We start from the raw sequence: 251,181 nt of genomic DNA on the forward strand, positions 1-251,181 counted from the left end.
AAATGTAGTAGAATATTTGAGATCCCAGCGGCTGTATTGCTTTAGCCACTCAACATTCGTGAGCAAGCTTCAGAGTCTCCTCTGACATCCATCTTGGTCTTTTCTTGCTTTCCTGTCTTTTCGATGACCTTTTGCTTTCTTCATATATGATGTCCTTGATGTCATTCCACAACTCATCTGGTCTTCGGTCACTAGTGTTCAATGCATCAAATCTATTTTTCAGATGGTCTCTAAATTCAAGTGGGATATACTCAAGGTCATATTTTGGCTCTCGTGGACTTACTCTGATTTTCTTCAGTTTCAGCTTGAACTTGCATATGAGCAGTTGATGGTCTATTCCACAGTCAGCCTCTGGCCTTGTTCTGACTCATACTGAGCTTTTCCATCTTCTCTTTCCATAGATGTAGTCAATTTGATTCCTGTGTGTTCCATCTGGCGAGATCCATGTGTATAGTCGCCGTTTATGTTGGTGAAAGAAGGTATTTGCAATGAAGAAGTCGTTGGTCTTGCAAAATTCTATCATTCGGCCTCCATCATTGTTTCTATCACCAAGGCCATATTTTCCAAATACAGATCCTTCTTTTTTGCTTCCAACTTTTGCATTCCAATGACCTGTAATTACCAATGCATCCTGATTGCATGTTCGATCAATTTCAGACTGCAGCAGCTGATAAAAATCTTCTATTTCTTCATCTTTGGCCTTAGTGGTTGGTACATAAATTTGAATAATAGTCATATTAACTGGTCTTCCTTGTAGGCGTATGGATATTATCCTATTGCTGACAGCGTCATACTTCAGGATAGATCTTGAAATATTCTTTTTGATGATGAATGCAACACCATTCCTCTTCAAGTTGTCATTCCCAGCATAGTAGATCATATGATTGTCCAATTCAAAATGGCCAATACCAGTGCATTTCAGCTCACTAATGCCTAGGATAGTGATGTTTATGCGTTCCATTTCATTTTTGATGATTTCCAATTTTCCTAGATTCATACTTTGTACATTCCAGGTTCCGATTATTAATACATGTATGCAGCTGTTTCTTCTCATTTTGAGTCGTGCCACATCAGCAAATGAAGGTCCTGAAAACTTGATGCCATCCATGTCGTTAAGGTCGACTCTACTTTGAGGAGGCAGCTCTTGCCCAGAAATGATGAAGTAAAAGAACTGAACAGATGATTTCAAAGGGCAGCTTGAGAAGACAAAGTAAAGTATTATAATGACATGTGCAAAGAGCTGGAGATGGAAAACCAAAAAGGAAGAACATGCTCAACGTTTCTCAAGCTGAAAGAACTGAAGAAAAAATCCAAGCCTCGGGTTGTAATAGTGAAGGATTCTATGGGGAAAATATTAAATGATGCAGGAAGCATCAAAAGAAGATGGAAGGAATACACAGAGTCATTATACCAAAAAGAATTAGTCAGTGTTCAACCATTTCAACAGGTGGCATATGATCAGGAACCAGTGGTACTGAAGGAAGAAGTCCAAACTGCACTGAAGGTATTGGCGAAAAACAAGGCTCCAGGAATTGATGGAATATCAATTGACGTGTTTCAACAAACAGATGCAGCGCTGGAGGTGCTCACTCGTCTATTCCAAGAAATATGGAAGACAGCTTCCTGGCCAACTGACTGGAAGAGATCCATATTTATGCCTATTCCCAAGAAAGGTGATCCAACTAAATGTGGAAATTATAGAACAATATCATTAATATTACATGCAAGCAAAATTTTGCTGAAGATCATTCAAAAATGGCTGCAGCGTTATATCGACAGGGAACTGCCAGAAATTCAGGCTGGTTTCAGAGGAGGACGTGGAACCAGGGATATCATTGCTGATGTCAGATGGATCCTGGCTAAAAGCAGAGAATACCAGAAGGATGTTTACCTGTGTTTTATTGACTATGCAAAGGCATTCGACTGTGTGGATCATAACAAATTATGGATAACATTGTGAAGAATGGGAATTCCAGAACACTTAATTGTGCTCATGAGGAACCTTTACATAGATCAAGAGGCAGTTGTTCGGACAGAACAAGGGGATACTGATTGTGCATCAGGGTTGTATCCTTTCACCATACCTATTCATTCTGTATGCTGAGCAAATAATCCAAGAAGCTGGACTATATGAAGAAAAACAGGGCATCAGGATTGGAGGATGTCTCATTAACAACCTGCGTTATGCAGATGACACAACCTTGCTTGCTGAAAGTGAAGAGGACTTGAAGCACTTACTAATGAAGATCAAAGACCACAGCTTTCAGTATGGATTGCATCTCAACATAAAGAAAACAAAAATCCTCACAACTGGACCAATGAGCAACATCAGGATAAATGGAGAAAAGATGGAAGTTGTCAAGGATTTCATTTTACTTGGATCCACAATCAACGGCCATGGAAGCAGCAGCCAAGAAATCAAAAGACGCATTGCGTTGGGTAAATCTGCTGCAAAGAACCTCTTTAAAGTGTTGAAAAGCAAAGAAGTCACCTTGAAAACTGAGGTGTGCCTGACCCAAGCCATGGTATTTTCAATGGCATCATATGCATGTGAAAGCTGGACAACGAGTAAGCAAGACTGAAGAAGAACTGATGCCTTCGAATTGTGGTATTGGCGAAGTATATTGAATATACCATGGACTGCCAAAAGAATGAACAAATCTGTTTGGAAAGAAGTACAACAAGAATGCTCCTTAGAAGCAAGGATGGCAAGGCTTTGGACATATTGTTGAGAAGGATCAATCCCTGGAGAAGAACATCATGCTTGGCAAAGTACAGGGTCAGCGGAAAAGTGGAAAACCCTCAACGAGGTGAATTGACACAGTGGCTGCAACAATGATCTCAAGCATAACAATGATTGTAAGGATGGCGCAGGACTGGGCAGTGTTTCAGTTCTGTCATGTGTAGGGTCGCTATGAGTCGGAACCGACTCAACAGCACCTAACAGCAACAACAGTACCTGTATTACAGCCTGCAGAGCCAACCCTCTCCCCACTCTGAGTTCCTTACACGTCCTTAAGCTTCTGAGATAAAGCAAGTTTCGTGTCCTCACCTTAGCAGAACTTATGGACCACTTTTCCCTCCTTGGGCTTTAGAAATCCCCCCTCTTCTGCTCTCTTCTCTCCAAAGCATTGCTACTGTGCCTTGGAGACATCTAACACATAGACCTCAATGAGTTAGGATTTTCCCAAAGGACAGGATAAGAGGATGTTTTCAGGCTGCCTCTGTAAGCTGTTTCTGCAACGCCTACCTCTCTTCAGGCATATGAGCAAGGAGGACCTATCTTTCTGCTTAGAATGCGGGAAGTGAAAATTTCTAGGAAAAAAATGTAATATCTCAATACATTATCCTGACGTGTTCACAAGGGCTATATAGTCGATGCAAAATTTGTCCTCTCCCCGGGACACTTGATTCTCCTCAGGGACCCTGGGTCCAGAGAGATAAACTACAGAGATTCGGGTCTACTACCTCAGAAACACAACTGAACCTGAGCTAATGGTCCGATTCTAAGTTCAGAAAGGACAGAATTGTGTTCATCCAAGTCTTCCAAGAAGCAGACAGCAAGATGGGGTTAAACATGCAAATTTTTTTTTTTTTTTAGGAGAAATGTTCTCATGACGGAATCAGGGAGGGAGTGAAAGAAGGTTGGGGATACTATAAGATCATGATTCAAGAAAGAGAGAGGGAAAGATGTTTGGGTGGAATCATCCTAGACTGCCATCAATCAATAGGACATTCAGTGAGACCATCGGGGAATTCTTGATCCAAAGTCAGCAATCAAAATAGTTCCAGGTCCTCCAGGAATAGATCTGCCTTAGTATCCCTCGAACTTGTGGTCATTAGCAGGGGGTAGTCCCCAGGACCAAGATGGTGATGGGATTTCAAGGCATGGCAGCTAAAGCCCTCAGTAAGTTATGCTGCTCCATGTAGGGGGAGGTCAGCAAGGTGCTCAGTAATGGCCACCATGAGAGCATACATGAGAGAGAGGCTAAGGGTAGTGGGAAGAAAAGGCTTTTCCTTCTATATATGACTCACTGAAAAAGCAAATAAAAATGACCTTGGGTTTAGTGTTTGCTGGAAGAGCAGCTGGGGGTAATGAAAAGACCACTGGTTTGGCAGTTGGCTGCAGATTTTGAAAGAGAATTTGACAATGCCATGCTGAAACAAGAAAAATCCCTCTCCTCATCTTGTTATTACTCTCTTTTGCAAGTGCTTAAAGACCAAGGATGCAACACTCTTATGCTCCAAATTTTCAGAGTTTTTTATGAAGCTGCTCTTTCTGCACTCCCTGTTCTTCCCCCCACCCCACCCCCGCCAGGATACAGAACCCATGGGCTAGGACCAGGACAATTAGAGGCACATGGTACAGATTACTTAATCGTGTGCCTTCTGCTATATTCCCTTTGCCCAGCAAAATCCTAATCTCTTCAAAGAACTCGCCATTTGCCTAAGAATTTTCTCTTGAAAGGTAGAGAGGTAACCTTTTAATCAAGGTCCTCTGTGTTTCTTGAGCAGCTCTTGACCACATGGAGAGCTAACTCCCACATACTGCAAAGTGTTGAACTTTGAGTGTGGTGCTCCTTCCCCTGGGGCCCCAAGGAACAGTATTCATCAGCCTTGACAAAGGTCATACTCCTGAGCCTTTTCCTCATTCTAGGGCATAAAAGTGCTCTAGGTAGTCTCTTCCTGGTTCTGAAGAAGTAATTTTGAGACTCTGTGTGGCCTCAGGGTTGGTCATTGTCTTTGGCTCAAAGTCAACAGCAGGAGCTGTAAGGTCTGGCCAAATGGGCATGCCCCTTCTCCAGCCCATATCAGCAGTGATTTTGGATTCCATCCCCAGCTGGTGCCCCAGCTCCCAGTCTGGGAGAAAAGTTCTCTGCCTCCTCGTGGATTGTCACCTTCCAATACAGAGTATTCTATGAGCCTCACCTCTGGTAACAGGGTAAAATGGTACCAGGGTTTGGATAGGGTGCAAATAAATGGTTTGAACAGCCCTCTTTCACTAGCAAAAACAACCTACCCCACTCTTTTCCACATTACTTTTGTCTTTACTATGTTTTATTTCAGGAAGCTAGAAGCTGTTCTTGCTTTTCCCAAAGTCCCAAAGAATTCTACCAAAGGATTTCAACAAGGAAAGCCCCAATAAGAAGTTATCTTAGGGGACCCCACTCCACTGCCCCATTTCTGCCACGTTCTGAATCAAGGAAGGTGAGAGGAATGAGCAACATCCCCTGATAATCACATACCTCCATCAAATGGAGATTCTGAAGCCAATGGACTTATTAAGGGCCATTCTCTGAGAAACAGAGAAAGGGAACCGCTAAAAGCTAGTATCATTCTTGCACAATGCTGCCAGCCCCTCAGGTGAAGCAGAAAAAAAAGAAGCCCAGATGCTTTTTAGCATCGTAACAACAGCAACTGCTACAGGACAGACACATAGTCCTGCTAATGGGGAAAACGTTCTTTCCCAGATATGAATTTCAGGAAGCTCGAGACTGTTCTTGCTTCATTGATGGTATTGTCTCTAGGAGAAAAATCTAGCATTTGTCTTGAAGAGATGGACTGATTTAGTAGGTCGACCAGTAAAAGAATCAGCCCCCAAGTTGGGAAGATTGAAAAGGACCAGCATTCACTGCCAGCATAGCACCCAAGCCCATCCTCTCCCAGGAATACGCACTATTGGGCTGACTCAGGTGTGCCACCCATCTGGTTGAAGCCCAGAGCGCCACAGAGATTGCAAGGTGAGGAAGGAGCCAAGGAATGGGATCTCCTTCTCTGGAGTGCAGCGGGGTTTTCCCTGATGGACCTTAGGACAGTGGCTTTGACAGTGCCCTTTAAAGTCCAGTACACACTGATTGGGCCTAATCCTAGAAGCAATGACAGATCATGGCACCAGCGTTCATAAGGAACCCAAATGAAACTTAATTATCTGTTTTATAAACTCTAAGGCCTAAAAGAAAGATCAGGACCCAATAAAAGTACCTTTAACTTCCCTACATCACCTAAGCGGTCTTTTAAATATAATTTGTTGTCAGTTGCTGTCACATCGAGTCTGACTCACGGCAACACAATGTACAATGGAACAAAGCACTGTCTGGTCCTGCCCCATCTTCACATATGCTCAAGTCCATTGTTGAGGCCACTGTGTATTTTGGGTACTTTCTAACCTAAGAAGCTTGTCTTCCAGCACTATATTAGATAATGTTTTGTTGTGATCTGTAGGTTTTCATGGGCTAATTTTCAGCAGTAGATTGCCAGGCCTTTCTTCCTAGTCTGTCTTAGTCCAGAAGCTCTGTTGAAACCTATCCACCATGGGTGACCCTGCTGGTATTTGAAGTATTGGTGGCATAGCTTCCAGCATCACAGCAACACACAAGCTACCATAGTACAACGGACTGACAGACGGGTGGCGGCTAAATGGGATTGTCGTTCTTGTTATTGCCGTACAGTCATTGTGACTCGTGGCAATTCCACGTGTAGGTATCGGGGCTTTGAGTCAGTTTGTTCTGGGTCAAACCCCTGCTGAGAATTTGCATTTCCAACAAGTTCCCAGGTGATGCTAACGCAGCTGGTTAGGGACCAAGTCTGAGAACCACTAGTAGATCAGTGGTTCTCACAATTTATAATACATAAGATTCGCCTGGGGAATCTTGTTAAAATGTAGATTCTGAATCAGTATATCTGAGGTGGAAATGGAAATTCTCAGCAGGGGTTCAAACCCCTAGTAGGTATGTAATAAATATCTGTTGTGGGTTTAATCTATACAGTCTGCACTACTACTGAGCATACTGGTTTCATACTTAACAGCAGATTTCCTGTTAAAAGACCTAGATAAAAACTCTTTGAAAACATAAAGATCATTAAAATTTCATCCCATGACTTCTGACTCTCCAAGGCCAATAGCGCCAATACTTTTCATCTTCTGCTCATACACCAAGATGGCTATTGCAGCTAGTGCTACTCTTCTTTTCCAGAAAAAATCATTTAACTGTGATTGGAATAAGTATAGCAGCTGCTATTGCAAGGAGAGGGGTGCGTGGAAAGTTGTGAGGATGCCGCATGGCTTGGCTGTTGCTGTTAGGTGCCGTCCAGTCGGTTCCAACTCATAGCGACCCTATGTACAACAGAACAAAACACTGCCTGGTCCTGTACCATCATCATAATCGTTGCTATGCTTGAGACCATTGCTGCAGGTGCTGTGTCAGTCCATTTCGTTGAGGGTCCTCCTCATTTTCACTGACACTCTACCTTACCAAGTATGATATACTTCTCCAGGGATGGGTCCCACCTGTTAACACGTCCAAAGCCCATGAGACAGTCTTGCCATCCTCACTTCTAAGGAACATTCTGGCTGTGCTTCTTCCAAGACAGGCTTGTTCGCTTTTCAGGCAGTCGGTGGTATATTCAATATTCTTCACCAACCCAGTAATTCAAAGGCATCAATGGCTTGGCAGATGCTGTGATTTTCTTCTCAGTGAAGCAGTTGTGTTGAGCTATATGTTTTTGCATAGACACATTCCTTTGCCAAACAGACTGTTCTTTTTGACTTATGCTTCCAACAGACTGAGAGTATCATGTGCGGGAAGGGAGGCACATGCTTCTACAAAAATGGGAATCAAAGGCTGAATCTAGTCAGAGCCAGCCGGTAGAGATGCAGGGCCCAGGGCAAACCACAAGGGATCGCTTCTGTACCCAGATGAAATCTAGTCTGGAGTCCCTGATCTGTGCAAATGGTTCATGGGCTTGGCTTATAACCAAAAGGTTGGTGATTTGAGTCCACCCAGCAGTGACTTGAAAGAAAGTCCTGGCAATCTACTTCTGAAAAATCGGCCATTGAAAACCCTATGGTGCACAGTTCTCTCTGACACACAAAGGCACCGTGAATCGGAATCAACTTGACAGCAGCTGGTGGCTGTGACACCTAGTTTAAGAGATGAAGCACCCCTGAAAGCTGGTCAGAGAAAAGGCAGGTTGGGATGGCGGCCCAATGTGTGAAAAGGAGACGCTACTTTCTGTTATCTGACTAAGCGAATTCAGCCCTGTACAACTCCTAGGCTCTCTTTTGATACATAATAAGAGCCCCCAAGGAAGACTAAAGAAGGTGTAGATCAGCCTATGAGCTGGCTACCAGGTTAAAATGAAAGCAAGCCTCAAACAAAATACAATCAGGAAATTACTAAGCAAGAATTTAATAGCAAACTGAGAGGGAATAGTTCATAGAACCTCTTCTGTAAACACGATGAACTCCTAGTTCTCTGTTCCCTGAGTGCTCCAAACACTCTGTGAGGGAGACAGTTACAGCCTCCCAGAGAAAGGATTCTGTTACCCTGGCAGTCAATATCAAGTAACCAGAAATCATGCCAGTCAACAGCTGGACACAGGACTATGTAAGAATCAAGACTGGCAGGCCACTCCCAAGGGAAGAGACTACAGCACTCAGGATTTCCAACACTCTGTTAAAATTACATATCTATCGTATTCATTGGTGATTAGAACATGAACTCCCTTAGGTTCGAAGCCTCATCGTATTCACATTCTCTTACCTTGTGAATTGTCTACAAAGGTCGCCACCAATATTTCCAATCACTCCTGTACACACATGCCACTCCCGCCATCAAGATGTGGAGTGCATTTCCCATTTCCTGACACCTAGGCTGGTCCTGTGATTTACTGCAACCAGTCAAAGGTGGAGGAAGTGACCTATGCCAATCCCAGTCCTAGACCTTCTAAAGACTGACAGCTTCCACTTCCATCCACTTTGAAGCCAGCCATCACGTAGGGAAGCCTGACTACCCTGCTGGAGAGAGTCCAGAGGGAGAAAGGGGAGCCTTGGGAGTGAAAGAGAAAGAGGCCCGGCCAACACCCAGCTGTTTCAGCTGCACCAGCTAGGGCACCAGACCTCTGAGTGAGGCCATCTTGGATCTCCCAGTTTTAACTTGAGTTGCTCTGGACAACACCAGAAGGAACAGGGACAAGCCATCCCTGCCAAGCCCTGTCCAAACTGCAGAATCAGGAGCAAATAAATAGTTATTGCTGTTTTCACCTGAGTTTTGTGGTGGTTTATTACATAGCAATAGATAACCGAACATACTGCTTTTCACCTGCCCCCAGCACAAGGCCAGTCACATAGTAACAGCACAAATGTAGGCTAAGCTCAGATATTGACTACTCCAAAAAGCCTCCTTTAATCTGCCCAGACTTTGATGCTTCTTCTATACAATGTAATATATGTAAGATGTGTATGTATATATTTATATGATGTAAAAAAAAAAAAAATTTTTTTAATTTATATATACATGTGTATATATACGTGTGTGTATATAATATGATATGTGTGTGTGTGGGTGCTAATCTCCTGTGCATAGCTCTATCATGACTCTTACAACATTGTATTATAATGGCTGTAATGCATGTCTGTGTCTCCTCCTATCCACTTGACTCCTAAAGGGCAGGAAGCACGTTACACACGTATTTGTGCCTCCAATGGCTCAAATGTTTATTGAAGGATTAGCTCAATGAATAAATAAATAGAAAGTGAGATAAACATCATGGTGAAAACACCCTCTTGATAGAACTGTATTTACAAATCTTTAACTTTGTAAACCAACAACACAGTCAAAACCAACTGAAATCTATGAGCTGTCTCAGCTGATGGTATCATTTTCCATCCCCCAGGAACCTGAACAGACTTGAGTTTCTGTCTCCTCTCCCTCTGGGGAGGCTGCTAGCAAGCCAGAAATGGCCAAGAAGCCACAGTCCAGGCAGGACTGACCTGAGGCCATGAGCCATGCTTACACCAAGCAGTCAGCCCAAGCAGCCCTTTGGCCACGCTGGACCCAGGCAGGGAGAAGGTAATAATAGGGCCAAAGCCAAGAAACTGGGGATCACCAACTGTTTGATGACCCGACTGATGTCACTAGAACATACCTCCTCAAAGGGACTGGCAATCTGAAAGACTTCAACTCACTTTCTGGTGTGAGCCAGCCCCCAGGGAAAGGCCAGCCAAAAACAGCCAAAAACCCAGTGCCTTCGAGTCGATTCTGATTCATAGCGACCCTATAGGACAGGGTAGGACTGCCCCATAGAGTTTCCAAGGAGCGCCTGGCAGATTTGAACTGCTGACCCTTTGGTTAGCAGCCATAGCACTTAACCATTATGCCACCAGGGTTTCCCCAGGGAAACGCATTTTCTCTAAATCCTCCATCTGCACTAACAGCCTCATTGTCTCAGCCCAGAATAGTGAAGAGCAATTATCTCAATCCTCAGGCCTCCCTGAGGCCATGGCTCCCATGTACCAAGACATGGAGCAGAAAAAAAGGTTCAAATACGTGCCAAGCATCCAGGGAACTTGCTGGATGATGCTGAATCTTTCACCTTTCCTTCTTTTGTGTGGTATAAACTTAGATTGAGGCTTATTGTTTGTTTTGTTTTTCTTTTCTTCATGACCTAGTCAGACAGTTGAAGAATCTATCAGTATTTCCTATCTTTCAAATATCCCATAGCAAGAGAAGGGTGCTGAATCTATCCCAGGCTTTTAGAAACAATTAATTATTGAGAGCATCAGAAGCACCTGGAATTTGGCATGTCGAAATAAACCGAAAAAAAAAAAAAAAAAACCGGTTGCCGTGGAGCCAGTTCTGACTCGTAGCGACCGCATAGGACAGAGTAGAGCTGCCCCATAGGGTTTCCAAGGAGTGGCTGGTGGGTTTGAACTGCTGATCTTTTGGTTAGCAGCCAAGCTCTTAACCACTGCGCCACAGGATCTAAATGGATCTTAAGATATTGTGGTGGTAGCATACTCTCAGTTTAGCTAAACTAGACCTACATTTCCCAGAACACCCTTCCCTATTGGTTCTGGGTTGAGATTGGCCTCAAGGGAAATTTGCATGAAATTTGGAAGGTGGACGTGTAGCATCAGGGATGACACCAGGAAGACTGGTGTAGAGCCTCAGGTGACAAACCAGTTTACTCATGTTGTTGCTTAGTTCCTGGCTCCTTTCAAGGGGTGGGGCAGTATTTTAGTTATTTAGTGCTGCTATAATAGAAATACCACAAGTGGGTGGCTTTAACAAAGAGAAGTTTATTTCTTCACAGTAAAGTAACCATAAAGTCCAAATTCAGGGCGTCAGCTCCAGGGAAAGATTTTCTCTCTATGTTGGCCTTCTCATCAATACTCCCACTGGACTTGAAGCTTCTCCGCACAGGGACCCCAGGTCCAAAGGACTCGCTCTGCTCCTGGCACTGCTTTCTTTGTGGTACGAGGTCCTCCTTTCTCTCTGCTGGCTTCTCTTTTTTATATCTCAAGACATTGCCTCAAGACACAATCCAATCTTGAAGACTGAGTCCTGCCTCACTAACACAACTGCCATCCATCCTCCCTCATTAACGTCATAGAGGCAGGATTTACAACATATAGGAAAATCACACAATGCTGAGAATCATGATCCAGCCAAACTGATACACACACTTTTGGGGGGACATAATTCAATCCATAACAGGCAGTAATAGGGCCACCAGCTCCTCCAAGTCCCTCTGGATCTCGTCCTTCAACTTCTTTGAGTCCTCAGACAGGTGTGCCTGCAGTTCCATGGGGAAGACACCAGCTTCTTCCCACATTATTGGGGTTAGATATGATGGAAAACAGGTGTGGGCTTGATTCCAATTTGTTCTCATGGGTTCCAGTTTATTCCCATGGGTTCCTGCTAGTCCTCACTCTCCTTTGCTTCCCATCAAACTTTACTTCCCAATTTCTTGCCCTAGTGACTTTCAGTGACTTTGAGGCCACCACCAGAAGCAGGGGCAGCAGCCTTCTACAGACATTTTTACCTACTGCGCAGAGGCTAACCACTAAAATCCCTGATTCTGTATCACTCACACTGGTTCTGCTTGCCTGATGGAACTCTACCTGTTAATCATTTATGTCAATATTTTTCTACCTTAAAAAAATGTGATTTGGGTACTCATTTGGTAATCTGGTAATTTGATGAGACAATCTGTGTGTGTCTCTCTCACCGCTGTTTTTCTACAACCAGTTTCAAATCAAATTCTCCATCAAATTTGAACCTTTGACACATATCAAACCAAACCAGACCTGCTGCCGTCTAGTCAAACCCGACTCATAGCAACCCTGCAGGACAGAGTAGAACTGCTGTATGGGGTTTCTAAGGAGCAGGTGCTAAATTCAAACTGGCAACCTTTTGGTTAGTAGCTGAGCTCTTAACCACTGCATCACCAGGGCTCCTTGGCACATATATGTCACCTAAAATAGACCTCACTAAAAAGAAAGACTTACCACCTCTCAGTGTTTATGAGGTGCCAATCCAATGATAAATTTTATAAACATTATACTTTTCAGTAAAGAGGTCACAGAGCTCAGCCTACCCGTTGGCACGTGCCCTTACTGTTCCTGCCAAACGAATCAGTTGGGTTGGAAACATTAATTATTTGAGTAGGCAATTCAGAATAGCTCTAGAGGGGGAAAAGTCTATGACATAAAAATAGATTTAAAAACATAAGACTTACAATTGGCAAAATAATTCTATTATGAAAACATTCTGCATCCCACTTTGAAATGTGGTGTCTGGGGTCTTAAATGTTAACAAGCGGCCTTCTAAGATGCATCAATTGGTCTCAACCCACCTGGATCAAAGGAGAATGAAGAACACCAAGGTCACACGATAACTATGAGCCCAAGAGACAGAAAGGGCCACATGAACCAGAGACCTACATCATCCTGAGACCAGAAGAACTAGATGGTGCCCAGCCACAACCAATGACTGCCCTGACAGGGAGCACAACAGAGAACCCCTGAGGGAGCAGGAGATCAGTGGGATGCAGACCCCAAATTCTCATAAAAAGACCAGACTTAATGGTCTGACTGAGACTAGAGGAATCCTGGCAGTCATGGTCCCCAAACCTTCTGTTGGCCCAGGACAGGAACCATTCCCGAAGACAACTCATCAGACATGGAAGGGACTGGACAATGGGTTGGAGAGAGATGCTGATGAAGAGTGAGCTATTTGTACCAGGTGGACACTTGAGACTGTGTTGGCATCTCCTGTCTGGAGGGGAGATAGGAGGGTAGAGAGGGTTAGAAACTGGCAAAATTGTCACGAAAGGAGAGACTGGAAGGAGGGAGCGGGCTGACTCATTAGGGGGAGAGTAAGTGGGAGTATGGAGTAAGGTGTATATAAGCTTATATGTGACAGACCGACTTGATTTGTAAACGTTCACTTAAAGCTCAATAAAAATTATTAAAAAATATGTATATATAAGACATAATGTCAATACTACCCAAAGTGATCTACAGATTCAATGCAATCCCTACCAAAATTCCAACAGCTTTTTTGCAAAAATGAAAAAGCCAATCCTCAAATTCATATGGAATTGCAAGGGACCCTGAACAGCCAAAACAACCTTGAAAAAGAACAAAGTAAGAATACTCATACTTCCCAATTTCAAAGCGTACTGTAAAAGTATAGTAATCAAAACAGTATAGTGCTGGTATGAGGATATACATAGCAACCAATGGCATAGGATTGAGAATCCACAAATAAGCACACACATCGATGGCCAACTGATTTTCAGTAAGGGGGCTAAGTCCCTTCAACAAGGAAAGAATTGTCTCTTCCACAAATGGTGCTGAGACAGCTGGATCTCTACATGTAAATGATTGGACCCATACCTCACACCATATATGAAAATTAACTCAAAATGGCTAAATGACCTAAGTACAATAAACAAAATTCTTAGAAGAAAACACAGGGGTAAAGCTTCAAGACATTTTTATGACAATGGATTCTTAGATATGACACAAAAAGCATGTGCAATAAAAGAAAAATAAATAAATTGGGCTTCATCAAAACAAAAACTTTCGTACATCTAAAGACAATCAACAGCATATATATATATATGATGTCTTAGTCATCTAGCGCTGCTATAACAGAACTACCACAAGTAGATGGCTTTAACAAAGAGAAATTTATTCTCTCACAGTCTAGTAGGCTACAAGTCCAAATTCAGGGCGTTAACTCCAGGGGAAGGCCTTCTCTCACCTTCGGCTCTGGAGGAAAGTCCCTGTCATCTATCTTGCCTTGATCTGGGAGCTTCTCTGTGCAGGAACCTCAGGTTCAAAGAGTGCACTCTGCTCCTGGTGCTACTTTCTTGGTGGTATGAGGTCCTCTTGTCTCTCTGCTGGCTTCAAAAGAGATTGACTGAAGACACTGTCTAATCTTATAGATCTCATCAATATAACTGTCACTAATCCATCCCATTACATCACAGTAACAGGATTTACAACACATAGGAAAATCACATCAGATGACAAAATGGTAGACAATCATACAATACCGGGAATCAAGACCTAGCCAAGGAACACAATTCAATCCATGACCTAAGTGTTTAATATCCAGAATATAAAATGAACCCCTACATCTCAACAATAAAAAGACAAACAATTTAAAAATGGGCAAAGGACTTGCATACACATTTTTCTAGAGAGGGTATACAAATGGTTAACATGCACATGAAAAGATGCTCAACATCACTAGTCATTCCCCATTGCTGTCCAGCAAATCCTAACTCATGGCAACCTACGGGACAGAGTAGACCTGCCCCACAGGGCTTCCAAGGCTGTAATCTTACAGGAGCAGACTGCCACGTCTTTCTCCTGCGGAGCGACTAGTGGGTTCAAACAACCGACCTTTCATTTAGCAGCTGAGCACTTAACCACTGCACCACCAGAGCTCCTCCACTAGTCATTAGGGAAATGCAGATCAAAACCACAGTGGGATACCACTTCACCCCCACTTGGTTGTGAAAAAGGGAAAATAACACGTGTTGGCAAGGAAGTAGAGAAATTGGAATCTTCATTCATTGCTGGTAGGAAGATAAAATGGTGCTACCACTGTGGAAAACACGGTGTGCAATGTCCCTGAGGCCAATGAAGGAAAACTTGCAATTTAGAACCCAAAGCAGAGAGAAAAGTTTCGCCAACTTTTTTTTGTCTCCAAATCACCTGCGAGCTTACCAGAACACCTGGGTTATAATAAGAACACTGAGTCTCAACAGAAAATCAGTCCAACTTTCCACATAAATTACTAGTGTTCAGATTATCTCAGACCCAGAAATCTAAGGCCAAACTGTGTCTGTCATACTCACAAGTGTGAAACCATTGCCACATGGCTTTGGGGAGGGCCTTCCTAGGAATTTGAAAGTAGTTATTACTAAGTATAGAAATAACGTTGTCTATGTTGTTGTTGTTGTTTTATGTTGTTGTTAGCTGCTATTGAGTCAGCTCCAACTCATGGCAAAACGCTGCCTGGTCCTGCGCCATCTTCATGATCATCGGTAAGCTTGAGTCCGTTATCGCAACCCCTGTGTATTTTGAGTACATTCCACCCTAGGAGCGTGTCTTTCTAGCACTATATCCTACAATGTTCTGTTGTGATCCATAGGGTTTTCGTTGGCTGATTTTTGAAACTAGATCACCAGGACTTTCTTCCTTGTCTTAGTCTGGAATCTGTGCTGAAACCTGTCCACTATGTGTGACCCTGCTGGTATTTGAAATACTGGTGGCATAGCTTCCTGCATCATAGCAACATGCAAGCTACCACAGTGCATCAGACTGACAGACGGATGGTAGAATGTTATCTGTAGCCCACAAGTAGCTCATTAGCTAAATGGTAAAGTTTTCTCCCTTTTTTTTTTTTTTTTCAATAATAAAAACGTATCAGGGAAAATATTTTTGTTTTGGGAAACCAAAGCAAGAAAAAATTGTTTTCCATTCTATCTATGTATTTTCCTAAATTTCATGGCTTCACTTAAGACCCGTAAAAACTTTTTGCCTAAGGCTTCAAGGCAGATCTTATGTGCAGCTACCCTTAGGAGCAGACCATGGATCTGTGGGACAGCTAGGAGTGGAGGAGCCACAAGTCCTATGTCCTCTGTTCTTATCTCAGTGGACCTAGGATGCCTTCAGCTCACCTGGGATCATGCTATGGTGAACATAGTTTTCCTGCTACAAATCAGATTATTATGAACTGCTTGTCTTTCGGTGGCCAGAAGGACAAAGTATTTGAAACTGGGTTTGTTTCTGAAACTTCAGGCTGTGAGATGGCCATTAGTATAAGAGAACTTGTTGAAATATAGAGCTTTCAACAAGTTCTCACCAAAAGGGTTGATTTTGGGGGGCTAGGAAGGAACTCTGTAGTAGCAAATGGAATTTTAACTTAAGTCTAAGAAGAATGTTCCTGAGAACACAGTATAGTTTCCATGTTGCTAAGGTAGTTGGAAGGTCACCCCAACCAGTCTTAGACACATGGTATGGACTTGATGGCATGAAAGTATGTAGATATGTTTCTGCCTGGTATACCATATGGTAATGACTGTAACAGGTAATGCGTCTGGTGATGACTTTGATAAATTAGACTTTTCACCACGCAATCCTGAGAATAGATTTAAAAAAAAAAAAAAAAACTAAAGAACAAAGAGGAAATGGCCTTAGACCAGAAGGAGAAAGAAGAGCATTTGGAGTGGAAAAACTGTAATCAACATTAGGAGGCAAGTTATTGTTGTTGTTGTTGTAGTTGTTAGGTGCTGTCAAGTCAGTTCTGACTCATAGCAACCCTATGAACAACAGAACAGAAGGCTGCCCGATCTAGGAGGCAAGTAGATTTTTTCTTTAACCACAAAGAGGAAATGGAATTTAGCGAGGATAACAAAAACAGTCCAGTCCAGATGACAAATGAGCTCAGGATTGAGCAGCCTGGTCTCTTTTAACTTAAGCAGCAAGTATAGTAGATATGGGTATGAACTTGGAAATCAGATGTTTCTGGATCACAACTTGTCACGGATTGAATTATGTCCCCCCAAAAATATGTATATTAACTTGCTTAGGCCATATGTGGTTGTCCTCCATTTTGTGATTGTAATTTTATGTTAAAGAGGATTAGGGTGGGATTGTAACACCCTTACCAGGTCACATCCCTGATCCAATGTACAGGGAGTTTCCCCGGGGTGTGGCCTGTACCACCTTTTGTCTCACAAGAGATAAAAGGAAAGGGAAGTAAGCAGAGAGCTGGGGACCTCATACCACCAAGAAAGCAGCACGGGGAGCAGAGCATGTCCTTTGGCCCTGAGTTTCCTGCACTGAGATGCTCCCAGACCAAGGGCAGATTGATGACAAGGACCTTCCTCCAGAGCCAACAGAGACAGAAAGCCTTCCTCTGGAGCTGACACCCTAAATTTGGAATTTTAGCCTACTTTACTGTGAGAAAATAAACTTCTCTTTGTTAAAGCCATTCACTTGTGGTATTTCTGTTATAATAGCACTTGATGACTAAGACACAATTCCAGCCCCACTTAGGCAAGTTACTTATCCTCACTCAGCCTCAGTTTACTCACCTGTGGTAATAACATTTACCTCGCAAGTTTGTGAGCATTAAAAGAGACAACATATATAAGCAGTTTATCACGGTGCTTCACACAGAGTAAGTTCTCAATTAATAAAAATAATGATAATCCTAACTCTTCCCAAGTGAGGAATCAAGGGAAAACTCAGTGGATGAGCATCCTGGACGACAAAGAGATTAAAATGTCATAGGATAAAGTAGAGGGTTTTTTTCATGGAAAAAAAATAAATTCAAGAACTGTCTTTGAGCCACTGACTGCTCTGACAGGAATCACAGTACAGGGTCCTGGACAGAGCTGGAGAAAAATGCAGAACAAAGTTCTAACTCACACACATACACACACACACACACAAAAACAGACTTACTGGTCTGACAGAGACTGAAGAAACCCCGAGAGTATGGCCCCCAGACACCCTTTTAGCACAGTAATGAAGTCACTCCTGAGATTCACCCTTCAGCCAAAGATTAGACAGAACCATAAAACCAAACAAGACTAAACAAACACACCAGCCCAGGGGCAAGGAAGAGAAGGCAGGAGGGGACAGGAAAGCTGGTAATAGGGAACCCAAGTTTGAGAAAGGGAGAATGTTGACATGGGGTTTTTAACCAATGTCACAAAACAATATTTGTACTAATTGTTTAATGAGAAGCTAGTTTGATCTGTGAACCTTCATCTAAAATACAATTAAAAAAAAAAAGAGAGAGAGAGAGAGAAAGAACTATCTTTGAATATGCGATGGGCTGTGGAAGTGCGTTTAAATGTGTTTTGTATTCCCCCAAAGGATAGATGTTAGGCCAAGAGATGAAGTTAAGGGTAGACAAATTGTAGCTCAATATAAGGAAGAGCTTCTGTCTGAGGTGGCTGCCTTTCTAAGTAGTAGATTTCCCACGACTAGGGTTACTCCTGCAAAGGGGTGATGACTTCTAGGCAGGACTGTTGAAGTGGGAACTCAGAACTGGACTGGATGCTTATGAAGGTTCCTTGAAGTCTTGGAATTCTAGTCCACTTTGTTCTATTGCTTACTGTGAACATTATCAAATATACATTGATCATCTATTGGGCATCATGGTAGGGTAAGAGGAGAGGTAAGGGGGTAGTAAGGAATAGAGAACAATGTTTCTGTCTTTGAAATACTTCCAGCATCCTCAGGCAAACAAGATACACGATTCAACTTAATTCAATAAATACTTAACTGAAACTGACTTTGTGGGAAAGTCGGTAGGAATGCCAAGAGGAGTAGAGACAGCCCCAAGAATCTGGAGATGCAGCGTAAAAACGTTCCCATAAAACAAGATGGCGTACACTAAAGGATAGGGTTTTTTTTGTTTGTTTGTTTTTTGCATTGTAAGTTCTATATGAATTCAGAAGGAGAAATTTCTTGTTTTGAGCAGGAATGTAATTATGCATGAGCAGTAACGCCTTGGTGAATACTTTGTGTACACAACTCTCCCAACGAATCTCAATAAAATATGTTTGCTTTTTGATCTGAGGATGTGGTGCAAGGAAGGACAGAAGAAGCAGGCACTTGCCAGATTTCAACAAGAAGAAGGAAGGCTAGGTCCCTCAGCCTTCTAGGGCAGTGACAGCAGAGGCAGGAAGCTGGAAGACAGGAAGTGAGCAAAATGATGAACTACAAAAATATCATTTACTAGTTTTTCCTTTTTATTATTTGGTTGCTCTGTTATTATGTAGGTAGCTTATCGTGCCCAGCAGTAAGTACAGCGACCTTGAACTTTTTCAGCCTCTGGGGTTTATTGGAAGCTGAGGTACCACCCTAGCTAGGCCCTGGTGGCGCAGTTTTTGAAGAAGTTGACTGCTAACCTAAAGGTCAGCGGTTGAAAACCACCAGCAGTTCCATGGGAGAAGGATATGGCAGCCTGCTTCTGTAGAGGCTTAAAGCCTCAGAAATCCGATGGGGCTGCTATGAGTTATAATCAACTCAATGGCAGTGGCTTTGGGTTGGGGCTGTACCAATGACAGTGCATGTTGTCAAAAGGCGGGGACCTTTGAAACCAAAGAAATAGATGTGTGCCACAAATTACTGTTTTTACAGGGTATTGTAGAGGTGTCTGAACTCTTGGTAGGAAAAACAGAAATTTTGAAAATTTTTATTTGTTACATATATGCACCGATGGGATATAATTAGTGGTACTTCATATGCACCACTGAACATTTAGGGTAGGCTCATGGCACTGGGCTGGGTTTGGGTTGTGGGAGGGGGCAAGAAAAAAAAAAAACCCATACTACCTACCAAAAATTCAGACACACTCAATGATTCAGTATGCGTTCACTAATGAAAACACATTTTGTATCAACAAAAAGTTCAAAGCAGAAAATAACTGAGTCACCAAAGGGTTAAAGATTTCTCAGTGCTTTGGTAAATTTACAGCACAACCAACTTGCCTCAACTACAAGCACTGGTATTTCAGTGGTTTAATTCTCGTCTTCCATGAAGGAGACCCAGGTTCAATTCCCAGCCAATGCGCCTCAAGCGCAGCCCCCACCCATCTGTCAGTGGAAGTTTTTGTGTTTCTCTGATGCTGAACAGATTTCAGTGGAGCTTACAAGAACGGACTGGGAAGAAAAGCCTGGCGATCGACTTCTGAAAGTTAGCCAATGAAAATTCTATGGATTGCAACAGTCTGATTCACAATTGATCATAGGGATGGCACAGGAGTGGGTAGTGTTTCATTCCATTCTGCATGGGGTCACCATGAGTCGGGGGCTAACTCAGTGGCAGCTAATAACACCAAGATATTTAGACTTGTTTTCTGTGTGTGTGTGTGTTTTGCGTGTGTGTGTGTGTTTTGCAAGAATTTCTGTCTTCCTTAGAGAAAGAAATATGAAAGCAACAAATATTTTTTGAGTCTCAACATTAGACACTTTATATTATCCCACTTTCTCCTTAAAACAATCACGTGATTATCATTATCACCTCCACTTAATCAGTGTAGAAAGTGACCTACAAAGGTGTAAGTAGTCTGTCCAATGTAATACAGTAAAGAAGAAAAGACTCAGATTCAGACCTGTCTGGATCCAACACACATGGTTTTGAACTACCGCGCTCTGTGTTCTCATTGTGCCTTACTATGCACACCCCAGTGTTGATGGTGATGATGGTGGTGGTGGTGGTGGTGACAATGGTGGTAATGAGGTGGCTACTGATTGTAAGAGGCTGATAAACCCAATTCCAGGACAGAAGCAAGAAAATGTTACCACCCAACACAAGAGGGACCTGTAACACCAGACTACAGGAAAACTGAGACAACTACAGAGAGTCTGCCTGCTCCGGAATCCAACGAGAGAAGCAGTCCTGGCAACAGTCTCTGCCCCCAATTTAGGCAAGTCACTATTTCATTTTTCTCCTTAACTGATTTAAAAATCAACAATTGTCCTTTGGTTAAATTTGAATGAATGTTAACAAGATGAAGTTCCAACATTGCCTTTAGTAACACTGCCTTTGGCTTAATTAGACCCGATTTTCTTATTTTGAGTGAAAATATACACAGTAAAACCATTCCATGGTTTCTAGACCAAATGATCAGTGACATTCATTACATTTTTTGCATTGTGTCAATATTCTCATTATTTCTGTTCTGGTTGTTTCACTTCCTTAATCTCCCTGGCCCCCAATGTTCTCATCTATCCTTTAAACTAGCAGTGACCCTTTGCCCTTAAAAAAAATTTTTTTTTTAAGTAAGGTAATGCTCAAGGGTGATAATCTTTACTCTTTGGACTAAACTGTTAGTTTAAAGGTGACTTTAGTGGATGGTTTCCCTCAAGGTTCGAAGAGCTACTCAGGGCCATAGTTTTGGGGACTTGTCCAGACTCAATAGGTCCAGTCAGTCTGGATTCTTTGAGAATCTGAAGCTTTGTTCCACATTTTTCTCCTTTTTATCACGATTTCTCAATTATATTCCTGATCAAAACATTAAGTAGTTCTAGCCAGGCCCCATCTAGTTCTTCTGGGGTCTCAAGGTTGAGGAGTCAATTGTTTATGTAGACAATTAGTCTTGTAGTCCAGCTCCTTCTCTGATTCTTGGGTTTCCTTCTTTCTCTTTTGTTTCAAACAAATAAAGACCAATAGATGGCCGCTCATAGGCCTTGTAAGACCCCAGACACTACTCACCAGACTGGGAAGTAGAACATACACTTTAAGAACTACATTATGCCAATTGACTGGATTGTCCCATGAGACCACAGCCCTAAGCCTCAAACCAAGAGAATTAATCCCATGAGATGATTGGTTATTTATAATTAGTATCAGAATCTATACCCCTTTTTTAGAGGGATTGTTTTTATTATTGCAAAACCATACACAACCTAACTGCAAGAACTAGATGGTGCCCAGCTACCACTAATGACCCTTTTAATCCAGTCCAGAATAGATGGATCCTGATAGAATGGGAGAAAAATGTGGAACAGAACTCAATTTCTTTTTCCTTTTTTTTTTTTCTTTTATTGTACTTTAGGTGAAGGTTTACAGAGCGAACTAGCTTCTCATTAAACAGTTAATATACATACTGTTTTGTGACATTGGATGCCAATCCCACGACATATCCACGCTCCTTCTCGACCTTAGTTTTCACATGACCAGCTTTCCTGTCCCTTCCTTCCTTCTCGTCCTTGCCTCTGGGCTGGTGTGTCCATTTAGTCTTGTTTTGTTTTATGAATGGGCCTGTCTAATCTTCGGCTAAAGGGTAAATCTCAGGAGTGACTTCATTACTGATCTAAAAGGGTGTCCAGGGCCCATACCCTAGGGGTTTCTCCAGTCTCTGTTAGACCTGTAAGTCTGGTCTTTTGTGTGTGTGAGTTAGAATTTTATTCTACATTTTTCTCCAACCGTGTCTGGGACCCTCTACTGTGATCCCTGTCAGAGCAGTCGGTGTGCTGGACTCAGTCTGGTGGAGGCTGTGAAAAAAAAAAACTTTCCCTGTGAAAAAAAAAACTTTCCCTCATGTCTTTGGTATCTTAGATGATGGCTCACAAGCTTTTAAAACCCTAGATGATACTGACCAGAGTAGAAGGTAGAACATTTTCTTTATAAACTATGTTATGCCAGTTGAGCTAGATGTCCCCCGAGACCATGGTCCCCACAGCCCTCAGCCCACTTATTTGGTTCCTCAGGGAGTTTGGATGTGTCTATGAAGCTTCCATGACCTTGCCTTGCACAAATTGTGCTGGCTTCCCCAGTATCATATATGGTCTTACCCTTTAACAAAGTTTCCATTTATCTATTGTCTAAAGGTTTTCCCTACCCCACCTCTCTTGTAACCATCAAAGATTGTTTCTTTTTGTGAGTAAATCTTTTCCTGAGTTTTTATAAGTGGTCTCATACAATATTTGTCCTTTTATGATTGACTTATTTCACTCGGCATTCGTCCGCACAGTCCAGATTCATCCATGTTGTAAAATGTGCACAGATTTGTCATTGTTCTTTATCATTGCACAGTATTCCACTGTGTGTATATTCCGTAGTTTATTTATCCATTTGTCTGTTAATGGGCACCTAGGTTGTTTCCATCTTTTTTCTATTGTGAACCATGTTGAAATGAACAAGGGTGTGCATATGTCTATTCAAGTTACTACTCTTATTTCTCTAGGATATATTCCTAGGAGTGGGATTGCTGGATCACATGGTACTTCTATTTCCAGCTTTTTAAGGTAGCATCATATTGTTTTCCAAAATGGTTGTACCATTTTGCATTCCCACCAGCAGTGCTTAGGAGTTCTGATCACCCTGCAGCTTCTTCAAAGTTTGTTAATCTCAGGTTTTTTCATTCATGCCGGTAATGTCTGGGTAAGATGGTATCTCATTGTGGTTTTGATTTTTACATTTCTCTAGTTGCTAGTGATCGCAAGCATTTCCTCTTGTGTCTGTGAGCTGCTTGAATGTCTTCTTTGGTGAAGTGTCTGTTCATATCCTTCTCCCATTTTTTAATTAGGTTATTTGTGTTTTTATTGTAGATTTATTTTTATTGTAAAATCTTGTAGATTTTAGAGATTAGACCTTTAGGGGATTTGTCATAGCCAAAAATTTTTTCCCAGCCTGTAGGATCTCTTTTTACTCTTTTGGTGAAAACTTTTGATGAGCATAAGTTTTTACTTTTTAGAAGGTCACACACACAATTATCTAGCTTATCTTCTGGTGTTCATGTATTGTCAGTTATGGTTTGTATCCAGTTAATGCTGTATATTCGGACTTCTAGCATTGACCCTATGATCTTTAGAGTTTTTGGCATTATATTTAGGTCTTTGATCCATTTTGAATTAGTTTTTGTGTATGATGTGAATTATGGGTCCTGTTTTTTTTTTTTTTTGCTGATGGACATCCAGTTTTGCCAGCACCATTTGTTATAAAGACTGCCTTTTCCCCATTGGGTGGACTTTGGGACTTTGTCAAAGATCAGGTGACCATAGGTGGATGGATTTACATATGGGTTCTCAATTCTGTTCCATTGGTCAATATATCTGTCATTGTACCAATATCAGGCTGTTTTGACCACCGTAGCTATATAATAGGTTCTGAGGTCAGGTAGTGTAAGTCCTCCTACTTTATTCTTCTTCTTCAATAGTGCTTTACTTCTCCAGGAACTCTTCCCTTTCCATATAAAGTTAATGATTTGTCTTTCCATCTCTTAAAAGAATGCTGTTGGTATTTGGACCAGGATTGCATTTTTTTTTTTTCTGGGTAGAATTGATATTTTTCGTAATGTTGAATCTACCTGTCCATGAGGATAGTATCTTTTTCCATTTATGCAGGTCTTTTTTGGTTCCTTGCAGTAGTGTCTCATAGTTTTCTTCATATAGGTCTTTTACATCCCTGGTTAGATTTATTTTTAAGTATTTTATTTTTTTAGGGGATATTATAAATGGTATTGTTTGCCTATTTCCCTTTTCATTGTTCTTTTTATTGATGTATAGGAATCCAACCAATTTTTGTATGTTTATCTTCTATTCTGCTACTCTGCTGAATCTTTCTATTAGTTCCAGTAGTTTTCTCATGGTGTTTTCTTAGTTTTCTATGTATAGTATCATATTATCAACAAAAAGGGAGAGTTTTGCTTTTTCCTTATCAATTTGGATGCTCTTTATTTCTTTTTCTTGCCTTATTGCTCTAACTAGGACTTCCAGCACAACACTAAATAGGCGTGGTGATAAAGGGCCTCCTTGTCTTGTTCCTATTCTCAAGGGAAATGTTTTCAGCCTCTCTCCGTTCAGAATGATGTTGGCTGTTGGTTTTGTATAGATGCCCTTTATTATGCTGAGGAATTTCCCTTCTATACCTATTTTACTGAGAGTTTTTATCAGGAATCGGTGTTGGACTTTGTCAAATGCCTTTTCTGCATCAGCTGAGATGACCGTGTGATTTTTTTATTTATGTGGTGAATTACATTGACTGATTTTCTAATTCTGAGCCATCCTTGCATACCTGGTATGAATCTCACTTGGTCATGGTGTATTACTTTTTTGACATGATGCTGAATTCTATTGACTAGAATTTTGTTGAGAATTTTTGCATCTATATTCATATTTATGAGAGATATTGGTATGTGATTTTCTTTTTTGTTGTGTCTTTGCCTGGTTTAGGTATCAGGGTTACGCTGGCTTCATAGAATGATTTGAAAGTATCCCTTCCTTTTCTATATTCTGAAATAGTTTGAGTAGTGCAGGTGTAAGCTCTTCTCCGAATGTTTGTTAGAATTCTCCAGTGAAACCTTCTGGGCCAGGGTTTTTTTGTTGTTGTTGGGAGTTTGTTTTGTTTTGATTCTGTTTTTAACCTTTCAATCTCTTCTTTTGTTATGGGTCTGTTTAGATTTTCTACTTCAGTTTGTGTTAGTTTAGGTAGGTAGTGTGTTTCTAGAAATTTGTTCATTTCCTCTAAGTATTCAAATGTGTTGGAGTATAGTTTTTCATGGTGTTCTGTTATGATTCATTTTATTACTGTTGGGTCTGTTGTAACATTCCCCATTTCATTTCTTAATTGGGTTGTTTGCATCCTTTCCCTTTCTTCTGGCGGCTGTGGGCTTCTTTTGCTGTTCTTTCTCTTTGTTCATGTTGTGACACTAATGTTTTGATTTTACCCCTTTCTTCTTTTTTGATGTGTGCACCTATTGGTATAAATAGACCTCTGAGCACCACCTTTGCTCTGTCCCAAAGGTTTTGGAATGGTGTGTTTTCATCCTCGTATGATTCTAGGAATTTTTTAATTCTATCTTTGATTTCTTCTATAACCCAGGGGTTTTTAAGCAGGGAGTTATTCAGTTTCCATGTATTTGATTTTTTTCCTTCCTCTTCCTGTTGTTAATTTCTACGTTGAAAATGTTGCGATCAGTGAAGATACTTTGTATTATCTCAATGTTTTTGGTTTCGTTGAGGATTGCTTTGTAGCCTAAGATAAGTTCTATGCTGAAGAACGTTCCATGTGCATCGGAAAAAAAATATGTACTTTGCTGCTGTTGGGTGGAGCGTTCTATGTATGTCTGTGAAGTCAAGTTGGTGGATTGTGGCCTTTAGATCTTCTGTATCTTTGTTGAGTTTCTTTCTAGATATTCTGTCCTTTACTGAGAGTGGTGTGTTGAAGTTTCCTACGATTACTGTGGAACTGTCAATTTCTCTTTTCAGTGCTGTTAGAGTTTGTTTTATGTATTTTGGAGCCCTGTCATTGGATGTGTAGATATTTATTACGGTTATGTCATCATGATGGATTGTCCCTTTAATCACTATATAGTGCCCTTCTTTGTCCTTTATGGTGGATTTTGTTTTAAGGTCTATTTTATCTGATATTAGTACTGCCACTCCTACTCTTTTTGGTAGCCGTTTGCTTGATATATTTTTTTCCAACCTTTGATTTTCAGTAAAATGTCTTTGTTTCTAAGGTGTGTCTCTTGTAGACAGCATATTGATGGGTTCTGTTTTTTTATCCATTCTGTCCCTGTCTTTCTCTTTATGGGTGCATTTGGGCCACTTACATTCAGCGTGATTATCGATAAGTGTGAGTTTATTGCTGTTATTTTGGAGTTTTTTTGTTTTTGTTTTTGTGATGCTAACATTTTCTTTGTTCCTCTTACTTTCCTGTGCTGAATTCCTACTGTTTGTGGATTTTTTTTTTCATTTCTTTCATTTTTGTAGATTTTGTGTTTACTGAGACTATGGTTTTCTTCTTTATTTTGAGGAGTAGTTTTGTTAACTTTCTCTGTGGTTACCTTGAAATCCCCTATCTTCCAAAGTTTGAACCAGCCTTTTATTACTTGATATAGCCGTGACTTCCTCTCCATTTGAAAATTCTGTCCTATACCATTTATTCCCTCTTTTATTGTTCTGACATTGTTGTCATTTACAGACTAACCTCTCTGGTTCCCTGTTGTAAATCTTTTAGTTTTGTTTTATCCTTGAGAGTTCATTACCTGGGTTGGTGTCATGGAATGAATTATATCCCCCAAAAAATGTGTGTATCAATTTGGCTGGGCCATGATTCCCCGAATTGTGTGATTTTCCTATATGTTTTAAATCCTGTCTCTATGATGTTAATGAGGGAGGATGGGTGGCAGTTGTGTTAGTGAGACAGGACTCAATTTACAAGATTGGATTCTGTCTTGAGGCAATCTCTTGATATATAAAAGAGAGAAGCAAGCATAAAGACAGGGGGACTTCATACCACCAAGAAAGCAGCACCAGGAGCAGAGAGCATCCTTTGGACCCAGGGTTCCTGCACCGGAGAAGCTCCTCGACCAGGGGAAGATTGAGGACAAGAGCCTTCCTCCAGAGCTGACAGAGAGAGAAAACTGTCCCCTAGAGAAGATGCCCTGAATTTGGAATTTTAGCTTACTCCACTGTGAGGAAATAAACTCCTCTTTGTTAAAGCCACCCATTTGTGATATTTCTGTTATAGCAGCACTAGATGACTAAGACAATTGGTATCTGGCTGATGTAGTTTTGTGTCCTAGATTCAGGCTATAGTCTGATGTTGTTGGTTCTCTATTAATAGTTCTTGTAAGTTTAGTTTGGTTTTTACATATTCCCTTAATTTTTGTTTATCTAGAAAAGTCCTAATTTCGCCATCATATTTGAGCAAGAGTTTTGCAGGATATATTATTCTTGGTTGGCAGTTCTTTTCTTTCAAGGTTTTATATATGCCACCCCATTGCCTTCTTGCCTGCATGGTTTCTGCTGAGTAATCAGAATTTAGTCTTATTGTTTCCCCTCTGTATGTGACTTTTCATTTTTCTCGAGCTGCTTTCAGGATTCTTTCTTTGTCTTTGGTTTCAGCAAGTGTAATTATGATATGTCTTGGTGATTTTCTTTTGGAGCCTATCCTATATGGGGTTTGTTGAGCTTCTTGGATGGTCAGCTTTTCATCTTTCATGATATTAGGGAAGCTTTCTGTCAGCAGTTCTTCAATGATCCACTCCGTGTTTTCCATTTTCCCCTCCTATTCTGGAACTCTGATCACTTGCAAATTTTTGCTTTCGATTGTATCCCACATCTTTCTCAGGTTTTCTCAATTTTTCTTTGGTCTTTTCTCTGATTTTTCCTAAAAGTGGCATCCAAAGATTTTGTTTTAAATTTCTCTTATCCTATTTTCCATTGTTTTAAACTTGCTCCTTAAAACTTCTACAACAGTGCCCATTTCTGAAATCTTCTTGTTTATCTTTTGGATTTCTAATTGCTGTTTTTATATGATTTCTAGTTATGTGTTTATTTTGACTTTTTGTCCCTGTATTATTTTCCTGAATTCTTCCATTGTTTTGTCTGTCTTTTCCATGATCTTGTCTGTCTTTTCCATGATTTTGCCTATTTTTTCCTTATTTTTGTACGCTTTTCCCATCATCTCTTGGTTAGCCCTGAATCTTAGAGTTTTGAATGTCCTATCAGGTATATCCAGTGCCTTTTCTCCTAGTAGAAGGTCATCTGGTGTTTTATTTTGGATGGCTACTGGAACTATCCTTTTTTTTTTTTTTTAATATGTTTTGATATAGTCTGCCATCTTCAGGACATTCAGTAATACCTTCTTTTATTGGTTGTAGATGTGTTTGTTTTGTCCTACTTTTTTGTTTCATTTGGCTATGTCTGGGCAGGCAGGCTCAGCATTCTTTGTTGTTCGCTCATTTTTGGGCACGTTACTTCTCATCACCTAGTCCAATGGGCAGGGCCAGTCACTCAGCTATGGTGCAGTGGGGCAGGTCCATTGGAGAAGGAGGTGGGACATACTGGGTGCTACAGGGCATGGTCAGGGGGCAGTGCTAGGCAGGCTTTGGTGGCCCACACCTGTGCCACTCAGTCATTTACCCAGTGCATGGTGCAGATAAGCAGGAGGGAACGGGAGGATGTGATGTGTGAAATTAAGTGGGTGTACAGAAGAAGAGAAAGAAGAGGGAAACAGAAGCCAAAAAAACAAAATCAACCAACAAACAAAAGAAAGTGCTGTTGGAGCCTACCATTGGATCAACGCAGACCCAGGAAAACCATGTGCCGGTGCTTCTAGACAGGCAGTGTGACACAGCCCATCAAGAAGGGGCAGATTCAGTGCATGTGGCTAGGTGGGCTGCAGAAAGGAAAGGAAGAAAGGGAGAGAAGGATAAGACACTGGGGGAAAAAAAGAGAGAGAAAGGCACATGCAACCAGGTAGTTAGAAGAAAGGAAATGAAGGAAGATAGAGAGGAGATAAAGGAGAGGTAGAGAAAGAAAGAAAAAATAAAAATTACCCTGAGGAAGCCCACCAGAAGCAGCTCCCCAGCCAAGCGGTGTGGTGCAGTCCATCAAGAAGGAGCAGATACAGCACACGGAACCAGGTGTTCAGGAGAAAAGAAAGGAAGGAAGGTAGAGAGAGACAAGAAACCAGGAAAAGAAAAAACAAAAAAAAGGCCCAAGGGAGTCCACTGGCTTGGGGGTGCAGACTGAGGAAGTGGCTCCCCAGTCGAACGTCACTCCACGGCCTGTCTAGAAGGAGTGGAGATGGCACATGGCGCCAGGTGTTTAGCAGAAAAGAAAGGAAGGAAGGAAGGAAGAGACAAGAAACTGAGAAAAGAAAGAAAATAAAAAGCCCCAAGGGAGCCCACCAGCTTGGCAGCGTGGACTGAGGAAGGGGCTCCCCAGCTGAGCAATGCTGCACAGCCTGTCAAAAAGGAGTAGAGATGGCACATGTCATCAGGTGTTCAAGAGAAAGGAAAGGAAAAACGTAGAGAGAGAAGAAACAAAAAAAAATAGAAGCCATAAAAGCAACAACAAAAAAAAATGGCACTGGAGGAGCTAGCCAGTGGGGGTGGGGCAAATCCAAGTGGCAAGAACCCAGCATCTCCCCAGCCAAGGGACTGCAGCTCACCAAAAAGCAGTGGAGGCCGTGCAGGGGGAAGAAAGGTGGGGGTAGGAAAGCATGTATCATTGGTTATCGGTTGCTCTGTCTCCTGCTGGGAGCTACATGAAGCTGCCTTCCTATACTCCCTGTCTGCTGTTCTTGGTGGCTAAGGGGCCCAAGATGGCAAATCTGTACTTCATTAGCTGATAAGGGACCTCCCCTCTGTAGCTCTCCTCATTCTCTGTTCTCTGTCAGTTTCTTATTCCATTTGGTGTTTGGATGAGTTCTTTATCCCTTAATTTGATGCTTATGTTCCCAGGATTGACGTTTGGATCTGTCTTACTTAGTTTTTCAGGTCTTTGCTGTGGAGGGATGGTGTGGTGTTTCTATCTATAGCATCATGTTGGCCCCACCTCCCAAAATTCAAGTTCTTAAAAAGTCTAGATTTACTGGACCTCTAGTCTCTACTACAGGACTTCCCAACATTAGAGCCCTGAGATACTCCATAAACCTTGAACCAAAACTACCCTGGGAGGGCACCTTTTAGCTAAATAACAGATTGACTCATAAAATAGAGAATATTACCAGTGAGTACTGTGCACCTTTAAAAAATCATCTATCTGTGCCCAGATGGTTGGTCAACAATTACTCTAAAGCAAAGATAAAATGATAAGGTGACAAGATTACTAGAAGTGAAGCATCCAGAAGAGAATTCATGAAAATGATAACACTTTATGGAAAATGTAACAAATGTGTCTGAAAATTTTGTGTAGTAATTGTTAAATAGGAACCTAATTTGCTGTGTAAACTTTCACTGAAAACAAAATAAAATATTATTAAAAAAATACACAACCTACACATCAAAAATACACATCCTAGCATTTGCCTATTCATCCCTTTCCTCTGTGTACAGTTTATTAACATCAGTTACAGTGGTCATGCTGTGCAAACTTTACCCATATTCAGTCCACTTTTCCCATTTCTAGAAACAAAAAGTGACTACTACCTAGGGAGTACTTCTCCCTCTTCTCCCCACCACCCCCCGTGATCACTAATGAACATTAGTTTCTGTATATTTACCTGTTCATGTCATTTTATAAAAGTGAAAACATACAATATTTGTGTTTTGTATTCTCTGTGTGTATGTGTGTGTGTGTGATTGACTTATTTTGCTCAACATGTCTTCCAGGTACATCTACTTTGTAAGATGTTTTAGGAACTCATTTTTCTTTTTGCTGAGTAGTTTTCCATTGTATGTATATACCACATTAGATCAGGCCTCCCAGGCTGTGCTCCCCCAGACTGCCAAATCTGCCCAAGACTTCAGATGTTAGCCTCAAACTTGGGAGTCCCCATGACACCCTCACTTCTGATCTGCTGGCTCCCATTACTCCCTTGAGTTCAATAATTCACCAGAATGACTCATAGAACTCAGGAAAGCTCTATAGATATGATTACAGCTTTAATATAGCAAAAAGGATGCAAATAAAGAGGCACATAGGGTGAAGTCTGGAGAGTTTTCAACATGAAGCTTCCGTGGTCCAAAGGATGTGCTACCTTCCCATGTGCATTGATGTTCTTTACCAACCAGGAAGCCCTCAGAGCTTCCATGTCCAGAGTTTTTATTACAGCCTCATTATGTAGGCATGCTCTGGCTGGACCAACCCCCACGTGAGTTGCCTCAGGTATGGTCTGGAGGTCTTATCAAAGACAATTCAATCATTGGGGAATTTCAGAGGTTATCTCTTAGGAAACAAAGACTAAATTCTTTGGATTAAATTAAATTCTTTACCCCACATCATTTTTTTTATTTATTACTTAGATTAAATAGATAAACTTCATTTTAATGAACAAAAAATGTAAAAAGTAAACAAGACACCTACTTTGAATGGGAACAAGGAATTCTCTAGTTTAATTCTGCTAACAAACCCAACATTCTTATTAAAGCAAAGGTAGTCAGATAAGGTCACTATGCTCCCAGCTGAGCTGTAAGATCTTAGGAATGGGGTAGGGGAAGGGGGAAGAATAAAAGAAATCCAAAGAAGAGAGGGGAAATAAAATCAGAAATAGATGGCCTCTGATTTTCAAACTGAACTTTTTTTTGAGGGGTGGTGGGGGCTGGTTATTTACCGTTTGTAATCTGAACCAAAAACAGGGGCCAAATACAATCACTTTCAAGGCAATCCACAAAACTGGAGAATGAAAGTCACGCCAGCAACCTGCTCTGGGTTGGGGCAGGGTGAGGGGAAGCCTGGGGGTCCTTTGTCCCACCCCACACATGGTCCTGGCTGCAGAGTACTGCTGACTCGTGGTGCATTCCAAAGCAGGGCTTGGCTCAGACTGACAGTGAGAATATCTCTGGTCCAGGAGAAGCAGACATGGTTTGGACGCTGTGTGTGGCTTTCATACCTGGCCCAATCCAGGGAATGATGAATGCAGAGAATCTCAGAGCCCTGAACATTGTGGGTGGATGACGTGTTTTCTGATTCCGAAGAGGAGAAATCCTGTCTTCCAAGTTCAAGTTTCATTTTTCCAACTCGATGCCTTGGGAGCTTCTCAAATGCAACATGTCCAAAATTAATTTAGCAAATTGATCTTCTTCTATCTCCAAATAAGTTTCCCTTCTTAAGCACCCAACATTAAGTATTCTGAGAATGGCACTACCTTTTCTTAGTCCCCTGGGCTCAAACATTTCCTATTTACTTTCCATAGCTAAGTCATTCCCAGATCTTCTAAAAGGGGTATATTTACCTCCAAAGTCTCTCTTAAATCTAATTTTTCACTTTGAACTTGACTGCCAGCATCCTATTAAACAAATTCTCCCCTTGGTTTTTGCAACATCATTATCAGTCTCTCTCTTACCCCAAAACAATGTATACTTTATACCAGTGCTTTCCCTGAGAAAGAAATTAATCTACTTTAAAGGAACAACAGCAACAAAAAAAAACCTATGGCGTTGGCATAATTCATTTTTATTATGATTTTATTTAAATATGTACAAACATAAAATTAGTTATGAATACCTTCTACTTATAGTTCTTATACTACTATAAAACCAAACCTTTTACATTAAATTAAACATACACTAATAAAATTCAAATACATTCAAATGATGTACATCTTTTTACTCAAACTAGTAGTAAATTTGCTTGTTTTGCCTTTCACTTGTTATTCTTTTCATTTTGAGTGTGATGGGTCATGGCTCTGAGTTACTGTCACATTGTTAATTTAACAGCAAACATTTTTAAAACTGTCGCTAAATTATTTTTAATAGAATTCCCCGTAATTATAGAAAAAAAAGTCAATGCTTTATTGCATGTTTCCTTGCTAATAAACGGTTCCCAAGTGCATATGCACAGAGATGGGATACTCAGGAAATATCCACTCTCAATCTGTTTAACACATAAAACTGGCTTTTTGGAATCCAGGATGCTTATAACCCAAAATCTGTTGCCATCGGTTCGATTCTGACTCACAGCAACCCTACAGAACAGAGTAGAACTGCGCCATAAGGTTTCCAAGGAGTGGCTGGTGGATTTGAACTGCTGACCTTTTGGTTAGCAGCCTGAGCTCTTAATGGCTGCTTCCCTTAATTTTCTCATTCATCTTTATTTAACTTGCTTCACAACCTCTGTTCCTTTCTGATCCCGTGATAGCGTGTTGCCTTACCTTGCTATTATGCCACCCCAAGCACAAATTCAAACCCTAAAAAGCAAACTCCACAAGGGCAGGTGTTTTGTTTGCTTCACTGTTTATTGTCAAAAAATAGTAAGACTACACAAACATAAAGAGAATAGCACTGTGAACCTTTGTCTCCCCTACCCAGCTACAATAATAATCATCTCCCGAGCAGCCTTGTTTCATCCCTACCCTTACCCACTTTCCTCCAACCCCTCTCTCACTGGACTATTTTAAAGCAAATCCTAGATGCCATGTCAGTTAATAAATAAGTCAGTATGCATCTCTAAAATACAAAGACTTTTAAAAACATAACCACAATACCATTATTATGCTTTAAAAAACAATAATTTCTTAATATTGATGAATATCAAGCTAGTTTTCAAATTTAAGGGGGAACTTTTGTCAGTTTTGTCTACTACTGTATGTCCAGTGCTTAGAACACTGCCTGGCACGCAGTAGGTGGTCAATACATATTTCTTGAGTGAAGGGATGCATTGAATTTGAGTGACAGAATTCTGTTATAGAATGTGGTCAACCAGATACTCCAGAACACTATATTTTTAAATTCTCATTAAAAAAAAAAATTCAGAATTATTGTAGAATTCTCAGAGCACCAAGAATACATCCATAAACCCTAGTCTGAGTAGCACTGCTATGTATTTTTGTTGTTAGTTGCTGTTGATTTGGCTCTGGCTCATTTTTATCTTATCCCATGTACAACAGGAAGAGACACTGTCCAGTCCTGTACCATCTCCACAATTGTTGCTATGCTCGAGTCCATGGTTGTGGCCACTGCGTATTTGGAGTGCCTTCCAACCAACCTAAGGGGCTCATCTTCCAGCACCGTATCTGACAATAATCTCTCATGATCCGTGAGATTTTCATTGGCTAATTTTCAAAAGTAGATTGCAAGGTCTCTCTTCCTAATCTGTCTTAGGAAGCTCCATTGAAACCTGTTCGGCATGGGTAACCCTGCTGATATTTGAAATATCAGTTGCATAGCTTCCAGCATACACAAGCCACCACAGCACAACAAATTGACAGATTGGCGTTCTGTCTGCACTATATCTTATGTTGTTGTATGCCATTGAGTTGATTTCAACTCATAGCGACCCCATGTGACAGAGTAGAGCTACTTCATAGTGTTTTCCAGGCAGAAATCTTTACCTGAGCCTGTCTACAGGTCTTTCTCCCACACAGTCACTAGGTGGGTTCAAACTGCCAACCTTTCTGTTAGCAGCTGAATGCTTAACTGTTGTGTCACCAGGGTTCTTTGTCTGCACTATATACCACTACCAAATTAATTTTCAACCTCTTATTATGACTCTTCTGATTCTTAAAAACCTTTATGCTCCCCATTGCTTACTGAGTTAAATCCAAATTCCTTAGCCTGACATTTGAGGCATTTGGTCCTCTGACTTCAACCTACCAGGCTTATCTCTCACTGTTTCAGGCTGGGTTCTCTAGAGAAGCAAAACCGGCAAAGCATGTAAACATATATAGAGAGAGATTCATGTCAAGGAAACGGCTCATGCAGTTATAGAGGCTGGAACGTCCCAAGTCCGTGGGTCACGATAGCGGCTTCTTCTGATTCACGTAGCCACAGGGGCTGGCAAATACAAGATTGGCAGGTCAGAGAGCAGGGCTCTTGCTCACAGGCTGCAAAGATGGATGAATCCCAACATCGGCAATTAAGACAGCAGGTAAGCTGCTAGCCCAAGTCCCAAGAACTGGAGGTCAGATGAACAGGAGCCAGCTGCAGGATTCAAAATGAGCAAAAGCCCACGAGCCTTGCCAGAATGTCCATTATATTTGATACAGGCCACTCGCCCAAGAAAACTCCCTTTCAGCTGCTTGGCTACTCACAGCAGATCCCATCATAGAGGTGATCACAACATCATACAACTGCCAAACTACGTCCTAACTGCCAAACCACTGGGAATCATAGCCCAGCTAAATTGACACACAACCTTAACCATCGCTCTCACTATCTCCCTTCACCCATACTGTAAGGAGCAAGTCTGTGGAGCTATTCCAGGTTCCATTGCTTTCTCCTTCCCCCTTCTGGCTTTCTTTCTGCCTACTTCCTCTCTTCCTTGCTCCCCTAATTGCTGCTGATGGAAATTCTTCCTGTTCTTCAAAACTCAGCCTCAAATAACATCTTCCTTATGAGATCTTTCCTAATTCACCAAGAGAATTGGATTACTGTCTTTTTTTAATTCAACCAACATTCACTTGTACTTCTATTAAGACAGTTTTAATGTTCCCCTGGTTTTATTTACATATTTTTAAAAAATTTATCTTATCCCTCTTTCTAGACTGTAAGTCTCTTAGGGAAAGCTTTGGGTGTTCATTTCTGTGCATTCCCTACGAGATTTGACACAAAGCTTTGTGAAGTTGCTTTGAACAAATGTTTATGGTTGAGCAAATCTAGGAGAAGCTGGTTCGTTCTCCCTCTCTCATCTCTCTTTTACACACAAGTACACAATTCTTCCTTCACCTGGGTTTAAGCTTAAAACTCTCCATTGTTTTCCCATAGCCTACAAGACAGTCTAAACCCTTTGACTGGGTTAAGAAGGCTCAGCATGATCTGGCCCCTGCCTGCCTCAAGCCGCATCTCTTACCAACCCACCAACACCCATCTTCCTTGAGTTCCCAAACTCCACATACTTGTGCTTCCTGCACTTGCATAGTCATTCCTTTTGCATGGAACACTCTCTCCTAACTCTCCTGATCTCTTATCATCTTCAAGCGTTTTGCTTAGATGTCACACCATGGGAAAGCCTTCCCTGATCTCCTATTTCTGGCACAGGTATCCCTCCTATGAGCTCCATAAACCCCAGAACTTCACTGTAATAGCTCTTACATCACTGCACTGTGACTCCCTGTTTACTTGTGTGCCTTCTCCACTAGACTATGCACGTCTTAAAGCATTGACATTGTCTCATTCCTCATTGAACTGAACTGGAGCATAGAGTATGTGTATTACTGGTGGTGAGGGCGGGAGGTGAGGTGGTAGTTGCACGACATGAGATTGTAGAGGAAAACAGATGCTGGAGTGCAGAGGGCCTTGAACACCATGTCAAGGAATGTGGATTTTATACTTAAGGGAATGGAGAACCTTCAAAGGATTGTTAGCTTGGGGAAAACGTGACTACATGTCCGGCTCAGATTTTAGAAAGATGCTTTACCTACCCACCACCCGTCTGTCAGTTCGTTGTACCGGGGTGGCTGGCATGTAGCTATGATGCTGGAAGCTATGCCATTGATATTTCAAATACCAGGAGGATCACCCTTAGTGGACAGGTTTCAGCAACATTTCCAGACCAAGACAGTTGAAGAAGAAAGGCCTTGTGATCTACTTCCAAAAATTAGGCAATGAAAACCTATGGATCACAACAGAACATTGTCCAACTCACTTGCTTTGAACACTTCATAATGCAGAATCAGTCTCTGGAGGAGGGCATCATGCTTGGTAGAGTAGAGTTCCAATGAGAACAAGGGAGAAACCTTGGTGAGATGGATTGACACAATAGTTGCAATGAGAGACTTGAACATGCCGGCGAGGTGAGGATAATACAGGACCGGGCAACATTTCGTTCTGTTGTACATAAGATTGCCATGAGTTGGAATCTACTTGATGGCAACTACCTATCTCTATCTACTCTACCTACAGAGCGGAGGAACAATGAAGAAGACCAAGACTAACTCCTTCCCTAACCCCAGCAACCCTGAATCCCCACATTTAGCTCTCTCACTAGGCTTGCCCTCCTCTTGGGCACTCCAAATTCTAGATGGCTCTTGATTCCTTACCTCTTGCCAAAGGTGACCTGCCTTGGGTCCTTAGAAACCAGTTCTATAATTCATCTGCTAATGCGCTGATGGGGTCCACAGGTTACTAAGTCAATCCTTCCGGGTAAGGCAGTGTTATGGATTGAATTGTCTCCCACAAAAAATATGTGCTATACTATTGGACTGAACCAAAAGCAAAGAAGTTTCCTGAATAAACTGAAGGCTTCCAAGGCCAGTGTAGCAGGGGCAGGGGCCTGAGGACCATGGTTTCAGGGGACATCTAAGTCAACTGGCATAATAAAATCTATTAAGAAAACATTCTGCATCCCACTTTGAAGAGTGGCGCCTGGGGTCTTAAACGGTAGCAAGCAGCCATCTAAGATGCATCAATTGGTCTCAACCCACCTGGATCAAAGGAGATTGAAGAATACCAAGGACACAGGGTGATTACGAGTCCAAGAGGCAGAAAGGGCCATATGAACCAGTGACTACATCATCCTGAGACCAGAAGAACTAGATGGTGCCTGGCTACAACCGATGACTGCCCTGACAGGGAACATGACAGAGAACCCCTGAGGGAGCTGGAGAACAGTGGGATGCAGACCCCAAATTCTCATAAGATGAGACTTAATGGTCTGAGACTGGAAGGACCCCGGTGGTCATGGCCCCCAGACCTTCTGTTGGCCCAGGACAGGAACCATTCCCGAAGCCAACTCTTTAGACATGGATTGGACTGGACAATGGGTTGGAGAGGGATGCTGGTGAGGAGTGATCTTCTTGGTTCAGGTGGACACTTGAAACTATGTTGGCATCTCCTGCCTGGAGGGGAGATGAGAGGGTGGAGGGGGTTAGAAGCTGGCAAAAAGGACACAAAAAGAGAGAGTGGAGAGAGAGAGCAGGCTGTCTCATTAGGCAGAGCGTAATTGGGAGTGTGTAGCAAGGTGTAAATGGGTTTTTGCGTGAGAGACTGACTTGATGTGTAAACTTTCACTTAAAGCACAATAAAAATTATTTTTGAAAAAATATGTGCTATAAATCATAACCTCTATGCCTGTGGTTATAATCCCATTTGGGAATGGATTGTCTTTGCTGTGTTAATGAGACAGGATTAGTGTCTTGAGTCAATCTCTTCTGAGATATGAAAAAGATTAAACAAGAATGAGAGGAGCAGAGATGGGGGAAGAGAGAGGCCAAGCCACATGAAGATAGCTTAAGAGTAGAAACTAAAAGAGACAAGGCCCTTTCTCCAGAGCCAACACAGACAGAAAGCCTTCCCCTAGAGCTGACACCCTGAATTCAGCTTCTAGCCTCCTAATCTGTGAGGAAATAAATTTCTGTTTGTTAAAGCCACCCACTTGTGGTATTTCTGTTATAGCAGTACTAGATAACTAAGACGGGCAATAGGTCTGGAGTAACGACAGCTGAGGTTAGTTTTCAATTCAGTCATAGCCACAGTGGGACCGTGGGGACGTCCCTTCTGGCCATGACCTCCACACAGGTCTGCTGTGAGGATCAAAATGACTTTGGGTTTCAGAAAAGAGATTTTTCCCAGCAAGGCGAGGAGAGTTAAGGAAGGTTTCATGGCATAAGTAGCATTTGAACTGGGCAAAGACCCAGGGAGGAGAAATAGAGGTGTTTTTAAGGCTTTAGGTCTACTCTCAGGGAACAGAAAATAATTTTTAAGTTATCTCAAGGATAGGCTTGGAGATCCCAGTGAGCATGCTTTGATCTCTAAGTATTTGTCCTGGAGATCAGAGTGTTCCCTCCTCCACACAGGGAGGGCTCAGATGCTCCTTTCTGCTGCTTCATCCCCCTTATTCTTATGCTTTGAGCAGACCACCATTCTGTTGATATACCATTATGTGCGAGTCTATTCCCAATTTAATTGATAACATAATAGTAGTCTTTTTACATTAATACTATTCCAGGCTCTTTCTTGGATTTGGGTCATATTCTGATTGGCTTAGTACAGTTGTAAAATACTATTTTAAGGTGGATTCGTTTGTGGATAGTTGACCTCACATTTGCTCTGTTGGAATCTAAGGCACAGTACCATTTTCTGATTCTATTTATATATCCAGGGAAGGGGATGGCACTACCACATTCAGGAGCCATGAGTCTCTGCACCTGTCACACATGGCCTGGGTGGAGTCTGAAAGTCACACACATTCATTTACTTTACAAATATTTTTTAAGTGCGTTTGTGCCAGAAGCACTGAAGGATACTATATGATATTACCAACAGTGTGATTCTAACTTCCCTCGAGAAACTAGCAGCAGGGATTGAGTTGGGCAGCGTTAGTGGAGGTGTGGTTTATGCAAAAACTCTCCCAATATTTCACGGGTACTTCTTATTCCAGCTCTTGTGTTAAAGTGCAATTTCCTCAGAAAATTGTCCCCTTCTCCTCCTATATATACTCACCCTTTCTACCTGAGACAGACGTAGAAGAGAGAGAAAAGGTCCAAGGTTTAGAGTCAAGTCCCGAATCCAATACTTATAAGCTGTATGCATGGGGATCAATCTTTTAACCTCATTGAACCATAGTCTCTTACCTGTAAAATGGGACGAACAATAGGAGCATTTCTGACAGGGTCAGATGGTGTTCCTAAGTGGGGCAAACAATAAAGGATGGAGGTTCAAATTCACCCAGATGTACCCTGGAAGAAAGACCTGGCAATCTACTTCTGAAAAACCAGCCATTGAAAACCCTATGAAGCACAGTTCTACTCTGACACACATGGGGTTGCCATGAGTCAGAATCAACTTGACAGCAGCTTAAAAAAAAAAAAGGAACAGATGGGGTCACGGATGAGAAACCACTCTGTGGATTCCAGTGTGGTATTCAAATGCTCATGAGGTTGCCATTATTTCTTCCTTTTCTTCTTCTCTCTGTTTGAATCACTCAAGAGCAACTGAGTTGAGAGGAGAGGAGTTGAAGAAAAGGAAGGGCTAGGAGCCCTAGGCAGGGCATAACCAGAAATGTGTCAAGGAAAGGTATTTAAGGTGAACAGAATGGAGGCTATAGCCAGGTAAGTAAAAAGAAAACCAAACTTCCTTCTTTGTTCCTTCCTTTCTCCTCCACCTCTTTTTCCCTTTCATTTAGCCTTACTTAAAGGAAGCGATCAAAAGGTCCAAGTGCAGACTCTATCTTCCTTCCAATGCCTTTGCAATCAGGTGACTAGAGAACAGGAGAAGCAGCCTTGCAGGGATGAGCAGGGGAATGGCGCTGCAGCCGGCTGGGGTTGGAGGGCATCCCAGCCCAGAAGTCAGAAGTGTCGGAAAATGCAGGTGGACTGCAGGGGATGGAGCCACATGGACTTACTCAGTGTGCTGCCCTTCTGAAGCCCTCTCCCACCAGCAAGGCTCCTAGTCATTTCTAGGAGACCTCAAGAATAGCTTACGTGTGTGTATGTGTGTGTATGCATGTGTATGTGTGTGTGCGCATGCACGTGAGTGCACATGCGCACTTTAATTTTCCAGGCATTTTATTTATTTTCTCAAACAACTTTATGCTCTACATAGTATATCTCCACTGCACACTTGAAGAATCTGGGTTCCAGAGAGATATACTGACTTGCCCAAGGTTACACTACATGAAAGTGCAGAACCCAAAGAAAACCACTAGCCCCAGTGGTTAGTTATTCCAGGATGTCAAACCTTAAGGACTGATTTGAAAGCCTTGGACTTGCAAACTAGGAAGTTGTCCTGAAGGAAGCAGAAGACAGTCTTCTTTATCCTATCAATCCCTTCACTCTTTCCCTCCCTCCTCCTGTCCTTTGCTTCCTCTCTCCTGAGCTTCTATCTACTTTCCCCATCTGCCACCAGCTGCAGTTCTTCTTTAGACCACAAAACACTTTCCACTTTACATCCTGCCACTGGCCTGGAAAATAAAAGCCACCACGAAAAAAGGAAGCCATTAAAGGAGTCAATCCCTCTTCTCTTGCCATTCTTTCTTCTCTTCTTCCCTCTCTGACCCTTCCTCTCTCCACCGCCTCTCCCTTTCCTGCCACCTACTCTCTGAATACAGCAAAGCTGTTGAACACCTTTAGACTAACACCTTTAGACTAACAGCAAAGGACAACTATTAGGGACTTCTGTCCCGTCTGATGGGCCTAGGAGATTTGAAGTTGCCAGCCATTTCAAGAAATTTACTTATTTTCATTCCTTACAGATCATTCCTGCAAAACCAGCTCCAGCTCTCGTTTTGCAGTTGTTACCCCGGGGAGATGAGCAACAGGCAAAGAGCAATCCTCCCCAGGTTTTAATGAGTAAGAGCAGGAAAACACAGGAAATCGAGATGGCTGGGCTTGGGCTTTGTTTTTACCAGTATCTGTTTCGTCTCCTATTCTCCTGCCCTCTCTCCCATTTCTAATCCCAGTATTCCTTGGTCATTGGCAAGTCAGCGAAGACCCAAGCCCCTGGTGAAGGATGGCTCGTCTCTATAGCAACCATATGCCCGTAAGGGACAGTCTGGCATTAAATATTGTGTCTTATTATCACGCTACATGGGCTCAGAAAACACTGTCACCTCATTTATATGTGGCCTTTTCTCAGGGACCTAGTAAGATCGTTTTTCTGCCAGATGTTTCTTGGGGAAGAAAATCAGCCTGGTCATGTTCATCTTGTCTTCATTCTTTTCATGTGTGCTTAGCACATCCTGTGAGCACCTAGGGACTTCAGCAATGAGGAGGGGCTAAGCGATGACAGACACCTAAACCAACATATACTGTGCACCAGTACCAGTAGCTATCTGACTCATGGTGACCCCATGTGCGACAGAGTAGAACTATGCTTCGTAGAGTTTTGAGTGTCTGATTTTTTGGAAGTACATCACCAGACCTTTCTTCCAAGGTTGAACTCGAAACCCTGGGTGAACTCAAACCTCCAACCTTTCAATTAGCAGTGGAACATGTTAACCATTTGCACAACCCAGGGACTAAGACTATAAATGACATCTTTACCTCAAGCGGTTCTCAGCTGATAGTGGAGATGGGCAATTACCTAGAATGTACTAGACAAGTCATTAAAGATGATTCACAACGTCCTCATCTATAAAACGGCAACAATACTGAAAACTTCCCAGGACGTTTATGAGGGAATAAATGAGATAACTGTAAAGCACCATCTAACTGAGAGCTATTTTAGTGCTTAAGCAGTTTCACCTCCTCGTGTCTGTTAGTTTGTCATACTGTGCGGCCTTGCATGGTGCTGTGATGCTGGAAGCTATGCCACCGGTATTCAAACACCAGCAGGGTCACCCATGACAGACAAGTTTCAGCTGAGCTTCCAGATTAAGACAGACTAGGAAGAAGGACCCAGTGATCTACTTTTGAAAACTATTAGCCAGTGAAAACCTTATCAATAGCAGGGGAACAATGTCGGATATAGTGCCGGAAGATGAACCCCTCAGGATGGAAAGCACTCAAAAGACGACTGGGGAAGAGCTGCCTCCTCAAAGTAGAGTCGACCTTAATGACATGGATGGAGTCAAGCTTTCGGGACCTCATTTTGCTGATGTGGCAAGACTCAAAATGAGAAGAAACAGCTCCATATATTAATGGAAACAGTTCCACTAATAATCAGAACATGGACTGTACAAAGTATGAATCTAGGAAAATTGGAAATCTTCAAAAATGAAATGGAACCCATAAACATCGATATCCAAGGCATTGGTGAGCTGAAATGGACTGGTATTGGCCATTTTGAATTGGACAATCATATGATCTACTATGCTGGGAATGACAACTTGAAGAGGGATGGCATTGCATTTATCGTCAAAAAGAACATTTCAAGATCTATCCTGAAGTATAACACTGTCAGTGATAGGATAATTCCATACACCTACAAGGAATACCAGTTAATATGACTATTATTCAAATTTATTCACAAACCACTAAGACCAAAGATGTTGAAATTGAAGATTTTTACCAACATCTACAGCCTGAAATTGATCAAACATGCAATCAGGATGCATTGATAATTACTGGTGATTGGAGTGAGAAAGCTGGAAACAAATGATTGGTAGTTAGAAAATACGGCCTTGGTGATAGAAATAATGCATGATAGAATTTTGCAAGACCAATGACTTCTTCATTGCAAATACCTTTTTTCACCAACATAAATGCTGACTATACACATGGACTTCACCAGATGGAATACACAGGAATCATATTGACTGTATCTGTGGTAAAAGAGGATGGAAAAGCTCAATATCATCACTCAGAACAAGGCCAGGGGCCAAATGCAGAACGGACCATACACTACTTCAAATTGAAGCTGAAGAAAATTAGGACAAGACCACAAGAGCCAAAGTACGACCCTGAGTGTGTCTCATTTGGACTTAGAGACCTTCTCAAGAATAGATTTGACACGTTGAACAGTAATGACCGAAGGCCAGACAAGTTGTGGAATGACATCAAGGACATTATACATGAAGAAAGCAAGACATCATTAAAAGGACAGGAAAGAAAGAAAAGAACAAAATGGATGTCAGAAGAGACTCTGAAACTTGCTCTTGAACGTTGAGTAGGTAAAGTGAAAGGAAGAAATGATGAAGTAATAGAGCTGAAGAGAAGATTTCTTGAGAAGACAAAGTATTACAATAACATGCGCAAAGACCTGGAGATGGAAAACCAAAAGGGAAGAACATGCTCAACATTTCTCAAGCTGAAAGAACTGAAGAAAAAAATTCAAGCCTAGAATTGCAACACTCAAGAATTCTACAGGGAAAATATTAAACTACTCAGAAAGCTTCAAAAGGAAATGGAAGGAATACACAGTCACTATACCAAAAAGAATTGGTCAATGTTCAACCATTTTGGGAGGTGACATATGATGAGGAACGGATGGTACTGAAGAAAGAAGTCCAAGCTGCACTGAAGGCATTGGCGAAAAACAAGGCTCCAGGAATTGACAATTGAGATGTGCCAACAAAGAGATGCAACCCTGGAAATGCTCCCTTGTCTGTGTCAAGAAATTTGGAAGACAACTAACTGGCCAACTGCATGGAAGAAATTCATATTTATGCTTATTCCAAATAAAGGTGATCCAACTGAATGCAGAAATTATCGAACAATATCATTAATATCACAAGCAAGTAAAATTTTGCTGAATATCACGCAAAAGTGGCTGTGGCAGTACTTTGACAAAGAACTGCCAGAAATTCAAGCACAATCCAGAAGAGGACATGGAAGGAGGAATACCATTGCTGATGTCAGATGGATCCTGGCTGAAAGCAGAGAATACCAGAAAGATGTTTACCTGTGTTTTATTCTCTATGCAAAGGCATTTGACTATGTGGATCATAATAAATTATGGCTAACATTGCCAAGAATGGGAATTCCAGAACACCTAATTGTGCTCAGGAGGAGCTTGCACATAAGTCAAGAGGCAGCCTTTTGAACAGAACAAGGGGATACTGCGTGGTTTAAAGTCAGGAAAGATGTGTTTCTGGGTTGTATCCTTTCACCATACCTATTCAATCCGTATGCTGAGCAAATAATCTGAAAACTGGACTACATGAAGAAGAATGGGGAACAGGATTGGAGGAAAGCTCATTAACAACCTGCATTATGCGGATGGCACAACCTTGCTTGCTGAAAGTGAAGAGGACTTGAAGCACTTACTGACGAAGATCAAAGACCACAGGCTTCAGTATGGATTACGCCTCAACATAAAGAAAACAAAAATCCTCCTAACTGGAGGTCAGCACAACTGAACTAAACCAAAAGCAAAGAAGTTTCCTGAATGAACGCTTCGAAGCCCAGCAAAGGGGTGGGGGTTTGGGGACCATGGTTTCAGGGGACATTTAAGTCAATTGGCATAATAAAATCTATTAAGAAAACATTCTGAGTCCCGCTTTGGAGAGTGGTTTTTGGGGTCTTTAAACACAAGCAAGCAGCCATCTAAGATGCATCAATGAGTCTCAACCCACCTAGAGCAAGGAAGAATGAAGAACACCAAAGACACAAGGTAATTATGAGCCTAAGAGACAGAAAGGACCACATACACCAGAGACTACATCAGCCTGAGACCAGAAGAACTAGATGGTGCCTGGCCACAACCGATGACTGCTCTGACAGGGAACAGAACAGAGAACACCTGAGGGAGCAGAAGAGCAGTGGGATAAAAAAAAAAATATAGACCCCAAATTCTCGTAAAAAGACCAGACTTAATGGTCAGACTGGGACTAGAAGGACCCCAGAGGTCATGGTCCCCAGACCTTCTGTTAGTCCAAGACAGGAACCATTCCCAGAGCCAACTCTTCAGATATGAAGAGATGGAATATGGGATGGAAAATGATACTGGTGAAGAGTGAGCTTCTTGGATCAAGTAGACACATGAGACTATGTTGGCCTCTCCTGTCCGGAGGGGAGATGAGAGGGCAGAGGGGGCCAGAAGCTCCCTGAATGGACATGAGGAAAGAGAGTAGAGGGAAGGAGTATGCTGTCTCATTAGGGGGAGAGCAATTAGGAGTGTATAGTAAGGTGTGTATAAATTTTTGTATGAGAGACTGACTTGATTTGTAAACTTTCACTGGAAGCACGATAAAAATTAATTAAAAAAAAAAAATCCTCCTAACTGGACCAATAAGCAACATCATGATAAATGAAGAAAATACTGAAAATTGTCAAGGATTTCATTTTTCTTGGATCCACAATCAACACTCATGGAAGCTGGAGTCGAGAAATCAAAAGACGAATTGCATTGGGCAAATCTGCTGCAAAAGACCTCTTTAAAGTGTTGAAAAGCAAAGATCTCACCTTGAAGACTAAGATGCACCTGACCTAAGCCTTGGTGTTTTCAATGGCATCATATGCACGTGAAAGCTGGGCAATGAATAAGGAAGACCAGAGAAGAATTGACACCTTTGAATTGTGGTATTGGTGAAGAATATTAAATATACCATGGACTGCCAAAAGAATGAATAAATCTGTCTTAGAAGAAGTACAACCAGAATGCTCCTTAGAAGCAAAGATGGCGAGACTACATCTCACATAGTTTGGACATGTTAGGAGGGATCAGTCCCTGGAGAAGGAGGGACAGCATGCTTGATAAGGTAAAGTGTCAGCGAAAAAGAGGAAGACCCTCAATGAGGTGGATTGGCGCGGTGGCTGCAACAATGGGCTCAAGCATAACAAGCATTGTGAGGATGGCACAGGGCTGGGCAGCGTTTCACTCTGTTGTGCACAGGGTCTCTACGAGTCGGAATCCACTGGATGGCGCCTAACAACAACAGCAACCGGTTTCAGGCTTTTAGCCGCACTTCACTAATTCTGCACAATGAATGAGGAAATAAAGAAATGTCTGAGTAGTAAATGAATAAAAAAAGAAAAGAATTTATTTTCAGTATAAATAGTGGCATGATAGTTCGTCTTTTGTAGGATTTTATAGTCTATAAGGCACTTTTATGTGTTGAGTAGTTTTTGGTTTTTGCTTTTTTTTTTTTCATGTTGCAGGCCAGGAACTTGAGATCTAGATTTGCTCAAAGTGAACTAGTCCAGAAGTACTGGAGTCAAAACTTGAACTCAGGTCTTCTCTAAGCCCAGTAGTGTTGCCATTTCCCTATGGTATATCTACCCCTTGCTGCAGGTTCAGGTCCCAGCTGAAATATCACTTCCTCAATACCAGCCTTCCGTGTCCACCCCAGCTAGAGTGTCCCCTCCCAACACTCTCTTTCCATTAAACTGTTCCGTTTTCTTCACCTCATTTATCACTACTGTAATTTGAAATCACCTTATTTGTTTTTTGGGTGTGTGCAGGTGTTTTGTTTTGTTCAGTATGTAAGCTGTTCTATGTGCCAAGCTCTGTGCTTAAGTTTGCCTCCACTATTTAAAAAAATAAGAAGCCCTGACGTTGCAGGGGTTTAAGTGCTCGGCTGCTAACCGAAAGGTCACTGGTTTCAAACCACCAACTGTTTTCGTGGGAGAAAGTTGTAGTGATTTTCTTCCGTAAAGATTAATCCAAAAAAACCAAACTCATTGCCATCAAGTCTATTCTAAGTCATAGCTGCTCCTTAGGACAGAGTAGAATTGCCCTGTGGGGTTTCCAAGGAGTGGCTGTTAGATTCGAATTGGTGACTTTTTGTTAGCAGCCGAACTCTTAACCACTGCGCCACCAGATCTCCATAAAGATTACAGCCTTGGAAACCCTGTAGGGCAATTCTACTCTATCCTATAAGGTTGCCATGAGTCAAAATTGACTCCGAGGCGATGGGTGTAGTTTTTTTATTTAATAAAATGATCACAGTAGCCTTAGTAAGTTAGTATCACTTTTATCTCTAGTTTACCTGTGCAGAAACTGAAATGTATAGATACAAGTTACTTTACCAGTTAAAGCGGTTCAGATATTTTAGTGCAATGGCCACACTTTTAAATACTACTATGCATCTCAGAATGCTGTATGATTATTTTCCAGGAAAGGGCCATTATTGTTTTTAATTTTATTTGTCAGAGTTAATGTGTAACTTGTGCAACATCTCTTAGGAAAATTAGTGGCATCCTAGTATGTACCAACTTCAGAAGGGTTGAGAATGACTGAAATCAATGACATACTAAAAAAAAAAAAACAAACCCAGTGCCATCGAGTCGATTCCGACTCATAGCAACCCTATAGGACCGAGCAGAACTGCCCCATAGAATTTCCAAGGAGCGCCTGGCGGATTCGAACTGCTGACCCTTTGGTTAGCAGCCATAGCACTTAACCACTACACCACCAGGGTTTCCAACAGTATACCCAATATTTCACCCATCTAGTATATATATTTTTTCTTTTTTTAGTATATATATATATATATATATATATTAGATGGGTGAAATATTGGGTAGATTCAAGTTTATTTTCCAGACTAATGGAAACAAGTGGAAGTATGGTCCTCATTAGTGTCTGGCATGGCAATGCATGTTCTTGTTATTCCCAGCAGATTTTACTGAAGATCATTTCACTAACAGCACATGCTGACTGGCAATGAGGGGGAAAGAATGCATATATGTTTTGGGGGGTGAAAGAGAATCAGCAAATGATTTAAAGCATGCTGGCCACCACCTATGAAACAAATACAACCACTCCTCCCTTATTGACATGGTTAGATTCTAAAGACCAGGTCGTCATGCAAAAATTGGTGTTATGTGAAAACGGAGGATGACCATATCAAATCACAAAATGGAGAATGACTACATCGTTACATAACTGCCAAATTACATCATTACATAACTGCCAAACCACTGACAATCATGGCCTAACCAATTTGACCCATAACCTTAACCATCACAGCCTTGCACCTCAGCATTCGTTACTGCCAGATGTATGTCGTTAATGCAAAAAATTGTTGAATAGTATAAACGCGAAATGTTGGATAACGAGACATTCCATAAGTAAGGAGAAGGTGCAGTTGAGTTGACTCTAAATTACTGGAGAGTATTGTGGAAAGAGCATGGATGTTAGCTCTAGTACTTACTGACTGCATGTTTGGGGCAAGTCTCTTAACTCTCTGAGTCTTGTTTTTCTTCTGTGTAAGATGAGGAAAATGAAACCTTTGTCATTCTTGCTAGCTGCAGTTGAGTCAGCCACTGACTCATGGCAACCCCGTGCACGACGAAACAAAACTCTGCCCAGTCCTGCACCATTCCTGTGGCTGGTTGCAGATCAGACCATTGTGACCCATAGGGTTTTCATCGAATGATTTTCAGAAGTAGATGGCCAGGCTTTTCTTCCTAGTCCATCTTAGTCTGGAACCATACCTATTACCTCTTAGTCTGGAAGCACCTCTGAAACCTGTTCAGCATCATAGCAACACGCAAGCCTCCACTGACAGATGTGTGGTGGTTCTGCGTGAGGCGCACTGGCAGGAATTGAACCTGCGTCTTCTGCAGGGAAGGCATGAATTCTACCACTGAACCATCTCTGCCCCCCAAAACCTTCTTTACAGGGATGTTATAAACATTAAATGAAACCATAAAACTACCTGGTGTGCAGCTGGTAATAAGTAAATTTTAGTCTCTTCCACTATCCCTCTTTCAAAATAATTTATTAGTTCATACAGGAGATGTAATTTAAAAAAACAAACAAACAAAAATTGATATGGCAAGTAAACATGTTAGAATGCAAACACTTAAATGAATGATGGCCCCAGCAGAGCAGTACATCTTGGGAGGCTACTCATTTTTCTTAATTACGCTGAGTTTGCTCAAAACATTTTTGGAATGCTTCGCTCTACCAGTCAGGCCTCAGTGTGCAGAAGATATTCACAGGCAATGAAATCAACAACTGGTTATTCCTTCCATCCTGAATGGTTACTCATCCTGAACAAGTGAATGAGTGATTATTTTTCAAAACAGACCAGCAGATAAGAGCAAGTCACAACACTCACCCTGCTTCACAGAGTGGCTATTCAGCACCCAGAGCATTCTGCTTCCCAGCACTTTTTCCAGAAATGCTCAGAGAAGCTCTTGTTGGCAACTTCACCGATAGTCACTTTCTAAATGGGGAAGTGGATTGGCTCTGAGGAACAGCGTGTATTAGTCACAGGAGGCGAGGAATTGTGACATCCCTGAAAACAGAGGGACCAGAAATAGAATTACAAATATCTAGGGCATTTTTTTCTCTAGAGAAAGGTCCAAAATCACTAACTTTAATGAGAGGGAGTGTAACCAGGTTAATGTCGGAGTGAGGCAAGCCCATTTCAGGGGAAAGCTCTTCTCTGGAGGTAGTCTCAAGAGCCCTGGTTTACAGAAAAATTGATTTTGACTGCAAGCATCCTGAAGAAGAATCACTTCACTTAGATTTCAAAGCCCATGTTGACGCTCTTCTCTAGTGGTTCCAAATGGGTCTGTGGAGTTATGAGAAGCCTGTGTGGTTGTGTGAAAGAGGAAAAGTCTGTGAATTGGAAGCTGAGCAGTTTGAATGGCTCTGGGGTCTTGGGCCTCTTGCTGCCTGAGCTAGGCACTATGCTAGTAAAAAGGCGTGTGTCTCCAGTTTGATCTCAAGCTGTGCTCTAGTTCTGCTCTAAAGCCGTCTTCTGCTCAAGATTGTCTCCTTTCCTGCAAACACATTAAGACTGCTAGAGAGCAACCCAAAGTCCTTTGTAATTGGAATAACTTACCTGTACATCCACTCCTCACTTAACAACATGGTTAGGTTCCAAAGACCAGGTTGTTACGCGAACATTGGCATTATGAAAAATGGAGGATGACCACATCAGATCACAAAATGGAGGATGATTACATCATTACATAATTGCCAAATTACATAACTGCCAAACAACTGAGAATCATGGCCCAGCCAATTTGACACATAACCTTCACCATCACAGGCAGTACCTCGCACCTCAGTGTTCATTACTGCTGTACATTGCTAATGTGCAGAATAGTCCGATGGTAGATGATTTTTTACAATTGTCATAAATGCGAAATGTCAGGTAACAAAATAGCTGATAAGTGAGAAGTAGGTGTAATTTCTTTCATTTTTATTTAATTTCAATATTTTTAAGCCCACAGAAAAGTTGAAAGTATAATACAATGAGTGTCCATATATCCCCTCACCTGGCTTCACCAACTGGCAACATTTTGCCACACCCACCTTACTTCACTTTCTATATATTTATGCACATATTTCCCTTTAGCTAAACCATCCAAAAGGTAGGCTTCACATGTCATGACATTTCATGCTTAAAAATGTCACCCTGTATCTCCCAAGGACAAGAATATTCTCCTCTATAATCACCACACCTTTACCACACCTAAGAAAATGAACATTAATTTAATAATAGCATCCAACATTGAGTTCATACTCAAATTTTCCACCTTGTCCCCAAAATGTTCTTTATAGCTGATTTTTTTTTTTTAAGGCCAGGATCCAGTTGAGGTTTAAGCATTGCATTCAACTGCTATGACTCTCTAGTTTGCCCCAATGAAGAACACTCTACTGTCTCATTGATATTCATGGTAGTGAGTTCTTTAAAGGGTCTAGGCTAGCTGTCTTGCAGAGTGCCTTATATTCTGGATAATGCCTATTTCCTCAGGGTGAGGTTTAGGTCAACATTTCTGGCCAGAACACCACCAAGGCTATGATGCACGTTTTTCCCATTGCACCTTACCTCATGAGTTACATAAGGCCAAGCCACCCCACAACTGACAATGCCAAGCTTGAGGTCTTGACTACCAGATCTCTCCACTGTAAAGGCACTTCCCCCTCCCCCCTTGTAATTAATGAATAATCTGTGAACTGATACTTTGAAACAATGTCAATATCCTATTCCCTACCAACCCTTTTACTCAGTGGTTTTACCACCTATATCGAGTCCCTGGGTAGTGCAAATGGCTAAAGTTCTTGGCTGCTAACAGAAAAGTTAGTGGTTTCATTCTACTCAGCGGCACCTCGGAAGAAAAGCCTGGCAATCTACTTGCAAAAAATCTGCCACTGAAAGCCCTATGGAGCGCAGGTCTACTCTGACACACATGGGATCGCCATGCTTCGAAACTGATTCAGTGGCAACTGGTTGGTTGGTTTGTAGGTTGGTAGTCATTCTTAACCAATCTGCTGTTACATTGAGGGTTACAAAATGATGTTCTAATTCTATCATTGTTTCAACACTTATTTGTTGTCATTCTTTGGTAAAGAAGAGCTTTTTCTTTCTTTCCCCTTTTATTTTCTCTTTCTGTTTTTATCACTGCAGATTCATGGATTTTTTTAATTCACTCTGTTATAATCCAACATAGCCCTTTTTTTTTTTTTTTTTTTAATCTATTTGGCAGTGGGAGCGCCTTCAAGCTGATTCCTGTATCCTTTTGACACAACCTCATTAATCTTGGAGCACTTCCCTTCTGGCACAACAAGCTGTGTATACCAGGATAACCTCATGTTTCTCTGCGTCAGACCTGGAACCAGCACTTCTCCATGGAGCTATGGCTCTTCTGAGAAGGAAATGGCATTTAGAAATCAAGATCTAGGTCCTAGGTGCACCCTCAACTGCACTTTTTAAATGTAATTTCAAATCAGTAAATTTCTAGGCCTCCGTTATACATGCCTGGGATTACCAACACTTCATTAGCATTAACATCAATCCAGCATGATTCCAGGGGATACTTAAACCTTTTTCCTGAAAGAATCTCTATTTTGGATGCCTTTCTGAGGCTGAGGGATAATCCAAGACTTCAGCTGGCCTCAAGCAAGAGACTTGCTTAAACTGCTTTAAGGAACTTGCCTTACCTTCATAAGAGTACCAAGTCATAAGACATTTTTGGATCCAGTCCAAGAACGATAGACGAACATTAACAGAACGGCTTTGATTTCTGAAAACCTGGGTCTAAACACTGATTTATTTATCCTCCATTCTCATTATGATATTGTGGGTAAGTCACATAATTTTTCTGAGCGTCAGCCTTTTTTGTTTCTCCCTAGGAAAAATATATTAAAAATAGCTCCCTCAAACAGTTTTTTGTTTTCTCAAGGTGAGATAATAAATAAGATATTATGTCTGAAAGTGCTTTGACATTTGTAAAGACCTCTATAAACACTATCACAATATATGAGCAGGAGGGTACCATTTTTGGTGGGCAGAAGCCGCACAGAGAATTGAAGTCCAAGAGCAATCTCAGTCCCCACCTCTTTAATTAAAGCCTCTAACCAAATGGATCTACATTTTCCTCTCCTTTGTTGGCTTCCCTTTAGAGGAGCTGTTGACTAATGAGCAGAGAATATACCATGAGGAACCTTCTAGGAGTGGCCTGGGGATTCCATCCATGCTCGTGCTGGACAGTCAGTCCCAGGAGCACCCATCCTTAGCCTGGAGGAAGGGCAATGACTAATGCAAAAGTCAGAGCCAAGAAACCAAAAGAACGGAGTTTCTTGTCTTCTAGAGATGTGTGTTTCCCAAGCTGCACTTCCCCTGGAACATTAGGGTTTGCTGTTGACCATTCAAGGGTCATCTTTTCTATCCTTTTCTCTGTACAACCCCAGCAAGCTTCCAGTCATTAGCACTCCACTAGTGTCGCGCCTTAGACAGAACTTGCAGCAAGGACTGCTTTTAAGTAGACTCACTTTGGGATTACTCATAGCTCTCCCTGCTTCAGAGACATGAGCCAGGGAGGAGGATGTGTCTAATCACCAGGGAAATCGAGACAGGGAGAATAAAAGTTCTGACCAGGGCTCTGAGCCTGTCCCCCTAGGATGGGGCTATGAGGCAGGAAAGAGGGTCTCTCACCCTCTGACCAAAACCAGGGAAGAGCTGAAGTGCAACTGCACATGTGCCTCTCCTCTCAGCAGGAATGCGACGCAATTCAACTCAACATACATTTACGAAGCGTCTGCGACAGTTATGAGTAAGGCCCAGTATTGGCGCTCACAGAGCTCACATTCTATTCTGGAGGTAAGCATTTATGTGAATGAAGTGTCTACACTGTGTTTCATATTTGTCTTTGTCGTCTTGCACTGCTATAACAGAAATACCACAAATGGATGGCTTTAACAAAGAGAATTTTATTCTCTCATAGTTCAATGGGCTAGAAGTCAGAATTCAGGGTGCCGGCTGCAGGGGAAGTCTTTCTCTCTCCGTTGGCCCCGGGGAAAGGTCCTTATCATCAGTCTTCCTGGGTCTGGGAGCATCTCAGTGCAGGAACCTCAGGTCCAAAGGACGTGCTCTGCTCTCAGCACTGCTTTCTTGGTGGTATGAGGCCCCCTGTCTCTCTGCTCACTTCTTCTTTTTATATGTCAAAGAGATTGGCTTAAGACACCATATAATCTTATATATCTTATCAAAATAACTTCCACTAATCCTTCTCATTTCATCATAGTGATAGGATTTACAACACATAGGGAAATCACATAAAATGGTGGACAATCACGCAATCCTGGGACTCGTGGCCCAGCTAAGTTGACAGATATTTTGGGGGGACACAATTCAATCCATGACAGTGTTATAATAAAGGTGAGTGTTATAATAATGGGACAAGGGGGTTATAGATTTCAGCCATGGAGTGTGGACAAGGAAGAGTAGTGAGGTCAGCCAGGCCTCTTACAGGCAGAGTTAGGAGAGAGGACTTAGGATTGGGAAAGTATGATCTACTCACTCATTTCCTACCCCTTTCCACAACCCGTCTCCTCCCTTTAACCAAAGTCATGAGTTTGAAAAAACTTCTGCTGAATCTTGAAGTCCAGTCAGCCTCAGAATTAACTGCTCTAACCAAGAGCAGTATAGTAGACTGAATAATGGCCACCAAAAGATATCAGGTCCTAATTACTGGAAACTGTAAATGTTACCTGATGACGGTTGGGGGGTGGGGGCAGAGAAAGAGTCTTTGCAGGTATGCTTAAATTAAGGATTTTGAAATGGAGAGGTTTTCCTGGATTATCTGAGTAAACCCTAAATGCTATCACAAGTATCTTTAAAATAGAGAGGTGGAAGGAGATTGCAGACAGACACACACAGAGGAGAAGGCAATGTGGAAATGGAGCAGAGAGAGATTTGAAGATACCGACCTTGAATTTTGGGGTGATGCAGCCAAGAGCCAAAGATTGCCAGCTACCACCAGAAGCTGGAAAAGGCAAGGGACAAATTCTCCCCTAGAATCTCCAAAAGGAGTGCAGCCTTGTTGACATTTTGATTTTGGCACAGCGACACTGATTTTGGACTTCTGGCCTCCAGAACTGTGAAAGAAGAAATTTCTGTTTTCTTACACCATCACGTCTGTGGTAATTTTTTACAGTAGTCATAAAAAACTAAAATAACCAGATTCCTCCAGAGATCAAACATCTATTTTGCTCAAGGGAAGAAGAGGTACAGGAGAAGGAAAGCAGGTGATCTGTTTCTTGCTTTTATTTTCAAGTGGTAGACTGGTCCCCCAGAGATGGGTCCAGCATCCCAGGGGATGTTGGCCAGCACTGGCAGCCTTGCACTTGTGTAAGACTTGTAGTGAGTTTCTGAAGATGACAGTATTGACTATGTCATCTTTTCTTCTGGGTTTTTTCATAATACTACTCATTCAGGGCACAAATTTTCAAGCAAATCTACATTACCACACTCTTTAAGTACATATCTTACTTCCAACCAGCTGGAGCTTATAAGTCATGTGTATCATCTCCATCAATGACAAAAATTTAAAGGGGTCCCCATGCCAGTTAAAAGGGATATAATGATGGGGACACAATTCAATCCATAGCAGAGCCTTTGCACTTGTTGTGCCTTCTGCTTAGAACTCTCTCCCCACAGATCTTTTCTTGGCTCTCTGCTTCTTATTATGCAGATCTTAGCTCTTATGTCACCTCCACACAGGTGACCTTCCCTATACGCTTTGGGTGAAGTAGCCTTGCCATGGATTGAATTGTGTCTTCCAAAAATATGTGTTCAATTCCTGACCCTTGTACCTGTGGATGTGATCCTGTTTGGAAATAAGATTTTTCTTTTGTTATGTCAATGAAGTCGTACCAGTATAGAGTGGATCCTAAACCTAATCACTTTTGACACACATGAAAGAAGGCAGAAGCCATGTAAGGATCATCTACAAGCCAAGGAACATTTGGGGCTACCAACAAGGAAGAAATGAACAGAGCTGAGACCCTGATTTGGACTTTTAGAGTCCAGAATTATGAGAAAATAAACTTCTGTCCTTTAAAGCCACCTGCTTGTGGTATTTGTGTTACAGCAGCGCTAGGAAACTAAGACAAACCACTACTACCACCCCAGTCACTCTATAGCACATCACCCAGTTTTCTTTTCTTCATAGCACTTACTATTGCATGGAGTTTATATTTACATTTACTGGCCGTCTCTACCCACAAGAATGTAGGCTGCCTTAGAATAAAGACTTTCTCTTGTTTACCTCTGTGTCTGCAGCCAACAGGAGACGTGTAGTAGATACAGTAACTACTCAGATGCTCAGTGAATAATTGCTGACTGAATGAATGAATTTATTCACAGCCACATGGCTAATAAGGAAGAAAGTAGAAGTCCAGCACAGAGCCCATACTCTTGAACTTTCTAACTATGTTACCTTAACCTGGAGTGGCTTACAAAACAGTCTGTAATACAGATCAATTGTGTAGCCATAGTCAATTAAAATGCAAAGAGATTTCTTACATGCTGGGAACATATGTTGGTGCAACTACTTTGGAAGGCAGTTGTACATTATCTTCTAAATTGAAGATGACCCATTATTTCTACTCCTAGGGCTACACCTAAGAGAAATTCTTGCACAAGTACAAAGAGAGACATGTAAAGAATATTCCTAGCAGCATAGTCATAAAAGCAAAAACTTGGAAATAATCCAAACATGCATTAATAAGAGAGTAGAATATTATACAGCAACTAAACCAGTGAAATACTCCAATATTCAACAAATAAATACACTTTAGCCGTATATTATAAAGCAAAAAAAAAAAAGGAAATCCCAAAAGGATACAAGCAGCATTATACCCTTTTATGTTAAAAAAAAAATCTTAAAAAACCTTAAATATACTTTTTAGGACTACATATAGAGACCCTAAGACTATGTGAAAGGAAAAGACGGAAACAATGAAAGTAAGATGAAGGTACTATGGGTGTGGGGAGGCAGGGATGGGTTTGTGGGGGGAACCATCTAGTCAGATATAGCTTGTTAAGATCCTACCTTTTCTTTTGGGTGAAGGGTTTGTAGGTGCTTGTTGTTGGAGTCCCTGGGTGGGACAAATGGTTAATGCACTCGGTGCTAACCAAAAGGTTGGAGGTTTGAGTCCATTGAAAACCTTATGGACTCACTTGGAGCAAAGGAGAATGAAGAACACCAAAGACACAGGAAAATATTAGCCCAAGAGACTAAAGGTCCACATAGACCAGAGACTCCACCAGCTTGAGACCAGAAGAACTAGATGGTGACCGGCTACCACCAGTGACTGCCCTGATAGGGGATATAACAGAGAGTCCTGGATGGAGCAGAAGAAAAGCATGGAGTAGAACTCAAATTCGTGCAAAAAGACCAGACTTAGTGGTCTAACACAGACTGGAGGACCCTCTGAAACTATGGCCCCTGGATGCCTTGTTAACCCAGAACTAAAGCCACCCCTAAAGCCCGCTCTTCAGACAAAGATTAGAAAGGACGATAAAACACAAAATAATATACATGAGAAATGCGCTTCTTAGTTCAATCAGATACACAAGATCCACAGGCAGGCTAAGAAGGCAGGAAGGGACAGGAACTGGTTGAATGGACGCAGAGAAGCCAGGGTGGAAAAGAGGTGTGTGCTGTCACATTGCAGGGGTTGCAACTACTGTTACAAGACAATATGTGTATAAATTTTTGTATGAGAAATTGAGCTGTAAACTTTCACCTGAAGCACTGTCTTAAACTGGGTGCTCTAGAGAAGCAAAACCAGTAAAGTATATAAATATTTAAATAGAGAGAGAGATTTATATCAAGGAAATAGCTCCCATGGTTGTAGAGGCTGTAACATCCCAAGTCCATAGGTCAGGAAAGAGGCTTCTCCTGATTCATGTAGCTGCAGGGGCTGTCAAACCCAAGATCAGTAGACAGGAGAGCAGGGCTGTTGCTCATAGGCTGTGAAGATGAACGAGTCCCAAGATCAGCAGGCAAGACTACAGGCAAGCTGCTAGCTCAAGTCCCAAGAACTGGAGGTCAGACGAACAGGAGCCAGCTGTAGGATCCAGAACTAGCAAAAGCCCCCTGAGCCCTGCCTGAAAGCCTGTCCACACTCAGGGCAGGCCATACATCCAAGGAAACTCCCCTTCAATTGATCGGCTACTCACAGCAGATCCCATCATGGGGGTGATCTCATATCAAATCTCAACACGGAAGTGATCACAACATTATACAACTGCCAAAACACTGAGAATCATGGCCCAGCCAAGTTGACACACAATCTTAACCATTACAAGCACAATAAAAAAAGAAAACCTTATTGAACACAGTTCTACTCTGACACCAATGGGGCCACCATGAGTTGGAATCAGGTCGATGGCAACTGGTGACTTACTATATTATTAAAAATGAACTGATTAAATAACTAATTAAATCACTAAACTTGAACCATGTATGGACCATGGATTATAATTAATCTAATTACCACAAAAAAACGCTATGGGTTAAGGATCTTTGCTTCTATTTTAAAGATGAAGAAATTGAGGAAAATTATTTTGCTTATATTCCAGACTTATAGCAGAACCGAAGTGTTGGACTTGTCATTTGTTGTTGTCAGTTGCTATCTAGTTGATTCTGACTCATCGCAACGCTATGTGTTATAGAATACAACTGATCCATAGGGTTTTCTTGGCTGTAATCTTAACAGCAACAGATCCTCAGGCCTTTTTTTCTGCAGTACCACTGTGTGGGTTCAGTCCACCAACCTTTAGGTTAAGAGTCAAGCACAAATCATTTGCACCATCAGGGACCTAAGGGCAGCTAGATACTTTCTAGGGTGCCTTGGATAGGGAATGGGGTTAGGCAGTGGGTAGAGGAGGCAATAACTGGAACTGTCAATTTTCCAATTTTCAGAATGAAGATGGAAGAAATATCAGTGGCCAGAGTGCCTAAAGTTTTCACCTTTGGCTTGGCGCAAGACATTTTCCAATTTGCATTTGATTAGTTCATAAATTATTTATATAATCAGTTTGCACTTGACTATTAAGATTTACGATCCCAACTCACCCAGCAGAAAAAAGGCTGACAGTGGAAGAAAGGCTGGTAACGTGCTTCCGGAAGGTTTATAGCCAAGAAAACCCTATGGAGCTCAGTTCTACTCTGTAACGCATGGGGTCACCGTGAGTCGGAATCAAATCAACAGCAACAGATTTGGGTTTTGTTTTGTTTTGTTTCATTATACGTGAATTGGCAAAATATATCTAACAATAACATGTATGGTCCCACAAAGTTCCATTAAAATTCACTGTACTAAAATGAGTTCCTTTTCTCAGTCTTTTGCTTTGGTTCTTTGGAAAAACAGCTTGAGAGATTTTTTCTAAGCCCTGAGGAGTTACCTTTGCCCTAGTTCTTTAGAGAAGCTACTTGTGGGTGAGGGGTAGCTCCCACGTTGTTTTCTACCCCAAAGACTTTGTTACTTTTGTCCAGGTTGATTGACATTTCCTGAGTAAGCTATAAACAACTTGATGGTTTGATACTTTTGTCTGATCCTGGGCTACAGTTTCCCCTCTGATTGGTTTATTTTACATACCTTGCAGGGATTGGGCAATTTGCTATGCAAATAGTGGTGCATAAAACCAGCTAATAGGATTGAGTGACTTGTGGGGATTGGTTGGTTTGTGGTCCTGCTGGGAGGGCCATGCCTTAAAATCAACGAGGAGTTTGCTTACATAAGCAGCTAAACCCACAAACGTTTTATGAGGCAGAGATAGAGAAGAGAGAGAAGAGGTGAGAAACTTCCTGAAAGAACTGTAATATGGGTCAAGGGCTGTAACACTGAAAATGGCGAGAAGCCCAGAAGGGCACCTGTGGCAGAGACAGCAGTGACAAGGCCAGAAGGGGCCCTGCAAGAGAGTCAACAGTCATGGGAGAAAGCTGTTGCTAGGAAAGCATTTAAGAGAGCTGAGCAAGCTGCTATATTTGCTATGAGCTGGGCCAGTCAGCAGCAAAGAGGCCAAAGGCAGGATGAGAATCAAGTTTTTGGGCTGCAGCAGATATTGAGAGTTGTAACCGTAAGGCCAAGATGGAGTCAAGCCTGAAGGCCAAGAGGAGGCCTGTCATAAAGGGTCAGAGATAAGGTGTGCACAGCCAAAAAGGGGCATGCCTGGCTGAGAAAAGGGCCTGCTAACACTGCCCAGAAGGGCCTGAGAGAGCTGTCCTGGTTGGAAGCTGTCCTGGACTGAAGAAGAGAAGGATGGGTTTTCCACCTCAGGGAGCCTTCAAGCCAAGTCTATGTGCTTCCTGATCCTGATTCCAAGTTGTTTCTCTTACTTCCACATTGATCATGATCCCAAAGTTGTAGCCTGTTATTTCCCTAATAAACCACATAACTGTGAGTAAGGTCTGTGAGTTCTATGTGGGCATCGCAACAAATTATCAACAAATTGCCATGGGGGAATAGATGGTATCAGAGATGGTGAAAAAGTTGGAGAGTGAAGGTATGCCTGATCTCCACCTCATAGGAACCAGCTTTGTGCTGATCCTGATTTTTATCCCTCAGGAAGTTAGGCAATACGTTACACTGTATCACATACATTTTATAGAATTTTAAAGTAAATTTACATTTTAAAAAGAAATATTTAAAAATCAGATGTTGCATAAACAAACTATGGTACGTACACACAATGCAATACTGCCCAACAATAAAGAACAATGATGAATCTGTGAAGCATCTCACAGCATAGATGAATCTGGAGGGTGTGGACAAAAGCTGAGTGAAATGTCAATCACAAAAGGATGATATTATATGAGACCACTACCATAAAAACTCATGAAAAGATTTACACACAAAAAGAAACAGTCTTTGATGGTTATGGTAAATGGTCGTCTAAGATACCATACTGGTCTCACACCATCTGGAGCAAGAGAGAATGAAGAAAACAAAACACCCAAGGGAAAGATTAGTCCAAAGGACTAATTGACCACAACTATCACACCCTCCACCAAACTGAGTCCGGCACAACTAGATGGTGCCTGGCTACCAACACCGACTGCTCTGACAGGGATCGAAATAGAGGGTCCCAGACAGGGCTGGCGAAAAATGTAGAACAAAATTCTAACTAAAAAAAAAAAACCAGACTTATGGGGCTACACAGACTAGAAAAACCCCAAGAGTATGGGCCCGGACACCCTTATAGCTCAGTAATGAAGTCACTCCTGAGGTTCACCCTTCAGCCAAAGGCTAAACAGGCCCATAAAACAAAACAAGATCAAATGGGCACACCAGCCCAGTGGCAAGGACTAGAAGGCAGGAGGGAACAGGAAAGCTGGTAATGGGGAAGAGAAGAGGAGAGTGTTGACGTGTCGTGGGGTTGGCAACTAATGTCATAAAACAATATGTACATTGTTTAATGAGAAGCCAGTTTGCTCAGTATACTTTCATTTAAGTACAATTACAAAAATAATACTAAATATCAAATCTTGCAAACTATTTTTTACAAAAATAATACTAAATATCAAATCTTGCAAACTATTTTTAAGTTTTAAATGGTGAAAATTACTTTGCAAATATCTTGGTCATGACTATTGTTTCCACTCTTTTAAATCAAGCGAGGAAGCTTTTTCTCATACCTAGGTTTTTATAGATACTCATTTTTATTCCAATTTTTAGAAATAAATTTTCCCATGCGCTGCCTGTAGATTACCTTTTGTACGTGTAAAGGAAGTTGTGTGAGAAAAGGGGGAGAAACGTTTTTTTAGCTTGTACTGTTTATTTCACAACATGTCTATTGTTATGTGGCAAATCAGGGGCAAGGACCCTCAGGCAGTGACATTTTGGATGAGGTCTTTACAAGAGGGACAAACGGACAATGGAGCGTCTCCTGCGAGGACTCTAAAGTAGAATTGCTGAGACTTCTATTCAGAGATGACTAAAAGTGATAAAAGTAGTCCCCCTACCCCCAGCCCCTTTTCCTTTTGCCATTGAGGGAGAGATCTTAATTTTTTCAAAATGTGGGAAAAATATAAACTTTTTTGGTTTGAAGTGACGCTCAAAACATTTTTTCAGTCCTTGGTCTTGGCCTTCCCTACTTCGTGACTTGAGTTCACCGATTAATTAAACAACCAACCGACAATCAAGTAAATGCTGCTATAGACTTTCTATGTGCCCAGCACTGTCTTAAGTCCTAGGGAGAAATTTAAGACTATGAGATAGTCACCAATCTCCAGGTACTTAGATCTGTTATGGTAGTGCCTGAGGACAGGGTATGGGTGAAACAACTTTTTGAAGTCCATTTCACCCCAACCCTTTACCTCTCTGGACCCTACCTCTCACCTGCCCCTCCCTCCCTTCCCAATAACCCAAACATCTTCTTCTCCCTTTTACCAAGCTCCCTTCACCTTCTTTCTATTGAATTATGTTTTCTCAGAACTAAACTGGGCATTAAAAATCTTCTAGTTCAGCGTTCTTCAAAATGTTTTTTGATCCTCCAAATGTCTTCCCACAGAAAACCTTATATAAAACCCCCGAGAAACAACGCTGATGAGGTATAACTGCTCTGGAAAGAGGGGCACAGGGCACCACGCTTCACCCACTCAGCCCTCACTTGGGTAACTTTACTCCCCTCCCTCTTTCCCCAAAGAGTACCTCAGACTCCCTTGGCAAAGTCTTAGGGCTGGTTCCTCAGCCTAAACCAACACCTTCATTTCACAGGTGAGGAAAGTGAGGACCAGAAAGGGGCAGAGAACACGTCCAAGTTAGATACAACACCTAGGTGTCCTAATTCCCAGTTCTGGAACTTTCTATGTGCTTCCTTTTCTTTCTTACTACAGGTTGCAAAATCTTCTTGACTGAAGAATCCCCTTGAAGTCAAGGGGTTCTAAAACTGCCTTCATTTGCCAAGGCAACATCTCAGCCCTCAGGACTGGAGACATTCTGCAGACTTTAGCGCCTGTTCTTGAGGCAGTCACTTCTTGACCTTTTCTCAAGGACAGAGAGAAGGAAAAGACGCAGGACATGCTTCAGAAATGATCAGTGCAGTTAACTGGGCTCATCCCAGGCATTCCTATCATCATTTTAGAAGGGCTGTCCCCGGGTAGTGCAAACAGTTAACACTGTCAGCTGCTAACTGAAAAGTTGGAGGTTCACTATACCTAGAGGCACTTTGGAAGAAAGGCCTGGTGATCTTCTGAAAAATCAGCCACTGAAAACCCTGGGGAGCACAGTTCTACTGTGACATACACGTGGTTGCCATGAGTCAGATGCAACCACAACAAGAAAGTGCTGGCTGGGATCAGGGCTGAGGAGTTAAACAGAGCTCACATGAACAAAAAGAGCTTTGTGGTCCAGGATGGATTTTGACATGATTGGTTGGTGCAAGGGAAGTTGACAACTTGCTTTCCCTTCAGAGGGAACAGCTTGATGCTGGCATGCCAGCTCCATCACTGAGCAAGATTCTACTCCCTGCCTCACCCCTCTCCACCACCGTAAGATATGTCATCAGAATAGTCATCCTTCCTCTCTCTTTACAATGTAACAACACAGGTATTTATAAAGCTTCCCCTAGCTTTTGAAAGTCAATACAATTAAAGCACAATGCATCTTAATTGCCGGGCCCCCAACCCTGTGCAGAATCAAGGGCAGCAGCCCTAAATAAAACAAGCGCTGGCTCTGAGCTGAAAACGCCAAGTGGAATTTTTGTAAGAGTACCCCAGACAAAACAGCTGTATCTAAGGTGCTTGGTTTTCCATAGTGCTTTTACCTTTTTTTTTTTTTAACCAGGCTTCTAAAACTATTTTTGTATCCATCATTTCCTCTATCTAACAGTTTGCCTAAAGGCAGTGAGAAAAAAAAAAAGACGGTTCAATTTTTCTGGAGAAAGAGAGATCCAGCAATTCCCAGGGCACAGAAGTCAAAAAGATAATCATGATCAGGCATCTTGATGACCAATTTCCTCATCATGAACATAACCATAGCAGAAAGTAGTTGGCCAAATTTTAAGGGTCTCAGTCCCGGCTTTGCCACTTACTAGTGGCATGACCTTGGACAAGAAACTTGACTTTGCTGGTTCAGCATCATCACTTGTATAATGGCCAGTAATATATTAGTACCTACCTGATGCTTTTGTTGCTGAGTTATGTGTGTAAGTATGTGCTCAAAAAGTGTCAGTTATTATTTGTGTACTGCTTTATGGCTTATGTTATAAATTGAATTGTGTCCCTCCAAAATGTGTGTCAACTTGGCTAGGCCATGATCCCCAGTTTTGTGTGATGGTCCATAATTTTGTCATCTGATATGATTTTCCTACGTGTTAGAAATCCTACCTCTATGATGTTAATGAAGCAGATTAAAACCAGTTATGTTAATGAGGCAGGACTCAATCTACAAGATTTGGCTATATCTTGAGTCAATCTCTTTCGAGATATAAAAGAGAGAAGTGAGCAGAGAGACAGGGGGACTTCCTACCACCAAGAATGAAGAACCAGGAGGGGAGTGCGTGCTCTGGGCCCAGGGCCTCTGCGCTAAGAAGCTCCTAGACCAGGGAAGACTGCTGGCAAGTACCTTTCTCCAGAGCCAACAGACAGGGAAAAACTTCCCCTTGGAGCTGGCACCCAGAATTCAGACTTCTAGCTTACTAGACTGTGAGAGAATAAATTTCTGTTTGCTAAAGCCATCCACTTGTGGTATTTCTGTTACAGCAGCACTAGATAACTAAGACAGCTTACAAAGCATTTCCACAGACGTTATCTCTTGAGTAAGCATTTGGAAGCAATTCAGGACACTGGGAAAGTACGGGGTCCTTTATCGAATATGTCACCAAGAGGCTAGTCTTCCTGGCATGGTTTTCCACGCCCAGGCCCACCTCTTCTCCATGCCCTGGAAAAGCACTCTGTAAGGTCTTCAGGACTTGCTCTCTGCTCAAGAAGAAGCTTCCGCCCAGGAAGTAAGAACTTTCCCTCCTTCCTCACCCAGCAGAATGCAGACTATGCACGTTGTTGCTTTAGTCCCAGCAGTCCTTATATCCCTACTGCCAAACACCACTAGATAGTCCTTAGCATGCCAATTCCGGGCTAAAGGAATTACGCTGTGTCATTTCCCCTGGTAAAACCTTTAGAGCCCTTAGGAAGCTATGTCCAAAAGCTATTCAACTTTTTCTCCATGAAGTGCCTCCCTCCTCCACACTCCAGGCAGGGGGAGGGTAGGAGGCTGACATTTTGGGAGACCTTCGTATGTGTAAGATATCATCATACTAGGTTATCACCATCCATACAGATAAGGAAATGGGGCTGACAAGGGAAAAAGTATCTTGCCTAAGGCACCACAGTGGGTGAAAACTCTCGTTTAGGCACTTATCAGCTGTGTGATCTTCCACAACTCCCTGAGCTGAGTTTTCACATCTGTAAAATTCAAATAATAGCAGTTGACATCTCATAGAGTCCTTGTAAAAATTCAGCGAGTTAATTCATTTATTATGCTTAGCAAGTGATTGGCATGTACAAGACCCCAATAACTGTTAGGTTTTATTATTATCTAAAAAAGGAAGAGCTTCTCAATTGGCATAACATAGTTTCTAAAGAAAATGTTCTACCTCCTCCTTTGGCGAGTAGCGTCTATGGTCTTAAAAGCTTGTGAATAGCCATCTAAGATACTCCATTGGTCTCACCCCATCTGGAGCAAGGGAGAATGAAGAAAACCAAAGACACAAGGAAAAGATTAGTCCAAAGGACTAATGGACCACGACTACCACAGCCTCCACCAAACTGAGTCCAGCACAATTAGATGGTGCCCGGCTACCACCAACGACTGCTCGGACAAGGATCACAATAGAGGGTCCCTGACACGGCTGGCAAAAAATGTAGAACAGAATTCTAACTCATACACACACAAAAAAAACAGATCTACTGGTCTGTCAGAGATTGGAGAAACCCCAACAGTATGGCTCCTGGACACCCTTTTAGCTCAGTAATGAAGTCACTCCTGATGTTTACCTTTCAGCCAAAGATTAGACAGGCCCATAAAACGAAATGAGACTAAATGGACACACCAGCCCAGGGCAAGGACGAGAAGGCAGGAGGGTACAGGAAACCTGGTAACGAGGAGCCTAAAGTTGAGAAACGGAGAGTGTTGACATGTCGTGGGTTTGGCGACCAATGTCACAAAACAATATGTGTATTAATTGTTTAATCAGAAGCTAGTTTGCTTTGTAAACCGTCCTCTAATGTACAATAAAAATAAAATGAAATAAAAGAAAGAAAAATAAAAAAGGAAGAGCTGCTAGGGTTTACTCTGCCTTTTTCATTACACCAAGTGTAATGAGAACAAAGACTTTGTCTCCTGATAAAAAAGCTTTAAAATCCACCTCCCCTCCCCAAGTTGATGGCCTGGGGCAGGGGAAGCAAATGTGGCTATCACTTGTTTTATAACGCAATTCACTTAGTCATCTTTACTGAGAAGTGGCAGGTCGGTCTTTCATAAGGTATTCACTGCCTCATGAAAATAGGCCCATTCCATCCTGAACACCTCTTGATGGAATGCCAGTGCCCTTTCTCTGTTCCTTCTAGTCCTCGCACCCCCTGGTGCCCCCACCCTCCTTCCACTTCCTCCCTCACCTCCCTCTTCCTCCTTTCCTCTTACCCTTCCTTTTCTCCTTTCCACCCCCTCTTCTCCCTGGTCCCCCCTCTCCCTTCTGGAACCTGAGATCCCACTCTTTCCACTGAAGTAACTGTCCCAAGTCGCTGACCATGTACAAGGTTTTCGGTCTAGTCACTGAACAGGCTGACCCGAACCCGGCCCCCAACAGGGTTTTTTTTTTTTTGCAAAATCTTTCAGAAGCAAAGCTTTTTATCATCAGGCCCTTATGGCTCGGCCTTCTGATCCACTAATGTCATCCTTCGGTCCGCTGGATTTCCATTATTAACCCCATCTAGAACCACATGAAACTTGAAACAAGTTATCTGCTGTTTTGAGGCCCAGCTGGGCTAAATGCAAGCCAAGAAAAGGGCTGGGGCTTGGCGGGGGGGGGGGGGGGGGGGGTGGCTCTCAGGCGCCCACGCCCCCAGAGCCTTCGCAGGTTGGGATCCCCCGCCTAGTCGGCCTCCGGGACTACAGCTCCAGCCCCGCCCGAGCCGCCACCGGCAGCGCGGCCGCTTTAAGAGAGGGGCGGGGCCCCGGCACAGGCAAGGCCGGGCCAGCCCACCCGGCTGCTTTTCCTTTTTGATCCATTCAAAAATTACTCATTGCAAATTCCCGGACTGCTCCGAGCAGAGAAGGAAGGGGGCGGAGGAGCGAAGGTTACTGCCGGCGCCGCGCGGGGGCACTGGGGCCGGAGCAGCTGCCAGCTGGTCCCGCAGAAGCAGCTCAGCGGCGGCTCTGGCTCCGGTGGCCTCACCAGGAAGCGGCAGCGCCTCGACACTGGGCTAGCCCGGAGCCGTCGCCGCCGCCACCACCAACACCCGCCCGGCTTTCGGTCTCCAAGCCCCCTACGGTCCTCACTCCCCACGCCCCGGCCCGGCGCCTCCCGGAGATGGCTGGCCGCTGAGCCTTGGCTCGGTACAGCAGCCCCAGCGCCCTCGGCATGGCCGCGCGAGAGGAACTGTACAGCAAAGTCACCCCCCGGCGGCACCGCCAGCAGCGCCCAGGCACCATCAAGCATGGATCGGCGCTGGACCTGCTCCTCTCCATGGGCTTCCCCAGAGCCCGCGCGTGAGTGACCGTGCGTCAGCCCCCGCGACCTTCGCGACTCGCCCGCCTGCCCCTCGGCTTCGCTCCGGCTCGCCTCCCCGCGCCTGCTGACAGGCGGCGCGCGTCCTGTGCCCACAACCTGTTGGGGGCAGGATGGGCGCGCCGGCTGCCTGGGACTCGGCTCCTCCGGGCGGGGCTCAAGGGGCAGACGCCGCGCGGGAGCTTGCCTTTGGATGCTTAAGTCTGTGGGGCCAGGGCACGTGGTTCCAGCCCCGGGTACCGTGCCCTGCGCCCTGCGCCCGGCTTCCGCGGGACAGGACTAAGCCGTTCTCCAGCGCGCTCCCTGAGGTCCCCGTCGCCGAGCCCCTGGGGAGGCGGGACCCGACAGAGGCATCCTTTCAATCCTGAACGTTTTGCTGGCAGGGGATCCTCTGGTGGCTGGGAAAGGACAAGGGACTGTGGGGCAAGGAGGCCGGCGCCCCTACTGCGGTGGCTTCCAGCTCCGGATGTCGCTCGCTGGTTCAGTTTCCCTCCGGAGTAGGAGGAGCGGGAGCGTGGGTGTTGCTGCGTGTTCATTGATTGGGAGGGTGGAATGAGAAGGAGAAGCGATTCCTCCAGGGGACATGGGTTCTCGTCAATGGTGACGGCAGCGCAGAAATCTGTGGGTGCCTGAGAGTAAGGAGGGGGAGCTGTCCTCTTTCATTTTTCTTTCCTTTGGAGGGTGGGGTAGGGCAGGGCAGAGATGGGGGCAGGTGGCTGTCCCTGCAGCCTGCTGGGCAGAGGCCTGGTTGCCAGCACAGGGAGCAGCCGCAGAATTCTTTCCCTGGTCAACTCCAGTCTGTGGGCTGGAAGCCTGCCTAAGAGCAAGCTACGGTCCCTTGGCCAGGCCATTCTCTCCCTGGTCCCTGTCTCTAAACAGCGTGCAGATTTCTTGGGTTTCTTAGGAAGGGACTTTAAAAACAAGACAAAACACGGCCACGGAGTCGATTCCAAGTCATAGTGAATCCCTAAGACAGGGTAGAACTGCCCCCATAGAGTTTCTGAGGCTGTAGCAACCCTATAAGACAGAGCAGAAATGCTCCATAGGGTTTCCAAGGCTATAAATCTCTTATGGAAGCAGACCACCACGTCTTTCTTCCACAGAGAGGCTGGTGGGTTTGAACGTCCAACCTTTCAGTTAGTAGCCAGGTTAGTAGCCAAGTGCTTTTAACCACTGGGCCACCAGGGCTCAGTGGGGATGTAGATGTCTGGAATCCTGTGGGGCTCTGCCTCTTTGAATTATATCACCTGAATGGGAGAGTTGGACATACTTTATCAGAAAGGGAAGGGCCAAGTTAATAAAAGTTGATTGATTGATTGATTGCTCTCTTCCCAGGGGATAATGCTGGATCTTTTTTCCTCTGCCCCTGAGCAAAGCTTGTTTACTCTTTTCTTTCCTATTTTGGCTCTTAATCACAGCAGACCCCTGAATGTGTCGTTCCATCCGGTCTACTGAGACAGGTTGGAACGGCCTTGGAAGGCCATGAGATGTAATGATTTCTGTCTCCTACTGACTTCTGAGTTCCAGGGCCAGATGCCAGAGTTCAAGGGGAAAGATGTGGAGGGCGCATCTGTTGTGCATCCTGCGAGTGAGGCCCTCCATGTGGATGATCCGATGTGCGAGCCCTTTAAGATCTGGCGCTCCGAGCGGGGAAGTCTGCTGAACGCAGAATTAGTGTGGTCCCAGGCATCTGCCTTTTCTGAAAAGAGGCCAGCGTCGAGGAACTAAATCACTTAATTAAGGGAAGGACTACTTAACTGAACTCCTCAGATATGTTGCTATTTAAACTAGCTTGAAGGGAACATCTGTATTCCTGCACTGGATTCTGGCACCTTGTACGTATCCTGGCAGATTACTATGATGGTCTAATTTTGGCTCCCCCAATCCTGGAGATCTCATAACAGCCAGCATTTACTGAGTATTTTGCTATATATTGTTCCGAACACTTGACCATTTTATCCTCCCAACAACCCAGTGAGGAAGGTACCATATGCCCATCTTATGAATGGAGAAACTGAGACTTAGAGATTACTTGATTTGCTCAAGGTCACAACAGTAAGCAGTGAAACTGGGATTCAAACCCTGGCAGTGTGTGTGCATAGCTCAGGCCCCAGAGCCAGGATGTAAATGAGTTAACGCTCATAACATGCTTAGAACAGTGCCTGACACATAATGGTCAATTTTTAAGTGTTAGCTACTGTATTAGTTTCCTGTGGCTGCTGTGACAAGTTACACCACACTGGGTGGCTTATAAAATTCAGAACCCAGAAATAAATTAAGAAATTTCTTCTCTCACAGTTTGGGAGTCTAGAAGTTCAAAATCAGTATTGCTGAGCCAAAATAAAAGTGTTAGCAGAGCTGTGCTCACTCCAAAGGCTTTAGGGGAGAATCTATTCATTGCCCCTTCTAGCTTCTGGAGGCTGCTGCCATTCCTTGACTTGGGGCTGCAACACTCCGGTCTCTGTCTCCATGGTTATATTGCCTTCTCTTCTGTCTATGTCAAATTTCCCTCTCTTATAAGGATACATGCGATTGCATTAATGGCCTACCTGGACAATCCAGAATAATCTCCCATCTCAAGATCCTTAACCACATCTGCAGAGTCCTCTTTTGACATATAAAGTAACATTAGTATCTTGCAGGGAGCCATTATGCAGCCTACCACAGCTGCTCCTAATATTATCGCTAGCATTGCCTCGCCTTCCTAAAGAAGGGCAGGGTGTGTCATGATGAAACAGCCTGGCTGGGAGAGAAGTTGGGTTTGATACTTTGTCTTTCTAAAATTCTTGGAGGGGGCCCTGGAGGTCACCTGACCTAGCTCCCCTCCCTACCCAGGCTTGCATCTTTTCTCCTTCAATCCAGAAAGGCCGATGAGGTCAGCGTTTCCCATAATACCTTAGGTCAGTATGAAGAGGGACCTCTCCATGGGGCCATCTGAGATTCCAGATTCCAGGCTTTTAATTTCATTTTGGAGAGTTGAGAAGAAAGAGTGTAAGGCCATTAATTAGGCTTAGCTTATGAAGTTTAGTCTCTTTCTAGAGCCTTAAGACTCACGATGAAAATTAAGGCAGGAGAGAGAAGTGTTAGTCTCCTGCGCTCAGGAAGACGAGGGTGTGATACTTGGAGAATGGATTACACGGATGTCTGGAACATGGCCCTTAGTGAATGAATGGAGGCAGCCCAGGCTGACAGTTCTGGCTTTGCCTGTGGGTGGTAAATGGGCCTGGTGCTGTGCAGCACCAAGAAGAATGCATGGTAGGGCTCTAAGTGGACCGGCAGAGAGCTCAGAGGCCCCAAAGGCCTGGGTTCCATCCCAACCTGTGTTGTGCTGTGGTTTTCGAAAAGTCACCTAACCCCCTCGGTGCCTCGCTGGCTGTCTTTACGGAGAACAGGAGGAAGATTAATTAGTGCAGGCTTATTAAGTGCTCGACAGAGCTAAAAGGAGTGTGCAGTACTCAGCTGAAGGCAGGGTGACCTCGGGGTATGTTCTTTCTAGCTCATTACTCCCCTGGAGCTGGGCTAGGTTTTTTCTATTCCAAAATAGGAACTTTGGTCCCACGTAGACAGTGCTGTAGAAGAACCTGCCATATGCAAAAGAATTGAGAACTGGTCATTGAGAAGTGTATGTGTGTGTGCGTGCAAGCAAGGACTGGGTAAGGAGGTATTAGGGAAGCATCTGGAAAGAAACTTTTAAAGGGTCAAAATGAGCTATCCTTTCCTTCTTCTTTCTATGCGCATTAGCCCTTCCCTGTTCTAAAAGTTCTACAAATAAAGGTTCAACTTTATTGAGACTGGAAGTATGTGTCAGAGAGCTGTGGGAAGAGGATGCCTCAGAGGGTCTGAGTATATATGACACGGGAGGAAGCCAGATCAGGAGCTGTGATAGAACTGTTGCTTTGGCCAGCCCTGTTTGATTTCAGAGCACTAATATCCCCCTCCTGACCTCTGTGCTTCTGGGAAGAAAGAGACTCTTACCACTTCGTAGTTTGGGACCAATTGTGAGACTTTGAACAAGTCACTAGACAATTGAATTTGAAGAGTCCTTGCTGATACAACCCTGACTTTTTTTTTTTAAGGCTGCCTGTGGCTAGAGCTTCCTTTGTGTATAGCAAATGACTTTCGAATGTGTGCTAATAATTGAGAGATAAGAATCCTGTGAAAGAACACAGTGGCACTTGAAGTTTTTCAGTATTCCATTTAACCCCTTTTCCTCAGTATTTTTATTGGCTTTTATGTCTAGTGATACCTGTCCTGTGTATCTGACTATGGGGATTTGCAAGAACAAAATGAGAGACTGGACAGGAAAGGATTTAGGAAAGGTAAAAATATAATCTGGACTCAAGAGATTACGATGATATTATTGTGCTGGATTGAAAGAAAAGGAAGGAGATGAGACGGGGGTTGAGGTACTTGGAGAGGACTTACATGTACTATCAGAGTGTCCTTTTTATCCTACGGAGAAAATCCGAACATGCCTAATTAAAAAAGCAGCAAAGTGGCAGAAGGAACGTGCTGCAATAAACCCCTTCTTTTTTTTCGACCTTGCTTTCGATAGTAAGCTGCATTAGCTGTGTCTCACTGCTCGGAGATAAGGAACTCAAAGTTGGCTGCACAAGGAGTTGAGAGGCACCTTGCAGAGCCCAAGAGTTCAAGTGTTGGGTTTCTCGGCTTTCCCTTGCTGACACTGGATCCTCTGAAAGCACTTGGTCTAAAATGTAGCCGAGTCTGGGCTGGAGGCTGAGGCTGCTTTCCCAGGGGCCTTGGATAGAAACCCTGGTGGTGTAGTGGTTAAGAGCCATGGCTGCTAACCAAAAGGTCAGCAGTTTGAATCTACCAGGCACTTTTGGAAACCCTATGGGGCAGTTCTACTCTGTCCTATAGGGTTGCTATGAGTCGGAATCAACTTGACAGCAACTGGTTTGGTTTTTGTTTTTGTTTTGTTTTTTCATAGAAAGACAAGACAAACCAGGGCCGACCTGGAGCTGAAAGGATCTTAGAGGCTAGCAGGGCAAAGAAGTCTCTAATCTACCCACCATGCCTGCATACCCACACAACACTCCCTTACATTTGTATGCTATTCCGCAGTTCACAAATTACTCTCACATACACTAAGTATCCGTCTCGATCCACACACACCAGTCCTGTGAGGTGGTTGTTGTTGCTAGCTGGCGTCAAGTCAGCCCCCGACTGATAGCAACCTCCTGCACAATGGGATCAGACCGTCGTGATCCATAGGGCTTCCAATGGCTAATTTTCAGGAGCAGAACACCAGCCCTTTCTTCCTATTCTTAGTCTGGAAGCTCTGCTGAAACCTGCGTCATAGCAGAGTATCAGCCTCTACTGACAGATGAGTTGTGGCTGTGCGTGAGGTGTATTGGCCAGGAATGGAACCCGGGTCTCCCGCACGGAAGGTGAGAATTCTACCACTGAACCACGACTACCGTTCCTGTGAGGTTAAGCAGATCATAAAAGGCTCGTTTTAGTTAAAAGCAGGCTTGAGGCTCAGAGGAGTCTGGAGACTTGCCCATGGTCATACCTGGTCATAGCATGCAGCTGGATCATAGGGGCAGTGTCACCACAGGAGCCTAAGCCTAAAATGGCAAATTCAGTGAACTTTCCAGTCCATACAGGGGCACTGGTTCAAAAACCAAGACATGGCCATGCTTCCTTTTGAACTTTATTGAGGCATAATTTATTAAACCTGTTTAAAGATGGGTGAGTTTTGACAAACGAATACATACGTGTAATCACTACCACAAGACACAGCCCATGTTCATCACCCCTAGAAGTTTCCTTGTGCCCTTTAGTGTCAGTGGCCTCTCCTGCCCCAGTCCCAGGAACCACCAGTCTGCTTTCTGTCACTGTAGATTAGCTTGGGTTTTCTAGAATTGCGTAGAAATGGAATGATACGGTGCACCCTCTTGTGACTGGCTTCTTTCATTCAGTATAATATTTTTGAAATTCATCCATGATGTTGCATGTATCAGTAGTTTGTCCCTTTTTGTGGCTGGGTAAACTGATGTATTTTAATATGCTAATATTATGGAGCACAGTGGTTAAGCATTTGGCTGCTAACCAAAAGGTCAGCAGTTTGAATCCACCAGCTGCTCCCTGGAAATCCTATGGGGCAGTTCTACTCTGTCCTGTAGGGTCGCTCTGAGTCGGGATTAACTTGATGGCAATGAGTTTTTGTTTTTGTTTTTTTTTGGAATCATTATAACTCCTTGCCCAGAGCGTCTACAAAAATTCCCTCCTACACCCTAATTTCTACTAGTATCTTAGATTTTTAGAACACTTTAGAGATTACCGTGTACACTCACATACACACTCACCATTAATTTGCAGACACTGATAATTTTATGAGGAAGCCAAGGCTCTGATGATTAAGGACCTTGCCCACAATGTCCAGACAATGAAGAGCAGGGGTGGCTCTCCAGCCCTGCGTGATGACTGTCCTGTGGCTTTTGTCACCACCCCACCCCTACCCTCAGCGGCCTCATACTCCAGCCGCCTTTCACAGAGTGGAGAGTAGTTGTCAGAGCTAAAAGTTTCGCTTTGCAGAGAGAACACAAACCTAGGAAATCACCTGTCCCCTGCAGGCTTTGCTTCCCCTGAAGACGGGCGGGCAAGGTGGTGTCAGCATCACCGCCATCCCAGCATGCTGAGTGTCCCTCTACTTGAGCACCTCGAAATGAGTGGACCCAACCATTATCTCTCCCTATTTCTGCGCCCTTGTGGCAGAGAAGTCTGAACTCTTGGTGATCTGTTTGAACAGCCTGTGTTCGAATTCCAGCTCTGCCCCTTACTAGCTCGGTGACCAGGGCAAGGTGCTAAACACTCTAATCTCAGTTCTCCTGTCTGTTACCACAACCAGTACCGGTTGCTGTCACGTTGATTCCGTCTCATGGAGCCTCCCATGTGTATCAGGGTAGAGCTGCAGGGTTTTCAATGGCTGATTTTTTAGAAGTAGACTGCCAGACCTTTCTTCCAAGGCACCTCTGGGTAGACTAAAAACTCCAACCTGTTGGTTAGCAGCCGAGCGTGTTAACCCTTTCCACTATCAGGTGACTCCTTCTATTTGTTAAATGCTGATAATGACAGTACTTACTTAAAAAAACTGTTGCTAGGGTTGTTGTTAGCTGCACAATGGAATGAAACGTAGAACAAACCACTGCCCAGTCCTGTTCCATCTCCATGACCAGGTGCTGATCACTATTCATTGTGATCCATTGGGTTTTCTTTGGCTGCTTTTATGGAAATTGATCTCCAGGCCTTTCTTCCTAGTCCACCTTAGTCTGGAAGTTCTGCTGAAACCCGATCAGCATCAAAGCAAGTAATGAGGTAGTCCTGCCATTCAAGCAGCAATATTATTCTACAGGATTCCCTTTGTTTACTTCTTGAGCATGCAGAGAGTTTCCTTCACTTTCCCACTTCCCCAATCCTCACTGAACCATGGGCATGAAGCAGTGAGAGTGGGGCAGAGTCTGACAGACGGCTTCCCCCTCAGCACTTCACCCCACTGGCGTGTGCCTCCCTCCGTGTGTAGAGGGCTCTGAAGGGTGCCAGGCCTGACCAGAAGCAGAGCTGGAGCACAGCCAGTACCGCCCAAGCTGCTGACTATAATAAATGGCCAGAGTTGGAAATTTGAAGGGGTAGCATATGGCTGTCTTCTGATTAGTCCCGAAGCCCCAGAGAGATGCAGAAAAAAGTGCCCTCAAAAATGGAACCTCTTTGTACTGCCATGGGCACAGCCCCAAACAGGCGGCAGAGTCACTGTGGGGAGAACGCCATGCCCGCGGCCCTCATCAGGACTGAAAGCCCTGTCCTGGAGGTTCTCCCAGGGACCACGGGGCATATGCCCAGAGGCTTATGGGGGAATCTGGTGTTTCCCTTTTCCCTGGAGAATGGATACTCAGGCAGTGGCCTGAGTCCTCTGGACCCTGTGCCAAGGGGTTCAAGGTGGGTGATAGTTGATCCCCTTTCTTGGTGGGTATAGTTCCATTTTGCTAATGCCCCTATTTTCCTCATGACTGCAGGCATGCTCTTTGCCACCTACTATTCATGAGGATGAGGCCTACGGTGGATTGAGACAGACGAACATCTAGAAAGAGTCAGAGCTCTTACTGTGTGCACAGCATTCTACTGGATTGCAGTGCCGTCACTAGGGTGGGGGGAGCTGTGGACCGCACCTCCTGACACAGTCAGAGGGGATGGCACCCAAATAACTCCAGGGTCCGAGGCAGCAGCCCCTGGCGAGCAGGTACAGCCAGCGGAGGGGCTGCCAAAGTCCCACCAGGGTTGCTGTCACCCACCACCCAGCGCGGTTACTCATTACCACCACCACCACGCCTTGTCACCACCAGTCAGGGCGTGGGTGGTGTGACCTCGGGCGCTGGCCATTGGGCAAACAGGAAGATCCCCACCTCAGCCAATAGGAGAGGGGAGGAGCTGCGGGCAGCCGCGGGGGTGGGGTCGGAGGGCGGGGCCGCGTGGCGCCACAGCTTGGCCCTGCGCAGGGGCGGGGTGCAGCAGGCAGCTGCTCCCACTAGAGGGGTTCACCAGGTGACCCGCCCACCCCTGGGGGGGATGACACCATGAGTTACCACACTTGGTGACACCAATCCTAGTGACCCCACTACTGGATTGTGTGTGATCCTTGGGGGAACGACGAACTTTAGGTTTCACCAGCTGGCGCTCTGAGGTCAGTCCCTGCCTTTAGCTGGCTGGAGGTCTTCCACAGAGATTTTCTGAGTATCAGCTCTGCCTTTTCTAGACGAACAGAGGTACAAAGGCTCTGGACTTCCCACACCCTGTAGGGAGCCCAGTGGTAACTCGACAATGAAAGCAAACTAGACTCGGCTTTTTTTCAGACTCTGGCTTTGAGCTCTCTTTCTGCTCTCACTGGCTGTATGGACTCATACGAATCCTTTTTTTTCCTGGGCCTCACTGTTCCTAACTGTAAAAGGGGTTGAAGTCAACCCCCTTGGTGTTCTGGCGGCTCAGGGGTGACGTGGACAAGTGCTTTTGGCCCGCATCTGGATGTTTTCACTGCTTCACGCATGCTTTTCTGGTCCAGAGCTCTTGGCTTTTCTATTTTTTCTACGCCCTCACCCCAACCAGTGCTTTATTTTCAAATTCTTCTCTCCTCCCTTTAAAGAAAACTCTTCAGGACTGTTGATATTCTAGGGAGTAAATAAATGGAAAGAAAGATACAAGGCAATTACAACGGTGGGGAGTCATTTAACGAGTGTACATTAGTATAATTTTCAGATTGGTACACAATGTGCTTTCCTGCTTAATACAACCAAAGTGCTGGTAAAATGAAAAAGGAGGACAGTGCCTGGAGTCCAACATCTGCCGGAAATAAACTGCACTTGGGCACCTTTTTAATTAAAGGGACTTCTTCCCTTTGGCGGAGTCACCAGCTGTCTGTGTATCACTTCCTATTGTGTTCCGTTGTCCCTGTGGAAGCATTAACATTCTTGTATATAAGGCAACTGTGGCAATGAACTCCACCAGGACCCGGCCGCTGCCACACGCAGTGGAAGCTCAAAGAAACACTCAGAGCAGCCCGGAAAATGCCAAGGGGAAGCTGACAGCACAGATGGCAAGAAGCACCGAACGGTTCACGTCTTTCAGGTTTTGTTGAGTAAAGCTCCTCTGTGAGTCAGGTAGCAGGATTGTTTAGAATCTTACTTCCGTGTTCAGTGTTCAGCCCCATTCAAAAATATTTACTGAGAGCATTCGTTCTCTAAATGTTTATTCTTTTATCTCGGGTAGGAAGTACTGAGAGAGGAAGAAAGCAACGTGCCTTCAATGGCCGCTTTTGTGGACTAGCTGTTTAAACACACAGACACACGCTGTGTGGAGTTCTTGGCCAGTGGCATCTGCTATCTCACTTATTAATCAACCTGTCCTTGAGTCTCGCCCCCCCACCCGCCCCCGCCCACCCTTTGTCCTCTTTCCCTAATCGGATTTTACTCATCTTGGAGAACTAGTTCAACCATAGTACATTTGGCTTCCCTCCCCTCCCCTCTGTCTCTCTCTTTTTTTCCTTTCTTCTTCCTTCCCCTCCCCTCCCCTCTTCTCATTTCTTCTCTTTGGAGCCCTGTTAAACCTCACCCTGTGAAGCAAGCAAGCCAGAAGGGATTATCCCCATTTTACTTACAGAGATACAAACTGATTGCCCACGGTTCTTACCCACTTCCACTTGTAATGGTCTTTCCTCTTTGGGACCATTCCTATATCTTGACAACTGAAATCTTTCAAGAATAAGTCAAGAAAAAGCAACATGGTATTTGTCTTATTTCCGTGACAAGTTTCCTTGTAATGTCAATTTAAACCCTGGTGGCATAGTGATTAAGTGCTATAGCTGCTAACCAAAATGTCGGCAGTTGGAATCCACCGGCCCTCCTTGGAAACTCTCACGGCCGCTCTACTCTATCCTATAGGGCGCTATGAGTCGAAATTGACACAATAGGTGTTTTGTTTTTTTTTAGTTCCCCATTTATAGACTAGGGTTGCTATGAGTCAGAAATGACTTGACGGCAGTAGGTTTTTTATTTGATTATAGAGTATGGTGGCATAAATTGTTAAGCACTTGGCCGCTAACCAAAAGGTTAGCAGTTCAAGTCCCCACAGAGGTACCTTGGAAGAAAGGCCTGGCAATCTACTTCCAAAAGATTAGCCACTGAAAACCCTATGGAGCACAGTTTTACTCTGACAGACGTGGGGTCACCATGAATCAGAATCTACACCACAGCAGCTGGTTATTATAGACTTCTAGAGCTGGAGTACAAAGATAACTAGACCTACTCTCTGGCCTCAGGGAAATGGCAGTCTAGTGTGGAAGATAGAAAATTATGGTAAAATGTGATAAAGGCTATGCAAGGGGTAGGTGCAGTATCCGTGTGAGAGGATGGGGAGGGTAGGATAACTAGACAGAGAGAGCTGAATTCCATTTAAAGCATAAATAAGATGGGAGCAATAATCTTCAGTTTGAGAGGTAGGGAAGGTCAGTAGACAGTTTAAGGGATTTGTTCAATCTTGACCACAAATGTAAGATAGAGGCAAATTTTAATTTAAACTTGGCTTTTGTGAACCGTTTGCTCGTCATCCTCCCACTGTCTGTCTCACCACCTCCCTGTCTTCACCTCCAGTAAAGGAGTACCTTAGGTGCTATATTACCAGCCAACTCTTTGCCGTCAAGTCGATTCTGACTCATAGCGACCCTACAGGACAGAGCAGAACTGCCCCACAGGGTTTCCGAGGAGCGGCTGGTGGATTTGAACTGCCAACCTTTTGGTTAACAGCCAAATGCTTAACCACTGTGCTGCATTAGTATCTAGTTCATAAGGAAAAGCAAATTATTTGGCTACCAAAAGAGCAGCTGGCCCATAGTTGCATCTAACTTTAGGTTTTACGTTATTTCATTCATTCTTCCATAAAGCATTTACTGAGTGCCTGCTGTATGCCCAGAGTTGTTAGGGATGTAAAGATTGGCTTTCTCCTCCAGAAGCTCAGCCTTTCTCAGGACAGAAAGACATAATTCACAGATATGATATAATAACACAATTAGTGTCATAATAGAGGTTTAAAGAAAAGTCTCTGGGATCACAGAAAAGGCAATGATTAATGCAACATGAGAGGGTTGGGAAAAGCAGAGGAGGTAACAAGCCAGACCTTAAACAATGAGTAGCCATTTTCTCGGCCTGGAAGAGGGCGTGGCACGAAATTGGGAACATAAGACATATGGGGACAGGGCAATGGGGTGCGGGTCAGGGGAGCAAGCAGGCAGGAGAAGGGTGGTGGGAGATAAGAGTGGAGAGGTTGGTTGGGGCCAGATTGTCTCCTAGAGGTTATGGGAAATAAGATATCAAAGTACAGAAACGACACAACCAAACTGTCAATATAAAGAATGGAATAGAGCAGAGAAAAAGTGGATGTGGAAGCCAGTTAGAAGGTAGTCGTAGTAGTTCAGGTGAAAGATGAACAGAACTTGAGGAAAATCGATACATGTATACCAATGTTCATTGCAGCACTATTCACAATAGCCAAAAACAGTTTTTTTAGTAAAAAACCTGGAAGTCCATCAACAGATGAATGGATATAAAAAATGTGGCACATGCATACAATGGACTATTACTCCACCGTAAGGAGAAATGAGTCCTGATACATTCTACAACATGGATGAATCTTGAAAACATTATGCTGAGTGAAATAAGTCATTCACAAAAGGACAAATATTGTATTAACCCACTTACACAAAGTATCTAGAATAGGCAAATTTATAGAGACCCAAGTTCATTAGTGGTTACCAGAGATAGGAGGGAGGGGGAGAGAAGTCATTGGTTAGGGGGCATTGAGCTTCTGTTAAGGATAATGGAAAAATTTGGAAATGGGTAGTGGTGCTGGTTGCAGGACATGATGAATGTAATTAATGTCACTGAATTTTATGTGTAAAAATGTTGGAAATGGAAGAAAAAAGATGAATAGAGTCAGACTCTAGAGACCATCTTGAGATTGAATTAACAAGACTTATGATCTATTGAGTGTGAAGAATGGGAGAAAAAAAGGTAACTCAAGATTTCCAGCTTGGGAAACTAAAAAGATGGAGACGTTTTTAACCAAGAAGATGGGGAGATTTCCAGGATGAGGCGATGAGTTTGGTTTGAGATGTGTTTTCGGTGTTATGGAACATGTGGAGAAAGATGCAGTTGGAAATAGATATCTGGAGCTTGGGGAGAGGCTAGGGCTGGAAATACAGATTTAGGGACTGATAGTAGTAGAAGCAAGAGGTCTGGTAATGCAAATGGTTAACACTTGGCTGCTAACCGAAAGGCTGGTGGTTCAAACCCACCCAGCAGCTCCACGAGAGAAAGACCTGGCGATATACTTTCACAAAGATTCTAGACAAGACAACCCCATGGGGCAGTACTGCTCTGTCACATGGGATTGCTATGAGTTGAAAAGGACTCAACGGCACCTAACAACACGACAGTAAATAGTAGAAGCCATGAAAGTAAATGTAATGAACCAGGCAGAGTGGAAAGAGTGAGAAAAGAAGCCAGCCTCAAAGACAGAATCCTAGGGAACAAACTGGTGGGTAGAGGAGAGAGAATGGATGAAGGAGGCTGATGAAGAGTAGTTGGAGAGGCAGGAAAAGAACCAAGGAAGAGGCAGTCTAGAAGAAGACAGGGAAGAGAGCTGCATGAAAAGTTGTCAAGTCAACAAAATATTACTTTTCTTTGCATTTCCCAAATGAGTACAATCCCTTGGTTGTGAATGCAGCCAGAGATGTGCCCAGAGGAGGATTCCAAAGCCCCGTGTGGAGTTTCTGATAATCCTCTCTGGTTCCCCCAGTCTTTTGAGGACTAGGACCCTTTGATCCTGCCTAACTCTTTGACAGCTGTCTTCCCAAAGAGCTGGAATCTGCTCTCTGAAACTCAGACTATTGTCTGAGATCTGGCTCTGAATAGATAGATTACCTGGGTTCTCTGATGTAAGAATCATCCACCCTTTAGAATCACCCACTACTAAGTTCCGCCTATACATTTTCCCTTCTCTCCATCCCTACGCACCCCCATCAGTGTCACATCTGAACTTACCTATCAGCACAGGAAACCGTACCAAGGCCACCTGATTATTCTTGCTGGATTGACCTTTCATTTCTTTACTCAACAAATCTCTTCTGATCATTTACTGTGTACCAGTTGCTGCTCTATATGCTGTGCGTAAAAACCTCAGTTTCTCCCCTCTGTGGTCTCAGGTTGCTGAGATCCCAGCCTATCACGCAGTAAGCACATATTCTGTAATTTCCTCTCATCAGTAAGCTCCTGCTACCACTGCGTCTTCCATCAAGGAATTCTGGGGATCTATACTATTTATGCTGTCTACTAGGCATCAAGGGTCATGAGGTGGCTAGTGGCCAGGGCTAGAGTGATATCCGTGTTCCTGAAGGAAGGTTTGCTTCGGTCATCTATGGCATTGCAGGGCCGTGCGAATTGTCCTGATCGCTTGAGTCTGTCTGCACTCACCTACAGCCGGGAGACAAGTGGGGCCATGCGGAATATGGATGGATGTTTGGTTTATTGATGGTTCAGAGGGAACTGATAACCAAATGGAAGAGGAAACAACTAGAAGACTTTGAACCAAGGGAGTACCTGATTCAAGGTTGGAGAAAGTACATTTACACCAAGAAAAGGAAAGTTGTACTTTCCATAGTATGTCGTATATTTTGTGGGACTTGAATTTAAAGAGTTGGTAGATGCCAAAAATGTAAATATAGAATATGTAGTTTTAAATTTAGGTGGGTTGATGAGTGATGATTCTGCGTGAGTTGGCAAAGGATGTGAAGAAGAGCGATGTCCTGAACACAATTCTTTGTGAAAGCTGTAGATATCATCTATTTCACAGGGCTTGGAGGACTGAATGAGCAAACTAGGTGCTCAAGAAATGTTAGTTATTATTCATATCCTAGATCATTCCTAGTATTTAATTATATAATTTAATCATCCATGGGTTCAGAATCATGTATGACAGGAGACTGGTTTTGCTTCAAGGTAAAGAAGCTCATAAAAGGTTCTGCCAATTGCAGTCAAGTCAGTTCCAACTCATGGCGACCTTATGTGTGTCAGAGTAAAACTGTGATCCGTAGGGTTCTCCGTGGCTGATTTTTTAGAAGTAGATCACTAGGCCTTTCTTCCAATGACTCAAGTATCCCTGTGGAATTAGAGTATTCCAGCTTGGGAAAACATCTCCAGAAATAGAATCTCAGGAATGTATAGCTAGAATTGCTAGGAGAGTTTGAACTAGTCCAATTCCCTCTTTTTACATATAAGAATAATGAGCCAAGCAAATGAAGTGATTTTTCCACATCCAACAGCTTCCCTTATACCAGAACCAGAGCTCAGGCCTCCTGACTCCCAGTCCAGCTCACAGTTTCTTTTTTTCACATCAGGCTACTTCATCGAGTCCAGGCTCTGCTTCTAAGAACTTAGATTTCTAACAAAGGTTTGGCTCTGTTTTCTGGAGAAGTGGACTGATCTGTTGTCTGGATTAACTCTTGCATATTGTTTCTCTGTCTTTTCTTTTTTCTTGGTCCCTTTCTACTGCCTGCAGTTTGCTTGCATCTCAGCCTATAGAAGATAAGGGTAGCTTGTCCCTAAGCCAGTTGGAATGGTTACCTCTGGGAAGGAGGATGGGATGGATGGGTGAGGAAGTGCCACACCAGTGGTAGAGAAGATGATGGAGGTGATCCTAGTTGTCTCAGTCACCCACCCACGAAAAGAACAAGTTGTATTCTGCTGTGAGGGAAAGCAGACTGGCTTAGAGACAAAAGACTGGATTCTAGTCCTGAATCTGTCGCTTTCTGAGGATATGGTTTTGAGCAAGTTATTTCTACAGGTTGGATGAATCAAAATGAGGCAATGTATGTAAAAGCAATAAAAAGAACAGAAACCCATGCACGTGGAAAATGATACTATCATTTGTCATCAGTGGTTGAGCCTGGCACCTTGAGGCTCTTACAGAAAGTCTGGAGCCTGTTGGCCCTGAGTGGTGTCTGGCGGGCTTTCCAGTCTTCTTCCCTAACCATGCTCCACTGTTCCAGAGAGGCTAATTCTGTCAAGGTCAGGGACATGAGGAGTCATTTGATAAGCCAGTTTCAGCAAAGGGAACACTTCCTTCCGGAAGCGTAAATTTTCACTTTGCCCCTTTTGGGAAGTAGAGACATGAATCTTAATGATTTAGCAAGTGGCTTTGGTGAAGTAGGTTTTCTAAAATAACAGCAAATGTGGCCAAAGGCTTGTGATTAAGTTTTATATTTTTGCTGTAACAAATTATTACAAATTTAGTGGCTTAAAGCAACACAAATTTATTTTCTTACAGTTTAGTGGTGAGAAGTTCGAAATGAGAGCCTTAAGCACTAAAATCAAGGTGCTGGGAGAGCTGCATTCCTTTTTGAGGCTCTAGGGGAGAAGCCTTGTCCAGTGTCTAGAGCCCACCTGCATTCCTTGGCTACTGACCCCTTCCACCATCTTCAAAGTTCATCATTCCAACCTCTGCTTCCATCATATCTCCTCTGTCTCTGACTCTCCTTCCTCACTTTCCTTTATAAGGACCCTTCTGTTTACATCCTAGCTCAAGATCCTTGGTGTATCACATCTGCAGAATTCCTTTTGCTGTCTAAGATAACACTCACAGGTTCTAGGGGTTGGGGCATAGATATCTCTGGAGGTTCATTATTCTCTCTACCACTGTGTGTGTGTGTGTGTGTGTGTGTGTGTGTACACATTTGGTGTGCATTTCTCTTTAGTCACAGCATAGAGGTCTGCCAGGCTTCCTTCATTTGCCTTTACCATGATTAACTCCTCATTTGTGATTGCATCAGCCTCACCGTTCCCAACCTGAGTACCAAGTATTCATAGCTAATCTTTACTGTCTATTGTGTGCCAGACTGTATTTTAAGCACTTTACAGGTGTGTTAGCTTGTTTATCCTTTACAACAACGCTATGAGGTGGGAACTATTATTATCCCCATTTTACAGGTAAGAAAACTGAAGCACAAAACTGAGACTTTGCCCAAGATCACATAGATAATAAGTGGTAGAACCAGGATGCAATACCAGGCAGTCTGACTCCAGAATCTGAGCTGTTAACAGCACTCACCGTAGTGACATTTAGGTGGTATTTAGTAAAGCTTTGATGAATAGCGGAAGGAAAGAAATGAGGCCCAAATAAGTTATATAGTATCCTTAACCAAACCCAGTGCTGTCGAGTTGATTCCGACTTGTAGCGACCCTATAGGACAGAGTAGAACTGCCCCATAAAGTTTCCAAGGAGCATCTGGCGGATTTGAACTGCCGACCCTTTGGTTAGCAGCCATAGCACTTAACCACTGTGCCACCAGGGTTTCCATGTTATCCTTAGATTATACAAAACTCGGAATCCACTCAATGGCCACAGGTTTTTTGGTTTTTGGCGGGGGGCCAAGAGAGCAACCTGACTAGCCTATTCCTTTGGTCTTTTATTGGTTTGGTCTCAGCTAACTGCAGTATGATTGGCTGGCTAGTGAAGTGGCCTGGTGTCACAACGATATTACCCTCTCTGTGTGTGTTGTGTATTAGCCATCTCAGCTCCAAACTGTGAGAAGACAGGTTGAAAGGCTGTACTCAGGAGTTACAGAATACTAAGTCCCTGACAACCCCCTAGGCCAACCTCCAGCTGCTGTTACAAATTGAACCTCCACCACAGAAATAGGAAGCCTGCTCCTATCCCTGGGGCCTCAATGAAGAGTTCTCTAGGCACAGTGTGTGGTCCAACTGACGTGCATTCAAATTTCTACTCCACTTTGGGCATGTTACTAAACCCCTTAGCCTCAGTGTTCCCATCTGTTAAATGGTGGCAATGATGTCTACCTTAAGGGTTATTAAAATGATCAAATGAGCTAATACATATGAAATGCTTAGTGCAGAGCCTGGCTCTTAAGCTTGCGATAAATGGTAGATGTGGTGGTTGAGATTGCTGGCCTTGGAATCACAGAGTTGGATGGGGTACAGAAGGGGACCCGGTCCAAGTTAATAAACCATTCTAAGTCTTTGCAAGAGTGTGTTTCTAAAATTCCCTCCCCAACATCTATAAGATCCCAGGGCCTGGGGATAACTCAAAAAGCATTCAGTTGACTGGAGAGGAGTTCTGAGGAGGGGCAGGGAGATGAAGACAGCTGGCTTAGGGATGTGGAATGGCTCTTGACTTAGTTCCCTAGTGCTGCTGTTACAGAAGTACTTCAAGTGGGTAGCTTAAAGAACAGACATTTATTTTCTCACCGTTCTGGAGGCCAAAAGTACAAATAAGGGTCTTGACCATGTCAATTCTTTCCTTGTCAACATCCCCGTTGTTTCTTGGCTCCACAGCAGCCCTGACGTGGCATCTGTCTTCCCTCATGTGTGTATAATTCTATATATGATCTGCTCTTTCATAACTTAGAAGCGATTAGATTTAGAACCCACCCAAACTTAGTATGATCTAATTCACGTGGCAAAGAAAACCTTTATTTCCAAACAGGATTATATCCACGAGGGGTTAGAAGTCCAACACATATTTTGGGGTGTCACCATTTAATCCATAACAGCTGTCTTCCTGAATGCAGAATTGTAAATTGTAACCATACCACTCCTGCCCTCTGCCTGGCCTCACAGTACTCCACAGAGCTGTTGCTTTGCTTATCAAGAGGAATCCATGGCTCTGGGGACTGTTCAGCCACGTGCCTGATAATGGCAAGGGGCCATGTGGAAGCCAGCTTGTAGTATGTCTTGAAAATTAACTAATCAATCAAGATGAGGCTCCTGGGGACCTCAAGCCTCAGGCCTATAGCACCTTTTGTGCCTCAGGGTAGAAGAGAATGTCTGAAGTTCTTATCTTCCACCAGATGTAAGACTAGGCAAACAGCCATGCCCCTTTGCTGTCTGACTGCTTTGGGCGCCACAGATCTCTGGGTGTCACTTCATCCATCAAGCCTTGGCAAGAGGCTGGCGAGCATGGCTGTCTTGTTACAGCCTGTGGCTGGCCAGCCCCACAGACCAGGGGATGGGGTAGATGGGCTGGTAGAGGAAGAGGGACTGGACATCAGTAAAAACACTTTAACAAGACAGGCTTTATTATGACTTGTGAATCGGTGACTCTCAGGAGGGGGCTGCTGTTTGCTAGACATCTTACCTCAGAAGGGCGAAGAGGATGAGGGGGAAATCGCACTATCTGAGGTGTTTTTGTTTGTTTTTAATTTCTCCTTTCTATGTTATGCAGTCTGGGAGCTAGCTGCTGCTTTTCTGAGTTGACCCAGGAAACAGGTAGTGGGGATAATTACGTTTAGTCTGGAGAAGACTTGAAGGGATAGGGAAGGTATTGAGGCAGGGCAGAAAGAGGGTCCTGTTAATGCCACAAACGTTTACTGAGTGATGGCACTGGGCAGTTGTACTTAGTGCTGGAGGTACAAATGGGAATAAGTCACATCCCTGACCACAGGGTGCTTCCAGCCTCCTGGGGAAGATAGACTCCAGTAGATGACTTTGATATCATGTGATAAGACAGAGAGTAGGTGGAGGGTATTTCTCCTCTAACATCTGGTGGGGCTGTCACATAAAAAGCAATTGCTTATTTTGTGGACTTCAATGGACGGCTGCAGTTGCTGGGCCGAAGATTTCAGTTGACCAGGAGAAGCAATTTTGGAAACGAGTGACCGTACTATGGTATTCTCTGCCTCCTGAGGTGGAATGTTTCTCTCTGGTTATGGTCGAACACAGCTAAGCTTCCTTAGAGGCCTCCTCAAAAGGACCCAAGAGTTCAGGGCTGGAGTAGGATATGCATCTGAAGTCCCTGGGGGGTTAGGCTGGGCCAGCCTGGGATGCGAGGCCCGTGGGGAGGGATATGGCACTGAGGGTGTCCGCAGTGGGTAAGGGTTAGTCCTCCCATGTCCATGATTCCCTCTACAGCTCTGACAGTAAAGTAGGTAATTTCCTTCATTCAAAGATGGAAAAAAATGAGGCATATAGAGGTGAAAGGGCCCAGAAAGCTATTAAATAGTACAACTAGGGAGTCGCGGGATGATGGAAGCATGAATAGAGAGACCATAAAGTTACCTCATTGATTATCCCAAGGTACTACAGCAAAAATGTAGGAAGGGCCATTGCAGAAATCCCACAGCAAGGGTGTGGAACTCCTTTCCTAGCAGGTTGTCCCTAACGTGTCTTGGTGCATCATCTCTACGATTTTCTGAACCTCAGATTCCCAGGCATCATCTTCTAGAGTGTGGTCTCACCAGGGTTGGTTAAGAATGGACTACCCACACACAAGGGCTGCAGGGATAGGAGGCAAGCAAGGGCCTTGGAAGAAGTGAGCTGTGAGCTCTCACTTGTTGGGCAAATACCCACCGACATGTGCCAGACATGGGCTAGGCCCTGGGCATAGGACAATGAGAGAGGGAGAATAGGTGGAGGCTCGGGGAGGCAGCAATGAGCAAGACGCAGTGAAGGAGATGGCAAACAAGTCCATGTGACCCAGCCAGGGCAGAACAGCCATCACGGAGGAAAACAACCCAGACCACCTGCCATCAAGTCAGTGCCAATTTATGGCCACGGTATGTGTGTCAGAGTAGAAACCTCCTATAGGGTTTTCAACAGCTGTGACCTTCAGAAGTAGATCGCCAGGCCTCTCTTCCAAGGTATCTTTGGGTGGATTTGAACTGCTAACCTTTCAGTTAAGGAAAAGAAGAGTTAAACTGAAGAGAAGAGGAATGCAGGCACTTGAGGCTCGTGCGGAAAGCACTGGGTTTGTAATGGACTTAGCAGGCTGAAATTTTTCGCAATGAGAGGAATGGACTTAGGTCAGCTTTTAGCTCCTTACAGTAGGAAATTCCAGAAGGACCAGTGTTCTTTCTGTTGTCACTGCAATTTCTGATGATGGAGAAAACATGTATTGCAACACTGCTGAAGAGTCTAAGGCTTTTCCTTGTTTGGCCCCCTTTGCACTGAAATTGCTTTTTTGTAACCAGAGAGTTTTCTTAAAGAGAAAAAGAAGAAGGGCATGATGAAGAAGGAAGTACTCTCATATTTCTTCAGCCTCTCGCAGCTTACCACTGGACTCCTGCCAAAATATTGGAGTATCTATCATTTTAGAGCTGTATTTCAAGGGTTCAGAATGCTTCTTTCTCCCTCTTTCAATAAGTTCCTGATAAAAGGGGGTGTGTGTGTGTGCGCGCGCGTGCACACGCATACATTTTTCCCAACACATGTTTATTGGGTCAGTACCGTGGAAAGATCAAAAGAGACAAATATGCCTGAAGAATGGCCTCTGCCATCTTGGTGCAGCCCGTCTGGTAAGAAAGACAGGGAAATAAATAATTCCATTGTGCTCTTTCTAAGTGCCGAAAACAGAAAGATGTGAATGGTGCCATGGAATCACTCAGGAGCTAGTACATCACTTTGCTTGGAGGGTCTTTAAAAAAAACCAAACCAAACCCAGTGCCATCGAGTCAATTCTGACTCATAGCGACCCTATAGGACAGAGTAGAACTGCCCCCATAGAGTTTCCAAGGAGCACCTGGCGGATTCGAACTGCTGTCCCTTTGGTTAGCAGCCATAGCACTTAACCACTACGCCATCTAAAAAAAAAAAAAAACAACACCATCAGTCCCCCCAAAATGTACATATTGTCTAGTGAATTCAGATGAAGTCTTCAAAGGCTTTGACAGTTAAGTACTATTTTTTGATCATCTTTTCTGTGCCAGTCACTAGACTTTACAAACTCTGTCTCATTTAATCTTCACTGCAACCCCAAGCAGTTAGCATTAATCAGCCCATTGTACAGATGAGGAAATGGAGGCTCAAACAGGGTTATTTTAGCATGCAGAGCTGGGCTTCTGATCCTAATCCTTCTGACTCCAAAGGTCTTTTCATCTGACTTATAGCCAGGGTGCCTCAGTTTCTGCTCTGCTGGTTTATTTTGGTTCCTGGATCACAGCTTTAAAGACACACACAAAGCTCTCACACCCTGACTGGCAAATACATGTTACTGGCAAAGCAGCCAACTGTGCTTCCTGTGCTTATAGACCACGTTGCAGGAAAGTGTTTTCAGAGTTGTTTAAAGTGTTGTGTTCGCTTCACCATGCGGGAGTATGGATGCTGCTTCTGAGACGGAGGAAGGGGGCACGGGATGCCCAGTGTTTGGTGGCAGCTCCCATTTGGTGGGGGTTTGGGGAGGAATTTGTATGTCACCGGTTGAGATCAAAGCCGTTGTTCTCTTTGGTCTGAGACAATCTGGTCTCGATAAATCAATGGACTGTGAGGTCAAAGTTCTAGAACTAGCTCTGTTGCTCATCTGTCCCGGGACTTCTGGTGAGATGGTTTACGTCCGCTTTGCCCATCTGTGCAAATTAGTTCTCCAAAGTTCCAAGGAGCTCCTGATGAGCCAGGCACTGTATAGATTCATGGGCCGCAGAGGTAAACAGGATGTACTCCTGGCCCCAGTGATTCCCTGAGGTTATGAAGGGGAGGGGTTTGGAAATGGTGAATCATCGTTAAGTTAAGGTACATGCTGGAATGGGAGCCATTTTTCCTCCAGCTTTCAAGGGAACTGCAAGGTGTTTAAGGAGCTCTGGTGGCACAGTGGTTAAGTGCTCAGTTTAAATGGAACCAGCAGCCACTCTGTGAGAGAAAAGACTGGCGATCTGCTCCCGTAAAGATTTATAGCTTAGGAAACCTTATGGGGAAGTTCTCCTCTGTCCTATAGGGTCACTGTGAGTCGGAATTGACTCAACACAAACAATAACACAGGGTATTTGGAATGTCTTAACTATACAGAAACAGAGAGTGAGATCTTAACATTTGTCGTGAGCCGACTATGTGTTATTTTACTATGGATTAGTAGGTAGACTTGGGTGGTTCAGGGGTACAATTTTCACTTTCCATGAGGGAAACCCAGTTCAAGTCCCAGCCAATGCACTTTATGAGCAGCCACCACCCATCTCTCAGTGTGTGTTGCTATGACACTGAACAGGTTTCAGCAGAGCTTCCAGACTAAGACAGACTAGGAGGAAAGGCCTGGCAATCTATTTCAAAAAAATCAGCCAGTGAAAACCCTATGGATTACAACGGTCCAATCCACGACCAATCATGCAGATGGTGCAGGACTGGGCAGCATTTTATACCCTCGTGCATGGGGTTGCCATGAGTTGAGGGCTGACTCAGTGGTAGGTGACAGCAATGTTCCCATTTTGTAAATGAGAAAAACTAGGCAAGAGATAAAAGATCTGTCCAGGCTCATAAGTGATTGTACCAGTGTACCTAGGTGAGTCACCCTTTAGAGCCTTTTGGCTCTCTACCTCACCCTGACAGTCCTGTGAAGATCTCGTTTTCAAGTTTTAAGATACTTACATTCCTCCTCCACTGCGGTGTCTTCTGTTGCTTTCCCTTAGGCTCTCTTCTCCGTTTCCAGATCTCACTGTCGATCAGGAGTTCCTCACAGCGTGGTTCCTTCTTGCTTGCCTTTCTAGGCCCCCTTCTCCACCTTTCCCTCGGCCCCAGGCCCTTCTGTGCAACTCAGCTGTCTCTCACTGTTCAAAGCCCTGCGTTTTCAACACCTCTGGGTCTTGCTCAGATGTGTTAATGAATTGACGGATCAATGCATGCCATCTTTCTCCGTGCCTTTTTCTCTACATGAAATCTCATAAACCCTTTTCAGATATACTCTCCTTTGAGAAAATTTCTCAGATCGCATTGCGTCTTTTCACTCCCCACCCTCCTCTCTCCATTCCCATCTGGAAGCTGAACCTGTGAGTGTGCACGCACACACGTGTGTGTGTGTGTGTGTGTTCCCCCAGCACACTGTGTGATGTATACCGTACACCTCTGTTGGTACTGGATCGCTTCTCATGCTGCATGGTCACAGTTGCTTTACACATCTCTCTCCCAGACTAGACATTGACCCCCTGGAGTGGTAAGTCTTCATCTTTCCTATTTCCCTAGCATTTTACATGGTGCCTAGTTCATAATGAGTGCTCAGTTCCTTCATTCTTTCAGCAAACATTTATTATTAATCTGCCCTGTGCTAGGTGCTAAGGAGACAATGGTAAGCAAAACAGGACTTGTCCCTGCCTTCATGAACTGAATAAAGGTTGTCGTTAGCTGCCGTTAAGTCAGCTCCGACTCATAGCAACCTCATGAGTCTTGGTGACGCAGACGGTTAAGCAAAGTTTGGCAGTTTAAACCAACCTAGCGGCTTCACGGGAGAAAAGCCTAGTGGTCCGCTTCTGTAAAGATTACAGCTAAGAAAACACTACATGGCAGTTTTACTCTGTCAGATGGGTTGCTGTGAGTTGGAACCAACTGGGCAACACCAACAACATGTAACAGGTTGCTCTGTCCCGTGCCATCTTCATGATCATTCGCACGCATGCTCAAGTCCACGGCTGCAGCCACTGTGTATTTTGAGTGCCTTCCCAGCTAGGGGGCTCATAGTCCAGCACTATATCGGACAATATTCTTTTGTGATGTGTAAGGTTTTCATTCGCTAATTTTTAGACATAGATCACCAGGCCTTTCTTCCTAGTCTGTCTTAGTCTGGAAGCTCCACTGAAGCCTCTCTACCATGGGTTGGTTACCTGCTGGTATTCGAAATACAGTGGCATAGCTTCCAGCAACATGTAAGCCACAGTACAACAAAGTGACAGACAGGTGGTGGTAATAAAGATTAAAAAATAAAGATTAGTTGGAGTAAATTGAAACTTACCTGTGAAAGAAGGCTTCTGGAGATAATATCAGTGATTTAAAATCATTAATACCTTATGAATTTAAGGGTAGAAATTTTAGACCAGGGCGTGTGGGGACGGGGGGAAGGAGGTGGCCTATTGGACAGGTGGCAGGGGGCTGTGTCAGGGTAGGCTATGACTCCCTGTATACCCTGCACCCTCCCAGGCAGCCCACTCTGTCCTGCCCAGCTGCTCAACTATCGGGGCTGACAAAGTGGATTGTGATCTATCTTTTTTTCCATGGTATGGTGGCTGCCCTCAGCCTGTTATCTGTCTGGCTGACCCACATTCCTCTGGGTCTAGGTTACCAGTGAGGAAATAGAAGCCACAAGAAGCGAAAAGGGAAGTGCCTGCAGCCCCGTGGAGAGAAGGTGGTGAAGGCTATAGCTCTTTCCCAGGCCTTTTCACTAACCGCTTATCAACACTCTTCGCCAAGTCCCTCCCCGATAACTCAATGTTGTGGGTACCCATACTGCCAGCATTGTTGCCGTCAGTCCCCCGGATTGGCTGCAGAGGGGCTGAAAGGTCCTCTCTGATCCTTCAGGAACTGATTCCTGGGCTCAGGGGTCCCCTGTGCTCCACAGTGGCTGGCAATGGGGAGGGGCTGCTATTCCCAAACACTCCAGAGGAGTTTCAAAGCACAGCCTGATTTACCCTGTTTGAAATGCTCTGGAGCTAACTTCATCAGTTACGATCAACCAAACTAACTGATGGCAAGTTGACTCCGACTCGTAGCGACCCGTGTGAGTCAGACCCATATGTGCTCCATAGGGTTTTCAATGACTGGTTTTTCATCAGTAGATCAGCAGGCCTTTCTTCCAAGGTGCCTCTGGGTGGACTCGAACCACAAACCTTCATTTGCAGCCGAGCATGTTAACCGTTTGTTTGTACCACCCAGAGACTCTTCAGTTAGGACAGAGAGTGTTAATTTCTGAGGCATGGCTTAGCGAATATAAACCGCACGTTAGAAGTCAGAAAGTATGGTACCAGTCTCTGCTTTTCGCTTGGTTTGCTGGATGACCCTAGACAACTCATTTGTTCTATTCCAGATTGCATGTATGATACCTCTGTAATGTGCCAAGGACTGTGCTTGGTAGTGGGTATACAGGGATAAACAATAAACCTCAGTGCCATAGCCACTTAATTCAGGCTGTGAAGCGGGATAGGAGGTACTAAGGTACCTCACCAAAAGGCCACTTAGTCCAGTCTTGGGGAATCTGGCAAGGCTCCTTTCAAAGGAGGTGCCACTTGAGCTGGGGTTTGAAGGACAAGAAGAAATTAGACAGTTGGATGTATTTATGGTGGAGGTATAGGTGAGGTGTGGGTGATACTCTAGGCAAGAGGTCAGTTCCAACTTACGGCCACCCTACGTGTGTCAGAGTAAAGCTGTGCCATATGGCCCACAAAGCCTAAAAATATTATTCTCTGATTCCTTACAGTTTTTTGACCCTTACTATAGATCAGTGTGTCTCAAAATTTAATGCACATACAAGTCACCAAAAACCAAACCAAACCCAGTGCCGTTGAGTCGATTCTGACTCATGGCGACCCTGTAGGACAGAGTAGAACTGCCCCGTAGAGTTTCCAAGGAGCACCTGGCGGATTCGAACTCCTGACCCTTTGATTAGCAGCCGTAGCAGTTAACCACTACGCCACCAGGGTTTCCGTACAAGTCACCAGGCAATCTTATTAAAACACCAGTTCTAATTCAGTAGGTCCGGATGGAGCTGTGCACAGGGACACAGATGAGAAGCAGGGATATCAAGGAGCCCTGTGCATATGTGTGCACACAGGTGCGTGTGCTTCGTGTGTGTGTGTGTGCACAAGATGTACGTGGGAAGCTGCAGGTGGGCAATGAACCTTAGAGACTGGCAAGAACCATTCCCTACGAAGGAGTCTGAGTTCATTTTAAAGGTTATGCAAAGGCACTGAAGAACGTGGAGCAAGTCCCTGACCTAACTACAGTTGCCTGATGGAGCCTCGCCCTGCCACTCAAAATGTGGTCCTCAGACAGCACTTTTGCCACCACCCAGGAGCTTGTTAGAAATGCAGGGTCTCAGCTCCACCTGGACCTACTGAATTAGAACTGGCATTTTAATAAGATGGCCTGGTGACTAGTATGTGCATTAAACTTTGAGACTATAGAGTGAGGGTTAAAAAACTGTCAGGAATCAGAGTGTAAATATTTTTAGGCCTTGCGGGCCATACGGTCTCTGTGGTGACTATTCAATTCTCACTGCCCCACAAAAGCAGACATAGATGACGTGTAAACAAATGAGGTGGCTGTGTTTCAATAAAAGTATATGTGTAGCTGCTGAAATTTGAATTTCATGTGTCACAAATTATTACTCTTCTGTTTTGTTTTTTTTTCCAATCATTTAAAAATGTATGTATAAAAAAAAATTCTTAGCTTGCAGCTATGTGTAAAACAGGTGTCAGGCTAGATTCAGCCCCTGGGCCGTAGTTTGCTGACTCCTGGTCTATAGAATCCCAGATCCTTCCTCTTCAAATAACAATTTCAGCGCAATATGCTTCAGAGAGTTATTGTGAAAATCAAAGAGCTGAAATGACATCCAAACCAAGCCTGTGTTTTGCAAGTGAGAAATTGGAAGGCCAAGTAGGAAGATGACTTGCTCAAAGGACCACAGCTGGTCAGGAATCAAACACAGGCCTACTTGCTTCCAAGCAGGTGCTTGTCTCCTCTTCCATAGATGATATAGTCTGTAATTCTGTTTGAAAGAACTACAGCCCCATCTTTTTCTTCCATAACTGAAGCAGAATAAGGAATGCTTAGAATGCAAATGAGCATTTTCTTTCTGATAAGTTACAGATGGTTAGCCAAGATCTTGTTCTTGTCAGAACTGCTTTGACACAGCCAAAATGCTGTAAGCAGCCTCTCTTGGGAAAAATGTATTATGCAGGTCAAGACCCAAGGCTTTTCAACACCTGAAGTAAAAAATTAAAGCTTTTTTTTTTTTTTAAATTAAGCAAAATAAGAAGACAAAAATTAAATTAGGTGCTACTCTGTAACAATAAAATTTGGCCAGAAGTTATTTAATTTATAATTATTTGCTTTTATTGAAACCTTACTTGTCCACAGTAATGAATGAGTAGTGCGCAGCCAGCAGTAGTTATTTAAAAGCATCCTGGGAGGCAATCCATCAGGTGTTCCATTTGTTTTCTCATCCAAAACTGGGGAAGTCTAACTGATTCTTCTTAGAGTCAAAACCCAAGATTTAGTAGAGTTAAAAAAAAAAAACCACCAAAAACTCCGCATTCTCCAAAATACGTACATCCAGCTTTGGCCTTTTTTTTCACTTTTTCCAGCTCCATTCCGTAGCCAAACAGAAACAGAATTGCTCACAAAGGAAATGGAATTGTTGCCTCCCTTTTTCTCTCCTGCTTTGCCTCCAGACACTGAAAGACAATGTTTTGACCCAGAATACAGATCCTGGATAAGCCAAACTCGGAATTATCCACTCTGAAGCCACATATGATGCTGGGTGGGTCCTCTGGGAACTTGGATAGTGTCTTGGTTATCTAGTACTCCTATAACAGAAAAATGCACAAGTGGATGGATTTAGAGAACAGAAATTTATTCCCTCACAGCTCTGGAAACTAAAAGTCCAAATCAGGGTCTTGACCGTGTTGATTCCTTCCTTGTAGGTAGTCCTGGGGATTCCTTGGTTACTTGGCTTGTGGATGATGCAGTTTGTGTGCTGTCTCTATGCTGCTCTTAATATGCGGTTAGGCTTCAGACTCACTGTACACTTGGTGTGACCTCAACTGATTGATTGATTGCATTATATTAGATTGCGTTATGGAAGATCATTACATTACATTACATTACATCCACAGGCATGGAGGTTAGAATTGCAACACATATTTCGAGGGGACATAATTCAATACATAGTGGACAAGCACACCTCTAAATAATGCTGGGTCCTAGGAAGTAGGAACCTGCTCATCCATCGTTTGGGTGTTCTGTCCCTTGTTCCCCCACTCTGGTACTGGGATAGCACACTCCCCTGCTGTGCTAATAGGTGTAGGTTCATATACACGCGCACATGCACACACCCCTCCTGCTCACTAGATCCCTGCAGACTTGAGGGGAAATGTGCTTCTCTTTGGAGGCTGGGAGAAGCCTGTGAGGTTACTGAGTGTCGTAAGGAAGTGGAACACAAAGACGTGAGCCATCTATTGCCATCACATGATAACTGCTTGGTCAGGGACGCACCATGCTGTGCCTTGGGTTGGGAAGCCTTGTGTGCTGAGCATGGCAATAGTAAGGCTGACTTATCACTGCCACCCAGGTGGCCCAGCTGTCAGAACAAGATTGGCCCACCTCCTCCTCTCCCTCTTCCCTGCCCTGTCAAAGAAATGACCGGTGGTGTATCATCTGCCCACTGGTGCAGCTCAGAGGGTTAGTGGGCAGGGCAGCATAGCAAGGCATCTCCTCTTGAGTAGTATGCCACTGACTCACTTTGAGTCCTTAGACAAATTGCTTTTTCTTAAATAATTAATTATAATCATTTTCATTTATTGAATACCAGACTGTGTGGATGGTACAATAGAGCCACCATTCAGCCACAACTCTCTGACCCACAATACCACACTGCCTCTCACCTGCCATATAAGATCTTATCTCAACAGTTCTTTGATTGATGTGTTGTTGATCATTGCCATCGAGACGGCTCCAACTTACAGTGAGGTGAACTTATGTATAATAGAATGAAATGTCGTCTGGTCTTACACCATCTTCATAATCATTGGTGTGTTTGAGTCCATTGTTTTGGCTGTTGTGTCAATAGATGGTGGTAATATTCCCATTTTATCGATGAGAACACTGAGGTACAGAGAAGTTCAATTGTCTTCTTTGTGGCGCAAGGAGCAAAGCTGAAACTCTGACTCAAAATCCTATCTTCTGCCTTTCCTAAGCTTTTATTTTTTGCACTGGAGAAGTTAGGAAATACTTCTTGCCTCTTATTTTGGTTCCTGGAGCCTAAGATACAGGTCTGTATGAGCTTGGAGTTTCTCTGAGGAAACGTTCATTGGGACTCCAGCAATCAGCTGTCCTCTCATTCTCTTCTGGCAGCACTAGAGGAAAACCCAGCTCTGGGCTGCCTGCAGCCTTCCCTTACCCCTCCAAGAGGGGCCTGCACCATGAACAACACTGTCATGTGTAAGCCTACTCTATGGAATTCACCATCATCACCTTGTAGTGATCAGAAATCTAATAAAGCATTGATTTAAACAATTTTTAATAAAAAAAATTCAAATTTATACAAAAGTAGAAAGTTGTAACGAAACGAATATATGAAGCAATTCATGGCCCGTCTTAATGTTATCTGTATCACCCACTTCCCTACCCTCCTCCAGATTAAACCCTAGACATCTTTTTATTTCATCTGTATTTTAGTATGTAACTCTAAAAGATGACAACTCCTTGTTAATATAACCACAGGACCATTAACACACTGGAAAAATAAATAAATACTTACTATCATCAATATCATCAAATATCTGGAGCCCTGGTGGCACAGTCGTTAAGCGTTTGGCTGCTAACTAAAAGGTCGGCGGTTCGAACCCACCAGCCAGTCCTTGGAAACCATATGGGACAGTTCTACTCTGTCCTATAGGGTCACTGTGAGTTGGAATCAACTTGATGGCAATGGGTTAAGAGTTTCATCAAATATCCAGTATGTGATTATATATCCTCAATAGCCTTATACATTTTTTAAAGATACAGATCCAAATAGGGTAGTGGATTGGTGGATATGCCTTTTAAGAGCGTAGCTATCTCTCTTCCCTGCCTTTTATTTTTCCTTCCTAACTTTTTTATAGAAGAGACAAAGTCATTTGTCTAAATTATGCAGATTGCAGTTCCAGAATGTCATCTAACCTCTGTTTCTTGTGTTTCTTATAAATTGCTAGTTAGATCAAGAGGAAACTATTGATTTTTAATGTAGATTTTGTGTAAATCAAAACTTCAACCTGACAAAGACCTCTTGGTAAGGCATGGGATACAGCAAAAGTCCTTATAGGAGAAATGGGAAAGTCGCTGAAAAGTAAGCTGAGATTGGCCATTTGTCTTGTAAAACCAACATACAAGGTGTGTCCTTGAGTCAGTGTTCATATTCAACCCATCTGCTAAATTGGACATAACTGCGAGATCAACCAATGAAAAGTGACCTATTGAATAAGCATTGATTGGGTACCTATATGTGTCTGCATTATACTCAAGTGTTGGGAATTCAAAGTCAAATAAGGCATAACCCTGGCCAGAAAATACTTATCCTCTGTTGCTGTTGTTGTTATGTGCCGTAGAGTAGCTTCTGACTCCCAGAGACCCTGTAGGATAGGGGGGAACTGCCCCTAGGGCCTGCAAGGCTGTAATCTTTATGGAAGCAGACTGCCATGTCTTTCTCCTGCAGAGCGACTGGTAGGTTTGAACTGCTGACCTTTGTTAGCAGCCGAGCACTTAACAACTGCGCCACCAGTGTTCCTTCACTTACCCTCTAGTGAGGGACAATCAAATAAGTCAGGGATAGCAGTATATTGTGAAAGTGTGGTGTAGAGTTATTCACAGGTGCTAGAAGTGCATAGAAGATTCACCTCACTAGGAGATGGAAGGATTCCTGGAGGAGGTGACATATGAATGATGAGGCATGAGCAATTTTAGAGCTAAAACCATTCAGTTCAACTGCTTTTGGGAAAACGGAGAGGTACTCAAGTCATGAAGACTTCTGTTTATGTTTTTAGAAAGATATCCTAAAACGATCCCAGGCAGAAGCTTGTTGTCAGCTACCGTCAGGTTGGCCCCAACTCATGACAACCCCATTTAACAGAATGAAATGTTGCCCAGTCGTGCACCATCTTCATGATTGCTGGTGTGCTTAAGTCCATTGTTGCCGTCACTGTATATTTTGAGTGCCTTCCAACCTAGGGGGCTCACCTTCCAGCACTGTATTGGATAACATTCTTGTTGTCATCTGTAAGGTTTTCACTGAATAAATTTCAGAAGTAGATCACTGGGACTTTCTTCTTAGTTCGTCTTAGTCTGGAAGCTCTGCTAAAACTTGTCCACCACGGATGACCCTACTGGCAACATAACAACATCCAAGCCACCACAGTAGGAAAAACTGACAGATGGGTGATAGAAGCAGAGGCTAGAAATCCTCATATAACTGGAAAACCATTTGCCCAGATCTCTTATCCCTTAACTTTTCTGGCCCATCCAACAGTCCACCATGCTGTCACTGTGTCAACATTCTCTTGTGCCCCAGGTCTGAAAACTGCCTGCCTTGTCCTGGTAGGGAGAAGGCAAGATCTTTTACCAATTTTGGATCTTCTCCTTGGATTAACACTGAGCCTACAACCAACATTCCTGCGGGCTCAGAACAGGAAACCGGCAAAGGTGAAAGCAATGCCAGCCCACTCGTTCCCACAGTGGAAGAACAACTTACCATGTTGTTGTTTCTTTGCTTATTCTCTACCCCCTACGCCCCCACTAGGATGTACTTCCTAGGAGGAAAGACCTGGACTGTCTCATTCATCACCCTGACCCTAGCCTAGAAGGGTGTTTACCACAGAGAAGGTGCTCAAGAAATATTGCAGAGTTCATTAATGTATCCACCTTTCTCTACTTCTCAACCCTCTTGCCTAGGATAAGTAGAAACTAGGGTAGTGTTTCCCGTTGAAAGTCTCCTCCCGTGAGTGCTCCAGTTTTTAGGCAGAAGTGAACTTACTAAAATTAATGTGTCAAGTAGACACATTCCTGTGGTAATGGTGGCTTATCTGTTTTTTTTATAGTACTTTACAGTTTACAAAGCATTTCTATCTCCATTGCCTTACTTGAGCCCTGTCAAGGTGAAGGCAGACAGATGATGTATCACCCTTTATCGATGCCGTTAAGTGAGTTGCTCAAGGTCACACCGTCATGCAATAGCAAAGCAGGCGCTAAAGCCAGCCTGTCTGGCCCCTAAGCCAGTGCTTACTCAGGGTCAACAGATGCCTTCCCAGACCACCAGGCAGCTTGTCACCTTTCTCTCCTCATGAAAAATAAAGAAACAAAAAGATCCAGGTTTCCTCCCAGGCCACTTGGAAAGGCCTCTGGGGAAGTTTGACCTTAGCTTCAGCCTGAGCTGATTGGAGTTCTTCGAGGCCACAGTATTTGGGACTGTTTATGTGCCCAGCAGAAAGTCTGCTGGACAAGACCTATCCAGGAAAAAAAAAAAAAACCAGGAGAGGCAGGCTTTTCTCCAGTGAGCTGAGTCATGTGCAGCAAGAGATAATGCCCGTGCAGGAAACTGTGTAAGTGAACTGGCCTTGACGTGACCTAGACCTCATGTTCAGTTCTACGAGGAGGCACTGGGCCTGACTTGGCTTTGAGTTGGTAGTAACCGTTTCTCTTGCTGGAACGTGAGGATAATGTTGACTGTGGAGTGAAGGATTTATAGAGAAGATTGAAATGCTGCTGAGATGCTCATAAATGTTAAGAAAACAACTGTAAAATCTCTTTGGGGGCTGGATCTGAGCAGGGTGAAGAAGGTTCTTAACGGCCATGATAGGCAGGAAAAAAGCACAACCCTGGAAGACAGGCCATCGAGGCACATGAATAGAACTCTGGGAGGACAAGGGTGGGCAAAGAGTGGCACTAACTGGGTCCAGGCATTGATTTTCCCCTTTCCCTTAATCCCACACTCCAACTATCTCAAGTAGATCAACCAATCTCTGCTTTTCCCTATGAAAAATAAGGTCATTACTAATTTTTTCTTCACCTCCAGTGAGACAAGGCACGATAGATATGAAAAAGTTGAAAGTTTATCATGAGCCACACAAGTGTTAGCTGGTTTTGTTACCATCACCTTAGACACTTTAGGAGCGTCTAATAAATCTGAAAAGGCCATAGCATCTTCTGGTATGGCTACGGTAGCAATTCGCCATCTGTCTGGGATCCTGCCTAATTCTCTTTTGGAAATGCTAACTGATTAAATGGCTTGGCACTTTGATTCAAACTGTCCATTTGAGATGGTCCCTCACAGCACTTGGCTTCAACGGGTGATTTTACGCTACCCAGACCAAGCCCACTTCTGCGTCAATTCTGACTCACAGGGACTCTCTAGGGCACAGTAGGGCTGGTGGGTTCGAATCACTGACCTTTTAGTTAGCAACCAAGAGCTTTAACCACTATACCACTAGGGCTTCCTGATTTTATGCTGCTCTCCTGCAAAGAGGAAGATTTTAGAACTTGAGGGTAATGGAGAACAGATGTGTTGTCTTGGGGGAAGGATGGGTGCAGAGGGACTGAGAGAAAGACATTAAGCACCCCACTGCATGTTCCCCAGTAGAGGTAGTCTTACATAGTATCTTTATTCCTTTCAACAGCTCCTTGAGACCCATTCTTCAGAAGAGAAAGTTAAGGATTTTCCCAAGGTCACTCATTTAGTAAATGGGATCAGGATCCAAAGCCAAGGCTCTTTCTCCCACGCCTCATGGTCTCACCACTTCTCCATGACCATGTCCTTCCTGAGCAACCCTATGTCCAAGCTAAGAAAACTATCCAAATCACGACGCCAACTCTGTCTCTTCTCCTTATCCTGCCACATATACCTCATTTAAATAAATAATAATAATTGAGCAGAGATAGGCAGTTTATGAGTTCTGTTTTGTCTTATTAGGTAGTTTCATTTTGGGTTCTCTGCCTGACTTCTTTAGGAGATAGGGGTGGGTCTTGGTCATTTGGCATGGCAGATGGGGTAAACTTAGAGAAGAACTGTCTACCTGCCTTAAAATTCTGCCCATTTCTTCACTGTATGCCTTAGGAATAAGAGGATCAGCTGAATTCTGGTTGGGGAGATGTCAGTTGTGCACAGTCTGAGCCTGTTAGCACGTCCCCTTCAGGATCCAGAAACCAAGGGGAATAGGGGTAGGCTGTTGGTTATTTCCAATGTGCCTTTAAATCACCCCACAGTTTAAAAAATAATGCATGTGTATTGTGTAAATTTTGGAAAATAGAGAAAAACAGATAACAAACAAAAGCAAACAAATAACATATACGTATATGTAAATTCCACAAAGTTGAGATTATTACTTAGTAATTCATTGTGAACATTCTTCTGTCATTATTCTCCTTACAGATTTTTCATGCATTTCTAGTATGCCATTATCTGAATATATCATTTAATAAATGATCTGTTTTCCTTTTTTTTTTTTTAAATCATACTTTAGATGAAGGTTTACAGAGCAAACTGGTTTCTCATTAAACAATTAATACACATACTGTTTTGTGACATTGGTTGCCAACCCCACAACATGTCAACACTGTCCTCTTCTGGACCTTGGGTTCTCCATTGCCAGCTTTCCTCTCCCCTCCTCTGTTTTAGAAATCTGGGTCATCTTGTTGGGGTGAACATTCTTACACATAACTTTTGTGTCCTGAATAGCAGAATAAGATTAAAAGCCTTAGTTTTCTCTTTTGTAAAATGGAAATACTAATACCCATTTCAAAGCATTATTATGAGAATTATATATGATAATGTACATAAAGCACTTAGCATAGTGCCTTGTATGGAGTTAGCTCTCCTTACCTGCTAGCTACTCTTATTAGCTTACTTTACTTCTGGTTAATTTTTTAAGTTAAATGCCACGGAGTAGCAGTACATTGTCAAGGTTTGGGAGGGGTGTGTGGTTTAATGGCTTCAGTCTATCTGAAGGTCAGTAGCGAGTTTGTCGGGTAAAACAGGAAGCCACTGTGACACATGAGCTCAGGCGCTGCTTAAGCCAAATTAGGTAAAGCAGCCCCCGACCCACAGATGGGGTCACAGCAATCAGACTACCACTATCTCAAGCATCCCCAGCCAACACCTTCCTGGGCTTCTAACTCAATGATGTATCACACGCCTAGCAGCTACCAAGTTTAAGTACATGTCCACAAGAGCAAGTGAGAGCCACATAACGTTGTCCCTCACCCCACTTTCCCAAACTCTTGTCTCCTTACGTCCCACATTTGTGCCTTGATGGTAAGGAATGGATGCTGAGGGGCTTGTGCTGGGCTCCTGAAAAAAAGTTAACCTTAGGGTATGGCGTCCAAAAGAGTGGGTCAGACCTGTCATCCTGTTCTGTATAATATACTTCCTATTGTCAAAGAGGGAGCCCTGATGGCCCAGTGTTTAAGAGCTTGGCTACTAACCAAAAGGCCAGCAGTTCGAATCTATCAGCTGCTCCTTGGAAACCCTATGGGGCAGTTCTGCTCTGTCCTAAAGGGCCGCTATGAGTTGGAATTGACTCAACAGCAACAGATATTGTCATAGAGAGGCAGTGGTGGTTCAGTAGTAGAATTCTTGCCTTCCATGTGGGAGACCTGGGTTTGATTCCCGGCCAACACACCTCATGTACAGCCACTACTCATCTCCACTTGTCAGTAGAGGCTTGCATGTTGTCATGATCTTTAACAGGTTTCAGCAGAGTTTACAGACTGAGATGGACTAGGAAAAGGAGGCCTGGCAATCTAAAAATCCACTTCTGAAAATCAGCCAATGAAAACCCTGTGCAGCTGATCATGAGGGTGGTGCATGACCAGGCAGCGTTTGGTTCCATTGCGTATGGGGTCACCATATTTGGGGGCCAAGTCGATGACAGCTCAAAGTTGTCATAGAATTTCAGAGCTGAAAGGAACTGGGCGGTTATTGAGCCTGATCTCCTCACTTTTTCCACCAAAGGCTGAAGCTCAGACGTTTAAATGATTTGCCCAAGGTTATAAAAGAAATAAGAGGCAAAGGCAGAATTAAACCCCAGGTCTTCTAGATTCCTCCTCCACCTAGGAGTTTTTTCCCCTAGATCAGGCCCATGTCCAGCAAATGAAAAGGAACCCAGCATTTGAGGTTGTGATTAAGCTGTTTCCGGATATGTTTGCTTCCCTCTCCAAAACAGAGTTTTCTCCTGAGAGGTTCTTCCCTGGTAAAACAAAACCACATGTTGTGTGTTCTGCCTCATGCTTGTGCTGGAACTTTCCTGCAGAGAATTCTGTTAACTTCATCAAGAAATGGGAAGGAACTTTTATAATAAGGTGGTTCATATTTCTTTTCTCCTCTCCTGAATTTCATAAAAGTATTTGAAGCTGATGTTTGTAGGACCAAGTCACTGTTTTCTAAACACAAACTTCTGCAACCAAGCAGCATTTCTCTCACTTCCTTGGGTGTAAACAGAGGAAACAGGCCTCTGTAACCTCGGGCTCCAAACCATTTTGACTCCCTGATGAGAATGTTCATTTCCACCCCAGGTATACTGAATCAGAATCTACAATTTAACAAGATTCCCAGCTGATTCTTACGTATAATAAATTTTGAGAACCACTGTGTTTCTAGTGGTTCTCAGAACTGGTCCCTAACCAGCAGCGTTAGCATGCTGATTTGCATGTCTTTTTGGACATGCAAGTTCTCAGCAGAATGAGAGTGAACCAGTTCGAAGCCCTGCTATAACCTTGAGTGCTTTCAACCCAGGATGGTGAGTAGAGAGATGAGCTTGGATCCCTTCCCACGCGCAGAGAATGCAGTTGTAGAAACCGGGCCACTACTCTTTCTCCCTCCGGGGTGCTGCTGGGCTCTCTCTTAGCTTCTCAATTGAAAGTTTAAGGTCTTTCTTAAAAAGATGTTTTTATTCAACGTTTTGTCTGTCCTCGCCTTACCTACCCATCACAGGAAAATCCCCAAATGTCAAATTGTGGGTATTTTCCAAATGAAGAGACACTCCTGAAATCAATGAAAAGGCTGCCTTGGTTTACCTTCTGCTGGGTCAGGATGAAGCTGGTGATTCTGCCCAGTCGATCCCGTGGCTCAGACAGGAGGCCATAACGGTCCTTGGGTGGAAAGTCTTGTACTTTGGGCAGGGCCTGCTTATGACTCAGTTGCCCTCTTTGTTGTGTTATTGGTAGTTGCTGTCGTGTCCGTTCTGACTCATGACGATACAAAGTGTGCACAGTAGAACTGCTCCATAGGGTTTTCAAGGCTGAGACCTCTCCAGAAACAGATCACCAGGCCTGCCTTTCAAGGCCCCTCTGGGTGAGTTCAAACCACCAACATTTCAGCTAGAAGTCGAGCACTTAACCATTCACACCACCCAGGGACCCCTCAGAAGGGCACAAGCAATGTTCCTCACATCTACCCTGGATTCTGCTTCTCATTGTGGCCAAGAGGGGCGGGCAGTAGGTTAGACAGAACAAGGTCACCAACCAGGCGAGAGTGGTGATTAGGAACACCAGCACTGGAGTCCTTCAGGCCTGAGTCCAAGTCCTGCTCTGCCACTTACAATCTCTGTGACTTTGGACAGGGGACCAAGTCTCACTGCAACTGATAGTTCAGTGAGGTAATTTTCACACAGTGCCTGACGGATAGTAAGCACTCGATAAATGCCAGCAATAAATTTAATATCTTTATGCTTTTACTGACCTCAACACTAGGTGCTTTTGGAATTGATAAAAAGAAAAAAGTCAAATAGAAAAACGTCTTCATACTACACATTTATTCCTTCCTTCAACAAATATTTACTGAATACTCAGTAGGTGCAAGGCACTCGCCATATTTTGGAGACACAAAAACAAGAAACTGAAAGTTAACTGAATCATGGTGACGTTCTTGTTGTTAGTTGACGCCAAGTTGGCTCCAACGTATGGTGACCCTGTGTGTAACGGAACGAAACGTTGCCTGGCCCTGTGCCATCTTCATTGATATGTTTGAGTCCATTGTTGCAGCTACTGTGTCCAACCTAGGGGGCTTATGTTCCAGCACTATATCCGATAATATTCTGTTGTGAACTATAGGATTTTCACTGGCTGATTTTCAGAAGTAGATCACCTGGCCTTTCTTCCTATTCTTAGTCTAGAAAAAAAAAATAGAAGCTCTGCTGAAATCTGTCCACCACGGGTAGTCTTGCTGGTATTTGAAATACTGGTGGTGTGGCTTCCAACGTCAAGCAACACACAAGCCACCACAGTACAACAAACTGATAGACAGGTGGTAAAACTGAATCATAGCAGCATAGAAATAAAGAATTGCCCCACTGCATCATAAGTCCTATGGTAGAGTGATGCATAGGGTACTGTGAAAACAGAGAAGTTAGAAAGTCACACTCAGCTTGGTGAATGGGTCCCAAAAGGCTTCCTGGAGCAGGGATATGAAGTAGAGTTTGTGTACTATCAGGGGCATCCCAGGCAAGAACCTCGTATGCACAAAGACCCAGAGATGGAAGGGTGGGGCTTGGCTGGCATGGCAAGAGCGTATGGGGAAATAGAGAAGCTTTCTTTCCACACACCTTGAAGGAGTATTGGCTAATGCCAGATACCAACAGCAGAGACAGAAGACACATTTCTTCCCCTGAAAGAGTTTAGAAGCTTGGCTGCTAACCAAAAGGTCAGCAATTCGAATCCACTGGCTGCTTCTTGGAAACCCTATGGGTTTCCTGTCCTGTGGGGTTGCTGTGAGTTGGAATTGACTTGACGGCAATGGGTTTACTACTTGTTAGCTCTCGCTGGATCCTAAGATCGTCTCTCCATCATTCTCAAAGAGATGACAACCAGAGATGGTAGAAGCCACTCAGGGTCTGGCACTGTCCTTGTGTCCTCATTTCTCAAAACACAAAAACCTTTTTTCCCACTATTCATATGAATTCCTGCATGCCATGTTTTATGCAGTATGATCATCTGAGAGTCTTGGATATGTTGTTCAAACCCTTATTTACACTATGCCTCTTTCCCTGGAGGTCTATTGATACTCAGGAAAATCCAGAGAAGAACTACCTCATAGCACTTTCGCGTCAGTCCATCAGCTCCTGCATGCCAGCCAGGCCAACAGGGTTTAAAGTAAGGTTTTCAAGGACATCATTAAAGCTTCAATTAGCTTGGTGTTATTAGGGAGTTACTGAATGGACACACTGAGTTTCAGTTTCCACCCAGCCCAACGACCAAGTGGTTTTTAATTCCTCAGTTCTAACCAGGACAGATTTTAACTTTAATGCTAATTTCTACAAAGCATTAAGTCACTAAATATATATTAAAAATACAGCTAAAAACTAGAATAAGTAAGTTGCATGGGCCATGCTTCACAATCTGCCATGTCAGAGCAGTATGGCAGGTGGCTGCAGCGTATCTGGCTTCCCGTCGGCACAGAACACACAAGAAAGCAGCCCGCCTCCAGGGAAGGCCTAAATCTGTTGACAGATATTTCTCCTTATCTTGTTTGTACATCAGTTGCCGCACACTTTCTGTTCAGAGCAAGCGTGGGTGGGGGTTCCTCCTGCCCTGCCCTCTGCTCGCTGTTAAAATAAAAGGGTGGTTTATTGTACTGCTGTTTTTCAAGCAAAGATCAGGCCACGACTAGTTGATGACTCTGATGGGTCATTGGAGAAATTTGATCATGGCAAAGAAAAGCCAGCTCAGCTCTTTGGGGGCTAAGTCAACCATCTACTTAATGGCCATTTGATTCTGAAGATTAGGGTTAGGGAGAAATTTGAAGTTTCGTTGAACTGCTAAGAAGCATTAGATAGCTCTCAAAACATTTCAACTGCATTTCCAGACTCAAATAATTGGACAATTTTCAAATCAATCACCAGGCATGGTAGCATGCAATTAACCACTGACATTTCAGTTACAGTTACACAGTACGTGAAGCACTTGTATATATATGATTATCCCCATATTACAAAGGAGAAAATTAAGACCCAGAAATATTAAGAAAACATTTAACAAAGTCATGTGTTTTCTGACTAGGGCCTGAGAGAGGTAAAATTCGAACCCAGGTCCACTGCCTCCAAGTTCTGGATCCTGTCTCCTCTGCCTTCCTGCCTCACACTTGTTTTGGTCCTTCTTGTCCAAGTTGCATTGTCCACTTGCCGCTTCAGTGTACAGTACCTCAGTGCCTTGGCAGTTGAGGCTTAGGGAGGGCAGGGTAGCCATATACGATAGCTGGGAATTGAGTCATTGCATTGGACCATAGATTTATAGGCTTATAGCAACTTAGAGATAGGATTAATGAAAGAGACTAGTATGTTTGGAGTAAGCAGATGCTCTGCTGGGAGCTTCATATACCTGACATTGTGCACGAAGCTGTGTATGTATATTATATACCAGCTCTCATTTTGCCCTCCAGTGGCCCCTGGAGACATTTTCTCATCACTGACAGATGTACACACAGAAGCTGCAGATGTAAAGACACTTGCCCCAAGTTGCATAGTAAGTGATGGTGCCTGAATGTGAACCTAGGTTTCTGTGACTCCAAAGCCAGCCCAATCCAACCCCCACACGTTATGATGAGGTGACCGGAGTGGTGAAATGACCACCCAGCAGCAAGTCAGTGGCAAAGTTGGGTCTCATAGTGCAATTCCTGTGCTCTCCCCTAGTATACCTGGCCCACCTCACCGCTTAGAGTTGGATTCGCCTTTTTCCCGTCAGATGAAAAGCTGTCAATCATTACAGATGACCCCCTTTCCCATCTGTGACTGATCCAGGGCACCGATAGGGGTGGGTGGGTCATCTGTAATTGGTTGCAATTAGCATGAGCATTGATTCTACCTTCTGTTGCTCTCCAGCTTCCAGAAGCCTCCATGTCTCTTACCCAGGTTGTGACAACAGTTGCTGGTAACCCCTTGGACCATTTGATTTTTACCATTTCCGCCTATCCTGGAGTAAGGAAGGAGGGAATGGCTTACGAGACTACGAAGAAATTGGAAGCACGAGGCTAAAGTAGAGGCAGAAGGTGGATGGCATCAAATGGTGAAGGCAGCATCCACAGTATGGGAGAGGTGGGGGTAGAGGTTAGGGAGCCACCAGCTGCAAAGATACTAGGCCTTAGAGCACCCTGGGTGCCATGTTGGAAGGTCACTGTGTTGTTACAAAAGGCCAGAACCTAAAGTTGCCCCACCCCCAAAGCTCCCCACCAACCTCTACCCTCTACTCTTCTCACACCTAGCCCAACACCTTTAGAAACCTCTACTATTTGCTCCAGTGGTGCCACTGATACTCATTTTACTCTGAAATTATCTATAAAAATGGGTCGTGTATGCACACCATATACTGCGATTCACTCTAAATCTCTGGGTCCCTGATGGGGCCTCAGGGGCAGGAGAGGTGGAAGGGCTGCCATGGGAAGGAACTTGTATTTTTAGATCTATACAGGCATATCTCAGAGATAACTGTGGGTTCAATTTGAGACCAGTGCAATAAAGCAAATACTGCAATAAAGAGAGTCAAATGAATATTTTGGTTTCCCAGTGCATATAAAAGTTATGTTTACACTATACTGTAGTCTGTTAAGTGTGCAATAGCATTATGTCTAAAAAAACAAAGTACGCACCTTAGTTAAAAAATACTTTATTGCTAAAAATTGCTAACCATCATCTGAACCTTCAGCAAGTCGTCATCTTTTTGCTGGTGGAGGGTCTTGCCTCCATGTTGGTGGCTGCTGACTGATCAGGGTGGTGGTTGCTGAAGGTTGGGGTGGCTGTGGGAGTTTCTTAAAATAAGACAACAATGAAGTTTGCCACATCGATGGACTCTTCCTTTCTTGAAAGGTTTCTCTGTAGCATGCGATGCTGTTTGATAACATTTTACCCATAGTAGAACTGCTTTCGAAATTGGAGTCAGTCTTCTCAAGCCTTGCTGTGCTGCTTTATCAACTAAGTTTATGTAATATTCTAAATTCTTTGTTGTCATTTCAATAATGTTCACAGCATCTTTACCAGGAGAAGATTCCATCTCAAGAAACCACCTTCTTTGTTCATTCATAAGAAGCAACTCCCCATCCATTAAAGTTTTATCATGAGATTGCGGTAATTCAGTGACATCTTCAAGGTCCACTTCTAATTCTAGTTCTCTTGCAGTTTCCACCACATTTGCAGTTACTTCCTCCACTGAAGTCTTGAACCCCTCAAAATCATCCATAAGGATTGGAATAAACTTCTTCCAAACTCCTGTTAATGTTGATATTTTACTTTCTCCCATGAGTCACGAATATTCTTAATGGCATCTAGAATGGTGAATCCTTTCCAGACCATTTTCAGTTTAGTTTGCCCAGATCCATCAGAAGAATCACTAACTATGGCAGCTATAGCCTTAGAAAATGTATTTCTAACAGTAAGACTTGAAAACTGAAATAACTCCTTGATCCATGGGTTGCAGAATGGATGTTGGGTTAGAAGACATGAAAAGAGCATTAATCTCCTTGTGCATCTCCATCACAGCTCTTGGGTGACCAGGTGCATTGTCAATGAGCAGTAATATTTTGAAAGGAATCTTTTTTTCTGAGCATTAGGTCTCAACAGTGGCTTAAAATATTCAGTAAACCATGTTGTAAACAGATGTGCTGTCATCCAGGCTTTGTTGTCCCATTTATAGAGCAGAGGCAGAGCAGATGTAGCATAATTCTTAGGGGCCCTAGGATTTTCGGAATGGCACTTGAGCGTTGGCTTCAACCTAAAGTCATCAGCTGCATTAGCCCCTAACAAGAGACTCAGCCTGCCCTTTGACTTCTCTCTAGCTGTGAAAGTCCTAGATGGCAATATCTTCCAATATAAGGCTGTTTTGTCTACACTGAAAATCTTCTGTTTAGTGTAGCCACCTTCATCAGTTACCTCAGCTAGATCTGGATAACCTGCCACAGCTTCTACATCAGCAACTGCTGCTTCATCTTACACTTTTATGTTACAGAGACGGCTTCTTTCCTTAAACTCATGAATATCTGCTAGCTTCAGACTTTTCTTCTGCAGCTTCCTTACCTCTCTCAGCCATTGGAGAATTGAAGAGAGTTGGGGCCTTACTCTGGATTAAGCTTTGGCTTAAGGGAATGTTGTGGCTGGTTCCATCTTCTATCCAGACTGCTAGAACTTTCTCCATATCAGCAGTAAAGTTTTTATCATTCGTGTGTTCACTGGAGTAGCACTTTTAATTTCCTTCAAGAACTTTTCCTTTGCGTTCACAGCTTGGCTAACTGTTTTGACCTATTTCAGCTTTGGACATACCTTGCTCACTAAGCTTAATCATTTCTAGCTTTTGATTTAAAGCAAGAGATGTATAATTCTTCCTTTCACTTGAACACTTAGAGGCCATTGTAGGGTTATTAACTGGCCTAATTTCAATATTGTCATGTCTCAGGGAACAGGGAGGCCAGAGGAGAGGGAGAGACATGAGGGAACAGTCAGTCGGTCGGGCAGTCAGAACACACACAACACTTATCAATTAAGTTTGCCATCTTAATACGGGCATGTTTCTTGGTGCCCCAAAACAATTACAATACCCGTTGCCATCAAGTCGATTCTGACTCACAGCGACCCTATAGGACAGAGTGATTTACCCCATAGAGTTTCCTGGGAGTGCCTGGTGGATTTGAACTGCCCACCCTTTGGTTAGCAGTTGAAGCACTTAACCCCTTTGCTACCAGGGTTTCCTACAATTACGGTAGTAACGTCAAAGATCACTGATCACAGATCGTTGTAACGGATATAATAATAATGAAAAAGTTTGAAAATACTGTGAGAATTACCAAAATGTGACACAGAGACATGAAGTGAGCACATGCTGTTGTAAAAATGGCGCCAATAGACTTGCTCACTGCAGGGTTGCCACAAATCTTCAATATATTAAAAAAAACGCAATATCTGCAAAGCACAATAAAGCGAAGCACAATAAAATGAGGTATGCTTGTATCTAATAAATCTATATCTGTAGATCTTTTAGGTGCCTGCTATACATAGGTTATTTCACTTCGTCCTCACAGTGAGGTTTCCCAGCTTACAGGCAGCAGAGCCAGGAGCAGAACTGAGCTTCGTCTCCAGAGCCCATATGGCCCAAACTCTACCTATTTTACCATGTGTCAGATATAACAGAGTATGTGCCTTCAACAGGAGTCCCTGGGTGGTGCAAATGGTTAACGTGTTCAGCTCCTAATAAAAGACTGGAGGTTCGAGGTTACCCAGAGGCACCTTGGAAGTAAGGCCTGGTATTCTACTTCTGAAAAATCAGCCACTGAGAACCCTAGGGAGCACCGTTCTAGTCTGACTCACATGGGGTTCCCGTGAGTAGGAGTCGGCTGCACAGCAACTGGGTACTGGTTACCTTCAACATCTTACACGGTGTGGAGGTGGGTCGGGGGAGGTATGAGCCCTGATCTTAAAGGGTGACATTTGGAGTCAGCAAATTGGGTTTGAATCCTGCCTAGCAACCACTTAGCTGTGTGTTCTTGGCTTTGCTTTCAACCTCTCTGAGCCACCTCCTTCTCTGGGAAATATCTGCAGATAATAGTGACTACCTTTCAGAATCACTGTGAGAAACATAATGGATTTTTAAAAACTTATGATCCATTAAACTCCGTGTTTTTTAATGTTATAATTTAAATTTGGAAACCAATCAAGGAGTTGACAGTGGTGCCCCCAGGCCTGTAATGGAACCAGAAGGAGTGTTGTCAGTGCTTCTCCTTTCAGGAGCAGTCAGGGGCCTCTGCTTTAGTCACCTGGTGGGGAGGTGTGTGGTGTGAGGAATCAGGTGTGGACAGTAGGGGAGCCTCTGCATGCTGGGCACCTGGGAGGCCTGGAGAAGCTGTAGCTTCTCCTCCTGCAAGCAGCCCTGTCATTTGTGTGAGGAAGACATGAGACCCCAGTGGTTAGTAGACATCAGACATTACTCTGTACAGACTTGGTTTGTGAGCCAGTTCCTCAAGGCCTCTGACTAGGGCAAAGTGCCCAGTGCTGCGTGGAGTGTGGTTTAACGTGGGGAGCTTCGTCTCCTAGTTGATTTGGCCCCTCACCAGAGTTACAAATGTTGAATACTGGTTTGTTTTGTTCTTTAAACCTTTCTTCAGGTTTAAGAGTTTTTGTTAAGCTTTATAGTTTAGTAGATACACCTAACTTTTTTTCTAAATATTACAACTTGAATTTTTACCATTTATTTCTTCAACTTCAGCTTTCATGTGTTCATCTTATTCACGCTCATAATTTACTTCTGGGATCTTGATGTATTTTATGGAGAAAGCATGTGGCTGCCTGGCGGGTAAGGGAAAACTTCACCTGGGGAAGCAGTGACCTGCTCCAGACAGGGATCTTGGATGCAGGGCCAGCACTGGAGGATTCAGACCTTGGGCTGCATATGCTCAGGGTCCTAGAGAAAGACTCTGCCCCACACTTCACCAGAGTCATGTCCCAACACAAAAATAACAGTGGTGCCATGGATCGTATTTCCCATTTCATATTAAAAATCCCCAGCTCCAACAGTCTACTCCTGTCAAGCCTGTTAAAAACAAAACAAAAACAAAAACCTGTTGCTCCTGAGTTGATTTTGACTCATAGCAACCCCATGTGTTACCGTAGCACTGCTCCTTAGGGTTTTCTTGGCTGTAATCTTTACAGAAGCAGATCGCCAGACCTTTCTTCCATGGCACTGCTGGGCGGGTTCAAACTGCCAACCTTTAGTAGTCAAGGACAAACCTCTTGCATCACCCAGAGATCCCTTGTCAAGCCCATGGGACTCTACTCATTTGCATGGTTGTGTGACTTTGCTCCATCTGCTTTGAATTTCTTGACTCCTTTGTCCTAAGGGTATTAGCAGAGCTAGTTGTTTCTTGGAAAAAGTTGGAAAAAAATCACTGATTGATTTTGCATTACAAAGAAACAAAAGGACAGTGGGAACTGTTCGAATTGAGTCTTTTGTGCGCAGTATCTTGAAGTCCCCCAGAGTAATTCGCACAAAGTGCAAAAAGCTAAACGTTGCAGTCTAAAAGGCAGTGGGAGAAATTACATAGTATGGAAATAATAAAATCGACTCTTAACTAAAGAGAACAAGGTATTTACAGTGGCAAGTTCTGCCTGTCACCCAGTGGAATGGGAGCCTTTTCAAGCTTCTTTTTGGGTAATACTCAGTTTCCGACATCTGTGAGCTTTTCGGAATGAGCTTGTTATTCCTTCTGACACTCATCTAAAGGCCCTGAGCTCCATGGTGACATAGAGGTGTGCTTAAGACCACCACGTCCTCTTGTACCTACATCCACTACTGTAGCATCCACTGGCCCAGCCCAGCGCATCTCACTGGAAACCAAGGGTGCTCAGGGCAGATGGGATGTGAGGGCTGAGGACTCGACTGATTCTTTACTTTGACTTTCCTTCCCCTAGAGATGTCCCTCCTTCTATCTCAAAACCTCTCCTCACAGCTCCTGTCCACTGAACCATCTCCCTCCTCTGAGCTCCTAGGGCTTATGGTGACCACTTTCCTTATAAGGCCTTGTACCTTCATTTAACTGTTTCTCGTGCTTTCATTTTGACTGCTAGTGGAAATGCCAGTGTCCTTGAGAGCAGAAGCTGTGTCCCTTACTTCTTTGTGTCTCCTTAGTCCTGACATGTGGCTAGCAAATACTATAATGTATGCTCAATAAAGGAGCCCTGGTGGTGCAGTGGTTAAGCGTTTAGCTTCTAACCAAAAGGTTGGCAGTTCGAACCCATGTGCTGCTCCTTGGGAAAAAGATGTGGCAGTCTGCTTCTGTAAAGATTACAGCCTTGGAAACCCTATGGGGCAGTTCTACTCTGTCCTGTAGGATCTCTGTGAGTCGGAAGCGACTCGACGGCAACGGGTATACTTGATAAAGAGGGATCATCAGCAAAGGCCCCATGAGGCAGAGTGCTGTTTGTTCCTGGAAAAACTGAATTATTTCCTTCAGTAATGAATCTGAGTTCAGCACAGTAGTGTGCAAAGAAATATTTCACCCAAATACTAATGACATCAGCAAGGATGGAGGTGGAAGAGTCCAAAGTAAGCATCTCTTGAAAGCTCCCTAGGAGGGCAGAGAGTGTCATCACGTGAAATCAAATATAGGACCTCATCCCTAAAAGGCAAGAAGACTGCTTGCCTTCAACACTCAGGGTTAGGCTGGAGACTTCAGAGAATTCCAGATCGCAAGGAATTCTAGAAACCAAAAATGAGTTCGGAGTTACAGGGAATACATAAAGCATTAAGCAGGGAGGTGAACCATCAGATTTTAACTCAGGAAAAATGTATATGTGGGGCCACATTCATGTAATTAACGACTGACCGAGGTTCTAAAAGAAGGAGGACAAGGTGACCTGGTATTGGGTTAGCGGTTGGTGGAAAAACACATTTTTCTAAGGTAGAGGAGAGACTGGCAAGGGCTGGGGCCCTGGGAAACACACTTTAGGGACCTGACATCTTTGGAATGTGCCTGACTGGCTTTGCAGTGGCTGTCCCTCCCTATCTCAGTGGACAAAAGGATCTCTTGGCTGGGAAGACAACTGTCCCCTACTTGCAAATAGTCAGGGGTAGATTAACCAGTAAGGTAGGTATGCACAGGCTTACTTGTGTTTCCTTACTAATTTGTAGTGCACAATTTCATGTGGGTTTCACCACGTCTTTGATGTGGTGAAAAACAGGTGAAATTGTGCTCTACAGTTTAGTAAGTAAGTCAGCGTGTATCATGCTTATTGGGTAATCCATCCCTGCCAATAGTTATGACATCACTGGGGCTCAGAAACCAGCCTGACTTGCTCATGGGGACTGTGGCTCACAGGTCCCATATAAACCAAAGCAAAGTTTGCCAACAACAACAAGTACTTCGTAGGCTGTGTAGGAACTCGGAGGAGGCGGAGATGGTTGACCTTTTACGTAGGAGCTAAGTCCTTGGCTTGGGGCACCAGTTGGACAGTCTAATTGGACAAAATGTGGAGCGTCTGAATCATAGCTGCCCAGCGTCTTTTCATCTGAGCTGGAAGAGGCTCACAGTTTTAAGCTTTGAAAACGTCTTGTACTCTTCACCCTGGGTTGAAGATTGCCTTTGGGAAGGTCACACAGGCCACTCCGGGAGGAGAATAGTTTGCAGGGAGAACTAAGCACAGGGGCCTAAAAGGACTTCGGTGGCAGCAGATAAGAAGAATAACTCCTCGATTCTAAGACTGGTGGGATATTAGAGAGGCCAGTTTCCCCAGAGAGGCTATGGATGGCTGTCTCTGAAAACAATTGTTTAGGAAAAAAAAAAAAAAAGTTTTAAATAGAGAACTTTATTTATTCCAGAGTTTCTTTAGGGACTGCACTTTCTAGAGGTGGCAGTAGAAGAAATAAGCAAGCCTCTATGTTTTCTTTGTTATGGGGCTTAGAGGAAGGGAAAAGAAAGAACCCAGATCAAAGACCTCTGGTTACCTGACCAAAGACATCTGGTTGAGTGTAAATGGATTCTTCCTGAACTTCCCATCATCACCATCCAACTTCATCACTTGGGAATTTGTACTACTCGACTCGATGGCACTAGTTTTTTTTTTTTTTTTTTTTTTTTTGCTCTGTTTAGGAAACCCTGGTGGCGTAGTGGTTAAGTGCTATGGCTGCTAACCAAAGTTGGCAGTTCGAATCCGCCAGATGCTTCTTGGAAACTCTATGGGGCAGGCCTACTCTGTCCTGTAGGGTCACTATGAGTCGGAATTGACTCAACAGCACTGGGTTTGGTTTGGTTTTTACTCTGCCTAACTCAGTCCTCAGGGACTGAGTTCCTTCTTTTGTGAAGAAGAGCATCCGGTGCTGAATCCTGTGGTCCTGGGTGTGGCATGAATCTCCACAAATGACACTGAGGCACTGGTACACACATTTGGTGGCTGAGTGGGTCTAGAGCTCAGGCTACATAATACTCCAATGGCTATTCCTAAGGAGTCAAAATGTTTGTCTTGAGGAAAGAAAATAAAAACACTCCTTTCCTACTTGTCAAAGCTCTAGATTGTAATGCCACCCATAGATACAGATCTAGGGCCAAGAACTTTGGTAAATGTGAGTGGTTTGGGAGAATCCATCACCTTCCAAACAAGTCTGAAAAAAAACGTTTTAGAACCCTCTCCTCAGCCATACTCTTTTGATGGCTTCTATAATGTGAGCATTCAAAGGTCTTGTTTGCACATCTGGTCGGCTGTGGGAAAGTTCCTGCCATAAAGTTTTGTAGAAGTGGTTTTTTGCCAGCAACTTGTGTTGTTAAGCTAGAAAGTGTACATTTTACATTCTTCCTCTGGGCACCCTGGATACCAGGGTCCCTTAGGGAGTTACTTATTGTCATAACTGAGTGTGTGTGTGAGGGTGAAAGAGAGAGATGCTTTAGGATCAGGGATAACTCTGAGAGTAATGATGTTGAAATATAAATAGGAGTGGAAGATTTTCAGAGGAGCCTTGTAAATGGATGATTATAGAAATCCATGAAGCCAAGAAGCCACATAAAAAAAAAAAACCCAGTGCCGTCAAGTCGATTCCGACTCATAGCAACCACATAGGACAGAGTAGAACTGCCCCTAGAGTTTCCAAGGAGTGCCTGTCGTAGCACTTAACCACTATGCCACCAGGGTTTCCAGGAAGCCACATATATGTACACAAAAACAACAAATCTTACAACTGGTGTCATACACTGAAAAGGGAATAAAAGATAAGGAATTTCAGCTGCACATACCTGTAGATTATTTCATGAATATCAAGCAGAAGATTGCAACATTCCAGATCAAAACTGCTTTGTCTCTGTGTTGTTCTGTAGGCTGACTACATGGGCTGATGGGCTGCATTCTTCCATCGTGACTTTGGTCCCAAATCCTGTCGCGTTGTCAGTAGTCCACAGTGAAATGCGTAAGATAAACAGAATACTGGTAAAAAGTTGCCAGATGATCGTCCTTGAGAGAAAGTGTCCTTTATTCTAAGATTCTACCATTCTTGCATTTTTTTCTATTGAAACATTCTTTCTTTTATGAACTAATAGTGTTGATAGTAGAAATTTTAGATTAAGAAACTTATCTGAGAAAATGAAAAATTAGCAAAACTGTATTATCCAAACCCACCCCATTGGCTCCTATTTTCAAAATGTTTTGGCCTGTTAAATCCAAATATCTGGGACCAACTGATCTATCCACCTTTCTCTTGTAAGCCACCAGACAGCACTCTTCAACCCCCCATCCTACTAGAAGATTCTACCTCACTCTATAGACTTTTCCAGTATTTTCCTCCTGCCCCTGATGAGGAGTTGTAACCTTCTTCCTAGCCTGCCCCATCTCTCCTTGATGCCCTCCTTCCTTCTCTCTCCTCATTGAAGCCTTCTAGATGCCCCTGTCAAGAGAACTAACTTGTCTCTTCTTCCCCTGGGCTGCCCAAGCACCTTGTCCATGCTTTGTGATTGTGACTGACATAATAAAAGAGAATTACTTTAATGACTCTCTTGTGCACTAAGCTGAGGTCCCTGACAGCTCATCTTTTGTCGTCGTTGTTTTTAATAAGCACAATGCCCGATACATATATTTGTTTAACTTATAAGCGCCCGAAATCTCAGATTTTAGTTAAAACCTTTTGTCTCCTTTCACTCCCTCAATGGAAATAAACAGCTAATCTTATGTACAATGGCTCTTATGATGCATGAATACTATGACTGAGCTCCTCTTCGACCATTTCTTCTCTGGCCATGGTAATAATTCTAATAGAGAAGCCCTGAGCAGGAATCTGAAAACCTAGACTCTAGTTCTGACTCTGTCCCAAGTCGCTCACTCTTTGGAGACCAAATTTTTCTGTCTGTAAAGGAAAGGAGTTGAGAGCAATTATCTTGAAAGTTCTCGCCATCTTCAACATTCTGTAGGGGAAAGGGTGGGTAGGAGGGAACCTCCGGGGCAAGATGCGTGACTGTTCTCCAGGAATTTTCACTTAATCATTTTGAACAATCATTTGAACTGAATTTTGGTAACCTACTTGTTCATTCGTTCTTCTGACAAATTTTATTACCAAATAGTACCATTCACTTGTAGCTCTCAAAGGGCCAGTAGAGGTTTTAGAGTGAGACATCTTTGTCTGGTTTGAATCCTGACTCTGTATTCTAGAAACCATGTGATATAGGACAAGTCCTCAATCTGGGCTTCAATTTTTCTCATTGGCAGAATGTGTAATACTGTTTTTGTCACAGTTGTTGAGAGAATGAAATGAGAAAATGCATGTAACACACCCAGAGTGGTGCCTGGAATATAATATGCGTTGAGCACATGGTCATTTGCCGTAGCTTTCGCTTAATGCAGGGAGCATTTTCATGACTCCCCAAGAGCCGGCCAACTTACACATGATAACCTCATTCACATTAGGGTGTTAGAGACTTGAAACTCTTTGCCATTCACACCTTTCCTTCCCCATCACACCTTTATGACTATCTTGTGAAAGAGGCTGCAGAGAAAGGGCAATACAATATCTATCTCAAACAAAGAATTTATGACAGGATTTCAAGAGGGAAGATTTTTTGGGAAGAACCTGTATTTCATCACTTAACAGAAGCTGACCAATTGTGTTGCCTGATAATGAGTTTTAACTTGAATAAATCAGAAGGAGAACATGTGTGGGTGTTGGGGGTGGGGAGGAAAGGGAATTAGAGCTTCAGTGTATGTGTGTTCTGCACCTTTGATTCCGTTATTAAAGATGAGAATAAACCCAGCAGCTGCTGGTTAACTCCTTCCGGATGTGGGCCCACGATCAGCAGAAATGTTTCAAATCATCAAGCACCCCTGACATCCTCAGGGAAATTATCTAGCCCAAGGTTTTACAAATGGGGAATGTGAGTCCCCTCGAGATTCCAGTCCTTTCTCCTAGAGACCTGGAAGAGATTATCAGAAGATCTCAGAAACTAGAGCTCTAAGCTGCTCTTGGTTTATACGTTCATTCGTTCAGTTGTCTGGAATTGAAAGAGCATTCTCAGTAATGAATTTAGGATACCAGATAATAAATAGACATGGCCTAGCCTTCTAGGCGCCTACAACAGAAGAAGATAAGACCCACAGAAGTCAAGTTAGAAGTAGGTAAATGGAGTTTAGGAAAGGTATTCGGGATGAGAGGAAGAGCAAATCTAGGTCTGTGCTGGTAGTAGGGGAGATGGCCAGTACCCAGCACCATTATTATACAGACTTACTACATACCAGGTACTGTGCCGTCCTTTGCATATATCGTCTCACTCAGCCTCATGACCACTCTGCGAGGCAGGTACATTCTCCTCCCATTTTGCAAGAAGAAGGCTCAGTGACATTAAGTACCGTGCCTGATGTCCCGCATCGGGAAAGCAGTGGAGCCAGAAGTCAAACCCCAGTCTGTCTGATTGCACTTTCCCAACCTCTGCCTCCAGATGCATGTGATCTGGGGCTGCAGAAAAATGGTAGCCAATACTGACACAGCCGAAAATGAGAAAATAAAGATGCCAAAGCAGAGCAGTAAAGGGGGTGGAGGCTGCCCCCTGAAGGGCGTGCTGGAGAGAGAGAGATATGGTAAGTAGGTAGATAAACAGACAGACAGGTAGATGGACAGCTGCCATCAAGTTGACTCTGACTCATGGTGACCTTATGTGTAACAGAACAAATGTTGCCTATTCCTGCATCATTTTCACAATCACCGGCGTGTTTAAGATGATCACTGCAGCTGTTGTGCCAATCTATCTCACCTAGGGTGTCCTTCACCCTCGCTGGCCCTCTACTTCACCAAACGTGATGTCTTCCTCCAGGGATTGACCCCACCTGGTGACGTATCCAAAGCAAATGAGTCAGACAGTGTTCTCTTGTGATTCACCGGATTTTCATTTGCTAATTTTCAGAAGTTAGATCTCCAGGCCTTGCTTCCTAGTCTGTCTTAGTTGGGAAGCTCAACTGAAATCTGTCCACCATGGGTGACCCTGCTGGTATTTGAAATACCAGTGACAACTTCCTGCATCATAGCAACACTCAAGCCACCACAGTATGACAAACTGACAGATAGTGGTAGAGAGAAATGGGGGATAGAATTGGTAAGCTATGGGAATACATAAAGTTTATGCCGTATACCACTTCCCTAGAGCTTTTGCTCCCTTATTCCATGGGAAGAGGAGGCCCAAATGTAGGCTTTGGAGGGTGTAAGGGAGGTGGTGGAGAGGTCAGAGGAACAGTGAAGCATACAACTTGGATTATCTGGGATGATCTTAGTTTCAAATCCTCCATTTCATTGACAGGCTATAGACAAAGCATTAGTCTTGACACTTGTTTCAGCAAATAAGATCAGCAGTAAAGTCATGGGATTAGGAAGCATAGGAGCCCTGTCACTGAGGACTGATGGAAGCAAGATTCATGGCAGGAAGGGTCTGAGCACTCCTGATTTTGTCCCTGCATCTGTATCGAGGCAGGACCCCCACAGCCAATTCCCCCAAAATGAGCCACATTCTTCCTCTTTAAAACCTCTGGCAGGGAGGCTTCTCAGCCTTGTGGTCCCAGGCTCCAAAAATCTCTGCAGCAGATATTTTAGGGACGGACCCCATCCTCTGTGCAAGCCCTGGAATTCTTAATTATTATAGAGCTTAGGGAATAAAAGGGGAGGAGTCCCTGGATGGTGCAAACTGCACGCCCTGCTGCCAACCAAAAGGTTGGCTGTTCAAGACTACCCAGAGATGCTTCAGAAGAAAGGTCTGAAGATCTACATCCAAAAAATCAGCCCTCGAAAATCTTACAGAGCACAGTTCTACTCTGACACATATGGGATCAGGATGAGTCAGAGTCAGCTCAAAGGCAACGGTTTCATTAGACTCCATTTGGAAACCCATCTCCATCCTTCCTTTTTCCTTCCCTCACTCGGTAGCCACATGGGCCTCATCACAAGTCATCAGTGACAAGATGGATGTTCTTGAGTCCTAGACAGACTTGCAAGACTCAGGCAGGTAGAGCCAACCATGGGCCAGGATGGGGAATTGGCAAGCAGGTCTGGGTGGTAGGCAGGGAAGGCCATGTACCGGCAAACCTTTAAGTGCTAGTGGAGACAGATATCAGGAATACACATGCCTGTGAGTCTCTTGAGTACGCTGTCCCGGCATTTCAGAGTTGGGATCTACTTGACAGCAACAGGTTTGGTTTCAGGCTTGGCTTCATTATTACCTCATTCTGCGTGATGGGCACGATGCATGTGGGAGGAGAACTGGGGTCTCCAGACAGAACTGATTTGCTGTGCTTTAGTTTGGGCAAATCACCTGCTCTCTTCGGGCCTTCATTCTTCCATCTCTAAGATGGGCATATTAATATTGCCCCTGGCCTCCCCACACCACACACCCCTTTCACAAGGACACTGTGAGGACGAGTGAGTAAAAGTAAAGAATCTTAAAGCTAAAAAGAAGCCCAGGGTTCACTTTGTCCATTTCTCTACCTCCAGCCAAGTTCACTATACAACGATGCCCACACCGGGAAAAGAATGTGCCAGGGTACAAAGACCACCTAGGAAGAAGAAGCCACAGCTTCCCCTTGGTTTGAAGCCAAATTGGGAGTTGTCATGCCAGTTTTTTGTTTTTTGTTTTTTTTGTCTGCATTGCTGTTCATCATCAAGTAATTCAGGGCATTTGGAAGGAAAAAAAAAATATTTCTCTCAAAATGAGGGAGTGATTTGCAGCATCTGTTACTTCCTTTTTAATTGAATCTGTTTTTCTCAGACACCAGGAGCAAGTGCCAAAGTCAGCAGTAGAATTCAGCTGTGTACATTTTGAAGGAGCTAGAAGATAAATTTATGTGCACTATATGGATGCAGATTGTACAGAAACCAGATGGCTGAATTGTCCTCAAAGTCCTCTTGCGGGTGGTGGCTGATAGGAAGCTCTAGGGTGAGGAGGTGGGAGGCCAGTTCACTTTCCCAAGGAGCTGCCTTGGAGGATGCAAGCCCAGGGTGGACTTGGAACCCTGACTAGGACAGTCTAGCTGCTGGGAGGCAAAGGGAAGAGTCAGTGGGCTTTGCCAATGCCTTAGTCCCTGGGTGGTGCAAGCTGTTAATGAGCTTGGCTGCTACTCGAAAGGTTGGAGGTTTGAATCCACCCAGAGGCACCTCAGAAGAAAGTCCTAGCAATTTACTTCCAAAAAAATCAGCCAGCGAAAACGCTGTGGAGCACAGTTCTACTCTGACACACATGGGGGCTCCAGGAGTCAGAATTGAGTCTAGGGCAACTGGTTCGAGTTCCTACCTAGGTGATTAAAAAACAGCTCTGAAACAGACAAAGCTCCAATAGCCTCAAAAAGCAGCTAATTTTCCAATAGAAATGAGGATTCTGCTCCAGGATGAATGAGCAATGGTGGTACAGAGACACTCACTTCTAAGCTGAGTCCCAGGGAGGTTGACTGGATTTTCATCTTCCTTCTCTAAAATGCCTACTTCCTGCATCTTTGTAACTAGACGGGGAGACTGTGATGCACCAGCCTCTCAGTCGTTGTTTGTCTTTCTTATTCCTCGAGGCTGGACAAAGTAGCTTGGAATTAGTGCTCCTCATTTTCAGGCAGGGAAACTAAGTCTGAGAATGGAGACAAGAGTTTGCTTTGAGCACACGTAAGGGACGTGGCAGATCCTGAGGCCTTGCTTTGGTAAGTAAAAGGCCATGTGACAAACTGACCTGTGGGTCAGTTGGATACGTACTGATTGCACCCACTTGAAGAAGACATGTGGCTCTATTGGCTTCGGGGATAGACCCGTACATGCAAAAGTCCTTCAAAAGGAATATCCTGTAGAAATGAAGAGAATACCATAGATTCAGTGCCTGGGGTGTATATGTTACCTATCCAAGGGAATAGACTTGTTAGCAAATGTAAGTAAGTTGTAGGCATTTTGCATTTTTCTGAGAGCTGTGCCCAAATTCTTGGTAAGAGTTTTCAGAGACTCATAATATTTTATTTTGGAGATTTTGTTATTGTTGTTAGCTGCTATCGAGTTGGCCCCTGACTCATGGAGACCCCATGCACAACAGAACAAAATGCTGTCCAGTCCTGCACCATTGTGATCCATAGGATTTTCACTGGTTGGTTTTCGGAAGTAGATCATCCGGTATTTCTTCTTAGTCTATCATAGTCTAGAAGCGCTGCTGAAAGCTGTTCAGCATCATAGCAACACGTGAGCCTCTGCTGACAGATGAATGATGGCTGTGCACGGGGAGCACTGGCCTGAAATGGAACTGGGTCTCCCACACGGAAAGCAAGAATTCTACCATTAAACCACTTTAGAGCTTATTTATTCCAATGACTCCCAAATCTAGCCATTATCTGGGGAGTTTTTAAAAAAGCATAGATGCTCAGGGTGCACCCCTGATGATTCTAAGTCAGTAGGTCTCAGTGAACCTGAGAACTTGGGAATCTGTATTTTTACTGAGCACCACCAGCAGTTCTGCTATGCAACCAGCTTAGTGACCTCTGAGGTAGCCCATCCTCCCATTTGATACTTATACACCATGTCAGAAACAAAATGATTAATTTAAGCAGAAAAAAAGGATTCTAGATAGCTCATAGAACTTACCTGGACCAGGATAACTGGGATCTGAAAGCAGGCAGGAATTAAGGACATTGAGGCCAGACCCTTGCCACAACCTCTACACTTTGGTCACTCCCATAAGTGACCTGCTGGACGTATATGTCCCACCTACATTTTCCACCTCTTGAGTTCCTTGGGAAGCTTTCCCACTAAACAGTACGAGCAGCCATCAGGAAGGGACCTGTATAACAGTTTGAAGCAGAAGTTATGGGCATGTGCTACAAATTACTGCTTTTACAGGGTAATGAATGAGATGGTGCATCCTATACGTGTCCCATCAAACCTGCACATGAGTCCACAGGGACATGTGTGTTGAGATCCCAATGAGACATATGCATCCCACCAACCCTACACCCCGCAGAGTCCAGAGGGGCATATGCATCCACTCCAAAGTCCAGAGAGACATATGTGTCCCACCAATCCTACCCCAGAGTCCAGAGGGACACACTCAATTTAGACACACTCAATGATTCAGCATGCATACCATTAATTAAAAAAAAAAAAAAAAAATCATTTTTTTTTTTTTAATTCTATTACAAAAAAGTTAAGATTCCAAGCCCTAAAGGGAAGCACCTGACTGGCTAAGTCAGGTCATATGACTGGGTGTTATCTGGCAAGAGAGGTGGGGCTCCCCTCTCATCTGTATTGGGATGTCTTCTAAGTAAGAAGGGTACTCCAATACTGCACAGCCAAAAACAACAGTTGTCCCCTATAAATTCCCTCTACAGCATTGCCACCAAGTGTTCATCAAGACTGTGCTTGAACCCCTTCATCACTGGGGAGCTCACCACCTTATAAGGCAGTCCGTTCTATCTTTGAACATATCTAGTTATTAGGAAGTTCTTCATATGAAACCTAAACCTGCCTCCCTGAAATTACTACCCACTGGTCCTTAGCCTTTTCAAACCTTTTTCAACAAACCCCAGCGAAACATTTATGGGACATTTAAGAAGAAAATCTTTTGTATTTCCTCTTCTAACTTTACTTTAGAATTTAAAGCAACGGAAAAACATCTCTCTTCCCCCGGTCATTTGGTCCAGAGAGAGCATGATAAAATGGAGAACACACAAGACTGAACTCAGCCCTGGCTCCACGTCTCAGCTGTGCTGCTTGTTAGTTATGTGACTTCGGACAAATTACTTAACAACTTGTGACCCCCCGTTTCCTCATCTGTAAAACTGGAGATACTAGTGGTTTGGCAATTAAGCTAAGCACTTTACAAACGCGCTTCCTCCTTCCATCCTTTCTTACAGTGAAGCAATGTTGGCTGCTGGAGGCCAGTGGGGAAGCAGTGTCAGCTGATGACCGGGAAGGCAGGGTAGGGTGGTGGCTAAGAGCAGAGGCATCAGGCAAGCCTGGATTTGAACCCAGGTCTGCCACTTACTATCTATACAACCTTGTACAAATTATTTCACCTCTCCTTTGCTCATTTGTTGATGTTAGCTGCCATCAAGCCAGCTCCCAAATCATAGTGACCCCATGCATAATTAACAGAATGCCACCCAGTCCTGCACCATCTCCGTGATTGACTGCAGATGGGACTATTGTGATCCATAAGGTTTTCATTGGCTGATATTCAGAAGTAGATCACTGGCCTTCTCTTCCTAGTCCATCTTAGTCTGGAAGCTCTGCTGAAACCTGTTCAGCATCCCAGCAACACACAAGCCTCCGCTGACAGATGAGTGGTGGCTGCGTGTGTGGTGCGTTGACCAGGTTTCCCCCATGGAAGGCAGCAATTCTCCCACTGAACCACCACTGCCCCCTGGCTTGTTTGTAACTTGGGCATAACAATACTACACACATCATAGAGTTGTTCTGAGGATTAAATGAGATAAATGTTAAATGGTTGATAGTGCTTGGCACATAACACTCAAGGAAATGCTGTTTCTCGTTAGTATTGGTTTGTGACTGTGGGTATGACTGCTTGGTCTGGACAGACTTTGCATCGCTGCCATCAGGGATGTCCTACTTCTTCCAGAACTATCAGGGTCCAGCTGTCAGCACCTATGAAGAGTGAGGTGGTAAGGGCTGCTGTATGTACTTCCTCAAGGGCACCCAGGAAGCTCTGCATTGTAGACCCTTGCAACTGGAGTAGCTTCGGCTGAACTGGTATGTTTTAGGGCCATGTAACTCATTTATCTCCAGAAGAGATGCAGCAGAACTTGCTGGAGAAATACTGTTCAGTAAACCCATATAATGACTGCTCCTCTTCTCCTCCTCGTTCTGTGCTCCCCACCCCATCTGTTTCTCTACCCTGCTTTAAAAGCAAACACATAGACACACACCCTTTTTTCCTCTCTCTCAAAACCAGGAATCATTAAAAAACCAAAATCCAAACATCCAGCAGAAGTTTATGCTCAATTCTCAGAACACAACATATGGCCTCCCAGCTATTGCCAGGTTCTGCAAACCACAAAAAGAAAGGTTTTTAGCCTCCACCATGGCCCTCTGCCTTTGGGACCATTTACTGACAGAGGCAGCCCCTCTCCCTCAAAGAGTAAGGGTCCAACCTCTTAAGTTTTAGTAAAAAATTACATGTTCCTCTCCTTTGACAGTGCTGCAGGAATGGAGATTCAAATGCTTTCCTTCTCTGTTTTTGTCATCCCAACACTCACCCTACCCTGTTGACTTTCCAGGCAGTAAAGATAGTGGAGAGAGGATTTGGAGTCAGGAGATTTGAGTTGGAATTTTCTGATCAGGTTGTTTCCACCCTCTGTAGGGGTGGAAAAATCTATGTGGTATTGACAGTAAGCTGGGATTGGTGAGAACCCCAAGAAACAGGGGCATCTTGGGGACATGAGTTGTTGTTAGCTGCCACGGAGTCAGCCCCTGTGCGTGGTGACCCCATGTACAATGGAATGAAATGCTGTCTACTTTCTCACAATGCAGTAGACCAAAAGTCCGAATTCAGGGTACCAGCTCCCTCTCTCTCCATTGGCTCTGGAGGAAGGCCCCTGTGATGCATCAGTCTTCCTTTGATCAGGGAGCATCCCAGTGCAGGAACCTCAGTGCTCTGCTCCGACACTGCTATCTTGGTGGTATGAGGTCCCCCATGTCTTTTTGCTCGCTTCCCTCTCCCATATCTCAAAAGAGATTGGCCCAAGACACTATCCAGTCTTGTAGAGCTCATCAGTATAACTCACTAAGCCATCTCATTACATCACAGTGATAGGGAAGTCACATCAGATGACAAAATGGTAGACAATCATACAATAAAAACCAAACCCAGTGCCATCGAGTCGATTCCGACTCATAGCAACCCTATAGGACAGAGTAGAACTGCCCCATAGAGTTTCCAAGGAGCGCCTGGCAGATTCAAACTACCGACCCTTTGGTTAGCAGCCGTAGCACTTAACTACTACACCACCACCACCAGGGTTTCCTAATCCTACAATAAAAAAAAACAAAAAAAAAAAAAAACTAGTGCCATGGAGTCGTTTCCGACTATACTGGGTCCAAATTAACAGATACTTCTGGGGGACATAATTCAGTCCATGATAGATGGGGATGAGGGTAGAAGGGGTATTCTTGCCTTCGAGAGGAGTGGGCTGTATACAGCCCAGCTAGGTTGGCTTTCTGGCCCATACCCAGGTCGCCTGGATCTTGCTGCCCTCACCACAAGTGTTAGGCGTGGCTGTGGGTACAGATCTAATAGAGGGAGAAGCACTACCAACAACGTATGAACTTGTAAATGTCAATTGCCCCCAGTGGGGGATGGGGAGATAATGGCTATAATTAGCTTCCTGAGTACCCTGTGTTCAGCAAAGAGGGAAACAACCCCTTAGAGATCTTGTATTTTCCATTGCTGCAACCCATGATGTCACCACAGGTGCCTCTGGCTGGCCTCAAACTTTTCGTTGTTCTCCAGGAACTGCTGTGACTGTTGGCTCAGTTCTGTAACTCTGAGAAGCCGCAGGGGGTCTGGTCAACCACTAGCAAATGACTTCCTGTGCTGTTCCCCTCTGTCCCCCCAGCAGCCCAGCACCCCCTGCACCAGGCCTACACTTGCGGGTGAAAATGAATTCACCTGTAAGTGGGTTTCTCACCCAAGTTTTCAACACCTCCAAGGAAGTAGATGCATGAATACCTTGCTAATATTTAAAATAGAATTCACCTTCAGCTCCTTTTCTTGTTCTAAAACTACCTAACATAAAACGCTAGAAACTTAGGTTCCTGGCAGATCATTAAGACATTAGAACATGGCATTAACATTGAGTGCTGGGTGGAATTGTGGGAAGAACAAGGATATGGAGTCTGACAGGTATGGGTTTGAATTCCAGCTCTGCCACCTCCAGCCAGATGACCTTGGACAAGTTATTTTACCTCTGAACATCAGCTTCCTGATCTGGAAAATGGAAGAATTAACTTACCTCGTAGAATTATGTGAGGACGGAGTATGACCATGTTTGTAAAACTAAATAATATAGCCAAAAAAAAAAACCTGCTGCTGTCTAGTCAATTCTGACTCATAGTGACCCTATAGGACTGAGCAGAACTGCCCCGTAGGGTTTGAAAGGAGTGCCTGGTAGTTTCGAACTGTTGACTTTTTTTGGTTAGCAGCTGTAGCTCTTAACCACTACACCACCAGGGTTTCCAAATAATATAGCAGACCCTTGATAATAGTACTGTGTTGGATTAAAAATAACGGTACGGAATAAAAAGAATATTTTTGTTTGGAACAAATAAAGGATAAGGGGGCAGAGATTAAAGCTAAGTCAAGGACCTTGTGTGTTTTGTGGAGGGAATGATAAGGTGGAGTCATCCCCTTTTTCCTCCAACCTGACATAAACTCTCTACATGACTTCGGCAATAAAAATCAGAGGAAACACTGAGCATTGAGCATGTGCCAGGCACTGTCTTGAATGTTAAACATGTAGTGATTATTTTAATCCTATTATAACCCGAGGTGTTATTATAGCCCCTTGCTTTACAAATGGATCAACTAAGGCACCAAGAGGTTAAAAGTTACTTGCCCACGAACATACAGTGTACCTGGGAGAGCCAGGAAGTCAATTTCCCTCTCTGAGCTTCAATTTCTTCATTTAGAGGGTTGGTTTAGACATCCAATAATGCTTATTCCAAGCCTAAAATTCTATGTCTGTATTAGATTCACCTGGAAAGCTTTCTGGAGTATGAGGGAACTTGGGAATTAGTTTTTTGATGTTAGTAATGGAAAGGAACAGTTTAGGAAGCTTAAAATGACCTGAAATTCTTTAGAAGTGTTACATACTCTCTTGCCCCCTTCCTTCTCTTTACTGTTCTTGTCTTTCCTCTTCTTCTCTTTGAAAGAAATCTAGAAGAGGGAAATCCCTGCAGTTGGCATCATTAGCTCATCAGGACCATGTATCTATACTGTCATATGTCAGGGAGCCTCTGGTCAAAGGTAGTAAGGAACAGGTGTAATAGCTTGAGAGATCATTTTAGCTGTTTCTCTTTTTGCAAAACCCAAAGCATTAAGACAGATTAACAGTAAAACTTCTCAAAGAGTTGTCTATCCTGGTGGTTTTCATTTCCTATCTTCTTATTCTCTCTTAAACTTATTCTAGTCAGGCTTTTGTCCTACCTCCCACCAAAAGTGCTCTTGTCCCTTATAGCTCAGTAATGAAGTCACTCCTGAGGTTGACCCTTCAGCCAAAGATTAGACAGGCCCATAAAACAAAATGAGACTAAACGGGCACATCAGCCCAGGGGCAAAGACAAGAAGGCAAGAGGGGATAGGAAAGCTGGGAATGCGGAACCCAAGGTCGAGAAGGGGAGAGTGTTCACATAAAACAATGTGTGTATTAATTATTTAATGAGAAACTTGTTTACTCTGTAAGCCTTCATCTAAAATACAATAAAAAAATTAAAGAACAAAAAGTGCTCTTGTCAAGGTCACCAGTGGTCTCACATTGCTATGTCCAGTGGTCAGGTCTCCATCCACCTTAGGTCCATCAGCGGCATGTGATGCAGATGATCACTTCTTCCTTGGAATTTCCATGAAACTTCACTTGGCTTCCAGGAGTCACATCTCTCTTGGTTCTCTTCCAGCTCATTGGCTGTTTCTGCTTTGACTCCTTTGCTGGTTCCTAATATACAAAGAGCCCCCCTAAATGTTGGAGGGCCCCAGGGCTGAAACTATGGACCTCTTCTCTGTCTCATCTCACTTCCACTGTAGTCTCTTCCAGACTCTTGGCTTTAAATATTATCCATATTCTGACAACTCTTTATTTACATCCCAACTCAGTCCTCTCTCCTGTATTCCAGACTCCATACTCAACATCTCCCTTGGATGTCAAGTAGGCATCTCCAAGAGAACTCCTTCCACAGAGTTTTCCCATCTCTAGATATGGTCATTCTATTCTTCCAGATATAAAATGGAATACTTAAGATAGAGATCCTAGGCATTAGTGAGCTTAAATGGACTGGTATTGGCCATTCTGAATCAGACAAACATATGGTCTTCTATGCCAGGAATGACAAATTGAAGAGAAATGGTGTCACATCATTGTCAAAAAGAAATTTCAAGATCTAACCTAAAGTACAGGCTGTCAGTGATAGGGTAATAGCCATGCACCTACAAGGAAGCCCAGTTAATACAACTATTATTCAAATTTACACACCAACCACTAATGCCAAAGATGAAGATATTGAAAATGTTTATGAACATCTGCAATCTGAAATTGATCAAACATGCAATTGAGATGCATTGATAATTCCTGGCAATTGGAATGTGAAAGTTTGAAACAAAGAAGAAGGATAAATCCATTGCTGTTCAGTCAATTCTGACTCATTGCGACTCTACAGGACAGAGTAGAACTGCCCCGTGGGATTTCCAAGGAACATAGGTAGTTGGAAAAGATGGTCTTGGTAATAGAAATGATGCCGGAGATTGCATGATAGAATTTTGCAAGATCAATGACCTATTCATTGGAAATATCTTTTTCCAACAACATAAACAGCAACTATACACGTGGACCTCGCCACATGGAATATACAGGAATCAAATCAACTACATCTGTGGAAGGAGATAATGGAGAAGCTCAATATCATCAGTCAGAACAAGGCCAGGGGCTGACTGCAGAACAGACCATCAATTGCTCGTGTGCAAGTTCAAGTGGAACCTGAAGAAAATTAAAACAAGTCCTCGAGAGCCAAAATATTACCTTGAGTATGTCCCACCTGAATTTAGAGATAATCTCAAGGACGGATTTGATGCATTGAACACTAATGACCTAAGAGCAGATGAATTGTGGGATGACATCAAGGATATCATATATGAAGAAAGCAAAAGGTCATTAAGAAGACAGGAAAGGAAGAAAACATCAAAATGGATGTCAGAAGAGACTCTGAAACTTGCTCTTAAACTTAGAGTAGCTAAAGCAAATGAAAGTAGTGATGAAGTAAAAGAGCTGAACAGAAGATTTCAAAGGGTGGCTTGAGAACACAAGGTAGAATATTATAATGAAATGTGCAAAGACCTAGACTTAGAAAACCAAAAGGGAAGAACACGCACAGCACTTCTGAAGCTGAAAGAACTGAAGAAAAAATTCAGGCCTTGAGTTGCAATATTGAAGGATTCTTTGGGCAAAAGAGAGCCCCGGTGGCACAGTGGTTAAGAGCTACAGCAAGCTACAGCTGCTAACCAAAAGGTCAGCAGTTCAAATCCACCACCCACTCCTTAGAAACCCTATCCGGCTGTTCTACTCTGTCCCATAGGGTCACTATGAGCCAGAATCGACTCGACAGCAACAGGTTGTTTTTTGTCGTATGGGCAAAATATTGAACGATGCAGGAAGCATCAAAAGAAAAAAATGGAAGGAATACACAGAGTCACTGTACCAAAAAGAATTGGTCTACATTCAACCAGTTTAAGAGGTAGCATATGACTAAGAACCAATTGTGCTGAAGGAAGAAGTCCAAGCTATGCTGATGGCATTGGCAAAAATCAAATCTCCAGGAACTGACAGAATACCAGTTGAGATGTTTTAACAATCTGATGCGACACTGGAAGCACCAGTCGTCCTTGCCAAGAAATTTTGAAGACAACTACCTGACAGACTGGAAGAGATCCATATTTGTGCCCATTCCAAAGAGAGGTGACCCAACAGAATGGAAATTATCGTACAATATCATTAATATCACATGCAAGTAAATTTCTGCTGAAGATAATTTAGAAGTGGTTGCAGCAGTACATCGATAGAGATTCAGGCTGGATTCTGAAGAGGATGTGGAATGAGAGATATCATTGCTGATGTCAGATGGATCTTGGCTGGAAGCAGAAAATACCAGAAAAATGTTTACCTGTGTTTTATTGACTACCCAAAGGCACGTGACTACGTGGATCATAACAAATTATGGATAACATCGGGAAGAATGGGAATTCCAGAACATTTAATTGTGCTTATGAGGAACCTGTACATAGTCCAAGAGGTAGTCGTTGCAACAGAAAAAAGGGGTACTGTGTGGTTTAAAATCAGGAAAAGTATGTGTCAGGGTTGTATCCTTTCACCATACTTACTCAATCTGTATTCTGAGCAAATAATCTGAGAAGCTGTACTATATGATGAAAAATGCGGCATCAGGATTGGCGGAAGACTCATTAACAACTTGCAATATGCAGGTGAAACAGCCTTGCTTGCTGAAAGTGAAGAGGACTTGAAGCACTAACTGATGAAGATCGAAGATTACAGCCGTCAGTATGGATTACAGGTCAACATAAAGAAAACAAAAATCCTCACAACTGGACCAAAAAGCAACCTCATGATAAACAGAAAATACGAAAGTTGTCAAGGATTTCAGTCTACTTAGATTCACTATCAATGCCTGTGAAAGCAGCAGTCAAGAAATAAAGAGATGTATTGCATTAGGCAAATCTGCTGCAAAAGACCTGTTTCAAGTGTTAAAAAGCAAAGATGTTACCTTGAAGACCAAGGTGTGCCTGACCCAAGCCATTGTATTTTCAATTGCCTCCTATGCATGCAAAAGCTGGACAATGAATAAGGAAGACCAAAAGAGAATTGATGCCTTTGATTTATGGTGTTGCCAAAGAATGTTGAATATACCATGGACTGCCAGAAGAATGAACAAATCTGTCTTGGAAGAAGTACAGCCAGAATACTCTTTAGAAGCAAGGATGGCCAGACTTCTTCTCATGTACTTTGGACGTGATATCAAGAGGGACCAATCGCTGGAGAAGGACATCATGCAAAAAAGGAAGACCCTCAAGGAGATGGATTGACACGGTGGCTACAACAATACGCTAATACATAACAACAACTGTGAGCATGGTGCAGGACTCAGCAGCGTCTCATTCTGTTGTACGTAGGGTCGCTATGAGTCAGAACCCACTCGACAGCACCTAACAACAACAACAACAAAGGCATCCTCAGCTCATCACTTTTTCTCACATCTAATCCATCAGCAAATCCATCAACATCACTGCTTCCACACTAATGTAAATCACTCCTCTCTCTTACCTGGATTATTGTGATCACCTCCAAACTGGTCTCCCTGTTTTTACTTTTGCCTTTCTACAGTCTAAAAAAAAAAAAAAACTCAACAAAATAGTCTATCCTCAACAAAATAGCCAGAGAGCCTTTTAAAAAGTAAGACAAAATTATATTGCTGCACTGTTCAAAATGCTCCAAAGTAAAAGCTAAGGGTCCATGTGGCCTACGAGACCCTCCATGGTGTATTCCCTTGCTAGCTCTCTGCATTTTACCTCCATCCTCTCTTGTCCTTGCTCATTCAGCTAAGGCCACACAGCCTACTAATTGTTTCTTGAATACACTAGGCATGCAACTGCCTCGGGCCTTTTGTATTTGCTGATCCTTCTACCAGGAATGCTTCTGGATTGATTTATTATTATATCTGACTGTCCTATACAAACTAGGGATCGCCTCCCACACTTACCTGCTCTCATCTTCTCCAAAGTGTGTGTTTATTGTCTAAAAAAAAAAAAGTATGCATTTATTTATTGTCTGTCCTCTCCACTATAATACAAGCCATGTGAGGGTGAAGATTTTTTGTGTGTTTTGTTCACCACTGTATCCCCAGGGACAGAACAATGCCTAGCACATGGCACGTACTCAGTTAATATTTGTTTAAAGTGTGACTGACTATAGGTCAGTTACTACAGCAGATTCCGAATGGCCAGCCAAGCTCGTTATGCAATGCAGTTCAGCTTAGAGTGACTCTTCCACAATGCCACTGCGGGTGGGAGTGGGTCATGGTGGCTGGGAAGGCCACTAGTCCTCCTCTGTCATATGTCACTTTTCTATGTCATGGTATTTGCCATTACAGGATTTCATCATTAGCTCAAAGTTTAACCTAAGGATATTTGTCAGGGTGAGCTTGCCTAAGGGTTCAACTGTTTTCAAGACGGTTTCCCAGAAGGAATTCTTGTTGGCACCCCATCCCTTTAAAAGTCCTTAATCCAGACTGCCTGCACTGCAGACATTCTCCCAGGCATTATTTAAAGTTATTTCCAGTGGTGTGTGGGTGGGAGGTGGGAGCTACATTTGTTACTTAGTGGTTTCAAAAAGCCTTCCAGGATCTCTCTGTTTTTACCCCAGGGAGTTTGCTCACTCTTAACCCTTCTTTTATAAGTCACCTGACATAATCTCTCAGTTCACATCACCCTAGGAGTCCCTCCTTGCCGTTAGGTGAAATTCATACATGTGCTACTCCCTTCTTCTAGGCTGTCTCTTAGGAGAGGTAGGTTTCTTTTCCTTGGGTGGGTCAGGGGGTGGGGTGTCAATCATAGAGGATACTCATTATTGACTGAACCGGTTTCACAGACTTAATTCTTCACAGAGAATATTCATAATTGTGGTAAAAGGCATTAGTCGTGATACTTATGAACAACAAAAAGGTTGCATTTTATTTGCACGCCCTTTCCTGGTGGCCTGCACACATCTGTTATCTCATTTGACTCTCATGAAGCTTCCTGAAACAGACAAGTGGTGGCCACATTTTACACATTGTCTTAGGCTGGGTTCTCTAGAGAAGCAAATCCAGTGAAGCATACAGAGAGAGAGAGATTTATCTCAAGGAAATAGCTCACTCGGTGGTAGAGGCTGGCAAGTCCCAAGTCCATGAGCCAGGCATCAAGCTGGAAGCTTTTCCTGACTCACATAGCTGCAGGGACTGACGAACCCAAGATCAGCAGGTAAGCTGCTAGCTCAAGTCCCAAGAACCAGAGGTCAGATGATGACAAGCCAGATTCAGGATTCAGAGTAAGAACCTTGCTGGAACATCCGTTTATATATTGGAGGCAGGCCACACTCCCAAGGAAACTCCGTTTCAACTGATTGGCTGCTCATAGCAGATCTCATCATGGAGTTGATTACATCATTACATAACTGCCAAATTATATCGTAACTGCCAAACCACTGAGCCCAGCCAAGTTGACACACAACCTTAACCATCACACGGATGAAAACAGAAGCGCAGCATAAAGTTAGCAATTTGCTTGGGTTGATGGTTCAGACAGCTCTAGTTGTCAGGTCTCTGGACTCCCTGCTTGCTGGCCTGTCAGGACTTCACTTCAGCATCTTCCATCCATGATATTGATGAGTATCCCTCTGCCTGTCCTTGCACTTGAGGAGTTCAAGTGTCCATCTCAAATGCTTAATGATGGCGTTTTGCTGTGGGAATCCATTTCTAACCTGCAACACCCGGCTTCTGGCTCTCCCACTTCAGCTGGATTCTGAGACAGTGGGGAAATGCCTCTATGCCTGTGTGTATTTTAGGATTGTTGTTTTCCTAGAAGGTTCAGTGGCAGAGAGAACCATCTCTACATATCATGGAGAGCAACCCTCCCCAAATTTATTAGTATCCAAGCTCCAAGGCAGTAGAGAATTGGACTTCTTTACTAGACATCCATAGAGAAGTCATATTCCTTAGAAATTCTCCACGTTTAAGTCAGGCAGCTATAGGGGTACCCTTTACACCTCATGCTCTAACCTGGTATTTTCATCACCACAGTAAACCAGATGCTGTTGAATCAGTTCCAACTAGTGGAAATCTCATGTGTGTCAGAGTAGAACTGTGCTCCATAGGGTTTTCAATGCTGTGACCTTTTGAAAGTAGATTGCCAGGCCTTTCTTCTGAGGTGCCTCTAGGGAGGTTCAAACTGCCAACCTTTCAGTTAGAAGAGCACTTAACCATTTCTGCCACACAGGGACTCCTAGCCTCTATACAGTGCTTTAGAATTGGTGACTTCAGAAGCACCCAGGGAGTTTTTGTGAATTCAGATTCCTGGGCTCCTCCTCTGGAGCTTCTGAGTGAGTAGGCTTGAGAAGGACCCAGGAATCTCTAATTAAAAAAAAAAAGAAAAAAAGCTCCTTGGTGATAGTGACAGTTAACCAGGCTTGGAAACCACTGTTTAGCTCACAAAGCCTTTTTATATATAATATTTCATTTGTTCCTCACAACAGATGAGGAAGCTGTTACTACCCTATTTTGCAGACGCAGCTCAAATATAGTGAAAAAATTGCTCTAAGTGTCTTAAGTTAGTCAGTGACAGAGCCAAGGTCCTTTATCTCTAAGCCTGAGCCTGTTTTCACTGCAGGCTCCCTGGGAAACTCAGTCCCATGCCTCAGTTACTCCGGGGTGTTGGTTTCTCATCATAGTCTTATTACTCGCCAACAGAAGACCTGGCCCAGTTGTTCTCCCCTGAGAGAAACTGAGCAGGTTTGGAGCAGACAATGGAACTTGAGGCCCAGGGAGCAGTGTCTTGGACCATTCATCCATCTCCGTTATCTGTGCCGTCAGGCAACAATCTAGCAGGCTCAGCTGCATCGTGAAGGAAACAGTCATCATTGGTTGAGCAAGTGCGGGGACTGTCAATCTGCCTTCTTTCCCAAATGGCGCTTTCACCCCACTTCAGGAAAGAGTTCTGAGGAGGGAGAGGGGACACCAGGCCGCTCTTTCTTCTTGCCACATGTATTGTGTTCTGGGGCTAGAGCATTACAGAAAACCTCAAAACCTCAAGTTCCGTCGGCACAGGAAAGATGCAGGGTGGCCCTGAGGGGTGGGTATGGGAAACCTGAGTGGATTTTCTGGTATTTCGGGATAAGGAGGTGTCAGTGTGTAAAAGTAACACAACAGCAGGGCTCTTTTGTTCCAGCCTGTCTTGTCCATTGGGAGCTCCTAGGGCTGAAATGCTGGATTGACTTTGGAGGTTTCCTCCTCAGTCCAGGTTCTCACTGTGACTACTCTTCTTGGGATTTCGGAAGTTGAAATGCGAGGGACATTTGTCTAAGGAATGGGGGTTTGATTCTAATTATTTCACTCGCGTTTATTTATAGGCATTGTAACATAATACTTAGAAGCTCTGGAGGCAGACTGAAAAACAAAAACAAAACAAAACCAGATGCCATGGACTTGACTCCAACTCATGGTGACCCATGTGTGTCAGGGTAGAACTGTGCTCCATAGGGTGATTTTTCAGATAGACCGCCAGCCCTTTCTTCTGAGGTGCCTCTGGATGAGCTCAGACCGACAGCCTTCCAATTAGCAGCCGAGCGCTTAACCATTTGCACCATGCGGGCACTCCCTGGAGGCAGACTACTTGGACTTAAAACTTAGCTTTGCCACTCACCAGCTTTGTAATTGAATTGCCACTGTGCCTCAGTTTCCTCATCTGTAAAATGGCAATAATCCTAACACCTACTTCCCAGGGTTATCATAAGGATCAGATAAGTTATGTGTGGAGTGCTTAAAGCAGAAGCAAGCACAGAGAAGATGCTGCAGATGTGCTGTCAGTACTGCTCAGCAAACATCAAGTTCTGTGTCCCCCCCTTGCAGTATAAAGGAGAGCGCAACCACAGACACGGCCTTGCAGGAGTTCACAGCTTACTGGGAGACAGACGCTGAGACAAATCATTGCAGTGCAGAGTAGGAGGTAGCATAATAGAGGGACATTCAGAGAGCTGTGGGGGCGCAGACAACAGGCTGGCTGTGTGGACATGAAGGGGCAGGGCTGGCCTGAGCTAGAGGAGCCTTTCTAGGGGAGGTGGCAGCATTTGACCTTAAAGGGTCAGTAGGAATTCACCAGATGGAGAAGAGGGGAAAAACATTCCAGGTAGAGGCAATAGCACGTGCAGGCATGAAAAATCTGATCTGTGCAGGAAAGGATGTCAAGTGGAGACGTGATGGGTAAAAAGGGGTAGGAGATGAGGTGGCGAGGTCAGGGAGGGGCCATTGTAAGGGCAAGAGATGCCGAGGCATTTGGACTTCAAATGCCCAAAGGCAGGGCACTGAGGAGTCTCAGAAGCTTTTGAGCAGCTGCTTAAGTTTGTATTTTCATAAAATCACTCTGGTTGGCATGAGGAGTACTGTTAGTTGTCGTCGAGTCAGTACCAGCTCTTGGTGACCCCATGTGTGTAGAGTAGAACTGTGCCATAGGGTTCTCAAGGCTGTGATGTTTCGGAAGTAGATCTCCAGGACTGTCGTCCTAGGCACCTCTGGGTGGGTTGGAGCCACCAGACTTTCCGTTAGTGGTTTGTACCACCCAGGGACTCCATGAGTATAGAACAATAAAAAAAGAAAGAAAGAAAAAAATCCCAATGACTTGAGTCTTCCACTCTCATTAATCATGAATATAAGCCATGGACTGACACTGTGGCCACAGCAGTGGACACAAACATACCAACAATGGTAACGATGGTGTAGAATTAGGAAAGGTTTTGGTCTGTTATACATAAGGGCACCATGAGTAGGAGCTGACTCAACAGTGACTAACAACAGGTCACCTACCATTTCAGAGAGGCCCAAACGCCAACTGTGGCCAGCAAGCAAGAATATGGAGAATTTGGTGCTAGTTCAGGCCATGACATTCAGGCTGACCTTAAGAAGGGCCCTTCAGGTGTCTGGACCCCTAAGTTGTTCTCTAGGTTCCAAGAGGATTGCATCCTCCCTTTCCCTGCCTCTTCTTCAGATAATCTAGAAGGAGTGCAAAAAAACACAAAAATCATACTCATTGCCATCGGGTTGATTCTGACTCATAGCAACCCTATAGGACAGAGTAGAACCGCCCCATAGAGTTTCCAAGGAGCACCTGGTAGATTTGAACTGCCGACCTTACGGTTAGCAGCAGTAGCACTTAACCATTACACCACCAGGGTTCCCAGAAGGAGTGCATTGTGCTCTGTTCCCGCAAAATGTAGGGGAGAAATATGTGTCAGTTGTCTACGAAGGAAATGTATGGATCTGTTGTTTGTTTATTTTTACACAGAGTTTATTTATATTTAATTTCAATTTTTGAGAGGTAGCATTCTCATGACCCAAAAAGCAAAGTGATAGGAAAGGTTGTGCATTGACAAGTCTTGCTCCTTCCCCTGCGCCCATTCGTCCACCCTTTGGCCTCCATCCCCGCCACAGGCAATCACTCTGATTAGCTTCTTGGGTATCCTTCCAGCGCTTCTTTATACAAATAGAAGCAGATACAGATTCTTATTGTACTCTCTGTCTTACCTAAGTATGGTCATTTTTGGAACGTGGATCATCTTTTCCTCAGGCTCTTTAAAACAAGCTCCTTAGAAAAAAATCAGCATTGCGCTAAGTGTTAAAGGATCTCTGACCGGTCGAGTTATTACTTCTAGAATGAAATAACGGAGAGCTGAAGCTTTGTTGTGACTTCGTCTTCCTGACCTGTTAAATATTCTGACTGCTCTGACTCCCTTGTGGGCAAGTTATAAGTAATTTCACATTCATAAACCTCTTTGAGCTTTCTGGAGGAAGGCATTCTCACAGTAGTGCTCTTTTGATGATTTCTCAGTGAAATATTTTCCTCTTGTTCACTGGTCCCAAGGCCTATTTAAAAAAAAAATTTTTTTTAGACTGCTAATTGCTAACAAGTTGTTGGTTTTTCCTCCCCTCCAGCTTTTCCTCTTTCAAAACTTCTGGCCCTTAATTTGCAGCCCCCTATCCCTCCCGGAGCCATGTGGGTCTGATTTTAAGCAGCATCCTGCCAGAGACTCCTGGCTGCATGCATGTGACTGTAAGTGCTCCTCGCAGTGTCTGTTGCAAAGGTCTTTATTGGTTCCACCACATGTGCTGAAGCGCACAGAAGCTTTAAGACCCCAGATCACAGCACGGCAATGAGCCCATGCTGGCTGTAATTAGTGGGAATTGCAAACCCTCGTCATCACAAAGACAGTGCGTCTCCCTGTCTTTGCTGACTGTGGAGAATTTCCTGATTCTCTAGAGCTGCTGGAGGTTCAGAGGAAGGAAGTTGTCTGTGAAATGCAGGAAGGGGCTAGACTAGATGATCTCCAAAATCCTTTCAGTTCTGAAATTACTCTTTAATGACATCTTCGTCAGGGACTGCCTGTCCTAACACAGGGAGGGAACCACTGCACGCAGTAAGCCCAGTGGCCAGTGGGACTGGAGGCTCTACGATGCTCCAGGAGAAAGGGCAATGATGCTATTGTCTGGAAAACATAGGACCTGGCTAATGTTTCGAAAGGGATATGGGTTGTGTTTTACTAGGAGGCTTCCTAGAAGTCTTTTCTCGAGGCAGCATGCTCATCTTGGTTCTTAGGCAGAGCATAGGCCATCTTCTCTCAGATGCAGGTTTAGTTGTTGTTGTGGTTAGCTGACATCGAATTGGCTGCACCCATGGCAACCTTATGTGTAGCAGAACAAAATGTTGCCCAGTTCCTGCGCCATCTTCATGATCATCGGTATGCTTGAATCCATCATTTCGACTATTGTGTCACTCTTTCTCATTGAAGGTTTTACTTATTTTCATTGACCCTCTGGGGGTTTAATTCTGGGTCATGATGTAAAAACCTTGCCAATTTTGTGAATTTAAGAAACCCTTATCCCACCCAAGAACCCAAAGGGACTTTGAACAGTCACTTCACCATCCCTGCACGGCCAGGCAGGGCAGCAACCAATGTGTACTCTCCATCCTGGAGGCTCACAGCCCTCACCAGAAAGAATTCCTCTACCTTCTAGTGATTGCAGGAATCATGAAGTCCCCTCATAGGGCATTCAGCAGTGTACAGCATTCCTGTGGGCCTTGCTTAGGAAAGACCAGCCCGTGAAACAGCTTTGGATGGGCTTTGGAGGTACTCCCTTATGTAAAATGATTTGGCACAGGATGCTTTTCTGTGTTTTCTCTTTGCTAGGGCCACTCTCTTTGGTGTTCCTGTTGGAGTAGGTGAGGGGTCTGAGAATTAAGTATAGTTGATGGCCAGGGTTCAACTTGTTTTTGTTGTCAGGTGCCATCGAGTTGGTTCCAGCTCATAGCAACCCCCACGCACAACAGAACGAAACAGTACCCAGTCCTGCGCCACCCTCACAATCGTTGTTATGCTAAAGCCCATTGTTGCAGCCACTGGGTCAGCCCATCTCGTTGAGGGTCGTCTTCTTTTTCACTGACCCTCTACCAAGCATGATGTCCTTGACCAGGGACTGATTCCTCCTCACAATATGTCCAAAGTATGTGAGACATAGTCTAGCCATCCTTATTTCTAGGGAGCATTCTGGTCGTACTTCTTTTAAGACATATTTTGTTCATTCTTTAGCATTCCATGGTTCAACTTGAGGAGCAGGAAACCCATAGATTGGGGCTACCAGTCTTGTCCTTGGGTCCCTCCCAACACGTCCAATTAAATCTTTACTGGGTTTTTATAATGTGCAAAACTAGAAACCAGGGATTCCTTTTTTGTTGTTATTTATTCCTGAAGATGTATATATTAATCTCCATTTCGCAAATGAGGAAATGGTGACTTGTGAAGTTTAAGTCTTTTGCTGAAGGTCACATGGCCAGCTCTTCCCATCGTGTCAGACTTCCCCCAGGCTCTGCCCTCAGGCAGCTTATAGTCTATTGGAAAAAATATTGGATGTACACAAATAAATAGAAGGTGAGATTTTTAAAAAGTGTGCATTGGAAAGTCGTGTTGAGCTGTAATTTAGGAGCCTTATTAAGGAGAGAGAAAATCAAAGGGTCATTTATCTGGCTCACCTGTGAGTAGAAAAAGTCTAAAGCAAGGCCATTGAGAAAAGTGGTAAGAGCACTGGCTCGGGAGCCAGACACGTATGTCTGGAACCATAGAACCTACAGAAAGCATCCTGGGATGGGGGCAAATGGATTTAGTAATAAATGATGAATAAATGCATCCACAGATTGGTCCATAATTTAAAAAGTAAGGACATATTTTAAGAAACAACGTCAGAGTCGGTTCACTTTCATGTTTAGAGAGAGGACAGTGCTGGAAAAACTTTCATATCTAAGCAGGCTCCTGGATTAGATTCTTGTATGCATGTAAGTTAGTGGGTGGGAGGGAAATTCTAAGGTTCCAAATGAGGCATGGCAAAGTCACGGAGGCCCTCAACCCAGTGAATGAATAACTGCCTTAAATTAAAATACTCAAAGAGAAAAGCCAGAGTCACCGAAGCCATTGAGCGGCTGTGATAAAACAAGAAACAACTGGATGGTTTTAGGCACTGGATCCGAACATCATGGAAAAAAACCCTCAAGGTTCATCCCAATGTCTGTGCCTTAGGTCTGAACTGCTAAGACAGCGACTTTTGTTACAATTAGAGAATAGCTCCCGACTTAAGTGTTAGCCTCTGCCAGGGAGAGTATATTTGTGATACCTAGCCTAGCCTTGGTGGCGCAGTGGCTAAGAGCTATGGCTGCTAACCAAAAGGTCAGCAGTTCAAATCCACCAGCTGCTTCTTGGAAACCCTATGGGGCAGTTCTACTCTGTCCTATAGGGTCGCTCTGAGTTGGAACCAACTTGAAAGCACCTAACAACAACAACAAGCCTAGCACAGTGCCTGGCACGTGTGAATATCCAGTAAGTGTTGAGTTGGATGCTTCATTCAACAGCATTTATTGAGTGCCTGCTCTATGCCTGGCTGTATGCTAGAATCTGGCAATGCCAAGATAAGATGTAGAGCTTCCCCGTAATTATAATCTACAGGGAGAGGCTTCTGTGTGTTCCGAGCATCTTGCACAGTGCTAGGAACCTAGTGGTCACTTGGTGGCTTTCGAGCTTAGAATCCTAGCATGTTAGAGCTGGAGGGTTGTAGGAATTCTGAGACCCTCCCTCTCACTTCAGAGATGAAGAAATTGAAGCTCAGAATGTGGCTCCAGGCACCCAGCCAGACAGAGAGAGAGCTCGGTCCAGCAGTCCCTACGCTTGGCTCTTTCTAGTACCCCCTGCTGTTTGTTTTTTGGCCTTTCACTGGAAAGATCAAATCCTGAAAAGTTGAGGCAGTACCAGGAAGGACGGGAGCCTGCTTTCATTGCGTGTGTGCTGCTGCTCAGTGACCTACATCTTTCAGTACTCGGGAGCTCCGGGCACTGGCTGCAGGACGTGGACTGCAGAGCACACTACTCGGAGACAGCAGGGGCCCAGCTGCCTGCAGTTCCTGCCAGGACTTCATGCTCAAGAAGCCAGAGCTCCAGGAAGCTGAAGCCTTTTCCCTTTTGAATGTGAGGCTCTGGTCTGCTGAGGTGCAAACAGTTCTGGTTTAGGATAAGGTGTGTGAGAAGTTCTGGTGTTTATACCACATAGAAGGACTTTCCATCTTGCTAAAATAAGACCAGGAGCTTGTTTGATCCTGATTGTAACCAAGTAACCATAAAAAGACATTTTCGAGCCAATCAGAGAAAACTGTGGGTTTGAGATTAGGTGGTATTAAGGGATGATTGCAAATGTTAGAGGTGATGATGGTGTGGTGATCATGTCAAAAATATCAGTCCTTATCAGTGAGAGATGCATACTGATGTCTAGGTTATTTTAAAATACTCCAGGAAAAGACACCTTCCTAAGGGTTTTTGGGTAAGATGATATGATGTCTGGGTTTGGCTTTAAAATAACCCCACAAAACAAAACTGTAGAATAGATGAAACAATTTGGCGAAATATAGATAATTGTAGTTCTGGAAGCTGGGAAAGGGATGCAAGGGGTTTGCCATGCCATTCTCTCTACTTTTGTATGTGTTTGGGGAATTCCAGAATAAAAAGTTCAGAATAGGGTCTGGATCTCTGTCTCTGCTTGCCGTCCTCCTCCCTTGCCAGCGAAGTCCTCTCAGACAGGCTGGAGACATGCCCTCCAATCACAAACCGGATGAGGGTGGTTTTGCTGAGTCCCACAGTGATTTGCTTGAGTCTCTGGTAATCTTAGAAAATACAGGGACAGACTGGAACACACCATGTGAGGCCGTTTGTTCACAAACCTGTGTGGCGTCACCCAACGCCCCCATGTCATCCCCTACTTGTCTGTGGAAGCCACCTCCTCTGCAGCCAGATGAGCTCAGTGACAGCCTTGGTGTCTCCCATTCATAGCTCGCCCATTTCTGTTTCGTGCCAACCTCCTTGGACTCACCCAGAGAAGCCCATCCTAAACCAGACTCTTGTCATGCTGTTACGCAGCTTCTCTTCAGCACTGCTCACCACCACCCAGCAGAGCTTCTCTTCCACACGTTTACTCACCCTATATCTGCCCCCTTTTTCTTCTTCCCCCAACAGTGAAACCATCACTGCATCAACCTCCTGATGGTTCTGCAGAAGGGTCTGAAGTCACCATAGCCTCTATAATGGAGGAATTTGACTGACTGTTAATAGCTGATTTCACCTTTTCCTGTTTTCCTCATTCATGAGGTTTTTGCAGTCAGCCCTGCCCTTAGGCTAGATGAGAAGACTCGTACTTTAAAGGGTTCCATTCTGGTCTTCCCATGGCTATGCCCTTTAGCACAGTGGCCAAACACTTAACCTCTGCACCACCAGGGCTCTTGTGAAGAGCCCTTAGACCCAAGGAAACATGCTTACCTGGAGCCAGTGCCTCCCACTGAACACGCTCTGCTTCCTGGGGACCCTGGAATTGCCACACCAAATGATCAGAAACATCCTTCTGGGTCTCCTCCCCGTGTCCAGCCTCTCACGGGCAGACCCCCATGGCCCTGAGTTTGACCAAGGAGCAGCTCTTTGTGGTCAGAGCTTTGACATGCTCTTGGGAGTATCCATACACGTGAATGTGAGGCCGCTTCTGGTACCAGAAGGAGCCAGGGGTGGGGCATTAAAGCACATGGAGGAGACTACAGGTAGGTGGTCAAAGACCGTTAGCTGCAGGCACTTCCCAGCTGCCATGCTCTGACACAGAATGCCAAGGATTCTGGGAATGTTAACCAGGTCATTATGAAGGTCTGTTTGTTAAGGTAGGAGGATAGAACACATTTTATTTACCAGCATGTTAGGTTGATTTATTACTTTTGAACATGTAGACATTTGGTATGTGGGCCTCCGTTAATACTCTTACTCACCCATTGCCATCAAGTCAATTTGAACCCATACCGACCCTGTAGGACAGGATGAAACCACCCCACAGAATTTCTGAGGCTGTAAATCTTTACGGAAGTAGACACCCACATCTTTCTCCTGAAGAGGCTGGTGGGTTCGAACCAGTGACCTTTCAGTTAGCAGCCGAGTGCGTAACCACTATGCCACCAGCGCTCCTACTCTTACCTAAGCCCTGCAAATTTTAGGTATCTACTTCCTAACTGGTACTTGGGAATCTCACTCTTGTCTATGCTTCAGTTCTCCTTAGGGCAGGCCCATGTTCTCCAATGATATTTCCTATAACTTGTAAAATACAGCTTGTGAAGTCTTATTGTAGCACCACTTATTTCCTGTATTTATGATGTAGATGAAATTATGGCTTGTCTTTCCATCATCCTTCTTCCAGTTCCCAAAAAGCCTCAATTACTTCAGCGAAAAGTTTTCCCCTGAAGTGTCTAAGCTCCCTGAAAGGGACTAGCAGTGTTCTGGACTCCATTTAATAGGTATTAGCCATAAGGCGCAAAAAGTTGACCTATTTTTTAAATTATACTTTCCCAAAATGGCTCCTTTCATTCAAGTAGTGCCAGAATTCTGCCTTCCCTCCTTCCTTCCAGTGAAATATTTTCATCTGTCTCAATGAATAATTTTGAAATTCTTGGCTTATTATGGCATACCCATCGCTGTATCTACATATTACCAAAAGGAAAAGTTTTAAAGGCCTTTTGGGATATCAAAGCAAATGTCACCGACCCCTATTAGTTATGTAATTGGCCTTCCCATCATTTAAGACCAAAAGCCCTTGCTTTAAGTAAGACATGAAAAAGAACTTTGGATACGGGGAGTGAGTAGAGGGTTGGGTGAACAGCAGAAAAGATGCTCCCCCCTTGGGCTAGAAGATTCAGCAGCTTCCCACTCACTCCATCTTGAGCCCAGTTAAATTCTAGTCCAAATCATCATGGATGCAAAGTACTTTCTGGAGCTCCCTGGTGCCCAGTTTAGTAAATATTCCAAGGAAAAATGTCTTGCAGTGACTGGATGAGGGTATTAACTTTGGAAAAAGGAGTCTTCACAAGTATGTCAATGATAAATGTCTAGAAACAAATTCCAGCCAGCCAGCTCGTTTGTTTATGTGGTTCAGGCGCCTTGCACCAAAGCTCGGCCCCAATCCAAGTTTCACAGAGGCAGTTCCTGCCATTCAGCATGTTTGGCTCTTGTCCCTTAGGGGTGTTGACAAATAAAATCTACCTCCCACAATCCTCCTTCGTTCAGAACTGCATTCGTTCATAGATTCATTCCACAAACATGTGTATGTATTGAGTAGCACTATGCTTGGCTTGGGGGAAGGGAGACTGATCACAATGCAGTCCTTGCCTTAAAGGCACTCACAGGTCTGTGAACAGATTATATTACAGTGGTGATACGTGTAGTATATGATAACAGTTACAGAGGTACGGACAGAACTGTATGAGTTCAGAAGTGATGTCTTACTGCCTGGGCGTGTTGGATGAGGTGTTTTAAGAGGAGGTGACATTTGACTTGGATCTCGAAAGATGTGCAAGAGAAGACACGGCTGATTCGGACAATTGAAATATAATCTCTCCTCTCGCGAGATTTGCACTTCAAAAGCTTTTGGTGTTCATGAGCACAGAAAGAGGGCTGGAGGCCTGGTGATCAAGTGGAGGCCTGTTGACCCTTACACTGAGGAGGGGTAACACTGGAAAGAGCTTGGTATGGCTGAGCCCTTTCTGGTACTGCCTCAACTTTTCAGTATTTGATCTTTCTAGTTAACCTCTTGGGCAGATACCCGTTGTTGTTGAGTCAGTTCCATTATGACTCATAGCGACCCTATAGGACAGAATAGAATAGGACAGAGTAGAATTGCCCCATAGGGTTTCCATGGAGCGGCTAGTGGATTCAAACTTCTGACCTTTTGGTTAGCAGCCAAGCTCTTAAACACTGTGCCACCAGGGCCCCCTCCTGGGCAGATAGAGGATTAAAAACCAGTTGCCATCAAGCCAATTCCAACTTACGGTGACCCCACGTGTGTCGGAGTAAAACTGTACTCCATAGAGTTTTCAGTGACCAATTTTACAGAAGCAGATTGCCAGGCCTTCCTTTCAAGGTGCCTCTGGGTGGATTCAAACCTCCAACCCTTTGTTTAGAAGCTGAGAGTGTTACCCATTTGCTCCACCCAGGGACTCTAAATAGGGGATTAACGGGGAAGGAAAGAGCTCAAGGGCTGTTGCGCTGTGCTCAGACTCCACCTTGGGCTGTGCTCACAGATTTTACTAGTCATTGGTGGCTTTCACATGCCATTGGGATGGGGACAGGCTGGACAGAAAGGTGGCGGGGACAGTAGTCAGCACGCTGTTCATCCGGCTCAGTTCAGCATCTTGAAGACATGGTGTACTTCACATGCAGACCTCACTGGAGCCACCACTTGATTCACATCTTGAAATAACTCTTCATCACTGGGTGGGTATTTTAAGATGCTGCTTTCATCAAGAAGTTTCCATTAAAGCAATTCCAGTAGAGTGAATAATCATTTTCCCCCTCTCATCAGACATGCTTGTCTTACAGAATTATGATGAGTTCAAGTCTTACTTTTTTAGCCCTAACTAAAAAAAAACTCTCAGAGAAATGATCCTGCATCTCAGTGGAGAAGTTTCCCTCTGCGTTTTCAGATCCGTCTTTTCTGGCTTAGCATTTCTCTTTATGGCTTTCCTTATCACAGTTTTTTAAACTTCCTGTTTCCTATCTAGCTTTATGTAAACTCATTTTGTCTCTTTCTCAAGCCATTCAGAAGTGAACTTTTCCCCTTTTTTGGAGGCCAGCACCTTTTCTGCACCTTCTTAGTAGCTGTACCCATGGAGGTCACAGTTCTTTCAAATGTTTTGACAACCCTCAATTATTTGCACTTATGGGGTTGAATAGGAAGGGAAACTGCATAAATTATTGGCAAAGGACATTAGAGCAATGGCGTGGATAATACGCAATAGAGTATATCCCCTAATTTGTTTATTTGTCCTAGGAACTTACTTAAGATCTTGTTTTTAACAGGTCATACAGGGTGGAGAGGACCGTGCTGTCTCATTACAGGGAGAGCAACTAGGGACACATAACAGTGTGTGTTAGTTTTCGTATGGGAAACTGACTTGAATTGTAAACTTTCACTTAAAGCACAATTGAAAAAAAAAAAAGATCTTGTTTTTAGCACGATAAACTTCTTCATTCACAGCGAACATGCAGTTCTCTCTAAGAGGCATTCTTCTTTCCCCTACCCCCATATCTCTGCTCAGAAACCCTGGTGGTGTAGTGGTTAAGTGCTACAGCTACTAAAGGGTCAGCAGTTCGAATCCACCAGGCGCTCCTTGGAAACTCTATGAGGCAGTTCTATTCTGTCCTATAGGGTCACTATGAGTTGGAATCGACTGGATGGCAGTGGGTTTGGTTTTCTGTTTTGTTTGTTTGTTTTTTGGTATATCTCTGCTCACTTCTTATGTCTAAAATTTGGAATGAGGTTGTGTTTCAAATGGACTCTAGGGATGAGTTACCCATTTTGGAAAGGAGATGGAGGGTGGAGCAACGCTGGGTAGAAACAGGCTGTGCTCTATCAGTGACACATTTTCCTGCATGTGTAGTAGCTGGGCAACAAAATTTACAGTGGGTAACATCAACATGTGGGTAACAGAAAGCTAAATGTAATACAGTTCTTCTCTTAACAGAACAGCTTGTCACGAGGAAAAGCTAAATACACAATCCTCTAGTTAAGGAAGGAAATGAAAGGCTAGATAGCCTGGTCCATGAACCTCGCTCACTTAGACCTAGAATTCATTTCTTTATTTATTCAACATTTATAGAGCACCTAATATGTGATAGGAAACCGTGGTGGCACAGTAGTTAAGCACTACAGCTGCTAACCAAAAGGTCGGCAGTTTGAATCCACGAGGCACTCCTTGGAAACCCTATGGGGCAGTTCTACTCTGTCCTATAGGGTTGCTGTGAGTCGGAATTGACTTGACGGCAGTGGGTTTGGTTTTTAATATGTGATAGATGCCAGAGATTCAAAGAAGCACAAGACACTATCCTATATTCTTCAGTTCAGTAGAGAAAATCACAGTTTGACAAGTGCCCAGACAGATCTGAGAGTCCCTGTTAGGGACAACAAAGTCCGGTGTATTTCACAGAAAAATATTTTATCTGGATATAGAAGAGGATACAGAAGGCGTGCAGGCGTGGAAGTGGGGAAGCTGCTCCAGGCAGAGGGCCCAGCATGTGCAAAGGCAGGAAGGAAGCAATGTACTCAGGGAGGGTGAGTCCAGGGTTGTTGAGATGTAGGGGGCATGGAAGGGAAATGGGTGGGATTGAGTCTAGAAAGGTGAATTTGAGCACCTTCATGGAGCACTATGGATGCCATATGCAAAAGACTTTATCCTGTAGGTAACAGGGACTCTCTGAAGGTTTAAGCAGAGGTGATATGATTAAATCTAAGTTCTAAAATAATATCTCTGATAGAAATGTGGATGGTGTATAAGAAGATGAAGACTAGAGGAAGCAAGACCAGACTTAGCAGATGAGAGATGAAGATATTCTGACCCAAGACAATGGGGGTGCAGATGAAGCAGAGGAAGTACGCATTTAGGATGTGTTGGTATCTGACAGAGGAATGGGGATGAGGAGGATGTAGAAGTCAAGAGTGGTTCGATGGAGTGGTCAACCCTTGAAGTGCACAGAAAAAATTACGTCACTCAGAGCACAGCCCCTGTTTCTTCTCAGCATTGCTCCTCCTTTGCGAAAAGGGTAGCTAACTCATCCCTAGAGTCGTTTTGAGACCCAGCCTCCCTCCAAATTCCGAGACATGAGAAGTGAGCAGAGGGTAAGGAAAGGAGGAATGGTTCTGAGAGAGAACTGCATGTTCAATTGCTCCATTGGGAGAAAATGCGGCATATTCAAGAAACAGAAAAAAAAAAAAAAAAAGCCAAACCTATTGCCGTGTAGTCGATTCTGACTCGTAGCGACGCTATACGACAGAGTAGAACTGCCCCATAGGGTTTCCAAGGAGCACCTGGTGGATGCGAACTGCTGACCTTTTGGTTAGCAGCCATAGCTCTTAACCACTACTCCACCAAGGCTCCAGAGAAGGGGAGTGGCCTCAAATAAGCAGGAAGTGGCCAGAAAAGTATATATCATAGATACTTGTTAACCATGTTATGGTCTGGAACTTCGTTCTAAGGGAAGTAGGCAGCAATTGAAGAGTTTTAAGCAGAAGAGTGGTGTGATTATGGCATTTCTGGAGAATAAACTGGAACGGGCAAAATTGGAAGTAGTGGATCTGTTGGGAAGTCAAGGAGAGAGATGACAGTGGCTTAACAGAGAAAAGAGAGGGGAGATTGGAAAGAACAGATGTACAAGTTATTTAGGAGGTAGACTTGGACAGGACAGAGTGATTAACTGGATGTGAGAGGTGAGAGGGAGGGTGAAGGAAGGATCTTAGTTTCTGACTTGGGAAATTGGATGGATGGTATGTCATTAACCAGGAGAGTCTGGAGAAACATGTTTGGAGAGTGGAAAGGTGAGTTCAGTTTTGAACACGTGAAGTTTGAGTGCTAGCAAGGTATTCAAGTGGAGATTTGCAGTAAGGAATGAAAGAAAGTCCAAAGGCTAAAAGAGATAAATGGGTGTGAGGTACAGATTGGGGAATCTAGCATGTAGAGTTGGGAACTATAGGCCTGGGAATGGTTGAGAGCTCCTAGGGAGAATGAAGAGACTGTAAAGAGAAGGTCTCAGATTCCTGAGAAATACCAGCAATTAAAGCACCTGTGAGGGGCATTAGTGGCTCAGTGGCAGAAGTCTCCCTGCCATAGGAGACCCTGTTAGATTCCCGGCCAGTGCACCTTAGGCAAAGCTACTACCATCTATCTGGAGCTCCCAGACTAAGACAGACTAAGAAAAAGGCCTGGTGAGCTCCTTCCAAAAATCAGCCAATAAAAACCTTATGGATCACAAGGGTCCAGTCAATCACTGGTCATTGGAATGGTGCACGACCAGACAGTGTTTTGTTCTGTTGTGCCTAGGGTTGCTGTGAGTCGGGACAACTTGATGGCCAACATTAACCACAGAATGCCTATAGAGGACTAGGAGTTTACGAAGAAAGCTGAGAAGGAATAATCGGAGAAGCAGAAGAAAAGCCAAAAGGATATGGCGTCAGGGAAGCAACAAGTAGAGAGCAAAGAGAGGGTAATAACGTGCAACGCTGTTGAGAGGTCAAAACCAGACCAAACCTGTTGCTGTCCCATCAATTCAGACTCATAGTGACCCTATAGGACAGAGTAGAACTGCCCGGTAAGGTTTCCAAGATGCTGCTGGTGGATTCGAACTGCAGACCTTTTGGTTAGCAGCGAGCTCTTAACCACTGCGCCACCAGGGCTTTGTTGAGAGGTCAAGAGAGAATGAAATTGAACACAGTGTAGTAATTCATACCTCATTGCTACTTACTGAGTGACGCGAGACAAATTTCTTAACTTTACCGGAGCCTCATCTAAAAATTGGAATAATTGTACAGAATTTAGGTCAACATTTAAATGTCCAGTAAAATATTAGCTAATATTATTCAATGACATGAATGACTACTGGGGACCTTAAGGAGGCAGTTTTAGTGGTGCTAAATTAAAGTGGCTTTTAGCTGGAGGGAGAAGTGAGATTGAAGAATTAGGAGAGATAGAGATTCATAGAGAGGAAGAGGTAGAAGATACAGCGCAAGGATGAACTGGCTTTCAATGAGAGTAAAACAAAACAAAAAAAAAACATAGGATAGACATGAGCCAAGGAACCTGCAGTACTTGGGTGCTAACCCAAAGGTTGACGGTTCAAACCCACTCAGTGGCTCTTCGAGAGAAAAGACCTAGCAATCTGCTTCCATAAAGATCACAGTCTAGGAAACCCTATGGGGCAGTTTTGCTGTCACCTTGGGTCACTATGAGTTGGAGTCAACTCAACGGCACCTAACAGCAACAACACATCTTATTCTCCAGTACCTGGGGTGATATTTGCCATACAGCAAAGCACTCCAGTCACTTTACTCCCTCCCCATTCCCCAGCTTCCCTTTCACTCTTGGTACCACCCAAATGCTTTGCTCTCCTCTAGTTTTCAAGAGATATAACTTTGCTTCCAAATTTTGCTATATGAAAAAAACAATCTTATCTTGTGAGAGGTTTCAAGAGTAGAGCTAAATTGCTGTCTCTGCTCCCTCCCTGGTCTGGCAAATTGGCTTAATTTATTTGCTGTGTACTAAATTGTCTCTGTGCAAGCGTTTTTTGTGCTGGGGACCGGGCAGTGGCTTGAGCGTATCACTTTCCCGTTAAGCTTTTAAACCACTTACCTACAAGATGGATAACACATCCTTCCTGACAAATGGCAAAACCCTGCAGCCATTCGCCTGATTTCTCCTCCAACCTTCGCCTTTTGTCCTGCCTTCCACGGCATCTGATTTGGTTAAATTCATTTCTACCCAGAAGGAACTGATTTCTGAAAAAGATATAATGTGGACTGTACTTCCCTAAAGCCATATGCTCCATACATCCTGGCATCCCTGCAGATACCATTTGATTCCACTTTGTTTTATTTATTCAATAAATATTTATTGAGCATCTGCTTGGTGCTTGGCATCCACGGTGCAAAGATGAATAGTATCGAGTTCTGTGCTCTGAGTGCTCCCTGTATTTTGTGGAGAAGCAAGACCTAAAGGCATAGTTTCAGTAGATTGTGGCTAGGTTGACTAGGAGATGGAGGGAGGAGACTAGAGGACCATAAGAAGAAATTTCACCACAGCTGGCATTTGAACTGACTCTGGCAGTGTGAACTGGATGTCACCAGGTGAAGAAAAGGGGGTGCGCTCTCCCGACAGGATGAGACACCATGTACATGAAAGAGGATGGGTGAATCCTTCACTATCCCAGCATTGGGATGACAGCAACTGTTGACCAAGGGCTTCGTGCTTTATTTTGTTTGATGCCAAGAACAAGCATATGAGGTAGGTACTATTACTACTCCCATGTTACATGGGAAGTAACTGATGCTTAAGGAGCCCTGGTGGCACAATAGATATGTCCTCAGCTGCTAACCAAAAGGTTGGCAGTTCGAACCCACCCAGTGTTCTTTGGGGAAAAGAACTGCTTCCGTAAAGCGATCTGCTTCCATAAAGATTACAGCCTAGAAAACCCTACGGGGGGTTCTACTCTGTCCCATAGGGCCACTATGTGTCTGAATCAACTCAACAATACCCAGCAACAACTGAGAGGCTATGGTACGTAACTCATCCAGGATCACACAGTGACAAAGCCATGATTTGAACAGAAGCCGTCTTCCTCCAGAGCCTGAGCTCTGGGACCATCAGAATGCCCAAGAGGGTCGAAGGAGAAAGGCACAAGCTAAATGAAGGCAGGAAGTTCGATGAGGACCAATGTATGATGCTGAGCACTGAGGTGGGGTTGTTGTAGACAAAGCTTTGCGTATTTATTTCTTATACAAATTTAACCGTATTCCTTTTTTATTGTGGTGAAATACGTTAAACAAAACGTTGGCCATGTTGACCATTTTTACCTGCACAATTTAGTAACATTTATGCTCCCTGTGTTGTGCAACCATCATAACGGTATTCTTTTTAAAGGGAAGTAGAACCCATTATTCAGACACATTGTTTTGCAGAAAGCTTGCCAGCAGAGGCCTGCTTTAGTGAGAGATAATAATTATATAAACAAGATGAGGGATTAGAGTGTATAGTATAACTTAAAAATAAATTGTCCTCAGGGATTTTGATTCCTGCTTACCTGAAAATGCATACTGATACCTATGGATGGATCTTCAGGCATCAAAGTAAACCCCAATAATTTTAAAGGACTTCCAAGTTTTTAGCTCTTTTACCTTAAAAATGATGAAGTTTATTTTCTATTTAAAATTTTAGAAATTCAGATCGACTTTATTTCCCAGTTAGTTTAATGACAGAAGTTGTGACATGATTCAGTTTTCTGTAGGAACGTAACACCAAAAAAACCAAACCTACTGCTGTCGAGTCGATTCCGACTCCTAGCGACCCCATAGGACAGAGTAGAACTGCCCCATAGAGTTTCCAAGGAGCGCCTGGTGGATTCGAACTGCCAACCTCTTGGTTAGTAGGCGTAGCACTTAACCACTACACCACCAGGGTTTCCCCTGTAGGAACTTGGCAAAGAATAAAACATCTGTTCGATTTATTTTCAATTCATAGGACCTTTTCATGTTCTGTTTTTTTTTCCCCCATAATGGTGAGTTTTAAGAATCATCCATTTGACCCTAGTACAAAGATATTGATGAAGTGCCTCAAAAAGCAAAAACAAACCCAAACAGACAAAAACATAAATCAACAGCAAATATAGCACACTTCTGTTGCTTGCTTAATAACAAAATAATGTTTAGATTCATGTCAAAATTCAATTAAGAAGCATAACTAGAGGTCATGTTTGCTTCATTTCAGGTCTCCGACTTTAAGGGCTAGGTCAGTTCCAGGTCCAGTTGCCATTGAGCCCATTTCAACTTATGGCCACCTCCTGTGTGTCAGAGTTGATCTGTGCTCCGTGGAATTTTCAGTGGCTGATTTTTCAGGAGTAGATCTCCAGGCCTTTCTTCTGAGGTGCCTCTGGGTAGACTTGAACCCCCAACCATTCGATTAGCAGCCAAGCACATTAGGATTTGCGCCACCCAGAAACTCCACGTCAGTTCACATGCTGGTTATTCATCATCCCACTCCTCAGGAGCTTCACAGTAATCGAAGACTCCAGATTTCAAATCTTTGCCAATTTCCTGGTAGGAATGCTGATCTATTTGGAATATGAGGCCCGGGGATGGTTTGCCTGGAAGAGCCACACCCATGAGCAAGGAGTCCAGCTGCTCACCTTCTCGCCTGTAAAGCCCTCATGACCTCCGGGCCCCCTGACTGTGTGCACTTCCTGAACTTGGGTGGCCAGGCTGCTTTGGAGCCTTTTCTGGAGTCAGCAACCCTGTTTCACTCCTCCTCCCTCCTCCCATGGATTCTGCTTCCTGGGCCCTTTGCTGAATAACAAAACCAGCCTTGAGCAATCACTTGGTATGTCACCCAACCCAAGAGTTCAACTCCCCTCGGACATCTCTCCTCCCCTTTTGCCAGATCTCTTCTGGAGCCTGGGTCTCTTTCACTGCTCTCACAAGCTGGAGTTTAGCCCCTCCAGTCCTATGGTGGCATGGGATTTGAGAGCTCCCCTTCCAGCCCCGCAGCCAAAATAGCTCCCTGCAAGAGACACTGTGAAGTTGGCTGGGGTCCAAAGGTCATCTCGAGCATCTGCTTCCTCCAGGCTGATTCTTTATCACTTGTCAGTCAGCAAGACTGGACAGGCCAGGGTCTATGACCTCAGGGGGCATTAAAGTCTGGAGCCGGTCAGGGGAGGCTTTTAAAGAGGGAAATTTGGACAGTATTCCAGACAGGAGAAGAGCAGAAAAGTCTCCCAAGCAGGGGAGCCTCTCATCTGATCGTGAGGATCTCTAGGAAAGGAAATTCCACAACTTCCCTGGAGCCTAATCCATCGTTTCTCTGTGACCTCTGATGTCCTGTTATACAGAGCCTGGCTGTTCCTTCTGTGAAACCTGAAGGAAAGGGGACTGGGAAAAGGAGGCTGTGGTTTGACAGTGGAAGTGCTAGCCTGACGGAAAAATCCGATCTGGTCTCATTTTCTGTCCCCTCTTGCCTCTTTCCAGCCACAGATGCAGTATCACAAGATTTTATTCTCTCAGGCTGTTTCAAGGGCGGCCTGCTGACACCCCCACTCTCCTAACCAGAATGCCCTTTGGCAGGAAATGGTACAAAGGATTAAGCAGGTGCCCCCCGCCCCCCGGCCCTCGGCTTCAGAGCACCAAGGCCAGTTTCCTTTGCAAGGTCACTGCTGAGGGAAGATGTTTTTAATCACTTTTCTCAGAGAGAGAGGGAAAAAGAAGTTCCAGAAATGTCATTCACAGTTCCAGAAACATCTCACTGTGGCTTCCCTTCAATCTTTCTCTATAGGCTGTGGAAATCAGTCCCGACTGTCTCAGGCAATTGGAGTATAAATGAACCCTAGCCAGAACAGCGAGAGTGTATTTGTGTGTGTGATGTATGTGTGTGTGATGTGGTATGTGGGGGCACGTGTGTGGTGTGATGTGTGTGTGCACATGTATGTGTGCTTGCGTATATGTATGTGAAGGAGTGAGCACTCAACTGTGCGTGTGTGTGGTATGTTGTCCTGCAGTTTGTGTGTGTGTGTGCATGTGTGATGTGTGTACGTAGTATGAGGTATGTGTGCATGTGTATATGTGTATGAGGGAATGACACTCGTGTGTGCACGTGTGGTATGTTGTGCAGTGTAATGTGTGTGCACGTGTGATGTGTGTAGTATTAGGTGTGTGTGACGTGTGTGCACATGTGTATATGTGTATGAGGGAATGACATTCATGTGTTTGTGTGTGTGGTATGTCGTGGTGCAGTGTAATGTGTGTGCATGTATGATGTGTGTATGTAGTGTGAGGTGTGTGTGACGTGTGCACATGTGTATATGTGTATGAGGGAATGACACTTGTGTGTGCATGTGTGGTAAGTTGTGCTGTGTAATGTGTGTGCATGTGTGAGGTGTGTACATATGAGGTGTGTGTGACGTGTGTGCACATGTGTATATGTGTATGAGAATGACAGTCATGTGTGTGTGTGGTATGTTGTGCAGTGTGTGTGTAAGTGTAATGTGTGTGTGGTGGGATGTGGTGTGTGTGTGCCTGTGATGTGGTATGTATATAGTATGAAGTGTGTGTGTGGCATGTGTGCATGTGTATACATGTATGAGGGAATGACACTCGTGTGTGTTTGCACGTGTGTGGTATGTTGTGCAGTATGCATATGCGTGTGACGTGTGTGCATGTGTATGAGGGAATGACACTCGTGTTCACACATGTGTGGTATGTTGTGGTACAGTGTATGTGTGTGCACGTGTGATGTGTGTATGTAGTATCAGGTGTGTGTGACGTATGTACGTGTGTATATGTGTATGAGGGAATGACACTCATGTTCATGCGTGTGTGGTGTGTTGTGGCGCAGTATGTGTGTGTGCACGTGTGATGTGTGTATGTAGTATCAGGTGTGCACGTGTATATGTGTGTGAGGGGTGAGGTGAAGTGAGTGCCTCCGTGGACTGTGCTAGGCCTAGACGCCCCCGGCCTGCGGCAGCCTTTACTCCTGAACCACTTCTCGCCATCGGTTTTTGCTCTGGCTGTTGTGACATGCTGACTGCCTCACACATCTTATGTTCAGAGCCGGGATGGGAGGTTCCAGTTCTGACTGCCTTAAATGTGGAGAGTTGGGATCAGACGATCTGCTTCTAGAAGTGGACTCTAGAGCATGTGACTTCATGTCTTTGTTGTCAGCTTCCTCGTTTGTAAGATGGGTATAAACAGTCTCATGGGACTGTTTTCAGGATGGAAGGAGATGCTGGATATGACAAAACTCTGCAAAATACAAACCAGTTGAAACAGTTGCTGTCGCGTCAACTCCAGCTCATGGTGACCCCATGTGTGTCAGGGTAGAACTGTGCTTTTAATGGCTGATTTTTCAGAAGTAGATCACCAGGCTTTTTTTCTGAAACACGTCTGGGTGGACTCAAACCTCCAACCTCCAACTTTGGGGTCAGCAGTCGAGTGCATTAACCATTTGCCCCACCCGGGGACTCCTAAAGTGCTGTAAGCACCCGAATATTAGAAAACAGGTCCCTGCTTGAATCCATCTCAGGGTGGGAGTAGGGGCGGGCATCAAGCAGAAGGAGCAAGATGAGTAAACAGCAAACAGGACCTAAGGGGTGAGGAAGGGCAGCAGACAAGCCTTAGCTGGGAAGGCTCCTGCAGGAGGTGGTTTCCAAAGGACAAGGGGCAGATGGGAAGGTATAGGGTGTTTCCCTTCTCCCGTGCAGAAAAACCCCTGGCTGAGGGACAGATGCAATTTGATCTGGAGGCTGCGTCTTCTCCTGTGCTCAGCCAGCTGAACCATCAGCAGACAGGCTGTCAAGGGGCTGCCACTGCACCTTCCCAACCAGGACAGATCCTGGCTAGGAACTGGGCCAAGTCAGGGCCTCCTGCAGCCCAGCTCTCCTGCCGGCAAAGGAGATTTAGGCACCAGCAAGATGTTCTTTTTGAATTCAGTCCATGCACCTGGGCCCCATCTACAGCAGCTCTCGTTTTACCAACACCTCCTCTCCCCACTCAGGCTTCCTGTTTTGAAACCACCAATAGACGGAAACTGTGAGTGCTGCCGCTTTAACGGCTCAAGCTGTGTGTGAGAGTGTGTGCGCTGTGTGAATGTGAATGTGCGCTACGTGAACATGTTTACAGTGTGTGTGCTGTGTAAATGTGTGTGTGTGTGCTGTGTGAATGTGTGCTGTGTGAATGTGCGCTATGGGAACGTGTGAGAGTGTGTGCTATGTGAATGTGTGTGTGAATGTGTGTGCTGCGTGAATGTGTGTGCTGTGTGAATGTGTGTACCTGTGTGAATGTGTGTGCTGTGCGAATGTGTGTGCTGTGTGAATGTGTGTGTGCTGTGTGAATGTGTGTGTGTGCTGTATGTGTGTGTGCTGTGTGAATGTGTGTGTGCCGTGTGAGTGTGAGTGTGTGCTATATGAACATGTGAGAGTGCATGCTATGTGAATGTGTGTGTGCTGTGTGAATGTGTGTGCTGTGTGAAGGTGTGTATGCGTACTATGTGAATGTGTGAACCTGTATGTGTGCTGTGTGAATGTAAATGTGTACTGTGTGAACGTTATGAGTGTGTGCTGTGTGAAGCTTTTTGTGTGTGCTGTGTGAATGTGTGTGTACTGTGCGAATGTGTGTATGTACTATGTGAATGTGTGTGTACTGTGTGAATGTGTGTGTACTGTGTGAATGTGTGTACGTACTATGTGAATGTGTGTATGTACTGTGTGAGTGTGTGTGTGCTGTGTGAATGTGTGTGTGTACTGTGTGAATGTGTGTATGTACTATAGTATGTGAATGTGTGTGTACTGTGTGAATGTGTGTGTACTGTGTGAATGTGTGTATGTACTGTGTGAATGTGTGTATGTACTGTGTGAGTGTGTGTGCTGTGTGAATGTGTGTGTGTACTGTGAATGTGTGTGTGCTGTGTGAATGTGTGTGTACTGTGTGAATGTGTGTATGTACTATGAATGTGTGTGTGCTGTGTAAATGTGTGTGTGTACTGTGTGAATGTGTGTGTGTGCTGTGTGAATGTGTGTGCTGTGTGAATGTGTGTGTGTACTATGTGAATGTGTGTGTACTGTGTGAATGTGTGTGTGTACTATGTGAATGTGTGTATGTACTGTGTGAATGTGTGTGTGTACTGTGTGAATGTGTGTGTACTATATGAATGTGTGTGTGTACTGTGTGAATGTGTGTGTACTGTGTGAATGTGTGTATGTACTGTGTGAATGTGTGTATGTACTGTGTGAGTGTGTGTGTGCTGTGTGAATGTGTGTGTGTACTGTGTGAATGTGTGTGTGTACTGTGTGAATGTGTGTGTACTGTGTGAATGTGTGTGTACTATATGAATGTGTGCACTATGTGAATGTGTGTGTGTACTGTGTGAATGTGTGTGTACTGTGTGAATGTGTGTATGTACTATGTGAATGTGTGTATGTACTGTGTGTGTGTGTGCTGTGTGAATGTGTGTGTGTACTGTGTGAATGTGTGTGTGTACTGTGTGAATGTGTGTGTGTACTGTGTGAATGTGTGTGTGCTGTGTGAATGTGTGTGTACTGTGTGAATGTGTGTATGTACTATGAATGTGCGTGCTGTGTAAATGTGTGTGTGTACTGTGTGAATGTGTGTGTGTGCTGTGTAAATGTGTGTGTGTACTGTGTGAATGTGTGTGTGTGCTGTGTGAATGTGTGTGCTATGTGAATGTGTGTGTACTGTGTGAATGTGTGTGTACTGTGTGAATGTGTGTATGTACTGTGTGAATGTGTGTGTGTACTGTGTGAATGTGTGTGTACTATATGAATGTGTGCACTATGTGAATGTGTGTGTGTACTGTGTGAATGTGTGTATGTACTGTGTGAATGTGTGTATGTACTGTGTGAATGTGTGTGTACTATATGAATGTTTGTGTGCACTATGTGAATGTGTGTGTGTACTGTGTGAATGTGTGTGTACTGTGTGAATGTGTGTGTGTACTGTGTGAATGTGTGTGTGTACTGTGTGAATGTGTGTGTACTGTGTGAATGTGTGTGTGTGTACTGTGTGAATGTGTGTATGTACTGTGTGAATGTGTGCTGTGTGCATGTGTGTGTACTCTGTGAATGTGTGTATGTACTATGTGAATGTGTGTGGGTACTGTGTGAATGTGTGTGTACTGTGTGAATGTGTGTATGTACTGTGTGAATGTGTGTGTGTACTGTGTGAATGTGTGTGTACTGTGTGAATGTGTGTGTGTACTGTGTGAATGTGTGTATGTACTGTGTGAATGTGTGCTGTGTGCATGTGTGTGTACTCTGTGAATGTGTATATGTACTATGAATGTGTGTGTGTGCTGTGTGAATGTGTGTACTGTGTGAATGTGTGTATGTACTGTGTGAGTGTGTATATGCACTGTGTGAATGTGTATATGCACTGTGTGAACGTGTGTGTGCTGTATGAACGTGTGTGTGCTGTGTAAATGTGTGTGTGCTGTGTGAACATATGCGTACAGTGTGAATGTAAATGTGTACTGTGTGAATGTTATGAGTGTGTGCTGTGTATGTGGGCTTGTGTTGTATGAGTGGGTGTGTGTGCATGTGAAAATGTGTGTGTGTCAATGTGTATATGTGAGTGGGTAGATTGTGTGTGGTTGTATGATAGCATGTGTGTATGTAGGTGTGACCGTATTAGTATAATTGTGCGGGAGTATGTGTTTCATATACATTAACGTGTGTGACTGAGTGTGTGTGAGTATGTGTTGTGTGAGTACATGAGCATGTGTTGTGAAACCCCTTCGGGCATGTGTGTCTGTGTGTGTGAGCATGTGTGAGTGTGTGTGTGAGCATGAGTGGATGGAACAGCCTGGGGAAAAGCAGTGAGGCAGAGCTCTGCCCTTGCAGGGAGATGACGGATTGGCGTGGGGAGGCTCCACGGCAGCCACTGCCTCCCAGCGAACATGTCTCCTGAGCAGCAAGAAGGAAGAGCCCTGTAAAATTAGTGTGCACAAGCACATAAGAGAGGACTGCCGAGGCCTTTCCTGTCATCACTAAAAACTCGTCTCTTGACTTGTAGAAGAGTCTTTTTTTTCTTTCCAAGATTTAAAACAGAAATAATTTCTTACCACTCCAAAGTGGCTTCTTGAGGAACTAGGTCACATAATAGACTAGACTCCAAGCCCCCCTAACTTGAAGGGCAGGGGCTGTGTTTAGTCCATGTCTTTATCCTCAGTATCTAGCAGAGTTTGTGGCAGGTAGAAGGGGTCCAGGGAGTTCATTTAGCAAGCATTTATTTGGTGCTTACTATGCACCAAGGATTGTTCAAAGTTCTTGGGATTCAAACAGATCATAAAGAAGTCTCTGGTCTTGAGGTAGCATGGAGTCACTGGGAGAGACCATTGTAAGTGAGTAAATATATCAGTGTGTCACGGCTGCTAATGTTGGCTGAAAGAATGGATTCCTTTTAAGGCCCTTTCTTTGGCTTTTCAGATGAAGCTCTGGATTTTTTTTTTCTGGCTTCTGTAGAGGGAAGGCCATTATCAATATGCCTTCCTTCATTTACAAAGATAGTATTATTGGCCCATGTTTTTTAAAAACAAAAATTTTCTCATGCTAGAATGAAGAAAACCAAAGACACAAAGGAAAGATTAGTCCAAAGGACTAATGGACCACAACTACCACAACCTCCACCAGGCTGAGCCCAGAGCAACTAGATATTGCTGGGCTACCACCACCAACTGCTCTGACAGTGATCACGATAGAGGCTGAAATAGAGTGGGAGAAAAATTAGAACAAAATTCAAATTCATTTTTAAGAAAAGACCAGACTTGCTGGTCTGACAGCCTGGAGAAACCCCAAGAGTATGGCCCCAGACACCCTTTTAAATCAGTACTGAAGTCACTCCCAAGGGTCACCCTTCAGCCAAAGATTAGACAGGTCTATAGGGCAAACAATAACATGTGAGGAATGTGCCTCGTAGTTCAATCATCTATTGAGAATAAATGGGCACATCAGCCCAAAAGAAAAGGGAAGAAGGGACAGGAAAACTGGCATTGGGGCGGAGAAAGGGAGAGTGTTGACACATCACGGTGCTGGCAACCAGAGTCACAAAACAATTTATGTATTCATTGTTTAATGAAAAACTAATTTGCTTTATAAACTTCCACCTAAAACACAATAAAAAAAAATTTCTCCTTGTAAGAAAATATAAATGCACTTGAAAACACTATGCTGAGTGAAGTAAGCCAGTCACAAAAGGACAAATATTGTATGATCTCACTTATGTGAAATATCTAGATAAGCAAATGTATCGAGACCAAAGTTTATTAGTGGTTACCAGGGACAGGAGGGAGGGGGAAAAGGAGGACCATTGTTTAGGAAGCATGGAGTATCTGTTAATGGCAATGGTAGATTTGGCAGTGGATACTGGTGATGGTTGCACAACATGATGAATATAATAAAAAAAATAGAAAATATAAACAGGTGAATTTCTCTCTCTGGCCATGCCACCTCCCCACCTCAGTGCTGGCCTCTTGCCAGCTTCTTGTACTTTCATTCCTTTCCTCCATTGTACCTGCTGTTCCTTCTCCTTTCGTATCTGGATGGCAAAATTCCACTCATCTATCAAGGCCCAGCTCAAATCCCACCTTCTCTGTGGGCAGAGTTAATCTGTCCCTCTTGGCAATCCACCCACACACCTTTAACTACCAAGTGAGCATGTATATGACAGGCATTATGATTATTTGTTCCGTATTTGTCCTCTGTCTCAACCATGAGGTCCTTGAGGCCAGGAACTATGTCTTTATCACTGAGTTCCCCAGAGCCTGGCATGAGGCCTGGTCCTTCTTAGCTGTTCAGTATATATGGAATGGATAAGCAGATGGATGGGTAGGCAGATGAATGATGGATGGTTAGATGGATACCCCTTTGCCTGCCTTTCTGTAATGAAAAGTACACAGTAAAGAGATGACAGCCCAGGATAAGGGGTGTAGACCAAGGCCTAGGGACCAGGCAAGGGGAGAAGTTTTAACAGTGAGTAAGATTGAGTCTGGGCTTCTTTCACATTTCTATAAATGACCTGGAAAAGGAAGTTTAGAGCAAAACTCACATGTCTACGGATAGCACAAAGTTCTGTCTGTAGTAAATGCCACTGCAGTAGGGACAGACCTCCTAAGATGTGAGTTGGCAAAGAAGTGGGAGGCGGTTTCAGTATGAGCCAATTCAAGCCAGTGCATTTAGGCAGAAGTTATCCAAGGTATAAGATGGCATCATTGGCAAGAAGGAAAAAGGACCTGGGAGTCACTCCATTCAATGAATTAAGCACCTACTATGTGTTGTGCTTTGTATTCAAGACTGTACCTCCTGCCCATGACAATCTCACAGTCTTATGGAGGGGAATGTTCCCAGTGTAGTGGGGGACACAGACAGAAGGAAATAACTAGAGACCAGCCTGATAAGTGCTGATGTTGTTGTTAGGTGCCATCAAGTCAGTTCCAACTCATAGCAACCCCTGCACAACAGAATGAAACACTGCCCAGTCCAGCGCCATCCTCCCAATTGTTGCTGTACTTGAGCCCATTGTGGTAGCCACTGTGTCAATTCATCTCGTTGGGGGTCTTCCTCATTTTTACTGACCCTGTACTTTACCAAGCATGATGTCCTTCTCTAGGGCCTGATCCCTCTTGTTAACATGTCCAAAGTATCTGAGACATAGTCTTGCCATCCTTGCTTCTAAGGAGCATTCTGGTTGTACTTCTTCCAAGACAGATTTGTTTGTTCTTTTGGCAGTCCATGGTATAGTCAACATTCTTCACCAGCATCACAATTCAAAGGCGTCAATTCTTCTTGGTCTTCCTTATTCATTGTCCAGCTTTCATATGCATCTGAGGCGATTGAAAACACCAGGGCTTGGGTCAAGTTCACCTTAGGCTTCAAGGTGACATGTTTGGCTCTCAACACTTTAAAGAGGACTTTTGCTGCAGATTTGCCCAATGCAGTGTGTCTTGATTTCTTGACTGCTGCTTCCGTGTGTGTTGATTGTGGATCCAAATAAAATGAAATCCTCAGCAGCTTCAAACTTTTCTCTGTTTTGCTTATTGTTCCAGTTGTGAGGATTTTTGTTTTCTTTATGTTGAGGTGTAATCCATACTGAAGGCTGTGGTCTGCATCAGTAAGTGCTTCAAGTCCTCTTCACTCTCAGGAAGCAAGGTTGTGTCATCTGCATAACGCAGGTTGCTAATGAGTCGTCCGCCAATCCTGATCCCTCATTCTCCTTCATATAGTCCAGCTTCTCGGATTATTTGCTCAGCATCGTGACTGAATAGGTATGGTGAAAGGATACAACTCTGACACACGCCTTTTCTGACTTTAAACCATGCAATAACCTCTTGTTCTGTTCAAATGCTGCCTCTTGATCCATGTACACATTCCTCATGAGCACAATTAAGTGTTTCAGAATTCCCATTCTCCGCAATGTTATCCATAATTTGTTATGACCCACACAGTTGAATGCCTTCATAGTCAGTAAAACACAGGTAAACATGTTTTTGTTATTCCCTGCTTTCAGCCAGAATCCATCTGATCTCAGCAATGGTATCCCTGGTTCCATGTCCTCTTCTGAATCCGGCTTAAGTTTCTGGTAGTTGCCTGTCGATTTACTGCTGCAGCCACTTTTGAATAATCTTCAGCAAAATTTTGCTTGCATGTGATATTATTGATACTGTTCGATAATTTCTGCATTTGATTGGATCACCTTTCTTGGAAATAGGCATAAATATGGATCTCTTCCAGTCAGTTGGCCAGGAAGCTGTCTTCCAAATTTCTTGGCATAGGCAAGTGAGCACTTCCAGTGCTGCATCCATTTGTTAAAACATCTCAATTGGTATTCCGTCAATCCCGGAGCCTTGTTTTTCACCAATGCATTCAGTGCAGCTTAGTGCTAATAGAGGAATATTATAATGTGCTGTGCGTCCTCCAAGGACAGCTGCTCTGCTGGGGTGAGATGACAGTGGGGAAGGGTTCATTCCTTCATTCATTCAGTCCTTACTCATTTAATGAACACTGCAGGACATTGACTGTGTGCTAAGTCCTAAAGGCACACGGTTAAACAGATACGGGTCCTTATCTCCAAAGAGCTATAGTCCAGTGGAGGATAAGGATAGTAAAGTGTAAGAAGGGCCACTGGGGAGGTTTGTGAGGAGGTGAACCCTCAACTTAGTCTTAAAGTCATCCTTTGAGTTGTTGCAAGGAAAAAAAGTCACAAAGTTTAGTAAAGCAAAAAGAAAGTTTTATTCAGCATATATTCAAAAAGGTAAAAGTGGGAAATCGGACAAGCACGCTGCCAGAGCCATGTCTGCCTGAGCCAAAGAAAGTATTACAGAATAAGCAAAAGTGGGCAAACGGACAAACATGCTGCCACAGCCATGTCTGCCCAAGTCCAAGGAAATTACAGAATCATCAGTATACATCAACATTACAAAATGAGTAAAATCATTGAAAGCTTCACCTTTTCACTGATTGGCTAAAAACTGTGAGATTAACCTGATTCTGCATGTTGAATCATCTTTCATAATAATCATTGGTACAGATTTCAGTAACGACAGTCAGGAAAGCCATCATTGGTCCGACAGATTTTCTATTCACTAAATGCTAATAGAAAAAGATAAGAGTGGAAAGTCTTTTGTGTTCTGTTTGATTGGTTTATGTGAAAGGGTCCCTAAAAGATATTTTCCAAGATTGTCCTAGCTATTGCTTTCATATCTCAGGGCCCAGTTGATGTGTCCTGTGAGTCCTTGTGAGTCCACCTGCAGCTGGGTCACATTCTCTTTGCTCAAGGATAGAGAATAATAACTCCAATATTATTTCCTAAATCAAAGTTCAGTAGGCAGAAAAGAGGAGATGTGGGCAGATAGTCCCAGTAGAGAAAACAAAGCGAGCAAAGTTCAACACAGTATCAGGGAGTGTTAGGGGACTGCAGAGGCTTCTCTGGCTGAAGTATAGGCCATGTGGGGGTGGGGGTACAGAGGAAGGCAGCCAGGCTGATGGAAGCCAGCATGGGCTGTGGCTCGAGCTTTGGGGACCCTCTGAAGGATTTCACATAAGACAGTGGCATGATCCAGGTTGGTATTTTAGGAAGATTATTCTGGCTTCAGTGGAGGATAGACTGGGAATTGGAGAATGGCAGCGAGGGTGAAACCAGCAGCCCAGTTGTTGCTATTATCAGGTGCCATCAAATCATTTCCAACTCATAGCAACCCTTCGTAGAACAGAACGAAACACTGCAACGCCATGCTCACAGTCGTTGTTTTGCTTGAGCCCACTGTCGCAGCCACTGTGTCAGTCCATCTCATTGAGGGTCTTCCTCTTTTTTGCTGACCCTCTACTTTACCAAGAATGATGTCCTTTTCCAGGGACTGATCCCTCCTGATAGCATGTCCAAAGTATGTGAAACATAGTCTCACATTCCTTGCCTCTAAGGAGCATTCTGGTTGTACTTCTTCCAAGACAGATTTGTTGGATCTTTTGGCAGTCAATGATATATTCAATATTCTTCGCCAACACCACAATTCAAAGGGATCAGTTCATCTTGGTCTTCCTTATTCATTGTCCAGCTTTCACATGCATATGAGGTGATTGAAAACACCATGGCTTAGGTCAGCTGCACCTTAGTCTTCAAGGTGACATCTTTGCTTTTCAGCACTTTAAAGAAGCCTTTTGCAGCAGATTTGCTCAATGCAATGCGTCTTTTGATTTTTTGACTACTACTTCCATAGGCGTTGATTGTGGATCCAAGTAAAATGAAATCCTTGACAACATCAGTCTCTTCCCCGTTTATCATGATGTTGCTCATTGGTCCAGTTGTGAGGATTTTTGTTTCCTTTATGTTGAGGTGTAATCCATACTGAAGGCTGTGGTCTCTGATCTTCATCAGTAAGTGCTTCAAGTCCTCTTCACTTTCAGCAAGCAAGTTTGTGCCATCTGCGTAACGCAGGTTGTTAACGAGCCTTCCTCCAATCCTGATGCCCCGTTTTTCATATAGCAGCCAAGAGAACCTCTAAATCATCCAAGCAAGAGCTTCTGTGTTGAGTAGAATGAAGGAAATGGACCTGGAATGACTTGTTGTTGTTAGCTGTCATTGTGTTGGCCCTCAACTCATGACAACCCCATGCACAACAGAACAAAATGATGCCCTGTCTGCACCATCCCCATGATCTGCTGCGGATCAGACCCTTGTGATCCATGATCCATAGGGGTTTTCCTGGCTGATTTTGGAAGTAAATTGCCAAGCCTTCTCCCTAGTCCATCCCAGTCTGGAAGACCTGCTGAAACCTGGGTAGCATCATAGCAACACACAATCCTCCACCTACAGATGGGTGGTGAATGCACCTGAGGTGCATTGTCTGGGAATCGAACCTGGTTTCTTGCCTGGAGGGAGATGATTCTACCACTGTACCACCAGTGCCCAGCAATGATTTAGGAAGTGGAATCGTCCTGATGATATTAACCAGTAAGATTTGGGAAATGCCATTGTTTCCCTCCAGATGCAGGGCACCTCTGGAAACAATGCTGAAATCAGTACATGGGAGTGACATCAGATAGGAGGGGAGGAAAGAGTACCAAAAATCGTGGGTCCTGGGCTGAACAGTGGCTCTATCACTTGTCTCTGTGACCTTGGAAAACTGCCCAAGCCCCAGTTGGGATGGCTGTGAGAATAAAATGTGATACTATGTTTTTTAAGTTCCCTAAAGTAATAGGGTCAGCACCTGGAGTGATGTTCGGTGGCTTGGGTTCCTGAACCTCAAGAGATAAAAACCAAGGCTGGAGAAGGGCACTGAGGTGCTTAAGGGATTGAAAAGTTTTCTTTAAAGAGACACAGTAAAAGTACTAGAGCTGTTGTGTCTGGAAAGAACAAAAGCTAAAAGGAAATATGCCAAAGCTTAGTCTTCCTAGCACAGGAGTTCTCTATGGGGCAGTTCTACTCTGTCCTATAAGAGTGGCTAAGTCAGACCGCCTGGGTTCAAATCCTGACTGCAGCTTAAGATCTGTATGTTGCCTTGGGAAAGTTAATTAGCATCTCTGAGCCCCATTTTATTTTTATAATGGGATGATAATAATGAACTGATAGTTGTGAGGATTAAGTGACATAATGCATGGTGAACATTTAATTAATGTCAGCCATTAGTCATAAAATCACTAACTGGGAAGAGGAGCGTTAGTGGCACAGTGGTTAAGAGCTTGGCTGCTAACCAAAAGGTCGGCAGTTCGAATCCACCAGCCACTCTTTCGAAACCCTATGGGGGCAGTTCTACTCTGTCCTGTAGGGTCACTATGAGTCAGAATCAACTCAACGTTAACGGGTAACTGAGAAGAGGGTATAGGTGCGATTAGTCACCCATCCTGCAAAGTGAGAGTAAGAATACTTCTCATGTGCTTAAGGAAATACATTTGTGGCAAGTAAGAAGAGGTAGAATGACCTCACACAGTGGTTGGAAACTGATGAAAATCATCATTCCAAGAAATAGCGCGGTTGCTCCGGGCTCTCATCCTGCATGTTAGCAGTGGGCTGGAGTTGGGTAGCAGCTGCCCCTTTTCTTTTCTTTTAACTCTTTATTATGGAAATTATCAAGCATTCACAAAAGTAAAGGGAATAATAGTATAATGAACCCCCGTGTACTCTCATCCAGCATCAATAATTATCAACATGTGGCGAGTCTTGTTTCATCCTAGCTGCTTCCTTTAGTCTGGTCACACTAACCCAACTGCGGTGTGTAGCAGCCAAATTCTTCTTGCTCTTTCCTAGTGAAAATGGAGAAATGCCCGTTACCAGTTGTGAAATCTACCCAGACTCATGGCAGCCCCATGTGTGTCAGAGTAGAACTATACTCCATAGAGTTTTCAATGGCTGATTTTTCAGAAGTTGGCCACCAGGCCTTTGAAGACATCTCTGGTTGGACTTGAACCTTCAACCTTTTGGTTGGCAGTATGTCTGTCCTCACTGTGAGAGGAGGAAGGGCCTTTTGATGACACATTGAAACTACACAGGTCATCAAATCCCTTGTGGCTTCACCGTCACCAGAAACACCTCCCCCCCGATACAGAGCTGAATCAAGTACAGCACGTCTTTAGTTGGAGACTAATTTGTGGGGTTGGCAGCCTGGAATGTAGTTATTGGAAATGATACTAATCTCTGAGCTTAATTCCAGAGTGAAAATGCTTCTGCGGATGCCTTAATTACGTGTAGCAGTCACTTATTATGCATTTACTGTATGCACGGCACCACATGGATTGGCAAAATGTGCCCAAAGCCTAGAAAATCATCACAATTGTTTGCATTTCCATTGTACTTTACTTCTTGCATCTGTCCAGTTAACAGAGAAAGTTCGTAGAATGCCCACTGTGCACAGACACAGCTCAGTGAAGACCTCCAAACCACACTCTGAGCGTCATTACCATTCTCTGCCTTTCAGATGAGAAAACGGAGTGTTTGCTATATTTAGTCAATTGCCAGAGAGTCACATAACTAGTGAGGGCAGAACAGGATTCAAATCTAGGACTGACTGATTCTTGAGTCCATGGGTGTAGCCATTATACAACACTGTCTCTCAACTCTCACAATCACTTTGTGGGGTAATCGTTATTCTTTCACTTTTATAGATGAGATACCAATGCCCAAAGAGGATTTCCCTCGGTTGCCATTAGTAAGGAGCAGAGCCAATGTTTTAAGCAGACCCCCTGACCCGAGCTCCAGTGTGTTTATTAGTGCTGACCCCCATCAGAGGATGCCCGGGCTGCTAAAGGAGCAGGCCTGCCAGATCTGGGTGCCCACTGCTGAGATGGGATTGAATGGCAGGCCCCCAGCCAGACTTTACCCCTGGCATGTTGTTCAGCCCTGTTGCCGGGGGCCAAGTGTTTTCCACATTCACAGGCACAGTGTTCCCTCAGTTGTTGTTGTTGCTAGCAGCTGTCCAGTTGGCTCCAGACTCATGGCGACCCCGTCCACAATGGAACGAAACGCTGTCCAGTCCTGTGCCATCCCCCTGACCAGTTGCACATCAGATCATTGTGATCTATAGGGTTTTCATTAGCTGATTTTCAGAAGTAGATCTCAAGCCTTTCTTCCTAGTCCTTCTCAGTCTGGAAGCTCTGCTGAAACCTGTTCAGCATCATAGCAACGTGCAAGCCTTAACTGACAGATGGGTGGTGGCTGTGCATGAGATGCGTTGGCCCAGAATCGACCTGGGTCTCCTGCATGGAAGGTGAGAATTCCACCACTGAACCTCCACTGCCCCGTCCCTGATATCCACAGTTACACCCACATAGCTTCATTGTTATACTTTTGACCTAAGCCTCCAAAGTTACAAAGACCTCTGCTCAGCCAGCGCTACCTGTCTAAGGGCACTTGGCTAATTATGTTGCCTGCCATGAGTGAGGGACTAAATTCCACCCTTCCTTTTATAGTTTGGAGAGACAGAAGAAGCAGTCTCCCCAAAGGAACCTATTGAGATGGTTCAAGAGAAGTTTAGAATCCAGACTTCACCCAGATCCCACTTGGAGATTGGTAATCTCAGTTCTTCCCATTTCCAGAATGGCCACTTTCAGCAATGAACTGAAGGCTAACCTAGCGGGGTTCAGCAAGATGGGCCAAAAGGTTGGGTTTTAAGATCCTAGTCCAAGCTCGAAATCCTGGTGGCGTAGTGGTTAAGTGCTACGGCTGCTAACCCAAAGGTCAGCAGTTCGACTTTGTCCTTAGAAGGTCACTATGAGTCAGAATCGACTCGATGGCAGTGTTTTTTTTGGAAACCCTGGTGGCATAGTGGTTAAGTTCTACAGCTGCTAACTAAAAGGTTGGCAGTTTGAATCCACCAACCGCTCCTTGGAAACTCTACAGGGCAGTTCTACTCTGTCCTATAGGGTCGCTATGAGTCAGAATCAACTTGACAGCAGCGGGCTAGTGGAGCCCAAGCTCTGACCCTGTCATCCTAGGTGAACTGGGAACAAATCATTGAAATGTACTAGTCCCCATGTCCCCGTTCTCCAACAATAAGATTCAAATGCTTACTTACCCCTGTTGCTAGTTTCTTAGGAAGATTGGAAACACAGACAACTTGATGAAACATGCTGTGTTTGTTACGTAGGGCTGTTGTAACGGAAATACCCCAAGTATTTGGGGGACCTTAAGGAACAGAAATTTATTTTCTCACATTTCTGGAAGCTAAAATCCAAATCAGGATCTCGGCCATGTTGATTCCTTCCTTCGAGGTAGCCCCAGGAGCTCCTGGGTTCCTTGGCTTATAGATGAGCTTCAAGTAGTATCTGTTACCCACTCCTCCCTGCGCACGCTTCTGTGTCTAATCTGCTGTTTTTATAACTCAGAAGTGATTAGGTTTAGAACCCATCCTACTTTAAATAATAAATATAATATGTAAACAAAGAAAACCTTCTTTTCAAACAGAATTACATCCACACGTGTAGGGATTAGGATTCCAGCACACATTTCAGAGGGACACAGTTTAATCCATAACACATGCTTTGAGATCATAGGAGGAAGGAGATCAGAGAAACTTCTTATATTATCATCATCCCCGAGAGAAGTATAGAAAGCAGTCACCATGTGATGACTGAGGTATAACTATACCAAAATCAGTATTTCAGGGCCCGTCAAGAGGATACACACCTTCAGGTAGGTGGGAGAAACTCTGTTATGCCCCCGAGGCTTACACCAATTCTCTTCACAACACTTCCCTCTCGTTCACTTTTCAGAAAGAGAATAAACAATTGCAGTACTTAGCCAAGAGCAAAATGCTTTTAAATTACAGCTGGCACCATTTATCTTACTGTAATCCTATACATTACATATTATTCCATGCTATTTTTTTTTTTTTTTATAGACGAAGCAACTGGGTCCCAAACAAGTGAAATCCCTCTAGAGCACTGAGGAGCATTGTCTGCCATAATCTCAGGCTAGATGTGCCATAGCCACAGGAGCTAAGAAGCAAGGACAGGTGTCTTCTCACCTCCTGCAGAGTGCCTTCTCTGTCCTCCAACTTTCTGGTCCATCTGCCCACATGAGACTGATTCCAGTCTGAGGCCAGTTGTGACTGGTCTGGGAGATGCTGGCAGCCTGGCTGTCAGCTGGCTTCAGGGCCACCAACAAAGCCCACCTACTGGCTCCAGCCTGCCCTATAATTAGGTATTTTAATTGGGCACTGTTTATGCTCAGCCAGCAGTGCTGTGCCGGCTTGGGCTTCACAAACACAATGTCTGCCTGCCTGCAGCCCTACTCTCCCTTGGGAAGATGATGTTTATTATGAAGGAGATGAGGTCTGGGGCTACACATCGGCCTTGTGCAATGGTTTGGGAGCCTGACCCCATCTTCCCCAATGATCTTGACTAGTAACAGTGCTCTACTTTTCACTGGGATGCTTTTTTAAGTCCCCACGCTGCACACCACACCCATCGTGGGTTCACCTCATCCCAGACCCATTGGCATTCTCCATTGAGAGAGGCCTCTTGATGCCTGATTGGAGTCACAGAGGTGCTATCCAGGGTGAGTTCAATTGCTGCAGCCAAAAGGAGTCAGATCTCTAAAGTAAAGCCTCATACATAATTAACTAAAATGCTGTGTTCCTTTGATTGGGCTGGAATTCTTTCAACCTGTTGTTGTTCGCTATGTCATGTCAGCCCCCGACTCATGGCAACTGCATATGTAACAGAATAAAATTGTTCCATGTGGTTTTCTTGGCTGTAATATTTATGGACGCAGATTGCCAGGCCTTTCTTCCTTGGTGCCACTGGGTATGTTTGAACTGCCAACCTGTAGGTAGTCAGAATCAACAACAGCGGGTTTGGTTTTGGTTGTATTTTATTGGACAGCGCAGCTCTCGTGAGAGGAGCTCCCAATCTTATCCCCAATTGCTAAGACAAACCACAGGGAAGAATCAGTCTTTCCCTCAGGGTAATGGAGGCTGCCTTTCTGGCATATCACTGCCACTCCAGAAGTTAGGCGACCCTTTTAGCCACCTCTTTTCTTCTCCTCAAGGGGGTTATCTTCCTGAGATGCTGCAATGGCACCTCGTTTTCCCCTCCTCCCCCCACCCCCACGAAAAATCATCCTCTTCAGGTCTCTGCAACTGAACACAGAAGAGTAATTAGGGACCGGAACCTGTGTTGTATCGGGGGAGGGGCAGGAGGAGTTAGACAATGTGTGAGTACCTTGGAGACAGAGCCTTTTCAAGCTGGGATGATGGATGCAAAGGGGGGCTTGGGGCTGCCCCTTTGCAGGGAGGACCTGGAATTTGAAATGGCTGCTTTACACTGGGAAACCTGGTGGCGCAGTGGTTAAGCGCTACAGTTGCTAACCAAATGTTGGCAGTTTGACTCCACCAGGCGCTCCTTGGAAACTCCATGGGGCAGTTCTACTCTGTTCCATAGGGTTGCTATGAGTCAGAATCGACTCAATGGCAACAGGCTTGGACTTTACTCTGCGTTGGGTGTTATAAGCATGACTCCTGCTTTACTGTCTGGCAATAGTTCTCACTGATTGGGCTGGAATTCTTTCAACCTGTTGTTGTTAGCTATGTCAAGTCAGCCCCCGACTCATGGCAACCGCATATGTAACAGAGTAGACAAACTGCAGAGGAGAATCAGTCTTTTCCCTTGGGGTAATGAAGGCTGCCTTCCTGGCATCTCACTGTTTTATCCTTCACACCTCCATTCTAACCACTCATTGCTGTCTAAGGTTAAAAGGAAACAGCCCAATTTCCTCCCCCAGTAGGTGGAAGAAGAGAACCCACGACGCACGTAAATTCATAGGCTATTAGAGCTTTGGGATTCATTTAAGCTCCTTTGATTTTTCTATATGGGGAGACAATCCCAGGGAGGTTAGGGCCTTGCCCAAGGCCCCAGTTAGTAGCAGAGCCAACTAGAATGCTGGCTGGACCGCCAGCTCAGTCCTTCCCCCAGGGCTGCATGGCAGATGGTGTTGGAGGGAGCGGGGGGAGACACAGGTTGGAGTGATGAAGCAAGCACAAGACCAAGATTCAAAAGCCCTGGGTTCTCATTTAAGCTCTGCACCAACTCACCATGACCTTAGGTCAGTTTTCTTCCATAAGCCTCAGTTTCCTGCTCTGTAAAGTGGAGAGAGGTCAGACTACGTGATTTTCCCCCTTCACACTTCAATGCTGGACATCACCACTACCCGTTTCCAAATTTTTCATCACCCTTAACAGAAGCTCAGTATCTGCTAAGCAGTGAGATCTTCTTCCGCCATCCCTCCCACCCCGGTAACCACGAATAAATGTTGGTCTGTGTACATTTGCCTCTTCCAAATATTTCATGTAAGTGGGCTTATACAATATTTGTCCTTATGTGCCTGGCTTATTTCACCCAGCATAATGTTTTCAGGATTCATCCATGTTGTAGCATAAATCAGAGCTTTTTTCTTTATGACTGAGTCATATTCCATAGCATGTATGCACCATATTTTCTTTACCCACTCATCTGTTAATGGACGCTTTGGCCATTGTGAATAGTGCTGCAGTAAACATTGGTGTACACGTACCTGTGTGCCTATTAAGCACCACATGTAATGGAGCTAATACTCATTGTCATGCTCTAACTGCATATTACCACGGATTCCATTTAATAGATATGCACAAGGATTTCACACACCCCCCCCCCAGCTTTTGATGCCCTACCTCGTCCATAAATAAGACTCAGATCACCCAGCTAGCAGTTGGCCATTTGACCTGTAGCCTTCTGTAGAAAGGCCCTGAAACTTTTAGTTATTTATTTATTTTTTTTTTTGGAAAATGAGGATGAGGTTATAGAGAGGGGCAGCTGGGGCCAGAGGGCTTGGCCACTCAAAGTGATGATCTGCCCCAGGGCCTTTGCCCAACCACCTTTGAAGAGCCTCTCATGATAGTGAAAATCCTTCTGCAAGGAAAACAAAAAAACCAACCTCTTGCCATCCAGTTGATTCCAACTCATAGCAGCCCTATAAGACAAAGTAGAACTGCCCCATAGAGTTGCCAAGGAGTGCCTGGTGGATTCAAACTGCCGACCTTTGAGTTAGCAGCTGTAGCTCTTAACCACTACACCATAAGGAGAGGCCTACGTTGTGTTCCCGAATAGTGCCAAGTGGTTCTCAGCCCTGAGCTAGTTATCACTTCCTTCTACTATACAAACCCCACCCGCTGCCATCGAGTCGATTCCGACTCATAGCGACCCTATAGGACAGAGTAGAACTGCCCCATAGAGTTTCCAAGGAGCGCCTGGCAGATTCAAACTGCCGACCCTTTGGTGAGCAGCCGTAGCACTTAACCACTACGCCACCAGGGTTTCCTCCACTATACAAAGAAGGTTTTATCAGCCCAGGAGGAAGCCAGACAGAGGGGAAGTGACCCGTTTAGGGTCCTTCTCTAGACTGGGGGCAGCAGTCAACTCAGGCTCTGTCACTGAGGCACAAGGTCCTGTGATTCTAAGACTGCATTTCTATTTAGAAAGAAACAAACAGAAAAACCAGAAAGCACTTTTGCAAATCTTGTGGCTAAAGGCAAACCTGGTATAAACCCACCCACTGCCCTCAAGTCAGTTCCGACTCATACCAACCCTAAAGGCATACTTGGTATAAACCCATCCACTGCCCTCAAGTCAGTTCTGACTCATACTGACCCTATAGAACACAGTAGAGCTGCCCAATAGGGTTTCCAAGGCTGTAATTCCTTATGGAAGGAGACTACCACATCTTTTTCCATTGGAGTGGCTGGTGGGTTTGAACTGCTGACCTTTCGGTTAGCAGCTGAGCTCTTTAACCTCTGTGCCACAAGGGCTCCGTCCGGTATGAACACAGGTAATTAATTATACTCTGCTTTGGTTTTTTTTACTCTCTAGTTAATTTGATTATCCGTTTTCTGAGGTTTGGAGGTAATTATGGAGCTCTTTTGTGTCCAAACATTGCAGGGTCCTTCACCCTGTTGCTGCGGAGGGCACCGGACACAGGTGTTCCTGGGCAGTTTGAGAGCTGGTTAAGGAAGAGGGTCAATTAATTAGGACGGAAGGAATCGCGCCTGACATTTAGGCATAAGCACTACCATGTGTTGGCCTAACAGGAATCAAGGCAAACTGCAGTTAGGCGCGGATTTACACGTGGCAGTAAAAAGGACCTGTGTGAAAAATTCCTGAGAGCTTTTGGCCTTGAAACCCAGGCAACGCTATCTGGAGCTGAGTCACCAGAATGTCCAGAGAACTAGGGCCAGCAGTCGGAGTTGATTCTTAGGCGCGTAGGTTTGTTAGCTTAGTCTAAATGCTGCCTCCCTCCTAAGCATCAGTTTTCTGTCTTTAAAAATCACCTCAAAGACTTGCCCTAAGGATTAAGATTTCATTATATGAGCAAAGGTGCTGATCATAGTTTCTTGCAAAACATTTCCTTCTTTTCCTGTCTTATCCCCACAGCACCCCCAATTTATTTCCAGTATCTAGTTCCTAAATCTCAGGGAAGGGAACTTGTTTGGCTCTTTGCAGTCCGCCTCCTGCATCACAGTGGTTCTAGCTGGGGTCAAAGGCTGCGGTGCCCCAGCATGGAGCGCTGTGGTGGGGCCTGGAGACACCCAGTGTGGAGGAAGTCAAAGAAGGAAGTTGGACCCTGGGACAGAAGGGCTAAGCTCTGAATAAGGAACAGTCAGTCCATCCTGCCTCAGCCACACTGCAGGGGCCAAAGGAAAGCCATGGGCCTCTTTCTTAATGCTGCTCCCCATGAACGGGGCCCCAAGGCCTCTCAGAAAATTAGTACTTATCAGAAGCCCAAGGAATTGCATTAGATCCAAAGGAAATGGAGCAGTGCATCCTATGCAAAACATGGAAGAAAAGCAGCATTGTAATGTTCAAAGGGCACAGGTGAGGAGTTAGGGAAGCTGGCATCCTGTCCTTGTCAAGTCACTTTATCTCTAAGGGTCTTAGCTCCTCAACTGTAGTACGAGAGAATTAAACTAAGTGATCAGGATGTCTGAGCCTGAAATTCTGTGAGCATCATATGCTAAACATGACACCTTAAAGCGTATACTGTTATCAGATCCTGGAATCATAGCCTAGATACCTTTGTTCACACACACACACACACACACACATGCCATCACACTCAGGAGTGCCTGGATAAATCTATATATTCCAGGTTTTGTGATATTAGACAAACAAAAAACAAAAATGACTGTGGAGTCAGTTCCAACTCAAGGCCACCCCTTGTGTGAGAGAATAGAACTAGCTTTTCAGTGGCTGATTTTCGGAAGTAGAAAATCAAACCTCCAACTTTTTCATTAGCAGCCAAGCGCATTAATTGTTTGCACCACCCAGGAACTCTGTAATGTTAGACAAAGAGGCTGTATTTTCCCTATCCATAGTATAAAATTAATAATTGCTTTCCTGCCCCTACTTCCTTCCTTCCTAAGATATTGAGGGAGGAGGGCTCACCAGGTGTAAGAGCTCTAAGCTCTTGGAAGCCCAATCGGAAGAGAAGACCTTGGTGAAAACCTTGTGGTGAAGGGTCCTCAGGCCCCCGGGTCTGGCAAGGACTTTGAGTGTGTTCACTGCACACCAAAGCTCGGGTTGCCTGAGTCCCTGAGCTCACGAGCTGAGGCACAGAGGGAAGGGGAGAACATGGCAAGGGTTGGGGAGACAGCCTGGGGGAGTTTAGTCTGGCCAGCGGACAAATTGCTGCCTGGAGGGTTTTGGACCTCTCTCACTTCCTGGGGTGTTTGGTAAAATCCCATTTATAATGTATAAAATGCCTCATAAAAGGGGAAGCAGTAAATCATTTCAGGAAATTGAGTCTGACCCCTCTTAGCAACTTCACATTGTTGGAACAGGCTGGGTAGAATTTCCTGGGATTTCAGCTGCAGAGTAAACCTCCCAAGTATCAGCCAAGAACTTCTTTACCAAAGATTCAGTCCAGGGAAATCCCAAAGCAGCCTTACCCTTAGAGTCAGGGAAGATTAGGGAGGGCTGACAGTGACTGGAGGTCAGAGGGGGAACAGGGCACACAGACCTTGTGCCAGGCATTGAGCTAACTGCTTGTTTACATCATTTCACATAATCTTAACAAACTGGTGTGACCACCCTTAGTTTCTGTACAAGGGGACTAAGGCTTAGAGAGGTTAGGTCATTTACTTGAGGTTACACGGCTTGCAGGGCCGGGGAGAGCCACAGTTTGCAACTCTGCTCTGTTGGATTCCACAGTCTAGATCTTTCCATTCCATTCCACTAACCTCCCTAAATCGCCAAGCTAGGATGACCTAAATCAGGTTTGACTGGTGGCAGGCATGAAATAGGAATGGGATTCATGATGAAGTAGTCAGATTAGCCAGTGTCAATTGGTTCTGGGATTGGAGCCATCCAGCTCTTGCATTAAATGCCTAGATTACTCCTTAGTGCTGAGGCTGGTCACACCACCTCATACCAGCAGATGCTCGATGAATATTACTTTTCTGCCTATTTCCCTGTTTCCTGAAAAGCTGGATGAGTTCATTTTCTATTAGTCAGCGAGATAAACTTAGTGGCTTAAAACTACACAGATTTATTATCTCACAGCTTCTGTGGATCTGGAAACCCTGGTGGCGTAGTGGTTAAGTGTCACGGCTGCTAACCAAAGGGTCGGCAGTTCAAATCCGCCAGGCGCTCCTTGGAAACTCTATGGGGCAGTTCTGCTCTGTCCTATAAGGTCGCTATGAGTCGGAATCGACTCGACGGCACTGGGTCTTTGTCTGTGGATCAAGAGTCCAGGCATCGCTTAATGGGCTCTCTGCTCAGGGTCTCACAAGGTTGCAATCAAGGTGTGGAGTTCTATTGCACTCTTATCTGGCGGCTTGACCAGGGAAGGACCCACTTTCAAGCTCATTCGGGTTTTTGGCAAAATTGATTTCCTTTTGGTTGTATGACTTGAGCCCTGGCCTTTTAGCTAGATGTTGGCTGGAGTTTTGAATCTTCTCAAGAGTTTCAGTTGGTGGGACTGAAGTGCGCAGTGGATGATTTCTCTTCAGTGGTCCCCTCCCCTACATTTTCCTTCCAAGGTCTACCCAGGAATCCATGGTAGTAAGTCCTCCTCCTGGTGGGAAACCCTCAACGTAATTCTCCAAATCCAGGACTTGATTTACATACTCAATGAAACTGACTCATTCATCGGGACTGGGGGAAGATGGCAGGAGGGGGTGTCTATTGAAAATCAGACCTGGGTTTGATCCCAGATCTGTCACTGATCACCTGTATTGTCTTGAACAATGTTCTTAATCTTTCTGCAATGCAGCACCATCATGTGTTAAATAGAGGCAGTAATACCCACCCTGCCATATTGGCTTAAGGATTAAATAAAATAACCTGTAAATTTCATTTTATGGACCTGTCTATGGTTCGGCTGAACGGTGGTCTTCAGGAAAGGCTTCAGTTTCAATTCAGAAAGGTGTCTTAGGGCCATAGTCTCAGGAGTTCCTCCATTCTCTGTCAGACCAGCAAGTCTGGTCTTTCTTGTGAATTTGATTTTTCATTCTGCAATATTCCTTCCACTCTGTCTGGAATCATCCCTTGTGATCCCAGTCAGAGTGATCGGTTGTGGTAGCCGGGCACCATCTAGTTCTTCTGGTCTCTGGGTCATGTAGGCTGTGGTTCATGGGGTCTGCAAGTCCCCTGGATCAGTTGCTCCCTTGGGTCTTTGGTTTCTTGTTTCTGCTTTGTTCCAGGCATAAGAGACGAATAGTTATATCTTTGGTGGCTGCTCTCAAGTTTTTAAGACCCCAGATCTACTCAAAGTCGGATGCAGAACTTTGTCTTTATGAACTGTGTTGTGCCAATTGACATACATGTCCTTCGAAGACACCTGTAAATTTCACAGCACATAATAGATACTTGATTAATGTTAGCATTATTTCCTTTCCAATATCTGTTTGTGGGATTGAATTGGCAATAAGATGGCTTCCCTCTAAGGGCAGTGGCCATGTTTCCTTGTCTTTATATTCACCACCCTTAACACAGTGCCTAGAAACAGAGCTTGGCTTCGTACATGCATTTTGAAGGAATGTTTAATTGAATGAATGAATGAATGCCTCTGAAGCTATTACATGAAGAAAGCAGTACAGCCATGTTTTGTGCAAAGTTCCTACAGAGCATCACTTGGTCAGTCTGCTTGACCTTACCGTGTCCCAGAAACAGGCCACTGCTGATACTGACATCCATCCCCCACCTCCTGCCTCTTGGGACGGTATGTGACCCAGTGGCTGAACACATTCTTAAGTCCAGACCCTGCTGTCTTTAGCTGTGTGGCCTGAGGGAAGATTGAGTGAGATCTTCATATTTAAAATGTTTAGTACAGCGCCTGGCTCCTAGTAACCAAAACCAAACCCACTTCCATCAAGTTGATCCCCACTCAGAGGAACACTGTAAGACAGAGTAGAACTGCCTCGTAGGGTTTCCAAGGCTATAAATCTTTATGGAAGCAGACTGCCACATCTTTCTCTCACGGAGTGGCTGGTAGGTTCAAGCCACCAACCTTTTGGTTAGCAGCTGAGTGCTTTAACCACAGTGCCACCAGGGCTCCTTGGCAAGCAAGGAGCTCCCAGTAAATATTCCTTGGCTCCTAGTAAACACTCAATAAACGTTAGCTAGTAAATTACATATTGGGAAGAGTTACAGACTGGTGACGGTGGCTGTATTTGGTCTTTGTACTTTTCTGTGACCCCCCTCCCAAGGCTGTGCGTCGTAGCCTCTCAGGTAGCTTTGGGCTGAAACCATATCACAGAACTAAAAATTATCCACATTTAAGTATTTTTAGCTGATTCTAGTGGTTTTGTGAGGGAGGAGATGGAAATGGGAGGAGGAAAAAAATGAGTTTCTGTTGTCGTGTACAACCTGAAATGACTCTTCATTTTCATCTGTTTCTCCAAGATCCTTTTTTTGATGGGGTGGGTGTGGAGGCTGTTCCCTGTCTTGGTTTAAGTCCCACTTCCCAATTGTTGTGGTGGAGATTAGCCTCAGGAGACCCTCGCTGCTCCAGACGGGGCAGGCCAGCGTTCTGGCACACCTCGGCCCTACACTAGTACATGGCTCTGAGCAAGTCTTTTAACCTCTCCATCACCTCCCTTCCTCGTCTGGGAAATAAAAATAACAACGTTGTTCTGCCCACGTCACTGATTGTTGGGGATCCATGAGAGTGAGTCTATGAAAGTCTTCAGAAAAGCGTCAGCATTGCTGTGGTGCTGGTGCTAACACAGGGTGTGTGAGAGCTCGCGTCCTGTGCCGCCAGCAGGTTCAGCCTTGCTGAGGGCACCACTGCCTTCTCTGTGCTCTGTATCTTCACAGAAACGTTCTTGGCTTTGACACACTGTGGGCACTTCCCCATTGGGCTGCCAGCCTTGAAAGGAGTCTCAGGGCTCTCTGTGGCTCTCCGTTAACCTGCTACTTTCCAGCCTCCCGTGGGGACACAACCCCTTTTATTCAGAGGACACTTTGCCCCCAGACCAGCTGGACTTTGCTCTGCAGAGGACACAGAGACTCTACATAACAGACACTGCTCTTCCTGGGTTGCCTGATTTCCATGGTTTTCTGTGGAACCCGTAACCTAGAAACAGAATCTCCTAGACTGACAAAGAATCGGAAACTGGAACCTTGAACATGAAATTGAACTGAACAGAGAGTCAGAAGACTAACATTCCGTTCCCAGTTACCTCTCAGAGGAAAAGTACATGAATGCACACAGGAGTGGTAACGTCATACAGAGGAGATAAGCATAAAAATACAAGTAAATAACCATATTTATTGAGCACTCTTATGGGACAGAAGGTCCCCAGGTGGCATAAATGGTTTGCTCTCAACTATTAACCTAAAGGTTGGCAGTTTGAACCCGCCCAGCAGCACTACTGAAGAAAGCCTGGTGGTCTGCTTCCATAAAGATTACAGTCAAGAAACCTCATGGGGCGCACTTCTACTCTGTAACACATGGGGTTGCCATGAGTCGGAATCTACTCAAGGCAAAGGGTTTGGTGTTTAGTTTTTTTCCTTATGGGAAGGGGACTGTGCAAAGCGTTTTTATAGCATCCATGATCTCATTTAATCTGACTCTGGGGATAATTGTGCCCCTGGCATACTGTGCGACCTTGAGCGAAACAGAGTTATCTCCGAATTCTGTTTCTCAGGGAATAATAATAGTTCAATATGCACATTGGATTTAACTTTTAAAACTTTTATCCTATTTCCCTGGGAGGCCAGTCAGGCAGGGAGTGAGGGTCGCTACTCTGCAGAGCAAGACACAAATGCCCCACAGACAGTGCCAATGACTTCGGATCTGAGGACTTAGAGGGAAAAATAGCTGCTCATCCTCTCCCCAAGTGCCCGATGACTATAGACACCCAGCTCAGGCTGTCAGACCCCCTGGATACCTTCACGGAGCGGAAACTTCCTCCAAAGACAGCCTAGGTTCCCACAGCAGTGAAAGATGTTTCCATGTGGTCTCTTCTCTACTTTGACCCTCTCACTGAAACCCCACTTCCTTCCTCATCAAATCTAAACTCCCCTTCTTGGCTCTGGACCATCTGGCTGGCCTGTCCTCTCCAGTGAAAGCTCTCCAATAGACTTCCCCTACAACAGGCATCCATCTCTGGCTTGCTTCAACCCCTGCGCCTTTCCTTATATTCCCACCTTTATCTGGAAAACACTTTTCTGTACCCAAATCCTACACACTACTTCAGGCCAGCCCCGGTAGCTGTAGATTGTTTTAGCAGAGGTGGGATCTGGGTATTCTGGTGCCCTGTCCTGAGATATTTCTATTAACATGGAACTTAGAAACATTTATTCTAGGAAAACTGCAAAGAGTAATTAGATATTATTCCTAGGTGTGTATGCCAATGTTATTAGTACCTCGTAGATGCTAGACACTGTGCTAAAGCTCTTTGAATACATTGTCTGGTATTAGTGCTCATTCCATTCTGCAAGGTAGGTATTATTATCCGCATTTAAGAGATTGGGAAGCTGAGTCTTAGAAAGGATAATTAACTCATCCACAGTCTGGCAGCTAGTAAGAGATATACTCCCAAGGATGTGTTCTTTCTACACTATAAACATTCCAACCTGCTCTGTGCAAAAACTTGTTGATCTTGGGGGAAGAAAAGTGTATTGTCTAGATCCTAGAGAGACTGTTAACAGAGGCAAATAGAAATGTGTTTTATTATGTCACCACCCATGGTCTAATGGCTGGCTTCCCAATTACAAATGGCTGCCTCCCTACAGTTGAGGCCAGAGCTCCAGCCTCTTCAGCAAGAATAAAACAAGGCCTCCCCAGATGAGTTGCTGGGCCCTGCCACATAAAAACACCAAGGAACCTAAGCAGCATTTTCCCCAATAACCACCCCTTGAGGAGAGCCACTTAATGGGCTTTTTATGAGTTGGAAAGCAGAGTCTTGCTAGAAGAAAAGAGAGGGGCATCGCTACAGGTTGGAGTCCTTCAGCTGCAAGGCCTTTTTAAGCCCCCAATAGCTCAGTGATTGTTTCTTCCCTCCTTGATTAGCTTTTTGAACAAGCCCAGAGCATTTTCTGTTGGCTGGCCTTGGTGGTAGCATCCCCAGCAGGCTTGCTATCCCATTGATTGTTGGATGAGCGTCTGGCAAATAGGCCACAGCAGCTGAAAGCACCGGGCCATTAACCCCAGCTAACTGAAAGGTTGCACCGCCAGGGGCCTGAGTCTGAAACTGGGTCTTTATGATCAATATATCTTCCTCCATTAGGTTCATTTCCTCTGAAGGAAATGGGCAGGGCCGTTAGGGTTTATGTTTATTGACAGCCTCTCCACCGCCCTCCCTCTGCCTCATGGGGAGGACGCCAGGAGTGCAGAGACTTCGGAGATGAGATGGTTGAACTGAACGGCCCAGGCACATTGCAAGCTTGTTTTACTGGCCTCGGAGGCAAAAAGTAGCTGGAATTCCTTATGTGAAACTGACAGAATCCTTTTATTACATAGGAAAGAGTGACCAACTCTACCAGGTACAGAAAAGGGGTATAGTTTGTGCACAGTTTGGACACATGGAAGAACTTTCCAAGTGCAAGGGCCATTAGGGGCCAAGGGACATTGTTGATGCTCCTTTTCTGAAGATCTGTAAGGAGAGAAAAAAATGCCTGCAAAGGTCAAACCAAAAAACCCAACCCATTGCGGTCAAGTCAGTTCTGACGCATGGTGACCCTATGTGGTACAGAGTAGAACTGAGCTCCGTAGGGTTTTCTTGACTGATATCTTTAGGGAAGCAAATCACCAGGCCTTTCTTCCGTGGCACCACTGGGTGGGTTTGAACCACCAACCTTTAAATTAATAGTCAAGCGCAAACCATTTGTGTCATCCAGGGACCTTTCAGAGGAGGCACGGCCTGGCCATAAGGAGGCGTGGACAGGCTGGCCTTAAGATCCTTTCCAGCTGTAGGATCACCGTTTACCACTTACAGTTGCTTCTGTGGTACTCAAAACACTTTCTAGATGTCACATCTTTCTTTCTCAGCGTCCCTGTGGGATCAAACATCACCTCCTCTTTGAAGATGAAAAAACTAAAGCACTAAATTGGGAAATGACTTCCTTCAGGGAGAGGGCACCTGAAAACCATGCAGGTTGTAGCTCCTGCAAAGACCCCGTGTGGTGACAGTGTTGGGCCAGCCCCGGTGTAACTCCAGCTAAGAAGCCTTGGCTAAAAAACACCTCTGACTCTCTTCGGCTTGTGTGGCCCTGAGCTGCTCCACAAATGCTTCCCACACACCCCTTTGGCTTCTGACTGTCCATTAAAAGTCGAACACAGTCTGTAGGGGTCTTACAGGGTACTGGTAGCTGAGAAGGTGACTGCATCAGAAAGTGAAGTCTGGATTACTGGGCAGTGATAGATGAGAGAAGCTGCAGTAGGTGAATTCGGAGAAGTAATTTGGCCACTTCTATAAGCATCTCCCATCCCCTTGCCACTGGAGCGCCTGGTGTCATGTCTGCCCTGAGTTTTGTGTCCTTCCACCCCCTCTTCATACCTAACTGCTCCTGATGGGGGCTCTGCACATGAGGGATACTCCACCCCTGGAACCGGCCTAGCACAGTAGGAGAGGAAGAGAAAGCATACTGATTACAGTTTGGGGGGAATAGAACCTCCACCCAAGGAGAAAGGTGGAATCCAAGAGGGATGGCTTCTTAGTTACCTAGTGCTGCCACAACAAAAAATATCACAGGTGGCTGGCTTTAAGGAACATTTAGTTTCTCACAGTTTTGGAGGCTAAAAGTCCAAACCATTGTCTCAACCATGTTAATTGCTTTTGTGGGCCTCTCTCCTAGTTTCTGGTGGCTGCCACAATCTGTGGTGTTCTTTTGCTGATAAATGAGCCCTTACAAAGTGTCTGTCTTCTCCCTGCAAGTGCCTCAGTGTCTATTCTACCCTTTTTATGACTCAGAGGTGATTAGGTTTAGGCTCCCCCTACACTGATATGATCCATTAGCATAACGAAAGAAAAACCCTATTCCCAAACAGAATCATATCCACAGGTGCAGGGGCTAGGACTTCAGTACGTGTTTGGGGGGGACACAATTCAATCCACAACCGAAAGGTATTAAAGTACAAGTCTGAGAAGCAAGTGAGTTCTGATACATAGAAAAGGAAATAAGGTAGAAGGAACTTCAGGGTTTTTTTGTTTGTTTGTTTTGTTTTTTAGTCATAAAAGCCATTGACATGACAAGACTTGCTCCTTACAGAGTGTAGGTTTGGTTTTACTCATATTTTTGGAGGGTGAGAAGGAAGGCCTTAGCTGATTTAGCTGAGATAAATGCAAGGGGCACAGGCCCTAAGACACACAGGCCCAGACATTCTCAGTATCCCCAACTCCCTCTGCTGCCAAGAAGCCCCATTCCAACCTGGAAAGCCCCCCAGGAGTCGGAGAGCAGCTCTTCATGGTCATGCCCAACAAGAGGGTGTTGGCCACTTCTCTTGGGGTTCCATGAAAGAGGGAGCCTGGAAGCAGTCTGCTGAGGCACTTCCCAGGGCTCTGGGCTCCCATGCTTAGACGCTGTGGTAAGTGAGTGATCACAGGCTCTAGCTTTGTCTTGGGACTCAAGAATCCCAGCCCAGCCCCGCCATCTTTGGGAGGATGGGACAAGGAGAGAGGTGGTCAGAAGGGTTGCCCAGACTCCCATACGATCAGCAGGTACTTCTGAAGGAGAGGGATGCCATTTTCATAGGGCAAGTCCCACCTGAGAGGAAGGAGAAGTTTAGCAGACTAGAAGTGGCTTGATAATTAATTAGCCACCTTGGCAACCACTGCCTGGTGCTGATCACTCAGTCCCTGCCTTGAGTCACTCTGTTTTTCACATTTAGAACCTATCTCTAGGGTAAAAGCCATTTGGAAGCCCTCACAACTGGGAGCTCACATATTTCTAAGTCATGGGTCTTGTACCAGGCTGCTCCCGGGCTTATGACTGTGACTTCAACAGCTTTACCCTGTTTTCACCCTCAGCTTCATATAAGGCAGCCTCACTCACATGCCATTGCCTGTTATGACTCTAGACATCACTCCCACCTTAGCTAAAGTTGTAGCATGTAAGTCTGACGTAGGAAGACTCCTGTGAACCACCAAGTGTGGCTGGTGCCCTGTGGAGAAGCTGTGAAGGCTGCCAATCTTCTGTGGTTAAAAGGAAAACCAAAAGGAGAAGAATAGGCACCGTAGTTAAGCGTTCAGCTGCTAACCAAAAGTTCGGCAGTTCAAACCCACCAGCCACTCCATGGGAGAAAGATGTGGCAGTCAGCTTTCACAAAGATTACAGCCTTGGAAGCCCGAAGGGACAGTTCTACTCTGTCTTATAGGGTCGCTATGAGTTGGAATTGACTTGACGGCACGCAACAACAGTATAGCTGCTGTGGATATCTAGGGTCCTTCTCAGCAGAGTTGAGTGAAGAGAGAAGCATCACCCAGTGAGATCGTGGCCTCGGAGTCAAGAGCTATCCTGAACTGCCTGTCTTATTCTGCCATGTGTGTAGAAGCAGTTGTCAGTTAGAAGAGACATCAGTAATCTAAAATAGAATATTATCCAGTAAATTTTTAGTTGGCTCTGATACCCATTTCCATGGGCTTATTTTTCCTACCTTTTTGCTCAGTCTTCCAGTCTAGCCACCTCATCACCAACCCTTGCCCCCACCCCATTTCCCACAGGAACCCTGACACGAGTCCAGGGACGGACTGAATTATGGGTATAGAAGAACCCCACCAATTGCTGTCGAGTCGACTCTGACTCTTGGTGACCCCAGTGTGTCAGAGTAGAACTGTGCTCCATAGGGTTTTCAATGGCTGAGTTTTCAGAAGTAGATCGCTGGGTCTTTCTGTCAAGGCACCACTGGGTGGACCCAAACCACCAGCCTTTTGGTTAGCGGCCGAGCATGTTAAGAGTTTGTACCGCCCAAGGTCTCCATAGAAGAAGCCAGACTCCTAGTAATCTTTGATGGTGACTGTTTTAAAACAAATTAGGAAATTATCCTTCCCACACACATAGTTTTGTTACTTTATACATATGAAGATCATTTTTCAAAGCCCTGAGGGCCCTTATGCTGTCTTTGTATTTCGAGGGGACGCTATTGGTTATCTAAAAGGGGGAAAAAAATACTTGACAACAGAGGGGCAAATTGACTTTTCCCAAATCACACAGCACAGAGAGACCAAGAATGAGACTTACTAAGCTCTGAGTGCCAGACTGGTGCTGATAAGCTATCAGAGAAAGAGGATATTCCTTTCCATTTTGCCCAAATAGACACTGTCTCAATGGCTGAACGGTGGTGTCTAGTACATTAAAGAGGATGGCTGGGAGGCAAAGAGCTGAGGGGACGTGTGCTGTGACTTTTGTCAGGACCAACATTGGAAAGCTGGGAAGAGAAGCAGAAGTGAGGTCAGGTCCCCCCGGGGCAGCACTGATAAAGGAGAAGCCACAAGATGTGACATAGTGAAGAGTGAGGGCCACATGTACTGTGGACAGGGAGATGTGGGGCAAGAACCTGAACCCAGGGCCTTCACTTGGTGCATTCCTTAGAGTAAAATGGCTTAATTATCTCTGTATATTTATTGTATGTGGACATTAAAAAAAAGAACAGTTGCCATCAAGTCAGTTCCAACTCATGGCAACCCCATGTGTGTCGCCAGAACTACTCCATAGGGTTTTTAATGGCTGGTATGTCAGAAGTAGATCACCATGCCTTTTTTGTGTGGTGCCTCTGAGTGGACTTGAACCACCAAACGTTCAGTTAGCAGCCACGTGCGTTAACAGTTTGCACCAGCCAGAGACCTTTGGTGTTTAATAAATGTCTGTTAACTTGTACTGCTGGCTGTGTGGCCTTGATCCTCAGTCCCCTCAGCTATAACAGGATAGTAATGACTGCTCAGCCAGAAGTCCTTATGGGTAGTTGGTCATATGGAATAATTTTCACGCATGGCTCCAGGGAGAGAGTCTTACCTCCACAAATCACAAGTTGTCTGCATTCAACACCGCCACATTCCTTCACTGAAAAAATTCAGGAAACAAGGAAGTAGACCAGACTTTATGCCTCCGTTTGTTGACTAGACACAGACACATCTTTCCTACCCGACTCTGTCCGTCAAGCTCCCCACAACCAGGGGTCTCAGTCAAGAGGGCTGGTTCATGGAGAAGAAAGAGAAGTGCCATATCCTTGACGGCACCCCTAATAAAAAAAAAATTTTTTAAATAGTATACAAAAAAAAGGAAAACTAAACCAGTTGCCATTGAGTTGATTCTGACTCATAGTGACTCTATAGGACAGAGGAGAACTGCCCCGTAGGGTTTCCAAGGAGCAGATGGTGGATTTGAACTGCCAACCTTTTGGTTAGCAGCCAAGCTTTTAACCACTGCCCCATTAGGGCTTCCCCAACAGTATAAAAATCCAAATATTGGGGCTTTGGCACCAAATTACATTAAAAAAAAAAAAAAAAAGGATCTGACCCACCCAAGACCAGGTATACTCAATACATTTCTTTCCCTGAGTCACAGACTCTATGTAGTCCCAGCCTCCAGAACCAGCCCCTGGATTGGGGCAACCACTGATGTGACTTGGCAGCAGACCTATCAGGGTACAGCTGCCCAGAGTCAGGGAGGCCCTGGCAATGCCAGCTCCATAGGTTTGTCATGAGGGTTTCAAGTCTTTTGATTGCCTGGTAAATAGAAGGCCTTCAATCATTATTGGCTTCCGTATCCTTACTTTTCTCCTGCCAGAGAAACAAATAGGTGGGGAGTCATCTGCTTGCCCTCTGTTGTCAGCTTCAGGCAGGACATTGAGCTGCCTCGGATCATCCAGTGAAGAAGTTCCACTCTGAGCAGAGCACAGTAAAAACCCTCTGATATTTCTACCTAAAATCTCATTACAAAACATCATCTGCTTGACAAACGCACCCTAAAAAAATCTCAATTTGCTATTTTCCTATTGGTGGCACCAGGGGCCTCTTTATGTGGTTGGACTGTCTAACCAATAAAAAATAAGAATTGGGTTCTGTCTAAAAAAAAAAAAAAAGTTTGCCCAATCTCCAATCTAATGCAGAATGTTAAACTTATTTGGAAGGAAGAGAATGAGATATCTAATTAATTAGGTCACCTTTTAATTGAATTCAAAGTGTTAGATGTGGAAATTTTAACAGCTGGTATCCTAGAGGTTGAGAACATTTTAAAAAATCCTATAGTTAGCATTAAATGTTTCTAAAACCTGAGATTATTTTAGCTATATGAAAGATATCATTGAATTTTGGCTGCATAAGGAGTTTCATCCACTTGGAAGATTACATTCTTGACTCCATTCCTTCTTTTTTACTGTACAAATATGTCCTTGGTTACAGACAGCCAATGCACAGAGCAGATGGGGTGTCTGAGTCCATTATATGTCTACGAGCAATCTGAAGCAAGGACAGTACAACTTCTTATAGTTCAAAAGCTCAACAAATTTGGTTTCTATTTAATTGAGTCAAGGTCTTACTATTCTGAAGGAATATATTTTCATTTCCATTGGTGTACATATTGCCTAGTGTTTTTTTTACTACAAGTGTAAGATATTTTAGTTTTGTCAGGTGGCAATAAAGTAAGGGAAGAACTCCCCTCTGAAGGCATGTGGAAGATGAGTCACCCTAGAGAGCCTAGGAGTCAGGGCTAACCTAGCCACCCAAGCCAGGTGTGTCTTGGTTATTTATTAGCCTCAGTATTGAGTGAGTTGGGAGCTAAAGTCATTCCTTAGACAGGAATAGGAAGTCCATGGGTGGTCCATAAGAAAGGCCTGGCTTACAAACAGAAAGAAACAAGGAATCACAGTCAAACTAACAAAGAAAAGTCTAGGAACATGGTATCCAATGACAAGACTATGTGTATGTTAGTGATATTTGGTCTAGCTATTGGCCTGGAACAATAGTTGAACTTATCATTCATTATCACTCCCAGACCAAACTTGTTCTATTCTTACATTCTCACTCAGCAAGTGTCACCACCATCTACATAGATATCCTGAGCCATAATACCATTGGTCCCCAAGCCCCCTTCAGTCAATAACCCAAGCATCTATCCCAGATCCCCACTATCATTGCCTTAGTTTATCCTCTCAGTGTGCCCTTTCTGGTCTATTGTCAAGGCCTTCAGATGAGTTTAGGCCACTCACTGAGTTCCTATTTCCTGTCTAAGGACTGCCTTTAGCTTCCAGTTTAATTAATATTGAGATTAATAAATACCCAAGCCATCCCTAAATGTCTCCCTGCATATAGTTTTATCTCCCATAAATCCATCCCTCCCTTGCAAACCTGATCATGCCTCTCCAGCTTAAAATATTTCACCATTCCACACTGCATACGTGACTAAGTTCAAGCTCTTTAAAATGGAGTACAAGATTTTCATGAGCTGTCCTCTGCCCACCTTTTCGGCTTCATATTTACCCTTTTCCTGCTTGACAATTTTTGCTCTTGCATCACCAAACTCTTAATTTCTTAGCATGTACAGTGCTGTCTCTAGCCTCCATACCTTAGCTCACGCCATTCTCTTCTACTTCCCATCCCTTCTCGCCTTTCCTCTTTATCTAGCCAGCTCTTACTCAGCTTTTAAGACCCAGATCAAGCATCATTTCCTCTAAGACAGAAACCCCCAAACTTTCTCAGTTCACAGAACCCTTAGTGTTTAGCAGGTCTTACATGGCACCTTGTCTTAGTCACCTAGTGCTGCTAAAACAGAAATACCACAAGTGGATGGCTTTAACAAAGAGAAGTTTATTCCCTCACGGTCCAGTAGGCTAGAAGTCCAAATTCAGGGCACCGGCTCCAGGGGAAGGCTTTCTCTCTCTGTTGGCTCTGAAGGAAGATCCTTGTGATGCCTCAGTCTTCCCTTGGACTGGGAGCATCTCAGCACAGGAACCTCAGGTCCAAAGGACGTGCTTTGCTCTTGGTGCTGCTTTCATGGTGGTATGAAGTCCCCACGTCTCTCTGCTCACTCGTCTCTTTTATATCTCAAAAGAGATTGGCTTAAGATATTACCTAATCTTGTAGACCTCATCAATATAGCTGCCCCTAATCCATCTTATTACATCATAGTGATAGGATTTGTAACACAGAGGGAAATCACATCAGAAGATAAAATGGTAGACAATCATACAAGGGAATCATGACCTAGCCAAGTTGACAGATATTTTGGGGGGATACAATTCAATCCATGACACACTCGCAGGCCAAAAGAAATACCTAATAGTTCTGTTTAATAGTTGGATCCAAACAGCTTCATAAGCATTCATGCCCTAACAACTTAAGAACCATTTGAAAAAATAATACACATACATTGAAAGAGAAACGTTTTTATTTCATTCTTAAATAACCATAATTACTTACTGATGGGATGTGTGCACCTGCTGGGCACTGCACAAGTTCTCTGACCTTAGAATCAGAATGGAAACTGCCACTCTCATTGCCTGATTTCACATGGATTTTCATGGGGTACTTGCTTTTTATGGTAGCAATTCCGAAACCCCAGCTTCACAACGCTATGATGTCAAAACGAACGTAGCACAGCCTAGTGCTGAAACTGTGAACTGTCTTGAGCTGGTAGTTTATGTGATGTCTTATAAATGTTGAGTATTGCTGTGTGTATTTCTTTTAAACTTTTAAAATATCCTGTGACATGCATTCGAGTTCACCAGGGCATCCCATCCCAGGGTGCCTTGGTGCACAGTTTGAGAACCTAAGCTCTAGGCCCTTCCCTTTACCGAGTCAGAAACACCTGTTCTGCACTCTCTTAGCATATCGTGCTCATCTCTATCATGGCTTTAAAGTCTTGGCATTGTAAGAATCTGCCTGTGTGCCTATTTCTTTCTCCGAGGCTGTGAACCCCTTATGGGCAAGGGCCATTCTTTCCTCCTGTTTGTATTCCCAGTGGTAATACAGTACCTGGCATGCAGTAGGTCCTTAGTGAAAAGGAACTAAACTGAACAGGACCATCAGAGACCACAGTGGAACCCCAGAGAACCAGGGTGGCTGCGGAGGGAGTCAACCTGGATGACAGTTACATACACAGGAAATTCCATTCAGGCACAAACCCCGTGGTTCTGTGAGGAAATGAGAATCCTGCTGGACCTGGAAATAAGACCAGCCTGAATCTACTCAGTCAGGCCTGAATAGAGTCAAGGCAAACAACCAGCCAAACCTTCGATCAGACTCCGTAAACTCCTACTTGATTTTGTTTTTGGTTTTCGTTTGATTTCCTGGTAAGAGTTCCTTAGGAGGAAGAGGGGAAAAAGAGAATAGAAGGAAGAAAGGAAAGAAGGGAGGGAGCAGAGAGAGAAAGGGAGAGAGGTAGGACAGGAAGGAAGGGCGGTTGGGAAGGAGGGAGAAAGGAAAGGAGGGAGGGAAGCAATAAGGGAGGGAGGGAGAAATGCTGCTTTGTCTCAGCCCAAACTAAGAGGAAAGAGATTTCTCCTTTCCAAACCTTTTCAAAGGTTTGAGGGTGTTTCTGTGGCCCTGGTGGTTGGATGGAGTTGTGGTCCTGGATCCGGGCCAGCCCCTGAGCCTAATAATCGATGTTGCTGAGGACAGACAGTGGGAAGAATCCCAGCTGGGAGCAAACCAAGACCATCAGTGGGTGCTGGTTCCTCCCCCTTGGCTAATTCCCTCACAGCTGCTTGCATGATTGTTTGATTAGCCATTGTTTTTATCTTATTTGTGCTGTTCTTCCCCCTTTATTAGCAGGCGTGAGAGCTTGCATCATTTGTTTTTCATATTCTGCCAAGGATGAACCCTAGACAGGATTGGGAAGGTTAGGACCTGAATCAGAAGCCAAATTTGTTTGCACATGACAAAACATCTACAGTTCACAGGTCCTACCAATTCTAACCAAGACAGACAAAAACTAAGTCTGTTGCCATCGAGTCGATTCTGACTCATAGCCACCCTATAGGACAGGGCAGAACTACCCCAAAGGGTTTCCAAGAAGCAGCTAATGGATTCGAACTGCCAACCTTTTGGTTAGCAGTCAAGCTCTTAACCACTACACCACCAAGGCTCCCTAACTAAGAGAGTTCAATTTAAATAACTAATTGCTATAATTAGTTGCTCTAATCCAATGTTGTGGTATAGTGGTTAAGAGCTATGGCTGCTAACCAAACGGTCGGCAGTTTGAATACACCAGGTGCTCCTTGGAAACTCTATGGGACAGTTCCCTTCTGTCCTATAGGTTCGCTATGAGTCGGAATCGACTCTGCAGCAACGGGTTTGGTTTGGTTATTTTTAATAATCTGATGGCTGGGCTACTGGCCTTTCAGTTGAAGAGGATCCGCCTCCTTTATCTGCTCAAGGTCCCAAGCAGCCTGTAAAGTCAAATCTCTGCCAGCTTCTGAGTCACTGAGGGTAGCCGATGTTCAGGCCTAGTCTGCTGTTTGAGGTCCACCCCACACACTCCCACTGCCCTTGGCAATGGCCCCGCCGGATGGACCAGGGAGGTGGGTGCTCTACAGCAAGTCTTTCCTCAGCAGGGCGGAGAGGGGGAGACTTGTTCTACTGCTGCCCATGTTCAGTCTGTTCTGTGGGCAGAGTTGTAGGAACAAACCCAACCAAAATCCTCACCAGCCTGGCAGCGGGTGAAGGGGCAGCAGGGCTCTGCTGAGGCTCCTGACCCTGGGGAAGAGATGATTTGACCCCTCCTGGGACCCCCTGCCTAGAGACACACAGGCCCATTTCACGTAGGTAAGACTAGTCTTATTTTGAACAAATTAAGAGGAAACTACAACCAATTTCTAGAAACTTAAAAAAAAAAAAACTTTTAAAGTTCATTACTTTCAGGAAGTTCTGTGGCAGCTAGCTGCAGCTCTCTGGGCTGTTGTTGGGTGCTGCTAAATTGACTCTGAATGAGAGAGACCTCATGTGACAGAGTAGAACTGCCCCGTAGGGCTTTCTTGGCCGTGGACTTTGCAGAAGCAGATCCATTGAGTGACCAGGGCTCCTTCCTTGGGCTGTAGCCAAAGCTTATTGTATTTTGGTTGACCTTCACTTATTGACGGTGCATCCGTTATGAGAGCCTTCCACAGAATGAGGACCTCTCAGGCTTGTCTTCTTCGTTTCCCTGAATATTTCATCATAGCCCTTATCACCCAAACTTTTAATTATCTTTCTCAGTTTTTTCTTTGAACCCTCTACAAAACTCATCTTTTGCGTTAGAGAGAATATAACTTAATTGGATTTTTCGTTATCAGAGGATACTCCTAGGGCATTAAGAGAAATAAACGTCAATAGTTATGGTTTTCATTGGGAGAAAAGGGTAGAAAAAAGAAATTGGATCCTTTATATAAATAGCCCATCATCTGTACTACAAATGAGTTTTCCTTTTCCCCATTGTTTTTGAAACAGTGAGTCCCTCTTTGGTGAATTTAGTCTCTCAGAGATACTAACCTCTAAAAAGACCATCCTTTGTGGGCACAAGACTTTTGGATCTGGAAAGAGCAAGACATGTCGCTTCTGATTATCTTGCCAGCTGAAAGGGAAACAGATAGGGCTGGAAACTTGGCAGCAGTGAATTACCTTGTTGAGGTGTGGGGATGTGTCTCTGGGCATCTGGTCTTTGTTAGACTACTCCATCAGCTTTTATTCCAAGGGGATAATAGGAGTCTGTCTTGCCTCTCCATAACTTCTTGTTAGTATAAGTAGGCTTGTCTTTGACAAAGCTGTTCTTAAACCAAACCAAAAAACCAAACTCATTGCTGTCAAGTCAATTCCGACTCATAGCGGCCCTATAGGACAGCATAGAACTGACCCATAGGGTTTCCCGGGAGCAGCTGGTAGATTGGAACTGCTGACCTTTTAGTTAGGAGCCAAGCTCTTAACCACTGGGCCACCAGGGCTCCCTGTTCTTCCTAGGGATGCAGATTTTTTTAGCCTGATCATTTGGTATTTGTGCTTCCATTTCCATGGTAGCCTCTGGGTGGTGCAAATGGTTAAGTGCTCAGCCACTAACCAAAAGGTGAGTGGTTTGAATCCACCCCGAGGTGGCTCAGAAGAAAGGGCTGGCAGTCTACTTCTGAAAGATCACAGCCATTGAAAACCCTATGGAGCACAGTTCTACTCTGACACACATGGGGCTGCCATGAGTTGGAATCGACTCAACGGCAACAGGTTTGGTTTATTTGTTTTTTCCCCAGGGGCCAAAAGGAAGATATTTGACTTATTTTTCACCTGTAGAGGAGAGCCGACAGAGCCTGGCCTTGGAGCTGGACCAGGAAATCTGGGCTTTACTCAGCCATCATCTGAACCAGGCTGCTGTGAGTGAGTTACTTCACTTCTTTCCAGCCAAGGTTTCTCCAGCGTAAAATGAAGATGTCAAATCATAGATGACCTCTGCGGTCCCTTTGAACCTGACACTCTGTGAATTCCCACAGCATCATTTGGCCTAATTGCTCCATAGAAGGGGTGGGAAAAGGAAGAAGGAGTTGGGTTCAACAGCTAATCGGAAAATGGTTCTTGGAGAGAGTGTAAAATTAACTATAATTCCCTCCCATCTTTTCTTCCTCCCAAGGAATCAGTGCAGGACAAAGAGGGTGATCATTTTATTGATCACCCTGCAATGTGTCAGGCACTGTCCAAACTCCTGACAGATTACCTTATTTAATTTTATACCTCACTATAAAGTGGATGTACTGTGTGTCTTTTACCACCAAAACCCACCTCACGTGCCTCAACCCACATGACTCCACATTCCTCAGGTCTCACTTGAAATGCCACTTTCTAGGTGAGGGTTTCTCTGGCCTCTCGGACTAGGTTGGATCTCCCTGTCCTATGTGCTGCGGGTTCCTTGTGTTTTCCCTTCCTTGGACTTAATGAATGTAATTTAAAAAGTATTTGTTTAATTAATTTTTTCATGCCTACTAGGCATAAAACACCGTGAGGGCAGGGAACATGTAAGTGTGGTTCATTATTGTATTCCTAGAACCTAGCACAGTGCTGGCAAAATAGTAGAGATACAAGTATTTATTGAATAAACATATGGATGGATGGACAGACGGACAGGTGGACGGGTGGACAGATGGATGGATGGATGGCAAAGCTGGGATATGAATGTGGGACTGTTTAGCTCTGGGAGACCTGTCTACAGTTTCAGGTGACTCTGTGTGTGTACGCTTATGCATAAGGGCCTACTGCACTAAGAACAACCTGGTGGTTACTGACCCACCATTAACAGGGCTTTGAGTTGTTTCTCTAGTCCTGGGAGTCATAGCCGCTCAGCTCCAGGCATGCTCTTTTACCCAGTGCCGCTTGTCCCCATAGATCTCTGTAAAATAGTTGGGGATTAGGGCTCCAGCCAGGGGGTGTTGGTGGTGGAGTTCAGGGAACCAGGGGTGGGGTGGGGGTGGGGTGCACTGAACTGAATTGAAGGAAACCGGGACGTCATTATCGCATTTAGCTCCGTGTGTCTTAGTATCATCAGCACCACTTTCTAACCTAGTCTGCTGAGGGGCTGCCAACAAGAATGTGCTCTGTAGGGGATCTGGGTCAGTAAGAGTGAGTGAGTGAAAAGGAAGGAGGGAAAATCAAGACATGACAACCTTTAGGGAGGCAAAAATAAAACTGTAATGTGGAAACTGCTGAAAATAGACTACATAGGCTGTCAGTCTGCATGCAAATTCAATGCTAATTGCATGTAAATTAATTACACACCCGACTTCCATCTGCCTTGATCTGACCCTTGTGGGGAAATCCTGTGGGAGGTGGCTCCCCCACACCCAAGGAGTGAGTGGGGCACAGGCAGTCGCTGATGTCACTTCCCTCAAGCTCAGCCCTTGCCACTGCAGTGAGAAGAGCTGATAAAAGGCTAAAAATACTAACAATAGAAATTTGATTTCTTTTCCAGACAAAAAGCCTTGGCTTCCACAGGAGGAAGAAGTGTTCAGGCAGCATGTGACTGGTTGGTATGAAATAAATAAATTGAGAAAATAGCATATAATTAACTCTTGAGTGCATGTGGATGAGCTGGGGTGTACAGTATTTCTCTAATGGACCCTTCCAGGGGACAGATGAGCCAAAAAAACTATGTGACAAACCCATTTATCAAGTCAATTGCCCGCCCCCCTCAGCCCTGGCCCCTGGGTGTCTTTCTCCTTGAAGCTATTTGAAAGAATCCAGAGTATTTCAAAGACAGAGTCCCTATAATGATATCTGCCCTCCTCCAGTCACTTAAAGATACAATTTAGGTGTGGGGATGCTGGGCAAAGCAATTTAGAAAAATTTCCTACTTACCTTCTAGGATATCATGACCTAGGGCAGACCCCCTTCAGAAACTTCCCTTCTCTTTGGAGGCACATGGGTTTAATCGTAGACTGAACTGAAGAGATGAGACCAGGTTGGAATTGTACTAGCGGGTTGGGAAAGGACTTGAATTTTGTCTGAGAATGCCTCCTAGAGAGGTGGCGTTAGGGTTTGGGGATTTTGTGGGATGAGGATGCAGTATAGCGGGCAGGACAAGAGAGGTCGATGCACTGGGGAGTTGATTATGAGGTGTGAGCTTCCAGGGGTCAGTTTTTAAGGCACAAATGAAAACCCTTCTTGCCGTGCCCAGGGTGTGAAGCATATGGAGGGTGGATCTGTCTCTTTCAGTTCTTTCTTCCTTCCCGTTTTTCTCAAGTGTTGCCTCCTTGACTCCCTGTTGTTTGCAGGTTGTTCTCCCACGTCGGTGACCCCTTCCTGGATGACCCTCTGCCCCGGGAATACGTCCTATACCTCCGCCCCACTGGCCCCTTAGCACAAACGCTTTCTGACTTTTGGCAGCAGTCGAAGCAGATCTGCGGGAAGAACAAGGCGCACAACATCTTCCCCCACATCACCCTCTGCCAGTTCTTCATGGTGAGCTGCAGCCCCCCGGGCCCAGGGGAGCCTGGCTCCCAGGGCCCCAGCCAGCCCCTTGAGACCTGAACTTCAAGTCATGAGCCTTGCAGAAAGATGGCAGGAATAGTCACAGTCTCCTAGGGCTGGGAGGCCCTGGGTGGTGCAGACGGTTGACACACATGGCTGCTAACGGAAAGGTTAGAGGTTCAAGTCCACCCAGTGGCACCTTGAAAGAAAGGCCTGGTGATTGGCTTCTGAAAAATCAGCCATTGAAAACCCTGTGGACCACAGTTCCAGTCTGACACACATGGGGTCACCATGAATCAGGGTCCACTCTATGACAACTGGTCCTACAGCTGGACAGAACTTTAAAGGATCATTGAGGTCCACAGCAAGGTTCTCCCCCCAGATCCTCTTTCCTACTACCTGCTGACGCCCCAGGAGCATAGCCACCCAGGTTTGATGTAGCATTCATGATGACAACATGTTCCTCAGGACCCCAGGATAAGACTGACCACTGTGAGCGGGTTCACTGATCTAGTGCCACCCTTGTCCATTGTTACCCTTTCTGTTCTTATGATAAGGAAAGAGTGAAGACAGCTGGGAACAAGGAATGTAGTCTATAGACAGTGAAAGTTATTGCATTTTGTGGTCCACACATTTTTTTCCCCCTAGATCTTTCTAAACCGGGTGCCATTCAGTTGACTTCTACTCACAGCAACCCCGTATAGACCCTATGTACGGAGTAGAACTGTGCTCCATAGGGTTTTCAGTGGCTGATTTTTTGAAAGTAGATCTCCAGGCCTTTCTTCCAAGGTGCCTCTGGGTGGCCTTGAACCTCCAACCTTTCAGTTAGCAGCTGAGCCCATTAACCATTTGTACCACTCAGGGACTCCTCAATCTTTCTAGAAAGCAAAGATACTTTATACCTGCCACTTCCTAGGTGAGGTCTTCTCTGGCCCCTCAGACCAGGCTTGGTCTCCCTGTCCTCTCTGCTTGTGGCTCACTGTGTTTCCCTTCCTTGGACTTAGCATGAACGTAATCCTAGCTGTCAGAAAGTTCATTTGATGACTAAATCAAATCCGCCTCGCTGTAACATACCTGCATCTCACCTACGTTAAATCTCTTTAGAGACAGAGAAGAGTAGATGTAGCCCAGTATATTCAAGTGAGACAGAATGGTAGTATTTTAAGACACTTTAATATACTGGTTTGTTTTTCCCAGAATCTCTGTCTCTCTCTTTCTTTTTTGGGGAGTTAGGGGGGTGGGGTGGGGTGGGTAGGTAAAAATATGTTCCTGAACACCTTCTCTTTTTTTTTTTATTGTTCTTTAAGTGAAAGTTTACAAATCAAGTCAGTCTCACACACAAAAACCCACATACTCTTTGCTACACACTCCCAATTACTCTCCCACTAATAAGACAATCTGCTCTCTCCCTCTACTCTCTTTTCATGTCCTTTTCGCCAGCTTCTAACCCCTTCCACCCTCTCATCTCCCCTCCAGGCAGGAGATGCCAACATAGTCTCAAGTGTCCACCTGAACCAAGAAGCTAACTCCTCACCAGCATCCCTCTCCAACCCATTGTCCAGTCCAATCCATGTCTGAAGAGTTGGCTTCGGGAATGGTTCCTGTCCTGGGCCAACAGAAGGTCTGGGGGCCATGACCACCGGGGTCCTTCTAGTCTCAGTCAGACCATTAAGTCTGGTCTTATGAGAATTTGGGGTCTGCATCCCACTGCTCTCCTGCTCCCTCAGGGGTTCTCTGTTGTATTCCCTGTCAGGGCAGTCATTGGTTGTAGCCGGGCACCATCTAGTTCTTCTGGTCTCAGGCTGATGTAGTCTCTGGTTCATGTGGCCCTTTCTGTCTCCTGGGCTCGTAATCGCCTTGTGTCCTTGGTGTTCTTCATTCTCCTTTGATCCAGGTGGGTTGAGACCAATTGATGCATCTTAGGTGGCTGCTTGCTAGCATTTAAGACCCCAGACGCCACTCTTCAAAGTGGGATGCAGAATGTTTTCTTAATAGATTTTATTATGCCAATTGACTTACATGTCCCCTGAAACCATGGACCCCAGACCCGTGCCCCTGCTATGCTGACCTTTGAAGCGTTCAGTTTATTCAGGGAACTTCTTTGCTTTTGGTTTAGTCCAATTGTGCTGACCTCCCCTGTATTGTGTGGTGTCTTTCCCTTCGCCTAAAGTAGTTCTTATCTACTACCTAATTAGTGAATGCCCCCTCCCACCCTCTCTCCCCCTCCCCCTCCCCCCTCTCATAACCACAAAAGAATGTTTTCTTCTCAGTTTAAACTATTTCTCAAGTTCTTACAATAGTGGTCTTATACAATATTTGCCCTTTTTCAATTGACTAATTTCACTCAGCATAATGCCTTCCAGGTTCCTCCATGTTATGAAATGTTTCACAGATTCCTCACTGTTCTTTATCAATGCGTAGTATTCCATTGTGTGAATATACCATAATTTATATATCCATTCATCCGTTGATGGGCACCTTGGTTGCTTCCATCTTTTTGCTATTGTAAACAGTGCTGCAATAAGCATGGGTGTGCATATACCTGTTCGTGTAAAGGCTCTTATTTCTCTAGGATATATTCCAAGGAGTGGGATTGCTGGATCATATGGTAGTTCTATTTCTAGCTTAAAAAAAAAAAAATTTCTAGCTTTTTAAGGAAGCGCCAAATCGATTTCCAAAGGGGTTGTACCATTTGACGTTCCCACCAGCAGTGTAGAAGTGTTCCAATCTCTCCACAGCCTCTCCAACATTTATTATTTTGTGTTTTTTGGATTAATGCCAGCCTTGTTGGAGTGAGATGAAATCTCATTGTAGTTTTGATCTGCATTTCTCTAATGGCTAATGATCGTGAACATTTCCTCTTAATAGCTGTTAGCTACCCGAATGTCTTCTTTAGTGAAGTGTCTATTCATATCTTTTGCCCATTTTTTAATTGGGTTATTTGTCTTTTAGCAGTTGAGTTTTTGCAGTATCATGGAGATTTTAGAGATCAGGCGCTGATCAGAAATGTCATAGCTAAAAACTTTTTTCCAGTCTGCAGGTAGTCTTTTTACTCTTTTGGTGAAGTCTTTGGATGAGCATAGGTGTTTGATTTTTAGGAGCTCCCAGTTATCTAGTTTTTCTTCTACATTCTTTAGAATGTTTTGTATACTGTTTATGCCATGTATTAGGGCTCCTAACATTGTCCCTATTTTTTCTTCCATGATCTTTATCGTTTTAGATCTTTGATCCATTTTGAGTTAGTTTTTGTGCATGAAGTGAGGTATGGGTCTTGTTTGATTTTTTTGCAGATGGATATCCAGTTATGCCAGCACCATTTGTTAAAAAGATGGTCTTTTCCCCATTTAACTGTTTTGGAGCCTTTGTCAAATATCAACTGCTCATATGTGGATGGATTTATGTCTGGATTCTCAATTCTTTTCTACTGGTCCATGTATCTGTTGTTGTACCAGTACCAGGCTGTTTTGACTACTGTGGCAGTATAATAGGTTCTAAAATCAGGTAAAGTAAGAGACCTCCCACTTTGTTTTTCTTTTTCAGTAATGCCTTATTTATCCGGGGCCTCTTTCCCTTCCATATGAAGTTGGTGATTTGTTTCTCCATCTCATTAAAGAATGTCGTTGGGATTTGGATCGGAATTGCATTAAATGTATAGATCCCTTTTGGTAAAATAGACATTTTTATAATGTTAAGTCTTCCTATCCACGAGCAAGGTATGTTCTTCCACTTATGTAAGTCTCTTTTGGTTTCTTGCAGAAGTGTACTGTAATTTTCTTTGTATAAGTCTTTTACATCTCTGGTAAGATTTATTCCTAAGTATTTTATCTTCTTGGGGGCTACTGTAAATGGCATTGATTTGGTGATTTCCTCTTTGATGCTCTTTTTATTGGTGTAGAGGAATCCAACTGATTTTTGTATGTTTATCTTGTACCCCGATACTCTGCTGAACTCTTCTATTAGTTTCAGTAGTTTTCTGGAGGATTCCTTAGGGTTTTCTGTGTATAAGATCATGTCATCTGCAAATAGAGATACTCTTACTTCTTCCTTGCCAATCTGGATGCCCTTTATTTCTTTATCTAGCCTAATTGCTCTGTGAACACCTTCTCTTTTGTCGTTCACTCTGAAAATTAAAGTGATTGTCATTTCCTCTTAGTCATCCCAGGATCTTTCTCTAACACATTCCGAGTTTTAGAGACACTCATTCTTTCTTCCAGTACTCTGCAGAGGGTAGGAGGAGGATGTCACAAGCTCATTCTTCCCGACTATAATGAGGGTGGAAGTAGAGTCAACTTTTGATCATCTAAAAAGAATAGAGGAGGCATAGATGATGCAAAACAGTCGAAAGCACGCAGATTGCTTTTGGAATGCTGTCACTCTCTCCTGTCACGTGCCTCCATCCTTCCCTTCTGCTCGACCATTCCTAGTGTCTTCTGGCTGGGCTCAAAGGGGCCACATCAGAGCGGGGGGAGGGGGATGAGGTCGTCCATCCCCCCAGCTTCATTCACCAGTTGGATAACCCCGTTGTGGATGATGGGAGTGTGCGGTTCCTCCCCCTTCTCTCAGACAGGAGTGGTGATTAAGTAATTGCATCATCTGCCTCAAATCCCTGGGGAGAGGATGTCGCCTGTTCAGTGGCAGCAGGCATCCAGCTCCCCCACTTTCTGAACAAAGCCTGTTTGTTTGTCCCTGCCAGTGTGAGGACAGCAAGGTGGAGGCCCTGGGGGAAGCCCTGCAGACCACCGTCAGTCGTTGGAAGTGTAAATTCTCAGCCCCACTGCCCCTGGAGCTCTATACCTCCTCCAACTTCATCGGCCTCTTCGTGAAAGAAGACAGCGCTGAGGTCCTCAAGAAGTTTGCTGCGGACTTTGCTGCAGAGGCTGCATCCAAAACCGGTGAGCAAACACAGCTGCTAGGCCATCCCTTGGCCCCATGAATCAGTCAAAGAGCTTGGAGGGAAAGGGATGGGAAATTTTTGCCAAGGGATATAGGGTCCTGCAGGAACGGCAGAGCATGACGAAGCTCACCCACTCCCTGCAGCACCCCATCTTCTTTGTTCTCTTTTAAAAACTGTTGTTCTGCTAACCTCCTGGAAGGAACATTCGGTGCTTCCTCCTTAGCAGCCAAGTTGCAGGTACACGAATGAGCCCCACGTCTGAACTCTAAATGTATCCCTTTGTAGCACCACCATCTCCTCTCAGCTCAGAATGAAGGAACCTTCCTTTCTTTCTCCCACACTCCTTCCCAGGCAGGTGTTGATCTGGGTCTTACAGTTCACTCGGTGAGGACCAAGGGCTTTGCTCAAGGTGTAGCACAGAACAGGGAGTAGAGTGGAACTACTTAGTATTAAATAATAATAAAACCCAGAGCCAATCCCCTTAAACTTGCTGAAACCCATTAGGACCCTAAGCCTCAAAAGTCTGTCCAAAAAATGTAGCTCCTCAAGATGAGTTCTGCTCATGGTAGCTCTTGGTTCTAGCCAACAGATGCAGTTGGCCTAAAGAGATGCTCATTATGTGTGTTGACTGGGAGGTAGGAGACATGGGAAAGGGACAAAAGGAAGAAGTTTACAAAGCTGACCTGTCAGACAGAGGTGCAGACAAGCTTACTTAGCCTTCCCTGCAGGGACAGACATATTGAATGGGTCAGAGCCTACGCTGGCTCCCTCAAGAATGAAATCACAGTCAGCAGGTATTTACTGGACACCTACTATGTGTTTATTCTTGAGGAATGCCACAGAATATAAGAAGTGGTTTCTCTTGGCAGACAAGGCACAGTCCAGCTGGGAAGCCCGATTCAGGCTCTGTGTTATAAGTGTAATAACTGCACTCTGAGAAGAGAGAGGCCATCCAGGGTGGAGAGGCTCCATCTTCGTAGAAGTAGTGAAACTCACATTGGGAAGACGTTGACAAGGAAAATGGAGGAAGGGCTCTTTAGGTGGGAGGGCATTGTGAGCCCAGGAGGGAATGGGCAGGGTGTGTGCCGAGGATAGAGCGAGGACTGCCATGAGAGAAGAGGACCACAGAATCCAAGTATTGAACATAAAACTGGAAGAGACCCAGAGCTTGTCAACCCCCAAATCGGATCAAGGGCCAGAGAGGGGAAAAGACCTGAGGAAAGCCACTCAGTTTGCCCCTTAGTCTCGCAGCTTTTCACCTATACCTCACCTGCCATTTTGCCTTTCTTGCTGTTTTCATCACTAATGCTTCTTTACCAGAAAATCCCCAAATAGGGCTCAGGACCCTAGGAAGGGTCCAGTCAGGGCCCACTACCGCTGAGCAGGATCACAGGGAGGTCTCCACTCTCGGAAGGAACACCAGGCCCTGAAGACACCTTCTGCACTTTGGAAATGGGGTCTCCTCAGGCTCCATTCCAGCCACCTTGTCTTCCCCAGGACTAGTCCCTAGTCACTGACTTGGGCAGAGCCCAACATTTCACAGGAGCTTAATATTTCAGAGAAAGAGCACGATGGAGAGGCAAATGATCTCCTGTCCCTATCCATCTACCTCAGGTTGCACCTCAGAGAAATGGCTTCTTTTCATCCCACAGTAGCTATTGCCAGAACCCATTAAAAATCCCTGCAAGAACCAGGATTAATGTTGCAGCCACAAAACCCAAATTCCTTACAAATGAGTAAAGTGGTCTCAGGCAGGATCACGGCCAATTCTTAAAGTGCGTGTTGCTTTCCGAATAGGAAAGGGGAAGAGCCAGTTCCTCTACAAGAATCTAAGATCCCTCTCTGAGAACTTAATCAACTGCCTTTCTCTGCCCTTGTGTGGCCCCCTGGTGGTGATTTGGAGAACTGGATGGCTCTGCCTAGGGAAGCTGGCCCAGCCCAGAAAACCTTATCTGTAGTGAGTCGGAATCGACTGGACGGCACTGGGTATAAGCAGTTCCTTAGAACCTAAATCTAGAAAGAGGCGATCATGCCTTTGCCCTAGAACTTACGCCTTGGTATACTTGGCTTTTTGGCAGACTTGATTCCTTCAGCAAGTAGATTTAGTGCCGTCTTCTTTCTATGGGGTTTAGGGAGACTCGTTCATGTGTATTCGTTCATTCAACAAATAATACAGCCTATAACATGCTGAGCACTGCGGGTACAGCGTGAACAAGAGACAAAACCCTTGCCTCATGGGGCTTACATCAAAGAAATGCAACATACCATACGGGAATATTAGTAGTTTAGTGGTAGAATTTTTGTCTTTCATATGAGAGACCCAGGTTCGATTCCCAATCGCTGCACCTCATATGCACGCATCACCCATCTGTTAGGGGAGGTTTGCAGGTTGCTGTGATGCTGAACGGGCTTCAGTGGAGCTTCTAGACTAAGACGAGGAAGAAAGGTTTGGTGATCTACTTCTGAAAATCAGCCAACAAGAAGCCTGTGGATCACCACAGAACATGCCCCAGTGCACAACAGATCATGGGGATGGCACAGGACCAGTCAGCATTTCCTCCCATTGCGCATGGGGTTGGCATGAGTTGAGGCTGACTCCAGAGCAGCTAACAACCACAACATAACCGAAAAAGTACTTAAAACCGAAAGACCCAAGTTCTAGCTCTTTTCCAGCCACTGTGACTTGGGCAAGCCTCTTATTTCTCTGATTCCCTAGAGCCCCTCTCGTATCTTCTTCAGTGTTCCAGCTTGGACAGTAGATGATTCTCCCCATTTATAGGATATAAAAGAGAATCGACGGCACTGGGTTTTTTGGGTAAAAGAGAAATAAAAGCCATTTTCTCCTATAAGTAGGCTTCTTTGTTTTGTTTGGGGTGGGTTAGAATAACAGTCTGCATAGTTTAAACCGGCGGTCCTCAACCAGCAGAGATTTTACCCACCCTCCCAGCACAAGTAAGGAGCCCTCGTGGCATGGTGGTTAAGCGCTCAGCTGCTAACCAAAAGGTCAGCGGTTTGAACCCACCAGCCACCCTGTGGGAGAAAGATGTGACAGTCTGCTTCCATAAGGTTTACAGCCTTGGAAACCCTATGGAACAGCTCTCCTCTGTCCTATAGGATCGCTATGAGTCTGAATAACTCGACGGCAACAGGTTTGGCTTGGTTTTGGTCCAGGCAATACCTGGCAATGACTGAAGACATTTTTGGTTGTCACAGCTCGGGGGTTGCTACTGGCATGTAGTGGGTAGAGGCCAAGAATGATGCTAAAAAGCCAGCAGTGCGCAGCACAGCCTCCCACAACAGAGTTAAAAAAAATAAAATAAAAATTCCTGGCAAGTCAATTCTGACTCATAACAGTCCTATAGGACAGAGTAGCACTGCCCCATAGGGGTTTCCACAAGGTTGTAATCTTTACGGAAGTGGACTGCCACATCTTTTTCCCACCAAACAGCTGGGACTTTCTGGCTCACAGCCAAGCACTTAACCACTGCACCACCAGGGTTCCTTACCCAACCCAAAATATCTATAGTGCTGATTTTGAAGTAGTGTTGGGAAACCCTGCTTTAAACTCTGAAAATATTTTATCATTTTCCCTCCCTTCATGAGACCCACTCAGAACCCAGGAGACTTGATTTCAAAAGAAAGTCTAACCTTGAGAGTCAGATAATTACAAAGCTCGCTCTGTATTTCTGCAGAGATCATTTCATCCCTGTGGGTCTCAGTTTCTTCATCTGTACGGTGGGGCCAATGAACATCAACTGGAGTTGTGAGGAGGAGCCAACCCAAGGGAAACCCTCTCAGGCCAAGTCTGTGACTCCTTATCACTCAAATAGTGATTGACTCGGGATCTGTTAACTCCATTATTCTACTACTTTGAAAGAGAGAAACAGCTTGCATCTGACCAAGGGACTCCCTTTGTTGTTTGGGAAGCAGAATTTGTCAAGGCACCTTTCTATGTTCTTCTGGAAATCTCCACCACTGCTGTGATTACCGCATTCTAATAACTGCCCTCTGCCTTCCTTTTTCCAGAAGTACGCGTGGAGCCTCATAAGAAGCAGCTGCACGTGACCCTGGCTTACCACTTCCAAGCTAGCCACTTGCCCACCCTAGAGAAACTAGCCCAGAACATCGACGTCAAACTCGGGTGCGACTGGGTGGCCACCATATTCTCTCGGGATATCCGATTTGCTAACCATGAGGTAATGTCTCAGCGTGGCCCCTGACTCCATTGGGGTGCAGATTAAACCCTCCCAGTCAGAACCAGGAACACTCACTGCTCGGTGCTGCAAGGAAAAGGTGTCAAATGGAAGCCAAGAAGTGAATACCAGGAGTCAGTTGACCAAAGGTTTTTTCCAGGCTCTGCCTGACCCACTGGGAGGCTGTGAGCTCACGTTCCTCCTCTCTGTCTCCTAAATGGCTCATCTGTAGAACGTTCCCATGGTTCTGTGTGTCCTACCTTGCTTAAGAGAAATATAGAAATGAAATGGGAAAATAGAAAACTATGTTGGAAGTTTTTAATTATATATGAATTCACAATGTGAATAGATATAAGACATCATTCTGACCTTCGGTGAGAAAAATGCATAAGTACCAACCTATCATCAACAAAATATTTGTTGAATATCTACTCCGTACAAGGTACCATGGAACTTACTCGGAACTTTAAAATGTGATTCTGTTCTCAAGGAGCTTTGAGTTCATCAGGGGAGAGAGGAGAGTTGCTGCGGAGTCAGTTCTAACTCATGGTGACCCTACGTGTGTCAGAGTAGACCTGTGCTCCGTAGGGTTTTCAATGGCTGATTTTTTGGAAGTAGATCTACAGGCCTTTTTTCCAAGGCACCTTTGGGTGGATTCAAACCACCGACCTTTCAGTTAGTGGCCAAGCACTTAACTGTTTGCCCCACCAGGTACTCTTGAGGATACACATGCATGGAAGGCAAACACTGACCAAACATAGTGAGAGTTTGTGTATATCACAGTGGGAGTAGGAGTGGAATGATGGAATCCCAGTGCAGATGCCAAATGTGGGATGATCCTAGCATTTTTTCTTTTAAGGAATCAATGCTGCTTTCCAGAACAAGCATGTTCCCTCTTTGAAGAGTAATGTCTTAGGCATCTAGTGCTGATGTAACAGAAATACCACAAGTGGATGGCTTTAACAAAGAGAAATTTATTCTCTCACAGTCTGGTAGGCTACAAGTCTAAATTCAGGGTATTAGCCCCAAGGGAAGGCTTTCTCTGTTGGCTCTGGAGGAGAGTCGGTGTCATCAGTCTTATCTTGGTCTAAGAGCTTCTCTGTGCAGGAACCTCAGATCCAAAGGACATTCTCCGCTCCTGAAACACTGCTTTCTGGGTGGTATGACGTTCACCTGTCTCTCTGCTCACTTCTCTCTTTGTATCTCAAAAAAGATTGGCTTAAGAGACTGTCTAATCTTACAGACTTCATCAGTATGACTGCCACTAATCCATCTCATTGTATCATAGTGATAGGATTTACAACACATAGGGAAATCACATCAAATGACAAAATAGTAAACAATCATACAATACCGGGAATCATGACCTAGCCAAGTTGACAGATATTTTGGGGAGACACAGTTCAATCCATGACAAGTAGCATTGCCCATTTTTTCCTGAAAGAGAAGCTGAGACACGAGGAGATAAAGTAGCTGGTCCAAAGCTAAGTGGCAAGTCAGGACCAGAGCTGAAGACCGAGTCCAGGTATTTCAATCAAAGAAGGCAGGCCCCCATCTAAAAAAGACCACAACACAACCCAGAGTCTAATGAAAAAAAATTTGTCTTCCAAGGAGACTACATTTATTAAATAAAATTTATATTTCTGTCCCAATTTTTCAACAACGAAAGTATTGATATTTTTGTTCATGGAACCTTTTAAAATCTCCTATAGAATTGTTTTGAGCATGAAACAGTTAGAAGCTCAGGGTGGTAGGGTGACTGGTCTAAACCAGGCCAGCTCATCATAGTTTTGGAAGTGTTGGGAGAGCTGGCCATGAATTTAAGGTTCAGGGCTGGGCATGGGGCCTGGAAGTGTCAGGACCTGCAGCTTAGTCTGAGTCTGTTGGTGGGAGTACTCTGTCCTCCTTTTGACTTATTTGATGTATAAGTTTCTGCAAAAACACCATACCCAGATCGGGCTGCCCTTACTCAAGAATTCTGACATCCCCTGAATTTGCTTAGGACAAACCCTAAAGATAACAAAAAAAAGGAAAAAATGTGACTGATTGGAAAGGTTTTACTCTTTCTGAAGGGAAAGGAAAAAAAAAAAAAAAGTCAAGGCTTGCATGCAGATGGACTCTGAAAAGTCACCTTCCTAAGAGAACAGAAGAAGGCAGTGGAATTTTACAAGGAATATCCTCTAATCAACACTGCCCTCCAGTTAACACAAAGGGTAATTGCTTTTTCTGCCTGACCCACATTCTGCTCAATTGGCACAGAGGGAAAGAGGTAGCAAACGCCCACACAAATTATCTTCTAAAAATAACTTGGCCTCTTTTATCTCTTATTTGTCAAAACTCATTTATTACTATTCCTTCTGATGAAGCTCTCCTCGGCCTCTTTGGAATAGACCTTTCTCCCTCTGAAGTCTTCTGGCGTTACCTGTGCCCTCCTGGCGTATGTAAATGTCTCCTGCCTTCCTGCTTCTTGCTCTGTCCCCAGGAGGCCGGCTTGACTGATTGTTTCAATGAGGCTATCCAGAGAAGGGAAGTGGTTTAGCCAAGGACACTCGGCCAGGCACCATGACCCTTAGGAGGACTCCTAGGTCTCATCCCTCTGCTGTTGAGACTGCTTACTTGATTTGGAGTTGCAAATGCCTGTTTGTACTTTCTAGTCCCTGTGCGGTGCAAATGGTTGATACACTCAGCTGCTAAGCAAAAGGTTGGTGGTTCAGGTCCACCCAGAGGGTCCCAGGAAGAAACGCCTGGTGATCCACTTCCAAAAAATCAGCCATTGAAAACCGTGTGAAGCAATTCTACTCTGATATACATGGGGTCACCATGAGTCGGAATGAATTCAACAGTAACTGGTACTGGGTTCAGGTAACAGGAGTCATGAGCTCTTCTCTGAAGTTACTTTGAGCTTCTTAAAGGAAAGGCACTAATGGGCAAAAAAAAACCTACTGCCATCGAGTTGATTCTGACTCATAGCGACCCTGTAGGACAGAGTAGAACTGCCCCACAGAGTTTCCAAGGAGTGCCCGGTAGATTCGAACTGCCAACTTCTGGTTAGCAGCCGTCGCACTTAACCACTGCGCCACCAGGGTTTCCACATGGGCCAGAGGCATTGCTAACCAAGACTGTGCTATGCTTGAGTACCTAAGGAACACGAGATTAGCCTTGCCTTCCAGTGACCAGGACTCAGTGCCCATCTCTACCCTATTCCAAAGAAAGGAATGTTTCTTTTGGCAGATCATCACCTAACCAGCTTTGAGATTTAAGAGATTTCTTACAAATAATTTTTTTTTTCTTTAAGGTGTTTTAACAAGCCAACAGAAAACTTTCTTGATTAGTTTGGAGAAGTGTTTAGTTTGGCAAGTGTGTGTATGGCCATGTGTATGTGACTGACGAACAGGGGAAAGAGTGGGCAGACAATCAGAGAGCCAGAAGACAGAACTAAAAGGTGCTGGAAGTAAGATTGGGGAAGGGAATGAGTGCCCTACACAAAAGGCAAATCAGAAATCCAGTGGGGCAAACAAATTCTGTGTGCTGTCACTTCCATCCTCTATGAAAAAAATCACATTTTACTGGCTCCTTTCATTAGAGACTTCCCGAAGGAAATTTCTCTTTTTAACATGTTCAGGTGTATCACCTGGTTATCAGTGAGCTGATTAGCTCATGGCCTACACAGCACAGGGCCCAGGGGTTGGGCTTGGCTAGAAGGAAGGGTTTGACCTGGGGAGATTGGGCGGCATGGTTCATTAGAAATTATTAAGCCCCTTCTGTGTACAAGGCTCTGCCCTAGAGTTTTTTTATATTGTTTCTTTCTGTTTTTTTTTTTTTTTTTTGGTAATCCAGGTAGTATTTTACAGATAAAAAAAACAGGAGACCAAGCAAAGTTAAAAATCTGAAGGTGGGAACCAGAATATTTAGCCTGCAGCTAATGGCTTTGGGACCTCAGGAAACACTGTTAAAGCTTTCTCTGTCAGAGTAGCTCCTGTTAAGTAGGGTAGAAATAATTTCCTTACCATTGAGGCCCCCTGCTATTCGCATTTAGAAATGGGTAAAATAAGTGGTCTGTACCTCTGCCTACAGTATTTTTATGAACAGGAAAGGAAGGGATAAATTGGAATAAAAGAGCATGGCCCGTGGGGGTGGCCCTGGGGCTTTTTCTGAGCCCAGAGAAGGAGCATGTGGTCTCCATCTGTTCTCTGATGAAAGCTATTTCCACAAGGATGCAGACACTGATGTTGATGAGGTCTTTGTGTATTAGACCTTGTGGTTTTGATAGGTTTAAAGAAAGCTCCTTGAAGGCAGGGGCCCTGTCTTGTGTAAGCAGCTGAGTGACCTCAAGAGACGAATGCTTCATCCCCAAACCCTTCCTACAGGAGTCTCTCCATCTGACCCCTCTGAAGCCTCACATGGAGGACTGACTTTCCCCGAGCTGAGTTTCAAGTGCCTCCCCCAACGGATAGAGCAGGAGAAGCTGGATAGAAATTCAGTTGTACGGGAGTTTCCTGGAGGACCTCCGGGTTTTCCAGATGGGTTTCTAAAAACTATATCTGAACCCCAATGGGAAGTGAAGACATGCCTGGAGATGGTCTGGAACCATCCAGTAGCACCAGGCAAACACCCACAATACCCCCCAAAGAGAGGAAACGTTGCTGATCTGAATCCAGCTCTCCCCCAAGCCTGTACATCCCACTGGCTCCTGTAAATGTCAACATCTGGACATGTGTAGTGTTAATGCGGAAGTACCCGGGAGCCTGGGGCAGACTCATCCTTCACTCATCCATCTCTCCCTTTTGCAGACATTACAGGTGATCTACCCCTACAGCCCGCAGAATGACGACGAGCTGGAGCTGGTTCCTGGGGACTTCATCTTCATGTCTCCAATGGAGCAGACCAGCACCAGCGAAGGCTGGATCTATGGCACATCCCTGACCACTGGCTGTTCGGGGCTCCTTCCTGAGAATTATATCACCAAGGCTGATGAATGCAGCACCTGGATATTCCATGGGTAAGCAGACTCAAAGACTCGTGCCTGCTGCTTTTTGCAGAATGCTACTATGGCAGACTCCCAGGAGGTGGTGGGACATGGACTTGATCCTGGATACACAGGACAGCAGTAACAGTAAATGGAGTCCACGGGGAAGAAGGCGCTATTGGTTCCAGACTTCCAGGACATGGGGATTGGGAAAAACGAGTGGTGGATCGCCCTGCTGCAGTCTGCCCATACCATTTGATGTAACTATCTACTTGAGTTCCTGATCAAAGATGCTTGGGAGTCCATCTCTTCTGGCTGAAGTGTGGTGTCAACCCAGTGCTTCATTGCTTTAGGACATTGTCTCGGGCCATCATCACTCAGGGTGGTCGTACTCCCCAGGGCAGCTAGGCAGATTATATATATATATATGTATGTGTGTGTGTGTGTGTGTGTGTGTGTGTGTGTGTATATCATTTGCCATTGAGTCGATTCCAAATCATGGCGACCCCATGCGTGTTAGAGTAAAACTATGCTCCAAAAGGCTTTTAATGGCAGATTTTTCAGAAGAATAGCACCAGGCCCTTCTTCCAAGGCACCTCTGAGGGATTTGAACTGCCAACCTTTCAGTTAGCAGCTGAGCACTTTAACTATTTGCAATACTCAGGGATGGCATATAATAGTGTGTATATATATATATATATATGTGTGTGTGTGTGTGTGTGTCAGCAGACCAGTAGTGAAAGGGCTTTCAAGGGTCATGAGACCTAACTAAACCTCTGACTTGCTAAGTGGACCCTGAGCAAGTCATCAGACTTGGCACATGAATGCCTCAAAGAGTCACTGTGTTATATGGCCAGCTTTGTTCCAAAGGATAAAATAAGAACAAAAAGCACCTTCTCTTTGCTAATCCGAGAAGCTCAAAGCCAGCCCTTCCCTGGCGCATGTGGGCATCTAGCCAGGGTACTCATGCTGGTTTGTTTTCCTCCCTCTTGTTCTTACCATGTGCCAGCATGGCCAAGAGCCGGAAGCCCTGGGCACCAGCTGCACAGTGGCTGACATTGTCTTACTGCCATCAAACAGAGTAGACAGGAGTGATTTGAGCAAGTGTTTTGCCCAGATAGAGAAAAGAAAGGAAGCCCCCCTCCCCTGGTTAGCAACAAGCAAACAAACCACGAGTCCAAAGATAGTAAAGAACACTCTTCTGTAATCACCCCCTGCCCAGCAATTACGTCCTTCTCCCGCCAGCCCGCTGCCCACCCCCGAACACCCAGCATTTTGTGGCACAAATTGGAGGGTCGAAGCTGACTCATGTCAACCAACCATTTGCTTTTTCTGAAATGTTCCAAGATCAAAATAAGTAAGTTGGGTTTCCAAAGCCACTGTTTTATCACGGTTTAAAAAAAAAAAGCAAAGCAAAGTATAATAAATTAATAAACTGAGAACAGAAAGGTGATTTGTGTGATGAAGCGCAGCTGCCAGATCTCTTTCTTGAGAGTGAGGCTAGATGTAGAAGAAGAGAATGTGGGGGAAGCCTGCTGACCCGCTGGAGACCACCCCATCTCAACCCACTCTGGGCGCAGTGAGAGCTCAGGCTGCAGCAGGGGTAAACCTAAGTGACCAGTCAGTGGGCCACAAGAGGTCAGTGTACCACCTCCTGGTATCTTGAGAGGTTACAAATATATTCTTTCCCGGGGAACCATGTCTGAAATTAAACTACCAGCTGCCATGGCCAAGCTGGGTGAGGGCAAATACTAACACCACCGTGACACTTCAGGAAGCCACGTTGTTGTTCGCTGCTGTTGAGTCAGCTCCAACTCATGGTGGCCCCATGCACAGTGGAACAGAATGCTGCCTGGTCTTGCGCCATCTCTGTGATCGGTTGCAGATCAGACCATTGTGAGCCGTGGCTTTCCACTGCCTGATAATTTGGAAGTAGATCACCAGGCCTTTCTTCCTTAATCTGGAAGCTTCACTTGTTCAGCATCATAACCTGGAAGCCACCATGACAGACAGGTGGTGGCTGTGCATCAGCTGCACTGGGTGGGAATTGTACCCCAGTGTCCCATGTGGAAGGTGAGAATTCTACCACTGAACCACCAATGTCCCCAGAAAACGTTAGGAAATAGTAATTAAAATTTTGGATTTTGATGTCCAAGACTCTTGGATTCAAATCCTAATTCTCCCGTTTATTGGCTACGTGACTATGGCCAAGTTATATAACCTCTCTGAGTCTCAGTTTGCTCATCTGTAAAATGGAGCTAATAATTACATTTATCTCATAGGGATGTGGTGAAGACAGAGATAAAGTGCTTAGCCTTACATGCGTATCTAACAGCACTGAATATAGTGTAGTCCTTAGCGTTATGGTTATTCTTTTTTCCTAACTCATGTTTTCCAGTCCTCCCTTACATGCTTGTAAGAACCAACACCTCCTCCACAAAAGTGATCCAGAACTGGACTTGCCTGCTTAACTCCAGCAGTGAAACTGTCTCAGGGGTCAGAGCCCAGCTCACCGTAAGACGGACCTTCCCTCACCTCTGGCCAAAGCTAGAGATGGAGGACATGGGGCCAGGGAGACATTCAAGTATGACCTGGCTGACTTAGCAGGAAGTTGCAGGGGAGATTCAGGCAACAAGTAGGGGCTTATGGGCCAATAAGCCTTAATAACCCATCCTACCCTGTGCTTGTCAGCTCTCTGAGTCCCTCCTAAGGCAGTATTTTCTCAGCACCCTTATTGAAGAACCTTGCCTGGTTTAGAGTATCCCTAGGTATTTGTCATTGGTGAAGCCTTATTGTTCCTTGAAGTGAGGTGGGCTGGCCCTGTCCTTCTTGGCTTACCCACTGGCATAGTGCGTCCTAAGGAGCTGCCGCCATGCCCCTGTGCTTGAGAAGCTTCTGGGTGTTGGCCCAGCTCCTTCCCTACACTGCTCTCAATATAAAGCATCTGACTATTGTCGTATTGGAACTGGCAGCCCCAAACTGTGTCAGAGTGACTCAGGTTCTTTCATTACAATGACAGAGAGCAAAGGTATTGGTAATCCCCTTGCCAAATGAGCTAAAAGAAGGAGAGAAGGGATTCTTTCAGTGGCTCCACAGCTGTAATAAAGTAAAGAAATTAAGAGAGATGGACAAGCAGGATGTCAGAACGATTCCGTATACTCAGACACTTCACTCATACACTGAGGCTTTGATGGCACAGGCAGTAAGATGGAGCGTCTCAGTTTAAAATCAAGGGGAGCAGCTGGTCAATTAGACTGTGTGTGTGGATGGCACAAGATTTCCTTGGGCAATCATTGCTTAAATTCTTACCGTAATGGTGTCATCTGGCTACACATCAGACTTACTGATACAGCTTTGTTAAACTACAGGTTGCTACCCCCCCACACACACACACGTACATACACACCGAGTCACAGCTGTGGGCCGTGCGTGGTATTTAGCGCTCCCCAGTGATTCTGGTGTGCAAAAGGGCTGAAATCGCTTTTTCAGAACTTGAGGCTTCTGCGACCTTTTTGTAGTCTCTAAGTTACAGTAAAAAAATGAGACACATTTGGGAGTGAAAAAGGTGCACAAATTGTTAAAATCATATGATTTTTTTCAACTAACAACCAATCTGTTTTATCATATTAGCGAATGCAAAATCATCCTTTTAAAAATAAGATTCTAATAGTAATATTTTGTTTTAAAAATAAATAACCTAGAACAGGTGCTAAGCTGGACAGATTGCTGGGTCAGCAGGCACAGACCAGGACTGTACTGGGCAAACTGGGATGTATAGCCTCCCTATTTAAAGAAGCAAGAAAACTAAAATTTCAAAGCTCCCTCTTGACACTGCCCAGTGACGCAGGAGCTGGTCACCGGATCTGCCTAACCACCAATCTTGAATGGCAGTGTTTATTAGGTTAAGCTTCTTGGAGGCCTCACTATTCAAAAGAATTTAAACATGGTGTAAGTTGTCTGACTTCTTTTCAGCAAGACCTCTTTTGGGCTCCTGTAGTTGTTGCCAGGTAGTGTTACACTCGGAAATGAGAGTTCTTGGCTCTCAGCTCTTCACATCTGGCAAGAATGGTTTCTTCTGAAATGGTTCTCTATTAAATCATCTTGCTGGAGGTGTTACTCAGGTGAGGTAGGGTTTGGAGACAGAAGACAGTAGAATAAGGATAATGATCATAAGGTTTCCTTGACCATTGAAAGCCACAGGCAAAGAGAAGATAGTAAAAATTCTCCCTCATTCTTCGGTTACCATAGGAAAGATTCAAGGCAAAAGGAATTGTTTATTTCTTATCAACCAAAAAAATAGCTGGAAACCATAGTACATAAATGATACCGCACTACCCTGTAACATGTCTTTGGTGCCATCTATGCCTGTGACATTGTGACAAGCACAAAATAGTTGGGCCCCATCCCTGCCCAGAGGGATGACAGGATCTGCAAGTGCAGAAATGCATCTACCCGTAATTTATTAACTGCAAGGCTCTGGTATAAAACCAGATGTTTCTCCCATGTTTCTCCCGGGGAACGCAGTGCACTCTGCCCAGCTTTCCTAACCATTCTACAACTGTGAGAGTATTTCACACCCCCGGTGAGCCCAGTGATGAAGTGCTGAAGTCCCCTGGCCAAAGCAGTTAACCTCTTCCCTATCTTCCTCTGCAGTTCTTACTCCATCCTAAATACATCATCTTCTCACTCTCTCCCACTTGGTGATGGAATACTGGAGAGGCAGCAGTATGAGGACCAGGGACTGGGGGAGACGACTCCCCTCACTATCATCTGCCAGCCCATGCAGGTAAGGCTCCTAACTAGGGCCACATCCTCAATTCTGAGCACCTATTTATTAAATAGGAGAAATTGCTCCTGCCACACCCAAAGGTTTTCCAATCTCTTGGGGAGACATGACACAAAAATACAAAAGATATAAAAGAATTCAAGGCTAGGAGGAGTCAGATGAGCGGTATTTACAATGACTTCTAGCTTTTGAGTCTAGGTTAATAAGAAAAGCTATTCCACAGAGAAAGCATAAATAACATCTATAGGTTCATGTGAAGATTAAAAGGAAATAATAAGAATAAGGCTCTTAGCACAGTACCTGGCATATAGTGAGTGCTCGGTATATGTCAGCTGTTCCAAGAAAGGTTGGAGATGGGAAGAGTAGGGGAGTAGCTGGTGAACAGTATAGTCAAAGGCAAACTGAAAGTTCAAGTGTATTGAGGATCAAAAGAGTTGACCACTTTGGCTGGACCCCAGAGTTTTGAATTAGGGAACAAGAGAAAAAATGGGAAAGACCAAGCCACCAATCCACATACTAACCTTGCCAAGAAAACTGAAAGCAAGTGTAACATGCTGGCTGCCATGGACCTGGCAGCGCTAAGGGAACTGCGAGTAGCTGACTCTATCAGAGAGAAGGAATGTAGAAAGAACTATAAGAATTCACCCATCAGTTATGAAAATCACAGTCATCTGGCCATGCCTTGACTAGACTTGCCTGTTTTATCACCCATAGGTTCCAATTGTCCTTTCTGAACCATTCCTGGGAATACCGGCATGCATGTGGTTAGACAGCAGCGCCTACACTGCGATTATAACGAGCAATACTGAACTCAAATGCTGGAGGAAACCACCGGACTGTGTGATCCATTTACCACACGTTAGAGATGGTTTAGAGATAACGCAAACTTTAAAGATGAGGCAGACGTACTTGTCATAATATTTATAATAAAAGAAGTCCTTGCTCTCTGAAGAAGTTGATGAGGCATCCTTTTTGGGAAGGAAGCTGTCCCATTAGAAGGCTGTCTCTAGATTAATGGCTAGTGTTACCTCTGAGCTATAACTCGGCTGGCCTTCATGCTTCAGTACTGGCCAAATGCTGTTCCTACTACGACAAGAGCAATAATGCCGTCTTTATAATCCTTCTTGGTCTGGAAAACATCTGCAGTGCATCACCTCATTTGAGCCTCAGAATAACGTGAGGTCTGTAGGGTGTCTTACTATCCCCATTTTACAGATAGGCCAACTAAATCCCAGGTATTTAAGGGGTATGTCCAAGTCATACACTGGCTGAACTTGTACTAGAACTCAGCTCACTTGGCACCTGGCTCCAGGGTTTACTTTTCTATGTGTTTCCTCACTAATAGACTTTCTCACTCTACAGCCTCTGAGAGTCAACAGCCAGCCTGGCCCTCAAAAGCGATGCCTCTTTGTGTGTCGGCATGGTGAGAGAATGGATGTTGTGTTTGGGAAGTACTGGCTATCCCAGTGCTTTGATGCCAAAGGTGAGTAGTTGGTTGGCCTGCTCAGCATTGGTATACCTATCTCGGCCTCTGGGGGCACAATTAAGCTACCTTTATCTAGTCGCTTATGGTTAAGTGTGCTGTGAAAATGTCTGTAATCTGTTGCATCATAAATCCTTCCTGAATGTCTTGAGCTTTAGGGAAGGGATAAGTGCCCTTGTTCCCATTCTATAAAGTGGGACCAAAGAAGGCAGATCTCTTGCCACGGTTGAATGGCAAAGTCAGTGGCAGAGGCTGATATCCGATTCCATGGCCAGGTTCCTTGCATTAAATCACCCTGGCTCATTTTGATTCCATTTTCATTTAAGTGGCATGCTTAAGACAGGAGGCTTGCATATCAGAGAAGCCCACCTGCTTTAGAATGTCTGGTTGTTACTTCCGTTGAAAAACTATCTCTTGTTACTTCTGTCAGGAGAGCAGAAGAGTGGATTCCAAGACACTCTCCCAAAGAAAGTGCTAGCCTCAGTATTTCCCATCAGCCTCAGTCCCTTTGGCCAAGAAGGAATGGGATGCCAGGAGTCCTAGGGAAACAAGACACTCATGTAGCCTTTATGTCACCTTTTTTCCAGGCCGCTACATACGCACCAACCTGAACATGCCTCATAGCTTACCTCAGCGGAGTGGTGGTTTCCGGGAGTATGAGAAAGATGCCCCAATCACTGTGTTTGGATGTATGCAAGCAAGGCTCGTGGGTAAGGGTCTCAGGGTGATGGCACAGCCTTGCCTAGCTACTTCTTCCAAAGACCAGTTGCAGTGGTATGCCAAGATTCTTCCTGGAGGTTTCTATACCTTCCCTACAAACAACATTTCCTCCATTCATTTCTTAGATAACCATTAAGCTGAGGATACTGTGCTTAGCACTGGGATGGTTTACAAAGTGAACAAGATGTAATACCTATCAAGAGGCTTCCGATGCAGTGATGAAAAATGCCAGGCTTGGTGTATATGCTGGCGAGCAGACTCCTCAGCCTTCTAGTTTGAGACAGCAGCATCTGCCAACTTAGCTGCGAAAAGAGCACAGTATGAAGGAGAGAGAACCTTGGAGGGACTGAATTTATACAGGCCCATGGATGCTTTGAAGCTGCTCAGTTCTTAACAGGCCTATCCCATGCCTGCCATTCAGTCACAGCCTGGTCCTAGTGAGTTATTTAACAAATATTTACTGATCATTGATTTTGTGCAAGGGGCAATTCTAGGTCCTGGGAATCCAAGCATGAGTCTCCGCCTTCAGGGAGAAAAACATCCAGATGAATAATTATCATGTGATATGGTATACTCAATAATAGAGCTGTAACAGGGTATGTCAGAGCACCAGAAAAGGGGGCAGAGGAGAGAAGAGAGGAAGCTGAGACTGAAACGGTAGTTAGTTGGACAAAGAAGGAGCAGAAAGGAGGCAGGGAAATTCTCAGTGGAAAGAATAATCTAAACAAAGTCATAGATGTGAGAAACAGCATTAAATGTACAAAAGGAAACAAGCTGCCTTGTTTCTAGAGAGTAAACTGTGGGGCAGGGCAAGAGATGAGGCTGGAGCCATGGATAAAGCTAAGTTCATGGAAGACCTTGACTATCACATGAAGGTGTCTGGACTGTACCCAGTAGAGAAAGGAAATGGACACCATGAAAAACACAATAAAGAATCAGGCGTGGGGAGTCATCTCTGGTGTCTACGAATATGAAAACCTGAACTTTTGTTTAAAAAAAAAAACAAAACCTATTGCTGTCAAGTCAATTCTGACTTACAGTGACCCTACAGGACACTATAGGGTTTGCAAGGAGCAGCTGGAGGATTCGAACTGCTGACCTTTTGGTTAGCAGCCAAGCTCCTAACTACTGAGCCACCAGGGCTCCAGGAAATTTTGTTGAACACAGAAAAAAATTAAAATGCACTCTAATTTTCACAGAACAAACCCTCTCACTTTTATCGTAAAGCTCCAGTCAGAGCGTTAGCTCCCTAGGTCCCTCCTAGACGGACATTTTACTGCTTAGTGGCACCAGGGAGAAAGAAAGGGGAAGACAAGAAAGAGCCTGTCACTTGGCCTCTTTCTTAGAAACACCAATGGGAAGATTCGGTAGAAGCAAGGCTGAAACTGCTGGCCCTGTGTGAATCCCCATCTGGGAAAGAAGGGTTTGCAGGGTCTGCCTGGCACCTCCTCCCACATGAGGGTCAAGCTGAGGCTGAGTAAATCCAGCGAATTCATTCTTCTTTGGGTTTTCTTTGCAGGTGAGGCCTTATTAGAGAGTAACACCATTATTGATCACGTCTATTGCTCCCCATCCCTGCGCTGCGTTCAGACAGCACACAACATCCTGAAAGGTAAGACTCTCAGGTCTTGATAAAGGTCAGTTGAGTCCATCCTTCCGTCTCTAGGCAGCTCTATACCTAAATTATCCTAGAATCAGGGAACATTAGCCATTAGACAGCTTTGAATCTGCAATGTTTCTGCAACGATTCTTACAGAGAATGACTTTGCCAAGATCCTACTATCACACGCTGGCACTAGAAGCCAGATAAAACGGGAGGTGCAGATGATTATTTCTCGAAAATTTAAAGCTCTCTTGGATGAATTGTAGGCTTGCAAACTATTGTGTCTGGTGATAACTGAGACCAACAGAACACAATTCCTTTTTGCGCTTGAACAGTTAAATTGTTTCCTCCTGCTCTGCTCTTGTGTTTGCCTCTCCTTGACAACAGCGATGGTGTTCCTAAGTGTCTGCAAATCTTACCCGTCCTCGCTTCTTTACTTACATAATTGGAAAAGCTTGAAAACCACCATTGCTGTAAAGATACTCAACTTTCACCCTATAATCTGGGGAAGCTTGAGTTGCAGAGATTTCCGTTCTTACTTCACCAGAAGGAAAACTGGAAGAAAGAGAGTTGGATTGTTTACTTCTATTTCAGAAAGGAATGAGCCAGAAATAGACGAGCCAGCAAAGAATTTTACACTTTACTTGAGTCTTGTATTTTTTAACCTTAACCAAAACTTCTCTGCAATACCAGAAAGCCTTGATGTATTAAATTTGTATAGAAAAACTCGGCTAAATGCAGTCCAAAGAGAGTTAAACAAGGGGAAGTCACTGTTGAAGAAGCGGAGAGTATCTATTAATGGCAATGGAAAATTTGGCAACAGATACTGGTGGTGGTTTCACAACACGACTAATGTAATCGGTGTCACTGAATTGTACATGGAAAAAGTGTTGAACTGGCAAATGTTATGTTGTATATATTTTTACCACAATAAAAGGAAAAAGAGTTAAACAGGGACAGTTCTTACAGGATAATTACAAAACACTAAAACTCAGACTTTGGGCAGTGGTACTGGGTAGATATTCAACGCTGGATTTTCTGATAAAGAAAATAATTTACATAAACTCAAGTAAAATGTAAGCTATGGTAGAGTAGTGACTGTTAAGAGGATTTCTGAAGTTTCCTGGTAGGACAGTCATGGAACTTACCATACAAAAAGGTATTATGATAGTCACAGAACTGAATAAATCCTGTGGATAATGACGTGTGATTTTTTTTTTTTTTCCTTAAATCAGATGCCACCTAAAGCTGGTGTACAGTAGGGTGATGTGGCCAGAGCATTAAATTCAAATTGTGTGTGTGTGTGTGTGTGTGTGTAGCACACACAAAGAGTAAAGACCCTTGTCCAGAACTCACGTTTCCACATTCCTTTAGCTATAGATAGCATCTAGTAGAAAACGAAATACCTCATTCCATTGGCCTATAATTTATTTTCCCACTGAGAACATTGTAGAATTTCCTTCGTCGTCTTTTTTTTTTTTTTTTCTCTCCAAGGTTTACAACAAGAAAATCACTTGAAGATTCGTGTAGAGCCTGGCTTATTTGAATGGACAAAATGGGTTGCTGGGACTACGTTACCTGCGTGGATACCTCCATCAGAGTTAGCTGCAGCCAACCTGAGTGTTGATACAACCTACAGGTAACCCTCTGAAAGTGCTGCTAGCCTGAGGGTGATGTAATTCTTTCCGACACTATGGCCAGGCCCAGGCTAGTTGTCCATATTGGTAGAAAGCAAGCGATGATTTGAGAAACCAAAGCTGGAGAAAAGCCAGCATTCACTATAGTTAGCATTAGTGTGAATTATATTTTCCCTCCATTGCATTTTCTTGACTTTATCATATGTATTTCAATGTAGTAGTAAAACTACAGCATCCCAGGAGCCTGTACCAGCTAAAGGTAATGCAGTTCAGAAGCTTATTTTGAGAAATGAGGGAAATGACAATGTCTCACCTTGGATTGTCACTTTTTTTTCTTTTTATTGAACTTTAGATAAAGGTTTACTGAACAAACTAGCTTTTTCTTAAACAGTTAGTGCACATTGTTTTATGACATTGATTAACAACCCCACAACGTGTCAACACTCTCCCTTCTCGACCTTGGGTTCCCTATTACCAGCATTCCTGTCCCCTCCTGCCTTCTCATCCTTGCTTCTGGGTTGGTGTGCCCCTTTAGTCTTCTTTTGTTTTATGGGCCTGACTAATCTTTAGATGAAGGGTGAACCTCCAGAGTAACTTCATTACTGAGCTAAAAGGGTGTCCAGGGCCCAAACTCTTGGGATGTCTCCAGTTTCTGTCAGGCCAGTAAGTCTGGTCTTTTTTTGTGAGTTAGAATCTTGTTCTACATTTTTCTCCAGCTCTGTCCAGGACCCTCTATTGTGATCCCTGTCAGAGCAGTCAGTGGTGGTAGCTGGACACTATCTAGTTGTACTGGACTCAGTCTGGTGGAGGCCGTGGTAGATGTGGCCTATTAGTCCTTTGGACTAATCTTTCCCTTGTATCTTTAGTTTTCTTCATTCTTCCCTGCTCCCAAAGGGGTGAGACCAGTGGGGTATCTTAGATGGCCACTCACAGGCTTTTAAGACCCCAGATGGTACTCATCAAAGTAGAATGTAGAACATTTTCTTTATATATGTTATGCCAGTTGAGCTATGTGCTCCCCGTGACCATGGCCCCACAGCCCTCAGCCCAGCAATTCGGTCCCTCAGGGAGTTGGCATGTGTCTGTGGAGCTACCATGACCTTGCCTTGGACAAGTTGTGCCAGCTTCCCCAGTATCGTGTACTGTCTTACCCTTCACCAAAGTTACCACTTATCTATTGTCTATTTAGTGTTTTTCCATCCCCACCCCTTCCATCTCTCGTAACCATCAAAGATTGTTTCTCTTTGTGTGTAAACCTTTTCATGAATATTTATAGTAGGGGTCTCATAAAATATTTGTCCTTTTGTGATTGACTTATTTCACTCAGCATAACGCCCTCCAGATTCATCCATGTTGTGAGATGCTTTGCAGGTTCATCATTGCTCTTTGTTGTTAGGTAATACTCCGAAAAAAAAAATGTATGTACCATAGTATATTTATCCATTCATCTCTTGATGGGCATCTAGGTTGTTTCCATCTTTTTGCTATTGTGAACAATGCTACAGTTAACATGGGTGTGGGTATGTCTATTCATGTGACAACTCTTATTTCTCTAGGATATATATATTCCTAGGAGTGGGATTGCTGGATCATATGGTATTTCTATTTCTCCCTCTCTAAGGAAGTGCCATATCGTTTTCCAAAATGGTTGTTCCATTTTGTATTCCCACCAGCAGTGCATAAGTGTTCGAATCTCCCCGCAGCCTCTCCAACATTTGTTATTGTCTGTTTTTTTGATTCATGCCAGTAATGCCCGGGTAAAATGGTATCTCATTGTGGTTTTGATTTGCATTTTTTTAATGGCTAGTGATCGCGAGCATTTCCTCATGTGTCTGTTAGCTGCTTGCATGTCTTCTTTGGTGAAGTGTCTGTTCATTTCCTTTGTCCATTTTGTAATTGGATTATTTGTCTTTTTCTTGTAGAGGTGTTGGGTTTTCCTGTAGATTTTGGAGATTGGACCTTTGTCGGATTTGTCATGCCAAAAATTTTTTCCCAGTCTGTAGATTCTCTTTTCACTCTTTTGGTAAAATCTTTTGATGAGCATAAGTATTTAATTTTTAGAAGATCCCAGTTACCTAGCTTATCTTCTGGAGTTGGTGTGTTGTTAGTTATGGTTTGTATCCTGTTAATGCTGTGTGTTAGGGCCTCTAGTGTTGATCCTATTTTTTCTTCTATGATCTTTATAGTTTTAAGGCTTTATATTTAGGTCTTTGATCCATTTGAATTAGTTTTTGTGTGTGGTGTGAGGTATGGGTCCTGTTTCATTTTTTTTTGCAGATGGACATCCAGTTTTGGCAGCACCATTTGTTGTAAAGACTGTCTTTTCCCCATTTGATGGACTTTGGGCCCTTGTCAAAGATCAGGTGACTGTAGGTGGATGGATTTACATCTGGGTTCTCACTTTTGTTCCATTGGTCAGTGTGTCTGTCTTTGTACCCGTACCAGGCTGTTTTGACTACCTTAGCTGTATGGTGGGTTCTAAGGTCAGGTAGTATGAGTCCTTCTACTTTTTCCTTCTTCCTCAGTAGTGCTTTACTTATCTGGAACTTCTTCCCTTTCCATATAAAGTTAATGATTAGTTATTCCATCTCTTTAAAAAATGTCATTGGTATTTGGATCGTGATTGGATTTTATTTGTAAATTGCTTTGGGTAGAATTGTCATTTTCACAGCGCTGCAATGTTGAGTCTACCTATCCATAAGCATGGTATGTTTTTCAATTTACATATATATCTTTTGGTTTCATGCAGTAGTGTTTTGCAGTATTCTCTGTATAGGTCTTTTACATCCCTGGTTAGATTTATTCCTAAGTATTTTATTTTTTTAGGGGCTATTATAGATGGCATTGTTTTCCTGATTCCCTATTCTTTGTTCTCTTTATTGGTGTATAGGAATCCAACTGATTTTTGTATGTTTATCTTGTGTCCTGGTAATCAGCTGAATCTATTAGCTCTAGTAGTTGTCTTGTAGAGTCTTATGGGTTTTCTATGTGTAGTATCATAACATCCACAAATAGGGACAGTTTAACTTCTTCATTACCAATTTGAATGCCCTTTATTTCTTTTTCTTGCCTTATTGCTCTAGCTAGAACTTCCAGCACAATGTTAAATAGGAGTGGTAATAAAGGGCATCCTTGTCTTCTTCCTGTTCTCAAGGGAAAAGTTTCCAGCCTTTCTCCGTTAAGAATGATACTGGCTGTTGGTTTTGTATAAATGCCCTTTATTATGCTGAGAAATTTCCCTTCTATTCCTATTTTATTCGTTTTTATCAGGAATGGGTGTTGGAATTTGTTGTATGCCTTTTCTGCATGAATTGAGACGATTATGTGCTTCTTTTTTTTCCCTTTTATTTATGTGGTGGATTATGTTGATTGATTTTCTAATGTGGAACCATCCTTGCATACCTGGGATGAATCCTACTTGGTCGTGGTGTATTATTTTTTGATATGATGCTGAATTTTACTGGCTACAATTTGTTGAGGATTTTTGCATCTATATTCATGAGAGATATTGGTTTGTAATTTTCTTTTTTTGTGTGTTGTCTCTGCCTGGTTTTGGTATCAGGGTTACATTGGCTTCGTAGAATGAATTCAGAAGTATTGCTTCCTTTTCTATTTCTAAAATAGTTTGAATAGTATTGGTATAAGATCTTCTCTGAATGTTTGATAGAATTCTCCAGTGAAGCCATCTGGGCCAGGGCTTTTTTTTTTTGCTGGGAGTTTTTATTATTACATTTTTAGTCTCTTCTCTTGTAATGGATCTGTTCAGATTTTCAACATCATTTTGTGTTAGTTTGGGTAGGTAGTGGAGTGTCACTTTTAATTTAAAAGCATTTTAATTGTCTTTAGTATCTTCATTTATTATTGTCCTTACCCAACTTTTTTCTGTGTCTTGATTATGGTGGCGGTTACACAATGCTACACATGTGATAGAATTGCATAGAACAATATATGCAGGTACACACAAATGAATGCTTGTAAAGTTGGTGACAGCTGAGCAAGCTCTGTGGATTGTAATAACCTCCGTTTCTTGGTTATGCAAGATCTTACCAATTAGAGGCTGGGTGAAGAGTACACAGGACTTCCTTGCATGCTTTTTTGCAACCTCCTGTGAGCCTCTAATTATTTTCAGATAAAATGTTAAAAAAAAAAAAAGATATTAGGCTACCTTAACAATTCAAAGCATCTTCAAAATATTGCTCAGCTGGATTGTCTCCTTCTTGAGAATGTTCTCCCCTCCCGGGAACACTTGGCTCCCGGTATTTACAAAGCTTGCCTAAACCACCAGTTCAAGTAGTTTGCCTAAAGTTATTCATTTTGTGGCCACTCCTGACGATAATACCTTATCTTCATTTAGCCTTTTTTCTATGTGAAGTACTGTGTAGTCTGTTTTAGAGTCTTCTAATTCTTATTCCTTTGCTTTTGGTATTAGACCAGACTGTCTGCTCTGGAATTAAAAAAAAAAAAAAAAGTTTATAGATTGCCCACAGGTCAATAATCCCCATGGACACATGAATAATTAGTTAATAATAATATGGTTAAATTAACTATCAGGTATCTATCTACTCGGGCATTCATAATATGTCTTTGAGGAGAACAGATATTCACAACCATTATACTTGGAAATTAAGTTCATATTTCTTAGGGCAGAATTTGGAACAAATGACCAATATAGACAAGATTTTCTCCTGTGTGATATTCCTTGACCTTTCATTTCAAATACCTACCCAAACCCCAGATGAAGCAATTTGAGTATCTGCCTAAGGTAGGAAAGAAAATCTTTTTTCCATACGCGTTTTTCTTCTCTGCAAGTAAGATCTCTGATAACCCCACAAATTAACTAATGTCTCCTGGAATGCAAAAGTTGGGAACAAAGAAGAAGGATCAATCATTGGAATATATGGCCTTGGTGATGGAAACAATGCCGGAGATTGCATGATAGAATTTTGCAAGACCAATGACTTCTTCATTGCAAATACACTTTTTTCTACAACAAAAACAGTGATATACACATGACTTCACCAGACAGAATACACATGAATCAAATCGACTATATCTGTGGAAAAAGATGATGGAAAAGCTCAACATCATCAGTCAGAACAAGGCCACCAGGGGCCAGTTTTGGAACAAACCATCAATTGCTCATATGCAAGTTCACACTGAAGCTGAAGAAAATTAGAGCAAGTCCATGAGAGCCAGAGTACGGCCTTGAGTATATCCCACCTGAATTTAAAGACCATTTCAAAAATAGATTTGACACATCGAACACTAATGACCGAAGACTAGATTAGTTGTGGAATGACATCAAGACATAAACAAAGCAAGAGGTCAAGAAAAGACCAAAATGGATATCAAACGAGGCTGAAACTTGCTCTTGAATGTCAAGTAGCTAAAGGAAGTGGAAGAAATGCTGAAGTAAAAGAGCTGAACAAAAGATTTCAAAGGGTGGCTCGAGAAGACAAAGTATTATAATGACATGTGTAAAGACCTAGAGTTAGAAGACAAAAAGGGAAAAATATGCTCAGCATTTCTCAAGCTGAAAAAAGTGAAGAAAAAATTCAAGGCTCAAGTTGCGATATTGAAGGATTCTATGGGCAAAATACTGAACAATGCAGGAAGCATCAAAAGAAGATAGAAGGAATACAAAGAGTCACTGTACCAAAAAGAATTGGTTGATGTTCAGTTATTTCAGGAGGTAGCATATGATCAAGAAGCTATGGTACTGAAGAAAGAAGTCTAAGCTGCACTGAAGACATTGTTGAAAAACAAGGCTCCAGGAATAGGCAGAATACCAATTGAGATGTTTCAACAAACGGATGCATAGCTAGATATGCACACACATCTATGCCAAGAAATTTGGAAGACAGCTACCTGACCAACCAACTAGAAGAGATCCATATTTAGGCCTATTGCAAAGAAAGGTGATCCAACCAAATGCAGAAATTATCCAATAATATTGTCAATATTGGAAACCCTGGTGGCATAGTGGTTAAGTGCTGACCAAAAGGCCAGCAGTTCCAATCCACCACGTGCTCCTTGGAAACTCTACAGGTCAGTTCTACTCTGTCCTATAGGGTTGCTGTGAGTCAGAATCGACTCAACGGCAGTGGGTTTTTATTATCGATATCACACGCAAGTAAAATTTTGCTGAAGATCATTCAAAAGTAGCTGCAGCAGTGCATCAACAGGGAACTGCCAGTAATTCAAGCTGGATTCAGAAGAGGACACAGAACAAGGGATATCGTTGCTGATGTCAGATGGATCCTGGCTGAAAGCAGAGAATACCAGAAAGACATTTACTTAAGTTTTAGTGACTTTGCAAAGGCACGCGACTGTGTGGATCATAACAAATTATGGATAACATTGTGAAGAGCGGGAATTCCAGAGCACTTAATTGTGCTCATGAGGAACCTGTACATAGATCAACAGGCAGTCATTCGAATAGAACAAGGGGATACTACATGGTTTAAAATCAGAAAAAGTGTGCCTCAGAGTTGTGTCCTATCACCATACTTATTCAATCTGTATACTGAGCAACTTATCTGGGAAGCTGGACTATATGAAGAAGAACGGGGCATCAGGATTAGAGGATGATTCATTGACAACTTGCATTATGCAGATGACACAACCTTGCTCGCTGAAAAGTAAAGAGAACTTAAAGCACTTACTGATGAAGATCAAAGACTACAGCCTTCAGTATGGATTACACCTCAACATAAAGAAAACAAAAATCCTCCTAACTGGACCAATAAGCAACATCATGATAAACGGAGGGAAGATTGAAGTTGTCAAGGATTTCATTCTACCTGGATCCACACTCAATGTCTATGAAAGCAGCAGTCAAGAAATCAAAGGACAAATTGCACTGGGCAAATCTGCTGCAAAAGACCTCTTTAAAGTGTTGAAAAGCAAAATTGTCACTCTAAAGACAAAGGTGAGCCTGACCCAAGCCATGGTGTTTTCAGTTGCCTCATATGCCTATAAAAGCTGGGCAGTGAATAGTGAAGAACAAAGAATTGACACCTTTGAATTATGGTGTTGGTGAAGAATGTTGACTATACCACGGACTACCAGAACAATCAAATCTGTCTTGGAAGAAGTACAGCCAGAATGCTCCTTAGAAGCGAGGATAGTGAGACTTCGTCTTACGTACTTTGGACATGTTATCCAGAGGGATCAGTCCCTGGAGAAGGATATCATGCTTGGTACAGTAGAGGGTCAGTGGAAAAAAAAGGAAGACCTTCATGGGAATGGACTGACACAGTGGCTGCAACCATGGGCTCAAGCATAACGATTGCGAGGATGGCAGTGTTTCGTTCTGTTGTACATAGAACGTTGGAACTGACTCGGAGTGTTGGAACTAACAACAACTTCCTCTTGCCTTAAGGAATTAGCATTCCTCAGAAATAAAATTCAATCAGTCAATCACTTGGATCCTCTATTTTTTATATATATAATTTATTTTGTTGTTATCGAGAATATGCACAGCAAAACGTATACCAATTCAACAGTTTCTCTGTGTACAATTCAGAGACATTGATTACATTCCTTCAAGTTGTGCAACCAATCTCACCCTCCCTGTCTGAGTTGCTCCTCCCCCGTTAACTAACTCACCCGCCCCCTAAGGTTTCTATCTATAATCTTTCGAGCTGCTGTTGCCACTGTGATCACATTTGGTTCTTAAAAGAGTACAATGCTCAAGGCAGACATTTTTTACTAGTTAAGCTAAATTGTTGTTTGGTTTCAAAAGGATTTCAGAACGTATTTTTGGTTTAAGGTTTAAAGATGATCTCAGGGCAATAGTTTCAGGGGTTCAGACAGCCTCCAAGACCCCAGAAAGTCTGGACCTACTCATACGCTTTAAGGAGCCCTGGTGCCGCAATGGTTAAGCTAACCGAAAGGTCAACAGTTCAAACCCACCAGTGGCTCCATGAGAGAAAAGAGCTGGTGATCTGCTCCTGTAAGGATTACAGCCTAGGAAACCCTATGAGACAGTTCTACTCTGTTCTACAGGGTCGCTGTGAGTTGTAATTGACTCAACACACGCAACAACAACAACTCATACACTTTACATTTTGTTCCTCCCACGTCTGTGGGCACCGTTTTTCTATTCTTTGGAGGAAAACAGAAAGAAGTTATCTGCATGCCAACAACCATCATCCATCTGGCCTGGAGAAAGGGTGGGTTGCTGCCAACATTGGTGAAATGACTTTGTTCACTCATTACCCACTTCCTCCCAGGCCAACTTGGGCTAACTATGTCTTGAGTTTCCCCCTTCAGTGCGGCCTGCATTTCTCAAGCTGACTTACAAAGGTCTCCAGAATTATTCCATCTGCGTCTTTAAATGCACACGCAGACACACAGGCAGCAGGGCAGACAGAAGGATGAATGCCTCAAACCTGGGGGTTGGAACGTGGTCTTTATTCCAGAAATTCTTTTCCCTTTTAGCACATCAATTCAACCATTTAGTGTTTTTACTTCGTTTTGTTTTGGCTGGGGAGAAGTTAAACTTCTAATTCTATAAATCAATTGTGAAAGCCAGCTTGAAAGCGTGTGAGAATCACAGTCCCGAGAGTTAAACTCCCTATGAAATTAATTATGCCAAATGAACAGGCCTTTTGAAGCCACCGAGTGGTGCCCAAATGAGTGCAGAAACTGATGATGGGCAAAAAAGCAGGGACTGAGATGGAAACAAGCAGGCTCTGCTGATGGTGCCTGGTCACCTTACAACAGGGGCCGGCAGAGAGGTGGAGGATGGGGGGCTGGAAGCTGGATCAGGGGAACTAACCAGGTTGGTAAAGATGAATATCCAAGTATCACGCACAGGCAGCAGGACCCTGCCTGAATGCTGGGAATAAAAAGGGTCCTGGTCACAGGGAGCTGGGCTGGAAGGCCAAAAAGACAAAAAACGCACCAGTGGGATGGGATTTTAGAACAGGGCCCTGACTATGGTGGTAAGAGGGCAAGGGATGGTGTGGACCTGGAGTGCTAGACAGTGTCAAGCTTTGGTATGGGGTGCATGGCTTGTTCTGCAACCCAGAGCGCAGCAGGGCAGGGAGTAAGGAGTACTGTCCCAGGGAGGGGACTCCGGGGGATGCCGCCTAAGAACCCAGGTTGCTGGTTTCCAGGTCTAGCTGGTAGCTTGCCAGACCCTGAGAACAACTGAGCTGTGACTAGAAGAAGCATGGCGGGTGCTGCTGACGCCATTCATAGATTTCAGTGTCAAGAGGCTGGGGGTAAGTAAAGGCAAGACCTGACCAGGAGGAGCTGGAGCCCAACACCTGTCCTGCTCTTCACGCATTATAGCACGGCCTCGTCCTGGGAATGGCTCCTGGGCTATAGAAAGTGGCCGTTAGCCACAGCTTGTGTGAGACTTCTGGGAGCACAGGTGATGTAAATGGTAATGGAATAGGATGAGAGGTGGGGATGGGGAGAGAAAAGTTTGCTCAGGAACAAGGAGATGCAGCCCTAACTAGGGTGATTCCTGGCTCTCCCTAACCCCAGGGTGTTGCGAGGTTCAGAAGATTGTTTCGTAAGAGAAGCAGTTTGCTGAGAGACTGATATTTAGATAAGGGGCAGGGAAGGGCCAGGGTGGTAGGTGTGGGTGCTGACCTCAGACCCAGGTTCAGATCCGGGCTCTAAGTGTTGGTAACTGTGTGACAGTAGGCATGTCACCTGTCATCTCTCTGAGCCTCAGTTGCGTCAAATCGGGATTTGCGAAAGGATTGCTGTGAGGATTCTATTGAAAGAATCCAAGTAGGATGCTTTGCATGGAGCCTGACACATGGGAACCCCTCAGGAAATGTTTCTAGTAAATAAATACATTCAGGTCAAGATGCCAATGCAGGTTCACACTTTGAGAACTCACCACCCCCTCCATTGTACAAAACACCTAGCAATGAAGGACACAAGAAGAAAATAAATTTAAATGGCCGGGTTGTACTCATAAGCAAGATAAGCGTGTCATGGACCAGAAATAAAACAGAAACTCGAAATAGTAAAGGGAGCGATTTGCAACTAGGAGTTAACTCCCAGACCCTTAGAGACAGGCCCATTAGGCAGAGGGGGACTGGGAATTAAAGACAGTCGCCAGATCACCAGGACTGGGGGTCCTTATGAAGGGCTCATCCTCTCATGAGCCTTTGGACATTGTACTGTATGATTGTTTATATGAATAGCCTGACACAACCCCCCCCCACTACACACACACACACAGAAGCTCTTCAAGCACAGAAATTGGGTTCTCTTTAAAAAAAAAAAAAAAAATTTTTTTTTTTTTTTCATCTTCAAGCCTCTAGGGCTTCTTCTAGGGCAGGTATGTGGTCTGTGTTCAAAACAAAAAAGAAAGAAAAGGCAAAGAGTGGTGAAGGTTTCACAATCTCCTAAAAGACTAAATGTCTGTTTCTAATCCCTACCCTTAGAGCATAGCGTGTGTCAGGCGACTTAAGAGAGGCTTGGGAAATCTCTGGTGGCCTAAATAGCTAAGGAAATCTAGTCTCTGCTCTGCTTCCTGTAGCTATGTGACCTAGAACAGGTCTAAGATGTGGGACCTGGGACCATCAATAGCCACCAGACAATACGGTTAGTAAAGCTGTTTGTATGTTACCCCCGGGTGAAATGTCTACTATATGTAGACATCATGTGTAGGCAAATGTGACATCATGCGGACACAGCTTACATCTCTGTACATTTCAGCTGCACCTCCATGTAGTGGAAATAATCTTTCCTGTACCCCCTTCTTTCTAGGGACTAGACCAATAGAATCATGGATACCGTAGAACGGTCTTGAAATAAAAGTTTAGAGTAATATGTATCGATTGGTCCCAGGATCAAAATGTTTTCATTCACTTCGTTCATTTTTTTATTACAGACCTCACATTCCAGTCAGCAAATTGGTGGTTTCAGAATCCTATGACACTTACATCAGTAGAAGCTTCCAAGTAACAAAAGAAATAATCAGCGAATGTAAAAGTAAAGGTAGGTGGTAGTTTTGTGGACTCCACACTAAAATATGTAATAATTTCTCCATCATGGTCAACAGGCAATTCAAGATGTTGCAGCTTGCTTTATAGGAAAGAAAAATCTTCTCAGGTTCTCTCATAGACACTTTGGTGTTAAAGTTGTAATATTCTCTCAGGACCTAAAAAAACCAGCTGGCATTGAGTCAACTCGGACACATGGTGACCCCATGTGTGTCAGAGTAGAACTGTGCTCCATGGGGTCAGCAGTGGCTGACTTTTCAGGAGTAGATGGAAAATGGCAGATAATTTCACGGGATTAGGCCAGACTTAGTTACAGCCCTACACTGTGTACCTTTGACTTCTACCTTGCAGCTGTTCATCTTGATCCTATGAAAGAGGTTCTCTACTATAATTTTTAGAAGATCTCTAGCATAACACTGTTTCTCCTGCAGTTTGATCCAGGTCCATAGGCACCTACACACAGACACACCTACACAAGCACACACACCATTCACTGCTAACACCAACCAAGAACAGTGTTCTATGAGGCTGAAACCTGTTCGCTGTTGAAGTTGCTAAATATTGAATGCAAATACTTAATAATAAGTAGTACTGTTCACCAGTCATTCCTTGGAAACTGTATGGGGCAGATCTACTCTGTCCTATAGGTCACTGTGAGTCAGAATCAACTCAGCACCAACAGGTTTGGTTTTGGTTTAGGGCTGTTTACCATAATTTTTTAAGTGAAAAAGGCGGATTTCACAAAAGGCAATGCACGTTCCAATATCTTATTTTTTAAAATACTTATATTCATAGAACAAAGACTAGAATGATGTACACCAATATAGCCCTGGGCAGCAGCTGTAGGGGTGATTCTGCCTTCTGGTTACCACACATAAGTCACTCTCTTCATCACTACCACCATGCTCCCTACTGTAAAAATACATAGCATGTCCTGTCAACCAGAAAGCCTCAAATGCTCAAAATTCTATAGTGGCAACATTTAAAACTATACTAGAAGGGGTAACACCACCACCCGTCTGTCAGTTTCTCATACAGCGGTGGCTTGTGTGTTGCTATGATGCTGGAAGGTATGCCACTGGTATTTCAAACACCGGCAGGGTCACCCATGGTGGACGGGTTTCAGTGGAGCTTCCAGACTAAGACAGACTAGAAAGAAAGGCCTGGCCATCTCTTCCAAAAATTAAGTCAATGAAAACCCTGTGAATCACAATAGAATATTGTCCAACATAGTGGTGGAAGATGAATCCCTTAGGTTGGAAGGCACTCAGAATACATAGTGGCTGCAACAATAAACTCGAGTATACCAAAGATCATGAAGATGGCACAGACCCAGGCAATGTTTCGTTCTGTTGTACATGAGGTTACCATGAGTCAGAGCTGACTTGACAGCAACTAACAACAAGCACCAAGAAACCCTGTAGAGATAGAATAGTTCAGTATCTTGATTGTGGTGGTCGTTGCACAAAGCCACAAATGTGATAGAACTATATACCCACGTAGACACAAATGAGTGCTTGTGAGACGGGTGAAGCCTATACAAGCTCTGTGGCTTGTACTAACGTCCATTTACTGGTTCCGATAGTGTTCCACAGTAAGCAAGATGTTACCATAGGGAAGGCTGGGTGAAGGGCACAGGGGACTTCCCTATGCATCTATATTTTAAGATAAAAAGTAAAAAAAAAAAAAAAAATGTTAGGTTATCTTAACAATACAAAGCTTTTTCAAAACATTGCTTGGCCAGGTTGTCTCGTTCTTGAGAATCTTCTCCCCTTCCTGGAATACTTGGCTTCCAGTATTTACAAAGTTTGCATATGTCTTTACAGAAACTTTCTTCACAGTTCTTGCTTCCCCACCCCGCCCCGCCCCCCAGCAGGAAATAACATCCTGATTGTGGCCCACGCATCTTCCCTCGAAGCATGTACCTGCCAACTTCAGGGTCTGTCGCCTCAGAACTCCAAGGATTTTGTACAAATGGTCCGAAAGGTAACTCATATTTGCCTTGAAGGGGCCCGGTATGCCTCATGGTTTTATAACAGTTCAGTGAGTGGCTGGATATTTACTCAGCTGGGAAGATACATTTATTGTTTTGTTCACCCAAGATATCTGCAGTGAAACTCTGTGTAAAACACTTTATTGGGTCTTGGGTAAGAGAAAAAGATCTGTCAGAGCTAGCTCCTAGCTTCTAAGAGCTAAAATTTAGGAAGTCACTAAGAATTAGCAGCAAATTGTCTGAAATTCCCAGAGGGATTCTGGATTGGATAGAAAGGGGTAAGTGGGCCAAAACACAGCATCTGAAAGCTCAGCGAGAACAGAGGTCCTGGCAAGCAGGCCAAAGGAAGCAGCAGTTTACAGTGATTGGGCTAAAAGGCAAACCCAGGAAGACCCATGAGGCTGCTGGACACATCTGGGTTGCTCCTCTCGTGCCTGTGGACAAGGGTTTCTGGTTGCCGCCCTCCCACACACATCCCTCCAGATCCAGACTCTTCTTCCTTTCCCTGCCCTCAGAGAACCAGGCTCAAACTCAGCTGTAATTCCTTTCTCGTTTTTAAAAGATTATTTATGCGTCTGTCCTTCTCATCCGTGGGTAAGCTGCTTGAGGGCGGAGATTTTGGTCTCGTTTATGAATGCCGCTCGGGTTCTCACAAAATACACACAAAAGAAGTTTTCAAATGCCCCCACTACTGAAATTAGGAAGGGTGGGGCTTCAGCTGAAGGAGAGCAGAGACGTGCAGAAAAAGATAAAGCAGAAGTGAATCAAATTTTTTTAAAAATTGGATAGTCTGTCCATTGTCTAAGTATAATTTCAGAAATGTTGGTGCTGCCACATTTTTTAGCTTGACTTGCAATTAGGAATCAACTCCTAGACCCTCAACATTCCACGTTATTCTCCTATTTTCCCGTACGCTATTAAAAAACAATCTTCTCAAAGTATAAAAACTCTTCCCTTTAATTTATCCATTTTGCCTATTTCATTTTCTTTATTGATTTTTGAAGTCGTTGCCTATCTACCAAGGTCCTATTCATCCCTAAGTGTTATTCTCTAGGGCCACCTGAACGTCTTTGTTGTCTAGGTCAACGTTAAAGCATTCAGTCACCATTTTCTATTCTCCCTTTCTTCTCCCCAGATTCCATACTTGGGGTTTTGTTCCTGTGAAGAATTCGGAGAAACTGGGATATGGCAGCTGACAGATCCACCCATCCTTCCTCTTACCCATGGACCAACTGGAGGCTTCAACTGGAGAGACACTTTACTGCAAGAATAAGCCCCATGAGTGAACGAGAAGAAAAGCCCTTTAGAAAGCCTTTGGAGAAGTGTCTTTTTTTGAGTTGAGTCACAGTGGGAAAATCCACACCACATTCTAAGCGGACAGCTCAGAATAATTTAGCATATTTCCTTTCATGCTTAAAGTTCTATGATGAGACCGTGTGAATGAAAGAAAGACTTGATTCAGGGATAAAATTCATTCTCTCTGGACTCTCGCCTAGCTAACAAGGCTTTGGAGAATGTTCTTCCTGTATCAGGCACCTGCTACAGCAGAGGAAGTTTGCTTCCATCCTTCTATGCATGGCTAAGGAGCCTCCCTCCTCCAAAGCGAACTGCCAGCCCACCCTGAGAAAGGCTGCAAGAGTAAATACAGAGTCTGCCCAGAAGCCAGCTGGGGGACTTAGAGCTGCCAGTTTGGGGTTGGGATTTTCTGTTGTCACTTCATTTTTCCATTAGGCAAAGCCAAGCTGAGAAGTCCTTTTAAGGTTATTAGAAAATATGCCCCCACTGAGAGTTGTTCTTAGGTTACTCATTACGTTCTAGCCTCACTATGACCCCTACAGCAGTTGCTGGCTCAAGACCCCTGTTCGAGGGCTCTAACATTTACCCTGGTACCGCCATGTTTTCTCTAGAGTAGCTGGCTCTTCCTGCTGGAGCCCTTTCCCCTTTATTTCTGTGTGTGAAATGGGGAGACCAAGAATTGCTCTCTAAAGCACTTGTGGATCCTCAGGAGGAAGATAAGTATTCACTTGTAAAAGTATTACACTTGTAATTGTGAAGTATCCCATTGCAGAAACAAAGAACTTGCACAGTATAATGCCACTTGGAATTACCTGTGTTGTAGTCTAAAAAGCCAGAGCACTTCTAAATCACTGGGATTTGCTTGTCTTTGTCCCTAGAGTCTAGACTGTGTTTAACTCGCTTAGGATGTTGACATTTGGAAGGAACGTGTGTTAGATATGCTATGTACGTCAGCAAGAAGTACGTTCTGTGCAATGTGTACATCTTGACAAACCATAGCAGGAGTCAAGTGGTTGTACACATCTAGTACATGTCTAACATAACCACACATCAACAAATACATCAGTTAGACCAGGGATGTATAATGAAGTCAGGGAACTCATTTAAATGATGACAGTCATGACTGCACTGCTACCTGTGCTGTCATGGTCTTTGTTTTTCTATGGTAATTTAAAATACGTAGGTAGAGCTTCTTAAGGAAGGGTAGGTGAGCCACGCTCTGTGGTTTCTCATCCCACCTGCTCCCTACATTTAGGGGGAGTTTATTTAAAAGCAAAATAAATGACAATCAAACCAAAAACATCAGTTATCGATGTCTATTTAATTGTGTGACTAGCGTACTGTTGACTGCTGCCAATTTGCAAACCATTGGTCTGGCATGGTGTAGTTCCCTAGGTAGAATATGTGTGCCAAGTGAAATCCCAGGCATTGAAAGGGTACATGAGTTAGGGGAAATCAAATCTATACGCATCGTGGCATTGAATAAGCTTCAAGCCCCAGATGCATAAAACGTGGTGCATCAAAATAGGTCTATGCTCCTATTTGAAACTGGAATTTGATAACCCCTGGAAACTAGAGGACGTGACAGGATGCTGGCTATGCGTGTTTATCGGCAAGAGGATTATAGCCTTGTTTCTCTTTAAGTAACTTTGAAAAATATGTCATAAATTTTGTATTTTAAGAAAAACATCTTGATTTCTTCTAGCATTGCAGAAATACTGGTCCAGCTTCTGGGTACAGAAATCTGCGTTGACATCATTCATTATACAAACGCTTTAACCTTAAGCTTATGGGGAGGGGAATGACTCCATTAAAGGTTTTCAGAGAAAAGTCAAGTGGCAGCTAATATAATGTCACTGCCATTCATTCTTATGGTCGCCATTGTTGTTAGATGCCCTCAAGTCAGTTCCAGCTCACAGCAACCTACAGCAACAGAACAAAATGCTGCCTGGACCTGCATTAAGTTCACTGTTTAATCAGATCTAATGTTTTGGAAACCCTGGTGGCATAGTGGTTAAGTGCAATAGCTGTTAACCAAGAGGTTGGCAGTTCAAATCCTCCAGGCGCTCCTTGGAAGCTCTACGGGGCAGTTCTACTCTGTCCTATAGGGTCGCTATGAGTCGGAATCGACTCCGTGGCAGTGGGTTTGCTTTTTGGTTTTTTGATCATGTTTATTAGAAATTCTTCTTAAATTTTCATGGGCTTTGAATGTTTTGAATAATGCTTGAATACCTCACATCAGATTTCCTTGAAAACTATAGCAGTGTGTTTGGGGCTGGGCCTCTATTTGGGTAAAACAGAGTCCAGAATAGTCTACCCTGTCCATCTCGCTTGGCTGTCTTAGTCCTGGGGTGACTTTCTAAATTAGATCGGCTGGGCTACAATCCTTTGTCCTTAGTCCCATATAGACACAGTCTTAGGTTGTGATCTATACAAGCAAAAAGAACCAGAGATCTGAAATAATATTTGAATAATTTAGGTGGAAAACGCAATGTGCAAGAGTGTATTCCTCTGCTTTAACTGTGCGAATTATTTATCACGAGGGACTGGAGGATCTGAATTCACAGGAAATTCTTATTTCACAGTTACGTGTTTAGGAAACTCAACTTGTACTCCAGCTAAGAAAATCTTTGGAAATCGTGTCAAATTAATGTGTAATAAAAGAAACAACAGCATTACCTGATTTCCTATTCATCCCCAAATTCCGGGTTGTTGTTACAGTCTGAAGTAGAGGCTGTGGCTGGGTGTTTATTAAGAACAAATAGGGATGAAACAAAAAAAGAGCAAATAGAGGTTGGGGGAGGAAGGAAGAGAGAGGGAAGGAGGAAGGAAAAAAGGAGGACCTAGCCAGATAAGAACCAAGTGATTTCATGCAGAGGAAAAAAAAATTTTTTTTAATGTAGAGTTACCTGAAACGAACTAGGGGAAATGAAATTAACTAAAAGATTTAATCTGGGATTGATGGTCTAAAACAGCTTCCTACCTGCATAAGTTTGCCACATGGATCCCCTAATGCCCTGGTATTATTCACAGATAGGACTTTGTTTTCCGTGATTTTAAAACGCCACGACTATTCATTCCTCTGTGGGTAGGATAATTGGCAGGTTTTAATGCACCAGCCGGGCTTTCATTTTCCCAGGCCCTCTTCACCACCGCTGCGCTGGTAGCTAGGAGCTTAGCGCTTCGCCCCAGTACAGTACAGTGTTTTCCATTACATTTAGATTCACAGAATCTGAATGGCTGATTAAATGGCCATCTGATGGCTAAAAGAGGAGGGTATTTTTCACCCTGTAGTGAAAGACTTGGAAGACTTTCTACTCTTTGTTTTAATTATACTTTAACCAAAGAATTATTTTAAAGTAACCTTATGTTTGAAAGATGATTTTGCAAAAATAATAATAATAATTACAAAACACAATCTTCTGGAGTGATGTCCATTTGGTAATCGTTGATAATTTTCTCGAATTTTCGGCTGATGTGGTCATTTTTGTGTGAGTGGTGTAAGGGATGCATTCCGACTGTCATTGTGCTTAGCGTTACCATAAATGTACCTTTTCTTCTCAACTAGCTGTATTCGTATTAAAATGAAACCTCTTGCTTCAATTACCTAGTGTCACGGGCAACTAATCGGACAACAGCAAGAGAAGATCCTATCTCGCCGCCTTTGTAGAAAAGGCTCCCTGCCTGGTAAAAAAGGAAGGCATTCCTCTGTATCCTAGGCACTCTGCGACTCCAGTGTATAATTTAAAAGCAGTGATGAATTGCTCTTTTGAATTTATGCTAAGAAATGCAGGGGTTAGCATACAGATGAACCTCCGCTGGCTTTTCCCCCGGGCATCAGCAGAGTCAAGGCAGTACAGGGTCTGCAGGAACTTCTGAGATAATGAGGAGCAGGATGCAGGGTCGTTTGCATTTAAATTGTAGTCCAGCACATGTGGGAGAAATAACTGGTCTACCTGGCTGCTTCTGGGGAGCCCTGGGACTGGAAGAGGAGGGCGGGGAAAAGAGCAATTTCACAGCCTATTCAGATGAATGCTCACGCTGCAAAGGTGATGGGGATATATTTTGTTAAGTGAGGGCAGCTGCTTTCCATGTTTAAACATTGGATCAAAATTGGATTTGCTTCTCTTTAATACTTAAACATATTGAATTTTCCTAGGGAAGCAATGAGCTATAGTGAAAATTCTAGGCAGAGGAAAAAAAAAAGGTTGCCTCTAAATGTAAAGGAGATAACTTGATTTTTAAATACATATAATGTGACGTTCAGTGTATGTAGGTTTAAAATTAGAGTGATGAGTAGTCAAATTTAATGTGTAATCAGTTCTTACCAATATTTTACACGCTACCACTTAGTTGCCGTTACACACACACACACACACAAAAACAAATTTTGCAGCTGTTCAAATATTCATGGGCTCTAAAAGATACATATGTATAACAGAAAATGTACTGGTTCTTTCTTTCTCTGATTGCCAGTCAAGATGGGAACACTATCCCAAAGCATTTTGATAGACCATTCTAATCCTGATGTTTTTGGAGGTATATTGGTTTCTTTCTCATTTATAAAGCTATTGTATCATTTTTTTCCCCATGTAATTCAGGTGTATTTATTTGAAGAAAATGTAGCTATTAAAAGAAAACCACACCTAACTGTATTGCCCAGTCCCTTGTAAACTCCCTGTGACGTCTGTGCTTTCCTGGCAGAGGGCTCTTTTCTCTAGATACAGCTATGGCAGCACTGTCATGAGTTCATTCCACTCAGTGGCCGTCTCTGTTTAAGTGGTTCATAGATGATCTCGTAAAGAGAACCTGTGTTCTCAGTCAATCCACAGCAATCGCCTATTAAATTCTGGGTGGTCTTTATTGTTAAAATAAAATCAATGTTAAGCCAATAATAAAATTGATTGAAGTTTATTTACCACGATGTGCAAATCAGATTAACGCTTCTGACTTAAAGAGTAAGAAATGCTCCAGAGAAGAAAGATCTTCTACAGGCTTTTTATACCCCAGCTTATTGTTAGTAATTATACATTGCCATAGAAACAGGGCCATAATAGGGTTATAAAATAACTTGTGGACGTGAAGGATTCTACGCACCATTTCTTGAAAACCAAGTGAAATAATCCATGGTTGACCTTAAAGCATAGCTTCTCATTTAACCTTTGAGTCATATTGTCAATTTGGTTATGTATAGATAATTTCTTCAAAAGATCACAATGCTTATGTACAACCAAACACCTCATGGGATTTAGTTCCTTGGTTTGAAGGTTTAGGGTCATAGTTTCACGGACACCCCAGCTAATTGGCCTAATAACATGTTTAGTGCTTCTGTTCTACCTCCTAGTTTGTTGCATAGTGCCTGGCTTCTTAAAAGCTTGCAGTGGACATCCAAGGCTTGACGATTGGTCTCTATTCACCTGGACAAACAGAGGAAGAAGGAGAGTCAGGAATAGGAGGAGAAATAGGCTAACTGCCTCCATGAACAACAGCCTCCTTTGTCATGAGACCAGAAGAGCTAGATGGTGCCTGGCTACCACTACTGAACATTTTGATCAAAGACTCTATAGAAGAATCCTGATCAAAAGGGGGTGAAATGCAGGACAGAATTTCAAATTCTCATGGACTCCAGACTTCCTGGAGCCATGAAGGTTGGATGAACCCCTGAAACTATTGCCCTGAGATAATCTCTAAACCTTAAACCAAAAATATCTCCTAAAGTTATCTTAAAATCGAACAATAGTTTAGCTAAACTAGTAAAAAATGTCTACCTTGATCATTACACTTTTTTAAGAACTATATGTGATCAAATCAACAACAGCAACTCAGAACATTAGATAAGAACCTCAGGTGGCAGTGAGTTTATATTAACGAGGAAAAAACAACTCAGAAAAGGAGGGTGAGAATGGTTGCACAGCTCAAAGCATGTTATCAATGTCACTTAATGGTACATGTAGAAACTGTTGAGATGGTGTACGTTTTGCTGTGTATATTCTCAACAAAAACAAAATTTAGGAAAAAAGAAGATCACAATGCTGAAGGCAAACATCCCCTACTAATTAAGCTAAACTATGGTCTGACTTAAAGATGAATTTCAGGGGCGAATTTCAGTTTAAGGCTCAAGGTTTAAAGATTACTACAAGGCAATAGTTTCAGATGGTCATTTAATCTCAAGGGCTCCAGACAGTCTGGATCTCATGAGAATTTGAAATTCTGTTCATTTTCCTATTGTTTTCAGATGTTGTGCTCATTAAGGGGCCCCGGGGGTACAATGGTTGGGCAGCTAGCTGCTAACCTAAAGGTCAGCAGTTCAGACCCACCAGTCACTCCACAGTAAAAAAAAAAAAAAAAAAAAGACCTGTTTCCATAAAGATGATGGCCTAGGAAATCCTATGGGGCACTTCTACTCTGCTCGGGTCACTATGAGTCAGAATCAACTCAACAGCACACAACAACTGTGCTCATCAGGATTTCGTCAGTGTCAGTTGAACGTGATTTTCCTCTCAGAAAAGTCCCAGGGGCACCTGCTGCCAATGGGCCTGAGAAGAGCCCCTGGTAGCTCTACAGGCTTATAACCCCTTCTGACCAGACATTTCTCTGAGCCTGACAGAGGCGAAAACCTACTCAAATGAAAAAGCCAGCTCTGAAGTGCTTCGAGCTCCCCATGTGCAGTGCTTCATTCCTCGCCTTTACCAACCTCGAGGAGGTGCACCAGGAATCGATGATCTGTAGTGTAAGAATTTCAATAAGGGAAAGGGCAAATCCCACTTAAGCCAGGTTCCACACTGCCATTATTGAAAATGCCATTATTGAAAATGCCATTATTGAAAATGCCATTATTGAAGCTAATAAAATCCAGTTGCCATCGAGTCATCTCTAAGTCATGGTGATCAGCTGTGGGTCAGAGTAGAACTGTGCTCCCATAGGGTGGCTGATTTTCTAGAAGTAGATCATCAGGCCTTTCTTCCAAGGTGCCTCTGGGTAGACTTGAACCTCCAATCTTTCAGTTAGCAGCCGAATGCATTCCCTGCACCATCCAGGAACTCTGTGAAGCTAATAGCTATAAAAATAAGCCTTCCATGTAAATGTATGCTCAGGACATAAATGCAGATCGTCATTGATACTGCTGGCTCCTGGCCTGGCAGAGTTTACTTCCAGAGGAAACATAACAGCTAGCGCTCGTATCTGACAAAGACCAAGCTATGCTTAGCGCTGTGGCTGGTTCTCAGCTGTGCTCTGCTTGACAGACTCCCAAACTCATTTTGCCGTTTTGTAATGTGTGTGTGTGTGATTTTTAAAGGCTGCCGGCACATCAAGTGAAAATGAGTCAGTGTACTTTGGATGTGTTTAAATCAGCAGAATGTCGTTTTTTGGAAAATTGTTTGAGGACCAAAATCAGTCTTCCTACTGAAGATACAGAACACTTCATTTTGCCAGAAATAAACAGGGAAAACCCACATGGCTCGTTCCTGTTCATGAAGAGATGCCACGGTTTGTTTAACTTGCTGGTTGCCATTATGTTTGCCACACTGGGGCAAAGGGTTAGCTCCACCATTTGAGGTGCTGCTGGGGCAGCCCAGGGGGTGTGTCAGTTGCTGGGGAAGAACTTCATGTACCAAGGAAGAAGCTCTAATTCCAGAGTCGGAGAGAGCTAGGTTGTGATCTGGCTCACGAGCTTACCAGCTGGCGGGGCTTGGCTGAGCAGAGCCCCTAAACTCATCTTACCTGTAAAGTGGGCATAACGGTGATTTGTTGTAGCATGGTTATAAGAACCCAATGGGATCATGGATATAAAATTCTTAATTGAAAAAAAAAAAAAACCAGTTGCTGCCAAGTCAGTTCCAACTGCTGGCAACCCCGTCCGTGTGTTACAGAGCAGAACTGAGCTCCACAGGGAGCAGATCGCAAAGCCTTTCTTCTACAGAACCACTGGGTGGGTTTGAACTGCCAGCATTTAGGTTAGTAGTCAAGGGCAAATGATTTGTGCCACCCACAGACCTAAAATACCTAATAAAAACCAAAACCAAACCCATTGCCATCGAGTCAATTCCAACTCATAGCGACACTATAGGACAGAGTAGAACTGCCGCATTGGGTTTTCAAGGAGCAGCTGGTGGGTTTGAACTGTCAACCTTTTGGTTAGCAGCCAAGCTCTTAACCTCAGTGCCACCAGGGTTCCAAAATAACTAATACTACATGCTTTTGCTAAGGCCAAAATAAAATCTCAAGACCAGACATTCCACTTGTCTGTGGGGAATGTTGGAGACAAGCAGTAAAAATGGCCTCAGTTAAACTGGTATGACTTCACTATTCTCCCCACAGGTCAGCTTCTGTGTTAAGAGGAGAAAGTTAAGTTGGGTGCATTGTGTGAATTCTGTGGTGTGTTTAAGAGACTGCCTTAGTCTTTCTTTTGTATAGCTCTTTATAATTTATGAAACAGTTTCTTATTTGATTCTCATAAAAATTTTGCAAAGTAAGAAGAGCATGTATTCATTGGTGGTCCAATAGTAAAATTCTCGCCTTCCATGTGGAAGACCCGGGTTCGATTCCTGGCAAAGGCACCTCAGGTACAACCACTGCCTCCTGTCAGTGGACGCATGAGTGTTGCTGTGATGCTAAACACCTCAGCAGAGCTTCTAGACTAAGATGGATGAGAAGGAAAGATCTGGTGATAATACTACCAAAAATCAGTCAATGAAACTGTATGGATTACAATTTATCATGGAGATGGTATAGGACCAGGGAGCATTTTGTCCCATTGTACATGGGGTCGCTATGAGTGAAGTGCCAACTTGACGGCAGCTAACTGGTGGCGTAGTGGTTAAGAGCTACGGCTGCTAACCAAAGGTCGGCAGTTTAAATCCACCAGCTGCTCCTTGGAAATCCTATGGGTAGTTCCACCCTGTCCTGTAGGCCGCTATGAGTTGGAACCAACTGAACGGCAAGGAGTTTTTTTTTTTTTTTTTTTTTAACAACGACAGCAACATAAAAGAAAGTAAGATACCAAGGTTGTGGATTCATTCATCACTCTACAATATTTATTTAACACTGAACTATGTTCCTAGCAGGACGGCAGACTGCCGCTCCAGTGGCAAATACAAACAAGGTCCCTGCTGTCATGGAGTAGAGAGACAATGAATAAATAAATAAACAAGATAATTACAGATTTTGATAAATACTATTTAGGAAATAAACTGGGCGATAGGATAGAGAGTAGCTTGAGAGTAGTGTGGAGGAGGGCCACTACTTTAGATCCCATGGTCAGAAATGGTGTCCCCAAGCAGGTGACAATGAGGGTGGCACTTGAAGGCTGAGTAGGAGCTAGTCATTTGGAGAGCTAACTGAGGAGGGTTCCCAACAAAGGGGACAAGTACTGAAGCCTCCAAATAGATTGGAGGTAGCTGGGTTACAGCTCAAGCTTAGTCAGCATGGCAGAAAGCGGGGAGGGATGAGGTTGGAGTGGTAGGCAGATGCAAAGCACGTGATCTCGTAGGCCAGGGGTTGGCAGATGAGGGAACAGGAGCCAAATCCAGCCCGCCACCTGTTTTTGTACAACTTGTAAGTTAAGAATGTTTTTACATTTTTAAGTGTTTGAAAAAATGTCAAAGAAGAATAATATTTTGTGACATGTGATAATTATATGAGAATCAAATTCCAGGGTCTACTAACAAGGTTATATGGAAATACTGCCAGGCCCATTCATTTATATACTGTCTGTGGCTGCCCCATAATACAAGAGCAGGGTTGGGTAGTCAACACAGAGGCCGTATGTCCTGCAAAGCCTAAAATATTTACTCCTTGGCCCTTTACACGAAAAATTCACCAACCTCTGTTTTAGACCAGGGTGAGACATTTGGATTTTATTCCAAGTCAAAAAAACTAGTTTACCTGGCAGCACAAGTTAATAGATGGGGGCCGTCCGTTGAACAGCAAAGTAACAGCATTTAATGAGTGTTTACTATATATCAGGAGTTCCTTGGGGATGCAAACAGTTAAGTCCTTAGCTACTAACTGAAAGGTGGGAGGTTTGAATCCACACAGAAGTACCTTGGAAGAAAGGCCTGGCATTCTACTTCTGAAGGGTCATGGCCATTGAAAACCCTATGAGGCACAGTTCTTTCAGAGTACATGGGGGTGCTTTGAGTCGGAATCAACTTGACAGCACCTGGTTGGGTTTGTTTTGTTTTGTTATGTATCAGGTACTTTTTTAAGTACTTCACATGTGTAAACTTATTTAATCCTCTCAGCAACCGTATCCAGTCATATTATTATTATTTTCAACCTACAAAAGAGAAAAGTGAGTCTCAGAAACAGTAACGTGTCCAAAGTCAGATGGCTAACCAGTGTAACGGCTGAGGTTTGAACCATGTCAGTTGATGCCAGAGTCTGGTCTAAAAGTTTAAAATATTTTTAAAGATATTTTAATCAAAATATTGCAGAACCCTGAGGCACTTGGGGGTTCACTGGGGGGTTTCAGAACTCAGTTTGAAATGACTGCTGTCATCCAGTCCTGTCATTTTACAAAGACATTCGGGGGAGGTATCTTGTCCTGGTAGAGATTCCTGAGTTAGGACCTAAGCCGGCCCTTGCCGCTCAGTTGTATATTTCCCCCAAGCCACGACTTCCTTCTGAAATTAGCTCTTACTTGGATTCTGTTTTCAGAGAGATCCATTTGATTACATTAAATACACTCATTTCCCCCACCCACCCCCCCACCCCACCCCACTCCGTGGAAACCAGGAATCATAACAATAGGATTTCTAGGCAGAAGCCTTAGGAACAAAAACGTAGTCGTCCCTTTCATTCTTTAGGCACACCTATTCTGGTTCTCGCGTATATGAGCACAGCCCCAGCCACCTGGGTTCTATAAATTACAACAGGTTAATCTTTTATGTGCCACTATGCCAGGCACACTGGATACCATATGTAATTCAAATCTCCATTTACCTTACGTTGTAGTTGTTTGCTGCCATCGAATTGTCCTGATTCTTAAGGACCCTATGCACAATGGAGTAAAATGCTGTCTGGTCCTGCACCCTCCCCATGATGGATTGCAGATCAGACCATTGTGATTCATAGGGTTTTTACTGGCCGATCTTTCAGAAGTAGATTGCCAGGCCCTTTTTCTTAGTCATCTTAGTCTGGAAGCTCCGCTAAAACCTGTTCAGCATCATAGCAACACACAGGCCTGCAACGGCAGACAGGTGGTGGCTGCACATGAGGTACACTGGCTGGGAATTGAACCCGGGTCTCCTGAGTGGAAGGCAAGGCGGGAATTATACCACTGAACTACCAGTGCCTCCGAGTATTGTAGTTATGCTCCCCATTTTACGGAGGCGAAAATTGATACCAAGAGACAAATAATCTGCTCAGGGCTACAGCTGCCAGTCACATGGCTCAGATCCAAGGCTAGGCCTGTTTGGCGCATACTAAGCTTTGCTGCTCCTAAGAATTAATAAAATTAATAACCAATTTCAAAAACCGTTGCTGTGGCTAAGAAACTCCACTGACTCTGTAAGTTTAGAACAGTGCTCAAAAAGTCTTAACACTAGGTGTGAGCCAGCTATCTGCTGGGAAACGCAGGTGAGTCTCCCTCTTGCCCCCACTGTAGGAAAGGCCACGGGCTCTTCACTGTTGCCACAAAAGACCAACAAGAAAGTTTAAGCCCCTCTTTTGACCTCGACAAAAACCCCAATGGTTTCTGCAGATGAGGGAATCCCCTATCTTTTCTGACACTTAAAACTGTAATGTTGGCCAAGGTGATGATGAGGAATAGAGAAGATGTCTGTTTATTTCTCCAAAGTCTGCCCCCTACCCTACCACCCCATCAAATGTAACTTCTTGTTATTATTACTGAAACACAGTAGGATAAGGATTTCATGAATTAAGGATCAAAATGACAAATCAGCTGCCAGTTGTGGGAACTCCCACATACAAGATGGTCAGTAGACACTGTTCCATTAGAAAATGGGTGGATGGTCACTCCGTGACCACAGCTCTCCGACCTCATTCTTTCCCCCCACTCCACTAAACAGTCACACCTGCTAACTCCCCCACTGAACAGCTTATGGGCAGCAGGCTGAAGTGGGGGCAGGTGAGAGAGAGTGGGAAGTGCCTTAGAAACCACAAATGCATGTCACCCACAAGCCGGTCTTGCAGCATTTCCACCAAGGACAGTTTAATCTTTGAGTCCAAAGGGCTATCGTGAAATTTGTTAAGGCCTGTGACCCGCTGAACAACATACCCATGAGTGACTAAGACATACTCATCATTGCCCAAAGTGCAATTTTAAGCAAAAACAAACAAACAAAAAGCCAGTTGCCATTGAGTTGATTCTAACTCATGGCAATCCCAAGTGCGTCAGCACAGAGCCTGTGTTCTACAAGGTTTTCAATGGCTAATTTTTCATACTATTTTTTAGGGGGGGAAGTGGGGGGAGAGAATTATATCAGACAGCCCAGTATTTATCACAGAGCCCAGCAAAGCTTAGCTCTGAGCTTTTCTGATGGCCAGCTTTGTTTGGGAGATTTTTTACTATTTTAAAATGAAATTTTTCTTCCCTGTCGGTTTTATTTTTTTATTATGCTTTAGATAAAGGTTTACAGAGCAAATTAGTTTCTCATTAAACAATTAATACACATTGTTTTGTGACATTGATTGCCAACCCCACAACATGTCAACACTGCCCCTTCTAGACATTGGGTTCCCCATTACCAGCTTTCCCGTCCCCTCTTGCCTTCACACCTGTGAGCCCATTTAGTCACATTTTGTTTTATGGGCCTGCCTAGTCTTTGGCTGAAGGGTGAACCTCAGGAGTGATTTCAGTACTGAGTTAAAAGAGTGTCTGAGGGCCATGCTAGCAGAGTTTTTCCAGTCTCTGTCAGACCAGCAAGCCTGTCTTGGGCCAAGACCTTTAAACCCCTCATGGCTGCTCCAGGGAGGAGGTGTGCCCTTGGGTGAGATAACTCACAACCACTGAAGGCAACTCCTGGAGAGGGGCTGAGCTGGGGGCTCCAGTGCCTCTGTGCTGAAGGAGGAGTCTGGGGAGCACACCAGAGCGTATACCCCAAGTGCCAACTAAGTGCCAGCGTTTACTCCTGTTCGCTCTCAACTTCTCTGAATTAAAAGATTATCACAAAAAGCAAGCATGGGAACATATCAGGTCGCTTTATTTAAAGTTCTCCTATAACTAATTCGGAAACACTGGTGGCGTAGTGGTTAAGTGCTACAGCTGCTAACCAAAGGGCTGGCAGTTTGAATCCACCAGGCGCTCCTTGGAAACTATGGGGCAGTTCTACTCTGTCCTATAGCGTTGCTATAAGTCAGAATTGACTCGACGGCACTGGATTTGGTTGGTTTTTATAACTAATTCAATTTAACAAACAATTATTAAAAAATATACTATGGGAAACAATCCAGAAGTCTATCTACAGATGATGGATAAGCAAATGGTGGTATACTCATAGAATGAAATACTACACAGCAATTAAAAGGAATGAACTTTTGACACTTGGTGCACATAGGGTCACTATGAGTTGGAACTGACTCGACGGCACCTAACAACAACAACTACATCATGGATGAATCTCAAAATAATTATGCTGAGTGAGGAAAGGCAGACCCCAAACAGTATATACTATAGGATTCCATTTGTAGAACCCAGTGCCGTCCAGTTGGT

The 251,181-nt window shown here is 44.0% G+C and overlaps 1 protein-coding gene across 3 annotated transcripts; it reads left to right on the plus strand.

The window, feature by feature from the left end:
* The first annotated feature begins 66,928 nt into the window (after positions 1-66,928).
* On the plus strand, positions 66,929-242,393 carry UBASH3B (ubiquitin associated and SH3 domain containing B). 3 transcript variants are annotated; one of them, XM_049857665.1, is made up of 14 exons: positions 66,929-67,442; positions 197,959-198,012; positions 198,761-198,947; positions 203,650-203,848; positions 207,877-208,046; positions 212,834-213,042; positions 217,663-217,795; positions 219,158-219,278; positions 219,866-219,988; positions 221,518-221,610; positions 223,096-223,240; positions 234,106-234,212; positions 236,091-236,203; positions 237,346-242,393. In XM_049857665.1, exons 1-14 carry the CDS (start codon positions 67,315-67,317, stop codon positions 237,481-237,483), a joined length of 1,920 nt encoding a protein of 639 aa, XP_049713622.1. In that variant the 5' UTR covers positions 66,929-67,314; the 3' UTR covers positions 237,484-242,393. The 3 variants fall into 3 exon arrangements, with proteins under 3 accessions (XP_049713622.1, XP_049713623.1, XP_049713624.1); XM_049857666.1 differs by having other exon boundaries at positions 236,094-236,203; XM_049857667.1 differs by having other exon boundaries at positions 67,391-67,442; positions 197,959-198,016; positions 236,094-236,203.
* Positions 242,394-251,181: the final 8,788 nt, after the last annotated feature.

The sequence above is a fragment of the Elephas maximus genome, chromosome 17 (genome assembly GCF_024166365.1).
Source record: "Elephas maximus indicus isolate mEleMax1 chromosome 17, mEleMax1 primary haplotype, whole genome shotgun sequence".
NCBI classification, from domain to species: Eukaryota; Metazoa; Chordata; class Mammalia; order Proboscidea; family Elephantidae; genus Elephas; species Elephas maximus.

What these genes read in the sequence shown, in the direction of transcription:
- UBASH3B (XM_049857665.1), top strand. Translation starts at nt 67,315, where the DNA reads ATGGCCGCGCGAGAGGAACTGTACAGCAAAGTCACCCCCCGGCGGCAC. An exon ending in AGCACACAACATCCTGAAAG is followed by an intron (nt 221,611 to 223,095) that starts GTAAGACTCTCA and finishes TTTCTCTCCAAG; the next exon opens with GTTTACAACAAGAAAATCAC. An exon ending in CAGCGAATGTAAAAGTAAAG is followed by an intron (nt 234,213 to 236,090) that starts GTAGGTGGTAGT and finishes CCCGCCCCCCAG; the next exon opens with CAGGAAATAACATCCTGATT.